This window comes from Ischnura elegans, chromosome 1 (genome assembly GCF_921293095.1).
Source record: "Ischnura elegans chromosome 1, ioIscEleg1.1, whole genome shotgun sequence".
NCBI classification, from domain to species: Eukaryota; Metazoa; Arthropoda; class Insecta; order Odonata; family Coenagrionidae; genus Ischnura; species Ischnura elegans.
The window spans coordinates 72287894-72576251 of NC_060246.1; the positions used below are offsets into that span (position 1 = coordinate 72287894).

At 37.1% G+C, this 288358-nt stretch overlaps 8 protein-coding genes and 1 long non-coding RNA gene across 15 annotated transcripts; 3 read left to right on the forward strand and 6 right to left on the reverse strand.

Moving 5' to 3' along the window:
• Positions 1–539: 539 nt before the first annotated feature.
• Positions 540–18857, reverse strand: LOC124163313 (amyloid protein-binding protein 2). Of its 2 annotated transcripts, none has more exons than XM_046540136.1 (11): positions 18693–18857; positions 18261–18374; positions 16512–16650; positions 16158–16281; positions 12634–12802; positions 9736–10038; positions 7918–8042; positions 7627–7748; positions 3755–3897; positions 3077–3242; positions 540–2912 (listed from the first exon to the last, which is right to left on the reverse strand). In XM_046540136.1, the coding sequence occupies exons 1-11, from the start codon at positions 18825–18827 to the stop codon at positions 2605–2607; spliced, it is 1848 nt and encodes a 615-aa protein (XP_046396092.1). In that variant the 5' UTR covers positions 18828–18857; the 3' UTR covers positions 540–2604. The 2 variants fall into 2 exon arrangements, with proteins under 2 accessions (XP_046396092.1, XP_046396089.1); XM_046540133.1 differs by having other exon boundaries at positions 7615–7748.
• A 2858-nt stretch (positions 18858–21715) lies between these two features.
• LOC124163324 (transcription elongation factor SPT6) lies at positions 21716–78656 on the reverse strand. The gene is made up of 34 exons (XM_046540149.1): positions 78156–78656; positions 77982–78069; positions 73155–73360; positions 72842–72958; positions 71303–71317; positions 64246–64409; positions 64007–64150; positions 59199–59307; positions 58489–58629; positions 58165–58359; positions 57331–57473; positions 57057–57193; positions 56796–56954; positions 55715–55844; positions 55422–55601; positions 54175–54340; positions 53496–53672; positions 47445–47669; positions 45715–45927; positions 43293–43430; positions 42714–42881; positions 40742–40869; positions 38718–38919; positions 37073–37247; positions 36728–36849; positions 35583–35830; positions 35270–35474; positions 34686–34800; positions 32008–32204; positions 31266–31524; positions 29554–29711; positions 25940–26205; positions 25284–25442; positions 21716–23363 (listed from the first exon to the last, which is right to left on the reverse strand). The coding sequence occupies exons 1-34, from the start codon at positions 78192–78194 to the stop codon at positions 23099–23101; spliced, it is 5553 nt and encodes a 1850-aa protein (XP_046396105.1). The 5' UTR covers positions 78195–78656; the 3' UTR covers positions 21716–23098.
• A 52-nt stretch (positions 78657–78708) lies between these two features.
• LOC124163376 lies at positions 78709–83199 on the forward strand. Its single transcript, XR_006865762.1, has 2 exons — positions 78709–78846; positions 82805–83199. It is a non-coding gene; the product is annotated as an uncharacterized LOC124163376 (long non-coding RNA).
• LOC124163356 lies at positions 80407–102315 on the reverse strand. Of its 3 annotated transcripts, none has more exons than XM_046540221.1 (8): positions 102228–102315; positions 97205–97430; positions 94815–95091; positions 90573–90673; positions 89937–90079; positions 87928–88189; positions 86194–86486; positions 80407–84200 (listed from the first exon to the last, which is right to left on the reverse strand). In XM_046540221.1, exons 2-8 carry the CDS (start codon positions 97247–97249, stop codon positions 83855–83857), a joined length of 1467 nt encoding a protein of 488 aa, XP_046396177.1. In that variant the 5' UTR covers positions 97250–97430; positions 102228–102315; the 3' UTR covers positions 80407–83854. The 3 variants fall into 3 exon arrangements, with proteins under 3 accessions (XP_046396177.1, XP_046396186.1, XP_046396167.1); XM_046540230.1 differs by lacking the exon at positions 102228–102315 and adding an exon at positions 98399–98417; XM_046540211.1 differs by lacking the exon at positions 102228–102315 and adding an exon at positions 97508–98353.
• A 50-nt stretch (positions 102316–102365) lies between these two features.
• On the forward strand, positions 102366–112660 carry LOC124163351. The gene is made up of 8 exons (XM_046540198.1): positions 102366–102471; positions 102555–103013; positions 103869–103985; positions 104141–104296; positions 104387–104689; positions 110475–110629; positions 112113–112433; positions 112539–112660. The coding sequence occupies exons 1-8, from the start codon at positions 102454–102456 to the stop codon at positions 112642–112644; spliced, it is 1635 nt and encodes a 544-aa protein (XP_046396154.1). The 5' UTR covers positions 102366–102453; the 3' UTR covers positions 112645–112660.
• Positions 112661–112700: 40 nt separating this feature from the next.
• Positions 112701–137704, reverse strand: LOC124163369 (double-stranded RNA-specific editase 1-like). Its single transcript, XM_046540243.1, has 7 exons — positions 137417–137704; positions 136228–136310; positions 134883–135042; positions 129441–129610; positions 125319–125684; positions 122895–123093; positions 112701–113312 (listed from the first exon to the last, which is right to left on the reverse strand). The coding sequence occupies exons 1-7, from the start codon at positions 137454–137456 to the stop codon at positions 113236–113238; spliced, it is 1095 nt and encodes a 364-aa protein (XP_046396199.1). The 5' UTR covers positions 137457–137704; the 3' UTR covers positions 112701–113235.
• Positions 137705–137759: 55 nt separating this feature from the next.
• Positions 137760–159958, forward strand: LOC124163331 (rab GTPase-binding effector protein 1-like). 4 transcript variants are annotated; one of them, XM_046540161.1, is made up of 15 exons: positions 137760–138274; positions 138458–138586; positions 138671–138853; positions 138942–139333; positions 142630–142755; positions 144579–144650; positions 144750–144831; positions 146060–146169; positions 148911–149123; positions 149390–149535; positions 149959–150052; positions 150944–151152; positions 152338–152440; positions 154746–154973; positions 158060–159958. In XM_046540161.1, the coding sequence occupies exons 1-15, from the start codon at positions 138214–138216 to the stop codon at positions 158225–158227; spliced, it is 2316 nt and encodes a 771-aa protein (XP_046396117.1). In that variant the 5' UTR covers positions 137760–138213; the 3' UTR covers positions 158228–159958. The 4 variants fall into 4 exon arrangements, with proteins under 4 accessions (XP_046396117.1, XP_046396126.1, XP_046396135.1 ...); XM_046540170.1 differs by having other exon boundaries at positions 146063–146169; XM_046540179.1 differs by having other exon boundaries at positions 138942–139321.
• A 3478-nt stretch (positions 159959–163436) lies between these two features.
• LOC124163382 (coiled-coil-helix-coiled-coil-helix domain-containing protein 2) lies at positions 163437–166109 on the reverse strand. Its single transcript, XM_046540261.1, has 4 exons — positions 165863–166109; positions 165037–165178; positions 164103–164346; positions 163437–163873 (listed from the first exon to the last, which is right to left on the reverse strand). Exons 1-4 carry the CDS (start codon positions 165895–165897, stop codon positions 163860–163862), a joined length of 435 nt encoding a protein of 144 aa, XP_046396217.1. The 5' UTR covers positions 165898–166109; the 3' UTR covers positions 163437–163859.
• A 57626-nt stretch (positions 166110–223735) lies between these two features.
• LOC124153173 (acidic mammalian chitinase-like) lies at positions 223736–231933 on the reverse strand. Its single transcript, XM_046526277.1, has 10 exons — positions 231816–231933; positions 231657–231713; positions 230799–230987; positions 230390–230490; positions 228721–228852; positions 227875–227999; positions 226813–226900; positions 226123–226308; positions 225442–225570; positions 223736–224648 (listed from the first exon to the last, which is right to left on the reverse strand). The coding sequence occupies exons 2-10, from the start codon at positions 231709–231711 to the stop codon at positions 224499–224501; spliced, it is 1155 nt and encodes a 384-aa protein (XP_046382233.1). The 5' UTR covers positions 231712–231713; positions 231816–231933; the 3' UTR covers positions 223736–224498.
• Between the last annotated feature and the right edge of the window lie 56425 nt (positions 231934–288358).

Below are 288358 nucleotides of genomic sequence, written 5' to 3' on the forward strand. Positions count from 1 at the left end.
AAACTAAGCAAATAGCATTTCCTCTACACTAAGCAATTGATAGCTATAAATGCGGATATAACTTGAAAATAAGCTTTAAGGATAAGAAAGAAGTACATCATTGGGCATTCACTGTAACCCTGAGGTGGAAACCAGTTTTCTTCTCCTTCAAGGTCACAATAATATGAAGAGTGTAGGGGGCTATGGAGTCTTCGCTATAAATTTCCTTGACTTTCTTATTCTCTCATGAACAATGTAAATTAGAAAACATAATGATTTGATTTTAATCTGCAAAATAAAATTTGTCAAGTATCTCCTATTATTGAATACACTCCAAGAATAGCTTAGAAATACAATCAGCTACGATAGTGTGTCAGATCATGGACAGTACAAAAAATGACCTGCAATAAATCCTAGATTGAAACCTGGGGCTCCTATCACACCCATTCAATAACTAGATTGATTTTATTTTTATTTTTTCAGAACACGTTCAGCCATAGAGTACACAATACACCCTTACGCATGATGAAGGCATTGTGTATAAATAATGATGACAGTAATTATTTCCATACCTAAGAATTTTATTCCAAAGTATTCTTTAAAAATTGCAATCAACATAATTAAACAATCATTTTTATAAAAGACTATGAGCAGATTATGAACTTATAAAAATAAGCTTCGAGGAGAAATGCCCACAGACAAAAAATACGAAACAATTTTTAAAATAGCAAAATGGTTGAGAATTGAAACATTCCTTATGACTGCCATATACTTTCTTTCCATTTTATTTTGGTATATGACTAGGAATGAAAATAAGGATTCAATATTGAACCCATTCCATACTCCTTGTTGGCAAGAAGTGAAATGTTTTAGAAGATAGAAATGACAACTTTCTGGAGCTGCTTTCAGGAGCAACTAATTTGATCTTAGCTCACACATTGCTTTACAACCATAACTTTCAATTTAAAAAATTGTTTCCATGGACTAGCAAATCATCAAAGAAAATAAACTATGACATCTTGTAAGCATCTTAATTGGAGCTGATGAATAATTCACAGAAAACAATTTATTCTGTTAACTCAATAACCATGAATTTGGAATTTAAAATGCAATGTGGAAAACATACAAAAACATACACAAGAAACTTACACTCATTTAAACAGTAACAACCGATTTTTGAGCCTTGATCAAGCCACCTCGATATTTCCCAATAATATTCTTTTCTGAGCAGTGCTGGAGTTTTATACAATAGAAACAAAGCACCAGCTCATAAAATACTGAAAGCTGTGACTTTAACAGACTACATTCCAGCCATTGTCTTCATGTCATATTATGAAATGCATTGAAAACTGCAATACTTTACTAAAGCTTGAAATTAAAAAAGCAATACAAATATCTGGAATGGAACAATACTTATTATGACTCACTATGAGCAGAGCAAACATTGTCTTATTTCCATTTGACTATGTATAAATATTTCCTGAATGAACTACTCCCAATACAAAATCTTTTATAAAAGCTTAGTGTTTAAGTAATTAAACAGGTTAAGCTGTCTTTGGAAACACTTGTATACATGGGCAAAAGTAAGCATCTATCATATTGATACATGTCATCAAATTAATTAAAATGCAATCGGTGGTTTAACGTGTTCATGATAACAGAGCAATATTGATGTTCAATGACGCACAATGATAGCAATGAATATTTAATGACGAACATCCCTCGATAAATAAAAAAAGTACATGTTAGAATGAAATTTTTGTCCAAAATTTGGATTTCCTTTCGTTAAAAAAAAAAGACTTATTATATTAAAATAATTACATGAACAACCTGTCATAAGGAAACCTGAAAGAACATACTGGAACCATTTACTTAGGCTCTCAGTTAAACAAGATTAAAATAGTACAACTGAATGGCAGTTAACATAAAAATGCAGTACCTGTTACATTCTCTCATAATCAACACTCACTCAATAACCATTCACATAAACTAGATACAACTATCATGATAAACACACGCAAGATAAACTAAATATTTGAAACCATTGCTCGGCATGAAACTCACAAGCATGCACATAATAACGAAGAACTAAGGCTGTAGCCAAAAGTCAAAGAGGTTCAAACCCCTCCTAAAAAATATTTGGAGGTTCTTTCTAAGGCCTTGCGTAGAGCAACATATAGGAGTAATCAGATCCTTATTAAGATACATCATTATAAAACGAAAAGAAAAAATTATAATACATCTCAGGATAAATCCATTTTGGCTTTATACAAAATTACAAGAGCTTTTAAAGCTCCAAGCACTATAACTAAATCGCTTTAATCACATCCCATCAGAGGAAATGTGCTTCATGGTAAAAAAATGTCCTTCCTATTCACCATCCAAGCAAATAAAAAAAAAGAAATGCCACTGTGAGGAATCACTGCCATGATCTTTCGACTCGGATCAAAATTTCATTAGCTGAATTCAGTTTACCTTACAATGAATCCTTTCTTCTTTCAAACCAATCAAGGTTCCTGTAAAAACAAAGAACATATCCATTCATGTGACTTGCATTAATTACTTATGGAGCTTAGAAGAGTTTGGAGTCTTTTTTTTTGGAGGAGGTCTTCCTGAAGAAGTTTATCACTTTTCCTCAGCACCACTTTTAACAACAGCAGCTGAAGTCTCTGTCTTAGGAGATGATGATGCTCCCTGTTCCACAGGGACTTCAAAGAATCGAGCCACTACCTCAGCCAATGGCCTTGGCTGCTCAGTTGGATCAAGGGGAGGAACTTCTCTTCTTGCATTCAAGTCACGCAGCATCTTCCAATGGTTCAACACAAAGGTGTACTGTGCCACCTTTTCAACTTCTCCCAACTCAGTGTAAACATGCAGTAATCCTCGATAGTCATATTCTAACCCAGAATAGCTTTGGCCAAACAGTTTCTGCCCTGTTGGAGAAGTTATAACAAATATTAATACCACAGATTTTGGTTCTTTTGCACAAAGAGATGTTTGGAATAAAAGCACTGAAAAGACTTTTAGAGTTCTCACACTCAGCCTGGTGGCACATTTTTAGGCATCAAAAATAAAATCACAATTTGAAATATATTACCTATTGCAATAGATCTGTAGTATAATTCTTCAGCTTTACGGTACTGAAGCATGTGATAATTGTAGAGACTTGCCAAGTGACCAACAGATAGAGCAACTTCATAATCTTCAGGGCCCAAAAGTTGCTCTTTTATATCAATTGCTTTCAAATGCATAGTTTCTGCTTCCTGAAATCAAGGAATGGAAATGCATTCGTCGATAAGTATTTTATTCCTGATTTAAAATGTACGACACCACCAAGAGAAGTTAATGTCCTATTAAACAAATATCCATAACCACATAATACGTAGAGAAAAATACAGAAAAACATGAATGTGTTTAAAGACAATAACATACATTAAAATTGTTTTTAAGAGCTCAAAGGAATCCAAATAGGCAAATGGCCAAAAGGACTTCGGCCAATATAACAGCCACCAGGGATACAATGGGTTACAACTTCAAAACGAGCAGGAGGATAAGCCATTAAAGGTTTATCACTTTTTTAAGTTTATTCTTGACATGTCACATTTCATATGAAGGAGTGACTTGAATGGCAATGAATTATGAAACAATTATAAAATGCCCACTTTTGTCATAAAAAAGATATCAACCCCATAGGACATTGTTGGAGAAAATATGTTACTATTTAAAAGGTTTTGAACCACCATTCAGAATGTAAAATTCACTCTTAAATTATTACCTGAAATTTTTTCATGCTTTGATACAGACGACCTAAATTCCCGTAGTGCTTTGCTGTTTGGACATTCATTTCTCCAAATGCCAATTTTGCCAGTTTGAGAGCAGACAAATGGAGCTTTTCCGCAGCATCTAAAAGTTCTTTTTCTGAGGATATAACAGAAACACATACAAAATCACTGAGAGGAATGGCTATGCACACAGGAAATAGAAACTAAATTGATTGAAGCACAATAAACAAATAATGTCTCATCAAATGATTCCCAAGAAGAGCATATGCAATAACAAGTTTATGCAATTAAAGGGGGTAAAAATCCTGGACGAACATTACTTGTAGAATAATTTTTCTTGATTCATGCCTAATTCCCCAAGCCCAATTCATGCACCTATTAAAAGGATCACGTACTGCCTATCTACACTATGTCTTTTACATGCAATTGTTGGATTAGGCCTTTACATTATTTAGCTCCATTTCTAAAGGGTAATAATTAAAAACTTTGCATTCCACTGTGATTAAATATATTCACAAAAAATGAGAAGCAAAAGTGATAATTCTAAAAAATATTATGAAGATTATCCTAGCTGTACCAAATTATGAAATACTAATGAAGAAGGATATAAGTTGATAGCAGAGCAATATATTATGAGGCAAAATTGAGAACTAATACATATTTTAGCCATGAGCCATGTGATAGAATTCTCACAGGATGCACTTAGCTGGTGGACTAGACACACCTAACCCATGGGAATCCTGAGCGGAATTCACTTAAAGATGAAGAATTAAAAAAATAATGATAACAACATCATTAAATGATAGGTATTGACTACGCTAAAATAAAGTAATTAAATTAAATGCTAATTCTGTAAAGAATTAATGAGTGTCCGATAAAATGCACTATAATTATAGTATTCCATCGATTAAGGTATTTTTCCATCAGAGGCATAGCCAGGAGGGGAGGGGTTCGTTCGGGAGGGGTCCCAAACCAGAGGAGAAAAATTTTTGAAAAAAAAAAAAAAACAGGGTACTAAGTAGAGGGTTTTAAACTAATTTTAACACTTTTCATAATCGAAAAAAACTTCATTTTTCAAAGAAATCTTTAGTAAATTCATGATTTTTCAATATTTGGTTTTCTTTTGTAATGAAAAGTAATGGTGCTTTTATATTTTGCGGGTAGGGAGTAAGGTTCTAGACCTCCCGGATCCTTCCCTCGCTAACCCATTGGTTTCCATGGAGTACAAGAACCATTCTGGGAGCCTCCCATTCTCCCTCCCATCACCCACCTCCCGGATCACATGGCTCCTCCCATCACCCATTGCCTCTGTGTCCCATGGTTTCTTTATCCTTCTGGTGCCAATGTAGCCAATTGACTTCTCCGTCGCTTTGACTATTCCCGTTTTAATATTATCCCACCCATCCTCTACAGTCTGTGTACTGACAATTTCTTAGATACTATTGTCCACTAGTTCCTGATATTCTCTCCTCACAGTCCCCTTCAGCGCTTCTACATTCCATTTCTTCCAGCATTGCCTTCTTCAATTCACTGGAAGGCCTACCTCGCATTCCTAGTCCAAAATCTCCTATTTCATGTCCAACCCTCCCTTCCCCGACTGATGTATTCCAGACCCTGTCACTACTAGATTTTTCTTACCCGGGGTTTCTCTAATCATTTCCTCAAGCTGTTCATACATCTCATCTTCAGAATCCTATCGCTCACCTAGTCTATACCTAACACATGCTTACCCATCTTCCCGTTTAATACTAAAGTTACCCTTGGCTGACTTTCCTCCCCACCACTATAAATAACCTATACTCATCACTCCAATAGTCCCCACCATCCTTCCACTTCACTTTGCATAATCCTAAGATATCTATCCTCCCTTTATCCATTTCCCTTTTGATATTTTCTAACTTCTCTGCCCTCATCATTGTCCTCATATATTTATAGCCAACTTCTTCTTCTCCATCTTCTTGGTCTTCTTTTCTTCTTTCTTCATTGCTGCTGCTGATGATGATGATGATGATAAGTCTCTGCAAGGATTTTGCATGTTGACAACCCCGGGGGCCTTGCTGCCATGAATGACACCCACCCTTTGCAGACAGATCCCATTCGATGATGAGTCTCCATGGCTCATTTGGTTGAACTCCATGTTTTCAGGGAATAGATATTTGGTAAGGTTTCCCACTTCCATTACTGCAGCTTTTTTTTTTACTTGACACCATCATGTGGACTACCTTTCATCTGGCTCCTATCCTTTGACCTATCTGGCACGAGTTGCCCTACCGGGAACAATTTAGAGTGGCCCTACCAGGAATAATTTAGAATTAATCCTGCCAGTACAGCTCTAGGGGCCATTGGAACTCACAAGCCTTTCCACCGCAATAAGGTTGTAGTCCAAGGGAAATGGATAAATTACATAGAAATACATTAAAATTTTTGCAATTATTAATTAAACTAAGCCTAGGAAATATGATTTCTGTAGAAATAAAATTAACCCCGCATTTACATTTATCCATCCCCTAAGCCCATAAGTAACACAAACAAATTAATCCAATACCATGGGAGTAGTTCCCAGATAAACTGAGCAAACTTTCTATTTCTACATCAAGGAAAATAATAAACAGCAGACTCCCAATTATCGGGGTGTGGCTTATCCGTGTAGCGGATTATCCGTGCATGAGTTCATACTCCTTTGATGTTTACCACGATCTTTTTAAAAAGCTATAAATAGGATTCAAAAGCAGCAGGATACTTGCATTTTAATGCATGGCAACACCAGACCTCTTATTTCCATTAAAATTCCCAATTCGTAAAATGGAATTATTTTATTTACTTGCCGACAAGGAATGTTTCAAATTTACTTGGACGTCTGATCTAGCATTGCAGGCGACAATCAGTGGCGGGAAAAAACTCTAAGAATGATTTTCGAAGATTCTTTGAATGGTAAATGAGTTGTAAATGAAAAATGTTATCTGTGATCATTATATGCATCTTTCATAATGCAAACACGCAATTATTGCCCTGGACAGGCATACAGTTGAATGCGACCCAAGGGAACCGGAGATTTCGTTGCACTCGGGCATGTTTACACTGTGACTAGTTAAGGTCAATCTGGAGAGTAGGGGAATAGAAGAAGTGAAGGCAGAGAGGGAAGAGCAAGTAGAGATAGCATGAATCATAGCCAGGCACTTGTTTGCCTAGACAGTTTGCCTTAAGCCCTGGTTTCCCATAACGACTGCTGGGCGATGGGGTGATCGTATACCAGCTGCCATCACGGGAGTACCGTGTTCCTGTTTTCCAAGCATAGCACTGCGTGATCATGCTTGGTGATCACAGATCTGCGTCTCAGGCAACTTGCGCAAGAAGCAAATACACGGCGTGGTTCCTGACAGTGTAGTTTCCGACGTTGTGCAAGGCTTTTGATGCATTCATGCAAACCACGTTTCTGAATCCATGACCTCGCAGTCATGGTTGCATGGTTTTCGGAAACTAGGTATTACACGGAGCAATAAGAATACAAGAGCAATCACATTATCGGCGCAAAAAAGATGGCAGTCGGGATAAGAAAGTTGCTCATGATTCCCGAAAGCAATCTAAAATAACATAAAATGTGCATAGATGATAATAGATCATTTAATTTTGGTATATGGTGAAAATTACAAGAAATTAAAGTGAAAATTTGGATTATTTGTGTTTTGCGATTATTCGTGCCTCCTCTCCCCATCATTAGCCCGGATAATCGGGAGTATTCCGCAGTTGAAATGAACAAACTACAACAGTGCATAAATTTCATAATAATCTGAATGATCTACTTCAAAGAAAGTGACTCACAAAGAAACATTACTTCCGTTAACATGCAAAATACCTGTATCATTACCCATGCTGTCGATTGCAATTTCCTCAAGAATCAAAGCCTTGACCCTCTGTGATGATGCAAGAAGTAAGTGCTCCCTTGGAAGTAGTTCCTTCATGATGTTAATTGCACGCTCTGCATGATCTCTGTTGATGAGAGCATTATAACAATATGTAGTGAAGCAGTGAAACAGAGAAATTTGAACTAATTTGAAGACATGTTACGCACAACTTGCTACTTCCATTTAAATTACCTCTAAAAGGGAGTGTTTAACTTAAATAGAAGGAAAATTCAAAATAAAAAATGTCTCAATACCTGGCTTCAACAAATCTCCCTGAGCTATACTCATGAACGTATAGTGCATAAGCAAGATCTTCATGGGCACTTGCAACGTGAATATTCCATTTACCAAATACAGACAACCTGATATCCAGAGCAGTCTGAAAAAAATGTAACATTGATTATGTATCATGGCAACAATATGCATTTAGGTCTCCACAATAAAGATTTAAAACTGAATGATAAAGTCTATTATTGAAAAAATTAATGAGTCAAGTAATAATATGTCCATAAACTTGAAAACATTAATGCCAACTGACATAATCACTTTATGTGTAGTTAGACTTCTTTAACTTCACCTTTGCTGTTGTTTGGTTTACCCAGTAGGAGTTGCCTATGGCAGAATTCCAATCCACTTTGGCGTACAAAATGCGTGCTTAAATTTCTTCAGTTTACAGAAGTGAAACAATGTTTTTTCACTTCAGGCATAATTAACAACAAAATGTGGTACAGCTGAAGGCTTACTATGGAACTGTTGCAGCCTTACAAAATAAAACATGGCAGATGCAGGCAAAATGGCTACCTAGTTTAGACAAGATTGTGTACTCTTAACCCTTCAATGTTAAATGTTTTCATTGAGAAAGCTATAAATGCAATAAAAGAGGAAGTGCCAGGTGTAAATGTCCAAGATGAAAAAATTAGCAAGCTGCAATTATGCCAATGAATTATCAGTCATATCGGAGATAGATAGGGTTCAAGGAAAATTCCAACAAATATGGATAGGAGAATGGCCGACTAAAAGCTGAAAATCAATTCAAATAAAATCAAGATGTCAGTCTGCAGCAAAAGAGAAGAAGCAAAGAACAATGTCAGCCAGGAAACCAAAAACTAGAGAAGGTGAAGGTATACTGAATGGGTATCCAAGTGAACAGCGATGGATGAAGCAAAGAGGAAACAGTCAATAGAATAGCCAAAGAAATGGCTATCCTCAAAAAGAGGGATCTACTGACATTCTACTCACAAAAAGAGGGATTATAAGCATTGAATAAATGCAGCAATTTATAAGGACTTGCATTTGGAGCCTCAAAATGATAGTGAGGCATGGATGATACTGCAGCAAATAAGTCAAGGTTGAAAGCTTTTTGGTGTTATGCTTATGTTAAACAAAAATGATAGTGAGTCATTTTAGAAGATTTCTGGTTAAAGAAGTCATGTTTCTCGAATGTCACATAAGACTTCTTTGCCAATTACTTTCAAGCAAGACATTTTTTTAGGATTTCCCCACAAAACAGTGATCTTTTCGTCCTAAAACAAACTGTTTCCAAACGAATGCATCCAGTTTAGAGTGGAACCACTATAAATGGACACCCAAACACACGAGGTGGGGGGGGGGGGGGAGGTCAAATCGTAGACACTAACAGAGCTTCCGAGAATGGTGCCCGCAGTCAGGCCCATGGGGTAAATTTTTTTTGTTAGTCTATTAATTCCAGTTACTGTTACAACTACATAAACAATACAGTTCCATTCTCACTTTCATTGGGACATATTTCACTCAGAGGCACTTTAAAAAATATGCTACTGAGTGAAAGGCAATATTATATGGTTTCATTTGATTATATCTTTTGGAATCCAACAGGATTTGTAACAAGGGTAAAGTTTTGTTTTAATATTATAAATGCTATAGCTCGATTGAGAATGATAAAATTATGTCAATAGTATATTGAGTTTCGTATTAAAAAATAATATCAGTTCTCACATTAGGTACTATAAATGTGACGAAAAAAACTAAAACCTGAAATTATTTAAAAATAAAATAACATGCCTAATAAAAACCATATGAATGTTGATTCATACCTTGTACACATGAACACTATGTGCAATTGAGTCAAAGTTTAAGAGATAAAATCCATAGTCCAGAAGACTGTCTGAATATTTGGGGTGATCACTTCCAAATACTTCCCGTGCAACATACACTGCTTCCTTTATCAATAATTCTGCTCGAGCAAATTCTCTCTTTACTACACAGGCTTTGGCGGCTTGCCGGAGAACATCAACTGTTACCCGTGTTGGGAGGTGATGATGCTGACAGCGACAAGGTGACACCTGACACGATGAGTTAGCCACTTCCTTAAGAGCCATTACACTCCACCGATATGCCTGCAATAATGCAAAAACATAGGTAATAAATTATTGCAAAACCACAAAACCGTGAGATCAGGACCCTCCTTCAGAAAAATATCCCAAAATAAGCAACCAAAGATGCTTTCCAAGACATTTGACTGCAATATTTTCAACCAAAATATTAAAATCCCCACATAGCAAACCTTAAATAGCAAAATTTAATGAAACCCTCCTCATAATAACATCACAGTCCTGGTCCCAGGCCAAGTGTTATTTATGGAGAAAGAGCTCCACTAAAAAAACCTGAATAATTTCTATCCTTTCTATAATCAAGACCAAATGTAGGTTCCAAATATGACCTTTCAACAGCGAAATTATTAACTCAGAAATTATTTACCATGTGTTCGCTTACATGCAATTTTACATTATCCTCAGAGTTTCACTTTATGTGACCTCCTGTCTTACTTTCACACATCTGGTAGGGTTTATCTCAACCTGTGCAGCTTATTGGAAGCAAGAATGCCAACGTGGCCTACAATACTTTCTAATTCATCATCTTTCAGCTTTTCATGGAAATCGAACCTGGCAGGGGCTAACAGTGTTTGCAGGCATTTAATCATTTTTTTATCACTAATTAATTATGATTTAGGGACTGAAAATGTATAATCCAAAGATATGTAGCAGTGTGGTCAGAGAAAAAATGTTGTTGTGTGAAAAGAATGCTCAATCGGTTACATACTTTGATTGCTTGAGGCTGTCAACCGGGAATTGCACAGTGGCACAGTGTAACCTCTAGTTTTTCAAAATAATTTTAAATGATGTTTACAGTAATTTTTTGATGCTAAAAATTATATTTGATTGAATGTTATTTGATGTTTAGACACAGGAGCTTATAGGGGATAGTTGAGAAAAAAAGAGAAAAAGGAGGAAGCAAAAACAGCTGAGAGGGAATTTGTACACAAAAAATTTATTGTACTGTGGAAATAAAGTAAAAAAAAACATGATTCTGAAATTACAACAGAAATGCCTAAATGAATCCATTTCCACAATTTTCTTGAGGAAGGAGGGGGAATCTCTAGGTATTCAATACTTTCCCAGGCAGTGCATCTGGTTAGGTGGAGAGAAGTGGAATTCTTAAACTGTGACAGAATTGGGAGTAACCTGAAAAAAAATTTCTGTAATTTTGTCATCTGTGTTGCATAAACTCTAAGATGTTGGGTGGCAACACGCCTTAGTTAGGGATGGGAGGAATGGAAATGAAATAGATTTAGGTATGTGAAATGACAGGGGAGGACTAGGAATGTGAAACAAGAGGGGAGAGGAAGCAGTAGAATTTTGAACAAGAAACAAGTTGTTCATCACAAAGACATGGTTAAATCATCATATAGAGCAGAGGTACACATGGAAGAGTCCAAATGATACAGAGAGATACCAGATACACTACATCATGGTAAGACAGAGGTTTAGAAATAGTGTAATAACCCCACCCAGATTCGCTGAGGCAAATGTGGATTCAGGACACAAACTAGTTCTTATGAAATGCAATGTATGACTCAAAAGAATGAGGAAAGTCAGACAGGATAGGAAATGGAATGTAGAAGCTCTGCAGGGGACTCTGAGGAGACAATAGTACAGTGGAAGCCCGGTTTTGCAAGTACGGCATTTTGCGAGAATCACGTTTTTGCCAGTGATAGTCTTTGTACCGTCAAATGGCCTATGTTTAACATGTAAAATAAATCGGATTTAGCAAGGTCAAAAAGCTCCTCTGTGTACACTCGGCTTTACGACAGATATTTCTCAAGGGCGATACCTCATGGCCTCGGTTTTACAGTAGAGCACTCTACTGTATCTGGGGGATTGGAGATAGGCAGACTAGAGAGGAAGGGTGTGATATGATTACAACAGGAATAGTCAAAGCGGTTAAGAAGCCAATTGTCTATATTGAGAGGAGGAAGATGGATGAAGTGCTAGACATGGTGGGTGAGGCGGGAGGGCTTCTTGATGAGATGAGGAGACATAAGGTTAGGATGGAGAGGGGGGAAGGAAAGTTGAAAATAGTGCGAAGAGGGTAATGAATGTTGTGTGAATGAGAAAGAGGAAAGAAGAGTATTTTTAGAAAAAATGAAAGGGAATAGGCCTCCTTGTGAATTGAAGAGGGAGTCCATAAATGGAGGGGATACTGCCAGAATACTTTGTAAATAATCCATGCAAACCTACCTTAATTGTTATAATACTTCAATAATAATAATAACAATACTTCAGCAGTCAGAGTATCTAATCACTTTTAAGAATGCACCGTTAGGAGTCCACTGCAGGGGCTGTATTAGTGGCTCACTTTGTCAATCTGCATGAAAGCTTTCATCATCCTGTGACAATGCAACCCACAAAACACATTCATATGATGAACAGCCTCAAAACAAAATAGTCATTTCCCAGTCCCGTCGACTTTGTTAACGGAGGTTTTACTATGACTATACTTTACTGAATTTTCAGATAAAATAAATGTCGTCCACGAAAAGTTGCTGAACTTAAAATTATTATTTCTCCATATAAACAATAGTACTGCATTTAAAATAATACATATTCTGATACAAGAGAAGCGCTTCAGAGGAAAACAAAATGAAAGTTTACCTCATCATACTGACTCCTGATGAAATAGAGAACTGAAAACTCTGCATACAATCCAGCAAGATTAGCTTCTTCCCCAGCATCTTGCAAACATTTCAGAATGTTTAAAGCATAATTGTGTGTTTCATCTGCTTCATCAAAATGACAGAATGCCGTCTGTACATGAAGGAGCCTGTAAGGATTAATTTAAAAAATTAGAATTTCTATATTTCTTTTAGAATCTTCAAAAAAATATTTGAAGACATGCAAAACATACATAAGAAAGCATAGAACACAAGGAAAAGACTTTGGTGTAAAAATATCGTGGTCAAATTTTCTACAAATTTTATGCATAGGCCAAGAAAGACATCTTGTTGTTAATTCCAGAAAAGAATACAGAAAAAGATATTTTTGCAATGGTTTCAAATTTTTTTGATTGTTTGCAAGTTGAGACATTTTCAACAACATATTTCAACAGCAATGAGTAATCTGCAACATTTCATTACAGTTTTCCTCACCTAATGATAACTTCATAAAATTAAAAATAGATATCACAGAAGCTTGGCAAGGTTAGAATTAGTTCACTTTATGTTTGCGAGTGAGCTGGTGTGGCTAAAGTAAGTGGAGGTGAGAGGAGGGAAGTTTTTTGACACATGGCTTTCCCTTTACCAATCACCAGACAGCAGGCATGGCCTAACACTCCAAAAATTCAGTCTGTCTCAGACCTTCACAGTGACACTGCTAGCAGTGTGGCCAAACCTCAACATTCTCTTGGTGCTCTTCTTCCATTCATACCCAACTCTTTTCCATATTCTTCCATTCCAATCACTTTTTCCTAACCTCTTCTGAACAATTTTGCTCACCTTTTCAATTGGTTTCAGCACCAACTCTATTCCCTCTCTGCACTTTTCTGATCACTTTCACACCAAACGGTAACATTTTTTCTCTACTCCATATTTACTTTTGGGTATTACAACCCATATAGTTTGGGGTACCTCCTATTCAGAAGAGTACCCTCTGAGAGTGCTGATTAGATGCGCGAGGAGAAGAAAGTATATATTCTGCTTCGCATAGACGAGAAGAAAATAGTGTATTATGTGGGTTGTGTGTGTCCATTACGCAGAATAATAGGGTGGTTTCCTATTATTTTTTTATTGCCTTAATCGAATGATTATCACTCCTGGAGTACGTATTTCACGCTTTTAGATTTTTAAATGACAATATCTATTTTTCGCGATTAAATGAAAAGTGAAAATTTTCAAGCGCGCGAAAACGCGACGCTCAAGTATGAATGCCGGGAAATATCTCCGTACGTCGTATTTCTGGTTCCCCTTCCCGCCCGGTGAGGTGACCTTGAGGCGAGGCTTAGCGCTGATACGTCACAGGCGGCCAGCGGGTAGCTGAGTACCTTGCTGAATGGTAGCGCTTGGCTTAAAAAAGGTTTATTAATACCTTATCAAACGAAGAAAACTTTCCAACCTTAGCCAGTTTTAGTAGGTGATTACTAAGACATGTTTCCCTGAGCTCTGTGCCTCATGCATGCATTGGTAACCTCAGACGATGTATAACTCCTATCCTCTCGTGTAGAAACTAGGTCCCTGTGACGTCACGTGGAGTGAAATCGCATGGGCGCCAATCTGGCCTTTTTCAAATGAGGATAAAATTTGACCCTTGCCATTCGTCTAAACCGGTATTTCAAAAACCAAATAATTTGTGTATTATGAATACACTAATGGTGGGTAACGAATCGCAATCAATGCCTTTCGTTTTCTTTGATGAAGGAAACTACCCTATTGCTCAGGGAGGATTTAAAAAAGAAAGAGCCAGAGACATTGTTATGGAAGCTATCATAATACATCTTGCCGAATATGACTCTGAAGAAGAAGAAACTGATTGGAGTGAAGACGAGGATGATGATTTATCAGCCATGCCACAAGTCAGTTTCATAGTAAATGATTTTTAAAAAATACCCCCATTGGTTACTCCTTTTTCCAATTTTTATCTATCCTCAACCTCCACGAATCCCCTTGCACATGCACTTTCCCAGAAACGTGTTCATCAGCATCTTTCACCTCAGTATTGGTTTCACCAAGGGTACTGCATCCGGTGTGGTAGCTGTCAATGTCCTTTGGGCCCGCATTGAATGTGTTAATGAGTAGGTATATTGTCTCGGCAGCGGGCCCGAAATACCTGCAACCACGCATGACTCACACATTTTTAGTAACAAACAAGGGCAGCTATGTACATTTGGCAATGCCGAGTTCAATCTAACTTTCTCTCTCAGTGCTACCCGTCCCCAACCAGCCCTACAAGTGTGTCCGGGATCTCATGAGAGCTCACCCAGAAAATAAAGTGAACAGATTTTAATGGCACAGCACGTTGTTTCATTGGGTAGAAATATCCATTGAGGATGGATGATACAACCCAACAACAGAAAAGCATGAAGATTTTTTTGTAATGCGATGGCAGAGAATATTAGTGTCACATAAATTATAGATTCTCTTCCCTATCAACCAGCAGCAGCCACATTAGGAAAATCCCGAATTCAAAATAATCCCCATAAAAGCAAAATACATATAAAACAAATTTTCCTCAGTAATCACAGATATCATGCATTCTCCCATTAACTACAATACTTTTAAATGAAAAAGTAAAGCAATATTCTAAAAAAAAGAGCATCATCATCTCATTGCTGTTGTTTGAGTCTTTCCAATATGCCTGCTACATGGAGAACCATTAAAGTGAGCAAAAACCAGTGTTGCAAGCAATCCCAAAGCTGCCATATGGTTTATATTTGTCCGACTTTCCTAATGGGCTTTTGTTTTCAACCATTTCTCAACCAATATTATAACCAAATGGTTCATCTCAATTAAAGTTTAATTTGTGAAATTAAACAAGAAAAACAATGATAGGCAAAAATAATCACTAAACTTGTGGAACAGAGAGAAAATTTAAAAAATCGACTGCAGTTTTATAGTAAACTGCTTTTAGTTAGTTTAAAGTATACCTGGACTAGCCGCGGTGATAACTCTTACGGGAGTCACCCGCAATGCACAATTGTGCGAAAGATCCACAGAGAAAAAATCATTCCACAAAATATCCACAAGGAAGAATGACGCCTCGGAAGCTTAACTGGCTAAAGCACTCGACCGGAAATCGGGGGATCCGGGTTCGTATCCCGGTCAAGGCGAATGATTTTTTCTCTGTGGATCTTTCGCACTGCTTTTAGTTTTAAGAATAAAATGTTCATGATAAAATTACATGGAAAAATGGAGTCGAAGATAAATATGCCACATCAACAGATCAAGAGCTGGAATGGCTATCTCAAAATTCCATGATTGGCAGTCAGGAGGCAGGTGATAAATGAAGCTAAGAATACTAAATTAAAATATACCATGGCATTCCTTAGCACAAGAAAACTGAATGATGTATTAAGGATAACAAGTGATCATTCTTCATTCCATCTGACAGATCTGGAGGGTGTTTCAGCCTTAAGAAGTAAGGTAAAAAAATATTTAAAAAGTAAGAATGAATAATGGAAGACCCACTTGTGACTGCATTCTAGAGACCTCCTCCAATATTTAGGTCCTTCACCTGCTTGACAGAGGTCTTGACAACTCAATAGCACTTTCTCACTCTCCGAAAACCAGCCAGCATCACTCAGAAATCCACCTGAATGGAAAACATTCATTACAAAACTGATAATTTCTTGAGAGCCCAAAACTTCATATAAACAGCACAAGTAAAATATTGAACACCAACTCGTCATCACAAGCATGAGGAAATAAAATATATATAATGCATAATCTTATAATATTAAATCACCCATAAATGTCATGAAATAAATTCCATTTAAAACTATCTATCAAAAAATAAAAATAAAAAAATTGTTAAAAGCATACCTAATCTCAATCCCAAGTCGATTAATCTTTCATGAAATGCACGAGAACTAGCCGAAAGTGATGCCAAAGCCTGAGTGCATCTTCTACTGTAAGAAGCAGTCAACTCCTTGGCAACTTTAGTTCCATGGTCCATAAGAGACTGAAAAAAATTGAGGTTAAAATTATTAGCACACCTACCTCCATTTGCATATGTCCTAAAGATTAAGTGCATGAACACACTTGCAAACCCACAAATGAAACATAAACATATAACCACAAAAGAAAGATTTATATATTACATTTTGCAAATCACCCATGCCTGTCCCCCCTCCGACATTGGCTTACCTCAATTTTTATTTCAATTGGTTAGGCCAATTCCCTTTCATCTCATATATAAATCCTACTCTCTTCCTCTCCTTTTCTAGCTTGCCTAATGTTATTACCCTGACAAAGTTTTAAAAATCCCCTCCGCAGCTTTCTCTATTCAGACCCTAAGTCTTCTACGAATCTCATCTAGAAGTTTCCATTCCTCATCCCTCTTCACTTCAACTCAATCCATCTCCAATCACCTACACATTCTTTCACGCCAACATATTGAACTTCTCCAGTCTTTTCTCATCATCTTCCCTGAGGATTGACATTTCTGCTTCGTCACCTGCTGCTTTTCACATCAGATTGTCACTAGCCTTTTATTTACCAGCTCTAACATGCTGATCTTTCCATCAACTCTTTCCTATTTCATTTCACATTTTCAAATTAATCATCCCATAATCTTTCGTCTAGTTTAAAATCCATAATTGTACATATGTCACTTTAGAAAACCATCTTTATTTATAATATATCGAACTTCTCCATGAACTCATCCAGAGATGGTACTTCATCATTTAAGTATGCAGTCTATTGCATCATTCCGTGTGACTGATAAAGTTGAATTGACATTTCCACCAAAGACTTGCTGAATTTACCTGAGCTAATTTTGAAAAGACTGAGAATGATTTATATATGTATACTAAAAATTTGCTCACAACCCACCAAAATTGCAGGTCAAGATTTTAATAAGGGATGGAAATATCTGCCTGCAACATTACTAAACGAAACGCCCAGGAGACAGCTGCAAAGCTGGGAACTGCGGAAAACAACAACGAGAAATATACTTGGACTTGGACTGGATGGAAATATTTCTAAGCTGAAAAGAGGTTTTCAAATATAATTAACTTTCGGGTGCGACTGAAAAAGTGGCACTATTATAGAAATTGAGGGCATCCATGTTTTAGGGATAAATTTTCGTACCATAATTGTAATGAGTAGCCAGACAAGAATAACAAAAACTTAAATATAACCTAATACTATCTTGCAACATTAGTGTAAACCCATAAAAGCATTATTGTAAGAACGAGATGTAAAGGTTGAAAATTCACAGTTAACACTTTCTTCAATCAAGTTTTCCTTTGGTATAAATTGATTATTTACGTTTAGACGCATAATAAAGATACGAGGTCTGTGTTGTTCACAATGACAACCGAGCAGTAGGTATCAGTAATAGAACGATTTATTTAAAATAAGTCCCGAAGAAAAACATGTCAATCACTATTATTCACCGTTGAAACTTTTCTCAACAACTACATTGGTAACATTCAAATTGTTTTCTCCTCCCAAGTGGTCATGAAGTTTCCAGTGTGTTACAAAAAAGACAAGGCAAACATAAAAAGTTGCGGCTGACAACAAAGGCAAGCAGAAATTTCAGAATGAAGGTATGTAAAAAAAACAAACCTGAAAACTATGGAGCAGCAAGAGCCGCTTGCTTCTGACTTTCAACATTTGTGCGAATACATCTAAGTCACTGAACTCGACTCCAAGTTGGCACAGTCTATCTTCTTCATAAAGCTTATTTCATGAAATGCAGATACAAGAGACATTAATAATTGAAGCAAAAAAATACCAACATCAAGAGGCTATAAAACAAAAGGTTATCCATCACTACATAAAATGTTTATTAATAATATGCTCAATTCTCAATTGTCCAAAACTAAGACAATAATGGTTAACATATCGTTAAAATAAGCACGAAATTACATAATTTTGATTTTGGCTAAATCTTCGTTTAAAGAGAAATTATATCAAAACAATCCATGAAAATAATAACAAGACGAACAGCGAATGGGTACACACACTTGCATGCCATTAGGTACATAGTCGTCATACCTTGTAATAAATATCAAATTGAACATTTTCTGGGAGAGTTCTTAGCTCTTTTCTGACGCAAATATAATTTTCGACGACGGCAGATACGGCAGCTTTGTACAGCGAATTTGGCACTTTCGATGACACCGAAGCCATTTTGACGCACTTTCTTTTGTCACAGCCAGCTGATGCGCTGCTGCGACCTGGCATCTTAAATAAACAAAATCAATTAAATGGCTGATCAGCTGAAGTATTCTGTGATTTACCACTGGGCAGTGATTGTAAATTGGGTATAAAGGAGCTTAAGGAATTATTTTTGCAGTGACTTATTGGGGCAAATGATATGTGAAAGACCTCGTAGTTGGGAATCCTTGACCTCCTTATATTGGCACTGCCTGCTCTCAAAATGAAAATTCCATTGCTTTAACATTCAATCTATTCTGCAGAAGAATTTGTTTTGACCTCAGTTGGGAAAGGCACATTTATATTCTTTTATAGGAAGCACGATTCAGGGCTAGTCGCCCAACAAGTTGTTTCTTTCATAAATGATTGTCATGCCGCCACTTAATCATTAGAGTATGTATTGCTGTCCACATAAGCCCTTGTATTTTATTATAATCCGTTTTAATTACATGTCATGACTAAAAAAGACTTCTTTGATCCATACACCGGCCAAACGCTTTCAATTTTACGAATCGGTTGTTGATATGCATGTTTTAGGCCTTAATTTTTCCATCATCCAATTTCTTCCCTATAAATCGGTGTAATTCCCTTGAATAAAGGATGTCTTTATTAACTTATAGTATTATGGGTTTTGTGATGAAATTATTCCTAGCCAAGATTTGTCATATATAGGCAGGGGTTGATCCAGACATGATTCAGGAGGTGGGGGGACACTTTCCCCCCACCTTCTTTAATCTCCTTCCCTATTGTCAAGTCCTTAATACTCCTACCTGATGATCATTCCAAATTCCATCACCCCTTGATCAATATTAATCCCCACTTTTAGAGCTTGAACTCCCTCAAGAAATTCCAAGATGAGATCTGTTGATAATTAATCCAGCATTATTTTAAATATTACTAACGTATTATTGTGGTGAGCGGAGTATGCATCTCAAGGAGGGAAAAGAGGCATGATGGCACTTTCCCCTTTTGGCACTCTTTAGTCCGTACGTGGATCCAAGGGTGATTTTCTGGAATTCAGACATACTCCTTTTGACCCCTGCACTCCTTTCTCCTGTGCACGGGCAGAACATCTGACTTACAGTGAGCACTTTGCTATCCTTCCGGGACCACTCTGGACCTCGACACCCCCTCTGGGAGATTGTCATGGCCCCCAAATCTCCGGGGACTCTTTAGGACCCCAAACCTTCTGCCACCTCCTTGGACCCCTGAACTTCTGCTTCCTCCAAAGACTGTCACGGACTCCAAACCCTATACTTAACGCCCCTTGCGGAAAAGTATCTTTCCACAGTCTCCCTCATCACATTGCGTAAGAGCCTCAAGTCTTCCCTATGATACATGTGATTGTAAATCAATAGTAATGAAGACTAATTGTTGTGAGTTACCCACCTCCCTCACATATTATTACCAGACTCAAAAAAACATTCCAAAGATTTACCAGTTTGAATTAAATGATTATTTGGATTCTACTAATTTCATTCTAAAACCCTGGCAGTCAATGTATATTCTGTGGCAATTTTTTTCTTAGGATTGTAGCCGTACGTCGTAGTTGCTGCCTTGTTATGGTAGGAGTAGCCAACTTGGTGCAACCCAAATTCAGGGTAGGAGCTTGTACTGAAGGAAAATCTGGACTAGGCTGAGCCAATAGATTCCAAGATTTTACAGGCACTTTATCCTTTCCAAAATACCAGACACTAATTTCAAGATGAAAGAATATATTACTGCATTGGAATTAGGGAGCAGCTGAAACAATTTTATGTTCTTCTACAATTTCTTCCACAAATGAAATCCACATGGTGGAGTGCCAACAGAAGGAATTAAAAATCACGTGAATCATAAAACCCGACAGTTAATGAACAAGAACATGATGACATAGAAGAAAATTATTGAGGTTGAATTATAAACAGCAAGATGAATACGATGATACCAGAAACAATCTAAAATTTATCCTCCTGCTCATTACTATATTAATTTCAGTCAGCATTTCAATCTAAAAATCGAAAAGCAGAATACATTTTTTTTTCAAACGTAGATTCCTTCAAACTTTCACACTGATTCATTTGCAGAAGTTCCCCGTGAAATGATATTACAGTAGATTCCGTTTAATGGGTCCACCGGTTACTTGGGGCAGATCTTGAAGAATAGAACCCAATGGAGGAATATCGCAGAGTATTCTCCGCTTAATTGGGGCAGCTTGCTGCTTTATTGGGCCATGAGTCAGCGATATAGACTCTATACTCGCAACGAAATTAAATTTTTTTGTTTTCAGAATACTATTTTTTTATATTTTCCTCCTTTTATTTACTCTTATTTTTCACAAATGTTCCTATTCTTGCTCTATTTTGAAAGCTCTTGTTGTTATACTATCCGCAACAGGATAGGACTTAGTAAAAGACATTCATTCAGCATTGCCAGAGGCTGTAAAAATATTTTTAACTAAATTGTTATAATTCTTAAAAATGATAATAAATTAACTAAACTCGCTGATTTATAAATCAAATTAATAATTTAATAAACTTATGTTGCATTATAAACATTCTTTAGTCTTCTTTCTATCATTTCAATGTTTGTTTATGCCCATATACAGGATAGTTAGCCTAATTGGGGCAAAGTGCACACGTCCCGATATGTCCCAATTAAAAGGAATCTACTGTGTCTATTTTAGCCCAAAGAGAGACAAATTCTCATTACTGAATTTCTCCAAATATGCCCCTTCTGCCTAATATTGAGGTTTCAGTTTTGAAAAAAAATTTTTTTAAATGCATAGGGACTAATTCAGATAAATTTGGTAACGGTAATTGACCCCTCATTCACACCACTAATAATTTAATGCCATCAAACTTATGAAATAAAACATTCAGTAAATTTGCAACTTAGCATCACAAAAATATTTTATTAAATAAACGTGCACAGGATTTCATGGCATAAGAAATTAATCCACCAATATTGAAAAAAAACAGCAATACCAACAACAATAAATATTCAAATGCAGATCCACATATTATGGCTACTTTTCTAGCATTATCGTCTTATATTTAACTGGGTTTTATAACATAGGGTTTTTGATATTTTATTCAACTCATAGGTGGAAACAACCAATCACTTACATTAGGGGATAGAGATTAAACCCTTCTTATGACATACATTTGATCATTATTGCATAAGGAATGGGTCAAGCATTAGTCCATGAACATTGAATCACCGCAGCAGTTCAATAAATTGTACAAAAAATATGCCATATCTATATAAATTTTACTGTGTGAACCAAGTTTCTTTGGAATACTGCAGACAAAAAATATCCAGCATTTTTGGGAAAAATAAAAACATTACCATGATTGCACAGCTTAGCATCTTTCAAAGTAATTAAAATCTCTCCATCAAATAAATTTTGGAAAAGAACCAAGGGAAATATGGACAATTAACCAAGCATTATAAGCACACTATATGTAACCTTCAGCAAGGGTAAAATACATCTTATAAACAATGGTTTTCAATTTTAATGGAGAATAAAGGATTAGGTAACACAAATCAATTGTGCTGAATGTTTGGTAAGGACCATTCCTGATGGTTGACCCTAAGGCCTCAAATCTCGACGAAGTTTAAGAAGCATCCAAGAGATTTCCAATGGAAGTGAAAGCTTTTTAAAGCAAAAGCATGGCATCTAAATTACAAGGCCGGTAATTGGCCGATGATTGTTTCCCTGGTCTCAGAATAGTAAAAAAAAAGTACCATCAATTTCTGGAAGACAAGGTGGCTGATTTAAGATGATGCCATGGCTTAACACACTACGAGAAAAATATGGAAGGCGACAGAAAAAATCATATACTTCAATAAATATTCAACGATCATATCAAAAAATCAAATATCAGATTCAACTTTCATTCCTTCCAAATACAAAAAAAACTGACGCATGGTAAACCCACATAATGAAGTTCTCACGCAACTCAGGTAATGGCACTCAAAATTGTCTTCACTAGTGATGGGATTTCAGAGAAAACATCCATTTTAGGAACTGTCTTGGATCTCAAAGTACATTTTCTTTCAGTCAGTAACTTCAACTATTGAGTGCATTTTCAATTTTGAGCAACAAAAAAAGGCATGTGTGCCACAGCATACCAAAGTGCCATACACCTTGAGCAGAGAGATAATTATTATCAAAACTGTACCACCTGAAGACGAAAAGGACACAGCAGAATTCAACAATTAAAGGAAAATTGAATTAGCTTGAGCACAAAAGATCTGATCTAATTTTCATCATACAGGGGTGTGGCATCTCCTCCAATAGAACTCTCAACCATTGAGCGAGGGCTGGTATTTGTGTGGGGTGTGGATCTTGCACTTTCCCTCCCACCAGGTGTTGATCGAGGAGTTGCACTGCCCCTTGGTGATTTCTGAGACCCAGGTACAGATTGATAACCTGCCATGGCTGATGGTGTGAGAGGCATGCCCGGTCTACTGGAGCCTCGTGGAGTTTTCCTTCCATCTTCGTAACGTGGAGTGCTTCCACCACTGAAATTTACAAGAATTTTGATGAATAACGTGAAAAAGTAACAGAAAACATTTTCCCCATTAGATTTGTGACATAAATGACCGTTATTTATTTCATTGGAAGTGCTTAATTTCTGTTAAGATTATAATGGACCAAGTTGGAAATATATGCATTCACAAAAGGATAAAAATTAGGTATGTCCATCAGATTTGAACACTACTTGAATTAAAAATTGATGACAAAATAACATTGTACACCTCTCCTTTTGTCTAAATCAGTAGTTCCCAACCAAGTTGGTTTGCCAACCACAAGTGCTTAAAAATAGGGATGGCCGGATTCAGGGTTTTTTTCGGGCATGGATCCGGATTGGATACTTGATTTTACATGTCAGATCTTCGGATATTTTCGGATCCAAATGCATTTTCAATTGCCTGCTATAAATTGAAGTAATTATTCTGGGTACATACAATCAAAAGAATGCTATTTAGATTTTAATACTTATTTTAATATTTTTACTGAATATAATACAATTACTAATAAAAATCATTTTCTCATCTGAGGTTCTACAGTATGTTTTTCGAAAAAAATTGGGCATCAACTTTGGAGAAACTCGGCGGCGAGAATAACGAGTTTCGCCAGAACGCTAAGTCTCCATCGTATTTTGACATTTATTTCCTTACGTAAAATGCTTAAATGATGTCAGAAATATGTCGCATTTGGTCTTATTCTTCTTTAAATTACGCACACATTACTAATATTTCAATCCGATAAAGGTGTAATATCAATTGCCGAAAGTCATTGTTAGACAACTTTTGGGCTAATAGATGACTCATGCAGCAGCTGACCAGTTCAGAAATGGGGAACTTCGAAGCAGGTAGGCAGATAAAGGTCAGTGGGGGAGAAAGAAGGAAGGGTGAAACACGATTCTATTATTCACCTTTAACTTGATATTTTCTTTAGAAGCTTTTGATTTATGATCTTCGTAATACGAACCCCGTGTGAGCTGGGGCCTTTTGTTTGATTTCGGAGAGGAGGAAAGCATTGGAGGAGGGGCCGAGGGCTGATGGATGGAGGGGGTAGCGGATTTTGGGAATTGTGCTACGTAGTTACTATCTCAGGGCTCTGAGGTTCTCCTGGTGGGGGAAAACCGGGGATTTTCAGATTTTTTCACTCGATCATTTTCAGTTCCCCATGTCAAACTCTTTTCACTGATCTAATCCGTGAATTTGATTTAGTTTGTCAACTTGCCTAAAACGGCACTGCATGCACTAAATGACTAGTACTCTACATTTTTCCAAGTCAACTACCAACGACGTGCTTGCGACAGTGTATGGCACAAAATTCTAAGTATTCGAGATCGTACTTTTAGCATAATTATTTGAGATCTCGAATATCAAATACTTTCTGGTATTCGAGGTATTCGAGTATTCGCGGATACTATTCGCACATATCTAATAAAAATACTAGAGAGAAGCATGATCAAATTTTAATACAAATACATATCCACATTATTGCATTTAGGCATATTATACTTTATCGAATTACAATATTTTTGGCAGTAAAATCAATGAAATATATTACTATTCCAGCTAAATTGTGGTCACATAAATGTAATGCCAAAAGTTAAAATCCATCAATTCATTTGAACGGACTGAGATAACCCTTTTCATTCTCCAACACAGTCCCACCTATCAATTACCAAATACGGATTTTGAGCAAAAAAGGGGTTTTTATTATTTTGAGCAAAAAAGGGGTAAAATATTAGGAAGAATATTGTAAAATTTCTATAAAAAAATAAAGGTTTCCACCTAGAAAACACCATGATCCAGAACACATAATGACATCACTCTGAACAATTGGACAAACCTGGATTGCCCTCATATATTACGGAAAAGTTATGGCCAAAAGAGTGATTTTTTATAAATTTCAACGGCACCCACCTGGTAGATCTTGGAGTGGAGCGATTTGCATCCTGACGTGGTGTGACAGACCCACTTGGTGAAATAGTATTGGCCCAGCCTCCTTCTCTCTGCTTCAACCTTGCCCATGCCTCAGCTGCTTTCCTCCAGTCAGTGGGCTCTGACGAGATTGGCTGCGATCTAATGAAAAATCGAAATCAACAATACAAAATAATAATGCTAAATATGTTAATAGATATCTAGATATTTTGCTCTCAAATTATGAAGAATGAATGCGTTAAATTTTCCACAAAAATGCAGTTTTTCACCAATCCTAGCACAGGAAAGATTGCATCCATAGACTTCTGGGATAATTACCGGGCTTTGACCAAATTATGGCAGTGACTCTTAAGGCAGTTTTACACGGGGCACGGAATTGCGCAGGTTAGAGCTGCATTAATTTCTAAAATGGCGTGGAATTGCACGAATGCATGAACGAAATTAGAACAGGGGCTATTTTGCCGTCTCGCATCCACGCATTCTCGAATATGATCTAGCAATTCACCGCTTTACACGACGCAATTTTGATTGCGCCTTCGCACGTACGTCAGATGGCGCAATTCTGTATACCGTGGAAAACGGCCTTTACATACTTTCATTGCACTCAATACAAAGAGGAGAGATGACACATTTAGTACCTGGGCTGAGGTGTGGCTGGCTGGCTGACATATGATGGAGTCTGATGCATCCCATGATGATGAGGAGTACGATGCGATGGAGTGCGGTGTCCCGGAGTGACTGCTCCTGGATGAAGGAAGGGTGTACCAGAACTGTTGGGAGTCAGCCCACCTCCTATGACTGCATGGTGACTTGGTGTTTGCTGGCCATAACGAGGCGTCTGAGAGCTCCCATGAGGAGTCTGATATGGAGTCATGAATGGAGTTTGACCAGAGGGTGTATACGGCTAAAAAATAATGGAAAGACATTCTATGAGCCACTTTTTTATCATTGCAGCATGAAACACAAAACAATGAAGAGTTCTAATTGATGATTAAACATAACAACACTCTCTCACTTTTATGGGGGTTCTCCTTTCTTAATGCTATCCTAGTGACTACATGTTTTATCTATCTTATTAAGTAAAAAATAAAAAAAGGCAACACAAATTTAATGAAGGATTTAACAAAAATAGACCTTATATTACAGATATAGAAAAATAGCAATAATTTTTCTAAATGTTATAGTGATGTGTTTTCCTTCAAGGATCAATTTTTTCACACTCCGGGTAGACATCACCAACCTGCACATCAAAATACTGATGTCACCCATATTAAAATTCCCATTCATTACTATCCTCAGCCAATTCAAAGTAATATCTTTTTAATTGAATGATTAATTGTCCAAATATTTCTCTAAAAGAACAGTAGTGAGTTGTTCTCACAAAAGGTAAAAAAAGGCTCGTGACCAGTGTTTCACCGCTAAACCACTGTCTTCAAGAGACAGGGTCATGCATTTATCTTATTTACAGCAAAACCACAATATAATGAGCAACCATACTAGGAAATTTTGCACTGACCAGCTATTTCATGATGATTCACTTAAAATGTAAGAGTATATGGAAGCTTTTATATAATGCCATTATTTACACATAAAGACTGTTAAACTTAAGTCGGGTAAATATCCTCATCTTGCTCATCCAAATTCATCCACTTCCAGGCCAGCACTATAATTTACAGCTTGCCTCCCCATTTAAAAATCATTTTCAAATTGATGCTTACACACGTTCGGGACATGAGTAGATTTAACTTAAAGTTATGTTTTGTAACATCGTACTTAAGGTCTCTAACAATCACTAAATAACTGGCAGCCCAATTAATAATTCCTGCCTGTTCAATGGATCCTATGAATACGTGTACTTTTTCTCATAAAATCCCCCCCCCCCCCCCAAATATATAAACACAATTACTTTCCTTCATATAAGAAAACAAAATATAAAAAAACAAAATATTTCTTCATGTAAAAACAAAATGAAAACCATGAATTTACAAAATATTTCTTCAACAAAAGAAGTTTTTTTGATTATGAAAAGTGTTAAAAATAGTTTAAAATCTATTACACCCATGTCTCGTATAGCGCAAGGGATGCATTCCTAGGGGTCTTTGCGCTATACGAATTTGCGTTATACGAGAGCGTTTTAACATTGGGAAGATAGGGATGCGTTCCTGGTAGCATAGGTCTTGGGTATTGAATTTCCTCTAAAACATCTATATTCCCATAAAAAGCCTTAGAAAACATTATTTATATAAATGTTTATAGTTTAAAACATCTCTAAAGATAGTATGCACACATTCAAAGACTTTTATTCACGTTAAAAAAAATTCTTACGTGCTTTTGAAATTCCCTCCTGTCGTGCGGGTGGGCTAACATCTGCTATCTCAGGGGATCGCAATGCGTTGCCGGCAGGTGACGATTTTTCAAACTTGTCTAAAACAACTATTGTGTCACCTAGGCCCTTTTTTCGCTCATCGAAATGACAGGAAAATGCTACTTTGAATGCCATTTCATAGCTAGCTAATGTTAATGAATGATAAATCATTTTAATTTGAAGTCCTCCGAGTCATTAGCAGCTACGTGAAAGTCTTTAAATGCCTTGAAACCTGACCCAGGTTTTCCTTCCCTGAAAATGAATGAACGAGATTGCATTCTTTTCCAAAACAATATCGTCTCGTCAACACTAAAAACTGGTTGAGGGGGAAAGGAGCCACTTTCAATCACAGCTTGGAGTTCATCAGAAAATGTTGTGGTGGCTGCGCTATCAACACTTGCAGATTCACCTGATATCGCCGCACTGAAAACACTTGCTTGCCATTTAAATTCTGGAACCAACCGGAACTTTCACTAAATGTCTCGGAGCGATTACCACTCTCGTCTTTTTGTACTGATTCACTATGAACTTTCCGTATGTGTAGACCGCTTGGTTGAAGTTGGTGCGCGGCTGAGGTCACTGATGTTTTAACTTCGTCTTTATTCAGAAGGCTTCGTGTGTTTAAACTTGCGCGCAATATCGCTTTGACGCTCTCCATATTCAAAGCAATTGACCTCTTTCAATTCCTCTTCTAGGTTTATAGTTTTTCTTGATAAATGCTTGATTTTTCTACACGCATTCCTATTTTTTGCTATATTCTCTTGGTTTTTACTCTGTATGGCTCTATCTATATCACCTTCCACTGCTTAACTGTATTCCTGAGACGCAGAAGGCCTACGACTGCGGGGAGGGAACGAAGCCATTGTGTTTGAGACTCTATAGCGGACCCTTTTATGTGTTGATGCTATTCATGCGCCACTCGTCCACCGCTCCATTTCTCCCCCTTGAATACCGATGACCTTGAAGGCTTCAGCGTAGACCCTCTTCCTGGAAGTCAATCGCCCGATAACCTATGACGGCAAAAATACGTCTCAAACCGTATTGCTGAGAAAAAAATCATTTCCACTAGCCCCACGCTTAATTAACAATCTAAATTATTTATTATCATTCTGTTAAGGAGACGAGATAAAATACTTCGGTAGGCCGGCTATCTGGACCCAATGACGAGTAATACTTTTGGCCATTGCACAGCAATGAATTTCGATTAATATATAAACAAAAAAGAAGATTTGAGGCTAGCAATAATATTAATGTGCGTAAAATGATAGAAATTTCGTGTGTACTTAGCGCAAGTTCACGTTTTATCACGAGAGCGTTTAAGATTTTTGATTAGGCTACACTGCGTTGCAATGTTTTCCCGAGGAACGAATTTGCGCTATATCGAAATTGCGCTAATCGAAATTGCGCTATACGAGACATGGGTGTACTTAGTATCCTGTTTTTAAAACAATTTCTTCCACAGCAAAACTTCCTCATTTGTATCGCAGGAGGCTTTTGGGATGGTCTTTGCACATGCATTAAACTTTGTACTAATACTTTTTTCATAACTGTTTGAATTACGACTTAGGCTTGCAATCATTTACACAAAACAATTCCTTAACGTTATTTGTTTGACCATATATTAGGACACCCCTTCAATGGAGCAATGACTTTACATTTTAACAATTTTTTTGTAATAATGATGCGCATATTAATGAGAGTCCGCTGTATCATTTCCCTAAAAATTGCTACTCATAATGAGTCGACTCCCCAAAAACAGGACAGATTTTTTTAGATCTTTGGAAGGAGCCTTTAAATTGAAAATGACAATAACTTAACTAAAGGGATCCAACAGAAAGGCCTAAGTCAAAATAGAAATGAATAATACTTAAACAGTTGATTACTTACAGTATTTGCATAGGTACCATATGCACTGCTGTAGCCAGCTGTTCCACCTCCAGGGGTGTGAGGGTAGTGAGGTGTATGGCTGGCTGCCTGAGACAAAGTGTGCAACATATGACTAGGTAGATTTTGTGCCACCCTTTGAATTGTTTCAGGGTTCATGTCTGAAAACAAGTGATTATATTATTAATATTTTAAAAACTCAATATTATCATATAAAATTAGAGCAAAGATGTGGTTCATGGGTGCATAAATGGTAACAATTTTCTTGAAATGTAATTATTTCGGACAAAGGTTTTAAATGAAATTACATGATAGCATTTAGAATCTTAGGGAAAAAATAAATGCACAAATATTTAGCGTTATAAATTTTTTTATCAACAATGAGGAAGATAATTATCACAATTTATTAGGTAGAATTAAAAGGAAAACTACAGTGGAACCTCTGTTTTGGGACCAAAACTATAAATATCAAAGAGCTTAAACTACAGTAACTAGAGATTACATAGAGTGGGGTGTGTTCGAACTAATATGACCACAAGGGGTATATATTGTTATAACTTCTTAATCCTGGGCTTTGATACAATATAATTTGATGTCAGGCCCTTACAAGATAATCACATCATACATGAGAAGACATTAAAATGTGTGGTGTTTCCTATAAATGAGATGAGCTTGTGTCTTTTCCCCGGCATTTTGGTGATACCTGTGAGACGCAGTAGTCACATGACAAGCTTCAATGACTGGCAGAACAATAACATGAGATCATATTATTTCAAGAAGAATGAAGGTTGTGCCTAATATATAGGCCATTCTATGGTTTTAGGAGACCTGAATTCAAAGATGTGGGTGCATAATGACCAAAAGTGTTTTACACAAGTTTCATCACCCACCAATGCCCTGCAGAAATGGGCATTCTGCATGCAGAAATGGGCATTCACGTGCATTTGATGCAACAGAGGCTCACATTATTGAACTCTTATTCAGTTAATGGATGCAAGAATACTTCAAGCAAGCACAACATATCAGAAAGCCATATTAGTAAATTTTTTTGGAGATACACAGACATCTGCCCCAAGGTTTGTTTATCTTCTCATCTTTTCTGAGAATTGTAGTATTATAAATCTTCTAATAATTTGAACAAAGAATCATCTTTCCATTAATGTCCCTTTGTATATTGTGAAAAGTAATGATAGAGAGGCTGACTTAGGCTTCCGTGAGTATGAAGGAGATCATCAACAAATTTGGCAAAAAAAAGTGCCGGCCTTTGATATGGCATCATACAAAAAATATCCAATTACAACTTTCTTCATTTTTTTAATTAATGGAAAAAAACATTGGAACTTGCTGCTAAAAAAATATCAATAAAGTAAAAGGTGACTTTTTTAATGTATTAGCTGTTAAATAATTGCTAATTTTAGTGTTTAAATTAGTCCTATTATTGTACTATTACATTGAATTAGAGTTTATTTTATTTTATTATTATGAATTAGAGTTTATATTTTATTATTATGAATTAGAGTTTATATTATTTTAGATTTAGATTATGCCAAAATAGGCATATACATATTTTTTTCATTTGAACATAATCATAGGACATACAGTGCTGTACTCCTTCCTACATTCACAAACTGCAACATAAGCCATTCCACGTGCCTCCAAAATACTTAATCTTTAATGACTGAAAAAATATATAAAACTAACATTTATGTACTTACTGGCAATGGAAATGTTTGGAGTATTCATGTATGGAGTGGGACGGCCAGTTGAACCACCGCCCACAGTTGTTCCACCTCTTGGAGTGCTAGGCGTGCCAGGTATTGGATCCCGGAAATGCTCCTTAAACCAACGGAAGAGTGATCCCAGGGAGTCAAATATCTGTTGACGTAACCTAAATCCTTCAGGAGTTACTGTGACATATTCATGCCGCACCTTAACACGAGGTAGATATGAGAGCAGGAACTTTCCAGGGTATTCCTGAAAATTATAAGAGGTTAAAGTTAAATACTTCAAACTTTCAAACCACCTACAATTCAAACAGAAGTTATCCATGAAACTTCCAGCTCAAATACAAAGTAATATCAAAATAAATTTTTCTTTTCAATTTGTATTTGTTGTCGTTCAGAGAAATGAGAGCTTAAGAGAACAAAAACACGATGTGTCCCATCTATGGATGATAACCTATGCAGGGTGACCAGAGTAAGGTGTGACCCACCAAAGGGTCACTCCCTTTCCAAACTGATTGCCACCATGTGAAATGGTTTACCATCTGCAACTTACAATGCTCACTACCAATGATTAGAGATTGGTGTTCTAATGTGTACATACAACGCATACAGTTGGCATTGAAAATAAAGGAAGTTGTTATTGACATTGAATCAATAATGTTAAAAAAAAAACAAATTAAATAATTTTGTGTACAATTGAAAAAACAAATGAAGTATTTTTTTCTTAACTCACTTTTGAGGCAGATATAAGATAGTGGATTTTGGACATGTTTTTCCTTTTTTCATCTTTCAGATATTCCTCTGCTTTTTCTCTATTCCCTCCATCAGTCTCACGGTAATACCTGAATGAAAGAACATCTCGGGCATGGGCAGCCATTGGATTAACATATCGTGCTATTATTTCATCTAAGTCTTCAAATTCATCATTCCCTAAAAGAAAATGACAAAATGCCAATGAGTTAATGAAATTGCAGAAGGTATGGCACAACATTTCAGATTCTGATGATCATGTACAACCTAAATTTTGAATAGTACTGCAAGAATAGGGATGGTCATGCAGGTGATGATTGTTTAACTATCAACTGGCAGAGGATGGCACAAAATATTCAGTCAAAAAAATCTAATTTCCATGTCAACACATGTTGTTTCAGAATTACTCAACAGATAACCTCTTACTACCTTGTACTAAGGATTAAAATAAACAATTATAGTCTAACAACAGTAGTTTCTTACAAAGTACATAAAGGCACTTGTGAATCCAAAAGATTCAAAGCTTTCAAGTGTTTCAGTTAAGTATTGACAACTCAGAAATCCTTTTTAAAAACAAGGTTGTGTGGTATAGCAATTACAATAATATTTATATATGTACCCACAAATTCTAGCAATTTAAATCAATCAATACTTCAGTGTCATTTGAAGGCACTGCCAATGTATAAGCTATCCACCCCCTGTTAACATGAATACCCTATGCATCATGGCATAATTTCCCAAATACCATGTCATACATCAAATTACGGTATAAGCGCGTGTAAGAGGCGCACCTTTTTTCCCAGAAATTACAGCCGAAAATGAGGGTGCGTCTCTTACACAAACTTCTTATCTTCCCCCCCTCCCCTTCACCAGTCGAAAGTCAAAGGGGAACTGAGTGGCCTTGGTTTCCAGTGTGAGTCAGTCATCTGAAACCCTAGGTAAAAAACAAGCGGCAGGCAGGGGAGTTTCTCCCTTAGTGACGTATTTTTAAAATGCTCCTGTTTGCTTTTCTTGTAAGCATCGCGCCGTCACGTCGGTACCCCAGAGGTGAACATGGAAGATAGCGCAGGGTTTTTCGCTCCGGAGGGCGCGCTAAATTTACTGCCACGAGTGGGCATCCCGCGGCATTTATACTGCATATAGTAATCCCTTGTTAAACATAGAGAAATGCGTAGTTTTGAAGGACATACCTGGTTAATAGCCAATATCTGTCTTGCCGAGTAATTTCCATTACGCTGAGGACCTGATTTTCCAAAAATCATCTTCAGACAATAATATGAGGATTATTGCAACTGAAAATTATATTGGTATCAAAACCTGCGCTTTAAAAAATTCGAACGAGTGTGTTCATTGTTGGACTAAATTGTGGATGGAAGAAATCAGAAATGCTTATAAGTGAAGAGCGCGGAAGGAGAGGTCGAGGGGAAGGAGCGCGATCCCTCCGTCTTCGAAGCAAGCAACGAAATACGGAGGGGAAGGAGTGCGCTCCCTCCCCTCCGTATTTCAAGCTACGAGGCAATGAGTGAAGGAGCACGGGAAGAACACGTCCGATCTTGCATGTGACGTCATTGCCTTCAAAGCGAAGGGGCGAAGGCGCAGCAATGTGATATACGCAGTTTGCGTAGCCTAAAGTTTCCAGTCCGCCTCGTCTTGTTTGAATGCCCTTATGCTACGATTGTTTCTTCCGAAATTGTCCTGTTTGGACATTTTGAATATTAGTAGCCTTGTTGTAACTATAAATCTTTGTGTCAAACAATTAGAGCTTAAAAAACTTAAATTCTGTCAGATATGCGTCGCGTTAGATCTCTTTCTTTTTTTGAACCTCGTGCGTGTCTTACAATTATTGAAAGCTATCGAGATATCTTCGGGCTCAGTAGATGACTCACCTAGCATTTGGCCTCCATAAACTGAGAGATCGATCAAGGTCAGTTGGTGAGACGGGGTAGGGATGAAACACGTTTCCATTGTTCCCCTGTAACTTGATGTTTTCCTATTTTCCTGTGGGGTCTCGGAAAGGAAAAAAAACGGCAGAGGCATTGGCTGATGGAGGGCCGAATGTGGCTCCATTAAATCTACGACGTGGTTATGAGATTGCCCCGATTGTTGTCCAAGCTCTTGGGAAGGTTCATGCTATGAGCCTGTCGCGTATTGCCTTAAAATTTTCCACGGCTGCAATTCTATTGCAATACTCCTGCGAGGGCATTTAAACAAAATTGTTCGTAAATAGTACAAGCATCGTAGAGCAACGGCATATGCGAAGAGAGGATCGGAACTCTTTCTACTCCCTCTTATGCCGCTATTACCGCCGCAGTTATCAAAACTTCCTCTTTCAATTAATATTGAAAGAGTAAGATTCGATAACTGTCGAAATTCCATTATGCCTGGAATTTTGACAGTTATCGAATATACGTCTGCAACACTGCGCAATAGTATTAAAAAAATGCAGCAAAATTTTTTTCTTCATAGCTTTGATGTTCAAAGTAGGGGTGTGCCTCTTACACACGCTTATACGGTATGCTAAATTGTGAGGAATAGGGGATATTTAACACACAAGAGCCAGGGTAATTTTTCATTTTACTCCACTTTGATCTACCATGCTTACAAATTTTCTTGTCCGCATATTTTAATGTATTATAAATAATTATTTATTTATTTCATTACCTATCCACAGTGACTGTCCAAGACTAAATGCATTTTCTTTCCCTTCCTCCCTCACATCAACATGCTGATATATACCATCTGTTACTTTCCATGTCACAGTTAAATGATCAGCTCCCTAAAAAGAGACAAAAAGAAAAATATAAGACCACACAACCAAAAATATACACCTGAGGGAAACAAAAAGCCTTCCTAAAAATATCAAACTTAAGTGCATGAAATTCTTATTTGATTTAACGATTAAATAAAATTATCAGAATTTCCCATCAGGCAAATCAATTAGGTTTGTACGACTTGTGAGTCGCATCCATTCCATAAAAAATTCTAGGTGAAATATTTTTCAAAACATATTCCAATGCCGTGGTACAGAGGATTATACTAAACCAGGGCCACACCTAGAGACGGGGGAAACTTTGACCCAAAACTTCAAAAACATTCACTGTACTTTTGAGATGGGTGGTGGGTGAAGTCAATGGTTTCATAGAGAATTTCTCCAGAATCCCAAATGAGTTTGGAGTGGCCCTGATAAACTTCCTGACCATGAGCAATGATGTTCGCAATCAGAAAGAGACCATAATGAAACTCACCTTACTAGATGGTCTCACAATAACTTCACCCTGATCCATCTGTTCCATTATCGTTTCAGCTTCTTTATAAGAGATGTTGTGGAATGATGGGTGAACTATCACACGCTTGATGTAAGTCAGTCTTTGTTTCATTTTGTTCGCATCTTCCAAAGATTTCTGATCTTTCTCTTCGGCCTCGTTATCATAAAATGGATCTTTTGGTGGCCTAGTAATGATGATAAAATTGTTATTGGAAATCAAGTTGACATGCAACATTAGCATAATTACCTGAAAATTTCTTGGTAGAATAATAATGAAATCGATAACCACTTACCTCCAGTCATTGTTCTTATCAGCCAAATCACTGGATTTTGAAGTGCACTCTATGGAAAACCGCTCCACCTCAATTTTTGTTATTCTACAATGGATTGTTTGACCCCAGGTAACTCTTTCTTCCGGATTGGTTACGTGTTTGTCACTTAAATTTTTTACAGGAATGTAACCTGAAACACCATTGTCCAACCTCAGGCGAACACCAGTTGCTTGACCAGGGCAAGCGCCAGCATCAAAATGATTCCACACCTGTTGGTATAATAATTTAAAACAAAAACAATAAGATCATATAAACTCAAGTGCACACCTAAGAACCAAATGATTTCCTTAAAGTCAAAGGGGGAGATGAACATTCACAGCAAATCATTTTATCATATACCGATAAAAAAGTAAAATCACAGCTATATAAGTGAAATATATCCACAACAAAGTTAAGAAAACCATTTATTCACTAATAGTTAAAATGCTACCGTATTTATGAAAAAATATTCTTCCTTAAAGCGTCAAATTGAACTTAGGGATACTACAACAAATTTCTGACATGGATTTAAAATTACTGAATTCCTGTACACCAAAGCTACATATTATTGTACAAATATCACTAAACAGTAGGCGCAAAATTTATTTGATATGGTTCAATATATACATTCAGTATCATCGTTATTCTTTTCATGCACTTAGGATCCTTGTTTTGTTAGTTATAACTGTAAATACAGGAAGAGGACAACTTGGAACAAAAAATAATGGGGATGTCATGGAGAATTCAGAAGTTTACTGCAGCAAAGACATCAATGCAGCTAAGAAACAACTCAACTTAATTTCAATACCTTGTGTAAGACTGTTAGCTGATATACTTCTCCAATATAAAGATAGATTACACGCTAATTTTTTCATTAATCCTAATTTATATTTGTTTCTAATTTTATTCTATAATCTGGCTGTATGGATTATGGCCGAGACGAAGAACTTGAAAGGTAGACGTCATATTGAAAAATAGAAAAATACGAGTCTCTCCATTTATCAAGCTCTATCACAATCAACAACAAGAGAAAATTGGCGAACCACCCTACTTTAAGGATTGGCCTCTAATGCTTACAGGACATGAATTCAACTATCATGACAACCAAAGAGGAACAAAATAATTACCTCAGAGAGCTCTGGGAAATCATTTTTTAAACAAAAAGGACATTGCCACAGACCAGTCTCATCATTTCTAACAGGATTGGCTTGATCAAGTTGATCTCCCTGAGGCTTCTTGTGAGTGATTCCTGCAAAATATCACAACATCTCAGCATTAAACCACACAAATATTGTTCTCATCACTTGGTTAAAATGTAACGAAGCATCAAAACTGATCTAATGTGGATACCAAACACATTGATAGGATACATACAAAATTATATATGTAAATACAAAACTGTAAAAAGAAAAAAGACAATAACATGTACAGAGGCAACTTGATCCATGATTGAGTGAATGAGCTTGACTTACCAACAACTGTGGCCATAATTAGTTTTCCTATGAAAAAGGTTTCAGGTGTTTCTTTTGTCAGCATATCAAACAATTGCTCAGGATTTGGAGACTGATATGGACTTCGTAAATCCTTGTACATGTGATTCAGTTCAGCACGAATGTCATAAAGGCATATGCTTTTGTTTCCAAAGCCCTAAAAAATTCAAAGACAAGAACTAGTTAATAAAAAATATGCTCATGCATAAATAAATGATATTTCAAAAGGATTTACACCACAATGAATAAGAGATTTCTCAAAATATAGGGCATTTCTGATGTTTGACATAATCATTTGAAATGAAAATAATGATAAACCCAATGCAAATAATTCGTTGAAATCACCTCTTCAAAAATGGTGAACTGAAGAATAAACATAATAGGGATAGATTGGCATTTCCACTAAAAATAAAAATCTTTAAGGAGGCTTAAAAAAAAATAGAAAATTTACTATCCATTATACCAATGTACATAATTTACTCCCTCATGGAGATTTCCTGGCAGCATTAGTAACTTGTACTTGAATATTTACCATTTGTTATCTTTTGGAGTAAATAGGTTTGTCATTTTTAAAAACACATCAATAAAATATTTATACGATAAATTATTACCAGTCCAGTGGTGTACATAGATCCTCATTTTGGAGGTTCCCCTCCTAAATATTTACTATTAGGTCAACTACCGTATTTCTCCGAATATAGTCCTCTTCTGAATATAGTCCCCCCCCTAATTTTGAGGCTTCAGTTTCGGGAATAGTTAAAAAAAATGCATTTGAATATAGTCCCCCCCTTTACTTTTACCACAGGCATTTTTGGAAAAAAAAGGGGGGACTATATTCAGACATATACGGTAATTTAATTTTTAGAACACCCAATCATATTTTAAATTCAAATCTGTAAGAGTAATTTATACGTATAATAATGCTGCAGCCATGCCAGCACCCATGATTCAGATTATTTTTCCTGATTTTTAAAATTTATTTTCCCATTTCAGGATTAAGAAAATGCAGGCCCACTCCCCTCTTTTATACCATAGCCATGTATACTAACATAATAAAATCCTTTACATCTAGTTGTGTGCTGATTTTTTAAATCCACCATCCCACTGAATTCACTTGAGTTGTGAAAAGTGGCTGATTGAAGTTATTTTTTTTTTTTCAAATTGACTCGAATTCCAAGTTGCTTGCACAGTTCAAGCAAAAATTAAGAATAATTCATTTCCAGCAAGTCATCACAACAGGCTGAAGACTAAAGAGCAGAAATGTTTCAAAAATGAATTAGCAGCTTTCAACACACATTAGACCAAATAATATTCAATGAACCAAAATTAAGACTCCTCTTGATGCCACCGACAGATGTAATCAAATACAGAAGATTCTGTGCATATTGGAACTGGCACATTATGTTAAAACATAACAACATACATCAATCTGTAATATTTGGTGCCCCTAAAACTGGAATCTACTCTATTTACAAAAAAAAAAACTTTTCACCACAAGGCATTTTCTCATTGCACCCTTCATTACACACCAAATATTACCTAAAAAAAACCTTACATGGTAAGAATAAATTTTAAGTAAACTTGACTGCTATCAATTAAAATGAAAGAAAAACAAATGCATCATTACCTGTCTTTCTAATTCTTCAGCAAAAGCATCTAAGTCAAGATCTTTAAGCCTCTCTGGAGCTTCTAATATCTCCTCCAAAGCTCCAGCTGGGTTTGCATCACCATCATCATATTCCAAAGCATCCACAGCCATCTTACGTGCCCACTCATATGTTTCTGGGTGAACACGAGATCCATCTAACACTTCTACATATGCTTCCGTGCTGTAAACAAACATATTCATTTCTAAAACATTGAATATCATGATTATTAAGCAATATACCCTTGATTTACCTCCGATCTTCAAGCAGCAAAATTTCAATTACAGGGGGTCCTCAACTTTCGTACAATTTGCACTTTTGTATGTTCCAAATTGACACCTTTTACTCGACTTTCATACGATAAATCCGGACTTCCAAACATTTGTTTGTAAGTAATTTTTTGAAATAACCGCGATGTTTACTGTGCATCCCAAAATTCAACTATTTCATATGGCAGTATGTGCAGACAATATGAACATACACAATCAAGGGCAGTGTTGACTTTAATCAAGGTAATTTTTTTTATAGAGACACTGCCTGCTGTAGGCCCCTTTATCAAGAGAAGAAGAAAGCTGTAGTTCATCCTTTGTTGGAGAGATTTTTCAAAAAAGTTGACTAGAAGCCATCGAACAGCTTTCAATAAAATTAATAATTAAAAGTGCTTCTTTATAATTGTGTTTTTCCGTTTGAGTGCTGTTTAATTCATGTAAGACATTTACACCTTCAGCACCAATATTGCAAAAAATATTAAGGGACTAGAGGAGAACCTATTCCATTTCACAGAAGGTTGATTTCTGTTGCCCCTTTGGTTGCATTTTAATCGGTAAAAATGTTCGTAGCACGGTGACGAGGGCAATGCAATCCACTTTTTTCAATATTTTGTAGTATAATGTTTGAAATTGCAAGGAAGAGCATTGAAAAGTTGTGAATTTGATAAATAACATCATCATAGGTATAGAATTCAGTTTACACCCCTAATTATACCTCATATCTCCGTGAAACTCCGTTTAATTTGATCAATTTGTCCGTCAGTGGCACGAGTGGCGGATTCTGTAAACCCATATAAATGAGTGGTGGGCGACAAAACATTATGAGGCTGATTTGAGGATCCTCTTTTGTAATAATCGTGCAAAATATCATTCAAATTCCATGTCTTTTGTCTTTTTTGAATAACATGTGAAAGATGCGCACTAAGTCATGTCTAGGATATGCGATCATGAGATGTCACCTGCCGAGGAATTTGGATGCAAAAATTTAAGAGGTATCAAGAGTGAGGGTTCAACAATGCATTTTGTTATATTTTGATATATGTCTCTTTATTTATAGTGGACATTATAAGTGGATTGTCAACTCAAACACCGAGAGGAAGTTTCACTCGGTAACCGCCGGAATGCTTGTTTTTTTTTTTTTTAACTTTTATTTACATTTTCTGTGTATTTTCTAAAGAAATTACATAATAACAGGATTTTTATTAATTTATTATTAAACATTAGTTAATAAAAATAAAATCTGTGTAAGAATAAGGTTTTAGTATGCATATTTTGCACCTTTGGAACATAACCCCGAAGTAGTATGGAATTTCATGGTTCGCCTTCGGTACATTTGACTTTCGTGCACGTTTTCAGGAACGCATTGTGTGTAAAAGTTGGGGACTGCCTGTACACCTATAAATTATTTATTTTTTTGATGAATTGAATAGAGTCACATATATAATTTCCATTCAAAATACTTTTAATAATGGCAATATCAAAGATAATAGCGGTCATTTGTAAGCTAAAGGGAGGAGGCTTTGGAAGGCACAAATGAATTTAATCCCAGTGAGAATGAGTGGACACACTGGACGTGGGTTTAGCTGCTCATTTTGATGAAGAATCTAATTTTGTGCAAAATAAAGGAGTTCTAAAATCCAGTTCTTGACAAACAGTGGCAGACATTACAGTATGAAATGCTATTTTTTTGGGGGCATATTAAGTACATAAAAGCACATGGTTTGATTAAAGGTTACCTGTCTCCTAAAGAATTGGTGTCAATTTTGATGAATCCAGCACAGTTAATAAACACCTTGGGCCCCATGTGGTAAGCAGTAATCAACTGAGGTCTATTCTCCAGCCTCTGATTGGTCTGCTTCAGAACCTTTAACAAAAATAATTATTATCACATTGTGAATGTGAAATCTGAACAATAATCATTGGCATTACAGTTATTTCCACAGTTTTATCACTTCATATTAAACTAATTAAAAGCAATATTCAAGATATTACAGTTAAGTCAGAGTCACCCCTGAGGATGCCCATTGATGAAATAATTCACAAAAAATATTTGGCATTTAAAAGACCCATTTAGCACGAAAAATAAATTGCGTGCCGATGGAGAAAAGTAAAGTGACAGAGATCTGAGAGCAGTGACTAGAGTTCACTCCTTACCCTCACATACACATTGCGATATTTGTTTTCATAGCAAACAAAGGAACAGCTTATGTAGCATGGGAGCATTACCCTCCCTCTCTGGTATTCTTTCTTTTGTAGTTATCATCAGATCTCTGAATTCCCCCAACCCATATTACAAATTCCACCACGGCTTAAAAATATCCTGCTTGCGCCTTTTGGAAAGAATTCCTTGAACTTGCAAGACATGATTATTTGTTACATTCAGCCTGAGATTTGTTGCCGTCACTATATATCCATTGGCCCAATAAAAGCCAAAAGTCCTTATTTAGATCACCAGTATGTATTCAATTTTATCGCAGAATTAAGTTGTAACCATGTTAAGCATCAGGTTCCCAAAATTGTCGTATTCATTTGAGAGAAAATATCATTTATCTCCTCCATAATGGCAAGTGAGAGAGAGTGGGATTGAAAAATCACTGTTGGGACCAAGTCTAAGATTTGTAATTTTGTGATACTGATTCTTTTACCATATGTTAACATACCCCTTAGGTAGGGATCATGACTTAACTTCATAATAGCAAAAGCTTTGCCATGAAGTTGTTCCTAAAATTGGTATTTTACTCTAAAATGTTTTATGATAATATTTAAGTACATATCTCATAAGCCATATAAGCCTCGATAATCCATACTTTACACCTTGTAGGCTTGACTTAAGTTTTAAGAAATAGGGAGGTTTCCTATTTTTTTAATTGCCGAAATCAAAAGATTATTACTCCTGGAGTACGTATTTCACGCTTTTAGATTTTTAAATGACAATATCTATTTTTCGCGATTAAATGAAAAGTGAAAATTTTCAAGCGTGCAAAAACCCAAAGGCTTAGTATAAATTCTGGGAAAAGCCTGCTTGATGTCATTCTGGTTCCAGTTGCCGCCATGTGAGGCCACCTTGGTGCGAGGCTATGAGCGCTGCTATGATGCAGGCTGCTAGCATGCAGCACTTGGCTTAAATAAGGATTATTAATAACTTATCAAACGAAGGGAGCTTTCTGACCTTAGGCAATTTTAATAGGTGAATAATAAGAGATGTTTCCCTGAGCTCTGTGCCTCATGCTTGCATTGGTAATCTCAAACGATATCAAACTCCTATCTACTAGAATAGAAACTAGGTCCCTGTGACGTCACGTGGAGTGGCATCGCTTGGGCACCAATCTGGCCTTTTTCAAATGCAGTTAAAATTGACCATTGCCATTCGTCTAAATTGTGATTTATAAAACCAAATAATTTGTATATTATGAATACACTAATGGTGGGTAACGAATCGCAATCAATGCCTTTTGTTTTCTTTGATAAAGGAAACTACCCTATTGGAGTAAATTTTACGGCACCTCGATATTACTCCCACTTGATTAATAAAATTCAAGGAAATTTACTACATTCATTTCAATCAATTCAGAAGAAAACCTCATTAAATTTGAATCCATTAGTATTTGATTGAAAAACTAATGCTCTTTTAGGAAATATCCATACAGAGCACAAGAAAATCTGTGCAATTTAAGAATAAAATGGACAATAAATTAAGTAATAACTTACTTTAAGTAAGGCTTGACCCTTGCGAGGACCCAAACCACACACAAACTGGACTAAATAAGAAGTATAAGGCAATTGTACAGCAACATTAATATCCACTCCAACTTCATTTGTTCGGTTGACAAATTCAAGTGATAAAGCCTCCAGCAACTCTTCTTTAGGAATGTGCTCCTAAAAATAGAAGTCATGATATCATGTGATAATTGCACTGAAATTTCATTTCTAACACACATTATTTATAATTCTTAGTCCATGCTCAACCAAAAGTTTATACCAATACTGAGAACCAGTCAAAATAAATAACTATAAAGAGAAAATCTCAACATATTCACAATTTTAAGTCAAAATCTCACTGGAATGAATCAAGATAAAGTCAAATTAAATATTTAAAATTATGATTAATACAGTACATCATGATGATGGGGCATTCTTCACCAAGTTGGACAGCAAAAACTCTTCACGCCTGTGGTTTTCATATGATCTCCATGAAGTAACTTTGCTCTTTAAATCCTTTTTATATGCACTCCTCAACACCATACCCCACCAATTATTACCTTAACTATAACTCAAATGACCATTTACCTGGAGTGGATGATACCTAAGACACAGAATTTCTTCATCTGGAGTGCATAACTGGGAGAATTCCATCAGTGGATCCTGCATTCTTCTTGCTATAGATATTGCTTGCCTGAGTAACATGGGGTAGTCCCTGAAGTCATTCTATAATGAAGAAATATACATTATTTGATGAGTATGGATGCTTTTACAGTGACTCCAAATTCATGCTGAACTCTGCAAATGTAAAATATGCATTCAAAAAGGCAATTAATGGCAGCTAAGCATTGAAAACTCTTAGCTTTAAAGATTCACTTGAATACTTCAGACAGAAAATATTAAATTGAATACATATGAGGCATTGAGATTTACAACAAATATTCAAAGTACGATATTCATCATCAAATAATAAACACATCCTGAGGAAGTATTATTTTAACAATCTACGTACAGTAGACTATTGCCAATACGAACATCCTTATTGCAAAGTTCTAGTTATTACAATGCAAATCGTTGGTACCTATGAAAAAGCCTATTCAATCTATCGTAAAGGAAACATTACAGTAAAATTTTTTTTATTACGAACCTCATTCCCCATCCAGGCAGTTACAAAATGAACTTTATTACAAAGTTCCAGCAACGAAATTTAGGTGGATATACACTACGCTACGTTATCATCATTGCGCGAGGTTTAAGTTCTCCTCGTGTACTGTGCCCAAGATTGTCTATTATGGTTCTTTATTCAGTATGCACGCAACATAATATGATAAGCTTCACTCTGGTGGAATCATGTTGACCCAATCATTACCACTCATAAATTAGACTTACAGTTAGTCCTCTTCCTACGCACATTCGATTTACAAATTCTTTCAGAGATACGAATATTCAAAAAATTCAAGCTTGCCAGAAATTTCAAATTTGGTGCCTTTCGAGTTGACCGAATCGACACTGTGTGGCATAGAGGAACTCACTCTTTGGATACAATCTGAACACAGTATTGAACATTGAATCCGGTGTGAAGTCAGGAACTCCTCAATGTTTTGCCCATTCTTCCTCCCCATGAACAGCAATTTTTTTCGGCTCAGGCTGCATCGCACGCCCAGCTACATCAGTTCATCACAATTGTGAGCTAACACACAATTGTAACGCAGTGTTGCATTCTCCAGGATAAACAGTCCTTGATGCCTTAAATAGGTTTATCAACTTTCAGGAAAATATCAACCCTCGATTGCATCATATTGCATTTTTCTACTGAAAAAATGAAACAAATGTGCTTTTTCATTTATTTGTGCGTAATTTAATCGTGGTTAGTATACACTTGACTCTGAAGCTATTTTGCAGAGCGACTATAAGCATGGGAGATTGAAGAGACGAGAAATTTCAACAAACTATGTTTTTTTTCGACGTTTACTAAATGAAACGTTCATACAAACTTCCGGTTGTTCGATTCCATGAACTTCGTGATAACAATAGTCTACTATATTCATAAAAGTAAGATTTTGATTAATTGTAAATGAGGAGGATAAGGATTTGTTGTTTGAATCCATTAAAAAGGATTCTAAGATTAGATCAAATGCTCATTACCTACCATGAAGCCCAATGATTACTTAAGATATCGATTCAACATGAAAAAAACATTAAGATTTCGACAATATAGATTTCAAAAAAGAATAATAAATAGCTCAGAAAAAGAAGGTTATAAGCAAAGATAAGTGTGCTTTGAAGATTCAATCAAATCTATGAATCTATGGATAAGGGATTTGACCAAATACTAATTGAGCATATCCATGAATAAGTTCTAACAACACATATCTCAAAAGAAAGATCTGAGGTTTTCCCAGCGTATGATGTTGTTGAAGTTATTTCGGGTTTCCCACCGGATAAGGTTCTCCATCTCTGCCGACGTTTCGATGGTCGTGTCGTCCATCGTGACCATCGAAACGTCGGCAGAGATGGAGAACCTTATCCGGTGGGAAACCCGAAATAACTTCAACAACATATCTCAAAGTTTGGCCGGTTTGACACAGGTATCTTGAACAAAATGTAATAACATTAGAAAATAAAATTCGAGCAAAAAAAACTCTTTACTGGCAAATGTATGCTTCTTCTTCAGTTTTATGAATTTTAGTTTTTTAATTTTAGTGTACAATTAGAAAAAATTAATCGTTTTTTTGCTCTCCTGAAAAGGTGCTATTTTTGAGATACGTATCATTAGAACATAGCCATCAATATATGATGCAGTATTGTTTTCTCAACTGAACAATTAATGTCTTAAGCTAAAACCACTTTAGAGAGTACATGGGACCAAAAATTTTTTAAATGTAAATGAGAATATCATTGAACTGGAATAATCATGTCAAGATATTAAAACTTCAAACAGTCCCAATCACATCTCAATATCTTTTGATGACAAAATAATTTATCTCCGAGGAGTTAAGTGAGCACCTACCTCTCCTTTAATAGAGTTAGCATATATTTTTGCAAGCTCATTATCACAAATTTCAACTGAAATCAGAGGAAACTGCTCATCCTCCACCAACAAGCTGACTATTTCCCTCAAGTCTGCTGCAACCATCATGGCCTCTCGTGATTCACCACCCACACAAATCACATGAGGTTTTTTGGAACTGATGAAATTCCTCAGAGCATTTAAATCAGCCTCCTGAAATCAAATAGAAATATGAATACAGTGCATTTCCAAATACAAGAGCCAATCTCAACTCAAACACCAGTAATAAAACATTGGGGTTGCGATTCATATTCAAGAATAAGAAAATGCCTTTAGGATTGCCAATGAACACATCCCACAATACACAAACACTGTCAGCATTTCATAATATTAAAGTTATTACTTATTTTGAATTTGACTTGTCAAATATACAAAGTGGAATAGCAAAGCAACTATAGGCTGATGGAATGAGGGAAGTTATGGAAATACTGACATTACTATGAATTAAATATGAATAGATGGATTTTCTTGCAATGTGAACTTGGTAGATGTGGCATCTTAAGTTCCCAGTCCTAATTGCGTATGGTTCCAGAGTTAAATTATTTGTTGGTTACATTTACTTAAGAATGGATATCAAAGTTGACAGTAGAGAAAGCTATACAGCAAGTCCTCAACATATGAACCAGATGTGTTCCGAGACCTTGTTTGAATATTGAATCTTTTTAAGTTGAAAAACCTAAGCAGGGCAGCGAAAAGCATAGTTATCCTACAGAATGCAGCACTGCATTACCATTTTGCGTTTGCTCACGATGGTGACGAACTGATCTCGCTACAGGTGTGAGGCAGCTGGAGACGAAAAATTATTGCTGTCTGTCAGAAGGAAGAATGGGCGAAACGCTGAATAGTTCCCGACTTAACATCGGTTTTATTGATACCTCGTTTAGATTGTGCCCAACAGGGGAGTTTTAGCATGCCATACTGCGTTGCATCGGCCAACCTCAAAGGCATTAAATTTGAAATTTAGAGCGTGCTTCAATTTTTTCAATGTTTGTGTCTCTAGAAGTCCAAAGAAGAACGCGAACATTTGTTAGTCAAATGTTTGTAAGTAGAGGACTTAATATATTGAGAAGTCTAATAAAATATATGACATATTCAAGGTGGATCCCTGCAATTAAATGCAGAAAGGAAACATTCACACACTCCTGAACTTCTCAAAGGAAAAATGAAAAAAAAGAGGGGTGCTCTTTTGCATTCTTCATTGGAGTGATAAGGAAGTCTTAAAAGATAATTCAATCGAAACTGGAAGCATTAACGTGGTGGAAGGGCTCCATATTAATAATGAAAAACACTTTGTTACTTCCACAAAATTCACAATTTCTATTTTATTACCGGCTATTGCCGAAACCAGTAATAAAATAGAAATTGTGAATTTTGTGGAAGTAACAAAGTGTTTTTCATTATTAACTTAAAAGATAAGTCTGCTTGCAACTACAACCTGTCTTAGTGGCAGGCTATTTAGAGCTATTCAAATACATTGATTAGAGATTCCACCCATCAACAATGTACATTTGTATATTTCAAATTAGTATACTACTAATTACCGGACATAAAGAGTAATTTTGTGAGCATATGCCTGTAATGAGTTTATACTGCTTCTTTACATTAGCAATATAAACAGGTCACCAAAATTCAAGAACTCTGAACCTAACAGAACACATATCCGTACACACCTTCTGAGCCTTTTGATCCTCCCGCCAGGTATCTTTCCTTTTCAACAGGTGAGGTAATCTAAGGTAATCAGAGCAATCTCTGTCTGGAGTAACAAGGCATGCAAATGCAGCCTGTGAAAGATCCGGAACATATGCCACAGCCATCACTCGTGTTTGAGTGCCACCTTTCCCAGTGTCCCATTCCTCTTCATCTTCATCTGGGAATTCTACTGCATATGGTGCCACCTGAAGAACAAAAGGTATTTATCGTTAAAAAAAATTTTGATCCTGAAGTTAAACTCACTTCATCAGCAGCAATATACAGCCTTTGCAGCTCCATTAACACTGATTCTTAAAAAAAAAAGGTTTTAAAGGAAGTAATACGTGATGATGGTCATTTTCATATTATACAGTAAATTCCGGTTATTACGCGCCTCACTTTACCGCGGTTTCGGATATACCGCGGGTCTCACCATGTCCCCCGAGATGATTACATTGACCTTTTTTTTGAGGTAGGTAACTTTGTGGCGAATTTTATCTCGGCGTGACTACCGACACGTCGCAACTTCAAGCGACTGTATTAACGCGGTTGGCGACGTATTCCATACATTGTTTCGTAGCCATAAAAAAAACTCGGTAATGCCTGATCGGTCATTGTGTCTTGCGAACTCGAGCTGAAAAGTGTGTTGCACGGCTATAATAATTTTCGAGATTCTGGGAGATTGAGATAATTCTCATTCGTACGTTCGCACCGCAGCGCTCAAACCAAGGTAGGTACTCAATGCTCACAGGCTTCGAGCATTTAATAATGAATGGGCTGTTTTACCTTTGTCTTAATATGAATATGAAAATTACTTTTTTACGAAAATTTTCATTGATTTTAGGGTTAAAACGATGTCTGCCAAAAGGAAAACTTACACAATAAAAGAAAAGTTGGGCATAATCGACAGAGTGAAACGCGGTGATTCAAAATCAAGTTTATTCAGGGAGTTTGGTGTTCCTGAAGGAACTATTCGTGGTTGGATGAAAGAAGAAGTTAAATTACGATCATTCGTTGATCAAGTGGATGACGAAATAGGACTTGATAGAAAAAAGGCCAGATTGAGTGCTGCTGGTGATGTGGATGAATGTTTGTTCACGTGGTTTGTTCAGAAGCGCAGTGAAGGTGTTCCATTATCTGGTCCACTTTTACAAGCACAGGCAATTAAATTAAATAAACAAATAGGTGGTGCTAATGATTTTGTTGCTTCTGCTGGCTGGCTATCGAGGTGGAAAATTCGCCACGGGGTAGCGCAAGTTAACATGCAAGGAGAATCTCGTTCCAGTGACAGTGAAGCAGCTAGAGAATTCTGTGGGACTTTACGCAAGATGATTGATGAGGGTGAGTACACTGAAGAGCAATTGTATAACTGCGATGAAACCGCTCTCTACTACAGATTGCTTCCAACAAAATCACTTGATATTAAGAAGTCGGCAAATAAATCCGGAATAAAAATGAGCAAAGAAAGAGTGACTTTATTACTGTGCACGAACAAATCAGGAAGTCACAAGTTAAAACCTCTGTGTATTGGTAAAAATCGAAGTCCTCGGTGCTTCAAGCACGTTAATATGACAGCACTACCCATAAATTACAAAAACAGTCAGAATGCCTGGATGACTCGAGACATTTTTTTATCTTGGTTCAATGAAGATTTTGTTCCATCGGTTAAGAGCCACTTAAGATCAAAAAAGTTAGAAGAGAAGGCTCTACTTCTGTTAGATAACTGTCCGGCCCATCCGTCTTCTGAGCTCTTGATATCGAGGGATGGCAAAATAGTGGCTTCGTTTTTACCAAAAAATACGACAGCTCTTATTCAGCCCATGGATCAAGGGATAATTAGAGCATTTAAAGCCCATTATCGGCGGGAATTGCTCACTAGTGTCATAAATTCAGAACTGCAGGTACAAGAATGTCTGAAAACAGTCACCCTGAAGAATATGGCTTATAATATTGGATTGGCATGGAAGAAAATAACTTCAGCTACAATCCTAAATTGCTGGTCAAAGTGCGAGTATACAGCGGGCGATAGCATGGAAGACGAAGACGAGTTTTTGGGTTTCACGGAAGAGGACGCACGTGAAGCTTCAGATGTTCTTTCTAATAAACTATTTGTGAGTGATCTCGAGGCCTGGGTTCGCGAAGACGAGGAAACTCCTGTATCTGCTTATAAGAGTGACGAAGAAATTGTGGCTGCAGTCCAGAGCCGCGCAAAAACAGCTGCATCATCGGAAGATGAGAGCGAGAATGAAGAAGACGAATGTGAGGTCGAGATGCCAAAAATTGGCCATTTATTACATAATATTAGTGAATTGATGAATTGGTTGGAGGGACAAAGTGATTGCGATAGTATTCATCTGTTGCACTTGCAAAGCATAAAAAATTACGTGACAAAGAAAAGCCATCAACTATCGCGGCAAAAGAAAATATCCGAGTATTTTAGTAACTCCCGTTAAAGTAGAGCGTCTAAATCATAAAATAAATATTTTAATAATGTATTACGCAAATAAATTGGCTATAAAAATTACCTTTAAGGGTTTTTTTATTGCTTCCCACGTATTTCCCGTTATAACGCGGTTGTCCGATAACGCGGGTGTAAACTATGTCCCCCTAGACCCGCGTTATAACCGAATTTTACTGTATTCCAAGCACTTGACTACAAATCTCTCCAAAATTAACAAAAAGTACCATTCGAAGTCAAAGTGAAGAGAATGACAAATATTAAATACACTTCACAAACTCACAAAATCACTTACCATCAATTACTATTAACTAAATTTCCTTCTCAAATCGAATCCTGTAAAGACTGAAAATTGGGCTGGCCTTGGTTACAGAATACTCAACAAAGCTGCAGACTGCCAAAGAAATATGCTGTATCACAAGAGGAGTTGATGGAACAGGGGCCGTATTCTGTAACTCCAAACCGATCGGTGCGGCACCGATTCGTCGGGTGCGACGTCACACCGACTCCCGGTAAGAAGTCGTGCGATTCTGTACGAACCCGGTCGGTGCGGCACCGACGAGAGGACGGGAGATCGTCGGTAGCCGTACCGACAGCAAAGAGGTGTCGGTACGGCCACCGACTAGTGGGTTTCATGAATTCCCCGGTGCGCATTGTACGTTTTATTTTGTTTTTACCTCATCACCGAGTAAATAATGAGGTTTTCTCCAATGTTATCTTTTTCTGCCCCTTCGAATACGCCTCTATAATTCACTGTGTCATCATCTATATTAATTACCTTGACAGAAATATAAGATAATGGTTAATAAAAATGAGGTTTGCTAACATATAATGACTTTCTCTCATTTATGTTACCGCACTTTCACTCGCTTGTAATAGGCTTTATTTCTCTCTATCATCATTTATTTGCTCCTTTGACATAAAAAAGATATTTTTGATTAAATATGAGTTTTGCCGCAATGTTATCACTTTATATCACTCTGAATAGGCGACTGTTATTTCACTCAATCATCAATTTGGCGTTTCTCTCGGCATAGAAATAAGATCTTTTTATTTAAGTATGAAGTTTGCCACAACGGTATCAGTTTCTTTCATTTGTAACGGGCAACTATATTTCATTTCATCGTCAGCCATTGATTCCCTTGACGATAAAAGAAGATATTTGTTAATAAGTATGAGGTTTACCGCAATATTATCATTTTCTCTCACTTGGAATGCGCAACTTATACATATGTATTTCACCCAATCACAATTTATTTACTTCCTCGTCATTACACTTCTTTTAATTGCACCCAGCTCCATACTTTTATAACAATTTCCTAACTTGTTCCTCTAATATTACATTTGCATTTGAATCCTACGTTCACGTTCCATGGTATGCTATTTTCGTCTGCTACGGTGCCAATGGCATAACCTTCCGTTGATAACATTTATACGGAACTTACTTAATGACAACTATATTACCAAATCATGAATAAATAGCATTATACGGAACCAATATTTAAAAAAAGAAACTACGATCTCAAGGATAGTTTCAATAATTCATTCCAGCAACAACAATCTCCATCACATACAAACTTTATTGTGATGTTGTAATATTGTTTCCTTCGATTCTGTAGGTACAGCATTACTACCACACATTATATAAGCATTGTCAACAACTTATCCAATATCGTTTATCTTAATCTAGCAATAAGTCGTAATTTCCGCAAATAAAAAGATTGAGAATGACGACAACAAACTGTGCCAATGAGTCTTCACTTGTTTTTACCCTTCTCTCATTGGTGGAGACACGTGAAACTTCGGATATATTCGGATTTTCCCTGTTTGGGAAGGAAGGGGAACCGTACCGACTGGTTTGAAACCGACGACCTTACAGAATCGCTGAAAGTGTCGTCGTCGGTGCGGAATCCGTTGTCGGTACGGTTTGATGTCCAGTCGGTGGGCTTGTAAGGGAAACCGACCGGTGCGGCACCGACGAAATACAGAATACGGCCCCAGGAGAGAAAGGTGTAACAAGCAGCAAAAGAAAATGGCCGTTCCCTGAAGCAATGAGAGAGGGTGGGAGTGACTAAGTTCATCCATTCAGAGACTAAGCTATTCAAGGTAAGAGACCAGTTCCTTTCCATGGGCCACTAAAAATATCAAAGATTTTTACTAGAAGTATCCTAAAGTCTCAACAAGTATTTGAACCCAGGACTCTTAGGTCAGTAGCTTACCACTACCCACTACTCTATCGAACTTCCTTCCCATGACTCCTCCCTCAAAATGTATCCCTTCAACAAGTGAATAATCCAGTCCACTCCCAATTTTTTTAACGCAAGTACTACTGCCTCAGCTAAAAATAGGTCTGATGAAGTGTTGAAATACATAATCATCATCAGTTAACAATCTGAATATTGATTTGATGAAGCTCTCCTCTAAATTATCCAATCAGATTATCATCTAACTCTAATATAATTATTCTGAGTTAAAACTATTGGGGGAGCTCATCATCAGAGCAAACATTTTTGTGATACATCACTGTTTGGGCCATTTCCCAACTTAAGCTAGTTGCTTTTTGAAGGGAATCTGGAAAAAATGACCAGATTCCCTTGAAATAAAGATTACAATTGGTTACAAAACATTAAAGCCGCCCGAACAGTGCCTTGTAGACAATTCCTTCAAGTTTTTAACAATATTAATTCTACTGTTTCATATCCTTCTTCACTAGCTCAATGAGTCTCATTGGATACCCTCCTCTGTCATTCTTCCCTTCCACTTGTCCTTCAACAACATTTTATAAGGGATGATAAAAATACAAGAATTTCCTTAAAATGAGCATTCTTTCTCAGTTGTTTTTATTAAAAGTAATGGAGCGTGTCTTTGACATGGAATAGTAAGCATTTAGTCACAAATGGGATTTCATTTTAAGTTGGTAAGTTTTTCACGATAGCCTAGAGCAGCTGAAGCCATAGTATCACGAATCTCATTATAATTGAATTGATGAGCCACGATGAACTAATGAAGTGCCTTACATCATACATTGCTGTTAAATTAAAATCATTATTTTGAATATTATTTTGAATTAATAATGAATTCATTTATTCAAAATACATTAATATTGTTAGTGGAGTAATTATCAATTTTATCCGACAAAGAGCATTTGAATTTTCTGATGAAAAATACATCCCTAATCACTCAACTTTGAAAGAGTATACTCCCACAAACCTAAACAAAGCATTTAAATAAATATATTAAATACTTAAAAACTACCACAAACGAATATACTCATTAGAGCCTCATAAAAACACTATTTAACATGAAAGCTTCCAAGGATCGACAAAAATTCATTTATGTCAATCTACTCAGAGCTTATTCAAATTTGCGCAGTGTATTGTAATCATAGGCAATAGCACAGATTAGAATAGATAGCTTTATTAGGATATGATGAAAGTTTACCTTCTAATCAACTATGCCAATATGAAATTAAGCAGTTTACAAATTGTGTTAAGGCCTGGTTAAGTATACTAAAATGAGTAAATATTTAAAAAAAATTATAAAGCCTTCAAATATGAGTAAGGAATCCAATTACCTTTAACCAATTATAAAGCTTTCGGCAACAACTTCTTAAAACAGAGTCTCGTGCCTCGGCCAACAATCTTGCTTGTAACTCCTTACGCAGCACAGGCAGAAGCAACTGGGTGAGGGCCAACTCCACACATTCCACACGTAGTGCATTCCATTCTTGAACATTCTTGCTGAATTCATCCTGGGAATCAAATTGTACATCCAGGTTATGAAATGCTATTCCTTCAAAATTGAATCTTAGCAAAATATGACCTCAAAAGACAAAAAAGAATCAAAAGACAAACAAAGAAACTATGGGGTAAAATAATGATGATAAAAATATATTTCTCTATTTCATCACTAGCGAGTAACCGGTTAGGAAGTAAAAGTTACAATGTCTGAGATGATACAAATGACCATTTTCACCCATAAATATAAAAAAAAAGTTAGTGCAAAAACACAAATTAAGTATTCAACTAAATATATTAAATATTTAGAATCACACTACCCAATATTCTAACAGCCTCATATTAACACTATTTAACATGAAAGCTCCTGAGGATCAACAAAAATTCACTTTATCAATCAACTCAGAGCTTATTCAAATTTGCGCAGTGTATTGTAATCATAGGCAATAATGAAAATTGAATGAGAGGATCTGATCCATAGTAGAAAATATAAGTCAACTAGGATGAGACAATTACCCGATAATACAGCTGTTTGACTTCATCAATATAGGATGATGAGGTTATTCCATCAATCTGCTCACTAATTGTCATTTCTATCAATTTGTCTTCTTCTGCTAATGTCAACTTCAAAAACTGATCACCAGATAAGTCTCTAACTGGCTTGTTCTTAACATATTTCATGCTGCAGAGAGGAAATTACAAGTTGTAAATTATCAGGTCATACATAGGAAATACATATGTCATGGGAAATAAGATAGCAAAAAGGGGTTTTCTGTAAAACACAAATACTCAACAAATATCACAACAATGCATGAAACAATGGGATCCAATTATTTCCACATATAAAATATTTTACTGGAAAATCTTTCATGCCATGGAATCCCGATAATTACTCCAGAAAATTCAACATACAATATGGCAATACATGGGATAAAATTCCATGAATTAAAGATGACTTTTACGATACAATGATATGCCAGCATATATACAGTAGACTCTCGATTATCCGGCTACGGTTTATCCGGGTTGTGGATTATCCGTGCATGATTTTCACTCTCGCTCAATTTTTTCCGCTATCTTCATAAAACAATAAAATCAGACGCAAAATCATCGGAATCACTGCATTAATGCTAGGATACACCGGGCTTATTATTTCAGCTAGAATCCCCTTCATAAAACAGAAGTGATCGCGCACTAGCTGCATTCACGGGAGCACCGTTTTCCTATTTTTCAAGCCTCGAAGTGCGCGACTGCGCTCCGTGATCACGGATACACGTCCCGCAGCAGTTACAACCCGGGCAACTTGTACAAGACGGGACTATGTGGCGTGGTGTCTGACACTATACTTTCCGACATCAAGCAGTGGTTTTCAAAACTAGGCCTTACATGGAGCATACGAGTACAACCATGTTATCGCCACTAAAAAGATCGCGAACTGGCGAAGAAAGCTCTCATTGAGTCCGGGAAGCACTCTAAAATAACAGAATGACTGTGTAAATTATGAACATTACTAGACATTAAAGTGAAAGTTTGGGTTATCTGTGTTTTCTGATTATTCATACCGTCTCTCCGAATCATTAGCCCAGATAATCGGGAGTGTACTGTACTTCATAATAAAAGATGGATGAAAATCTATCATTTACACCATCGGACTGGCCCAAGATTGTCGTTAGAAATACATAGTTTGAGCATTTTCCACTCAGATATAAAGACACTCTAAGGACAAGGAATGCTGGATTGGAAAACAAAAAATATTCACAAACCTGTAACAGGGATGACTTTCATCAATTTCTTTCATTCCTTTTTTAGTTGGACGAACAGAAATTTTGGCTCTTTCAAAGAATGTTTCCCTCACACATTTCCTAACAAGAGGTTCCCTAGACAATTGAGTTGCCACCATAAACTTGGCTGCTCTTAACACATCATCAGGAGTTGAAAATTGACTGAAATATAAAATTTAAATTTCTCAACAAGAATATCTCACAATTTCATGGAAGTACATCTAAAAAACCTATCAGATGGTAGGCTTCTGCCAACCATGGCCACAGTAACTTACGGAGTTGCATATTCTCGAGCCACATCAGATGGTTCTACTGGGTCTTGTTCCACTTCATGACGCTGATAATTATCTCTTAAATTTTCAGCAAACTGCTCTGGAGACAGGCCAAACTTTTTTGCCAAGCCATCTGAAACAGAGACGATAAAGACTACAGTGGTGACTAATTATAGTATTGAAGAACAATTACTTCACTGAAATCAACTGGACAAAAAATCAACAATGATCGATGCTTCCAGGTACATGGTAATACATTTTTTGATACATAAATCTTTACATCTAGTTGTAATAACGAATTTGATACTTCTTGGGTCTCTTGAAGTTCCTTATTTTGAGGTTCTTCCATATATGCTAAAATTATGCTTACTTATTTTCACGTTATATGTATAAACAGCTGATAATATTATGTTTCCACTAGCTCAGCCAACTTGGCATGCACTATATTCTCAATAGTGAAAATACTTGATGAAAATCGAGCCAAAATTAGAGTTAAAATGAGAGGACTGTGTGGCAAATTTTCATGGAGCCCCAACAAACTGGAACGTCCAGAACACAGTGGCTCCAAGGATGCAGAGCGGACAATGAGCCACTCTGGTATGCAATTAAATGCCCTATCTTTATGCATACAAACAAGTTTTTGCTGTGAAAACTGCCCGTATAGTTGCTCAGGCTCATCATGAATAAAGAAGTCTAACTAGAAAAAGTCAATGGAAATTATTCAGTAGCATAACCAGGATTTTGAAATGGGTAGTTTACTGGAGATTTCTGAGCCCTTATAGAATGTACGGAAAACACCCCAACGCAAAGGGGGTCCAGCAAATTTTGGGATTTTTTATGTTGAAAAAATAATTTTTAGGACTCCAAAACCGTAATTTTGCATGTGTACTAATTACAAAAAGGTATACAAATTGGATGAAATTTTTGGTAACTCTTTTAAAGGCCCAAGAGGAAGTTGTAACTCAAAAAATCCCCCTTCCCGCAGCTACACAACTGAAATTATTTCATGGCAAGAACAAAAGACTGTGCTCCACCACACATGGATATACATTGCTGACACTTAGATATGTAGCAGTGAACTCACCGAGCCCAGCTTTCCTGCAGATGGTATACGGGCCACTCCTCACCGCTCTCTTGAGCGTCTCGCTCTCGAGGACATCACCCCCCTCCTCATCTCCCTCCTGCTCCTCCTCTTCTTCCTCCTCCTCCTCCCCATCTTCCTCGTCCTCTTCCCCATCCTCCTCTCCATTCACCTCATCCTCCCCTTCCTCCTCCACTCCCTCCTCACCAGTTTCCCCATCCACTGTCTTCTTTTTCTTCTTCTTTCGCTTCTTTTTCTTTGAACGGTTCTTCCTTTCCTCAGCTGCCTGCTTCTGCTTGAGCCTCCATGCCTCTTGCATCGCCGGGAAATCGTGTGAGTAGTACAGGAGGAAGTGCGTGTACACGTCTTTCAATTCTTCAACAGTCTGAACACTCTTCAACCTGAAAAAAGTTAGCACAGAAATTCATCTTCAAGATTCTGTACTTAGCAGTTAAATTCAGTTTTCTGACTCATAGTTGCCCACCATTTATATTGTATATGACTTTATATACTAAAGTACAAAACAGTCAACATTCACCTGTCAATATCTTCATCCTTCATCACTCGAACATTATCTGCAATTGGAGCATCAGGTGTCTTCATCAGCTGATCAAGTTGATAGTTCCTCATTTTCTCAAATAATTTCAGCAAGTTATTCTTCCGAGAACGGAGTTGACACCACTGACAATGCAAAATAAAGCTATCAAATACATATCTGGATGTCGTTTTATCAACATTTCAACGATAAGATGGGTATCAACTGGTGAGAGTAGATCTCATACCACACTAAGCCACAGGCATGAAATTTCCCAAAATAGATGTATGATACAGATAGGATGTGAATTGCAACACCATTCATCTTTAAATGGATGAAATTCCTTCAGTTTTGACTGACATTCAAAGAATTTTTAATTCCAGAGAATGTAGAGAGTAAATGATATTACAAATTACTAGAATTTAAAGACCAAGGCCAATAAGGGCATTATGCCACCAGTCTTAAGAGCTGTGGCAGAAAATGAGGAATCTTGAAACAACACAGTTTTGAAGACCTAATTCACCATTGCCCACTAATAAGCTAAAATAGGACTTGGACCCTTCCCTCCAAGAAGAAGTATTTTCAGGACAGCCTATTCCTCCATATATATTTCCTACAGCAATTAGATATATTGCATAGATTTGCCATAATATCATATTTACTTTCAAATTTCTACTGGTATCACACCGTAGAACAAGGCAATCATGCTAAGCAATATTGGATGCAAAGCTCAGGGTATTTATTTAGCTCTGAAGTGAAATTTTTCAACACATCACAATTTCTCTCAAAAAAATGCAAAATATGACTCGTGTATGAAATACAGAATATATATTTTACCTTCTCATCATATTTGTAAACCTTCCATAAGTCATTGATATTGAGCTCAGGCTGCACATATTCTTTCCGGTAAAAAGCAATGAATGGCACTTCAAAATGTTGGTTTCTCATAAAATCCAATGCTTTTTTGATTTTGCCAATTGTGAGAGGGCCTTTCTTTAATCTTTCTTGATTATCATTACCCCGTGGTCCATCCTGGAAAAAGTATTATAGCTTCAAATAAGACAAAGGATAAATAAAATATAATACCAATGATAATAAACAGTTTATGCAATCTTCAATAAATTCTTTTCTTTAGAGAATTTCCCATTTAAGTCAACTCACCTGACTTGATATTGATGGGCGGCAGAAAGCCTGTTTGTAAATCCATTCTGCCTCTTCGTCAAGTTCATCTGAGCCCTCGGGAACTGATGTCACAGGTACTTCTCTCAACTGCATTCTCTCTGGAATGTCTGTCACACGAATCTAAAAAGAAAACATTTATAAAGTCAAGCTTGAATTGCTTAAAATTATTCAATCATGAGTAACATAAATATTTTATATGAATATAAAATGCTGAAATTAATATGTACTTGGATATTTATTAATTTTTTATATTTTAATTTGCACTAAATATTAATTTGAAACAGGTAATTACGAAAAAAAACTATCAAATAAGTCACTAAATTTCATTACTAAATTACATATTTTAAATTTTTATTCATATGAATCACCTGCTCCAAACTTAAAATTCATAATAATTTAAACCACAAAATTCAAAGGATTAGAAATTGACAGCGGAAACGCAATAGACTTCAGTCAGGTAATGTCAGCAGATATTGATGAATACCTATTAGTTAATGTGTTACAACATATTTACACATGATATGGTACTTTTAAATTCTCAAGTCAAGTGGACTGATGAAAGTGTGGAATTGAAATTTATAAATTTTTAAAATCATCAATAAACTAAGAAATTGGCAGATAGTTTGAAGTTAACTAGAGTAAGGAAAAAATAAACCCACTCTGATATATTTCAGAATATTCAATTTTACCTCATGATCAAGGTCAGTAAAATGTCCACGTTTCAATTCACTGGGCTCATAAATCTCAAAGATGGATGTCTTCGTGGTTTTCCTCTGCACAGCTTTCTTCGGTCGTCTCCTGGCAACAAAAACATAAGCTAGTATAATGATTCTCACCAACATCTCAACCTGCCCACTCCGAAATTCATAATCGATCCTTAGCCCATTTGCCCAGTGATATCCCCTACAAAATTTGTCTTCTATCACAAGCAATAAAAAGAGATGCCTTGAAACCCAATCAGGGCTCCTAATTCCCAACAAAAAAATTAACTTATATTTATCAGGATACATTAATATTTTTGCGGAAAGGTAATTTATTTTTTTTTCAAAGTACATATGTGCACATTCAAAGAGAAATTATGACACTGAATCAACAAAACACAGTAGGCAATAGGTGAAATCAGTCATAAGACACTTAGAACATGAATTTCCTTCAAATTAACAGTAGTGGAGCATTTAAAAACATAATACGGGCATATGAGCTGCTCATGGTATTTCTGTAAAAAAAATTATTTTTTCCGTATAAAATAGAACAAACAAAAAAGTTATGGGAAGAATGCTAATCCATGAGCAGGATGATGGGAAACAAAGGAGGGAGTTTTACACCTGGACCAAAGATTAGTTCACTTCAGTACATACACCAATAATCCTGGCAAACAATTTCGTGCTGTACAAACAAACAACCAATGTCTCATACGTCACCTTCGGGGTAGCATTTCCCTTCCTGCAGAGGGCCTTGTAATTTACAGCAGATGGCATAACTATATAATTAAACTATACCCCATCACCCTTCAGGTAAATAATATTTTTTGAAGGATTGCCTCAAAATTCCAATGTTGCACGTGAGTCAACCAAAAAGGCACTGCATTTAAATAATTTACGAGTCACTCCACTATAATTCAGAAGCAAATATTTGATCCTAGGGATCCTAGATTTTATTCAATTATGTATTCATGCCAAACTTTAATACAGCAGTTTTTAATTCATCTATACAGGAGTTTTATAATGTATATCCCTTGGATAAGAAACTGGTTTAATTATTACATTTACATAGAAATTTGCTTAAATAATATCTCATCATTGGATGACAATAATTATTATCATATTTAACCACTATGTCATTGGTAAACTTGAAAATCAAGTAATGCAACTGATTGCCTAATACAAATCTTCAGTTTAGCTCATGCATAAATTGGCCTTAAGCATAATGCAACAGAAATAAAGATAACCAAAATCGGCAGTGCTGATAGTTTATCATTAAAGCTACATGTTACATCACTATGACCTGAATCAGTTTTTTAAAGAACAATTTTTTAAACATTTAAGTATAACAAAAACAGGATAGAGCATTGATGTATTCAACTTTTCAATATGTAACATAACAAGCTAAGTCTTGGCCTCAAATTAAACCATTAATCATGACCACATGGCAACTTGATTGAAAAGAAATTTATAATTCAAGGCACATTTCTAAAGCAAAAACGTGAAAAAATTAAAACTAGCATAAGTTACAGCCAATATTTATTTGCTATATGTCTCAATGCATTTTTTAGGTGAATACACACCCATACAGAAATTTTCATTAAAATCTGAGAACCTAAGCGTCATAGGTTTGTTGAATTATGATGGAATGGCCGAGAAATTATTATTAATAATAATAACACAATAATGAATGAATTCATTCTTTCGTTACGACAAAATAGGGATTAGTTCACTTCTTGCTAGCAAGCACACCAATATTCATGGGAAAAATGCAAGTCTCCATATTTTATCGCTAAAATGTATCCAAGGAGTTATAAAACAAAGCTAAGAGTTATCACACAAGGCAAGTTTTGAAAGAGATTTGAATTGCCTTAATACCTAGACCGAGAAATTGAAATTAATAAAAAAATGCGAGTGGGACTGAAACACAAACACTCCAAGGAGATAAAACAATGGAAAAAAGTGATTCAACAAGGATTGTATTTTCTAAGCGGTCCCAACAATGTATCGAAGAATACTGTGATGCTCTTATACAGCACAGGAGCCCCGCAGAGCTGCTGCTAGTGGTAAGCCTAAGGCTCGTAATAACAAAGAATGGTTATGAAAACACTATACATATTAAGTGGGTGATGATAACATGAAGGCTAATTCATAGTAGCAGTTAGCAGAGGAAGTGGAAGTGGCACTTAAGTAACAGACAGTTTGTTTCCACTACCTTTATAGTAGCTTCATACACCACAAAAATGCACCACTTTGAGGTACCTATCTGCACAGGATCACAGTTAATTGCGCAAAATAGTAGCAAAGTGATACAAAATCTGTATTAGTAAAAATAATTACGATCATTACCTCTTTCTTCCAATCATCTCAACATTGGCTAAGAATCGATACAATGTATCTAATTAATCCGGAGGGAAAACTGCCAGGATCCTTAAAGAGGAGACAGCCATATTAAAAATCCCTTTAAAGTTTGGTTCAAGCCAACCTCCTTGGTTCAGGCAGATTTCTCTCCACTGCCTTATACATATTGCTCTCAATCACAGCTTCTGTTCATGAATACAAAGTAACTACTTCCCTGTCACTATGGGCTTAAAGGTTCTCAGGGAAATGGTACACTTAATGTAAGAGAATGAGCAGCCAGGTATTGATTTAGAGTTTTTATATCAAGCCCCAATTCGCTACACTCTAGGTACCAAATAAAGTTTCCATCCACACGATTTAATTACCATCAGTCAGCAGTATCTAATAGAAAAGCTAATGTAAGAAAAAGATAACTTTCTTGAATAACATTATTCACTCTAGTTCCTAAATGAACATACTACATACATACTTAAGCCTGGGAGCGTGGAAGGTGCTATCAGCTACATTTTTATCAGAATGTAAATGAATTGCTACCACTGCAACAATGTAACTCTTTATGGCTTCAAGTCATATACCAATTTAACAGCAAGTCAAAATTTCAACTACCTTCAATGTTAAAATTTATTCACTTTATGCTTGCAGATAGCTTTCGTGACAGCCCTGACTCTTGGAAGGCTTCGCTGATGGGGAAGGGATAATACCAAGGAGGTTGTAAATATCTGGAGGCGCTTTTTCCAAGGCTTTAGCAGGGTCAAAGTTATGCCATCTTGGTTTGACAATTTTTGGACTTAGTCTCCGACTGATATTTTGAGGTGGCCAAGTTTTGTTCTAAAAATGAACTACATTATATGAAAAATTATAATCAGTAGTATTTCCCGGTAATTGTCACTGGATTTTTCCCATCATTTGCGACACTTCTATTAACGTATAACCTCTGTGTCTGTTAGCCACTTTACTGGTAGGGATATTCTTGAAAATATACTTTATTATGTACTGTACAGTGGAACCTCGTTATAGCGAGTACGGGCTATAGCGACACCCCCGCTATTACGAGAGATAGCCGATGCACCGTCAATTGACCCTATAATAAGCGTGTTAAAAAATTCGTTTTTACGAGACCCTTTCGGCGTTGGCTCTCGCCATAGCGAGGGTTTCACCGCCGGAAGACTTTCATCAAGACTCCTTAACCTCTGTAATTGCTAGCGAACTGTTAGAAATGAAGTTAATGGAGTGCACAGTCTCAAATTTATGAGGTACACTGTCGTTCGATAAATATAATGATTGACGAAACAATGTTTTGCATGATTTTTATTCAGTGCGGCGCTTATAAATTGTTTGAATAGTTAGTCGTTATTTGAGTAAGGAAATTTAGTGATGCAAAAAAACATCGCCTTTCGTCTGGATTTATGCTTACGTTTATCGGATAGATGTTTATCTGTCGCCGCAACACTCCTGTTCCTGTATATCTGTTCGCAACAGGTATATTGGCTATTATTTGCTCCACCTCCGGTAAAGCGACAATTCGCTATAGCGAGTGTTTATTAGTGCACCGTAGGGTGTCGTTATATCGAGGTTGCACTGTAATTGTTAGAATTCCGTTGGCTATAATAAAATTAAATAACAGTATAAGTGCAGGTAAATGACTAATTTATTCTTTACTCAGCTGAAAATAAAATTTTCAGCTGAGTAAAGCATTGGTTTGAGCTGGTTGTAGAACATAACTGTGGAAATTGATAATAATTTATCCCTGGGAAAAAATGTTTGAGTCATTACTTTACGAATCCTAGCCTGAAGTAAGAATAAAAGATTTCCATTGTGCATTCCATAGTTTATTTTAATGTATTAATGAGTTATGACCAAAACTTTCACCACATAGAAAGCATTGACCATTATGGGATTGTCAATTTTTTGGTTAAAGTGGGCTTATCCTACCCAAGCACCCCCATTCCAGCCACACTTCGCTCAAAACCAGTGGTGCCCCATCCAGATATTTACAACCTCCTTGGATAATACTGAGAGATAGAGAGAGAGGAGAAGCAAACTTAACGCTGCCAAATGTACATATCCAACCTAGTTTGTCACTGAAAACATGAGAGTTATGGGTGGCAACTGGTATTTGGACCCGAAGCCAAGACAATACACCTACTCATTTGGGAGATACTGAGGATAATCCTTTCACAGGAGCCCATGACATTGTCAGCTACCACGCTGAATGAGGCACCGTTGGTGAAAGGCATACTTAAGCCATACCAATATTCCTGAAAAGGGTTCATTTTTGCCCAGGCAGAACTGCACCGAGGCACCAGTAGTTGCAGTCACCTACCCTGAAGCATGCTTTTCCAGAGAAAGTCTTCCCTCTGCCGCATGAAGGTGTTTTCCCTTTTTGTCTAGGACCGCAAGCATGTAACATTTAAAAAAAGGGCAATTTTACACACCTTCTGGGAGCATCTTCTCCTTCATCATCATCTATGTATTCATCTTCCTCTTCTTCATCTTCCTCTTCATACTCATCATCATACTTTTCAAATTCATCATAGTCAAAATCAACACCAAAAATATCTTGAGCTTCTTGCAATGCCCTGAGGAAAAAAACATGATACATATTTTTTTTTAATTTCAAGCAAGATGGTAAATTCCAACAATTTATAATTAGAATGATGAAAAGAATACTTACGCATTGGAACACGTAACTTTCCGTCGTCGTCGCTTTTCTGTGATGGGCCTTCCATCATCATCCACAATAAAGTCATCTGTCTCTGAATATTCCCCTTCAGAGCCTTCTTCATCAAAACGTTCAGGGTCAGTCCTTATACCCCTTTCAGATGCTCTTTCCTCATCCTTTTTTGAGGTTGAAACATGAGGCCATAGTTAATTAAGCAATTTACGAAAGTCATGCTATCATACCCTCACAGTCACCCACAAAAATATGCATATATGTACTGAGCATAAGCTTGGACCCTTAAATTTCTATTAATGATGCATTCAATTGCAGATCCAAAAGCTGAGAAACTTTAAGAATACAATATCTGTAAAGATACAGTAAAACATTCTTATAAGAATCGATTCTAATATTTCATGACCTAACCAAAAAACCAGACAGGCAAAAATATCTGACCAAAACTGGCTTATATGAGTCACATTATTCAACTTGGATCCTTCATTGGATGCATAAAGAAAAAAAATTAGGCTTAGCATATATCTATGGAACAGTATAAGCAAATAAGATTAAGCAGGCAATCAGTAATTCCAAAGATCTTTCTACAACAAGTGCGAAATAATTTCTGCGACAGTATCTTTGATTCCCAACAATCTAACAGTTCCAGATTTGGGAGATTTCATTAAGGAATCTAAGTCTTTAATGATTGCCACATAAAGCATGAAAGAGTTATTTTTAATCCCCTTGCTTTCAAGTTAGTATGAAGGTATAAGGTAATGAAGAAAAATTACTCCCAAGAATTCAATGAAAAGGTACCAAAAAATGAATATCACCAAAGCCCTTAAAAATACTATCAAGGAGACATTGCGAGAGTGATGCTCGGGATCTGGATGCTGATGATATTCTCTGTAAATGTATAGATAAGGTAGAAAAAGTGTGACGGCTTTCTTCCGCATAGGCCCGGGTTTGAGAGATATTCGCATGTAAAGATTTTGCACTTCATGAGTTCTCTTTAGTAATCACTCCCTCTAACTGTCACGTTGGTTGAGTGGTTAAAGGCTTAGGTCCAGTGTCTTTTTAACATCGGCGGCCCAGGTTCGAGTTTCGATGTGGGATAATTTTTTTTCTCTCTTATAGTTTTAGAAATCACTGTCACAACTCATACCCGTTCATTTTATTTACTTGATTGGCAATTTTTTAAATTTTTGCATTAGTTAACAGATTTTAAATGGAACTCCGAATGGTGCCTTACCACAATAATTTGAGGACATGTCATTGCACGTGAATTTTTGGGTAATGTGCTCATCCTCGCCCCAGCCATTGCTCCCACAGCCTCTTCGTATATTTATAATCTCAACTCTTTCTTCTCACCAAATAAACACATTGGCTTTCCTCACATTCAGTTAGTGACCCTTGCCAGTTTTTCCTCCTACCCTTTATGGCCCGTCGAGTGCAATGACCGTATCTTCCAGCAGGCTGCTCAAGCTGTTTTTTGTTGAAGTATTCCTTGTTTATCTTTCACACAGTTGGGCCTCAAAGACTTATTCAGGGATTAGCGAGGGTCAGCTGCGGAGGGAGGGTTGTCAGGGCGGAACACTTTGAAGGACGCTAGAAGGCATGTCATACTGGAGATAGGGTGAATAGAAGGATATTATGTAGTAAGGAGGGAGATTTGTAGGGAAGACAGTGGGTGGGCTGTGGAGAAAATCTAATGGAGGGAAAGCCCAGTGGAAATGATGCTATGAATAAAAGAATGCTGAAGTCGAAAAATACCGGTGCATAAAAAATGGAGGATAGACATTGAAAGTGAAGGCACATGCCTAAAAAAAAAACTGCAATTGATTGATTAATGGGTGTACGATCAGTTTATTAAAGCGAGGCGGAGGTTTGAATCAGTGCCGACTTTGCAGGAGTGGGCACTCTCGACGGCCAATCCGCGCGATAAGGTACCATTTGGAGTTCCATTTAAAATCCATAATCTTATATGAAAATAAAAAAAAACACCAATCAACTAAATAAAATGAACAGGTATGAGTTTTGACAGTAATTTCTAAAATTATAAGAGAGAAAAAAAAATTATCCCTCACCTGGAGTCAAACCTGGGCCGCAAGTAATAACACTGATGAAAGTCTTTAACCACTTGACCAACACGACAGTTAAGGATAGTGATTACTCGAGGAAAGTCATGGTGCACAAAATCTCTCAAGCCTGGGCCCATGTGGAAGGAAGCCGCAACACTTTTTCTACCTTACCTATATATGTATCTTCAGAAAATATCATCAGCATCCAGATCCCGAACATCACTCTTGCGATGTCTTCTTGTAAGTTAATATGCATTGTACACTAAAAGTTCCACTTTTGCAACCTAATATGCAGCTAGATATCCCATAATCACCAAGTAACACTAGATGTTTGAAACCACAATTGGAAATTTTAGCTTCTTTGTATGTTTTAATAACCTGAAATAATGTAATTACATGCCCGCATATCCATTATGGCATGCCATGAACTATCACGAAGAAAAGAGAACAATATACACATTCAAGTAATCATAGTATAGAGGAGGATGTAGATAAACTAAAATAGAAAGAAAAGTTTGAGGAAAGGAGCATGCAAATTTAATACTAACACCTCATCTTCATTAAGATTTGAAAGAGTACAATTTGTTATGCACTATAAAATTACCTATTTACCTAATTAGGGAAATTCTGTGTTAGATATAAAAGATGAAATAATATTTTTCAGTAATTCCTCAAATCTAGTGATTCCTCTTCAGATTATTCTTGGGTATATCAAAGGAAAATCTGCTTAAGGACTGAGGGGGACTGATGAGTTTGGAATAATACAAAAAGTAAGGGGCAACCACTCTTCCTTGTCCTCCTTCATTGCCAAAATTTCTCTTTTACACACAACCATTAAATGAACACAGCATGTGAAAGCCTTAAGTGGTTTACCAAGTTCATTAATGGAAATACTGAAAAAAATGTATTAGTTTAAATCAGGGATGTGATCTGGCACTTCAAGATTTGTAAGTCATGGGTTCCTTTCCCCATACCTTTAAATGTGCATAACCTAAAAGCCTTGCAATGGGATCCACAAAGGCACAATTACCAGTGGTTGAGTGTGCATTTGGTTAAGTGCACTTATGGGACTTAACACACCTAAGGCCATACCACCTTGGAGGATAGAAATTTGGAAACAGAACACTGCAGTTTATACGTATGATTAACTTAAATGAAGAAGGCAGTGAGGCAGAGTGGAGCAGAGTAAACCCAATTCGAATCCCTGAGGACAATGGTCACAAAACACTTGAATTGGTGGGTAAGGGAATTATTTCCCATACTTCCACATAGACAGAAAAACCTGAAAGGCACAAACCAGGTGCTCAGACCCAATGGATTCCCTCCTTCCCTTCAACACAAACACTGTGCACTTGTATGCAGTTGAGTCAATGTCACGTGAGGCATGAGCAAGTGAATATTAGAAAAAGGATTGTTTAAGAGGCATTAGTATACAAGCACTCGTGTCACTTCCTTGATGTAAAGAGAAACGAATCAATGAGGAAATGGCCTATGGGAGCCAAGAGATTGATGGTAGTGAATTGAAAAGGGTGCTATGACAGCAACCACAATGGTCACAGAAAGAGAAGCATTGGCTTGGGAACTAGAATAAAAATTGAAGATGAAAGATAAAAATACAGTGGAACCTCGATCTATCATCCTTTTTCAGGGGGATGGATGAAAAAAAACGATGAATGCAGGAAAACGATCAACGAGGGACTGTTTGGCTAGGTTGCCTATGTCCCCGAAAATGCTGGATTTTGGCGAGTAATTAAGATATTCATTAAGGGATTCAAACAAGATTTTAGCTGATTACAGGAATACTAGTACTTTATCGAGACACTTAGGTCATGTTGTTGATTCGAATAATATCTCTTTCAAATATCCTTTCATCATATATTTCATCTTCATACTCAATAATTTGATACTTGAGATAAGTAAAATGCACTGCATATTCATAAGAATTAATCATATTGCGACTTTTAATTTATTTTAAAGTAGTTAAATATTGTCCGTGATACAACTTTCAAGTAACCTTGCCACTTCAATGGGAGAAAAAGAAAATGATCAGCAAACTTCGGAGAAATTAGAGGTTAGCCAAAAATAGATTTCTGGGAAAAGGTTTGTAAAGGATAGCAAGAGAGAAATAAAGGAGTGGTTACAGAAAAAAATTATTGTGTCAGACCCTATAAGATGAAATTAATAGATAAAGTTATGTTACTAAGTCATAGACTGAGTGGGTGAAATAGTGTTTTCATGGAAGGAGGGCAATCAAACAGAAATTCATTAATATATTCATTAATTAGGACAACAACTTGTAATGAACGAGGAAATTGAGAGCATCCTAAATAATAAAATGAGTGAAGGGCCAAAATTTTAATCAGCAATGGGAAGTTCTGGGTTTCTGGCCCTAAACCAAACATGTAATTTTGTGCTACCACCTCAGCAATTAACATGTACATAAAGACACTTTTGCCCCCCTACCCTAAAGGCCATTGTCCACGGAACAAAACCTTTGGTTGAGTGCCACATCGCATCCTTGGTTTAAATCTACACAAAAGAAACAACAAACCTCAAACAATTACCAAAAACATCCATATCTGAAGAATAAGATGGAGAACTATGTTTAAAAACACACATTAATAGAAAGTTTCAGCTAAGTAAATTATGTCAGCAATCATTGATTGGAATCTCTCCATCATGAAGTTCCAGAGGGAAAGAAAACAAGCATTCCACTTATAGGTACACTTTAATTCATTAAATCCTTCACCAGAAAATAACACAAGGAAGTGAAATGAAGACTATGAAATAGGGTACATGGAGTAGCAATGTTTTAGTTCTCCTCCCGCACAGTTATTGACATTTTGGTTAACTATATAAAATTATTTCTGAACTTCCAAAAGAGCTAGATTTTCAATAGTTATAGTTCTATGATGATACCAAGGAGAAAAAAGAATAGGAAAATAGTGCATGGGTCAATGCTGTTAGTCTAGGTAAGACATGGTGGATACTTGATTGAAAGATTTGGTATTTCTAATACAACTGGTTGCAGCAATATCAAGCTATGTATGACCATCCCTTTTTCAATGTACACACTTCATACTCCTCAGTTTAAATAACAACTGAAAATTAAAGTGGTTCCAGCATCTAATGAAGAGCTCTAACAGATATGTGCAGGCAATTGGACACTTGGAAAGTATATTCCACAAGGACAAAAGCTGTGACATTTGAAAATGAGAAATGAAAAAATACTAATTGAAGTGCAAAGAAAAAATGGTGGAGTGAGTAATTCTTCTTTGAGTTATTTTGTCCCTCAAGATACAATGATAGCAAAATTTGGTCACCTAATTTGAACAAAGAACGTTTATGATTAAAACGAAAACAGCAACAATACATAAGGTCCTCCTAAACAATTTCATGAAAGTTAAACACACACTAATGGCTGCATAAATATGACATGGGTTATCTCAGAAGCAGTTACATACGCAGCATGGTATAGAAAGCAATGAGTAAATCTTGAAATAATACAGAAAAATACTCTATTCTAGAAAGGAAGATAAAGAAATGCAGGCCTCCTGATAATGGAAAATGATGGAATTTATAAATTTGATAAACAGTTTAATGAATGCACTGATTTGACAGTGAAGGATTCGTGCAAAGTACAGTGAAGGGAAAAATTAAAACTCAGCTGGTTTATGAGATCTAACAGTAGTTAACAGGCTATGCTAACTTTGCCTGCAAACAAAAGGAACTAATAACACCAGGCATACAAGTGTGAAACTGGAATTTTCCCATAGATTGTGCCCACTATCAGTTTAAAGACCGTATGACTGCTTCTGCAACACCATCATCCTATGAGTCCCACATGAACTGAATGAAAGCAACTGAGCCTGAGCAACTAAAACCTGGTGAAATAAATAACACTGATCGCTACCAACAAAAAATAATTGATTTGAATCAATCAAAACGTGAAAAATTACAGCAATATGCATAAAGGCAACATAAAGTCATTTTGCTTTAAGGCAATGCCCCCTGACACACAGCAAAACGGGTTACGAATACGATCAAGGTGCTCAATTGGGAAATACTAGTGCATGCAGCTTATTCTCCAGTCCGCCCGGTTACCATCTGTTTGCACCATTGGAACATGCACTTGCCAAACAACACTTCGATTCATATGACAATGTACAATAAATGCTCAGCTTGAACTGGTTCGTCAAAGGAAGAATTATTTTTTTGGTCTGGCATTCATAACCTGCCAGAGAGGTGGAAAAATGTATGGATTTTAAAGGAGATTACTTAGAATAAAATATTTTTTTATAATTTTCATATAATAGATGCAATATTTTCACAAAAAATTCCAGTTTCATACTTCTTCACCAGGTATGAGTATTTTCACATATGGACAAGGTAAAACATCTCAATCTCAACATAAATCATACTGAAAAGCTAGAAGATACACTTCACTCTAAATATTTAAGAGGTTCATATAAAGCTACGTCATCAACATTTGGATAGATATTTGATGTCTAGAGGAAGCATTCCTTTTCTGATGCCACCATCTAAATTATATTTCCAAATCCCAGAATGAGCTAAGGACTTATAAAATGAATGAAACGATTTGTAAACTTCACGTCATGTGCATAAAAGGTACCTAAGGAGCAAAAATTAATTCCAAAATTCTATGCATGAAACCAGTACAGGTAATTCATATTCGTTTCTTACACTTCTCTATTTGTAACCTGATGAGTGATTAAATGCTTCTCATGAGTGATTAAAATAGATTTGAAAATTTTAATCTGCTTGCACAGTTAATTTGACTGCAATAGTTTCCTTAAATGTATGAACATGAAAATGATTAAAGGAAATGAAAAATATTTATATACATCACTAAACATACACTAATCAGCTAAAGTAGTAACACATTCAAATATATCCTAAGTTCCACCATAGAGGCAACAAGCTTTTTCCACCCATTCATGTACACATGCACAAAAAATGGAATTTTAACATACCATATCCTCCCGTTCCTACAATCACAATGGAGACAAGAAAAAAATATTTATTAGGAGCAAATATGGATTTAATATAAAAAATATAATTAATCAATTTATGCAGAAGGTTAATGTAACAACTTCATGAAATAAGGAAAAATCTGCAAAATGTAAGTTCCTTTGTTTTTAATTTTTCATCCACATGCTTAACAGATTTAATACTTTCACAGAGCTGCACTGTTATTCTCTGCATGAGTGAAGGTAAGATGAATCCTGCATCCAAATGTTGATGAGACATACTCATCAGATGTAAGGAGAAATAGACTCTTTGTACACAGCCAAGAGGTTATAACAGAGAAATAGATGATGAAAATAGTAGGAGGCATGAAAGATTTCTTTATGAGGACACTACATAAATAATTGTGTCAAATGTAGCTGGCTGTGAGCAAAAGGGGATAATCAAAAGATACATCAAATCTAGCTGGTAATGTTACTACTTCTACCATAAAATAAATTTCTTAAACATTTGAACAAAAACCTAACTTGATTCAAAGAATTAAAATCCTAGCCCACAGCTCTTTGCACTGCAAAATTTTCACTACGTAACTACCTTTTTCCCATATAACAACTCAGGAAAAAGAATTACCCAAATGATAACAAATTGCAAAAAAGAAATATCAAGAGAGGAAATAACCCCTATGAAAAAATTGTATAAACCTGTTTCAAAATTTTATACAATTTATACAATTGCCATGGCAATGTATAAATTGTATATAATCTTAAGATGGGTAATACGTAATTAATTCTATTTTAACGATGACTTCGTCCATTCTCTTCTCATTATAGTATAAAATTGGATATGAAAAAAATATATTAGGAATTTGTCACCTTGAAAAAGAGCCATTTTTTCCCCGTGAACATGAACGAGTATTTTTTTTACTAAAAGGAACGCCGGACTCACAATTTTTTTTCATCAGGATCTTTGCTCATACATTAGTGATTACTTTAAACTAAACCATGAGTCTGTATTCGCATGGCCTTTCCCTGTGGATGCTGATAATGAAAAATAGTGCAAGGGAGATTTATTTGTAAACTTTATTTTTTTGCAGCTGAATCACTTCATGCAGTGAATATTTAATGATAATAGTGGGATCATTGTGGACCACTTAGCATTAGGAAAAAAAAATCATGGCTTTTCATCTCACAGGAATGGAGTTATGTATGAAAATAAAAATCACCATGTGTTGCGCATTGCGGCACTTTAGGGGTCACGCCCAAATTTCAATTGCTCATATTTCGTTAACAAATGACAATTGGAGGCTAAAATTGAACACAATTTCTAATAATACCAAAATGTATGACCATGGTAAGTTTCATGAAAATCCGAGTCGGTGGGTGTCATTTGGTCAAAATATTGGTTGATTTGACATGGAATGACCCGATATGGTTCCAATACAAATTCATGTAGCAGTGAATGCCCATGATAATCAAGTAGATAACAAAAGACAATGATTCAGGATCGAATATCTAATACTAAGTGACAGATTAAAAACAACTCACATGGTCCGATCCTTCAAACAGCTCATTAGCAATGGCATCTCTTTCATCCTCCTTCTCCTCACCTTTTTCTTCATCCGATTCTTCATCTTGAAATCTTTTGAGCCGTTTAAATCTTTTCTGTAGAAATCAATTTTGAGGTACATATATAAATCAAATGCACATGTTGAGGACCAGTAGCTAATGTAAATTATGAATGGAAATTTTGCGAAGTTGCAGAAAGGTAAAACATGTTACATGCACCTACGTATGTATTGCTTTGGGCACATCCTTAAGAAAAGAGGTTACTATTTTCCTCTGCTTACTAATTACCTACCCTGCGCTCAACTTTTACACCAAGATTTTCTTCAATGAGATCATAATCTTCATCTTCCAGTCGATCATCAAAGTCATCTTCATCGTCACTTCCTTTTTTCCGTTTTTTTGAACCACCCGAGACATCTGAATCATCTCCATCACTTTCTTCAATTGGATTATCATCTATGAGATCTTTCAATTCTTCTCTGATTTTTTCTTCATCATCTAATGAAAGAAAAAAGTATTGCTGTAGCCATTCATAAATTATTTTTCACCAATCAACTGGCAAAAAATGCATAACCATGTTTCAAGCAAGCACTTAAAATGCAGCAAAACATCTTCAATAATACGCAAATTTAAAATTCCTTCATTATAGTTAGCTCATAAACATATTGAGAAACCCCACATCTTAACAAGTCTGAAATACATGTCTAACTGATTTTGGGGTACTGAATCAGATTACAAACACTGGTATTGACTGGAAGCTGAGAAAGGGTCACATCTCTGGATGATATGAGTCTGCTAAAAGAGCTTCTGGGAAGCACACAATGGATAAGGTTAAAACTAGACAAAAGGAGGACTATAAATAACGACTTGAGTCCACGTGCCAAATCAACAAGGACCATGTAATTATGTTCTCCACTTTGAATATGATATTAATATCATTAGCATCCATGCTTAAAGGATATTATCAACCCAGATGGAATTAACCCAACTGTTGCTTCTAAGTAACATCAAAAATGTAAACATTTTCAGCTCTGTTCAGGAAAGATTTAAACTACGCAATCTTTTTGGCTGTAAAGTTTAATGGTGAAATATGTAGCTGCCACAATACCTAATTATGATTGAGTAGAAAATTTTCACATTTTTACAATGAGAAGTCTTGAAATTTAATTTCTTCCAAAATCAGCTTTGGGTTAGAAAGGGTTAAAACCTGCAATTTTCAAGTCTGCACTTAAATTTAAGGACTTTAAACTTTGGACTTAACATTAGGCAATATCCATTAAGCTCATTCCCACATAGTTTCACTGCATTGAATCAAGCAAGTCATGCCTCTACCAAGATAAATTTTGAGTGACGGCAAGAGAAAGGGGAAAAATTGAAAGTAAATGATGAATAGGTGTACTAACAGGAGTGCAAAAAGGTAATGTGAGATCTATGGGATATGGTAACTGGGAAGAGAGGAGCCTAAATACCATAAAAACACCATCATGGTAAGTACATGCAAATTCATTAGTACATAGGTGTAAAGAAACACATTCATAAGCATATACAGAGCATTTTCTTCGTTCCCATGAAATAGCTGCTACATAAATGCAGGATTTTCAAACAATTATTGAGCAAACAATCCCAGACGACAACCTTTATCCTTCCTTATTCAGACATTTTTTTCTTAACTGTTGCACAAGTACGTAACTTAAGCCTAGACAACCTTAAGCAGTAAAATTTTAGACCCACTGTGTACACAGATAGCTAGCTTTTATTTATTTATTTCCACATCTCTGAAAACAGAACTATTCGGCCTTTACATTGGGGTTTTAGATAATATTTTAGCAATTGAATAGGCACAAACATCCATGTCCTGGATAAAGGTAATTTACCACGGCAGGATTCGAACCCACGACCTTTGGTTTGGCAGACGACGATTTTACCCCGCTGCCACTGAGGCCGGCAACATTTCATAGTTAAGGACTTGATTTTAAAACATGGTAAGGATATTGAAAATAAGTGTAGAAGAATTAGTTGATTTTGAGTATAGTGAACAGAAAGAGTAATACAAAACGGAGTGATTTGTGATGGTTTTTTCATGTGGAAAAGCATAAATGTCTCTGCCCCTTACAATTAGTACTGAAATTTCCCCACCTCTCAAATGAATCAATTTTGATGGAGCTTTTCTCACATGGCATAACTCTCAAAGGGTCATCATTCCTACAAGGTGATCGTCAATCAAGTTCAAGTACAGTTATAGCAGATTTCTCAATAAAAACTCTATTTTGGCAATCCTAGACGTCACGTTTTTCAATTTTTTCCCATGTATTCTTTGGGATTATTGAGAAGTTGACAATGATACTATAAATATTGGATGCAGCTACGGGCTATCACAGAGAACTTTCTTGGAAATTACTGAAAATATGGGCAAAATGCAATGAAAAACAACACCACAGCTAATGAACAGGTAATGACCACAGTAAAAGTTAGGCAAAATGCTGCTGACTCCCAAATGTACTTAAAGGTGTGCAGGGCAACCAGTATGACCTACGTAAGTATACAAAACTACCTTTCACTGCATCAAATAGGGTGGTTACGTATTATTTTTTATTGCCTAAATCGAAAGATTATTACTCCTGGAATACGTATTTGACGCATTTAGATTTTTAAATGACGATATCTATTTTTCGCGATTAAATGAAAAGTGAAAATTTTCTAGCGCGCAAAAACGAAACGGGTAAGTATGAATGTCAGGAAATCTCTCCGTGTGACGTATTTCTGGTTCCCGCTGCCGCCTTGTGAGGTGACCTTGAGGCGAGGCTTAGCGCTGATACGACGCAGGCTGCTAGCAGGTAGCTGAGTACCCTGCTGGCTGGTAGCGCTTGGCTTAAATAAGGATTATTAATACCTTATCAAGCGAAGAAAACTTTCCGACCTTAGCCAGTTTTAATAAGTGATTATTAAGACATGTTTCCCTGAGCTCTGCGCCTCATGCGTGCATTGGTAATCTCAGACGATGTATAACTCCTATCTTCTCGTATAGAAACTAGGTCCCTGTGACGTCACGTGGAGGGGCATCGCATGGGCGCCAATCTGGCCCTTTTCAAATGAGGATAAAAATGGACCATTGCCATTCGTCTAAACCGGTATTTCTAAAACGAAATAATTTGTATATTATGAATACAGTAATGGTGGGTAATGAATCGCAATCAATGCCTTTCATTTTCTTTGATGAAGGAAACTACCCTATTATGCACATGCGCTTATTTTGTCCATCATAGGTGCTGTTTAGAAGGGTATTCTTACACCAAAGGGCAGCAAAAGACACACTTATTGGCTAAAACAATGCGAAACCAAAATAGAGGCAATACTGCTGTGAATAGTTATTTTATACAATGCTCATGATTGATTACATAATGCAAGTAAACCAGGCATGCATGATGTTGGGCTCCTTCCATCAAAGAGCATCAAATTGTTAATGCTGAGATAGTGCCAAGCACAGAGATTTAACCCTCTTTGTGCGGTGGGAAGATATATCGACTTTTGCCGCTCGGGTGAAAATTGGGGCAGGACAATATATCGGCTCTCATGCAGTGCATCATTTAATTTGCTTTAACTTATTTCAGTAAACGTAAAAATATTTTGTCAATGTTTACCAGTTAAATCTTATCAATTAAAAAAAAAATGCACATGCATATGTAATAAAATAGCTTCGTATTGTTTTTTTTTTTCTAGTTGCCACATTTCACGAAAGTACCCTCCGCATTTCTCGTCAATACCCCAAGTAGAAGGATAGCACTAAGAGGGTTAAAGTTGAGATGGCCATGGCCAAAAATTCCTCACCAAAATCCTTGCAGGCTATCTATTAAAATATCACCTAAATGGTCTTCCCGACATGTGTACCTCACATTAACTTGGCAAATGAAAAATATCATGGGGGAATGGAATGATTTTTTGATGAAAAATCCACAGAGGAAAAACCATTCCCCTTGACTGGAATTCATACCCAAATCCTTCAATTTCCATCTGAGTGCTTTAGCCAGTTCAGATACCGAGACATCATTCTCCCCTCTGGAAATTTGAGGAGTATACCGGACAAGGTTTCTCTGTAGATTTTTTGCACAATTTTTGGATTGCAGGTGACTCCATAAAGTTATCACCATGGCTTGTCCTAGTACACTTAAATTTATTCTTTAAGTCTTAATTTTAGTCCATTCTAACCAAGGAAACCTGTGCATAACTAACTTTACTCCGTACAATGAATAGCTGGAAACTTAACAGTTAAAAAATATATCCAAGACAACCATATCACAGAAAACTAAGAGGGAGACAAGAAAAGATAACTGGATAATTTACAGGATCATTTGGGAAGTATACCTAGCCCACTATATATTTATGAATATGGAAGGGTGGCAAAGATTAAAAATCAGAGAGTGACAGCAAAGTAATTATTTACTTCTAAGTGGTCTCATATGGAAGGGCACTGGCAGATTTAAAGAGGGGGGACACAGGATCATATTGAAAAATGTTATGTTAAAAAAATTAATTCTTTTTAGTTAAATAGCTTTTGTACCCTGTATTTGAATGAAACACTAATATTTTAAAATTATTTCAACCTTCAAGTTGGCCATTTATTTCTTCTCCATTGTTAAATTTTAAGTGGGAGAACTTTCTCTAGTGGAATATTCCATTGTCCCCAATCCCAGGTCATAAAACCCCCCAAATTTGATGCTGAATCCACCCCTGTGGTAGGGGTACATATAGGATCACAACATGCGATTTTGAAGATTTGGGTAGCATAGATATTAAGTTCTCAGCCCACAGTAAAAAAAACTGGTTTTATTCGATATTTTCTCAACCAAATGGTCTATATTTTACGCAAAATTACATGAAATGGTGTTGAACACCGACATATTGCATAAATTAACTGCTGAAGATAGAGGCAATATAAACAAGAGTTTGTGCGTCGTCAAGAATGCTGCCATTTCATAACAAGGCTAATAGGAAGTTAATTAGACATAACGCACATTTGTAGATACAAACATGTATGAGGTTTGCTCATACTTCTTTACAAAACAATGAACAATTACTTGTGGCCTTCAGTGCACTTAGCATATATAACAAATATCAACACTACCTTCTTCGTCGTCCTCATCATCATCGCTATCCATTGCTCTCATTTTCTTCAATTTTTTCTTCTCGTAGTTATCCAACTCGGCCTCCTCCTGCAAATTAAAACTCCGTTACGATTAAAATGATTAATGCTTCACCAACTACCCGCAATGATTATTGAATCTTAAATGTGCCGCACCTCGCTTTCTTCAGCTTCAGAGTCAAGGAAATCTGCCATTTTCTGTGTTCTACTGAGTAAAAGCCGGTACTGCTAGGTAGGAATTGATGGTTTAAGTACCCAAAACTCGGTCGATTATCTATTCACTTGCTAGCACGTACGTAACAGCCCACAGACTGGTATTCACTACAAAAATGCACCAGGTGATAAACTCTCTATTTTTTCCCTTACTTGTAGACCGCTTGTAAACAACACAGAGATGGAGTACCCCAAAATTTGAGCTTTTTACAAAATACTCATTGCACCATACTTTATTAAAACATCATGTATTGACTGCCCAAATGAGCTAATATATAGCCTCAAAACATTTCAAAACCGTAAATCGGAATACGTGACTATGGGATAGAATTATAAGACAAGAATAATGCTTTCCCCTATTTACAATCACTCTATATTAATAATTGTACCAACGGTAAACTTTATCGTACAACATGGAGTCAGCCTTCATCACGCAAAACTTTAAAATAGTTGACGCACGATATTTTTAACAAATGAATTCCGTTCAGCGTCTCACGCAAACAAACCCAACAAACCGCAAACTTTGACTTTTGTAACTTATTTGTGTTTCATAAGGTGTGATTGTTTAGCTAGCACTTTGGCGGAGTTGTTTTTTAGAGTCATTGTAAATACATACTTGGCGAACTCTACTTCAGTAAGTGCTATTTAACTTTTTTTCCATCGTTTTAAGTCGTAAAGTGTAATTTTAGGTTAACGCATTGCATAACGCCCAATTATGATCATTATAGAAATGTTCTCCTACTAATGCGGAAAGGAGAGGATGAAGGTGTCCAAACTCCCAGGTTTTTTATATTAAAATCCTCTTCACAACATAAAATGTCGCATTTCCTGCTCATGATATTAATTATTAGTAACCATAAAAGTCAGAAAGACCCTATTTCTCGACACTGCCTTATGATGAATGGGTAGTTATTGTTCCTTGATAATCAAATTGTCTGCTTATCCTTCATAACATTCTTTTCTTTCTCGTGCTATTCTCATTTTTCATCTTTTTTCCTAGTTTCCAGTATTATTTTTTAACCTATTAACAAGGTGGTTGTATTAAGTTTTTGGCTCATGTATCATTATAGATAAATTAAATATTTCAGTCCTGATATATATGTGGCATCGTAGATATATTTATCTCATTGCAGCTCAAGCAGGACTATTTCCGATATTTTAAAGTCAGGCCATTTGTCATAATCAAGAATAACTAAGCTGTGCACTGCTGTAAATTAAATACACTATCTATTTCAAATTTTTTGGGTAAACAGCTTTAAAATTCACATTGATTGACATGGTCAGAAAGTCTTCTGGATTGGGAATCAAATCACAGATCTTTGGTGAGAGCTGAGGGTTGAGGTTCTGTACTGGTTGTAGCTTCTTCGAGGTTCATTATCCCTTGCATTGCCATGTTGGATGGATCACGAGGACCATGGAATCCGGTTAAATTTCAGTGATGGTGAAATAATGTGGTGGTACACTCATTTCAACTGTAGCTGAAAACTTAGGCTGTGGTTCAATTTGCAGTTCAGGTGAATATTTTTTCCATTCCAATGAATATGAATTTCACTGTTGTGCATGGGGAACGATCGAAATTTATTGATGAGCCATCAGGCATATCAGTACAAAGTATACTGCGGTGTATATGTTGTACTTATTATTAACGAGCAATGAATTCATTTTACTTTTAATTCCATAAAGAAGCTAGAGTATAGTTATTGTGGATAGCCACAAGAATTCTCACATAATTTTAAGCATTGGTACAGTTCTGTGGTGAACATAAATATTAATAGTGTAAAAAGTAATTCGTTAGCCTATAGTTGTCTTTTTTTCTAATTTTTGAAAATTTTATTGCTACCAATGAAAATAAATGTAAATTATTGCTGGTAGCTCACGATCAGTTTCTTAGACCATTTAATATCTGCTTAATGTTCTTGTGCTATTCTCTTTCCAAATAAGAAGTGGCTACACCAGTATTGCCAAATGGCTACACAATGATGGCTACGTAGCCTGTGTAGGCATCTGTGCGTGCAATCCCTCATAAGATTGCAATCCATGAGGTTACTCATCATGGTACTCCTAATTTTTGCTCCATTGGTCTTAAGGTTCCATCTCTTATTGTATAATTGCACTTAATATTGACTGATCTTTGGAGGTCACTAAAATGTGATTTCGTACCAAGTTCATTTGTTTGTGGAATGACTGAACAGTATATTATTAGGATTAATTTATTTATATAATTATCATATAATAAGGATACATACCCTAAATATAAAGCTCTTTTCTGGAGATTCCCTCAAAATTTCACCCCATTATTATTTTATGTACCAATACTGCAAGAAATGTCAGCTCACGTACAACATAGCTGTTCTAATGAATCACATATTGTGCTTTAATTTATATATCTATACATTTAAAAAAAAGGTATGATGTAACAGGATCTAATATTAAAACAGGAGAATGAAAATACATTAATACTCACTAAAGTTAACATAGCTATATGGCCCAATTAAATGAAGTACGGATAGTGTGCCATATTATTCAACTTATACAGTCATCCAAGATTAAATATGTACCCTTTTATGAAGCTATAATGCCTAATAATGTGTACACTTATCGGTATGGATTATTATAACTAAATGCACCATCAACTATGTGACTCAAAATTATAATGACTTCTACTCCTTAAATTTATATTTGTGATGGATAAAAATAATTACAGCAGGAAAATCATCCTAACAATTTAATCAAAAGAAAATAAGAAATATATATCAAAGAGAACAAACATGGGAAGAAAGTAGAGAGTTGAGTCGGCACTGAATTTCTGCATGTACACTTTCCCATCTTAAAATTTCATTTTTAAAATTTTGATTGGCATAGAACATTGTTTCCTAAAATAACTTATGTGAACTTGTAATGACAATTATTAAAATCATCAAAATTGATGCAATAGTAGTCCAAAAATCCAATTACAATATATTGGTTCTGAAAATACTGAAGTACATTAAGCATAAAATAGTAACCTGACAATGTTTCCTTCATCCATATTGCACATTGTACCTATATATACATATCACTTCTGATCCCAATAAAATATAAATGGCAATCATAAGATATAAGCATTTTGCACTGAGTAAAGTACATTGTGGGTGTTCAAGCTCTGTTCTCCCTAATTGGTTGACCTTTTAGCATACAATCAAGGAATACCTTAATTTAAAAAATTCTTAAGCTGAACAATTAGCCCTGCTACACTCATAAAGGTGGCACATTCTTGTTTCACCTTTTCATTCACATGTTTCCTTTTCTATTTTTCCATTAGAAAAAAATTGGCATAGTATTTGCATGGGATAAAACTGCTCTACATAATGGATGGAATCCTCGTAAAAAAATAATGACTTGCAAGAAAACATTAGGTATAAATATGTAGTTGAAAAAGGTGAAACATAAAAGTAAATGCCTTTCCCTAATTCCAATTAGCTGCACTCACAGGTCAGATGAATTAAGTTAATACGATAATAAGATAAGTTTTGACTCCAATGTTTTGGCAGTATTATTCCTTTGATGAAAAAGGTCATTGGATGCTTGCACCTTTTCTTGGATGTTACAATAGATATGGCGCATAGAATGAAAGTTAAAAAAGAAAAATTTTCACCTGGTCAAGAATATCAAATTGTGAAACAGCATATTTATTCATGGTCAGTCTCCTTATTTGGGCCTAGAATTTTGTTCTTATTCAGTGAATACATTCTTCATAGTTTTTCTTAATTTTTTTTATCAATTTTAAGGGTGTCATACCATTAATGGGCGACTGTCTCAGCGTATTAATGCATGATCTCCCTTCTTTAATGCATTTCCAATTATCATCTGAAGGTTATAAGCTTGAACACCCTTCCACAAGTACATTTCAAGTGATGAAACAAACAAATGTGATCCCATCATTTTTGTGCTTAAGTTTTAAAACCATTATTGATCCCATATTCAATGAATTCTTCTGATTGATTTATTTAGAAAGTGGACTTTCATAGTTATCAGTTGATTCCATGAGTCATAATTAAATTGACACTCAGGTAATATTGCAGCATTTAGGTGATTATGAAGAATCAAATAAATCTTCTGTAATTATTATCCACTTAAATATCTGATATAAGAATAAACCCTAAAAAACATTGCAATCAGTACGTACATAAATACAAATATGTATCTGGTTAAGATTTGGCATATACCTAATAACTATATTACAGTGCAGAAAATTTATCATATCCAACCTCTGAAGTCAATCAGCTAGGAATTAATCATATAAATTAAATTGTGATCTCTGGAAACCTCATGGATTAAAATAATAAAATTTAGAGCAAAGTACTTGGGTTCCATTGCATAAGATTATGAGTTATTATCTCTTCATCATTTAGTAACTTAGAGCCTGAAGTGGTTGCCTTATCACTTATTTTAACTCTGAGGGTGATGCATCATCAAGTTCCAGAATCACGAGGTTGGATATAAGGAACAATGCTGCAAATTCAATTAAATAGGTATATAGCTCATTTATTGACATATATTTAGAGAAACCCTCTAAATTTTATCATTGTATTTGATTTGATTTCTACTTGCAGGTTTTAAAATACATTCTGAATTAGCTTCTGAGTTCTAAATGATAAGTGAAATACAAAGTCACATACTATTATATGTTGGGAGTAAGTATGCCTCAGACAGGTAAAATAGTTAAAGCAATATCTTAACAAAAAATTGGTATGTGCATACATTAATTAATTCATTAGTCAGTGCAATTTCTTAAACTTAAAAGTATAAAATGATAATCCAATATGTGTTGTTGTACATTTTTATATTAATTTGGGAAGCTTTGTGCAAAATGGGTTTGTATGATTTATTCCCTCAATGGAAAATTTTTTAACTTTGTACTGTAATAAATACAAATTTACTTCCAAAATCACAACAAACTTCACAGATATGTTTATTGGTACTATATCACTAGAGTTTCTCTTGCATTTTTAGGCAACAAAAATCTGTATGATCTGTTGTGAGGTAATGTGGCTGCAAATAAATATTTGATTTTTGTAACACTGTTAAACTAAAGAAACATTTAACTCAGTATTGTAATTCACAGTGGGTACACATTAGATATTTGAACATTTACAGTAACTGGATTATAGCTTTCAAGCTAAAATTTGTACAAAGAGTAGATATATTGTAAACATATATTATTGTAATTCATAAAATTGAGAAATATCAAAGTAGCCTTGGAGCATAGTATGACAGAAAATTGAGTCACTGATTAATAAACTCTTTTGAATGACTTGGTATTGACAGCACTATCACACTTGAGGAACATATCCCTTAAAAAATAAGATGTTAGATGCTATATCATTGAACTAGCAAACAAAAATCTGCCCTCTCTCTCTCTCTCAAGATGAGAAAAGAGCTATAACCAAACAGCACAATTGTTTGTGTTTTGTCTTTTAAGGTGCAATAAATAAAACAGGCAACAGTGAATAACATACAACAGACAATGATTCAAATCATTGGTTAGTGGTGGTTTACTTTGGTCAAAAATGCAACAGTTTAGGAGGGGTGATATTAAAAGCTAACAATTTGCAACCTGATGGCGGAAAAATACAGTTAGAGGCTGAATTCCGAGTCACTTCTCATTGCTTGCTTCCATCTCTATCTCTACCTCGAAGCCTGTACTTTCTGTCTCCACCATTGTGATCCTCACCTCCTCTACCACCACCCTTTTGCTCCCTCCGGTAGTGGCCATTGCCATGTTGAGCCATACCAGGGTGGAGGCCCCCATTGTTGATGTGGAAGTGACTGTGTCGATTGGTGTTTTGGAGTGGTCGGAAAACGTGATGTTGCTGGTTGTGGTGGTGATGTGCGGGGTTTGCATTTCCCAAAGATGGAAGTGATTGTGGTACAGCTCGTCCAACAACCTCAGTGTTCTTATCGAGATGGCCACCATTACAGCTGCTTTGGTGCGGAACAAAATCCATCCTGAAAATAAAAGTATAGTCATGACTAAAGATTTTTTTTGTTATTTTTCCGTTCACATAGCAAATTTATTTTGTATAATTTAACCCACTGTTTTTTAATTTTACTGCATTAAAATGTGTCAGAATAAGGATTAAGATGAAGGCATATATTAGAATAAGATATTTGGTGGCATGACCTAAGTGATGAGATAAATTCTGGTTCTAGAGTATGCCTACGAATGTGCATGAACATTCCCCCTCTTTCAAATCGGTTCTTCCAAGCAGGCCAGCAATTTAGTTTTTATACCTGCTTATGTTTTCCTAATTGCTGTAGACTTCCCTTAAAATTCACTTCACATCACCTTTCCCTCATCAATGTCTCAAACATTTTACTTCATTGGCACAAGTTTCTATAGCTCTGTTTCAGTGTATGCTTTTTCTGTTAGTTACTCTTTTCACCAGATATTAAGCTTAAATATCTTAAGCAGTATTTATAATTTTAATGAGATAGTTTGGAAATTGTGCACTTTTTTGCGGTCCTGTATATGATGGAATAGTTTACAAAAGTTGTGAAAATCCCATGTTGCTACATGACACTACCACCCCACTGAAATCAAAAGAAGTTGTATGATAAATACACCCCTTAATAAGTGAATCAAAAGATATTCTTATGAAAGACTTCCGTATTGCACTATATTTTAATCTATGAGAAATTCTTTTTTCTTTGAGCATTTTGTCCTTCGATCACATAATTTTGATTTTTATTGAATCGTGGTAGTTTATCACTGGGCACAATTTAAACACTTAAAAAAGCAATTTATTTACTCATATACATGTTAACTTTTTCCCTAATAAAAAACAGATTCCTGTCCTTCCCCACACGGCCACCCTAAAACCATGTCTTTTCATGGTATTATGTCTAGCATATAACATGCATGTCGCGAGGACATTGTTGCCGCGTCGGCGTCACCCGACCCGCTGCGCCGTCTGAGGGCGGCGTAGGATAAAATGTTGCGGAAAGCATATACCGCATATACTGTTGCGAGGGACATACTATGTTGCATCGGCGACGGCCGACCCACCGTCCGGAGGGGTATATAAACCCTGTGAGTCCCTCGCTCAGCCCCCACTCGTTCAGGGCCTTAGAGTCAACCGGATCGGTTCGCCTGTGTCACCGCTGCCCAGCGCAGACCGACGGCCGACGTGAGCTCTCCTAAGTGTCTCCTCATCCCGGATCGGCTCGCCCGTGTCACCGCTGCCCAGCGCAGACCGACGGCCGACTCGACCTGATAGACCCAGCCTTCTGGGCTTGCATTGTGAGTGTTCCCCAAAACTGTGTCCTTATAATATTTGTGATTTCTCTGTACTTGTGATTATTGTCATATTAAAACTGCCAAAAGTAACACCAACTGCTTCTTGCTTATTGAACCCTCCTATGTCCCGTGCGACATGCACCACCTATGATTGTTGGTGGGTATGTGAACGCACGTGTTCCCTGGAAGGGTGGATTATATCCTTAAGGATAATTTTATGTTCAATTGTTACACAGTATAGAGAAATTGCCCATATAATTTAAATTTTAAAATTTGTCACTCGTTAATAAAATTGGAAGTTTTAAGCATTTTAATTTGAAGGGGATACTTCAACATAATTGGCCGATACATTGAACTGAAATAATTTTAGCCATTAGCTTCTCAATACAATGCATCTAACTATCTTGTGAGTCAGTGGCATGCTTATAATTTCCATAAAAATAAACAGCGGCATTTATGAAAAATCAATATTGCACAAGCTTATCTGCTGAATTGATACTATAATTCCTGGAGTACAATTTTGTGCCAATTATAGACATGATTTTGCAATACCTTCCCTCTAGTTGGTCTTGGAATTTTTATCCTATGGTTTTGTTTATTAAATATTTTTAGCAGTAGCAGCGTAATGTAGCAAGAAATACATGTGTGATAGAGGTAGAATTTTAGTAAAGGTGTAAAAGGAAAGAAAATGTTTTTACTTACCCTCCACCTGCAGTGTTGACACGCTGATTGACATGTGGTTGGTGACTATGATGCCAGTAACTTTGGGATTGCAGTGGAGGGAAGCGATGGTTGATGGCATGATTTCCACGAGCATTGACTCCATTAAGACCACCGTCTCCTACACAGCCAACTAAACCGACTATCTGAGCTCCAGGATCATTAGGAGGCAAGCGAACTATCCCCATTCCACTGACCATACTATCACCTCTCCCTCCCCTTCCTCCACATTGTCTACCCATGCCTTTGTTCAGTTGCATCCTCAAGCCTCCTAACTATAGAGAATTTGTGGAAAATAATTATTTATTGCATTATTAAAATGAGTATATAATAGAAATGCTCTCTGAAAAACAGTGTGAAAATATGAATTTGTAAGTTTTCTAACTGCTATAAAATGATCAAAATTTATCTTGGAATTTTATTGTTACATTTATCAGAGTTATTTTTATGAAATTCAAAATTATTTTGCATTAATTCCTTAAGTTGGTAAATGAAATATTTATAAATCCAGAAAAAAACAATGTTTGACTAATGCAGATATTTATTTTCAAATTAGAGAAAAGGCCAGAGATATTAAAATGGCCTGTGAAATAGGTTACTGATTGTGAGTTGAAAAAATCAGTTGTTGCCTTATAATTATCACTTGTTATACTAATCAATGTTCTAACAATCCTGATACTCAAGGGCTGTCCGCAAGACTTTTCCCATGAAATGAGGCAAATTCTACAAAACTTTGAAGCTCTAATCAAAATCTCATGTACTTGTTGAGTGAAAGGCTAATCTATGAGATAACTCCTTCATTTTCGAAACATGCGGCATGCTCAATAAGTTCTTCCATTATTTTCAAGAAAAATTGAAGACGTGTATGCTACATTGACGTAGGCAGTGGTATGCATTCATCGGAACTGGTATGAAATGGTAAGGCACCTTTAATGAAGTATCTACTTATTGAATTCTGCAAATGAAATTCCTGAGAAGCTTCCAGCTGAAGTGTTCCACGAAGTCTTAAGTGAATTATAAAAAATGACGGGAAAATCAGTGAATGGGTGCTAAAGAATCATATTTTGTGGAGATCATGGATTTTTTATTATGAAGGACAATGCAATATTAAATTTAGGAGTAAAGAAGAGGTGCCATATGAAATAATTGGTAAGAAAAAGCCACTTACTAGCACAACTTTTCTTAAATGCAGTAACTAAGAAGCATAAGGAAACTTTTAGCAAGCTTTTCTAAATTACATGTAAGCAAGCCACTGCCATGCAATCACAGCTTATTCCTTGTGTGTTCAGCTGACAGAATTTACGTTAAAACCTCAGTGTGGTAATTTAGATATAATTTTCATTTCTAATACATATTTAAATTATTCTTATTTAATTAAAATATGTATGTATTTATTATCATTATGTCGTGAGTTTCATTGCTATTAATTAAATCTTTTGTACACGAATATGCTTCCTAGGAAAATAAAAGCTCTAGTGTTTGTGAAAATATGGTAATGAATTTCATTCTATGCTGATGAAATGCATTTTATTACATTTTTACGACAGTCTGCATTCTCTCTTGAACTTTGCAAGTAAAAAGTAAATCTTTTCAAACGATCAGCTGTAAGTACCCAATTCTGCAGCGTAAGCTCCATAATTAAAATGAAGCATATTATTTTCACATCAATTGAATAAAAGTTGTATCTCAGAGAAATTTTATAGGAAATATGCTTACCTCACGCTTTTGGTCCTCATTTTCTCGTCTTAAATGGCGCACCATACGTTCAGCTTCTTCCAGTTTCATAGTGAGAAGGTCAGAATCTGGTTGGTAACTTCCCACGGGCAATGATTGCTGAGGATATTCCATGGCAATTTCTGTTTGACAGCCAAAGTCTACTTTGTAGTTTTCTTTTACTTTGAGGTCAAATTCTTTACTGGAACAAGCCAAGTTCTCTTTGCCAAGAAGCTCCAAGGCTGCTTCCAGCTCTTTGATTCGTCTAGAAATATGAAAATTTACTTCAAAAACCAAGAGAAAGTAAAGATGATGAACGTTCAAATGTGTTCTCTACATTTACTGATGATTCTTAATGCCACTTAAAATGATTAATCATACATGCGTGTAATTTCATGAGGAAGTGCACAAATACATAAATACAAATAAGTATTTGCAATAACAGATAATTCAGTATTTATCTAGATCGAATCCATTAAATATTTTTGGTTATTTATGGGGAAACCTGACACAAATTTGAAGTCTCCTGATTCATATGCACCCCATTTTTACACTTTTTTTATCTCCATTTTTTTGTAGGAGTTTGATAATTAAGGTTCACTTGATCGATCACTCAATATTACCACTTTCATAGTTTTAAAATGTAATTACTGAACCAAGTATAGGGTGCTGTGAATAAAGATCACCCTCTTGTGTGATCCAGATTGAAGCTTCTCCTGTGAGATCAGGTTGCATAGTGAAGGATCGAAGAGGGCCGTGGAAAATGAAGATGTGAGAGCTGAGGTAGATGTTAAGAGAGAACAGTAATGTATATATGTGCATTAACTTAAGGCTGTAAAATTGTTTTTGACTGATTCATCATCATTATGTTGAGAGAATAGTATGTGTAAATGAAACATCATATAGAAATTAGGGATGAAGTAAATGTTCCTTCCATCTATGTTTGTAGTCTTTTAGTTTGTCAGTGACTGCTTGGACACCCAGTTCATCTCTTATTTGATTGTTTCTTATTTTATCCAATATTGTGCAGCCTTTTACTGATCTTAAAAATTTCATTTCAGACGATTCTATCTGCTTTAATTCCTTCTTTTTTGGTACCCAACATTCTGATCCGTAGAGTACAGTAGGGACTGCCATCACTTTGTAAAATTTTATTTGTGTTTCTTTTCTTGTTTTGTTCTTTAGAGTTCTTCTAATAGTGCCACATATTCTCTGGAAAGTGTTAACCTTATTTATAAATATCATAACCTCTTAATGAAACCCAAATTTTAAGTGCCAAAATTAAGTAAAGTCTATTTGCAGGCATGTCATTTTTCCAAAATTTTCCCATACAGAGGGAGGGATGGGAGGTCACCCTTCTCCAACCTCCCTCATCCCCCCCCTAAAGCATATTCCTAGCTACGCCACTGCATCTTTGAACATGGATTTAAGTAAAAATAAAGGGGTTGACCTGGAAGCGTATATTGTTAAAACACTTAGCTTGATAATTTGCTAAATAAATCACTTAGTAATGTTCCCACAAAAACATATATAGTCATTATCAAGATTATACTAGTCGAAACCCTGGGTCGGAACAAGAAAAGTTTTTGTGGAACATTAATGAGTGATTTATTTAGCACATTAGATATCTGGGTCCACCTAGTGAAGCCTAAGCATGTGTTATATACTCCGCTTGATATATAAGCATCTTCATCCGTTTAACATTCTCGGTAAATCATGTTGTACCATACTGAAATTTTACACATAAGCCAGTGATGCCATTATAATTAATGATTACTTGATTCCAAAATTTCCAAATTATGTAGTATTTTTCCATGATGCACAGTGAATATAAAAATGATTAATTTGTGCCTGAGAGTTTTCAAAATAATAATACATTGTGAATGGTAAACAGCTCTGTTTTGAAGTGGACAGTACCATGGTATATAAGGGATGAGAGCAAATCCATCACAGTTAAATGTTTTTTACCACTGTCAGTAAATGCCTTCACATTAGAGTGGACTGAATTTTACCTCTTATAGTCCAGATCCTTGGCAGTCAGTTCAGATCTCTGCTTTTGAGCTTCTTCTAGGGCAGCTCTAAGCTCACCTGTTTCACGTTCGAGTATTTCAACTCTCAAAGGTTTTACATTCACTTGCTTTGGAGGAATCACCACCTAAAGATTATGATTTCAAACAAAACTTTTAAATAATTGTCTAGGGAGGCATTCACAAATCCAATGATTAGCAGGGCCGCCCAAAGGGGTGGGGGGGGGGGCACAGACTGCCCGGGGCCACAGAGGGGCCGATAATTTAGATCAGTAAAAGTTGAAATGCTGTTTCTCATAGGGGGGGCTCACACTCAAAATCTACCCCAGGCCACGAGAAGTCTGTGGGCGGCCCGGTTGATCAGGAAAACAAATGCGGACTACAAAAGGCTACAAAATTATATGTACTACATATAAGCTTATACTCCTAACTAATAAAACATTATTTCTAGTAAATGGAACCACTCTTTTTTTCATAAATGCATTTTTATTAATATTGTAATTTGAGTCATCTTGAAGAAAAAATACTTGCAAGTACCCTATAATGGGCAAAGCTAGCTTTTATGTCACATTCTAAATCTGTTCAATGAATTTTTACATTTTTTTGATATTTCACTCCTACCTTTGGCTTAGAGTCATCCTCAGGCGATGGTGGAAAACTCTGAAGAAGTGATATTGGAGCATTATTTGCTCCATTATTGATTATCAGTTGAAATTGAAGCTCTGAAAAAAAATTTAACTGCCCATAACAAAAAATCATAATTTTATGATACTATAGATAGCAATAATGTGATAGTTTAATGCAAAATTAGTGTGAAAATGAAATCGTATTAATGGGATAAAGGTTCCATCTCCGACTAACTTTGCTTCCTTGGCCTACTTGATAGTTTGAAAGCATGACTTAAATATTTTGACCTTATGGTTCGAGGCCTTAACGAGAATTTTTTTCTGGGGATCCATTAGGGGAGCAGGACCCATTTGGGGGGTTCACTGAGAAGTGAAGAAGAAAGAGTGTCTCTCTTAAGCTTTTTTGTGGGGTTCGAACAGCCTTGAGAGTGTTCTAGAAAGTTCTCTCTTTACCCATCCTTTCCAGCCAGCCAGTTAGCTTGATTTAATTTTAACCCTTTCCTGCCGGCGCCTACCATTGGAAAACATTTTCCGTGCTACGAGTAGCATGAGAATATTTTAAACCTTTCTGTATGGAGCACTTTTTTGGGGTTTAGTTACCCCTGTATTTTCATTCTTCTGATTTGGGACCCAGCTGAGTCCCTTACCCTGACCACTGGACTGCACCCTCTAACCCTATCATAGCAAGAATCCACAGTCAACTTATTGCATTACCAGTGTTTTTTCAACCAAAAATTGTATTTGATTTTCAATGATTTAATCTTCTAAAATGATTACTAACATTTTTTTTAAGCATTATGGCATTTTAAACGGATTTCTAGCATTAATAACGGCAAAGTTAGTAAATACGAGGTTACAAGTCCAGCAGTCTGTTATTTTGACGCTAAAATTTCATTTAAAAATTGCTTACGCACAAAACAAAACAAAGAACTCATTTCAAAGTATCAAAAATTGTAGTATGCAACAAAATATATCATTGAAAAAACTATTGACAGTATGACTTTGACTTTGTAACGGATTCCTGCGGTGAGGATGACCATAAATGAGTGAGAGGTTCGGGCTTAACTGCGGAGGAGTGGCCCTTAGGACTTACTAAGCTGGATCTCAGGCCGGGCCTGAATGCATCAAACAATAGCTACTGCAGCGGTCACTTCCCAAGTAGCACATCTTATGTAAAAATTATTTTAAAATATATTGCGATAACATTTTGAAATAATTTTGAATACATATTAGCTCTCTCTGTTTCAACATTACAAATCTTTTTTTCATTATTTCAAAATGATTTTAACATAAGTTTAAAATAAGTTAACTCTTGAAGGAGCTATGAATTATACTTTTTTAAATTGTTTAAATAATTCAGCCTCCATTTAAAATGATTAATTGTTGTGTTAATATGATATAAGTAAACACGTTTGAAATTACGAACTGTGCCAGAAACAGTAAGAAATATTTCCCACCTAATAATTATCCTACCGACACTATAATTTTGCATGTGTGAATAGTTTGAGTGAAGTAAGACAAGCATTGTTGGATTTAAAGCATCTACTTAATTACATGCTTTCACTGTATGCCCATCACTACCCCAAATACTTTCAAGACATACAGGTGAGATGTCCTTGGTGGGAGTATGAGACATTTGTAATCCTAACTCCTGAAAACAGTGAAATTCAAACTCAGTTTTGAAAAAAGGGATTCATTTTTGTTGGAAAAAGTCTGTATTACCTGTTTTATGTACAGCTACTTGTCAGTTAACTCACTTTCACCTCAATGGAATGAGAATTTTTATACTGGTTTATTTTATCACATTGGTATAACTAAGATTATATGTACCAATGAAAATTTATCCGAGTGTTTTGTAATAATTTCAAAATAATTACCTAATTATTTCAAAATTATGTTAAAATGATTTCAAAATTATCTTGCAAATTATTTAAAAATTATGTTATAATGATTTCAACATTATGTCAAAATGTTAAAAAAAGTTATCAATTTATTTCATAATTATTTTCGAATGTGTATAAAATCATTTTAAAAAATTTTAAATAGTGTTCACATAATTATTTTTCTGTGAAATTAAAAAAGGAACATTTTATGCAAAAAATAAGCCATTATTTCCTACACATCCATATATATACTGTCAACAAAATGAGATCAAATGGTACAAGACTTAAAAAGAGCAATGTTGTAAAATAATGTATTAGGTGTACGCCTTATACATTATTTTCAAATTATTTGAAAATCTTGAAAAAGTCATGAATTTAGCCACCTTTTAATATTTTGATTTTAAAATTATTTGCAATAATGTTAAAATAATATTTCAACATTCTGTTGCTACTTGGGTTCCCTTCCCTTGCATCTGTCAGAGCCAACATCTGGTCATTTGCACTGAAAAATCTGCGGCAGCTATAACCGACATCAGGTGTTCTGAGTTTGAAAATGTCCATCGGCTCCACCCCATGTCCGGCGCAAAAGGGTTAATGATATCTATAATTGAATGCATCCATATCTTTCACTCATGCTAATTTTTAAATTTTTTTTCCTACAATTATGCGATGGTGGTTATTATTAATATTATATAAATATATTTTATTTTGTGAAACAACGAAGTCTTTTCTTAACCTTTGTGCATCCTAAAATTACATACAAAGTTCTCAGATAACTTCTGTCTTTCCGTACAAATCATTGTGACAACCCAGTTACTCAATTTCCCTTCCACCTTCCATTCGTTTCCACTATTCCAGCTTTCAGAAACCAATGCTTGTATTATCATTTTCCTGAAATTCATTGAATAGATGAGAAACCTATGTAGGATCTGAGAAAGCAAGAATTAAGATGGACATGGACACATTTTACCCTACATTTGAAGGAAAGACCTATAATGCATGCTCCTTGCTTTAAATCCTACCAAAACAACAAGCATTCAAAGCTGAAATTAAGTACATAGTAATAAAGGCTTTTTTCAATGTTTATATGAAATGCGATAAACTTTTGAGAAAGATTGCAGGAATTAAAAACTAGAGCAAGTTTTTTTTAAAGTATCACAGTAACTCACTGAAGAGAGACTAGTTGAAAGAGATGGTTAGTTAATAGTTCTTAATTGAATTACTTAATTGATCATAAACTTGACTTTGTACAAAATCTGATTCTTTTAATGTAAAAACATAGTAGTAAAATTAAATAACTGTTCTTTCTTGGGAGCTATGTACATATGTACTCCAATATATTTCAATTTTTACAGCTTTTTTAATTTTCAGAAGCATAATTTTATGTCATGAAGTGACTGATAAAAGTCCAATATGTATGTTAGAAGAAATTAAAATTAACCTATGCACTCTATGTATTCAATTATTTCATACAAAATTGGCTAAAGGCAATTTTCTTCGATCAATGCAACCCACACAAAATGGAATTATTGAAGGTGCAGGCTGTTCTGGAATAGCTTCAGTTTAAACAGCAATGGCTACTATGAATAATCATTAAAAATGACATTTTTTGAGAATTGTATCCAATTTTATCAAATGAAATATGATTATGTCAAAACTAGAATTTTTACTCCTGAAAAGATGATCAATTTTCTCCTTTACATTCAAAATGTCAAGGCAGACATAATGGATGATTACCAAGAAGAATATGTACATACTTGGGTACAAGACCCCAGGATGTCCCTATGCAACTCCACAGTTGTGATGGTTCTCCTGGGGACTTTAATTTTGGCTTGAGTTCTATGACCAGAATATTTTCACTGTCCTTTTCGAATAATACCCAGCCAGATGTAACTGAAGTGATGAAAATGGTATGAGTGACCAAATTCATCGCTAACTTACCTAAATAATGAGTAATTTTTTATTCAAGTTACAGATACCGTATATGTCTGAATATAGTCCCCCCTTTTTTTCCAAAAAAGCCTGTGGTAAAAGTAAAGGGGGGGGCCATATTCAAACGCATTTCTTTAACTTTTCCCGAAACTGAAGCTTCAAGATTAGGGGGGGGGACTATATCCGGAGAAATACGGAAATAATAATAGAAATAATTAATAAATAATAATATTTTCACGTTTAAAATTAGAAATCTGGAAGGAAATTCAAGAAACCTCCATTTTAAAATATTTTCCACTATGATCCTAGACAATTCAAAGCATAATTTAAATATGATCTCACTGAACGATTCCTCACTCTTCAGTTATGTATAGTGTTTTAGTAAAAGTAAAAAGGTGAATGATAAATGAATCATTAAATACCTCTATTTTTCAAACGTAAAGATTCGATTTCCTGGTGCAGACTGGACAGCATTTGATGATGCTGCTCTTGAAGAAAACGCATGTTTTGTTCCAACTGAATCACCCTCTGTGAAGCATCGACAGATAAAATGCCATGAGAAGGTTGAGGCATGTGAGGAGGATGATTGAAGGTCATCACTGGAGATTCTGGAGAGCTGTCCTGATTTCCTAATGGGCTCTTGCAAGTTCCTTTTAGATTGCTTTGGGAGTTGTCACTTCCTCCACTTCCTCTCCTTCCCTAAAATATAAGTAATGAAAAGCAAGAACACAGCCGTTAAAAGTTAAAGCAACTTTAGTTGGCTTATCCTCTTATTCCATTCAAAAACTTGTCCTGCAAGAAGAATGTATGAAAACCTGTACAATTTATAGCTTTGCTTTTATCTTGACCAGGGTTGATAAAAATCATGATTTTTTTCAAAAAAAACATATTTGTTGATTTTTTTTATTTAAATCAGATTTTATTGATTTAAATCGGATTTTATTGATTTAAATGAGATTTTTATGATTCTCCATTCATCAAAAATTCAGTTATTTGCAAAACTAACTATTTGGGCAGCATATATAGGATAATGATCGTTTGCAGAAACAACAAGAGGCAACATACTCTAAACTTAATACAATATTTAGTCAATCAGGGGAGAGAACTATGGAAATGCCAATGGTATCAAATTAAAAATTACACCAGCATAATATAAAGTTGCCATTGGAAGTATCAAATGTGCAATATTATGCGGTAAAGCATATGCAGTTTAGAAAAATTCTGTAATTGCAACTTTGTATGGTGCCTACGCTTAGGAGTTAAATCAGAAAACAATTTTTTTTCAACGGATACACTAGTATTCTAACCAAAGCCATTTTTTTTTAATTTTCATGTTACATGCATTCCTACAGTATCATTTCTATCTAAGAGCCACCATTGTGCTGATAACTGTCGATTCATTGTATTAATTAAGAAATAAAAATCAAAATTATACACTTACAGCTTCCTTTTCTTGACTCTTTAAAAATCAAACATATAGATCACATTATGATTTAAATCACCTGATTTTTTAAAATAAACATCAAGTGATTTAAATCAAAGTGATTTAAATCAATCAACCCTGATCTTGACGCTAAAGCTACTAATTTTACTCATTCACTGCAGATAATGCCAAATGTAGGTTGGATAAATTGGGTTGAATAATACATCATTTATGTCTTTCTATATTCCGCAAGTCGTTAGCGAGGGTTAAGCCAGGATAGTAATATTCCTCTTACATGCTGCAGTGTTGCATGAGGGTTGCATGAGGGCTTTAGCTGAGAAGCACCCAGACAGTGAAGGACAAAAGTAATGCTACTCTTCCCTTTCAATCCACATGAAGACAGAAGAGAACTTGTCAAGAGTAGCACTTTCCTCATGTTACACTAAATACACAGTGAGGGTAAACAGAGAGTAGCTACCCACCATTTACGTTTCTGTTGATCCTTTAAAATAAGCCCATCTGCCATAGAGTTTTTTTTTAATTTGTTGCAGCACTAGCAATGCCAACTTTTACAAGCCTACTCTATAGAAAAATTCACCCACAGGACAGTAATTCTTACAATTCTATCAAAGCATGAAAATTGAACATCATTCATTCCATGTCAAGCAAAAATTTTCTGGAGGAGGGCCCCCCCGCAACTCCTGCTCACCCTGGTGGGTATGCAATACCCCTATACCCGTAAGTATTAGTTGTGCCTACAACCCCCCTAGCCTTATTTCTTAGCTGTGCCCCTGGAATGGTAATATACAATTTTTAAGTACAAAATTTTATATTTTGTGGTAAAAATAAGAACTGACCAACACCTTTAATAAAGGAAGCTAACAATATCTATAACAACACTAAAGGTAGAGTTAAGGGTTAATTTTGTGAAGAACATGTAAATAATTTGTATCTAATACCTACTTTATAATATCAACAGCCATGTATATGTTACGTTAAAACAAGAGCAATATTTAAAATTCCGTCAATTGCCAAGGGTAGCTCGGGTGGAAATGTTTTGTCATCTGATCAGTTTACACCAGCTTGTCTTCAATGAAAGTGAAATGGAAAAAGGGCTCATTCAGCATATGTCCACAAGAGTCAACTGATATTTAATTGTTGCATATGCCAGTAGAAAATTTCAGGGATAAGCATCATTAATGTTGAATTGAAAAATTTCTATGCGGTGAAACTTCTACACAGCCTTCGATTCAGCCTACTTGTGGTGCATAGTCACCATCACACACTGATCAGTATTTTGAGGCTACTTGTCTTGTTGCTTCTATATACTTTACTCATATTTTAATTTAGTTATTAATTGTTATCTATTATAGAAACAGCTCAACTTACGTGGGTAAAAGGCACCGGTATTTTTATTAGAACTTGAGAGGCCATGGTGATTTAACTTGGATGAGTTTATTATTGGTCCAAGCAGTAGATTCCTCTGGGGTGCAGGTGATGTTGAATTCTTTAGCGACAATGTTGTGGCAGCTTATAATTGAAAGGATCAGCCCCTTCTGTTTACTCACTGATTGTAAGCTGTTATTCATTCACACTCTTGCAATCTGTGGTGAGTCTAATGAACAAAGAACAATATCAAAGTTGTAAAACCATTACAATAACACCATAGAAATAAAGCTTTGGTCACTTAACTCTCTCTTGTCAGTCATAAGTCTTGTGGCATACGGCGTAAACGATACAATAAAACTCCAGTATACATCAATTAGATAACAAATAGCTAAATAATTTGGGTCGGAGCTACAAGAAATAGGGTAATTTCATTTTACCACCATAGTTTGTTTTTAATGCTAAGGTTGCACTTCAACACTTTACTCATGTAGCACATTTCACACCTTCTTTTAAGTATATTATTACTTGTTGAAATTTTATTACACAAATCAACATTTCATGCACTTAAATAATAATAAATAATTGAAGGCCAGGTGCACTCCCTAAAAGTGTGGAATTGAGTATTGATTATTAGGAGAGGCTGAGATAAAATGGCGCTCCGCTAGGTGGCAGCAGTGTCCCCAATTTTGGGGGTGGAGTTTTCCATTTTCTGGATATGAGGGGAACTGCAATGGGATTTCCTATTACTGCTACTACTCTTATGGAAGTCGATATCATTTCAAATACTACTGCGAAATATGCTGTACACATTGTTTCAAAATACTACTTTAATAACATTGAAAAGTTTTCTTCTTAAATTCAATAGTTTTTTTCTTAATATTCGCATACCATCGGTTGCGAAAGATTTGAATTAGCTCTTAGCAAGATTTCTTGCAATTCATGCGATGATATCCCTCCCCTTCAATCCCTAGAAATTAAATATTACAGTGTGTGTGGGTCATAGCCGCCGATATTTCTGACAGCATTTAAATTTCGCCTTAATAAAGTAACTGTATAAAAGGAATCATGATTTTATGCATGTCAAAGTAGGCATAGCCATTTTCCGGCGTTGGCCAAAAATTAATACATGCACAAACTTAGCGTAGTTATGCAACCAACATGACACTTATGCACTGCATGACCACCCATACGTACAGTAAGACAGTGGTGTTGAAGTTATGGAATTGCATTTGTATACTTCACCGGAACATAATATATATCCACCCCAGTGACACTGGTAAGAGATAGGCCGTGTTCCAATCCATAGGGTGCACTCTACGCTCTTGCGCTCTTACGCTCTAAACGGCTCTTTCGCTCTTTCCTGCTCTTATTGCAAGTAGTGCCACCACTGTCAAGTGGCAGATTTCGAAACTGAAAAAAGTTGAGTAACAAATTTGGAGGGTAAGAAAATAGTGCAATGTTGTTATTGTTATGGAGTAAAGCCGTGTCCCAACTCGTTAGCCATTAGGCATCATGTATTTAGCCAGCCAGATTCTGGGCAGCCAACCACAAGGGAGCATGAATTGGGACATCCTTACGGAGGTGCTGCCATCTACTGGGCACTAGGCCAATGCAAAACAAGAGATAATCGGAATGATTTGAACAAATGATGAACAAAACCCACCCTAAATTGTTAAAATGTGATTTTGAATATTAGATGTCGGAGAAGAGTATTTAATCATAATTTTAGTATCTTAGACAACCTTTTTGTAACAGTAAAGTAGGGGTATACTTTCAAATTCGTATTTTTTGTTCCGTATGGTTTTGTTAAAGAGGTTTTAGCTAAGTTTGTGGCGAAATGTTAACGTATATCCCTTTTAATTGGTTTGTAATATTTAAATCGTCTCTCAACCAAGTACTTTTTTGAATTCCTTATATTTTAGCAATTTAATTTTTAGTTTTGTATTATTAGAACAGGTCTATTTAGTCTATTTAAACGGTTACCGTCTGATTTGGGATTTATTTTCAAAATTTATTTAAAGTATGGTTTACGTACATAAATCAGGTTTCGGTATCATCTTTTAATCACCATACATTTTAATTTTTGTTACTTATTCCGATTCCAATTTCGGGACTTTTTCCAATAACATATAATAATAATTGTTTATTCTTACGGGTGTTAACCTAATGTACAAAAAGTGTTAAATAAGAATTTAGACAGTGTTACATAATTAAGAATATATTAGAAGCATATAAACATCAATAAGCATTATTTAACACGTTAGAAAAGTAAACGGTAGCAAAAGATAACATGTGATCGGTATAAAAAGTTATAAAATAACATATACATACACAAGAAGCATATAAACATTAATTAGCATTAAAATTAACGCCGCCTTCTCTTTAACTAATTTCTCCGTAATTCTTACACTTCCATTAACGCAATTTCATTATTATAAACAAAATAAAAATTAATAATTATTCGAACAAGTCTCAAAATATCAACACTACTTGCAAACAAGTACTATCCCTTGTTGACAGCCATGATGCCCTTTCTCCTGAAGACGCTTTGCACGCTTTGAATCATGGGAAAAGTGGGGCGAAGGATGCACTCCTCGATGCCTAAATCTGGCGGCCGCGTTAGCTGCCTAAATTCCCTCCCTTATGCTGGCTAACGAGTTGGGACATCCTTCCAAGATGGCGTCATGGCTAAATCCTGGAATTGGCATAGCCAAATGGCCAATTGGGACACGGCTTTAGTGTTGCAATAATTTAATGCCTTATAAACATATGTACTTATATATATGCTTACATGTAACTTATAAATGGAATTGCAGAAGTTAAAACGAATAAAATACGGCATAGGCGAGATTTATCAATTGTAGGCTACTAATTTCGTGTAAGCAACCATGTAGTGTTCGTACATTCAGACAAATTTAAGTGGTTTTTATATCTGAAAACAATTTATTAAAGATGTCGTTAAAATGAAAAATTATCACTGTAAATAGGTACCCGTCATAATATTTGAAATACGGCAGATTTAGGGCATCTAGCCAAAGCAGAAAACTTCATGCATAATTCCAGCTTCTCCAGGGAAATTTTACAAATTCCCAGATTAATCTTACGTGATTACTGCGATATATTCGAATTTTAATACACCCGAATCTCTTACATGATTTTTAAACCATTGAAGTGATTTCATGTTATATCATATTAATATATTTACAAGGAAAAGAAATCCGTTTGTTAGCATTGACATTATTCAAAGCAAGCCTGACGAGCTGCTTCAAACTCGTAACTAGATGTCGACGTCACCTGGCATTCTTTTGAGTCTTACTTGAGTTCATAGTTAGATATTTACATTCATTCAGATAGAGTACATATATTAGTATATTTCGGTTCTGTTGTCTCGTCTGACATTGCACGTTTCGTTGCGGCTGAAAAAACTCTTCTTAGCTATTGCACCTAAATCTACAACAATTACATTTTAACCAGATAATGGGCGTTGAACTGGAAAAATTATCCGTGAAATGAATTTGATATAAACGTTTCTACAGTCCCGGGTTGGATAAAAAATTCATGCATAATTCCCGACTTTCCCGGTCGCTGGACACGCATCTATTCAAGATTCATTCGGATTCGATATTCACTCGATTCCTTATAAACGATTTAGAGAACCGAATCATTGCTCCGGATCAAATCCCATCCGAATCCACGAAAATTCCACCTCAACGGCGGTAGACGAAGGGCTGAAGAGCGAATAAGGGTGGATCCATGCGCCCTCTCGTGCTCTTCGACTATGCGCTCTTCAGAGCAGAACGTAGAGCGGATTGGAATCGCACTACGTGACGTCACTTCCGAAATGTGACGATCCAAAAGTGCGGGTAAGAGCGCAAGAGCGCATTTACAGGGTGCGGTCCGTTGAACGCTACCAATGCTTCGGAGCGCCACCAAGCGGTCCGTTATTCGCTACGGAGCGCTACAGGTTAGGCTGTGACGTCACGGCAAACGTCATACACCCGTTTCCCGCCTCGCTCCGGACCAGCTCCAGACGCTCCCCTGAAAACTTGGGTCAGCGGAGGAGCGAGTCAATTTTTGGCGGAAATTCGAAGGGAATGCACTGAGGCAATGGAGAGTTTACTCACGTTGCAGATGATGGACGCTGAATGTGGACGCCTTTCTCCTATAAAAGTGACTACGAAGTAACGGAGTAGACGCACTTGGTAAATAGATGTAAAATTAATAGCGATTTAAATAAATATATAGCAAGAACTAGCTATCCGCAAACATTCTCGTATCTCCCCCAAAATGAACTCTAATGTCTTTGGAAGCAGCCTTTACATACAAAAGGCAACAAAAATTATTAAAAGGGGTATGTAATATAAAGAAAGGATTGTAAGAACATATATCGACGAATTAACTCATGCCATAAATTAAAATCTGAAGAAAAATAGGATATACATTAAATGGATTAATGTTTTTTAATAGTCGTTAACCATAATAAGTTAATATGTTTCAACTGGGAAAACGGTAGAGTACCTACTTTTACCTTTACTAGGGTAATGAGTTTCATTGAGAAGGGTAGGCGAGGGTTGGTGTGAGAAATACGGTCCAAAGTTTCTTCCTTTACTTTGTGGAACCTCGATATTGAAAAATAAAATTCATTTTAATGATATTCAAACATATTTATTAATATTCAATGACCATAATCACCTCAATTAGCAATTAAAACCACATCTTCGATTTCATAATCCCAGTTTGCCCATCCTTGTTCATTTCCGCCATCTTGACTTCGCTCCTGACCGGTCCGAAAAGAAATTCTCGTAGCGAACGTAGCGCCTATGGACCGGTGCTCCGGAGCACTTCCGTCTGTAGCGTCTGGTAGCGAAAGTAGCATTCATTGGACCGCACCCACAGTGGATTGGAACACGGCCATACTTCAATATCTTTTACGATTTAAATTAAACCTCGGTTTAAAAAAAATACATATGTATCTCTTCAAATTTGGCTAAAAATTTAGAGTAAAAGAACTAAGGCTAATTACCTAACATTACCCGAGATACCACTAATCCTTAATTGTTAACGTTCATTCAAAATCTTCAAATTCATTCGCGAAAATCAATGGGAAATGTCGATATCAGTATATATCAACAATCGATATGGGCCGATTCGATATGTATATGTCGAGTCGATTTGCAGCAGAGTCAAAATAAAATGGTCGATTGTGGTCGATTGGCCGCGTAAACAGTCAATAAACAGGTGGCTTCGAAATGGAATTCAAATTTAAGGTAAGGGCATTTGTTAGAGTAAATCAATTCTCATGTTTTTTTACCACTGAGTTACTTGCTGAGTAATGCGCTTTACTTTACAGTATGTCAACGAGCAGCAGCTATTAAAAGTAATTCAAAAAGTTCAAATGGAGAGAATGCTGCGACAAGACGCCGCTAACTACCTTTCATGTCCTTCGAAAACTGAAAAAAAATTCCTCAAAAAGGAGGAATGCATTCGTAAAAATGAAGTAGGCTCATATATGAGCAGCGATGCTCTGAGTGAAGGAGACGTGAAACGCGACGTCTGTGCATCCATCAATTCACGTCCTCAGTCTGAATCTATCGGGGTGGAAGCGAAAGAAAGGCGCCAGGGAAAAAGTAATATTCTCATTTTAAGACTGCGTAGTGTTCGTAGAAATATTTTGTCCAGCTTAGACGAATTGATGGTCCACAGCGAAGTTGTCGCGCCGAAGGACTGTTGCGACAGGCATACTAATGAAACTTTGGATGAATCGGTGGAAGCCAGGGTTAGGAACTGCCTCTGCCTTGTTATCAAGCAGGTAAGGGTGTAGTACGTAAGTCTGTGATGTGATGGTTTAGGTGTTTAGAGGGAGGAGAAGCTTCATTGAAGTTACGGCCTCCTATGCAGAAAATTGATATACACCGAATGAGAGTTCTATTAAATACTTTATCCTTGTTACTGATTTCCCTGTCAAATCTCCAGGGATATTCAAGTTGAGGGATGACCAAAGTATTCTGATGCGTGACGAATATAAAAATCAATCTATACCAATTCGAATCATTACTATTTGTCATGGTGCGACCGGCTTCATGACGCTAGGCTTCCTTAACTTGTGGTCCAATGTACACGATGGAAAAACGTAGTAAAAAATTTAAGATTGTGGCTATGCTAGTTCATGGGTTATGAAGGACATCTCTTATATATACACCAAGTTTAAAAGTCTTGATTGTGTTCGTGCGTATATGTTCATCGACGGCATTATTTCAGAAGTATGTTGTCAATTGGCTTAGGTACAGTTAGCGTCTAGCACTCATTGCTAGGCTTGTATATCAGCCCCTTTAATGATGATAAATTCCAATTTTCAGTACTTGTTGATTCGGTGATTTAGGTTTCATCTCCTCATGCAAAGATATGGGTGAGTGACGAAAGTCAAATTCAGTGATGGGATATAGTTAAGTGTGAGAAAATATAGTTATTGCTGGAAATTTTATCCCCTGTCTAAGTTTTCAAGCCTTAAAAATAATTTGGAATTCAGAACTTGGATGTTAACTAGTGCATAACTTGTGTATTACCAGTATTTTATGTTAAATTAAACTTATAACATTGTTAGAACAATACCTGTAATTGCAACTTTATCCCTTGAAATGGTCTTTCTTTATTATGCATTTTTTAGGAGTATCCTTTCGTCGTTAATTTGCGGCGGCTCAATCTCAATGCTTTGAGGCAAGACGTAATATCTAACCTAAAGGCTCTCATTGATTGCCTCAGTATTGCACTAAGAATTCTCAGGGTTAGTATTTTTATTTATTTTCCAGTGGTATGTACCATTTTACCTACAGTTACATTTTATATTGAGTATGGACTACTTATGGCTTTTATGATCCTCAACAATTTTTTTTCTCTACCACCTCATACTGTACTTCTACGATGGACTTATTATTTCAGATATTCATCCGAGGAGCCCCTCATATTCTGAAGCTAGAAAAGAGTCGACAGAAACTTAACTATTTGCTACAGCGACTACTGGTTTTATCTAGTGCATGTAAGCTATTTTCCACGGAATATATGGATATTGTTGAGTCCAAAGATTTTTTGATGGATGTAAGTTTATGTGCCTTACTGTTCTATTGTTTAATAGTGCCTTTGTTTATCTTACTTTGTGTCAATTCAAAATATTCTTGATTTTCAAAGGAAATGGACCGAAAATGTGTTAATCTTCTAGCGTCAGTAAAAAGAAGGGAGAAATTGTTATCCAAGTGCCATGACATGCCCCGAAAAGCAATGGATAAAGTATGTGTTAACTGTGGGGTCAGCGTGAAGACAAGTCGTTCTTCTCAACAAAATGAAATGCATATTCCTATTAATAAGTTTAAAAAACTTGCTGATCGTGTATTTGGTGTCAAAACTCAAATAAAAGAGACCGAAAAGAAGAAGAAGAAGAAAAGTCAACCTGATGAGGATATGCTATTTCTCCAAAATGATTCCAGAGACAAGGTTGGTTTTTTTTTGTTGAAAGATTATAGTCACTTATAATTTTGAATTAAAATTGCTATACCTGGTTCAATTCATCATTTTGGTTGAAGCAAGCAGGAAAGGGTACCTTTCATGAGGCCCAGGACACTTTTGGTAGGCTTCGCTGATAGGGGATGCACCGAGAGAGTGAACCCTTGCAAACTTAACATAGCCTTATGTACAGTCGTATTCAAAATTATTACAACAAATGGAGTTGCACCACTTTCACAGCAGTTTGGAAATCGAGTTTTGGTATTTACTACGGCAGCTTAATATTTTTACTGCCACACTATATAACTGAAAAAAAAATATTCCGTGGAAGTTCGAATCACCAATTTCGGATAGCTGTCATCTCACTCACTGAGTCAGAACGTGATTCATTATGAGGTTTGTCATGCAAGGGAATGAACCAGTCTTCTGGTGTCACTAAATCAAACTGAATTTTAATGCTCAGTGGCATTATTTGCTGTGATATTGCAGCAGATATTTAATATACATATGTTATGTCCGCTATCTCTGATCGAAAGCGTTAATGGTAAGACTATATACTTCAACGGATCGGCCAACTTACGAAATTGATGTTCTGGACGTGAATTTATTATCTAGCATGATCTGCACAATTTATGTGGTATCAAACATTGCACATATGCCGCATACATTTCCCTTAAATGATGTTGTTATAAAAATATTGCGGGAGTTGGGAATGTTGTTCAAATTTTCCTCCCACTGGTACAATAGAGAATACCGAAACTCAATTTCCAAACTGCGGCAAAAGTGGCGCAGATTTGTTGCAATACTTTTGAATCCGACTGTACATAGCTAACCTTGTGTATAAAATAAAATGCTTGCATCATTATGGTGGCCACTGGTATTTACTATTTTGGACCTGGTGCCTGGACAATATATGTACTCATTTGGGTCTGATTGAGGATCTACCCTACACAGAGGCCCAAGAAATGGTCCTCTAATAGGTTTAGCAGCACCATTTGTAATGCAAGGGAGGGTTTTTGGGGATAATACCCCCCTAGAGCTCAAAGAATTTTTTTTATAAAATATTCAATGTGACAAATTTTGTAACTAATATTAGGGGGACGAGTGGCTCACAAACAAAACATCAAACTATTCACAAAGCCGTAAAACTCACCATTTTGAACCATTTATCTTAACATTTTTCTGTGGGGGGCCCCCGTACCTCCCGCTTACCCTGGCAGGTATTCCAGACCCCCCTGCTATTTACTGCTTAACCCAAGTGATTGTTAAGCATTACACTTATATCTTCACAGAGTTTAGGTAAGATTGAGTAGCATCTTCCTGTTACTGTTGTAAGTTCAAGAACTGATAATTTTCTTAAGATGTTTTCCATTTTAATCCAAACATGATCATTATTAGACTTTTTAAATGATGTCCTTTGCCCGGCAGGATGATAGAAGTGTACAAGTACATCTTTGTTTTCTAGACTTATTTCTTCAACTTGAGCGAGCCACCATTGGGTATCGTACACACACGCCACTATGTCACTTACTTTTAATGTCTGTACTGTAAATAATATGTAAGTACGGCACTAATAATTGTAGTTTCAGTAAATTTCTAAAATAATAATACATGGTAATTTTGCTCATTTTGTATGTTTTTCAACTCAATAAGTTACCAATTTCAACACTTTATATGGCAACTTTTCAAATTAAGACAGTTTAACATATAGTTGATACTATAATAGCTGATGTGCATAATTTGCAAAAATGATGATTTCCCGCATTTTCAAAAATTCATAACTTGGTTCAGAGTCAAATATCAATGTTGAAAATTTTACTCCACTTTGCTATCATAAAGGACTACATAATGTGTAAAAATCGTGGATTTTTATCCAGTCCCATCTGAGATATGCAGCCTCAAACTTTACAAAAATTTAAAAAATCCAAATTTTAAAAATTCATAAACAATTAACGAGTGAGTTGTCAATGCTGATACTCTATAAAATGTGTGTACCCAATGACATCTTACTATAAAAAAATATTAACTCTGATAAATTTCTCCTTCATGGTTTTTTTAATTTCTAAAAAGTGGAATTCATCAATTTTCGACCCCCTACTTTGGAGACCATTTAGATAGGTAAGATTGGCAAGGGGAATTATGGCTATGAAACACTATTGTTTGGAAGAAAGTACTGAAAAAAACGATGCCAGTTTCAATCTTGTAGCACGATGCAGTCCAGAGATAATCAATTTAACGCAAACGTCTTCAAAGGGAAAAAACGCTCCGTGATTCAAAACAAAAATGGCCACCACATGTAAACGGTGTAAAATAAATTTTTTTAAAAATCGGTTTTGAACTTCCCGTTTGTGTAGTAAAAACATATAAAAAATTTAAAATTATTAAAAATGGTCAAGCAACCAACTTATTTATCTTTGAATCACTTCATATGGATACACCCTTAGGCTTCTTAGTTATCTATGCAGGTTGTTTCAAATATATTCATGCCATTTCTAAATATGTAGCCAGGCTCTCTTGTATGAAATCCAGGGCTATGGGATGAAACTACATAATACACTACATATTTTAGTTTAATGCTGGAAGGGCAAAATTCATTATTTTGACAGGTAGCCATTCTCAAGGTTACAATGCCTACATTTGTTGTTATTTTGAATGAATAAATTCTTTTTCCTCAAAATTTTTTACTAAAACACAACCATGGTTTTGACAGTGAACGTCATCTTCTGGTGAGGAATACAATGGTGCGCCATCTTAAATACCAGAGGGGTGACACCTTAGGTAGACATAAAACTAGAGGGAGAGGGGGGAGGACTGTAGCGGGGATTCCCTTACTAATTCTCCATTTGATGGAAGGCTTCTCTCAATCCCCGCTTGTTCTTACTGATAAAATCGATGTCACCTGCACATGCCATATACTGTGCTGTCCTGTTCCATCACGCTCCACCAGGGTTAATCTCAATCTTCCATGCAACTCTTTCCAATGTCCGGTTGAAGAGGGTACGTGACATTGCATCACCTTGTCTTAACCTTCTGTTTACACTTCATTCCCACACCAAATAATTGCCTGCATCTTCACTTTGCTTCTGTCATTGTCATATCCACAAGTCAAATGAGTTTGTTATCCCAAATGTAACATGAGTTTCATAAGGTATGGTTGTCCAATGTTGTTGTATGCCTGCTTATAGTCAATGATAACCTGGTGCACTGATATATTGAACCAACCCCAGTGATGGTTGTTAATGACCTGCAGTTAGCAAGCCCAGAAGTAGATAACTCTGTTGTATTTTTTGCATGCACTTAGTTGATCAAGTTGCTCCTACTGTCCCCTGGGTGTGCACTTTAGTTATTTTTACATATTTTCATCCAAAGACTCCATTCATGTTCCTACATCTACCACACCTTGTTATCTTCTACACGTTCCAAAATTTTAGCTTTCAATTATTCAGCTTTCTTTATTTTATCATCTCTTCAACTCTCTGACTATGTAATCACCCTCCCTTGACCTCTTTGCTGCTAACTATATTACAGTGCAACCTCGATATAACGACACCCCAAGGTGCACTAATAAACACTCGCTATAGCGAATTGTCGCTTTACCGGAGGTGTAGCAAATAATAGCCAATATACCTGTTGCGAACAGATATACAGGAACAGGAATGGTTTGGCGACAGATAAACATCTATCCGATAAACGTAAGCATAAATCCAGACGAAAGGCGATGTTTTTTTTGCATCACTTAATTTCCTTACTCAAACAACGACTAACTATTCAAACAATTTATAAGCGCCGCACTGAATAAAAATCATGGAAAGCATTGTTTCGTCAATCATTATGCCAATTCACAACCGACGAAGCCATTTTTCTATGCACTTAATTAGTTCATTTACGTGATCATTCTATTATTTTGGTATTTTCCACTGAAAATTCAAAAATTAACTGATGAAACAGTATCGCGGTTATTTAATGCCTCAAATGTTTCCATTGGTGTATGTTTATTGTTTCTGTACGTTAAGCGGCAGTGAAGTGAAATAACGCATTACATTTGTTTCTACAGGCGAAAACGGTGGAAGGTTGTATAACGCTGCCGCCTTGGAAGAATTTTTTCTATCAGATAATGTAATATCTTCATCATCTACGGTAAAAAGTTTGCTAAGCTTGAAAAATGATGTGATTAAAATTGCCGTTGTTGAAAAAAAGTTTCTTTTTGAGTGTTACGCACGCGACGTATTTTAAATAACACACCGAGTTTACCACGGCACTGCAAACGAGAGTTAGTTGTTCTGTGAGTTCTTCCAGCGGCCACCAGGGGATGCTCGGCTACCCACGTGACAAAAGAGAGCGCCAGTACGACTCCGACCACTGACGCGAATAGTTCACCCTTGTAAATCCGCAACGGAGAATAAATACGTCCATCCGGACAATTCACGCTGAGTATCATTGCTTCGTAGATCCTACATCATCGCTAAGGCGCACTACCTACCTTTAGAGGCATCATTGCAAGAAATACCTCATACTGCAAGGGTTTTTTCGGGGAGTTGTATGTAAAAAAAGTTCTGTTTCGTCTATGTTATATGACGCGGGGAATACTTCTAAAGATACTGATGATCGGAGTCCTTTCTTCCTCGACTTCGGGTTTACACCGCAGGCATCACCAGCAATTATGAGGGGAGATAAGGCTTTGGTGCTTCGCATTAGTATAATCAACCTTCCGCACTCTTAAAATTCTCGATTCGCAATCTATCCTTGAAATAATCCGCTTTAGGCTTGGGCGTAGCCTCTTTCTCAGAAGTTCCCGCAGATTTGAATGGGCAAAACCACCCGAACAAATCTCCTTATAACTCTTCATCGTCTGCATTCCTTGGGCGCTTTTGTTTTTTTGTTTTTTTAATTTTCAGAGCGAATAGGAAGATCAATTAATTTCGACACTCTCATATTACTCCTTTATTTTTATTTTCTCGCTTAGACGTGTTTGGCGTTTTTTTGGCCATGGTGACTGCCTGCCATCAAATGCTTTCTATTCACGCAACTCACGAACGTGCGGGTATGCTGCCGACTGCTTTCTGCCGCCCGAGGAACAAAAGAAGATGAAGCATTCGCGAATGCTAATTCCACAATATTTTCACCAAAATTAACTACTTATTTATCGAACGACATTTTACCACATAAATTTGAGATTGAGCACTCCATCAACTTCATTTCTAACAGATCGCTAGCAATTACAGAGGTTAAGGAGTCTTGATGAAAGTCTTCCGGCGGTGAAACCCTCGCTATGGCGAGAGCCAACACCAAAAGGGTCTCGTAAAAACGAATTTTTTAACACGCTTATTATAGGGTCAATTGAGGGTGCATCGGCTATCTCTCGTTATAGCGGGAGTGTCGCTATAGCCCGTACTCGCTTTAACGAGGTTCCACTGTATCTAATCAACTCTCTTAATGCACATTCTGTGAGTCCTCTTCGTATCGTTACTTTTCTTGTCAATTTGTTATTGTTGTGTTGCTGTTTCATGTTAATTTCTTTTAATTATGTTAAAAACGGGATTTTCTTAATTCCTATAGTTTATTTGTTTGTTGGTTAATCCAATGTTATGTCTCATGATATTTTTGTGACTTTTTCAAATTAAGAAATTCGGCAGTCTTGTCCAATAATAGCATTGAAAAGCATCCTTGATAATTTCATCACCCTATGTAATATTAAAATATTAAGTGCATAGATACTTATTAGGAATTTCATGATTTAACATATAATAGAAAAATAAAAAAACCTATTAAATTTCAGGAAAATAACTTGAGAGAAGAAAAAATAAGTATTGACAAGGGCTGTGATCCTCCTAAGGATTTGGAAAGACTGGTTTCCCCTGTAATATTACCCTCATCATCAGGAGGTTTAAGTTTGAAGGACACGATAGCAACCTTAGAATCCAGTTTTAACGAGTAAGTTTGTGCATTATTTTCTTGTTGCTTATAATAGACTTTCTTTTCTATAGGAAGCAGTAACAAAAGTGTTTTTTGGTAATCAAGGTACATATTGACCAATTTCTCTGTCAGTTAAGCTTTAGTGTGCCACATATTTCTGCCAACTGCAGGTTATTCACTGTGGCTCTGGGATCCAGGTAAAAATTTATATCGGTAACCAATTAGATATTTCACCTTTTGCGAAATGAAACTAAAGGAAAAATAGAAAAAAATATAAGCAAGTATAGGACTACATATAAGGGTCTATACATAACCATACGAAATCATAAAATCAACAAGTTTACTACTGCTAAGGCCATAATGACCGAAGAATGAGTCACTTTTTTGGCCTCTCTTAGCATGCAGTTGGTCACAGCTACTACAATGTCACGAATATGACATGACCTACAGGGGGCGCATAGCCGAATACAAATGAAAACTAGAATGGAAGGGATTCACGGTATTAAAGTGAAAGGAAAAAGAAAAATACTTTGGCACAATGGGTGTATTTGTCCAAAAATCCATGGCAGGGAACATGGTAAGTGCAGTTAATAATAAGATGAAGTGATGACAACAATATGAAATCCTATTAGGTGCTAGACTTCTTTTTCGTTTTGTTCCCTTCATCCAGTGGTTCTTCATAGCGGTGGGCAGCCACTGAGAGACCTCAATGTGTCAAGCTTGGGTGTTTTTTTGTTCATTGAGCATAACATTGTTTTTTTTTACACAAAAATTCATTCAATTTCTTAAGGATATGTTCCCTGAAGTCAAGAAAGCACAATACTTCAATGCTGGCAAGTACAAGAATTGTATAAGCAATCTAAAACGCCACAATCACCAGGACTCCAACTTACATGCCTCTTGGTCATTTTTTGCAACCAGTCATGTGAAGTTGCTATGCAATGGTATATGGCTGATCAGTTAGCTTATTAGATATAGGAATATTTAGCTTGATTAACTTATTTCCTAGCTGAGGTGAGATTATTTGAACTAAAATTCTTCGAACGACCACAGATGTAGACGGTGAAGCCGGAACCGGGGTTTTTAAGGTGCGGAGCCCCTTGACGAGTGCGCGGAGCGCAGCAAGTTAGTAATTATAAAGGTGCTGAAATGGTTATCAGCGAAGTGTGCAATTTTCCAATGACAAAGAAATCCTTATATCTAAGAGGATAGGGATAGAGATCACCATGTAAATCTAAAATTTGATTTTTCCAGACTTAATTTTCAATATCCCAGACATTTTATGATTTTCCAGAAAATGAATTTTCCTTACTTTTCACATCTTCAGTAAGTTTATTAAATGGTTATATTTAACAGCCAATAAATTGACCTTGCATTATACAAACTGTATTTTAATTGAGTTTGTAAGTAGTGATATACTTAAAAGAAAGCAGAGTATGTACAGCGAGTAAACATTCTATTAATTACTTGGAGATTCATGGTGCCCTCACATTATTTACAGCACAAAGGAAGATGCCGTCCATGTGGTTGATCCTGAGGATGCTAGACGAGCAATAAAAGATGAAAATAAAACACATGTGCCACTTCAAAGCCTTCATCACTCGCAAGGAAGGACAGAAGGGTACTGTGATGCAAATCAAACGAACCTTGCAGTTGATGCAGTAAAGCCCAAGGGAGAAAAGAAGAACTGCACAAGCCATATTGAGGAGGACACAGAGCCTTGTTCTCTGGAGGAGAAACAAAATCCCAGTGAAATGTCTTCCTTTCAATATAAATTTCAGGCCTTGGATGAGATTATGAAGGTGTCAGATACAGCTGGAAGGTAGGAGTAATGCTTGATACTTTTTTTCTCATATTAAATTTTACCACTCATTTCAAATTGAATTCGAAACCGTTAATTGACAATTATTGACCTTTTTGATTACAGAGTTTCGGACCAAATTCTTGAAGAATGCCTGCATCATGTTGGTCGTGAGGTTGACATCTTTGTGGAAGACTTTGTACAGAAGATGTTTTCTCTTGAGTTTACATAAAATTCCATTCCAATAATAAGGATACCTCATTTATTCTTACAGTAAAACCAAAGATATGGTTGAGTATAAATATATTCTAATAGAAACCGCACAAGATACAATAAAATCTTTTCTTCCTTCTGATAAGGAATTGAAGGTTGTTCAATTATACACAGGATTTAAAATAAGAACACTTACAGTATACCTCAAATGGTTTTGAATACTGGAAAATTGTATGAGAGATTCGCATTGGTTATGAAGGATAATAAGAAAAGTGTTTGGAAACATTTTAACCAGCTACGTTAGTCACCAACGTTAATTCTATATATGCACAATATACCAAAATTGCCCATGTTTTCTAATTTGGAATTTACAAATCAATTTAAAAAAGAAAAATTTTAAAATTCATTCACTAGAATTATAAGATGAACAGTTTAGGAAATACTTCCTAATTAAAAACAAAATTAACTTATATAAGCTTAAGCCTATTTGGTTCTTCACCTTTACAATCAAAGATAAAATGATTTTACATAAAAGTCATGAAGTCAAGTTGGTTAAAAAAGATCAGATATCAAATACATGGTTGCTTTAACCATGTCATTAAAAAACTTCTCAATCATACTTAATATCATAAGCACCAGCTAATGCAGCTTTGGCAGTCTCTTTTTTGGCTTCCTTTTTATTCTTACCTGGAATATAAGAAATTCATTTTAATGGAAAAGTAATGGTGACAATGAGTGCATAATTTTCAGATGAAATTTATTATTGTAATAATAGGAGGTCATTTGTTTAACATAGGTTTACTTTGAACAGAAAATTCACTCACTAATCACACATATGTCACTATTCTCCCAAAGCTGTTCTTCAGCTTGGCACAAGGACAATTTCTCTCCCTTCCATTCCCTACTTAATTGAAATACAGGCCTCTATTTTCAGAATTTCTGCCATTAGTACATGCAGCACCCTTACTACACCCTCTGTACCTTGTAAGCCTATGCCAGCAGCATTTTCTCCAATAAAACAATGCAGCGGATGAAAAAAGTTTGTTAACTTGGGATTAATAGCAAAAGGTATCCTAAAAGAACAAAGGAATATAAGTGTAATATAATCTGCAGAAGTGGCTTGTGCTGGACATTAAGATTAAGGATGCTGGGATAGAGATTGGTTTCAAAACTGAAATGACTATATAATGAATAGCTAAATGAAGTTTACAACTTGGAACAGTTCGAAAAGTATCATAACTGTAACGCAAGTAGAAATTGATTACATCGACTTCTCTGTAAATTACACCTTGAGGTTGCCTAATTGTTCACCCAAGTCACCTGTGCTTAAATATAAAATGCCCTGAAGCCTGACACTGTCCAATTTATTGGCCAATAAATCGGCATGCAATATTGTTTATAATATTGGGCATTACGTGCCGTATGATACACATAAATATTCACACCAATACTGGCCATAATAGTGTGGCATTTTTTAGTGTCCCCCCCCCCCCCCAAAAATTTCTGGTACCCCCCCCCCAGAAATTCCTCGAACTTCCTCCGAACTTATCCGCAGAACTTCTCCCGCCAAGAACTTTTCGCGCTAAGGTTTTTTCGCGCAAAGGATTTTTCGCGCAAAGGGGCCCTGTAGCAAAATGTCCTGTCTCGCAAAATCCTGTCTCTGGAAAATCCTGTCTCTGAAAACCCTGCCTCTGGAAACCCTGCCTCTGGAAACCCTGCCTCTGGAAACAGCCTCCGAAACAGCCTCCGAACCAGCCTACCTGCAATGCAAGACTTATATAGGACTACTGCGGAGAAATACTTCTCCTTGGCAAGCAAGGGGAAATCGGTGCTAAGGCCTTAGTATTGCACTTGGAGTGAGAAGTTTTACCATTGTCCTATCACAATTCTCTCTCCCTCCAACACCTCACCCCAGTATCTCCTTCCCCTCCATGTGTTCCAATGAACTATCCCTCTGATTCCTCTGATGTCTCCAACCCAGAAGTTGAGGGGAAAATTCTGGGTGCTGGCTGTTGTCTCAAAACCAGGGAATGGTGTTTTGTGGAGCGGCCGTTTCTGCAGGGGCAGTGACGCATCAGTGGGCGGTTGTTGAATTCGCCTGGCTACCCCTCCACTCCCTGGAAGAAGCCCTCCCCTCAAATGCTGTCTCGCCTTGCATAGGCAAGCCCTCTTTCTGGTCGTGACCTGCTGGGAGTCACATGTCTTGTGAGGCATGAGATTTTTAGAGCAATTTTCTGCTGGTATTTAGCTGGTAATGTTTCCTTTGGGATCATGAATTTACTATCATTGTTTTCTGTAATACTTCTGATTTTTTGAATACTCTACTTTGAATAGATATCGTACGGTAATAACTCGTAAATTATTTTTGGCTACCTTTTTCTTGTGAGCTGTTTTTCTTGTTTGTGGAGTCTTACCCTGATCCAGCATGTGACCGTCGGTTGGAGTATTTCCCTTGTCTGGACTTACGTGAAAAATCAACCAGATTTTATGACGTAACGTGACAATAGTCTCCCAATATCCTGCTAGAGAACGCTATTGAATTTCGATGATTTTACTTTGAATAAGCATTTGTGTGACTTGTTCTTTTCAATTACAGTAAAACCCCTTATTTACACTTTTCTAGGGACCCAAGAAAAAGTGTAAATTGCGGGAAAATGCAAATAGCGGGAAATAGAGAATTTTCACTTTTATTCATATACTGGCTTTTGAAATGTTTATTTTTTAATTGTTCACTAAGCATTATTCCATAACATTGTTTCCCTCAGAAGCACAGTGATTTTGCTGGCAGCAAAAAATTGAAAACTAATCCTGTTTTGTCTGCATTGAAAGCATCTTTTAGGCTGTAACCCTTCCAGAACTCTAATATATTCAGATTCTTTCCACTGAGTTGCTGTCTCTATGTTAACATCTTTGCTTTCACCACTCACCATCTTATATACAAGAGTGTACCTATTTCTGAATCTATCCAACCAACCATTATAGATGCTGTGGAATCTTCGATTCCCAATCTTGCGGGGAATACTTTTTCTCAAGGGCCTTTGGGCCTGTTTACATGATACATTAACACGTACAAGTTAATTTCTGCTTGCATGAATGATTTTTGTGGACCGGAACGGGACATGTACGAATGTAGGTAGGGGCAGATCCAGGATTTTTTTCTGGGAAGGGCACAGAGGGCCTGACAGGCAAAAGATCTTGTCTTAATTGAGATTAAAAACAAGATATAACGATGACTTTAAAAAATTCTCTTTATTTTTATAGCAAAGTTATTCTTATTGAGTTAAATGACTAAGCCTCCTTTAGTAATACACAAAACAAAGCGAGCGTAATGATGAACATCAGGCGGATCCAGGATTTCTTTCTGGGGGGCACAAGCAATGCCGTATCCAGTATTTTGTTCTGGAGGGGGGGGGGGGGGGGCACAATGATACCACGTTATACAAAAGGAACGCAATGATAACCGGACCGTATTAAAAATCTTGCATATTTTTTAAGCATCTGGGCGGGGGGGCACATCCCCTGCCCCTAAATCCGACTACGAATGCATGAACCAAATTTGAACAGGCTCTATTTTCTGTTCATGCATACGCGCAAGTTGGGTGAATACACGGTGCATTTTCGTGTTCATAATTTAGACATTAACTTGTACGGGTTAATGTACTATGTAAACAGGCCTTTAGATGACACCGTTTGCAGGGACATTTGATGATCTTGCACCTAAAAACTACTCTTTTAGAATTCGTTCTATTTCTTCTTACCTGGAATTCTTCACATATATTCTCTTTTTTGATAAATGGCCGCACTGGTTTGTATATTTTACAATGGCATCGCGATTTTTCACCACGGTATTGAATGTTGAGACTGGGAATCCGATCGGATTGCCAGTCCCAACATTCGAGTTGCTTCGCCAGCGTTTGAATCGATGCGGGTTCCGGTGTGGGAATCGACTAGCTCTAAAATTTTCATTTTCTCGTCAAATAAAAATGTCCGTTTTTCACCTCGAATTTCCATTTTCAAGCCGGATAAATTCTATTTCCTGTACGAATTGAGGGTAACTCTGCAACACACGAGTATCTGAACTACTCCTCGGCGATCAAGTGCGTAGTACAAACTGTCTTGCGACTTTATAATTTTTGAAAGTTACAATAGTTTGCGATAAACTGCTATTTGAATGGGATAATTCAAGTTTAAATAAGTTTTTTTAAGTATTTAATTAACCCATAATTGCTACGCAACTGTTGAATGAAGTCAGCGCAAATGATCCCAGTTGTCGGTCAAGTTTTATAGTTCCGGCATTTATCACGTTTCATCACGTCTGGTTTCCTTTTAAACTTTCGTATCAAATTATCGACTACATGATTATTGTCAACATTCCTTCAGGAGTTCTTGCATTATAACTATTACATAGCTCGATTGCTCGAAACACCTACCTACTTTCATATCATGAATCTTTTCGCCGCTGACAGAAAACGAGATGACGTAGTTCAACTTTCCGACGTTAGTGGCGTTCTGTCCCGCCACATTCAAATTCTTCCCGAAAATAGTTCTCATTACGTCTCTCTCTCTTAGATTTTTAAATAAAAATGCGCGAAAGGAAGCCAAAAGACAGTTTTTATGGGCTAATATGCACGATTAATTGTTTTAGAACGCAAATATTTTTTTTAGTCGGCACGTCGCGATGCACATGGCGGGAAAACGAAAAAAACACGGCGTAAATACAGGGTTCTATTTACATTGGAGAGATAGGAAATATGACGGGACCCAGAAAAAAACTTGCAATTTGCGGGAAAACGTAAATTCCGATAACGCAAATACGGGGTTCTACTGTAATTATAAAAAAAAATCTTTCGTCCACATTTTGGGAATTTCAAGCGAATTCTCCGAACAAAACAAAGTTTTACAGCCAAACAGGATATTTTGCAAAGATCTTCTTGTTTTGGCCACTAGGAGACAACAAAACTGACTTCTGAGTGATGATTGGCCGCGAGAATATAGAACCTGTTCTATATTCAAAATTGGGCGAGAAATTGTGTCCAATATTGTGAAAAAGATATTGGATTAGAAATTGGCGTGTCAGGTGAACCACAATCCAATATCCAATGGATTGGCCAATAAATTGGGAAGTGTCATACGGACTTAATACTTTTCACCTAACGGGAGTATATTCACCTAATTTTCCTTGATAGCTAAAAATCCACAACCCACACAACTCTCATTTCTTTTGAATCCACTCCTTGCTAGGCATATGTATAAGTGGGAATGAAATGGTTATCATATTCAAACAATATCTAGAGTAAAAATTTAGAAATCAGCAACCAAAGAAAAAATTAAAAAGAAGCTCATCTTGAAATCATTACTTTGTTGACAAATCCTAATTACTGCTTGCACGACGTATACTGTGGAACTTGGTTTGTACGTTTCTCCTTAGCACGGTGATTTCTGCCGGTCCCATCCGAGTGAATACACTTTAAATAGTGGCACTTTCCTGGTTAGTAGGCTCAATTACTTGCTATGAAGGAACCCGCAAGTTTTTTCCTAGTATCTTCCGAGAGAGTAAACCTCCGAATTCATTAGTCACTTAATTATTATCAACCATTGACCTTCTTACATTCATCCCAACTCTTTCTTTCTACGACGATGATGCATCCAAAATGCATTTCTCAATGCGAGGAGTATGAGCATCATTCCTTGACAAGAGTTGTGGAAGCAGACGATGCTTTGGATCTCCCCGCGAAACTTAACACAAGAATACTTGATCTCGGTACAAGAAATGGAAAGCGGACTACATAGAACAAATTTTTTAAAAGAGAATTTTAACTGTAGACGATAAAATCTGCTAATAATAATCTTTAAACATGTTATTAATCATCATTTCAATATCGATATATCAATCGATATGGGTTCATTCCGAGAACGAATGTGTACGGCTGATGCCGGGATTTATGGTAAAAAAAAAATGTTGCACAATTTTTATGATTTTTTTAATGAAAACATCCAATTGATATAGTCAGGGTTGTCATCATTTTCTACAAGTAATCTCTGAGAAATAAGAAATGACCTTGCTAAACTTGTCCTCTTAAAAGATATACAACAAAACCATGGAAGAATGAAGGCATTTTTATGTGTCCCTGGGAAATCTATGAAAACATTGTGATTTACGTTCACATGGTATTTTTATGACAGTTTAGTGCTAATTTTCTTGATTTAAATGTGAAAACAATCCTACAATAACTATGGACAGTAATTGTAGCTATGATGACTTTTCCACGGATTGCAATTACCCCAATTTCCATTATTTACCACCCTGGTTACAACTTTTTTCTGGATAGCACGTTCATTTTTTGTGGTCCCTTCAAAATCGTACTAAAGAAATTCTACTGTACTATGCAAAGTCATGACGACAATTTAAATATGACATAGATACGCTTTACAGTTGAGTAAAAAGAATATTAATCTTTATCATGAAAAAACCTTGCTTTCTGATCAAAGCAATTAAAATTATACAATGTTAGCACAATCACTGAATGTAGAGAAAAGCCACCACTATTGTTTCACATGATAATACAACCACCCAACCCCACCTCAATGAGCTTCCAATTCTTTCACTGACAGTCTCAATGTAATGGCAAAAAGCCAATTTAAAAGTCAGAGAATAAAAATTCAGCAAGAATTGGTAAACAACTTATTAACACATAGTTAGTATCTCAAATAAAGTAATTTTAACTTAAGGCCAACAAATGATCTGCAAAAAGTGTGGAATCTCCAATCCGTGACCAAACCGTTAAAATAAATGCTCAGTAATGCTGAAACAGAAAATGAATTTTAAAAAGATCCAATAAATGAAAATCTAAATGGCAGAATGATCTAAACAATGGAAGGTTTTTTGGAGTTTTCCAGAATTTCTATTTTGAAAAGTTGCATTGCTGAAAATACACCTACATGATTGTATTGTAGTCTTAACACTAATCATGTGAGAGTTAGTAAACTCATTTTCCATTTTCTTCTGCAAAATATTAATGTATTTGAAGAGGGATTATCAGAGGATTTGATAATCACTGATAAGTTTATGTCAACAGTCATGAAAATAACAAGAAATTTGCGACAGGTGCATGCTGAAAATATGAAGATAAGAAATATTAATGTTCAAGTCAGATTGTTGTGCCATTTAGCTTCCATTTACAGGAGGTCTCACCAATATTACTTTCATGATACATCTACTACCTTCGTGATTTATGGATGAACATTTACCAATATTTGAATCTTTTTTAATTATGAGTATTAAATTTTATGAAGTTGATTAAATTTTTCTCATTCGTTGAACAGTAATTTGCATCATTTCCGCTTATGCGAACACACATTCCTAGAAGAATTGGAAGGGAAAAAACATCATTTTGCAGTGTAGCCTTCATCCATGTAACTGATCGGTTCACTGAAAATATCAATTATCTAGAATGAAACTGTTGCTAAGCATTCAGAATTATTGATTTTCTACTGTAAATTGCAGGTTACAGCAGACTCTTCAATACGAACAACGTTAGAAGTTCTCGTTATTACGAAACAAATGGTTGGTCCCGATGAAAAGACCTATCTAATCTATAGTAAAAAAATTATCATGAAATTTTTGTTATTACAAAATTACGAGCCTCAGTCCCGGTCCCGGCAATTACAAAATGAACTTTATTACGAAGTTCCACAAATAAGCAACGGCATTTGGGTGGATTTACACTACGCTAAGTTTCTAATAATTGTGCCACGTTTAAGTTCTCGTGTAATATGTCCAAGAGCGCCAATTACGGTTCTTTCTCCAGTATACATGCAAAATAATATAATAAGCTTCATTCCTGTGGAATCATAGTTACCCACTCACAACCGCTCATTAATTGGACGTACAGTTAGTCCTCTTCCTACGCAATTTGGTTTACGAACTTTCAGTGATGCGAGCATTCAAAAATTTAAAATTTCGAATGTGGCACCTTATGATTTGGACAATGTGACACGGTGTGGCATAGAGGAAATTGCACTTTGGGTATAATCTGAACAAAGAATCATTAAAGCTGGTAAAGTTAGGAAATGTTCAGCGTTTTGCCCGTTCTACCTTACCGAGGAGAGCGATTTTTTTCAGCTCCGGCTGCGTCAAGCCAGCCATCGAGATCAATTCGTCACAATTTTCATTTAGTGCAAAATAGTGATGGAGTGTTGCATTCTGCAGGATAATGGTACTCCTCGATGCCTTGCATACAGTCGGGCCAGCAAGAGCTGTCCGATGACAGTGCAAAAGAAGGACCGGAGGACTCCAGCACGGTTTGCTGCAAATCACTGCCCCCAAAACGCACTTCACACCCTCCCATAGTCATACAACGTCACATGCAGATGAAGCAGCTAAATGTGCCTGAACCATCAAAACAAGCCTTTTCTTTGAATCTCCAAAACAAGAGTATCTTTCTTTGGGTCCTTCACACTTGTTGTCCCTTCTGGCTCCTTTTTTCACGGAACCCTTTTATTTGTTGTGATGTAGGCGTTTCGCTTCTTTACCTGGCAACCTTCACCCTCTCCCAAACTAGACCCCAGACTATATGTTTATCAACTTACGAACACGGTCTCGGAACGCATCTAGTTCGAATATTGAGGACTCACTGTAATCGGAAAGATATCAACCCTCGATTGTGTTATGCCGCATTCTTCTATTGAGAAACTGAAACGAATTGTATTGTTTTCATATATTTGCACATAATTTAATCGTGTAAATTATGTACTTTTTTTGACGATTCCTAAAAGAAACGTTCATATGAACTTCGTTATTACGAACCTCCCGTTTTCCAGTCCTGAGAACTTCGTAATAATGAGAGTCTATGTGAACTAGGCCAATCCTTCCTAAATCTGGCAAATACAGGCATCCCCCGAGTTACGTAAGGGATGCGTTCCGGCAGACTCTGCGTAAGTCGAAATTTACGTAAGTCGAACATTTGCATTAGTGCTCCAGAGATTTCGATCGGTGCGGTGAAATTCTCAGCGGAGAAGTTTGCGGTACGTTCTCGGTGGAGTTTCATTCAATTCACTGCGATATTCATTAACTCTTCCGCGTATTCTTACGTTATTACATATAATCATTATATCCTCTGCCTTTTATATATTACGTAGATTGATGAATCTGGCGGTTTCATTGCCACAGTAATCTTTCACGCACGCAAACATACTTTCATATTCTCACATCTCAATAAAATGACGTGAAAGTATCATCATTTGAATATTTACTTCGCTGGAAACATAGAAGAGTATTTCCAATGCATGAAGCTAATTAAAAGTGAGCTTTTATTCAGCTAACTTCGTCATTAACTTGCAACAAAGTTAGTGGGGAAAAGCTTTCAATGATGCAGTATTCATTTATATTGGCACACAATTTGAGAGAACGAGAAAATGCAGCTTAATAAAATCTTTGCAAAATACAATACGGCAACCCAATCGCCAGAAATATGTAAACAAGTACGCAATTAATATCGTCTGTCAACTTTTTCTTCACTTTTTCGTATCGTTCTTTGCCAAAAATTTCAATGCCTTTACGCGGGTACTAACCAATTCCTTTCCGCAAAAAGATTTCGGCTCGAACTTTGTTTTCTTTTATTTCCACAGATGGAAATGTCCAAGCTTAAGTATACAATTTTTAAATATTTGAAAGTCGGAGTTTGGGTGTGTACGCTGCGTGACAAGCTGTATCGTACAGAAGTGGGCGCAACCACTTCCATCACTTAATTTTCATGTTATTTATTGAGTTGGGGTTTATAAGCGATTTTCTACAGAAATTAATGAAAATTCCTTCGAGGAATGCTAAAAATGGGTTACTTTGTTTTGTTTAGCACGTAAAAAACTCGATAACTATTCGAAATTTTTTCTGCCATTGAGTATACGAGCGAATATCTACTTCAACGCGCTTGCATTCGAAAATTAACGTAATCACTTGAAGTACGGTTATCACTTACGTAAGTACGGATTTACGTAAGTCGAGGCATACGTAACTCGGGGGATGCCTGTAACGAAGAATCATGCTGCAAGACCATCGCAGTAATGAATGTGTAAGAAATACAAATATGAAGATATTATAGATACATAAAGTGGGAGTTTGTAGAATCAATGCTGAATTGATGTTGAGCATGGGAAGTTCCAGACCAACTTCTCAATTGCTTGACTTACAAAATTCTTACCAAGCATACAAAACTGAATACTGAATGATAAACAACCCTTTTAGCCAAATATAAGAAAAAATTTAAAACTTACCAACACCAGTAAAAGTTTTATCGTCAATGACAACTTTCATCGTGAATGTCACATCTCCGGGTGGACCAGTCGATGAAACTTCTTCAAACTGTGTACCAGGCCTAAGCTGATGAAGGAGCATTACAGGATGTCGCTCAGTGGGATTGTCTGGAACTTTTTTCATTGGTGCAGCAGTGGCTTTTGGAGCTGCAGTTACATTCTGAAAATATATTAATAAGCATACATTAGCAAATTAGGACTAACATACATGGCTGAAATATTTCACTGCTGGAGTGAGAACTATTTTATTAAAAAATGACCAGAAGAGGTTCTCAATGAAAAAAATTTAATGTTAGTATGGTATCAGGAATACCGAATTGTTTTCTCAAAAAGCACTGATGCACCTATAGACAAGCTTGAGCCTTGGGTTTGTTTAAAATACCCTGTTTCTCTCATAAAACTATCACTTTCTCCAAATTTCCCTGGTTACCACATGGCACTAGGGTGGAAGGAGGGTTGGATATTAATTCAGGGAATTCGGATTGGGAAAACATTCCGAATCCAAATTCCAACCCTCCCTTCACCCAACTTCCATGTTTTAATCCCTATTCACTACTTTACTCTTCTAATGCTAGATCAATGAATTGATTCTCCTCTGGCTATTTATATATCCTACCTTCTTTCTCCTTCCTGTGGTTACTAGTATCATTTAATCCTGAGCCAAAACAAGATTATTGGGTCATGATTATATGTATTTCCACCACCAGAATTCAATCACTTAATCATTGGATATCCATACACTCCTTCCCCGTCTCCCATTTAATACTAAAGCTACACCTTGAGAATTTCATCTCACCATAGTACAGCACCCTAAACTTATCCCTCCCGCAGTTCTCACCGTCCGATTTTGCTTAACATGTCTTTCTCTTCTTTCCATTTTGATATTCCTATGCATACCCACCCACATCATTGACCTAATATTCCATATCCAAACACTTACTGCAGACTTCTCTTCCACCATCTTTCTATGATACTACTGACAAGGACTTTGTAAGGAAAATAAATTTTCAAGGTAGAAACCCATGTACTGTGGCATTCTGGTGAAGCGAGTATGGCATGTTGGAAGAATCGGGTAATAGTGAGTAACATTGTTTGTACTACCAAACGGCTTATGTTATTCATGAAAAAAAAAGTCGGATACATAGAGGCTATTAAGTTCCTTCCATACTATAAGCTCAGCGTTACGACAGATATCTCTTTAAGGTGATGAACCTCTGAACCTGTCATCAATTGCAAACAGTGTCCAGTGCTCACCAAGGCCGTGTGCCAGAGCTCTATGTTAACTGCTCTTGAACATCACAGATTGCATGATTTGATTGCCGGCTACCACAGCCACGAGTTTGGTGCGGCATCTGGAAAATGGTTTCGGCCATTGCACTGTATTTTGACCCTCTCACCGATCCCACATCTGCGATCATGCCGCTACACATCGAACAACATGCAGCAACAGATGTGTGGTTTTGCATTGCATAAACACTTGATTATGTGCCTCCCAATTATCCAGGCTCCTTTTCTCTCCCTGAGCTTAGAATTTCGAGGAATACTCTGAAGGCCACAATAACTTCAACCTAAAAATTTTTTATGCATCTTAATAGGTATGAACATTATGCATCACATACATAATCAACACTAACAGGGTTCCCACTCAAACTAAATTATAAAATTCACGGTTTTTTCCAGGTTTTCACGGTCTAAATTGCGTCAAATTCACAGTCTATTGATGAGCCATTTTAGGAAGAAATATTGATCACATAGCAATCACCGGCCGCACGTTAACTAAAAATACATAGCAAACGCGACAAACGCCGAGAATGCAAACGCAGCAATGAAAGAGCTCTTATGACGTTGCCTATCGTTAGCAAAATTTAGGGTCGGCTAAAGGTTGTGAGTGGGAAAATGGAGGGTGGCAGGGAAGTGAAAAGGCGTCTGATTTCTCGCCAGGGTTAATGATCATTATGGTTAAAGGTCCTCCAATCACAGCTCTAAGGTCTGTGTGTCGTCATGGCACATGAACCAATAATTGCGCTTCGAATACACGTGTGCAGATAAATGCGTGGAGAGAGTCTGCGAGGGACTTACCTTGAAATATGATCGACAAATCAAGTTTTCTTTTGATCAGTCAATCGTAGATCTACAATCAAGTGTGAGAGGTTTTTAAGATTTTACAACGAATTTCACGGCTATTTCCAGGTTTTTTCACGGTTGAGGGGGAACCCTGACTAAGTAAAACGACCCTGTTCTGGCCAAAATCATAGGCATGGATATTTGAGAGTTGCCAGTACATGAATCATCTCGTTGAAACAGAGTAGGATGCTGGATATGGGACTATGCAACCCATTAAATCAAAGGTCCCATAACTAGCCTTAATGGCCATTTTACACATACCTTGGAAACAACTTCTTTTGGCGGTCCAGCTAATGCATCAGTTATCATTTCTTCCGGTTGTGCCCCAGGGGTTACAGACTCAGATGGTTGGGTCTCCCACTCAGAGAACAATTTGTACAAAGCAAAAGAGGCTAGACTACCCCATGGGAAGTCATCATCACCATCTGTAGCCTCCGATGTATCAGTGTCAGCTTCCATACTTTCTGGCTCTGATTTAGGTTTAGGCTCATCACTGTCACTGACTTTTGATGAGTAGTTGGTCTTATATAATTTTTGCAACAACATATTTTTTAGAACTGTTTCAGCAGCATTCATTTTTGCATAGGCCCTTGAGAGCCCCTTGCCCAAGTAGGTCTTTCCATCAACCTAAATAAAAAAATTAAAGACAATTAATATCCTAGAGGAACCATAATTGAGAACTCACAGCATTGTGAAAAACAACTTAGCTGTACCATTCAACAAAAGGACAAAAACATTAACATTTCTTTAAAGAGCGAAGAAGAACAACTTCCTCTTCATCTCTATCATGCCCCATACACAAATCAAGAGTTAAAGGTGAAAGTCAAAATTAAAAAATAAAGCAGAGAACACCTTTTTCCAAACTGTTTGGTACAAAAAAGGAAGAAAATTAAATAGACTTTTTTGAAATGATGGAAAAGACATTTCACCATGTTATTTTAACTGAATTTAGTAAGGCGAACAATTAAGGTATCTACACACAAAAAAATTCTTTTCAACATTAAACTCATCCTTATTTGAACCAGTTTTCTCCCACAATTCTGTGTATAATAATATAAATTATGCATACCCAAGTTTGTTGCCAGATAGCTTTGCAACAAAAACCGGAAAAAAAACAATTTTTTTGGCATCAGGCAAAAATTTGGCCGGCAAAGACCAGACTTCGGGTACATTTCCCTTACGTTCAAGAATTAGAGTGTGTTACCCCTTATTAAGACTTTAAAAATCACCCGTTTTCAAATTCACATATACAGTAAAACCTCTATGTAGTGAACCTCTTTACATCATAAACCTCCATACTTCGTACCAACACTCTGGTCCCGTCAGATTTACATGTAAATTTATAGGCAAACCTCTATATAGTGAACCTCTTTATCTCGTAAAACCTCCATATATCGTACCAACAAGACAGCCCCGGGACGGCCTAACTACCTCCGCAAATCGTACCAAGACAACTATAGAGACCATAAATGCAGCCGCAATTACCTACACGGAATGACATTTTCAGCGATAAATGTTTCACACTTATTTTTTCTTATACACCTTTAATAATTTTCACGTTAACCATTAGTTAGGGCATCCAACTATCCTAATCATATTAAGTGATGGTAAATGAAGACAGAACACATCGTCTTCTCTCGAATCATGGTCAAAATCACGCGATAGCACTCACTTTCTTTTACTGATGGCTTTATTTTCTTGTAAGTGCCTACATACTATGTTCAGTTAATAAAAGAGGCGACCAGCGCAGCCTATAATCACTTGCTGACGGAAATATTTCTACTAACTTCACTCCCATCCATGGAGAGAATTACTCGACCGCATTGCTACTTCAGTGTCTAAAATGAAAATATTTCATGAATTTTCCGCGACTTGAAATAAATCAAATAAAGTTTCGCAATTATTTTATTCCCATATTTCCCGGTGTAGCACTTTCTTACTACCGCCTTGGTAATTTTTTCGATGCTTTCGTGAATGATCGTAGTTTAAAATTTATTGTGCTTAGCAACAGTCATATGTCTTGCCTGCGTATTTATGCCGCGAAATCTGACTCTTCCATCGGGAGTCCGGGACGTCAATTTCTAGCAATACTGAACGAACATCAATTCATGCGCGACAGTGTTAGGTGAAGGAGACAGCTAATTAGCTGATATGCGGTAGGGCAATGAAATTTTTTACCGTCGCCGCCGCATTCTGAAGTAGTTCGCCCAGCATTCTCACCGGGAAATCACATCCTTTCGCAGACCTAGCATTTCTGTGTGCCCTCGACAGAGTTTTTCTTTGGAACGGTACGTGCATTTTATTTTGGAGAGAGGGAATTCAAAAAAATTTTCAAAATTACGCTCAATTTTTTGTCTGTTATTTGCAGTAGTCACGTGTTTATTAATTTTTTTATAATCTTTAACAAGTCACATGTTATAAGAATGATAAATCAATTCTAAAAGATATAATAAGGAGTATTTTCAATTATTTGCCATAAAATATGAAAAAATATGAAAATTACTTAATTAATCATAGGCTGATGATGGATTCGAGAAATAAAAGAAGGCGACTGCTTGACAGTACCACATAATTAGTAATTTTCCTAGCCATCAACGAGGACAGGCAGAAGGCAGTGACCTTTGGAATACCATCATTCACCCTCACATCTACTTTAAACAACCGAGGAAAAACAGAAGAAACTGTATATCTAGGCTGCACAAATAAAAAAACTCAGGCAGTTAAATACGAGGATGAAGAAATTATGTTGAGAAATATAAAACTATTGTTCTTTCCTCCGAACACTATTAGTAAATTACAACCCTTAGACCAGTGAATTATTTCTTAGGTCTAAAGGCATTAACGAAAACAGCTAGTGATTTATTTATAGTGAAAATGACATTAAAAAGTGCTCTTGGAATTGAAAACATTATTTCGAAAGAGTTTGAAATTTTTTTTAAGCAAACCCATTAACTAATTTATTTTCTAAAAAGGCCTCTTGAACAATTTACTTTTACCTTTGTGTAATCATTAAATTGTAAATATATGTTCACTTATGCATACCTATATGTTTAAATATATTAATATAATGGCTTAAAAGACAGTAGCACCTTTCATTTCCCAAGGATATGAAAAAATGGTGCCTACCACTAAAACCTCTCTATAGTGAACCTCCATACATCAAATTGCCCAAATTTTGGTCCCCTCCATTACGATGTACAGTGAGTCCTCGTTTAACGTCACTTACCGTTCCTGAAAAATGTGACGATAAATGACATGACGTTAATCGAAAATGGGCAAAATGCTGATCAATTACAGACTTCACCATGGATTTAATTGATACCTTTTTCAGATTGTACCCAAAGTACAAGTTCCTTCAGGCCACACTGTGATGCATCAGCCAACTCCAAAGGTGCCATATTTGAAATTTCGGGCATGCTTGAATTTTTTGAATGTTCATACGTCTGAAAGTTTGTAAATCGAATGTGCGTAGGAAGTCAATATGATTCCACCGGAATGAAGCTTACTATATCATGTTCCATGCATATTGAGAAGCATCTCCTACTGAAGAAAGAACTATAATTGACGCTCTTGGGCACTGGGCACTAGGAGAACATAAATGTAGCGCAATGGTTATGACGTAGCGTAGTGTATATCCACCTTTAAAAATGCTGTTAGTAAGTGTAAATGCCTTCGCTTAACTGTGGAAATTTTCAACTAATAAAGTTCACTTTAAAACCTCCGGGGTCGGAACTGAGGTTTGGAATTTCTAAATAATGTTTCTTTTACTATAGATTGGATTATCCTTTTTGTCAGTACCAACGATTTGCTTTGTAAAAATGAGAACTTCGTAATAACATTGTTTGTATTGATGAGAGTCTTAACCCCTAATTTTTTAATACTAAAACAAAAAGGTTGCCTAATATACTAAAAGCATGAGAAAATGCTCTTTTCTGACACATGAAACTCAATACCATTAGCACACATTAACAATGTGGAATGTGATGGGTTTTGTTCATCATTATTTCAAATCATTCCAATTTTTTTATTGACTAGTGCCCAGCAGATGACAACACCTGCATTATGATGCCCCATTTCATGCTCCCTTAAGGTCAGCTGCACCTCAATGGCTAACGAATAGGGACGCAGCTTTAACCATTTCAATTATAAGACACAAGATTGTTGAATTGTCTCCAGTTTAAACACTGCCAATTTCTTTCACTAATGAAAACATGTGAAATTTATTATTAGAGAATAGATATATGGAATATAAGTTTCAAATAAACATCTTTTCCCAAAAAGCTATTAAAAATATACCAGAAAATATTTTAATGCAGTTATTAAGATCTGAAGATCACAACTAAGAATTTGAGCAACAAGCTGTTTCATAAATACTGGATTTACCTCCACAGAACTGATGATAAGATGAGGAGACAGCTTACTGTACTGCTCATGGAATGAGTACTTAACACCTGGTCTTATTTCATGAAGAACCATGGTAGCATTTTTTGGTTGAAGTATCTTTTTTAAGCGGGCATTCTGACGCTTCTTCTTCAACTTATTTGGAACCTTAACTGAAAGAAAAAAACATGAAACATATTAGGATAAAAATTAAAAGCCGTGCTAAAAATCTACAGCAACAACTCTTGAGTTTTAAGTTTTAACATGGCACTGATCCTTCTAATTACAATTTCTACAACCTATAAACCTTAAAGAGTCAAAAGACAACAGAATTAAGTTATAGCAAAAAAACAAGTGGTGCCCAACACATGCTAGCAGAATCCATTTATGTGAATTGGGGGCATCCTTAGAGAAGTCTGGTATAATACACAATGTAGCGATTATTAAGCACAACCAAGTATGTACAGTGCAACCTCGATATAACGACACCCCACGGTGCACTAATAAACACTCACTATAGCGAATTGTCGCTTTACCGGAGGTGGAGCAAATAATAGCCAATATACCTGTTGCGGACAGATATACAGGAACAGGAGTGGTGCGGCGACAGATAAACATCTATCCGATAAACGTAAGCATAAATCCAGACGAAAGGCGATGTTTTTTGCATCACTAAATTTCCTTACTCAAACAACGACTAACTATTCAAACCATTTATAAGCGCCGCACTGAATAAAAATCATGGAAAGCATTGTTTCGTCAATCATTATGCTAATGCACAACCGACGAAGTCATTTTTCTATGCATTTAATTAGTTCATTTACGTGATCATTCTATTATTTTGGTATTTTCCACTGAAAATTCAAAAATTAACTGACAAAACAGTATCGCGGTTATTTAATGCCTCAAAGGTTTCCATCGGTGTATGTTTATTGTTTCTGTACGTTAACCGGCAGTGAAGTGAAATAACGCATTACATTTGTTTCTACCGGTGGAAGGTTGTATAACGTTCCCGCCTTGGAAGACTTTTTCTATCAGATAATGTAATATCTTCATCATCTACGGTAAAAAGTTTGCTAAGCTTGAAAAATGACGTGATTAAAATTACCGTTGTTGAAAAAAAGTTTCTTTTTGAGTGTTACGCTCGCGACGTATTTGAAATGATACACCGAGTTTACCACGGCACTGCAAACGAGAGTTAGTTGTTCTGTGAGTTCTTCCAGCGGCCACCAGGGGATGTTCGGCTACCTACGTAACAAAAGAGAGCGCCAGTACGACTCCGACCAATGACCCGAATAGTTCACCCTTGTACATTCGCAACGGAGAATAAATACGTCCATCCGGACAATTCACGCTGAGTATCATTGCTTCGTACATCCTACATCATCGCTAAGGCGCACTACCTACCTTTAGAGGCATCATTGCAAGTAATACCTCATACTGCAAGGGTTTTGTCGGGGAGTTGTATATAAAAAAAAAGTTCCGTTTCGTCTATGTTATATGACGCGGGGAATACTTCTAAAGATACTTATGATCGGAGTCCTCTCTTCCACGACTTCAGGTTTACACCGCAGGCATCACCAGGGGAGTTGTGAGGGGAGAAAACTTTTTGGTGCTTCGCATTAGTATAATCAACCTTCCGCACTCTTAAAATTCTCGATTCGCAATCTATCCCTAAAATACTCCGCTTCAGGCTTGGGCGTAGCCCCTTTCTCAGAAGTTCCCGCAGATTTGAATGGGCAAAACCACCCGAACAAAGCTCCTTATAACTCTTCATCGTCTGCATTCCTTGGGCGCTTTTGTTTTTTTTAATTTTGCAGAGCGAATAGGAAGATAAATTTAATTTCGACACTCATATAACTCCTTTATTTTTATTTTCTCGCTTAGACGTGTTTGTTGTTTTTTAGGCCATGGTGACTGCCATCAAATGCTTTCTATTCACGCAACTCACGGACGTGCGGGTATGCTGCCGACTGCTTTCTGCCGCCCGAGGAACAAAAGAAGATTAAGCATTCGTGAATGCTAATGCCACAATATTTTCACCAAAATTAACTACTTATTTATCGAACGACAGTTTACCACATAAATTTGAGACTGAGCACTCCATTAACTTCATTTCTAACAGATCGCTAGCAATTACAGAGGTTAAGGAGTCTTGATGAAAGTCTTCCGGCGGTGAAACCCTCGCTATGGCGAGAGCCAACACCAAAAGGGTCTCGTAAAAACGAATTTTTTAACACGCTTATTGTAGGGTCAATTGACGGTGCATCGGCTATCTCTCGTTATAGCGGGAGTGTCGCTATAGCCCGTACTCGCTGTAACGAGGTTCCACTGTAATAGGTTTATGACTGATTTCTGACCATTAGAGATATTATATTCCTTCATAAAGATTCTTGATGTTTACACTGTCCATTCAAATGCCGATATCCAGCAGGAAAACTATACTTTGGAAAATTTCTCTTCATAATTTCAAATCTTTTTTTATAAGATGAAACATTTTATACCATAGCCTATTTCATCTCTCTAATTTCTTCACTTCTGTTTGACTGAGAAACATTGGGAGGTTTTACGATGATGTTCTCCATATCATTCTCATAGATATCTGTTCTTATTTGGCCCAGTAAAATATACGTCCAGCAAATAGAATCCTAACCTAAAGAAATAGAAAATGCATGTGAAAGCTCAATTTGAATGTTCCCCGTGTGTTCTTCAATAAGAACTTATGCACTAGAATAAAAGGTATTAAGTACACTAAGTCCTTGACTCACAAAGAAAATGCTCTCGGAGACCTTGCCCATAAGTTGAAACACTTAGGCCAGGCATCGAAAAGTGTAGATATCCTGCTGCATGCAGAGAGAGGCAACACTTTAGCATTAATTCGTGATTGCCACCGTGAAAAATTTTCATGCCTTCATTTCTCGCAAGATGTGCAGATATGAAAATGTTATGTCTTCAAATCTTGTTATAATTTGCTCATGTAACTAGGTCACAGAGGAAAAACTGCCGTTGCTCACTAAGAATAAATCATATTAGGATTCTATCACTCATTTAATAATATCACACACAGCAGGCCAAAACCTTGAGTGTGCATATTTAATCTGTGAATTATTAAGACATATGGACCACTATCATGTTATTTCTGGTATGGAGTTGAGAGTAAATAAATATACAGCAGACTCCCAATTACATGGTTGTGGTTTATTCGGGTTGCGGGTTATCTGTGCATGATTTCATGATCTTTCGAAGTTTTCGGCGATCTTGATAAAAATAAAAGCGGACGCAAAAGCACGTTTTTTTGATCACACCTTGCACATGTTTCGGTCATTATGACCGAAGTGGCACTGAACATGTTAATAGTTCTGTTGTACAGTGTTTTGCCCCTGTTGGTATAACGGATTACTACTTGCTCCTGGGGACTAAGGGTGAAGTTCACAATCTCAAAAACTGTATTTTCAAATTCTCCATGCATTTGGCATGGCCTTTTCAACGGATCAACAGTTTTCTTCATGTTATCCTGCATTGTATTTATCTATCTGTGCTGGATCCCATATGTTTGCTGCAAATTTGTGGTGCGGCCTGACGAGTACTAAGTAACACCTCTCTTCCACTTTTTCATTTAAAAAGGCTTCCCATTATACCCTGACAAATCCCAGCTTCTTCATAACACTGCCAAAAATAATTCTAATATGTATTCCTCATTATAGACCTTAAGTTATTTTAACTCCGAAATATTTGACTTCATCTTATTCCTCTATTTTAACTCCTTCCACAACTATGACATGGGGATACTGAGATGTCTTTGGCAAGAAATTTACTGCTGTTTATTTGCTAAGATTTCATTCCAGCCATCAACCGTGCATGTTGGCTTGTGCATGTCTTGATTCCACTCATGAATGCTGTTTGGGTTAATTGACCTAAGGCGTCGACTATGTGAATTCATTTATATGTCAGTTGCCACCTTATATGGAAAAACTCCAGGTTATCAGATTTCATTATTCAAAAATAATCAGGAAAAAAATAGTGCTGTAGTACCTACAACTTACTACACTATTCGCTTTGATGCAGGCTTGAAACCCCGATTTAAAAAAAAAAAACTTCCGTTCCCATTGCCTGTGTGCAGCATGAGCAGCTGGGCTGTTCAAAAGGGTACACAAAAAACTTCTAGAAAGGAAAGAAGAAACTCTCGGGACTTCCAAGCAACTGCTTTTTTGTTAATTCAGCACTGTGCAAGTTGACTTCTTAAGATATAAAAATATGTAATTATGAATTAAACCCATGAAGCCAAAGTAGCTTCATTGGTAAATTACAATGTGTGCCAAGATAGCACTTGCAACATGGCAAATGCATGCTCATGGGCACAGTCAATGGAGTTAATTCATGGGTTTTTATCTAGAGATGGGTCTAATAGCAGATTTCGTGGACTCGAATATCGAATATTAAATCATTGCTCGAATATTCGCATACCTCAAATAATATAAACTATGAATGCGGGAATGTTTGACTCAGTTGCCTATGCAGCAGGAAACACAAGATAATGGGGAGTAAGTTTGATTTCTTTTAAGGATTCGAACAGGAATTTTGCTGATTAATGGAATATTTTAATTTTATGGAAACAATTGGGCATATAGTTGATTCAACTAACATCTCTTTCAAATATTCTAAGGGGACACACCACCTCGCGAAAAATGATTGCATGCCGTCTCGGCATTTACACTGCTACGATGGATTTCTGTCTGATATATACATTCTTATCTACCAAACGCCATTTCAGCGGCACGCCCATCTGATACTCTATAATCTGATAGTGGGTGAGACGAGTGCTGAATGGAGGGGGATAGCTGATCGTGGGAAATGCCCTAAGGTAGCTATCCTACAGCACTGAGGTTCTCCTGGTGGGGGAAACCGGGGATTTTTGGATGTTTTCACCCAATCATTTTCGGTTCCTCACGTCTCACCGCTCTGATCCGCGAATTTGATGTAGTTCGTCAACTTGCCTAAAACGGCGCTGCATGCCCTAAACGACTAGAGTTCTTGACAATTTTCCAAGTCAGCTACCAACGACAGTGTGTGACAGTATACGGCACGAAATTCAAAGTATTAGAGAGCGTACCTTTAGCATAATTATTCGATACCTCGAATATCGAACACTTTCTAGTATTCGAGGATACTATTCGCACATCTCTAGTTTTATCTAGCTCAATCAATTCATTGAGTTACTTTTTCAAATCCATAGGTTGAATTGGCGGAAATTTACAACAGTAACGTGTTTTGTATTCTCTATGGCAGACATCAAAGTAAGAAAAATTAACCGAAAAAAAAAAAAAATGCATGCTGGCACCGAACTAAAAAAAACAATGCAGGAAATATAAAAAAAATAATGGAAAAAGAAGTATTATTCTAGCAAGAAACAAGAAAAATCAAAATGCACAGAAATAAACTGCTTACAATAAGGCCTCTTGCTCCAAAACGGGGCCTTTTTCTCTGTTTGCTCCTCTCCTTCACGAGCAGGTACATTCACATCTGGTTTGTTTGCCGGTGAGGGAACAGGCATTGGAGGCATACCTCCACCCAAGGGAGCATCATCAGATGCACTGGCGCTGAAATGCTGTGAAAGAATCCTGATACTGGGAAATACCCACACACAAAATACATCACCGGATATGCAATCGCACAGAGGCCCGAGGCAAAGCGATTCAATGATAAGGACATGCTTAGGGAAAATTTTCTTCAGTGATATTAATACAATGGCCATGGGAAAGAAGACTTAAGAAACATCTTTTAGAGATAAAATAATACGGAGTATAATCACAATTAATAACTTCCCAGAAATTTAGTTTTCTAATGTCAAAATTTGGAATTTTGTACCAAACAATCATCTCTAATGATTCCCAGCGTCATGGCTGAGGAATTAATGTACAGGCTACGTCCATCATCCACTTTATGCACATCATAACAGATGATTCACGACTTAAGTTACTGTATATGACAACTGAATACTAAATCAATTTAGTGGATCTTTACGTGGCATTAAACTATTTCAAATAACATGAGATTCCTATCGAGCAATTTTTACTACACAGTCCAGAATCAGGTATAGCTATCCCCAAAATACGTAATTGTTTATTTTGAATGCATAATCTTTCAAATAACATGAATGAAACTCAGAGGGATACATGAAGATGTCTATCTTGGAAATAATGGTTAACAGGTAGAAATCCATAATGATATAGAAGGCACACTAAAAGATAAAATTTAGGATGAAATTCAGTCCTTCAGTTATCAGAGGATCTGCATCACTAGGGAAGTATAACACCACTAGTAACATTTCTACAAAAATCAAACAAAAAGAATTCTTCATCCTAGGAATAAAATACTTCCAGAATAAATTATATTCATACTAGCACGAATTATGACCAATCATTTTTGCCACAGCCACATATTCTTCACGTAAGAATTAATCCTTTAGCATGCCCAGAGATAAACTTTGCCCAACAGATATTGATCATTAAACAGGCCAATGCCAGAAAGCAGCTCCTCAGCTAGTGCATAGCTATCTCAGCCCAGAGAAAGGTAATGGAAAAAATGTAGATTAATATAACACTATTACCTATAAAAATCAATTTAACTGAAGGGAGCGTTAAATTTCATGCAATTTTCTCTTACTTGACTATTAAAAAATTTGCTTTGTAATATGAGAAACTTAACCTAGGCTTCACTCAAAGGACTCATTTCATCTGTAACTAATTAAAACAGGGCTTGGCAAACTGAGGTGACAATCTAAGAGACTTACTTCTGATGATGTTAGACGCTTAGCCATCCCCCCAAGAGGTGGAGCAGTCATAGAAGGAGGCCTCTGCAAGAGTGGTGGTAGACCTAAAAAAATTAAAAACAAAACTATCACCATTTCACCGACAAGCAATTGTTGGCGATAGCTTGATTGTGATATTTTCTATAGAGTATTTCATTCTAATCAAACCTAGCGGCAGTAGGTACGGATATATTACTGGTATTATTGTCATAAGTCAAAATGGTAGGTTGGATACATATTTCATAATAGCATACGTCTCTCCAAGCATACAAAAGATATACCTTCTTCTAGGGTTCCCAGCGTATGCCCCTATTTCCATATTTTTCAAAGAGGACCTAGTTTCTCAGAAACGGGAATTGATGAGAGAAATTAGGTAACCTGAAGAGAACCCGGGAACTGTAACCACCTCAACACTAAGAGAGAATTTCATAGGGCACAGCAATTCGGAAAAACTGAACATGGACAAGTGGCCGGCCGACTAATGCTTCAAAGCTTTACGCGATGCAACTCAAATTCAGAACAATGGCACTTATGTTTTCTCAGCCACTGGAAGATGGGTTTGCACAGATAATGCTGCATAGCTGATACTCACGAGATGTAGCGTTTTGAGTGAAAATATCGTTTATAAGAAAGCACAATGAATAGTAAACGGTAACATTTATTAAAAAATGAATCTTGATAAAAAAATAAGTCCGTATTCCTCATGCATCCAATGGTTCACAGTTAAAGATAAATCAAGAAAGGGGCTACACAGTATAAGACAAATGCAAAATATTAAAAAGAGGAATGTATTAAATCAGAATAAGAAAATGGATACTCGAATAGCTCCTCCTTTCTAAGTATCTTCCACCACGAGATACTACAAAATCAAGCACGAATTCCAGTAGTTCACATTCACATACCAATAACAGGGACGACTTTAAAATAACACAAACCACAACCATTATAATGCCCACCATTTGAATTCAGAATTATTTCCATGATTTCCACCCCATTTGAGTAGTCGGCATCGAGGAAAAAAGACTAAATCAATACCGAATTACGCTATCGTTAATAGAAGAGTCCAGCAGACGCAAATTCGTGAAAGAAGAGATCAAAATCCTCGGAAAATAAATGGAACGATTAAGACATTTTTGCCGAAAATGTGCCATAAAAACGAATGAGCACTCACCCATTCCCTGCTGCATGCCATTGGAACTCCGGTACGCCATTATTATGCTTCACCCGTCCGAACCAAAGCCGGGCAGCAAGTCAATTAAATGAGTGGTTGATGTTCTCAAAATCACGAAATTTTTATAGAGTTCTTACGGACAGCCAGCAAAAAAAGTAATCTTGAACTTATTTGACACAAGAGGCACAAGTATCTTTTAAATTGTATGTATAGCAGTCGGCCCCAAACTTAAACAACGAAGTAGATAGGCGATTCCGCTGAGCACCGCTGAGGGCGCAAACGGCGCAAGCGCGCAAGTCGATTCCCACGATCCCACCATGCAAAGCAAAACAAGTGAAAGTTTACCGTGTAGCCGGAATTGGCAACCTTGTTTAAAGCAACACAGTCTGTAATTTGGCGTAATAACCCTTATTCTTGCTTACATTTTCGTTAATTACTCAGTATAATTAATGGCATACCTTCAAATTTCGTGAGCGTCACTTAATACTGCAGAAATTCGCCCGGTATCGTGGGGTCTGCATAGTCAAATTACATAACATGTTAGCACAGAATATACTAAAGCTCTTAGATATTTCGCCCTTCATAACAAAAAATTATAGATTTATATTTTGAATAACTTCATGAATATATAGTGTTGAGTTTGGTCCATAAAATAGCCTATACCGCAGTGAGGACTTAGGATTTTGTTTTGAATAAAACAATTGACTTCGAAGACGCACGAAGACTTGAAAACAAGTGTTACATGTCATTTTGCAGTGTTAGGTTTCCTAATTAAAAATAAATGTATATTGGCAATAATGGAAAACATTGGATCAGAGAATGAGGGCGAAAGTCCACAGAATGAAGTTAACAGTGATGGTAGGCACAATCATATTTTATTACTGGGTTTTGGTGGAAGAATTGCAATTATTGGATGCATTAAAATATGTTCTTATTGTTTACTCAATGCGGTCTTGTGCTAACGTTTCGTTGGGATAATCATTTTGGCGAAGTTATGAAGCTGCGTTGCTTGGTGTTGAACTCTTTAATGATATATTTCAGGACCGGAGTCGAAAACTGACGACGACTTAAAGGAAAAGATTAGAAAGTTGGAGGCAGAGAAGAAACGGGGACAGGAAGAATTTGGAATACAAAGGGCAAGACTTAAGGAACTATTCATGAAAAAAGAAGGTAGGCGCTTAACGGACATTCGTAATACCCTTTCTCTTGTTACGCATGGCCTGTTAAACTATTATAAACTTTTCTTCTTCGTAGAAGAGCTTGTGCGTGAATCTCAGGAACGAGCGCGATTACAAGAGCTTTCCAATCGTTTAAAGCATGAATTAGATGAAATAAGGAGCGAGTATTTGTTGTCCAAACTAGGCCTGGAGAGTGAAATCGCCCAAGAAAAACGCAAACGGGATGAAGAAGTTGCATCTTTGGAGAAGTTGATGCAAGGTAATTATTTTGCGAGTGCATGTAAACCATGTTGTCATTGGAAGAAATTGGTATGAACTGTGTTAATCAAATTTTAATTTATTTGTAGAAGCAGTCGAAGAAGCCTCTTTGACCCAAAAGAGATTCCAGGATGAAATCCGAAGGTTACAAAAAATCAATGAACTTGGGGATTCACATCGTTCTTCTGGCGATCAAGGACCGAGGTTACCCCTCGGTGGTGCTGTCGCGGCTCTAGCTCCTGGAGCAAGCATTATAACAGCTTACACAAAATCAATTGCTCGAAAGGTCGGAAGCCTTGGTCCTGGGCTCTCATCGTCTTCGTCGAATCCTCCACAGGTCACCTCTCCTTCCACCCCTTCTGCAATGTCCCTCTCAGCTGGACATTCTCATCCGAATATTGGAGAGTCAAGCGCAGTCCAGTCTTCTTTGACTTCATCTGAAGAAAATTTGGAAGAAGGCATGAGGAAGGTAAAGAAATATGTACGTGTCCACGGAGCCCATCACTTAAGCGCTATATAAACTGTTATTTTAAGATTGAATTTTGCTTTGAATATTAATGAGTGTGGACATGAATTTAATTGCATGCTGTGTGGACATGACTTTGTGCATAACATGGATAGTCACCTTTACCTCTACAAGTCTCACTTCATTTAACTCGATGGTTTAAATTTATTAATTCACTCCAACATTGCCGGCAGGAATTTTTTCCAATTTGGAAATTGAGTGGTCTCTATCCTTCAGTGTTTGTTGCGGAATGGAATTTTACTCAAATATTTATATGATTCCTGAGTTTTTCATCATAAAATTATATTATGCCGGCTTTTTTGAAAATATAAGTTTATTAATTTTTATTTTTATTGCCTTTTACACTACTCAAAAGGAGGATTTATGAACACTTACGATGGGTTTTATACCTGGAAGTTCAATGTTTTGAGATTGCTATAATGGTGTAAAAATATCAATATCTTGGGCATGAATTTGTTGACATAAGGCTTAAAGATCAAATTTATTGTTGTGCTTGTAATAACTCTAATTAAATGTAGAAAAGGCTTTAGGCATATATGGATTATTGGAAAACCCTGATAGGAATGCTTTATACCCAAATCATGATCCCTGGCTATATGGGCATATTTCCTCAGTTTTGTAGTCACAATCTTAAGCCCATAAGGATTTACTTGGGGTATTTGGAGTTCTAAACTTAATGAAATTTGTCATTGTCAAAGGAATTGACATATGTACTCTGTCTTCACTGAAATGATGAGTTTGCATTCCATACAACTGTGATTTCTTGTAACAGTTTAAGGGTGGTGATGAGACTCCTGAAGTTATGTAGCCTGTCAAATTTATTGCAGGGTATGGAAGTAGACAAGTTCATTTAAGAGGTAATATATTATATATATATAAAACATAGAATAGGCAGCGGTGGCTGTTTTCTAAAAATTTGGGAGTGTACCCACTGAACTTCACACCACAGGAGCACTAGCGTTGATCCTGTGGGGGGTGCGTCTCCCCAAATTTTTGATATGCTGGATTGTTTATCATTTACTAATAAATATAGCCTAATATTGTTTTTATCTTCTGATGGAGTATAAATTTGGGTTAAAATTGGGTATTAAAATGGGGTAAAAAAAGCTTTCACAATTTCCGAGATATACATTTTTTATTCCTGGGGAGGGCCTCTGTGCACCCTTTCCACTGGGAGGTATAATATTCCCTCCAGACCTCCTGGAAGCCCTTTCTCCACAAAGTTATACTGCAATTGATGCCAATACATCGCTAGATTATGAAAATATCATCCTTTTAAGACAAGTGTTTATAATTTGAAGAGTAAAAAAGAAAGCCTTCTCTTAGCATAAGGTTAGTATCTAAAATCTGAATTTTATTCCATGAATAGGCCTCTTTGGATGCTATTGTTTTATTCTCCAGTTATCTTAGGTTGATAGAAATTCGAAAATAATATTAGCACATTTTTTTTGTACCTTACAGGAGATCTCAGCCAACGCTATAGCTATACTTGAATTAATATTTTAGCAAATGTAATGGTTTTCTAATTCAACCAGTTAAACAATTCTATCCCATCCAAATTCTAATGGCAATAGATTGTTGCCATGTAGAAGACTGGTGGTTACCGAAACACAAGATGTCTTTAGAGTTTAATTTACACATCCACTCTTACACCGGGAAAATGAGAAATGAAGTACATAATTCTATTTTCACAACATTTTAAAATGGTTTTCCAGATTACCACTTCTCCATTGCAGTGACCATTAACAGTAATGTGGTGTACATGCTCAGAAGCTTGGGAGTAATTTTTAACAAGATATTCTATGAAACCTCTCTTAAACAAAACTCAAGGGACTGAAAGATTGTAGTTTCGATATTCAAGAGATTGTTCCCCAGAGGGGTTTCTCACATTGCATCATCCTAGGCGCCCTCAAATTGGTGCAAACATGCATTAATCTTCATTCTACCTTGGCATACTTCAAATCCATGGAAATACAATACTAATTCCTATAACTGCCACATTTAGGAAGCCCCTCGTTTCATATTATTCCTACATTTCGTGTGCTTTTTGATCGGTTTTCAAAAATGTATGCAGTGTAGCGATGAACACGAAGCAATCCATTTATTCTCAATATTTGAAATAGATTACATCGTTTGAGATTCACTAACTGTGGCACCAGTTACTATGAACATAGGAACATTAAGTGCGCTTAAAAGAAGCCATGGTCATAACCATGAATCAGTTGAGAATCAACAGTAACTGGTGAACTTGTATTTGGCAACTTTGTGCATTTGGTATACAAAATATCATTTGATAAATGTGAATATTCTCACTTTGGATCTTAAGCCATTTAAGCTTTATACAAAGGATTGAAGCAATGCCTATGCTTGGTTCAGCTATTATTTCAGAGCGATGATCACTTAAGTCCAGTGGAGATTCTTAAGTGTGGGCAACTAACTTAGATTTTGTTCTGCCCTTCAGTCCTCTGTTTGTCAATGAACATTTGAAATAAGTTTCAGAATCAGGTTATTTTATAACCATTTACCGGGCAAATCAGTTATAATATTTGAGTGGTTTGGTAATCAAACCAAAGTAGCTCACGAAACCATAATAAATCAATTGTAATGAGTTTATAATGTAAATGACCTGTTGAGGTGGTGCTGATAGCTGTTGGACAAATTACGTATGCAATAAGTTATAATAAATGTTGCATGGATGGCTGGCAAGGGATGCCAGAAAGAAAATTTAATCCAAGTCATCCTGTAACATAGTGGATCCACTATGCATCCACTTCCTCATGGATACATTGTGAGTTGTGCTGGCCGGTTTCATGTTGGGGATGGATCAAGTAGCTACCTCCTTACAAGTTAATACCTGTTCTGTACCCGTAGTATCTTTTGTAATCCCATCTCTACAAATAATATCAAAGCTAAAAATGAGATTTCCGCACATAACGAAATTGGGATTGCATTTCTGTTTATTTTTGTTACACACATTGTTTCTAGGAATATTCTCTTGCATGTGGTGTGTTCTGTTGCATGTGGAATGTGCAAGTGCATGCTCATAAATACGGCCTTGAAGTAGCTTTTTGATTATTTTTATGGCCCTAATCTGGTGGCGAAGGTGAACAATTCTTGCATTAAATTTCAGACAAAGATTTTGAGTTTTTGTATGTAACCAGGTGAAAGTGCCAAATAAAATATGAAAATAGAATAGCATCACTTAAATTAATTGTAAAACAAATAAAACATGGATACTTATTTTACTTTAGGCTCAGGAGGATGCAGAAGTTCTTCGGTCACTAGTCATTCCTTTGGAGGAAGAAATTGAAGCCTTGAAGGATAAATTAAGAAATGCTTACCATATTTTAAAGACGTATGGGTATGAAGATGGAAAGGTAAGAATCTCCTATTCGATGGATGTCAAACTTGATTCAGTCATTGAATATAACTTGAAACATCCTAATCGAATAATCACATTATGAAATAATGTAAAGGCTAGTATTAATGCAATTTGTCTTTCAGCCCATTTGAAGTTTTATATTGTAAAAGAATGTGTCTTTTATTATCGAAGTTAATTAACATCACTTCTACTGCAATTCTTGGATCTAGCTATATTATCTAGTGAATAAATGTTAGGAGTAAGCAATGGCAGTTTTGTAAATTTCAATTTTGATCTTGATGTATATATGTACTGTGGAAACTTGGTTTAATGGTTGCTAATAATCCCTGGAAAATTTCTCGCAATATCGGGTGCTTGTTATATCTGATGGTGAAGGATGAAGTCTCTCATATTTGTGTATGATTTTTCAAATGAAATATCTCAAAACATTTTTTGATTATCATTTTCAAAAAGTCATGCATCCGTGGCTTTGTGTCGTATGATGTGTAGTGACGTGATCACATATCTGGGATTGTCCAGGGCTGGTAATATGTGTTGAATTGCTGCACATTGGCAGAAATCATATACCAAACATCCTGCCAAACAGTTGCATCGTACAAAGTTGCATGAGAGCCAGCTGTGTTGGGATACATTTTCATGTGCATGTGGTGCTGTTATGCCATCCTCAACACTCAGAGAAAATTAACATAAGCTCTTGTGAAGGCAATGTGCAATTAGGCCATGAAGTATCATGCAGCCAAAAATGCATGGTTATTGGATACGAGCGCATAAAGCCACAGATATTTTCATAGGCAAGGTTGCCTTTGCCCTTAGCCATCAGTCAGTGAAGGTGCAGTAAATGTTAATTGCCCAGACTGCTCAAAACAAGAGATGTATTCATTTCTTTAGGAAAAAACAGGGTTTTCAGCTCACTGTAAGGCAAACACACCAGTCTGAAGAGATAAAATTTTTAATACCATGGCGTGGACTTCTTGACCACCCTACATCCATATTTTTTTAACATGTGAATCTTAGGCCTTTTGACATCTCCTTGCCAATAATACATTGAATGTGATTCTCACTTCATGCCGTAGTTGCTAAAATAAGCTTCCTCTGTATATGCTTATTGATTGAAGGTTAATATTTTATTTATATTCTTTCATTTATAAATGTTCCACTTTGCCCATGTCTGTGAACATCTAAGGATTGACCCAAGAAAGAAATCAAAACCTTGTGAAATCTTTACAGCTGTTGAAGTAATGCAATTAATATTGTGGCCTGCTGCTTTTGCTAAGGATTGCACTCAACAAAAAGTCATTCAGATTAGGTGTAATTGATCGTTGGTTTCCTGCAAATCAGCTGTGAGTCTGGGCTATGTTTTTTCTATCAAGAAGGCAGTAATGGCAATGAGTAATTGTTAGTTGTCTGAATATAGTCAGGTATTGAGGCAGTTTTGCTTAGTTCTACCTTATATCAGTGGCATTTCTATTCTCAAAAAAAGTTATTGGTGTATGTAATTATTTTTTATGTGCATGAAATGCAAATCTTTGTTGGCTTAGTAATAATAATATTAATAAATGATTTACTTAGTTCAGGGAATGAATTTCCTAAGACACCCATGGGGTGTTTTTGTGGAGACTTCATGGTTAGGAAAGTATTTTTAGTCGTATATTTTGCCCTAAGTGCAAGTGCAAGGTATGAGAGGATCAGAGCCACCTATCTCATATATAAAACAATGTGTTTTAATCTTGTGTAGTGAGTGAGGAGATGTAATGAGGGAGTTGGTCAAATTTCATGTTATTTTTACCAATACTCTTTGTATTTGTTTTATCTCTTTAGGAGAATTTAGTGAAAGGAACTGAAGAAACTCCGTCCTCGAAGAGTAATGACCCAACTTTCATAGACATGAAGGTGATTAATTGCTCCTTGAAGATTGTATGTTGTTTGGATTATCTGGCACAAAAAATTTAATGTGATTTTTTTTCTTTTTCTTCTGGGAATCAAAATCAGTCGGAAGCCTCAAGAGTGGAAGACAACTCCTTGAAAGTCAGCCTACTGGCTAATGGTGTTCCAGGTCCAAAAGTATCACAAGGTGAAAAATGTTTATATCTTTTAGGTTTACTATAAAATGAAGGCATTAATCCTGAATCTATGAATTCTAACTGAATCCTTGACTTATAAAATTTTTGAGCTATTTTCTCTTAGTTTGACCTTGTTTTTGTCCAATTAGTATTGCAGTAAATGAGTTAATTTCAATATTGTTTTGCATTATGGGTGTAAACTTGTCTGATGGCCTGGTTGGAACAAGAATTCTGGATGAATTTACTAATTCTATCTCTAATGTAATATCAACAAGGTGGAATCAGTTATACTATGATGCTCCACATCCAAGTTAAAAAATCGAGGAAATGAGAAGTTTTGCTTTAGGAAGCCCATTTATAATAATTGTGAGATAAACTGAAATTATAGACATTATTATTCCATTTTAAGACGTATGAGGTTTATCATTAAATCAACAGAATATTAACAAAAGTTTTTTGAAATAACGTTCTTTATTCTACCTATTTTTCAGTCTCTAGCAGTTTTGGTACATTATTATTTTTCTTAAAAACACAAATAAAATAAAGTAACATAGTTTGTGTTTGTGTGTCTTTGGCACAAATGCAGATAATAAACCTTATCTTTCACAATTTGATAAAATAAAAATTCATTCCTAAATCAGGAACTGTAAAACATAAATAATTAAATTATTGGATTTAATTTAAACATAAGGATGTGGTCAGGCTGTTGGCTTGATACGGTGTAAGAGTTCACTGTAGGCCTACTCACTGCCATCTGCTGCGTAATGTAAAGTAAACCTTTCAAAGCAACTGGCCCAATGCCGGAATTCACAGCATTCCGGCAGTAGATTAGCAACATATTTCAACTAAGAGTGAAAAATGTTTAAGTTGATTAGCTTGGTTAGGTTTTTTGCATCGTTCAATAAGGAAAGGAGTACCACTGAAGGTCGTGCAATTTAGAGTGACTTTTCTTTGATATGCATGTATATGTGCGGGGCAAACCCACTTCTACTTTACTACTGAGAGAATTGTACAACTGGACGTTGTTCAGCTGAGGTTCCATTGTAGAGCACAATTCTATGAATAAAGTAACTTTTGCTCTTGGTCATAGAAAATAATCCCTCCTTATGGGACAGAAGAGATCTTCATTTAAATTGCTTGTGAAAATAGAACATGCAGTGAATGTGGTTGTGATTGTGTATTTTGTTGAAAAATTAATCTGTAGTAATAAAATTCTTTATATGTTGTCAAACTTGAAAGCAGCAGATGCTGAGCACCTGCATAAGTCCCCTAGTCACCCTGAGTCAATGATGGGAACTGTTCCGAGTACAAGTGAATTCTCTGGTGATGAGAAGCAACTAAGTTTCCAGGTAAATACCTTTTAATCAGCTTTATTGATGACTTCATTTTTTTCCATTTATAAATGTGTATATTCTTGGATTGGTAATGGAAACCTTATTTTACTACTTATTTTTTAATTAATATAAAAGTATCTTTGGAGTAGATTGTGACAGCATTTATTCAGATAATTCACTGTGAAAAATTTATTTAGCTCGTGAGTAAAAAAAGTAAGTGTCTTTTCGGTGTAGTATTTGGCTAATATATTTATATCAAAGAGTACAAGACTTTTAATAAAGAGAATCATATGCAGGAGAATGGAATGGAAAGCAGATGAGTGTTTGGATGTATACCGATTTAGATACTGGGGAAGCAAAGTTATAGGAGGGCGAGTATATAGCCAATGAAATATTTACTCTTTGGCTGTGAATTGAGTAGATATTGAGAAGACCAAGCAAACATTGTTTTTTTTTACTCTTAGAATGCTTTTGATAAGATGGACTGGAATGCAGTGCTTGTAATCATAAAATAATTTGTAGTTTTTATCTCGACCCAAGTGCAAAGAAGCAAGAATAGAAAGGAGGAGAAGGACAATACTGAGACAAGTTTGTGAATTGTCCCCCATGATTTTCAGTGTTTTCATTGAGAAAGCTATCAATGAAATAAATGAAGCACCAGGAGTGAATACCCTCAGTGAAAGTATTAGCATTCAGCGATTAACCCATGATATATTAGTCAAAGCAGGAGTGGAAAATTAAGATAGGTACTGAGTATGGAAAGGGCAATGGCTGACAAGGAATCAACTGAAAATCAATATGTAGAAAACTAAATTATTAGCTTGCAGCAGAAAGGAACAGTCATAGGACCAAAATTTAACTCTGAATCAAAAACCAAAGGAGGCGAATAAGTTCTGTTACTTTGGCAGCCAAGTTAAACAATTGACCAAGAAAGAAAGGAGTAGTCATTTACAGTAGACCAAGCAAAGAGGGCATTCTTCAAAAAGAGGAATACCCGAATAGTAATGGGAGTATAAGCAAGGAAGTAATTTACTTGGATTAACATTTGAAGAATTATTTATTTTGACAGTGAGGTATGGACAATGAGAGTAGCAGAAGAGAAGTCAAGGTCGAAAGAAATAATGTGGAGTGCAAAAGCTTAGCTGATTGAAGAATTGAGTAGAGAGAGGCGTCTAACCAATCTTTGGATAGTTGACTGTTGATGATGATGAGTTAAATTACATTTATTAGTATAAAGCCATCATATCATTTCTTTTTGGAGTGGGCTATGAAACATGATCTTACATGTAGGCCCGCACATTTTTATAATCTTAATAAATACATAATTCTTGCTCCTCTGTCTTTTTCTTTAATTATTCTTTTGGTTTTGTTAAACACAAACATTATGTCAAGTATGGCACTTTTTCACAAAGATTTAATTGTGTATAATACATTTAGACTCTAAGGTCAAAATCAAGTACACTTCCAGGAGAATATATATTAAATACAGCCTCAACTATGTGGCCAGGTAGTAGGCACATTGCCAGGGGATTGTTTTGAGGGCTTCAGCACCCATCCCCCATTTTTTTCCATTTGGCGACTACCTGTGATTCAAAATATGAGAAGACCTATTTTCTGTGTATTTTTTTATCTGTTGCATACTTTTTGAGCTATTAGCAGTGAAAAAATGACAGCCATTATCCTATCACAGATAACTTGATGATTTTTCTTGCTGAATGGGTCACAGCTTCTAAACTATGTACTTGCAAGCTCCTCCCATTGGTCTCACATGGTTCTTTATTGTTCACACTCATGTGAGTGATTCATTCCCTCAATGAGTGTTTCTCTTTGAAATATCAATAACCAGAGTATATATATATAATCGCCGACAGAAGTTAAGCCTTGCATTTCAGTCACGCTGGGCGTGAATATGACACCTGCAATAATCCGGTCCAGTAAAATTACTAACAAGTATTTCAATCATTGTACACTGAGTTTCAGTTGATTAAATTAATTCTTTCCTGGATATTCTAACGAGAAACCTCAATGTTCACTGCTTTCAGCCATTTTGTGATAATCTCATGAAAAGTAGGTGACAACTTTTTCAATTGTTTTGTTTAAAACTTATGAGAGATTGGCTGAATGATAAAGTTGTTTTGTTCGTCTTATCTTTCCCTTCCGTCAACTTTATTATTTTAATGCATTGCGGTCTAGTCTGAGAGAATGACCCCATTGTCTTGCAGACATCCCCCTTTTTGCAGACGTCCCCCAAATTGTGACTTACACGTCTAAGCCTTGACTCTTCTTTCTATTGGAAGATAGTTTTGGAAAGAGGCATGGCTCAATTTTCCTCCTTCTTACTCTCTCCTTGCTTTGCATAATATTTTATCTATCAGTTGTCGGAGCATTTTCATTGGAGTTGGCTTTCTCGTGACTGACTTACACGTGACTTACACGTCTTAGCCTTGACTCTTCTTTCTATTGGAAGATAGTTTTGGAAAGAGGCATGGCTCAATTTTCCTCCTTCTTACTCTCTCCTTGCTTTGCATAATATTTTATCTATCAGTTGTCGAAGCATTTTCATTGGAGTTGGTTTTTCTCGTGACTGGACCATGGGTTTACTGTAAATTTCTTATGTGCTCATTAGTGTATATTGCTTCTTGAGAATACACATGGAATAATGTGTAGGATGTCCACCATGTTCCCATTAGATATTTTCTTATCGTAGAATTAGACTACCTTGGGTCCAAACATTGAAACTTGCCTATTTCTAATAGGGTCAGTCACATGCTATTGCTGTATGCCATATGTGTGCAAACTATGAGGCTCAACTGCAGAAGATGCAAGAAGAAGTATGTGAGCTTGAAAAGAGACGGAAAGTAGCTGAAAAAGCCACTGAAAGGTACAGGGAAGAGCATGTCAAGGAGACTGAATTTCGTAAAGACATGGAAGAGAAATGGAATGAGAAAAAAGAGAAACTGAAAAATCAGGTATGAATCTTTAACATCTATCTATTTTCTATGTTTACTCATCTGCTTTTGTTAATTATTTTAGAGATGCTGCATTTAGTGCCATCATGCCTTAATGAAAATATTTTATAAGTGATTGTTGAAATAGTTAATATAGGTTGCGGCTTGAGAATGTTTGTTTAAGTATTCATACATTTTTGGATTTTGTGCTAATGGTAAAAACATGAAGTGTTGTATGAAGTGACATGTAAGAAGTTGTGTATAGATTATGTGTTGTGTATTCCTAGGTATCCGAATTGAAAATGAAGGTAGAGAGATCAGAAGGATTGGTTCAGAGTTTAAAGGCTGAATACCATAAAACATGTGACGAAGTAAGGAGACAGTTGTCAAAATTGGCTAATGAAAGGGAGGAGGTCGACTTAGAACTGAAAAGGTGAGGGTATGCTATGGTTCTGGTATGAGGCCTCTAATTGTGCGTGGGGTGATTATGAAGTGTTTGCTCTGATCAAGATCAGATTAGTGCTCATTTTATTTGATTTATTGTTTAAAAAGGTATCTTTGTTATGGAGTAATGCCATGTTTTGGTACTTCTCGCTCAATGATTGGTGAATCAGAGTTCAAGTAGTGTGCTTGTCATCATGTTTGAGTTGAATACAGCACTAAGTGATTGTTAGTTACAGTGATGATGGGGGCTGTTCATATTCCTGTGTTTAGATTGAAACTATTCCTTACTATTCCTTATTCATGATCAGTTTTAAGGAAATATTCTGTAATGAATATCCCATCTACATTAAGAAATATTTTGTGATGGCTCTAATTAGAATCATGGTCGAATCATGATGTTGATTTCTTGTAGGCTTCAGAATGAAAATGACAACCTTGTTGGCAAGCATAGTGCTCATTCAAGGGAATTGCAAAATGAGACCATCAACCTACCGGACAAAGTTGAGGTAAGTTCATGAATCATACCTCATGTGGTATGTTTTGTGTTGGTAATTATTTAATTCATCGTAAATTTTATGTTTACCTTCTCAGCTTAAAGAGTCAGAGAAGCATTTGAAGTTGACCTCCTACCAAGGTGATAATGACTCTTGGAATGGAAAGTGCTCTTGTATCTACTAAGAATTATAATTAATTGGTTGAAAAATATGCTTAATGCATGCTAAGTACCATTATATCTAGTTGGGCAGTGCTGTCCTGGTATTAAAAATGGAACCATCACCATGTGGCTGAAAGGTGAACTTTTCCGTTAACACATTCAGCACGGAGCACGTCAATGGATGTGCCCTGCCGGTCAGGCCGGGAGCCCTTTCTCCACCTCCGAACATGACTAATATTCACTTTCGAGTCTTTCGATCGTGTGTATGGCATGCATAGTTGTAAAATAATTTTCTAGTTGGTTTTCCTTTCGTGTTTCATATAGCTCTCAAAGTGAAGAAATTGTGTTTGGGTTGAGATTGTGGCAATATTAAACCAGGGCAACTAACTGAGCTTTTTGAAGAGGTGCTGTCAGTGTATGTGCCATTGGTTCATTTTTTTCTAGATGGGACTGTTCATTAAATTTATGAAAGGGTCTGAAATAAGGATAAAGAAATACACAATACCTGTCTATGCTACCTGGGATTCCTATCCTTTATCATTGTTGGTAAGGAAAAGGGCCTTATTGAATTTTGATGATGATAATTTGTTACTGGTACGAATTTTTCATGGTACCTCCTTAGGTGGATTGTGTTGAATATGACTTCATAAGCAAATTGTTTATTTCCATTATCTTTTATATTTTTAGCCAGTTGTTGTGCATATTAAGTTCTGTAATATGACAATAGCAATACTTTATTTAGGATTTGCAAGAGTTATTGTTGAAATTCAGAGAAGAAGTTATAGCTGCTAAAGTAGGAAAAGAAGCAGCAGAAGAGACAGAAAAGACTTTACAGCAGGAGGTTTTGAATCTTTATCGTCAAATTGAAGCAGAGGAGCAAAAAAGTTCTCACCTTCATGAACAAATCAGCATTGAAGAACAGAAGAATGCTGAACTTTCTTGTGAATACCAGTAAGTTATACATTCTAAATAAATCGTGAAATTTTATCTCTGTCACCAGTTTGCTTGCATGTGTAACTAATGTGTCGTAAATTTAGTAGTTGAAACTCACTGAGTTTTTAAACGTAATAATTAACCAAGGTGGTCATAAAGTGGTGGAAAACATGGAGTATCAGGTAATTTGGCTGTGTTTGGCAGTTCGTGGAATATCAGGTTGGATAAAAAGTAAATCCAGAATAATCATCGCTCTCTCAGCGATTCAACCCGGAGATTGGTTTGGATAGGAGAGGGTGGAGCACAGCCCAGATGTAGCCACAGCCACGTGAATATCACACATTCAGGGTTGGGGGGTCAGTTCCTTTCCCTGGGCCACCTTACACTTATAGGATTTGTATTTGAGGGTCGTCACCGTAGATTTGAACCCAGGACTCTTCAATTAGCAGCCAAGTATTATACCCAATAGGGTACTATGCTCCCCCAGAATCTTCATATTTGGTGTAAAAGTCAAATGATGAATTTTCCTCATCCTCACAGTCTTATCTTAATTAATTGAACATCTCAGTCTTTGCCAGCTACATATTTTGATACCTCAGTGTGCTTACTTGTCATCAAGTTAAAATTGGGTGTGTTGTAGGCTAGTGAGTGGAGCACTTAGTATCTGACTGAATGATCCTGTATTCCAAACCCTAGTTTTGTGATTACTCACCGTAAGGGACCACTTCAACACTACAGAACCAAAATCCATAAAGAGCAATGTGGTCTGAGGTGAGAACTTTCCTTAATGTGCAGTATTGGCATATCTATGGCTTAGCCTGGGATGAGCTCTATCCTTACCTATTGCAGCCAACCTTAGGATTAAAATACTGAGTGAGTAAGGTATAAAAATATATGTAGTGAATTGAAATACAGCCGCTAATAATTTACAGTTTATATACCACTTCTTGCAATTTAATATGTAAGTGAAATATGCAAAATAATTGATTTTTGATCTAAACCACCTTTAGTATAGCAATTTAAAAACAATGAACAGAAAATCTTCAATTGTACCCCCTAGTGAAAATTTATTTAAAAGAAAATCATATTCATAATTATATTTATTTTATATGTTTTTATTTTAAACTATTATTATGAAGAGCTCCACTGGTAAAAGTCAGACTGCAGGCTTTATTTACTTGGTCCTTTTCTCATTTTTTTCAGGAAATTGTCCAAAGAGCTTGCTCATATGCGAATGGTGGAGAGTAATCTTCAGCAGCAACTGGCAGAAACAAGTAAAAAACTGGAGGAAATATTAAGCTTGAAGGTAATGTCTCTTCCGCAGTCTCGTTGGTCCAATTTATGAATGAAAAAAAGGAATAGACATCTTAAAATGGCTTTTGCGATAACATATGTTGGATGTGGCTAAAGTTGAAGCGACATTTCTGTTCAAATTCTGGTATCATACAATGAGTCAGCGGTGGTTCTTTCTCTGGTATTCATTTGCCTCACCAAGACTGTGAGGTACCTCAAAAATCCAACCACCTATAGTAAATTATTCTCCAACTAACCTGAAAGGAATATTTGGGAAAGTCTGCTTGAAGTAATTTTGGAAATATAATTCATTGTCTTTCAATTATAAACGTTGAAAAATAATGTGGGAGGTGCAGTGAGCGTGGGTGCTGTATGCAAGGTAGTTCCATCTGACATCAGCCTCATCCCGTTGACCTGGCAGTGGCAGATTTCTCAAAAATTAGCAGTGCCTAGGCTTTGTTGTGTCAAGATTCATTTTCTTAATTTACACATGGTATGTTACTTATTGAACTCGAGCGTTTGAGAAGGCTTATGTATTAATACTGAAGTATTTATCCTAGCGGCTCAGGTAGAGTAAATATGCATGACCTGTGAAAGACTTTGAATTCTCTCTTCTTTAAATTTATTTACAGATTTGAAAAAAGTGATCTATTTAAATACAATATTCAGTCAAGGATCTGGGGTACAGAGTTACTTTCAAAAAGGATATGAAACAAAATTCATTTATGGACTTAAAGTATCAAATATTTACTCATGAACCTACATCATTGGCAACACCTTCTGGGTACCTTAGATTACAAATCTTGAAAAAAATCTGGTGGATGGAGTTGCATAAAATTGTGCATTTAGAAAAAATACTAGAGTCTTTGCCTAAAATTGTGAAATAACTCACTTGTAGTTGCAGTAATAAAATTTAAGATTTAGAAATAAACTTACCTGAAGAGAAGAATACTTAACTGAGGCCTCACTTGTGATTCACACAATAATAGCTAAGAGCCTCCAAATATTCTTGCATGATTGGCAGAATTTCTTGAACCAAAGGAGCGAGCCACATGATACCTTATGGATGGCTGAATATTCCAAGGAATTATAATGAAGCAAAAGTCCACTTCACCTTCAGACACAAATATTAGTGAATGTTTCCAGCTTCAGGGTTTCCTCTGAATCTTGTGCTCAAAGGTGACATCTAAAAGAAAATTGAATAACCACATTGGATACTCCATTCTCCTCCCCCATCCACCCTTCCACACCAATGGCGAATATAGTCCTGGTAAAGCAGGAAGAGGTAAAATCTCCTATCTCCTCGTTTTACCCCAAACATTTCTGTCTCTTCTCTTGCTATCTGGGAGTACGTTGTTTTCATTGCTGTTTTTTTGGATGTAGGAAAATAATTGCATATTTCCTTTCTGTGAAGGAATATGTTTAGAAATAAATGTGTTAATATTGATGGAGTCATCATTTAATAACTTCAGTTGTTTAAAAAAAATCAGTATTAACTTTTTCTTTAGTCATCTGCATTGATTATATTGATCTTGATCTTAAGGTAGAGTTATTGTTTTAGTAAATGTGTTAAAAATCCAGTACATATTGACTTTATCTTGAGTCAACTGTATCTACATTGTTGATGTTAAGAATGATCCTTTTGCAAAATGGAAAAAGTATAATTACTACAGATTCGAACCCTCCCAGACTCTCTCTGCAACAACCTCATATGGAATAAACTTACTCAGCTATTGAGCCATATCTTTGTAATATAGAAACCGTGAGTCCAAATATGAAGCTACAGAGAGGGAAAGCCTTACCACAGAGCCTGAAAGAAAACACTCCAATGGCCTAACTTGTGCGTGAATGTGAGCTTCTTCATTGTATTCCATCCACTTGGGCTTTTGCCCGTGGAGTTCAAATCCCATTTAGCTGGCTTGGCAGCATCTGCAGCCGACATCGTCGGCTCTGGGTGACATATAGGCAAATGATGCAGCTTGCGTTGAGTGCCAGCCCTCCAAGCTTTCATTGACCTGGCCTCGTAATAAAATGGGACTTGGGTGTGTCTACATGTTATTGAAAATGATAGTAAATGTACTGTGTAATAGTATTGTGTACTGTGTTTATATCTTATCATCATTTTTTGTGTTGATAGTGATTCTGTGAAGTATTTTTTGCATTGTATTTACATGTGTATTTTTGTAGATCTCTTAAGTTGTGTTCAAACAATGCCAAATGGAATAAATACGTCAGTTGTTAAGGTATTATTTTAAACTTTTGTCTTTTATAATATGAGCTTTTCTGAACTTAACTGTTCTTTCCTTATTAAATTTCAGAAAGAAATTGAAGCTACCAATGCTGAGCTCCGCAGTCGGGTGTCTGGGTTAAAACAAGAACTAGATAATAGTTTGAAAGTACAACAAGATTTTGTGAATTTCTCTCAGTCACTTCAAGTTCAACTGGAGAATATTCGTGAAAATGAAAAGGAAGTCCGGTGGCAGCATGAAGATGACTTTGAAGACTGTGCCAATTGTCGGATGCAGTTTTCTTCTAACGCAAGCAAGGTAGTGGAGTTCATGAGGATTTATTTTAGGGTTTAGATCTATTTTAGCAGCTTTTAGGGCCATATTCCCAGTCGACCCTGGGTATGTCATCACTGATGACGCATCAGCCTCTACATAAACCAATCTTGCCCTATATATGTGACATCAAGCCATACATGTGGCCGTCTTTGGAACAAAATGGGCTCTACTTGATGTAGGGTACCTGAACCAGCCTTACATCCTACAAAAACATGGCGTCCAAATTTTGTCTGCTGATCACTTCGATTAAAGAATCTGCCTTATAAATTATAATGCATATGATGGAATGACGATCTCGCAAAAACCATTTTAAAATGCACAGAAACGTAGCAGAAAGGTAACACTACCGCATTATTCCCATGAAATAAATATTAAAATTGGTGGAAGAGTAATAAGTACAATGTGGTGGTATACATCACCTTGTTTCTGCGAATATATATTAATATTTTTCACGTTTGGCACTTGGTATGCTTTTGAGAAACTAATACATACTTTGTTTACGTATAGCCATAGAAAACGTATTTTATTCCACTATTTGCCACGTAATAAACTTACGAATGGAAGGTAAAAGTGAATGACAAACCTTGATGATGCAACACAAGTTCCCAAGTCAATGAACATATTTGCCCTTTACTTATCGCTATCTTGTGAAGACCGCTTTCAAAGTAATTTAAAGACAATATGGTTCTACTTTTGGCTTGATATGAGAGTATTTGTTGTGATAATTAATGTACCGATGCTACCTGACGGACGACACCGATTGTTTTTTTACCTTGAGCTATTGCCTTAACAATATGCCCGAAAATTATCAGACATTTTTCTTAGCTTTGTAGTCCAGGCCAGTTATAACAAAAAATTGGTGCTGCCCCATCATCTATGTCCTATGGCCTACGTCATCTCAGGGAACTTGACGACGGAATCAACCCCCACCACTAATGTAGGGTCGACTGAGAAAGGCATGTAGGGGCTCTTGTTATGTAGGACGGATATGTAGGGTCAACTAAGAATACGTGCCTCAGATATTCTCCTAAAAATACCTAATTCTTAAAAATTTTAATCAATTTTTTAGTAGTAGCTATTTAAAAAAAATGTCATCTATTGATATGTTGTGTGTCAGATCTAAGGTATTGTCGAAGAGATTTTTGCTTGAGTATACAGCAGATTGCCTTGAATCTGGAGTCACTGTGAAAAAGATGTTGAGTTGCAAAAAGAGATTAGATATTTTGGAGAAGTAGACATGCAGGTAGGGGAAAGGTTCTGATATTGCCCATTGTGATTTTATGTGGGTGTCATTTATTTTTATGTATCTGTAGCTTTATATCTATAGAAACTTTGAACTTCAAAGTTTTTATCTTTTTAATGAAATATCAAACTAAATTTGATCGAAGTTTTTAAATTCTGTTTATCATAAGATGATAATATATTCTGAATACACACATGCAGTGGCGTAACTAGCAATATGCTTAGGGGGGAGATGGAGGGGCCTTGGGGTAGGTCTACCTTCCCCCAACCAACGGGGAGGGGGGGGGGAATTTTTGAAAAATGACTCATTGCAATGACTCAAATGACTTACTGCCATGATATTAATAAATGATCTTTAACTTGAAGCAGATACAGTTATTATACGTCAAAACTAGACAATAGTTAAAATTTTTTTTATTTCTCTGAGGCTTTGGGGGGGAATCTATCCCCTCATCCCCCCCCCATAGTTACGCCATTGCATTTATGAATAACTTGGGGTGGGCGGTCTATTTGGTTCTCGGTAACATCTGTTCTTGAGCTTATCACCAGAATCTGAACCAAAGCCAAAAGATAATCGGTAGTGGTTTAATATGTGTAAAACCCAGATTGAAAACTTTTCTCGAGTAGAATTTACATTTAATACTTTATAGCAGTGGCGGCGCGTGCGTATACGCATGTTAGCAAGTGCACACCCAAAGATGAATGAATTATGAAAGAAAACTATTCCTTTGCAACGAGAAGGATAAAAATCCTGTCTGCATATGCTAGAAACATGAACGCTACAGCTATCTCCTTTTCGAATTCACCGCTCTACAAGTGTGCGATCCAGTGGCATCGCGCCGGGCCAAAGGCATTGGCCGGGCGCATTTTCGGTCTATGCGATCGCTTGTGGGTGCTCTGACGGGACGAAGTATGCGGGGGGGTATATGCAGTTCAAATGGGTGATGGGAGCAGACTCAAAACGATGCGAGTGCGCACGCGCATGTTTTTGGTGAGTGACTCGCAGGTAGTGTAGTGGTGTAGCCGCCACATACACTACCTGCGCCCAGGATCCTAGTCCGTCTACAGAGTCATCTGTATGGCCGTTTTATACACTACTTCCTCATAGGGTGCAAGGAAAGGAGAAGGAATTTCGCCTACCGTCACTTGTAAAGGCGTGTTTAGAATAAATATTTTCAAGCATGCTAATATTATTTCTGTTCATGCAATTTTAAGGTTAGAATATGCCAGTGATATGTTTTGCTTGCTATGTATTCTATTACGACGAAATATGATGCTCATGGATTAGTATTAACATAATATAATTAAATCATCCTATATCTGCTCTAATGCACACCCTAGATAAATTACCACCAGCCGCCACTGCTTTATAGTGTGATATAATGAAACCAATTTGTTGTGAGATAACTTCATGTGTTATTGGAGTTATTTTTCATAATATCACAATGAAAGGCATAATTTCTCTCCAAAGTTATTAATGAAAATGAAACATTTGGTTATTGAGCAGAACAAAGAACCGATGCTTGGAACTGAAATGGAATCGGAAGAGGCATAAAAGTGATACTGACCCATAATTACTCCTAAAATTAAATAGTATATTTAGCTGTCTTTTTCACTGCTGAATGTAATTATATTTAGGTGAATTTGAGGATGACATATTCGTACGGTGGAGAAGAAGTTAGGATTTAGGTCTAATTAATCATGGTGCATTGTGGTTTATGAAATCGAATCCCTTTTGTTCAAAAATTGGTTTATTAAAGTGACACTACTGGTTTGGTTTACTATAATGACGTACGGCTAATTTAGTTCAATTTTTAATATTTCAGAAACACTGCAACCACTGTGGTCGTGTGTTTTGCTCTACATGCCTGTCAGAAAGTGTTACCAGTGGACCTAATCACAGGCGGTATAGTGTATGCAAAGTTTGTCATACCTTACTGGTCAGAGAGATGCCCCTGTTTTTCAGCTCTGGAGTGACCGACCAGCCTGATTAATGGCATTTGGTGCAGCTCCAGGAATCATAGGATTAAGTAGTGGTTGGTTAGGAAATGAATGACTCAATGAATGCGGTGCTTCTTAGACCAGGCAGCTTAGGCTGGTGGAAAGTTAATCATTGAACTTGAAGACTTGAGAATCATCATGCTGTATGGGATGCATTGGATCATGTTGCAAAATTTTGATTGTTTGCATACCTTTATGTTTTTAAGTTTATGGCTGTGTTTACACGTGTTATAATCATATCGTAAAGGAGTTGGCTGAAATGCACTGCAGATATACTTTTATCGGGCCATTATTTATTTGTCTATAGATATTAATTTTAAAGTATTATTTTTGCCTAATCCATTTTATGAATGAAATGTACCAAAGGAATCATTGTGTGCATTCTCAGGAAGAAAAATGTGCGAGAAGAAACATTTTGGTAATTTCTCACTGGAACATTGAAATGAGTCTCAGACGTGCATATTGAGTCATCAAACTTTTATTTAATGTTCTAGTATTTTTTTTTTTTAATTTTCTTGGGCCAATCGCAAGTGATGTTTGCTGTTAACTACATATATGTATATATCGTGCTATTTTTAGTACTATGACTTCATTTTGCTCTCTCATACTCGAGTTACTATTTACCTAACCCATGCCTGTTGAAAATGTATTCCAATTTAAAAATTATGTTCATAAATACTTTTATCGGTGTATTCACCTGTCCAGCTCATGTTTTAAATTTTTGTAATTTGTTTTTCAAAGTTGGTGTATCATTATTGGGAAGACGATGCTGACACTATCAGCTTGAAAATACCTATGTGTTAAGTTCACTGTAATGGCTTCAATCATTATTACCTTCAGTCATAACTGTTGGACAACTTTGAATCATAATCAAAATTTCTAATGTTCTTACAAAAATCCTTGCTGTTGTGCATTCATTCCGTTTTATGCAGTTCTTTCAATTTTTTTTATTGAATCCTTTTTTCCTTCACAGGATTATAGTATGAGACTTATTTTAAGTTCCTGAAGCTTGGTGATATGTTGTTATATTTCTTAGACAATGGGGGAGGTGGCTACCAAATCTATGCTGTGATATAAGAAGTAAAAGAGGATTGGACTCAAGTGTATCGTACTCAACTTTTCAGATGCTATGTGGTGCAATCCATAGAAATATTTTTTCCACCTATTGTAGTATGGCAGCAGCCCAAGTTATAAAAATGTATATATTTAACTGTTTTACCTGTTATAAAATTTAATGTAAATATGTACTAAGAATGGCATGGTTTTTCAGGCCCATATCTTATATCAGGAAATGCTTGAGTGGTGTACTAAATTTTGTCTGGTACCTTAAAAACTTATATAAGAAATACATGTCCCAGCATATGTATAATGCTGTGGAATTTCATTTTTCTCCAAATGTAAATATAATGTTTGACTTAATAATTGAAAGTAAATGTACCCTAATCAGAGCGTTTTCTTTTAGAAACAAATATGGAAAGTAGATTTATTTTATTTTGTGGTCTCGTGAAAATCTATTCATGTTAATTCTGGGTGTGCAATAGTATTAGAAATAGAAAATAAATTCCCTTTGGCCTAATGCCAAGCATGGTGCAATCGTTAAAATTTATAATTGGTATGGGCAATGCATTAACCATAAAATTCTCCAGTTTCTGAATTATGCCAAAAGTTCTATTGTAATGTTTTTGTCTTTATTGTTTGGCCGAAAAAAAACTTTAAAGTAACAATTTTTGTGGCATTTATTTCTCTTATTTTCTCTTCTAGAGCTCAAGCCTATTGGGAATCCATGACTCATTTCTACATTTTCCTGTAATATTGACCTTTTAACTGCCACCAGGTCGATATATCGGCCCTTGCTGGTTGTGAGAAAACATCCACGGGCCGATAAATCGGGACTTATTTGACTTTTTTAATTTCGTGATTGTGGCCTTTTCAACGGCTGCCATCTCATTCATACGTATGTGCTTTATCTCTACTGCTTACTAACTAGGGGATTGCTAGGGTTGGGTTATGAAGTTTGGAGTGGGACCCCATAGTGATACAATACCCCAGACATAAGACTAGATGGCCAGCCATTCACGAGAAAATTGCTCCGAAAGTCTCAGTCATACCGTATGTAATACCATGCGTCCGCTCTCTCAACCGAATGGCGTGGTGGCTGAGGTAGTTAGCTGGCAGGCATAGTAAGCCAAAGGTTTCGTGTACGAATCCTCAACCCAACCTTTTTTTTTCCTCATAATTCTGATTTTTCAGATCCTTTTCCATATCATTGATCAATATGTTAATTGAATATAATATTATTCGTATTTGCAATATTGTTACAATTAAATTAATTGTCAATGTTATTAATTGCTATTGTTAATTGAACAGGGACAAGGGATTAATTGACGAGAAAATTGTATTAAAATTCTATCTCTACTAAGTATATTCTCTCTAAATTAAATTAAAAATAAAACTAAGAAATTCTATCTTGTCTCTCTATCTAACTAAACTCTAGAGTTCACAAACAGTTATCAACTCCTGTTTTTAACAAAATGATCCAATACGCATGGTACGTGCTGAAACTAACCACAGAAAGACACATCTTAAGAAATGTTAACGAGGACTGCTTTTCAATAGATATCCTAAAAAAAACTTCATTTATTTGATGCCCAAATTGTTCAAACATCTTTTGTTTCGAGTGTATTTATGACAAAAATATGACGAGTGTTTTATATCATCCTGGTTCTTGTGTAATTTTGGAATCCAGCGAATAAACATATTGTTATTCATAGTCTTCACATTATAATTATTACTCTCCCATGCACACAGTTTTCAATGCACAATATGAACGAATATTTGAAGGAAATAATTTGGTAGGAAAAGTTGAAAATGTTGAAAGAACGAAAGTTTTCAATTTGAACATCATTGTATTTTTAGTTTTCAATAGGGAAAAGCAAATAGGTACTTCGAAAATACGACGCACGAATTGTTAAGAATATTGCATGTATTGGTGTTTTTATATTCAATTAACGTATTGATCAATGAAATGAACAAGGATCTGAAAAATAGGAATTAAGGAAAAGAAGTCAGGTTGAGGATTCGAACATGAAACCTTCGGCTTACTATTCCTGCCGGCTAACTGCCTTGGCCACCACGCCATTGAGTGGATGCATGGTATTATATACTGTAGGACTGAAACTTTCAGAGTGTTTTTCTCATGAATGGCTGGACATCTAGGCTTATGTCTGGAGCATTGTAACACTATGGGGTAGTGCTGCAAACATGTGCCATCCCACTCCGAACTTCATTTCTCAACCCTGGCACTCCCCTTGTAAAATGGTTTCACCGTAAACAATAAATTTCAGCCTTGGCAGTCTTCGCACATACCACCCAAAATGGGCTGGCAGTAAAAGGGTTTATAAATCCTAAACCATGCTCCAAATGTAGATGGAAATCAGGTGTTATGTGTTGATGATTTCTAACGAGAGCATTCTGGACAAAATTGCTATTGAAAAGGATTGCAATCAATATTGCAAAATATTCAAAGAAAATTTGATCTAAAAATTAATGGCACAATACCAATCATCAACTCGAGACAAATTGGTTACGACTAAGGTGATTACTGAATTGGTGATTTTGTATGTGAATAATCCTGAATTCAACCTGAAGCAGTGTTGTAGCAAGACTGTAGTGATACATTTGCTTGAATAATGTAACTGCTTTATTCTCTTTATTATATTTCCTTACAATTAGCACAAAATTAAGTGAAGGAGACCATATGTTGCTGGCAAGGGCGGATCCAAGATTTTTCTCTGGAGGGGGACTGACGGGCTTTCTTCTTATATTTGAGAATAAAAATGGCATACAACAATTAGTGCGCGAAATATTGTTTATTTTAATATACATATAAATTCAGAGGTAAGGAAAGAAAGGGATAGGAAGATATACTAGAAAAAGGACTAGGACAATGGTTGATGGAAAAAGCCAGAAATCAGAGGTTAAAAATGTGGCCTGACTGGGACTCGAACCCAGAAACTCTCGGTTTGCCGGCCATGCCCACTAGATGGCCCTGGGGAAGCTCACCACTCACCAGCAGAAGAAATGGACAAGGTCAATCTTGTGTCCTGTATTGGTTACACTGGTGGGTCAGAGCAAGGGGAGTTTTCTGTGTATAAACCGCTGCTGAAATCATGGTAAATCTATGCATCCTGGTAGTGCAATTGGTAGAGCACCCGGCCTACAAACTGAGAGGTTCTGGGTTTGAGTTCCAGTCAGGCCGCATTTTTAACCTCTGATTTGTTTTTTTTTTCATTTATCACAGTACCGTTGTCCTCGTCCTTTTTCTATTACATATATGTTCCTATCCCTTTCTTTCCTTACCTCTGAATTTATATGTATTTGCGCTTAAGGCATCTTGTGAATGAATGAAGTAGTTTATTTTAATATGGTATTTAATGATTGAGGCTCCTCAATATGCAAAACAAAACAAACGTAATGATGACCATATTTAAAATCTTGTCTATATTTTAAGCATCTGGGGGGATGGGAAATGTGTCCCCCTTTAATCCACCTATAGTTGCTGATACAAAGAACATTTCCTTCATAAGAAAAAGCTGGGGACTCCTCAGGTTTTATTTTTGCACAATTACCAATTTTTTCGTGAAAAAAAATTAAAATATAGGATAGTTTTGAATCAAGGTATCATAACAGCGTAATTACAAAGTCTGAATTTGGGAGGGGAACACATACTTAGCCAGAGAGTGGTAGGGATTCAAAATACTCAAGTTTGTAGACGGGGTATAGAGTTTAATATTTTAAGTGAAGGGCCCCGCACTGAAGGTTCGCCCCTAGCCCCACCCCTGCTAGGGCCGGCCCTGTATAGCGGCCTTTATGGCAGTGGCCTGATTCAAGTGAAGAGTACTTATTTTTTCTGGTGACACTTCTTACCGGATGATCTGGGTTTTTCTATTGTACAGGTTTTTACACTGCTACAATGCTTTTTCACGAAACCGGTGTATGCAGCTTTTTTTTCTTTCAGCACTGCAGTCCAATTGGCTTGTTTTAACTAAACCCACCAAAACTTAGAACTAACACGCACTACACAAATAGCTGAAAATTTTACTTCATTCCTGAATGAACTGCTGTAAATTGTACCTCCAGGAACACACAGCAGTGGAATGCAGCACCATTTGGGTTGGGTTTTTTTTAAATAGAAGTCACAGCACCTCTTTATACAAATTTATTCATAAAAAGGCGATGAAAATCAGAGAAAAATAAAATTTACAATAAATTCTCTTGCTTTCTGAGCACATACACAACTTTCACTCACACAGGGGCAACAAAAACAAATTTCTTCTGATCATTGAGATATAGTCTCATTAAAAAGTATAGAAATAACATTTGCATACATAAATAATTATTTCTTCAAAAACATTTATTTAAATACTTCTTACAGAGGTTTATCTAAATTGCTATTACTGAGGTACGTCTGAATGATAAATATGTACACAACTCATCACGATGGCACAAGTTTGAATGCCAATCAATTTTTACAAGATAACTACACTTTCCTAGAAAGCTTGGATGTCATCATGTCACTTGAATTTTCCAAATTTGCTACCATTCTATATCTATGAAGCATGGAAATTAAACAGCAAGCCCTTGAATAAAAAGAAAAAAAAATTCTTAATAAAGACCATTATCAGATTTTAAATCTATATAATTCAAATATACTCCAAACAATAAGCCCAATACTTTCAACTTAACTAATTTGGCATAAACCCAATGACAAAATGGTTTTCATTAACTTTAAGGATTTAAAATAAAACAAAAAATATTACATCTTTAGATATAACTTTTAAATTTTAAAGATCCAATATTTAAACTTACTGTTATCTAATCTGCACTGGCGTAGAACCTCATTAAATCCCTCGCACAGCGTCAAATCACTCTGATTTTGAGCACATTCCAGGAACTGCTTTCTAGCATAATAGCATGGGTCTTGAGGATTGCTCTGTGCTTGAGGTGGAGGAGCATACTGAGCTGGAGCAGCAGCTTGAGGTTGGGCAGCGGGAGCATCAGAACTTCCACCACCACTAAACAATCCAGTCATTGCATGTCCAATGGTGTGCCCCTGGGGAATTGACAACACAAGTGGCGTTTGAAGCATTTTACCCTAAATAGTGACACTGTCACTGCACACAGCAATTACTAGTGAGTGGTAAATGCGATGGTGGTTGGCGTAACATGGTGAAACTCCTTCATGATGCACAAAGGTTAAGAAAACACTTAGCTGTTTCACAAAATAAAATATATTGCGACCGGTTTCAATACAGCGTATCATCATCTGGCCAGCATATATTTTATTTTGTGAAACAGCTTAGTGTTTTCTTAACCTTTGTGCATCAACTAGTGTGTGGTGTTTAAAAATAGTACAGGGATTTCTTTGCGTTCACCATCAGTTCTACCAAAGACCACTACATAGACAAGAATAACCATCAACATGTACTGATACTGCCCTCATCCAAGTAGTCTAAAATATATTGGTTAGAGAAATGGGAGGATAAATACAAAAAAATAAAGGCATGAATCTAAAGATGACCGATGCGTGGACAGGTAACATTTACAGAAAGCTATTTCATTCAAATTATTTAGTCGTTTCATTTAAATGAACTTGGAGAATGATAGGGATTGAAATATAGGAAAGTTCCTGTGGTGTATTGAGCTATATATTTGGATATTATACCCGTATTGCAGGTGAGAAAAGTGGTAACTCATTGACACGTTAATCTATAGATATCATGAACACAACTCGTCTACTTACCACAGCTGAGCCAACAGCTACACCTCCAGCAGTAGCGGCCATTTGTTTGAACATGGATGGCTGCTCCTGAACAACCATGGGCTGCGCTGGTGGTGCATGCTGAACAGGTTGTTGAGGTGGAGCCCTAGCTGGGAGACTGGACCTGTACATAAAATTATTATATTACTTACATTAACTAGGAACAAACTGTAGGATCTATTTCCCAAACCATATAGCTATGTTAACACGATGAAGAATATTCTATTATTAATTTTAATTCTAAGGAATATCCTTGATTTAATGGCTTAATTCACACGACAAATCAATTTCAGAGAGCCAAATGCTGAAATTATGAATTTGCTGAATCCCTGGCTCCATGAAAATTGATTGCTCCAAGAAAATAAATTTCAAGTGCTTCAGTAAAATCAATGGCGAATATGCACACTCTCCATAGCTTAATAGCACAGCTGAACACAATTAGTGGCAGGAATACAACCCTTATTCCGTAGAAAACTTCTCACGGCTCAACTCACACAAGTGAACATCACGCCCAACTTAAATCACAAGGGAAAGATACTGGCGAACTTCAGGAATGTCTTCCGCAACACGCAAGCAAACCATAAAAAAAATTAAATACAAGAGAAGTTCATGACTTGACATACATGGGTCACAAGGTCACTCGGTTCTCTAAAATTTATATCAATGAACCCCGTCAAAGTTAGGGTGTCATAGGTACAAATATTAACAATTAGGCTCAAATAAAGGAGGGCTTTAGCAAAGAATTACTGAAAGTCTAGGAAAATGATAGGGTAGAATAATGAAACAAAATGTGTATCCATTTCCTCACCTAGGAGCAGGGCTCGATCGCCTTTGTCGTGGCATAATGCTGTACTCGCACTGTTAACCTTTCTTCAATAAACTGTAGTTGCTTTCACTGAAGCTATCTCCTCACTGAAACTGCACGGAAACTGATTAAACGCGTATAAGTACCTTGCGGCTATGGACCACACTGAAATCCTACGACTTCGTGGAACTTCTAGAACAATTCTGTAACGGAGTTATTAGCGCGGCGCACTGCAATGAATATTGGGATTAGGTAACATCAAGCTTGCCAACTGGAAATTTTTGGAACTTTTCCAGTAATGGTGAAAATAATTTTTGGGATACTTTTTATCGCAATGCGTCATAGATACGCAGAATCACAAGTTGGTTGTTATTTATATATTATTGTTGTTATTGTAGAAGGAAATGATTCAAATCGTCGCTAGTATCAACGAATCAGTCGCGTGACAACAATGGTTTTACCATGCACTTGCAGCATCTCTGTTTCTCCTTTTTCGTGATATTTTGTAAATATTTTTGCTTATGTTAACGGTTGCTGCAATATTCATCTTATACACTGTAAAATGATTACAATCTCGCATGTTCAGAGGAACTTGTGCTCAACGATTTAAATTTTCAGTTGGTACCCCGTGAAATAAATTCTTTTTGGCTACTTGGAAAGTGAACGGTTTAAAATACTATTGGTGTGTGTAACGAAGAGAAAAAATATTCTTATCTCATTAAAAACATATTTTCATCATTGGACAATAAGAAAATTGTAATAAGGCAAGAAATTCATAGGTGGGGAGGCATTTTTCACTCGTCTCCTGCATGATTCTTTGCAATGGTTTCAAATATTTGATTATTTTTATAGTTCATTCGCCATTATTCGATTCTTGAAACTTGAGTAGGAGAAATAACTAATGGAATGACCTGGGAAAAATGACAAATAATGATAGCATGATTTTTGGATTGGTATCGATATCTGAAAATTTTCAACGATCAATCGAATGATATCTTTCTGCCACGGAGTTACAACAAGTGGTAGTAGATGGCGGAGAATGTCATTTAACCACCCTTGCTTAACGGTGGCGTTGGTATTACAACTGTTACAACTTAGATGGCGCTGTCTCGGGTTAAATTTAAATATTTCAATTGACGGTATGTATACTTCTGCATGAGAAAAATGCCGCAAAATTGACGGAAAATTCTTCATAACACATCATTTTAAGTAGCTGCACTCTGTGTTTCATTTGAATCACCCACATCGGCGTACATTGCGAATACTGTCTCGTTTAGTCAGTTTTATTTGATGTTGTCTTCGAAACGGAGTGAAGGAATTGGACTAATAACTTTTCGTGCTATCCCTTGAAGTGAAACAACAAAAAATCACGGAGGTGAAGAGTATTTGATAAATTTCTGCAATGAAGGTTCGTAGAGTTTTTATACGACTCAGTCAATATCAGCATTTTGTCAACATATGATATGCAATTGAATGCACAGTGCTCAACTCACGTAATGCCTACCACGGTTGCGGAAGTAGGAATCACTGATTATCTTACCATGCATATTATTCCCTTATTTCACTCTAATTGCAATTTCTTGCCAATTAAAAATTATTTGCCCTTGTTAATCCGCGAATTTCGGGTACTCTGAAATTTTCTTATTTTTATTGTAAAAAGCGATGATGCACTCATTTCTGATGGAATTGATCATAAAATAAGTTAATAATACTTCTTCATCTTTCATATTTTTGTCATAATTGCAAAAAATATACTTTAAATATTAAAATAAAGTTAATGTATTAAAATATATTAACTTTTTTCAGTTACATATTTTTATTTTGCAATCAATGCAACATGCACCCTAAACGAAATGGAACCGAAAGAAACGGAAGTTGTTTTTCGTGGAGGAGCGGTACGCTCTTGACTATCGTAGCGCGTATCACGTTTAAATCTACATTCGCATGTATCTTTCATGGAAGAAAGGAAAACAATATTTCTTGGAAATAATTTCTCCTCAAACATTTTATGACTTTAGACAGTACAGCAATACGATGGCTATCTTTTAAAGTTTCTCCTAAATACGCATATTTTGCACTCAATCTGACAGCTTATTTGGTCTCAATTTTTAAGTTGCTGAAATAAGCTCGTGTCAGTACGTTGAGGATTTTTTTGGAATGCGTTATCTTTGCTATTAGCCCATTAATTTTTTATCGCTGCCGATAAGTGTATCTGCACCATTTCATCGTCAAAAAATATTGTATTTCACCTCTTTATCATCGAATCTAGTTGCTTCAGGTAGGTAAGTTTTAACAGATTGTTTCCAATCACACGAGATCGGCTGAAACAGGTTAGGAAGAAGGAGAGAAAAAAAAATTCCACGGGTATTTGGTGAGCGCAGTATTAGCTTATTATTTATTCTACATGATTATGTTATTTGGGAAGCAGAATAAGTAGCAAAGGGAGAATCAAGAAAGAAATTATCAGCAGAAAAGCCTAAGCGATGAGACCATTCCACCAAAAGAAAGATCTACTCACGGTGGGATATTTAACCATTGGTGTAATGAAACGATTTATCAGAACTTACATTTGGAGCATGTTTCTATACGGTAGGTAGAGAGCAGGGCCGGTTCTAGACATTTTTCAAGTGTATGCAAATAGCATTCCGGCCACCCCCCTCAAAAATAACCTGAGAGGTGGTGGGATTAGTACTGAACATTGGACTGAGCGCTTCGACGTTCCCTTCTGCTTAGCGCCCTTCTCGGACGCGTACTTTGCTCACCGCTTGAGCCGGCCCTGGTAGTGAGGTATCAATAATGACAGCGGCAGAGAAATCAAGGGACGAATGATGAGAAGAAAATGAATTAACCAAGTAAGTGATGATTAAGTCCTAAGAAGAGTAGGAGAGAAGGGAAAAGAAGCCTCATGAAAAACTATATTTAAGAAGACGGAACAACCAAATCAGCCGTATATTTGGGCATGATGGCCTGATGAAGATAGTCGTTGACGAATAAGTAGATGTCGAGAATGGAAAAGGAAGACTGCGAATCAAATATATGGATCAGGTATAGAAGGATGAGAAAGAGAAGAAAAACGTATTCGTGAGAAGATTAGCTTACTAATTGAGGACAGGAAATTTGAGTGGAGAGAGCTACGTAAAACCAATCTTAGGATTGTTGACCTATATTGATGATGAAGCATCTAAAGGTCTTGGAAATATTCAAACCGAAATCTATTGCCGTATGATCCATATCGGTCTCATCCTTTTGATTTTGTCCATATTCTTGGGGGAGGAGGAATGAGTGTCTACGGGTTCAGCGCTCTCTCCCCTCAATATCTGGTGGATACGGTAATAGCAGTACCCCCGCCGATTGAACTCCCTCATAAATTTACTCCCACAAAAGCAACCCCCCGAATTTTTTTCCTGGCCAAGGCCTCGTAGAAATGGCCCTGGCCTTCAAGTCCGCGTAGTATTCTCCATTTTACCTATTGGCGATTCGGGATGACTTTTTCTCGTTGTTGCGGCAACATTGTGAAGATGGAAACCTCGGAGGTCATGCGAACCCACTAACATCGGTGCGAGTGAGATCGACTCTGAGGAAGGTGCTGGGTAGCGGAAGTAGACTCGGCATTGGGACAACTTCCTTCGAATCGCGTCCAAGGTCGCTCCATCATCACTTGGCTTATTCGCTAACATACATACCGCACTGCGGTCAGAATGTTTGACTCTTCGACTTGCCTACATGATGACCAGGAGCAAAATTGCGTCACGTCAGGAAATGGTACCCAAGTCTTGCCATATCATATCTTGCCATTTTGGCTAATTTTCACGCGACGAGAATGGGTGGAAGGAAAAATAAGCATTGTAATTTATTGTACGATACGGGCAATAGGGTAGTTTCCTTCATCAAAGAAAACAAAAGGCATTGATGGCGATTCGTTACCCACCATTAGTGTATTCATAATACACAAATTATTTGGTTTTTGAAATACCGGTTTAGACGAATGGCAAGGGTCAAATTTTATCCTCATTTGAAAAAGGCCAGATTGGCGCCCATGCGATTCCACTCCACGTGACGTCACAGGGACCTAGTTTCTACACGAGAGGATAGGAGTTATGCATCGTCAGAGGCTACCAATGCATGCATGAGGCACAGAGCTCAGGGAAACATGTCTTAATAATCACCTATTAAAACTGGCTAAGGTCGGAAAGTTTTCTTCGCTTGATAAGGTATTAATAAACCTTTTTTAAGCCATGCGCTACCAGACAGGAAGGTACTCAGCTACCCGTTAGCATCCTGCGTCCTATCAGCGCTCAGAGCCACGATCAAGGTCACCTACCAGGCGGGAGGGGGAACCAGAAATGCGTCGTACGGACTTTTTCCCTTCATTCCTACTTACGCGTCGCGTTTTCGCGCGCTTGAAATTTTTCACTTTTCATTTGATCGCGAAAAATAGATATCGTCATTTAAAAATCTAAAAGCGTGAAATACGTACTCCAGGAGTAATAATCTTTCGATTTAGGCAATAAAAAAATAATAGGAAACCACCCTATTTTATGAGTCAATTGATGCTCTCCAAAAGGTACATTTTCTTTCGAGCGCGGTCACGTTTTGGTGCCTACCAAGTATCTTCCCCAATGCATCATTTAGTGAAGATTCCTGAAATTTGAAGGCATTAATGAGAACTGACGGCAGTTAATGGCTGATGAAAATGGGAAGTTCTTGAGATTTTTCGGGAGGTTTCTAACACTTGTGTTCATTTCCTTTGCATTCCTTGAAGTATTCGCGTAACAGAGTAATGTTTTGGGTAACATCAAGTTTGCGTATATAATTTATTAGTGGCAGAATTAGGTACTACAATTTATTTTGCGCTTAAAATTATTCCTTTTATTTTAGATTGCTATTATCCAGCACCAAAGGAGAAGTGACGGGAGAAGAAAAATTTCGTGCTTTCCCGGCGAATAGACTTAATGAAGAGTTCTCGGGATCGCCACCGGGTCAGGAACTCCATAACCGCCTGGTGACGGGGCCTTTTAATAGCTTACAATGAGTGATACAATATCTACTCTATGTAGTTTTACGAGAGTATATCTTCGCTTGGATTGCAAATCTTTCATTTCTTGATAATTTAAGTCTTCAAGAATTATTCGTAGCCGCAGCCACTCTTTGATCCCTCTCGCACTCGGGACGGTAAGAAAGCAATATTACTTGCCGATGATCATATGGCACGAGGATTTTCCTCGCTCACACTGGCTTTGAAAGCCCTTTTCTACTTAATTTTGATATAGAATGAGTATCCTCAAATATCTGCTGAAAATCCTCACCCCTGCTCGCCCCCCGCGATGACTTGAATATTTTTTTATTAAATTACTCCTAATTCCCTAAAATTAATGTTTTCAATACACTTTTTTCGTTGCATTTCTTTCTCTTGGCGAAGTTGTTAACCCTGCCTTTCACTTTGATATTTTCGCAAAGTAATGCGTAGATGTAGACGTAACGTATGGCTATATGGCAGAGTATGAATTCATACGAAAGCTGTCGGGGTTCATGCTGTTAATAACAGCGTAAGTCATTTACAAGGGGTTTCTGAAATCTGGGTCTCAAAATTCCATCAACATTTACAGTGTTATAGTCCACCGGGTGCTATCCTCGAATCACCCCCATACGGTGTATATATAACCAATAGTTTAAGCAAAATAACGCATTTAAACATTCAGAGGTCAAATGTGTTCCCTTCAGAACAAAAGTAGACCGAGGGGCTGCTATCGTCTGTCACAGCGTCACAGAAATGAAGTCGTCGGAAGCGCTTTTGGTGTCGCAAGAAAGGAGGCGGTACTGATATCATTGAAGTATCGGGACCCAGTTTATGGGAAAAGCCGTTCAGAGAAACGCTATACAGTGTGGTATGTGCCGAGACGAGGTTATGTGTGGTTTAGGATCAATGGACTCGGGTCACATTGGGAAAAAGACCAAGGCAAGCGTGTGCGGAATGTTTTGACTCTCGCGTTCGATTTCCTGCTCGGCGCGAGGGTCACTCAACGGATCTGAGAAATGCGTTATCCCACGCGATCGAAATGTCCGAGTACCACGCCTACCAAGCGAATTTCCTGCCGCTTCCTTCCCAGATTCAGAGGATCAGGAAATTGGAAGACGCCGAGTTTCGGGAGGTCAGGCGAAAATGTTTTGCGATAATGATGCGCTTTTGGAGTTCGACGAACATTTTCACCTATTTTGGGCGTAATACTAATGCCACAAACCGGTATATCATTATTCCTCGTGAGATTGATTTTGCAGACTTCAGTAGCAGTGGCGTAGCGAGGGGGAGGGGTCCGCATTCCCCACGCTCCGAAACATAAAAACACAATCACTCTGGTTCATAAAAGAAAACTAAATATTGAAAAATCATGAATTTTCAAAAGATTAGTTTGAAAAATGATTTTTTTATTATGCAAACTGTTAAAGTTAGTTTAAAACACTCTACTTATTAACCTGTTTTTAAAATATTTTCCCCCATGGTTTTGGACCCCCCCCCCCCCCGACCGAGATTTCTGGCTGCCACACTGCTCAGTGGGTAGTGCTAAAATACCGTGAGTGAAAAATCATCAGTAGCTTAACTGGTTAGACCATCCACCGCAAGATCGGAGGATCGAATTCCGATGATGCATCCGCTTTTTTAATGACTAATTTTCCAATCGTGGATTGAGTTGGAAAAAATACGCTTTCACCCGCGTTTTCGCGGCAACTTAGTAATTTTAAATTACGAATTTTACTGAATGCCAAGTGTCCGAGCTGTCACGTTTTAGGGTTATTGATTTTAGGACGCGTCACATCCGCTCAACCCGTTTTATTTAGTCTATTTTGATGGCTTATAAGTTATTTAAACTTGCGACATAATCTTATAATTATGAGGTTATCTTTACTAGACCCTTGTCAACATTTGCCTGTATCCCAAGTATAAATGTTTTAGATCTGACCGATAAAATTTTAAAATTTTTTCAATTCGTGTTATTGTCAATTGTTGGCGAATTAAGGTATCCTGTCCATTTATTTAAATTTCCAGACGATGGCTAAAGTTTCAAAACCAGTAAAACGTCACGAAGAGTGAGCGGCCGAGTGGGGGTCATGCATTATTTTCATGGCCGTGAATTTTATCTGAACGTGCTGGTACATATATCGTTTCTGCAGACTAGTAATTGATGTTTAATACGCATAGTTGTCACTCCCCCCGTTTTGACGACCCATATGTGGAAGGAAGCGAGCCCTTAAGAGATCTACTTGTCTAATTTGGCGATGGTTTAATCGGAAGAAAAAATACATGCTAGCCTAGGTGGCGGCGGTATAAAGTAAAACTTTGAATTTTGAAATACAGAAAAACATTTCATGGTATGTAGGAGGGTCCCTTCTACATGCCACGAAAATGTTAAGCGAGTAATGCTGACTGACCAGTTAAGCGGGAAATGAGTGTGCGTGTCCAAATATGGTCCATTTGTCCGCAGATTGACGCCCGGCCAATGGTGCGTCCGCTTATGAAATATGATCTCAAAGATGGTCGAATATACGTGGCTCCCCATCGCGGCGAGAGGTGAAAATTATTCTATGAGTGCCTGTCCCGTTTGATCGATCGATTGCCATTTCTGAATCGGGGGAAAAACAGATTCCCTCAATCGATTGCCCACCATAGATGGGCTGGGTTGTGTTGGCTGCTAAAGAGGACATTTCGCAGGTGAGAGATGTACATTTAGTGCGTGCTAGCATTGATATTTTGTAATTTTAAGTCGGAAAAACATCATTAATCTAATTGAGTCGATCGGCGCGCTAATCGCTGAATTGGGTTTATTTACAACCTCTGTAATGGAGTCCGATGTTCAGAAGGTTTGATTTATGCATAAAAAGTAAAATTACGTGCGATATTATTATGAAAGTTTTCATCAGAGTGATGGATGGATCATTAAGGAAGACTTTTTGCGAGAAATAATTTTTGGATTTGATATAACCCCATTGTTCTTTAGTTATAATTCGCATAAAAAACGAATTGCTGGAGATACAACAATGCCTTTCTCGGTAAATATGCTCGTTTTAACGTATAGCTACAATGGAAAACGAATAATTAAGCTCATTATTCTATAATGCTTTATGAAAATCTGACTTTGTGTTGTTTTTGCCCTCAGAGCATGGGCGTACCCAGCGAGAGGCAGGAGGGGGCAGCTCTAGAAGCAAAAATCGCAAATGTATTTCAGGAAAATAATATTTTTTCAGGCAAATATTTTTAAAAACTAATAAAATGCTGTTACAGTTTCCTTAAAATCTTGGTTTCATTCACCTTTTCCATGCTTAAATCTTACCTATAACTTGAACAACCATGGCTTGCCCCCCCTAGTTTTGATCCTGGGCACACCCTTACCTCAGAGGCATATTCCCATACGAAAGATTTATTTCCAAATCAGTGTTTAAGTTAGGTTTCGCAATAAAAACGTCGATATACTCGGGCACCTTTTAAGCCTAGGGGTGCTTACTGATTGTTTTCCAAAAACGAACTGAGGAACCAACTTGAAGGTTAAGTAATTAAAGACTTCCAGAAAAGCAAACTTCTTTCCATTTTTGAAAATAAATGATCATAGAAATTCTTGAAATAATGGATTAAATTGACCTAGGGTATCTACGCTTTGAAAACATTGATAAAAAGGACTTTGAAGCAGACACGAAAGAGTTTATTGGATACGAATACAATGACTATTTTCACCCTAACATCAGAACTATGGAAAGGTGCTAGTATTCTGTGCGAGATTTTAATTTTTAAATTACAAATTTTCTTGCCTTTCATTACCTTATATATATTTTTTGCATCGTCCATATGTTCTGAAATTTCAAGGTGAAGCCGCAGGGCCTCTAAAGTTAAAACTAGTTTTAGTATATAATGAAAAATTTCGTGTCTAGTTTCATGAAGTTAGAAGATTCTTTCTAGGACAAGTCCCATGTCTTGGCCGGTCTATTTTATAAGCCTCTACCGAATGCGGTCATAACTCCCTTACTTCTTGTGAGCCTAACTCTTTAGCTGCTGGACGATTTGTGCTCTTTGTGTTTATTGATATTTTAATTTTATTTAGTCATGAAAAGTACGAGTAGGTCATGAAGTATAAGTCATGAAAAGTACAAGTTCAAAGTACATTATCTTAAAATTAAAATATTACTTTAGAATTAAAATATAGAAGCAACGCGGATGACTGACACGAACGAAGTGCCTGTGTGAGCCAGCATCCAAATGGCCGTAGGTTTAAATATGCAAGTGCCAATTTGTTATGGTTTGAATCAGTCTGAAGCGTAACTAGGAATATGCTTTTGGGGGAGAAGAAATGGCCTGGGGTGGCGACCTAGGCAATGGGCTGCGGGAAAATTTTTGAAAAATGACATGCCTGGAAATACATTTTATATCATTTTGGCGCTTAAAATTTAACTTTAAGCAGATGCAGTTATTTTATGTGAAAACTAGACAATAGGTACTTTTAGACATAATTTTTATTTCTCTGAAGCTTTGGGGGAGGGCGGGGGATATATCCCCTCATTGTTACGCCACTGGTCTGAAATTAGTACGAATTTTACGAAACTAAATTGTAAAAACATACGTCCCCAGTTTCGGCGCTAATGCGCATGACAATAACGTGAGGATGGAGCTCACTGCTTTTTTCAGAGTATATCTGCTTATAAATACATGTGATCCGTCATAAAAATGTGCATAATTATATGTTTGTGTCGACAGTTTTACAAAATATTGATCCGGGAATATCGATGTTTTTGATTAAGCCGGCCATCGCTAGAGGGCTAGCTTATGGGCGGGCGACGCAGGGTGTGGGCTGTCGATCCGAAACCCTCATGCGTCTTTCCCGCTTTGACATTGTCCTTGGGGCGTTTTGTTTTATTCAGCCGGCGACCGTAGCCATGGCGCCCAGCACATGTGCGGCCTCGACTCGGGGTCATTCACTGGGGGTACCCTCCTGCCCCGCCTCCCTATTTCCCCCCTCCTGTCGCTCCCCCTCCCATCTTCGCCAAATAAATACGACGTCGGGGGGCGCGCGCGAGTTTTGCCAAACATTTCGCGCGTCCTTGAGTCGTACCAGTCCTACTGACCGGCCTTCTTCTTGCTGTTCTCTTTCCGTCCCTCCCACTCACATTCGTTCCCGTGAGAGTCAAGTGGTAAAAAAATGAAATGATAAGTAAGAAAAAGCTCGTGTCACCTTAGGTCCGATTTTTCGATTTCATTTACGCATGAAAAGGTGGTTAATGAACTTCATAATTCTTCTGCACATATAATTTTCCTCTAGGATTTTGTGGTGGTCTGCCTGCTCGCTGTGGAGCAGCTCAAAAATCGTCACATGATGTTTTCCCTTCAACGTACTATGCAAATGCTCAGCATGTTTCCACCTTTTTATCTTACAGCAATTGCTATAACATTTGTATTACTTCATTCAGACTATTCATGCGAAAATTAAATTTTAGAATTTAGATTTGTAAGACATGCAAAGTACCCTTGTTATGAATGAAAAGTATTACGTACTGAAATTCTTAACTTGAAACCTTTGCTATAACTTAAATTTCCATTTGTTTTTTTGGCCTTGCGATTATTAATCGGAATAGGGCTACGTGGTCGGAAGCAGCAATCGATGTAGAGAAAAACAAGGCTTAGGAGGGTTTATTTATGTTAACCTCTGATAAGTATTCATCATATAGTATTGCGAATTCTCAAATATGCGAATTTTTTAATGCAGCGATTGAGAATAGTCCTTTTGTTTCGCCAAAATTTTGAACTTGGACCTTGATGAAAACTACGCCTCCGCGATTTATTTCTGTTGTCCGATATAAATCTCTCCAAAAATCTCCTCCCTTTCTTCAACCAGTCTGAGAGTATCTTCTTCATCTGATTATTTCCTCCATCGGTTTACGATCCCTATATTTTTAAGTCTTCGGTACCCTACCCCCTTCGTTGCTTGGAGACGAAGCTACAAAATCTTTCGACGCCACACCCCTTGTTAATGCCTTGACCAGTCCTTTATACGTCTCTGCTGGATTCGGTCGTAACTCTCTTACTTCTTGTCAGCTTAAATCTTAAGCTGCTGGACGAATGTGTTCATTGAGTTTATTGCTAAAACCATTTTCATTTTAGGGGCTCATCCCAAAGGGATTATCCCCTTATGTCATTCCATCCGTACTACGTAAATGTTTAAATCCAACTCTATAGAGCTGTCTTTGAAGTCTGGCGTATCGTTTTATCATTTATACGTTTCAGAATCATACACGACTTCACTTATACCTATATGGGCCAAAGCTTGTAAACGACATTAGTTTTTCCAGTCACGCTGCCGCAAGAAATATTTGCTAAACATGGCGCAAATCAATAGTTGTAGAAATTATTTCAAAGCTGTAGAGAAGAGTACAGTGAAAAAAAGTTTTATTTTTGATTGAAAATATTTTCCCACCACATAGAAAATTTATATAGTTTAATTTACCATTTGCTGACAGTTCCTCGGGTGCTCTGATCTAAATGTAAGCTTCTGTGAATGTGAATCTTCCAGGAATTCGCTTCATATTGACTCGAAAAAAATTCTAACTTTGGGGAAGTGAATGGCTTACATGGAGCGTTTTTTTGGGAGTAATCTGCAGTATGTAGTCTCTATTGGTTTTTTACGAAATTATATCTTCTTTTCCTGACCTTGCCGTTCAGGATTATTTCGGGAATAATTCCTCGATTTCATCAAACGGTCCTTCGGTAGTGGGTCAAGTGAATCAAGTTGGTATCATTAAGCAATTTATCGAGGAATATATGATAAGTGGCAGTTCAAACAGTGAGTCAATGCTTCATCGCTGCTCTGTTTCGATTTTTGTAACACATTCTGTGAAGTATTGCATAGTATCAAAATTAGACGAAAAATTTATTCTGTTCTGAATCAGTCACTTTGAAGGATAAACCTATTGATAATGCATAAATAACCGCAGTAAAGATTTTCTCTCCCCTAGAACTATTCTGCGACATTTTGCGAATTATAGGAATAATCACATGAAAATTGGGGTGTTGGTTCAGGATAGCATTTTGGTTTTGGCGAATAAAAATAGAAATTGGATTGGTGAGTGGGAAATGGAGAATGAGGACGAAGCTTCGAGGAAATGAGACGCGATCCCTAAAACAACTGCTCTTCTGTTAATCGTTAAAATTATCAAAAGCATATAACTTTTCTCTGGGTCAAATTTCTCCTTAAAAAAGCGCCGGCTTCAGACAACGAGACGGTTTAAACCTCATTAATTTCCAATCGAAGACGCTCAATTGAAAAGCAGTGAGAAGACTCAAACTGGCGAGGAAAGTATCTCTCCAACATCTTACGTGCGACGCCTCAAGCCAAGAAAGCAGTTTATTTTCCAACAATTTTTAGCATGGTTTACATATGCACTTCGAATATTAAAATGTACTCGTTTCTCAACGATATCATTTGTAGGATATATAGCATATGTTGTTAGCGCCTATCCCTGCAAGACTTCTAGGCGTTTTAATTTTTTCAAATTTTTTTTTTAATTTTCAACACTCACTTAGTAATTTTATCCTGTTGGATAAAGCCAGTTACTGATATATTTTCTGAGTGTTTATCATTTATATACTTTAATGATAGTTTTTAGTACAGAGGCAATCGGACTCTCAATTGACAGTTTCGGATTCCATTCATGATAAATTAGTGGCATTTAAACTGTTATTTTGAACCTCGGGATATAAGATCCCAGGCTAGAATAAAGGTATTATTATTATTGTAAACAATTTAAAATATACATCATGGGCATGACACGCGAAATTTAGGCTGTATGTGAAGTTTTATGCCATCTGATTTTCAATTATTTAAAGAGAAGTAATATAACTTTTCTTCATTAGGAAGCGATAAAACATGCCCGCGAATAATCTGAAAGACTCTGTTTACTCCTCCGCGTATTCAGGGCCACGTAGAGAGGGGGAGGGCGTATTGTTATGTGAAATCTGCGGGGCCGTAGATTTTGCCATTATTATATGCTAGAAGGTAAACCCTACATTAAAAGTATCGAAAAGACTTATAAGTACTTAAAAGCTCTTTAATTTGTCATAATTATTACAACTTGTAGGTGATTTGGTTCCTTAATTGTGACAACTAAAGATATTTATACATTGTCTTCGTCAAATCTTACGCGACCCAAATCTGAGTACATGTTCAGAGTTATGCCTTATCGGAGGAATTTTCAGTTTGTTTTTCGGTCTCTACCTCATTCCCTTTCGTTAGAAAATTCGGCTAAGATCCTTTCCCTTGTTGTTGGGCCCGAACACGAAGAAGGGACATGTCCGCTGAGATACTGTGTATAAATTTTTAACGACCCATAAAAAGCTTTAAAAAACAAGGTATCGTGGACTGCAGTACCATAGCAGCTGCTTGTCAGAGATGAGTGCTTTTGATCGATTAATGAGGTTGAGAAAACGGCCAAAAAACTTTGGCGAACTTCTGAGTACCATGATTCCTCAGTATGGGTAATATTCTCGAGGGTAACTCTGGCTGTTGGTATCTGTTTCTTTTTCCGGCATGCGCAGCATTGATTGATTTTGAAAGTAAGCTAATGGTTGGTATTTGGTTGAACTCACTTAAATGAAAAATTATGCAGAGGCCTTTTTTTATACCAATATTAATAATTTTCACCAAATAGCACCGCAAACCAAGTATAAGTAATAGCATAGAGTAGCTTTATAGTTATAGTTAGAATTGGATATTAATTCAAAACAATTTGGTATATATTTATAACCGTCTTGTACCATATGATGGCTCTGTGAGCAGGCAGAGTGACCCCTAAGAATACTACCCCTACTGAAGGATCATTGTACTTAGAAGTTTGCCAAAGTTTATTGGCCTTTTTCTCAACCTCATTAATCGGCCAAAATCACTCTCTTCTGTCAAGCAACACCTATAGTACTGGTGTACGCATTAAATAATTGTGGAAAGGTGCAACTACCTTTCATTTAAATATGTCCAAATTCCATCGAATCACGCCTGAATCAGTCGAACTATATTTTTAACCTTTATCGCTAAAAATTGGGCTGTTTCATGAAAGTTTCATGTAAATTAAAAGATTACGGTTATATAAGGCTATTACAGTTATTGCTCCCTGAATAAAATCGACGAATTGATGCGAGAAGTACCTTCTGAGGACAGAGATATGGGTTATTCCAACTCAATTTAATTAACGTCTCAGATTGGTGTCTCAGATTTTGACAAAAATTTATGTGCATACCTATTTTCGTCATAAACTATATATTCAGAGACCGTTTTACGAAAAAAAATTCTTGTGCGTTTTTTTTGGGCCAAATGTATGTTTTTACCCTGATTTTTATCAGGGATGGCAATAAAAACTAAACGAAAGTTAAAACCAGTCAAGTTTCAATAGTTTCGTTCCCAGCAGCGAAATGTAGAAAAGAAACGAAATGGATTTAAACGCGGGGAGCTAAACTCAGGGTCGAAACGGAATCGGAGTCAAAACTACATCGGATTGAAACTTAACTAAAACTCTGGGACGAAACGAAACAAAGATAATGTTTAGCGCCGGAAGGACCATGTGCTTCAACTTCGAAGAGTTTAATTTCGACCCGCACACCTAGTGCTAAGAATGGTTGATTGAAGTAGAGATTCGGCCTACCGGCACCAGATGCATGGGGCACTCATACTTCTACCATTTACAGGAGAACGGTGAACGCTAACTGGCCATTCGATTTTTAAGCTCGTTGTTTTTACCTCTCTACACGTTATTTCAGACGTAATGGGTCGAAACTATTCCCTCTTATCCTCCTCCACTCAACTTCTGGGATCGAAACTTAACTATATGAGCAGCGGAGTTTCGATTAATTTAGTTTCGTTCCTGGGAGTAAAGTTTCGTCCCGGGTCGAAACTAAACTCCTTAGTGATTTTAATTTCATCTACATCTACATAATACCCCTCAAGCCGCCTAAAAGGCGTGTGGCAGGGGGTGTTAGGACACCAGCCGTTTACCGCTAATAAAAAAAATGAAGTGCTCTAACGAGGTTGGGACTAGCGTTTATTAAAGTCCTTTATGGTTCGGGGGAAAAACGAATTCCCATATCTATCCGTTCGGCAAAACATCTCTCTTAACTTATCGCTTCTATCGGACCTGGAAATATAGTGTGGCTCTAATATTATGTTCTCTGTGTCGCTCTTGAAGATATCCATTCTCAATTGTTCAAGCAGTCTAAGCCTAGCGCGCAGCCTCCGAGTCTCCAACGGCTCCCAGCCTAATTCGCTTAACATCTGGGTAACACTGTCTGTACGCCCGTAGCAGTTTTTGACGAAACGCGCAGCCTTCCTTTGTATTTTATTCAGTTCGCAGATTAAGTCTTTCTGCACGGGATCCCATACGCTCGCTGAATATTCAAGGTGCGGTCGGACGAGAGCGAAATAGCACCTTTCTTTTACTTTCTCATCCGAAAATCTTCCCACAATACGCTTGACGAATCCTAATTTCTTCAGGGCTATGCCGCAAATATTATTTATATGTGTTCCCCACGTAAGGTTCGAGGTTATTGTAACTCCCAGGTACTTCACTTCGTCTGTTGCCTTTATGTTAATGCCATCCACTGCATAAACATGGTTAGAGTTGGACGAATTCCGCAAGAAATGTACCGCCATGCACCGCCGTGCGTGAACGAAACTAAACCTAGGCCTCATATTTTCGTTTCCCTCCGGGTCGAATCGAAACATTTTCGTTTCGTTTCACTTGTCATCCCTGATTTTTAAACCGCCAACTAACAAGTCCTTACCGACTACTGGCGAACAAAATAGTCTTGAGTCGCCCACTACCTCGGAAGCGTCTCGGCTCCGTCCCATTGTACGTGACGGTGCTACCGATTCACCCCTTCCCACACGCGTCGGCCATTAAAAGTAGAGGAAGAAGGAGAGTAGGAGAAAAAGGAAAGATGGAGACCATCCCTTGGAGCCATTTGAAAACCCAAAGAGATCTCCCCAGTCGACCTTGTGTCTTCTTTCGGCCCCCGCAGCCTTGCGTGTAGGCATTATCACCATCGAGCCACGGACAATGAATGAATAAGGTGGAAGAGGGGCGGAGTGGCTCTCCTGGGATGTCCTTATGATGTGCTCTAGGCTTCGGTTAGCCTTCGATCCCAATCGAGGAAGAGAATCGCGGTTGCCTGCCGCGAAGCGGTGGGTATACGGCTGGGGTGCGAGCCAGGTGCCGAAAATGAAGCGAGGTTTGGTCTCCTGGTGGCAGTGAAACATTTTACCCTCTTCATGGACCAAATTTTAGGGGTTCAACCGAATTCGCCATGAGGGAGACGTAACTCTGTGTGTGGATGATTATTTTCTCGGGTTTTCAACCAGGTAAGTTCAAGTTTACTCGTGGTATAAATTTATCACATTCTCGCCTATGACGAGGAACGGGTCGTATTTAGAAATAAAACTTCCCTTTTTTGAAATAAAATTTCGATTTCAATCTGCCACACACCCGGATCGGGCCTGAAAACGCTAGTTCTCGTAGACAAACTCACTCTGTTGGAATTGCATTATCTTTTCTTACGTGCTGAAGGGCCATTTTTTTGCGTTTGGTTCATTTTAAGCGAGCCGAGTAAAAACAGTTGTTTTTCATAGACTAATATCATGTTTGCTTGGTATTGTTATCGAAAAGGAGGCGTTTATGAGTAGGAAATAGCTTATTTGAGGGAAATCGTGTCGGGGTGTAAATAAAAGGCTAGTGCGGGGTATTTTACAGTGCGAATCAGGGTGTATAATGTAGGAACCACTCAACAGTCTAAGGTGCTAGAGAAAAGATGAAATTGAGTTCTTAAAGGAGAATACTTTCTTTCTATAACAGTTGATCGATGCTGAAACGAAAAACTTTTTGCGAATCCGTCCGTTTGTAGAAATAAAATTTCGATGCATTTCTGCATCCCTTTCTTTCTGCGGCTAATTGTAAGTCTCGCCGTCGCTCGTTATTCTGCATTGTAGAAATAAGGGTGAAACATTATCAAGCGAATTGTTACGTTTTAAAGTGTTCGTTTCCCGTGTGGGAAATGGAATAGTTGGTAGAAAAGTATAAAATTTGAGCCACGAAAAAAACTTAGGACGTACACCTAATATTTTTACGCAATTATCTTGTTCACAAATTACTAAGAATTTTTCGGTCCATATTTATCATAATTAATGGATTTTGGGGGTACCCCGCGCAAGACTTAAAGTGACCAACTTTTCGTCTCCTATGTCGGATACCTCATCAGGGCTAATGACGAGGCCTCATAAGAGAAGAGCCCTCATTAGCCCTGATGAGATCTCCGGCATAGGAGACGAAACGTTGGTCATTTTAAAATCTTGACGCGGACTTCCCCGAAAACCCAATAATATTGACACCTTTTTAACAAAATTTTCTCGGCTAGCGTAGTAATAATACTCCACGTCACACACCCATACGGAGAGGGGTAGCTCGTAGATGCAGAGGTACGCAGCTGCGGAAGAATTGAGCGAAGGTCTCAATGTTCATCAGCTGATGCCTCTCGCGCGAGGCAAACAAATAAACACTGGGGCTTCGGCTGGTGCTTTGGTCGAGGTCCATTCGTTCGGTTATGAGCGAAAATAAATAAGACTTCGTAATCGCCGATGGTCTGTCACTGGCCGAGGGGAAATACGCAAACAGCCCCCAGGACCTCGTCATAAATTCCCGCATGGTTCTCGCGACAGACCTTCACAAGATGGGGCGAGTGGGCTTAATGGCGGTGACGAAGGTCCCTGCGGGCACTACCACTAGCACCGGGCACCACTTCATTGCTCTCGAAACACCCGCATTATCTCCGTGTACGACGCATTTGTACATGCCAACAATCAGTTTACAGCCGCTTTCACGGACGTGCCGGGCTGAGAATGACTGAGGTATCGCAGGTGCTGTTTCTATCAGGCAATTCACTCTAATATATCAAGACGGCGATAAAACTACGTATTTCGTTTCATAACGTGATTCATTTCTCGGGGTCAAGCTTAGGGTATTTCACCGTGTTGTCTAATGTTAGATGGAGGAAAGAGCTGACCTAATGTTTCTTTTATGGAGTAAGAGAGTTTTCAACAGTCTTTCCCCACAACCCGAAATACTATATTACAGCATGCTTCTTTATAATCGCCAAAATTCACCGATCTATAACTTAAAGGAAATCCAGGAAGAAAGAGGCTAGTAAGCTTAAACTATGTTCTAACTTTTCCTCTAAGATGAGGAAATTACATCAGGTCACAGACTTCCGATGAAATGGAGACGGAATTACTCTTAAAAAAGTTGCACAAACAGTTAAAGATGCCCAATTCATCCTTCATTTCGGATTTGACTCCATTTCCCTCACAGAATACACTTATTTGCTCGAGCTAGGAGGTAATTCTAGGCTATATTTTTGGACAGTAAGAGTATATACCTTGTTTGAAAACTCTCTCTTGTACCTTAGAAACTCTCGTATATCCTCCAATGAGCTCGCTTATTATATAGTAAAAAGTCTGTTACCTGCTATAAGCAACCCGACAGGGGCTTAGTAATAATCAAGGAAACTTTAGCGAATATGCTCCATCTCTCGGTTCTCCCCTATTTGACTTCCCAAGGCAGCAAATAAAATTAATGGGTCTTCTGACCCTGAATAAGGCGTTGATCCTCAAATATATGGCGCGCAATAAATCCTCCTTCACTATTTAAATAAATTAGTAGCAAAACTAAAACCTGATATTAATAATTATTCTTTCATGCCTTTATTCCATTCATTTCCTGATATTTTTTAATAGTTGAGCATCATCATGTCCTCCTGGGCGTGTCCCACCTCGAGATTTCCTTGTTCCCTTTTCTGTTCGGTACATCTTCCAACGCAATTCGCACCCTCCGTATTTGGAAATTGATCAATAAAAAGATATTACTGATGCTGCGGGACTTAGCTTTTCGATTACTGGTGTTTTGACATATCTCTTTTTTCATCAGCCTAATTCCTTTATTGGAGATTATTACTGGATAAAATTAAGGATCACCTAAATAGTTAAGCTCTTTTCAAGCTCCCGAGATGTAAATTGTACGGTTCCCGGAAAATGCTTACGTAGGTAATTATATTTAACCATTACTAGTCGCGATGCCAAACGATATCATACCGCGCCTGGAAGTCATAGCCAAACTAACTCAATAGGGAAAATCGTACTCAAATTCCAAAACTTAATGAATTTGAACCAATTTCCCACGGAAGATTTAAGATAAATTTAGGTGAATAAATCATTCTTTAAATATGTCATTCAATATTCCTTATTCAATATTCTTTTCTGAACAAAGGTGCATTTACAAATACTAAAACTTACATAATTTTTTAATGAGAAGACATTCTGATGCCATGCTTCCCAAGCATCATTTTCACCGCTATTTTGGAAGGCAGTTAAATTTTAATCTTTTACCGATATCGTATTAGATTTTCATGTTGTAATATTATTAGATGCGAAAGAAATATTCCTACAACCAGTTATTATGGTCCGGCGAAAAAGATAAAATAAATAGATACTAATATTACTCAGTACAAGTGAATCTAAAAAAAACGACGAATTGGAATATATAATATAAATAAATATATAAGATAAATTTCAGTTTAAATAAAATATGAAGTTATATCAATAACCAATGATCCTTTATTTAGCCAAGCTGAAACTAGGAACCTCAGATTCTATCTTATTATAAACCCAAAAATATTTCGCGTGTCAAAGGCTAAGTGAGAATCTTTATCCAACTTTTTGTTTAGAGATTTTTTTAACGCTAAGAATGAGATTCATCCAGCAGTGTCAACTTTGGTATAATTGTCTTTCCTGCATATATCATTATAGTCATTTTCCCATTATGCAGATAGGATTTTGAAGTCAATTTGTCACGTTAAGCAGACCATGGAGTAATCTGGTTAGGGAATTATCAAGTAGGTAAATTTATTAAAAATTTGAGGTCCCAAGAAATGGAAAACTATAATTTGATACGACAATGAAAGGAATTCATGAATCTATGGCAGTTTCTGCTTTCTTAGTTATCGATGAGTTGTGAACAGTTAGTTATCAATATTTGGGAGGGTTAAAGCAGGCATTTGTGATTGTGACATTGAATGATATTATAAAAACTACAATAGGTAAATATAATTCTGCTAAAATAAAAAATTATTATGTGACGCACATTTTAGACACATGATCACATGTGAGGGCAGAGTAAATTTTGTTTCATATCACTTAATAGTGCGATACTTTCCAAATGGCGCCAATTTCCTTTTAAGAGTCATTATGGGAATAATGACGACTCTATACCTCAGCCAAATCACAATTAAAGGACCTTTCTCTCATCGAGACTGATATCCCCATCGCCCATCAGAAGATGCACATAAAAGCTATCACCTGCTTATTGTGAAGATTTAACAGGAGAAAATATATATTGTCTCGAATAAGGCTTGAATAAGTATACATCGCACTTGCACTGTGATTTAACTAATCATTCTGCATTCGTTGTATGATTATGTTAAGAACGCGATGCAAATTCGGGGAATCGTGGTCCCCGTTAAGGCTAATGGTTCTTCCACTGCTAAATTGTTGCATTCGGAGAGGTGACTTCGTGAATTTCCACCAATGACAAGTCAATGCACGATGCAATAAGCCTGTTGCTTGGCTGACAGGCTAATGGATAGAGGTTAGAACTCTTCGCCGAAAAAGAATTCGAATGAATCGATACATGGCCAAGCTAAACAGACTTCGAGCGTAAAAAAAGAATTACATTCCCGGCACGGGTTCTGTCAAGGCTTGAGCGGCAGTAAAAAGGATTTTAATAGTCTCTCGGGGCCAAGGATTGGTATTCTCTGAACAAACGTGGTTAGAGGGCCCAAAAATATTCACGCGAGAGGGATGAGTTCCCGAGCTCATTGTTTGTATTAGTGAGTGAGAAAATCATGTACAAAAGTTAGATTTTATCGTCACTAGGTTGGTACGAACACCCATAAGTTTGATCTATTTCAGCATTTTTTCATTTTTACTGATCATAAATCTCATTTGTAATGAATCTACACGAGTTAGGCTGGTGATATCGTGTACATATAAAAATATTTTTTTTTTCAATTTACTTTTCATTTGTAGAAGTTTTGTTTAGAACATCTGATAAGGGTCACTTGAAAACGAATATATTTTTAGTTTTAAATATATCAATTTACAACCACTATATGCTTCCAGAAATACCATAGTAATTAATAGCCCAATAGCCTGAAAAAAGAATTAAAGAATCGCACTGCTCATTAATATACGTACTTTTTCCTGTAATAAAGCTTGTTTACATTAAAAGTATCAGCCATTGCAGCATGACAACGTGAATCTGGCGAATATTGTAAAATGTATGGCGTGATTGCCGTTTTTAATATCAATTCCACAAATCTTTCATGGGACGATGCTTTCATAATCCAGTATTTTTGTCTGTCCTAACAAAATATTTTATTTTAAAGAGTTGACAATTAATTGTAAAATAATTCTTTTGGTTACTTTTGTATTCATTATTATCAAACAGTAATACCAATAATTGCAGATTGCTCAGCGTTTAAATAATTTGTTTCTAATTGCACTCAAGTTAAATGTGGAGGGAAAATAGAGCAACTAAGACACGAGCTTGAGCAATGTATATTTGATATTATGACTTGTCGGATGGTTCGAGTTGGGACGGTGAACTTGCTCCTCTGGATAAGGGCGTAGCTGCTTTCTTGCACGTCGCCAGCAAGAGCAGATGCTACCAAAAATGTTATTTTGAGGAACGAGGAAAATAAACTCGATCTCAGACGCCCAGTTGGGCAGCCCGGGAGGTCGTTGGCCTCATGTAGAGTTCGACCTCATGAAAAATAAATAATTGCGCGCGTCGGGGGGAGGGAAAAATTCGCATCGGTATGAGAGGTGGGGTGGGGGAGTGTTGTTGGGGGAGGGAGGGTGGCCAAGGACGCTCTGGACCCTTCTGGGGGGACCCACCTCCCAAGGTTCTTGGCCCGAGCGATTTCGCATTCGCCATAAAAATCCCGACAGCTTCCGGAGGTGTGGCCGTGCTTGCGAAATGCAGAACGAGTCCGTAAAAATAAATTTTCTCTCCTCATTTAACTATTCGCCGGCTTCCTCATCGCCCGAAACCAATCACTTCCCCAATCCGGATCGCCCATTTCGTCGTTGATCGATTTTTTTAAGGTATTGGATGTCCCCCGATCTTCCGAAAACCTGAAAGGAGGCCTAAAGACGCTCGGTTATGTCGGTTTGCAAATTTACTGCAAATGAAAACCACCAGCAAATTACAAATAATGCACGGTAGAAATGTATGCCTTCATCATCATCATCTCTGGTCAACAATTCTAAGATTGGTTTGACGCAGCTCTCCACTCAATTCTCTCATCAGCTAATCTTTTCACACCTACGTATTTATTCTCTTTCACATACTTCTTTTCCTGTTCCATATATTATGTTCGTGGTTTCCCATTTGCGTTCTTGCCATCAACTTATCCCTCGACGATTGCCTTCATCAGGCCATCACGTTTCGAGATAGGACCTATATGGTTGTTCCGTCTCCTTGTCAAGGTTTTCGTGAGGCTTCTCATCTCCCCTACTCTTCTAAGGATGTCCTCCTTGCTAACTCGGTCGATCCATTTGATCCTCATCATTCTTCTGCAGTACCACATTTCGAGGGCCTCTACCTTTAATTTCTCCGCGGCTTTCATAGTTCATGCCTCACTTCCTTGGAGAAGCATACTCATAGACGTGTGTAGACCCTCTTAATTGGCAAACGGAAGTAAGGCTCTCAGCTCTCAAGCGTTGATTAATCTAGTATTCCTTTTATTTCCTAAAATTTATTTGTCACGCATTTCTCATCCCTTTCTGACTTTCGTACCCAAGGGACACTCCTTCAGTTGGCCAAATGTTATCAAATAACTTGTATCAAGTTCAGTGAGCAATCGCAAAACATTGTTCCTAATATAAAAAAAGTTTGAGAGTCAGCCTTCAGTCTGTAGTTATGAGATAGCATGTGAGAGAGGAAATTAGCTGAGTGCATTTAGCAGCTACAAACATGTATAAGGATTTTTAAACACCAATGCATTGTTGTACATGTTAAGTTCAAGTATCAGGTGAAAAATTACGATGTAAGAAATTAATCGGAAGAAAATCGTTATTTCAGGCTATTTAGTTTTTATCTATCGCTGAGAAAAATTATAAGTTATACCAATATGTTTTGTAGCATATGTGTATTTTTTTAAATTTTACGTTTATAACTCAATGCACCTTTTGAAGACTTGATTTAAAAAAATTTGCATCGATCAAGGAAAATGGATGGATTTAAAATAAGATGAGTTTAATTTTTTCAGTTGCTCTAGGATTTCCTTAGTAGCACAGATGTAAATATATCTCAGAAGTTTTTAGATCTTAAAAACACAAATAATTTCGACCAAGTTGAAATATCATTAATGTTCCCATCTTTTGGAAAACATATCTGGTTAAAACTCTATGATGAAAGTCTAAATTTGAAGCGGCCGCAGGCAGTGCCTATGTCGGTTATAGCATATATATAATCTCACCAATAAATCAGATTTAATAAATAAAATTTATTATATTTTCGAATAAAAAATTTATGTAATACATGATTTCAGATTTTCGTTGAAAATGCTGTGTAAAGGTAATTATGTTTCTCTAATGAAAGTATTAAATAATCCAAGTGACACTTAACTGGGGGAAAGTAGAATTTTTTCTTCGATATATGCTACTCTCGTAATTCTGTCTTCACTCGTCTTAATGAATGATTATCCTTTATCTCTCGAAAGTATTTTCCAGGAAAATATCATGCTGTAGTTGATTTTAATTATATTTTTTGATAATCTTCTTTTTAAATACTATTTTTATATGCGATGAAGGAAGCTTTTTCTAAGTTATAAATTCTTGTCCAAAATGTTATTCTTTGCCTGATTGAAAATAGCTACCACAAAAATGCGCTCTTAGATTTTGGGAACCTTAAGAAAAATATTTATATCGGTATACGTTGCATGTATTTTGGCCTTAAAACTTCTAATTCAGTAAGATTGGTATGTTGTTACTAAAACGATGCTGTAGTTTTTACACGATCACTTAAGGTGTCATTTTTAATCGGTAATTCTAACTTCTTGTATTTTTTTGACACTTCGAATTTTAAAGGTGTGCTAAAAACGCTCCATATTCATTGCGGAATGAGTTCCAGTTTTTCACCAGTCGACATTGAAAAGTCTTTCGAAATGGACCTGCATATACGTGGAATATTTCAAGTAGCCTCTTCTTATTTCTGCTTCTTGTTTTGTCCTCAAGGCCACTCTAACCGATCCGCAAACTTGTTTTGCAGAGGAACCTTTTCGATAAATGCACTTCCAATAAATTCTATAGTCGAGACGACTCAGTAGAGAGATTAAGGAAGCTTGCTTCTTTTAGAACAGCCATTCAGGCTTTTCGTTGGCTTTCCGCTTATCAGCTACACGCCGGAATATATTCAGCCACAAGGACCAACACCAGGAATGAAGACTGCGTGCTTGCTTCCAAAGCCATAGGATTCAGCTCATTACAACGTGGTCTCAATGATATTTTGGCGTAGAAAACTTACCTCTGAGCTTTACGTGATGGTTACTGAACCCGCTTATTACATTTTTGATTTGTGAAAAAGCAATAATAATAAGCTGTGATTGAACTTTTGTACCTTCGAATGTACGTATTATAAAATGTGGAGGGAGACAGCAAATCGCCTTAGATATTTAACGCAAGTATATCCATGTGGTTTTACTATAGTAATTCTTAACAAAAATAAACCGATTGCATTCTAAAAATAAAAAATAAAACGCTAAAATGTTAATGTTATGGATCTTATTATTCACAGAACCTGACAGCTTACGCACGTAGCTTGTGGCAATTAACCTTTTAATACTTCCATACCGTTCCCTCTCCAAGTCTTGAGTATATAGTGTGTCTCTCATATTTAATATCACAAGCTTTAACGCATTAGTAGGATGGACACCCTAGTATGAAGCTGCTCTTTATGCATGTAAAGAAAATTAGTATGTACTCTTTGAGTTACCGCTTGAAAAAAATTCCTTGCCCTAACGGAAATCAGTGGGTACTAGCAACGCTTGCATGCGTAGGTGTGTCCGATCTGTTTTATTTTCAACCCTGTCCCCTTAAGTGGGGATTTCGTCCTTTGAAACAAGAAGTAATAATGACCGAGAAAACCATTTTTTACTATCTCTCTGATTTCTGGCATTTTTCCATCTACCACAGCACCGTTGTTCTCGTCCTTTTTCCATTATATGTTCCTATCCCTTTCTTTCCTTACCTCTGAATTTATTTGTATGTATGCGCTTAAGGCGCCGTGTGAATATATAGTGTATATATTCACACGGCGATACCCTAGAAGGAAATAAAATAATGTCTTCGTCTACTCCGGGGTATCATGTGAAAAATGTCATGCTGTTCGGGTTTGCTTCATCGTCAAATTTGTCCCTGAAGGGCCATCTTCTGGACGTGAGGGCCATCCTAGCGTCGGTAGATGTGGAGAGAGTGACGCAGTGAAGCACCCAAACAACAACCTTGGCAAATAATTTATTTGGTGGATGAGGACGCAAACGCGGTGCAGATTGATGGTTGTGGAGCGTTGGGATGCGCATGGGTAGGGCCGAAGGGAGATTTCCTTATTGAGTTATCGGAGCATGTTTGGGAGGGGCAGTGCTAAGCCAGGGCGGCTGGCATGGGGCGAGGTGATGTGTTCTGTCCCTGGGGAATGTGCGAGCAGTGAGCGATGAAAAGGGACCGCCTTGGAGTGAGGGTGGGTGGGACGATGGAAGCTTGAGAAAGGGAGGTAATGGTGGGAGTATCCCACGGAACGGTAGCTCTACGGGAGCTGTGATTCTGTTCGGAATTATTCCGATCTTTTTTCATTCCGAACGGTTGATTCAGATTGGTTTGCAACGAAATCAGAGTTTTGCGGTGCCTGAAAAATTAAATTGCGATGGTGAATTGAGCCCTTGCGGTTAGTCGTCACTGTCAAGAGCAACAAATTCCGAGCACAATGCAAACAATCGGAATCAAACGTTAGGAATGAAAGCCAATCAGAATAATGGCGAACAGTGTCAAGTACACTCCCCCCAGCGGCACCCTTACTTATCTTTATGTCTACAAATTACAGGATTAACCTACATTAACGTTGCATAAAAGCATGCCTATGCATAGGACCAAACAGGTGTCATTCAAGTAAAAGCGTCAAGGCAATAAGTATAGCAAAGTTTTGTGTGCATTGGACGTTGATTCAAAAGTAGGTTGTTTAAAACAGGAGGATAGCTATCTAGGGCTAAAACTGGTTTTAAAGGAAAATTTAACTGAGTAAGCATGTAATCTGGTTGCTATGAACCATTAACAGCGCTCTTAATTCGAAAAATGAAAAGAAATAGAGTCCATCAATGAACGTAGGCATGATCATAATCGCTTACTTACCATAGACTCTGTGTTTAATTCATTTGATTCTAATCAATAGAATGCTGGTACCCTCTCCCCAAATGGAGCCAAGAAATTGCTCATCTGACCATCTTGAAAAGGACCTTTAGAACTGCAATGCGTCTAAAGACATGGGAAATCACGTAACTTAGAATTTTTTCTCTGGGCTAATTTAGTTTGGAAGATATTGCGGGTTTCAAGATGAATTTTTTGGATCCCACACGACAGATTTTGCACATCAAGTGCAATTTTCTTAAAATCGAGTTTTCCGCATTGTGCCATTTAAAATAAATGGTATTCGGCCATGTTTATTGGACCAGAATGAGCTTTAACGATAGTCCACACTCCAGGTTCATGGTCCGCATTCCAATATGTCACTCAAGTCTTGATCCCTAATCAAGGTCAAATCGGTTGCCACGCTGGTATTACGAGACCACACTCGAGTCACAACTCTGATTGAGTCCACATCCAAGATGCCCGCCGCCATCACCTCCCGTTTTTAAAATGAAATTTCTCTCGTGGAAATACTTCCACGTGTGATATTGTACTCCAGTGACGTTAGTTTTTGATGAGCATGACACCATAAATGAAAATAGTTTATATGAATGTATTATTTTGTCAATTATACCACAAATAATCTAGTTCAAGTGAGTAGTGTTGTGTCAGTTTCTAAAATACGAACTCCAACTCAAACGCAACATGAGTTTGAAATCTTAACCACAGAGGCAGAGTGAGGACTCAAGATTGAGCCATGTTCTGGAACACAATTGGGGCCTATCTTGGGCCTTCCGATGCATTTCAACGTGCGGGAACTCATGAAAATTTGGCAAAAGATGTCCCTGCTCGTTAAATTCGGATTGAACAGTCATTTGGACATTTAAACGTCGGGGCCTTACTTTAACATATAAGCCCATCAAAATCAATATCCGCATTTATTTTCGCATATTCCTATTTAAAAAACACAGAAATCGGCCATGTCAGGTGGTTCCGGACTAGCTACAGCGTGACGTAATGCCTGGCTCATAAAATGGCAGTGAAGATTTCTCGGGTTTCACTCCGGGAAAGATTTTCCATATGTTGACAAAATGCACATATATATTGCAAATCTTGCCCAGTATGAAACCCGACGAATCTTCACTGCCTATCTTCATCCTGGCTTACCGCGCACAGCGCAGAGCGATTGTCATTCCGTTGTTTTGAGTTCGGTGGGTCTATGATTATCACGATTAAATGATCCACCAAACTAGGCTACTCGTGGGATGCTCGATGGTCGTGTGAACGTTAAGCGTGGGGAATAAGAATACGTCCCGGATCTTTTTATTTCCTTCTCTCTCTTTCTCCAATTGGAATTTCGGTCCTCAACCAGCCTCCTTTCTTTTCTCTCCCTTTCCACTCCTACAGCCTCTCGTCGAGGAAGGAATTGTGGTGGCTGTTTTCTCCATGTACGAGAGAGCGAGCTGTCGGATCGCGTCCTCTCGGCCGACACGTGGGAGCGGGCGGGATAGGAGGACAAGAGAAAACCTGAAGAGAACTCGAGACGACGGAAATGCGAAGAGGAACGAATATTGTATGAGAGCGAGTTTTTTTCACGCAGAGGAGAGGGGTGAGTTTTTTGTGATTGAGCGCTTGTACCAGACTGCCACCCCAACTACATCTCCTCCTGGGAGGAGATGCCCTTGATACCGATAAAGTGTATGGGATGAACTGGAGGAGGAGGAAATGGTGATCAGTTACCCCACCCACTACTATGGTATGCTTCAATCTATCGCCTCGTTTCCATCGCAATCACTGTTGTTTTTTTCGCGAACACTCTGGTTGCAATTGGGGCGTAAAAGTGGTTTCTGTGTTGAGGGCGTTGAGCGTGACACTTTATTGCATGGAGAAGCATTTGTGTGGAATCGATTATGGTCGTTGGAACGAGGACGATGTTAGTTATAGCCCCTACGTAAAGATAAGTGTTTGGGAGATACCCATATATATTTTCATTTAAGCATTTTGTTTGCAAGAGAATGATGCTTGTGGCCTACTGCGTTAGAATACTGATCGAAAGGTTCCTGGTTTCAATCTTGGCTGATACCTCAAAAATCCCCAAAGTGCAAGTTGGTTTATTGAAAGGAACATATAATATGTGGTATTTCATTCGTCCGTGACTTAGTTCGGGGTGAGCTCTGCCACACCTATATTTACCAACTTACCTTTTTACCAACCAGCTTCGTTCTCGGCAAATAAATTAATTCCAGCGCTTTCTGTTAGTTTTCATTTCTTTTAATTGTATTTCATTTCTGTTTTTTTACCCTGTCTTCTGTGGGCTTCTCGATTATTCCAATTCAACTTATGTATCTCCCTTCCATTTGCCGGTTTCCCATTCCCTCCATTTAAAGTTTTAAACTTTCTACCGTTTCTTTTTCTACTTTTCTCCTCTTTCTTTTTGTCACGGACGCATAAGAGTTATTTGCTTGTCCACCGAATAATCAGGAAAATAACTATATTCCTTCTATATGGATTGTGTGATCTCCAACTGATTTATATTTTAATAAATACCTTGCGCTGCTCACGGTGTATTAATTTTTGTATCCTATTTATACCACTTTTTCAAGCGTCGTATTTACAAGTGTCTGAGATCATTAGCATATTTATCGTCGCAAATGGTACGGAGTGAAATTAATCCATTAAAAACTCGAGTTAAATTTCTTAGATGAGATATTGCTCTCATCTCAAAATTAATTTCACTCATGAATAAAGAATAGCAATCTCAGGATCTGGGGAAAATATTTTATTTTTCGTGAAATTAATATTTACCTCTCTGCATCCGTAAGATACGGAGAGCTAAATCTTAATTGTATCCTCCGCTTAAGTCTGTCTTTGATTAAAAGTACGATTTGTATTTTATGATTTACTCCGCATTGCTCACTCAATTGTTGATTTTTTTAACATGAAAATCTTTCATTGAGACAATAGTTTATTTGCTATGTCTCATAAAAAGTTTTAGTTTTATTTTGTAAAAATGGGTCAAAAATAACCGAACTGCCAAAAAGAACTCTTCACTGAAATGAACCGGTTAGAACATGAGCAGCTCTCTAAAATTCCCTGTTCACTGTTCATGTCTGTAATACACTCGTGTGGCGTATTCAGGCCCGGCAGTATGCTCAACAAGAGGTATTTTGAACTGCAGCTCCATCACTAGCTTTTTCCAGGAAGTAGGTTATGATTGCAACAGATGTTACAATGTAGCCCATCCTAGGCCGCCGAAGACGCGTCATAGACCAATAAGCCCTTCCGCTTCGTTTTTTCTCTCATATCTCTCAGTTTCGCCTCGATTCAGTACGAGCGGTGAACTCCCAGACGAAAATGAACAGTTTAACGGCCGAACGGTTCATTTCCTTCGGGCGTTCGTTTCCTCTCGGCGTTCGTTTTCATATGTGCGATTGTGTGTTTTTTTTAAATCGTTCTCGTTTATCGTCTTTTGCGTTTTCATCGGTGTTCGTTTGAAAATAAATTAGGCTCTAGTGTTCCTAGATAACTTTTCGAGTCCCTTTCTGCATTATTGTACTGTCATTTGACAAGGGAGTGGAAGAACTTAGATATCGGCGGAAGTCCACAAAGTAAGTCGAAGTAAGGTCGACGGAAGCATGCCCTCATCATTTTCAGTAAGAAGAGAGAACAATGAAAAAATAAACTTTATCAACCAATGCGATTTTATTTGACGACAATTGTTATTTATCGACATTTAGATGCAATCATATTGTCACCACTTTACTTATTAGCACATAAATAAACCTCAAAACTTAAACTATGCTTCTTGATACATACTTCTATACCTTGCAATTTATGTGGATTCTCATAAGACAGAGCAAATGTTTTTGATGTTTTGGAAAGAATTATTATAAAAAATAAGTCGGAAGGGGAAAGAAAACTAATATGAAATCACCGAGACAATTGACCTAAAGGAAGTTCTAAATATCAATTCGAGAATAAGTTTGCCGTACTTCTTAGAGGGAATAATTTTAACGACATTGTTTTTAATAATAATCATTATATGACGTCAGTAAGTACTATCATACTATATCGAGGATTTTTGAAGACACCTTTAGTATAATGTATATCGTAACGACCGACCTTTACTACATAATTTGAAGGAAATTATAATACGCGTTAGGAAGTGATGAATTATCATTTTCTTTGCAAAATCAAGTTCCTCGAGAATCGTATGAACCAGCATCGTGGAGCATGTAAGAACCCCGGAGTTGAATTGTATATATGCTATTTAGGGTTGTAGGAACTAAATTTTTGAATTTCCTGCGCAGAATATGGAAAAAATTGGGAAGAAGATTAATTTATCGAGTATCATAATAAAATATGTATAGGATGTATGTGATGTAAGATGATATGGAAATATGTAAAGGCATCAACCTCCATTTTTCGTTGAGGGAGGTGCTCTACAGGCGTAAAAAAATATGGAAAGTGTGTCATATATGTAGTATGTCATGATTCTTCGACAAGAAGAGATATTTAGAACTGTTTTTTAACGGAAGAGGATGAAATTGAACAGTTGATCAAAATGAACCGTTTAACTCATCTTTATTACTTACCAAGATATCACGAGTAACTATGGCTGGATTCACTCTAAAAGTGCGTATGTTACCACTTCCCTGCGATCCTTACTGCTTTACGGTTTTTGGATTAAAAACATTAATTCGATATAATATAATGTTCCTAGCTATGATTCATGTCGCTAATTTTTTCTAGCGTCCCCATCATTGCTCTCCAATTCCCTAGTGGTGGCCCTCGCGCCAGTAAGAAAATTTGGAACTTATAATTACAAAAAATAACAAAGTTTATTACTGGGGTAAAGAAAGGGGCCATTGTTAATGTTTACTCTTCGCTTTCACGTTATATTGCTTATTTTTTACCCGAACACTTTTCACAAAATATTGGAATAAAATTTAAAAAAATTGGAATAAAAATATTTCAAAAAAAGATATGAATTGGACTGAATATGATGATCAGAAATTAAAATTGTATGTAATATAAATAAATAAATGGAAATAATATAAATATAAAATAAAAATAATTTTTAATTATATTGATAGAATTTTTACACAAATGGGACTTTAATAGGACAAAATCAATCGAGAAAAAATACAAGTTAATATACAAAGAAAAAATACATGCTAATGGTATTGCAACGACGTCTCTTAAAAATGTGGTCACACATGATGCGGTTGATCGGCTTTAATGTTGGTTCAATTATACTCTTTTCTTATGGAACACATCGGTTGACCAACTCGAGTAATGTAGGGTAATACAAAAGCTATGAGCTCAATGTAGGCTTAGAGGAAGACAAAAGTATTTCCTTGTTTTTAAATGTAAATACAACTGTTGGTTAGGAGACCGCGAATACATTTGATTTTGGGCCTCTACTATCTTCTACTTCACCGTTGTCCCTGTCTATTTTATATCATGTGTTACCATCTCTTTTATCCACTTCTGTTAATTTATATGTATTTATTCGTGAACCTAAGGCATTGTGTGAATGGATAAATGATTTCGTCTACTAAATGATACTCTGAAATAATGCGAAAGATATTTTTTATCCAAGTGATGTTTTTGCGAGACTAAGCGCGGTGGAATGGAGTCATTTTGCTTTCGCCTTTTATTAAAATGAATTAGTGTGCCCTTTGTCACACGCGGAGAATCGTCGCTAAGCCGTGTGATATTAGTCGCTCGATGTTGGCTGTCTCCGTCGGTAGCCTGTGGTATGGAGCGGCTGGGATCATAGTTGCACTGGTCCTTGAATTTACGCATTAAAGTTCGATTTCCTCTCTTGCTTGCGGACCAGCCCATCTTATCTTCATGGGTTCTGCGTCTTACGCTGAAACGTGCCTGCATAGAAGTAAAGGAAGCCCAATTCGCTAGAGGAATCTTCATTACGCTAGGGCCCCTACTGAAGAGTCGCATGGGGTATAGTCCTATCGCTACGAGCAATTACCAATGTATGGTGGCATTACTTATAAACCTACAAAGTTCGTATTACGATTTCGTTTGATATTCTTACTTGAATTAACCAGCAAAAAAGGATTTTATTTTTACCTATATTTTTGCTCAAGGTAAACGTCTGAAAAATAGGAAATACATAATTTATCTCCTGTATTTTATTTAATTCAATCTGATCCTTCTTCATTATTTATTTTCTTCGTCTCTATTCTTTATCTTCTTCTCTTTACTCTTCACTCTTCATTTTATTTTAAGAATTCTTTTAGAAACTCGGTCTTTTCCCTGTCTTTGAAATGCTGAACTAGGAGGAGGAGGTAGAAGAAGAGAAAAGGAGGGATAAATCGATGGATGTAGAGAAAAGGAAAAAAAGGAGGAGAATTTTATTGAAACGCGAGCCGTCCCTAGTAGTGAGGAGAAAAGAGAAGTGCGTCCATTTCTCTCTTTCTTCTCCAACTTGCCTTAAAGCTCTCGAAAACCGGCCATTGTGGCCGTCGCAATTCTTTCCCTTGTGTCCCGATGGAAAAGCCTTTTCTTCCTCTTCCTCCCACATTCTCTCAGAGTGGAGCCACTTTGAACCAATTATTCTGCGCGTGTCAATCATCGCCCCCGCTTTCTTCCATCATACTATCTAGGGCCAGATTGATAGTTTTTTTCCTCACTAACGGCAATGGCGTTTCGCCTATGAAAACTTGAAACGAAGAAGCAAATTAATGATTGTCAGTTAAATTTTTGTTGCGTTTGGGCGTCCTTCACAGTTTGGCGTTACTCGTGAAATTAATTCAAATCGATGATGTTTCTATATGATTCTAATGTTGTGTTAATTTTTTGTTAAGAGGAAAGAAGATTTGCGTCTCATATGATTTTTTCTTGCTTATTTTTGCAAAAATGACTGCTTCCCTCATATTTTATTGATTAGGAATGTTTGTAAAGCGAAAAAATTGAAAGAGCATCGGAATATTGGAAATATTGGTGCAATTTGAGCTCACATTCCAGACTTTGTTTTGTTAAATCTCCTACGGATGGGCTTAAACTCCATATGGCCAAGAATGAACGCGTTCACTTTTATTTGACCCTTGCATTCTGATGCCCGAATTTTGTAGTATCCATTTTATGAACAGAATTTGCTTGTAATTATAATTCATCGTTTAAAAATGTCCAGAATTTTCCAAATTAATTTATTCAGTAGCTAAAATAATTCTATAACCTGGTAATTAGCTTTGGATTTAGTGATTGTCTGCTTCGCTCACCCAACTGGCTTCACCCAAAGTATATTTCAGTGTCCTCACAAGTTTAGCCACCCTCATATTCTTAAAGCACTCTCATATTCTTAGTCTGTAAATGCTATGTAAAGGGAGATGTTCTCCGTGAGGTGATAGCCTCTGCAGGCTGTTTCGATGGGCGTCTTTCTATAGGGCGTCACACCAGTGCCGATTATGCCCACGCCCGGCTTTAGCGGAGAAGGCAGACAAAAGCCTTTTCGTGTTTAATTTTTTGTTTATTATGATATTTTATATGCAAGGTGAACTTGAATCTCTCCTATTATTTTCGCGCGTCCTCGATTCAAAAGCTGTTCATTTGAATACACGACTCGAGATGCAAATTCTATGAGACAAATGATCTTCCGTGTTCTGAAAGCTATGGGTGGTGCCTTGGGCGCGAATCTCAAAGCGACAAGGCCCGCTGTTACCTCTTCGCCGGCATTTTCAGAGGCGCAAGTTACTAGATTTAATATCTCCTCATCACCAAGGGGAGGAATATCATTAGATGGAGAGGCTGTGCGGTTTAATTTGATAGGGGAAAATGCGGTATATCATATTTAATGAAAATGTAGTGACGTAAGCTCGGGATTTACCACTGTGCAAACGGTAGCAGGAAGAGTAGACCTGTGATTTATCCATATTGTGTACTCTACCAATTCCAATTCTGATATTGCATCTTATAAATAGATATTCATTTAAAATTCACCATAAGTAGGTAGTAGGGGCCCTAGGGTGTTATGGAATGTCTGTCATGTAGCGTCCGTCACTCCTTCCCATAAATGTGCCTTTTTTCGAGTCACTTATAATCAGGCCTGCCATCGCAGGGGAGTATCGCTTTTTCACGGATGAATTATCCGGTAGCCAATCTGATCATCGAATAGTGGCCCATTAATCTACATCATATTCGAAGTGGTTTGACAGCGATCAATTTTTTCGATACCATATTCTCCTTTTCGTGAGGAGCCAGGCGGGATGCGGGTCCCCCCAGGGAATTTGGAATATGCACCACTCCTGGTGTATTTTGATCAGGAGAGGGTATTTTTTAAAAGCAATTTGTGTCCATGAGCAGAGTTATTACATGTCGGCCTCATAATTAGATCCCCTCATCTTTGGTGCAGTCGAAAAATGTCTTACTCTATATGCGCTGCTGAGGAAAAAAGTGATTTTTATCATTCAAGTTAAATCATCTCTGTAAACGTATGGATTATATTAGTTAGTTTTCGCCTAAATTGTTATTAAGAAAATTTCCAAGAATTTCATACAATACATCATAATTTTTTCTAGAGTATTTTCAATAGTTATTCTTATCGAAAGAGTAGGACTATCAGAGTGCCTGAAAAGAATAATCGATATAAGTTAGTTTTGAGAGGAGTTTGTCAATAGCATATTTTCTTGGTTTTGCCGAGGTTAATAATACGGCAATATTTTATCGTTCAAGTGACTGCAATAGGTCTCTGAACACCTATTTAGGTAAAGACGTTTCTGAAAAGTAGGTGTAATTATTAAGCAAAAAGTTGTAACAATATGGCTGTAAAGTCATCTATTTTTTTATTATGAGCATTTAAAATACCTCTTACAAGCCATCAAAGAAAAACGTAATTCGCACCGCCGTCATCTTGAATGACGTCAGCTCATGCAATAGTGTTGTTCTTAACCAACTCGATCGTGCACATTATTGAAGTTTACAGTGGAGATATTGTGGTTATTACGCCGTATTTTTCGTGTCGTAGTTATTCCTCGATATGTCGCAGCGTATAGCTTCAAGTACTGTATTGTGCGTAAGTGCAGAAATACGACTAGAAATGCTCCAAATAAATATTTTCATACGGTCCCCCAAGACGTAGAACGAAGATTGATTCGGATGAGAAAGTGCCGACGAATGTGAACGAATGAAAAAAATTAATTCTAATATTAACGCGATGTTTATCAGATTTGACACAATCCTATACCTACTCATCTTCACCAATGGAAAGTTTTTTTCACTTGCTGGCTTTATCCACTTCGAAGGGATCGCTGTCCTACACTTTTTGAAAAAATTGTTTTCCTCAAGGAGACTAATGCAACCATATAGAGCAACATTTGAGAAGTTTTACTTTAAAAAATAAAATATATATTTTTTAAACATACCTTTCTCGTGTACTATTTGTAACTATCCTTACGAGCAAAAACAAGTTAAATATTTTTTAAGATGTCTTAGTTTCCATACAAATGTTTTTTTTATTTCAAAAAGTATTTCAAATACTGTTTTAGATTTCACAAACCCAAGTCACAGGTATTGTGCATTTCAATTTTGCCCAGCCCTGCTTACATAATACTTTAACTGCTGTCAGAACTTAACAGAACTAGCTATGCAATCATTGCAAGAAAGGCTGTTAACTTCCACCTCACCGTCCTCAAAAACTCGTGCCTCCACATAATAGGTCTTATTTGTGCTCGGGGCACACACGAGCTCGAACGATACATTCGTTTTTATTGTGCATAATTTGCACGCAACCAATGGCACAGTCTAAACATATGTTTTGACTGTGCCAATGGCGTCGTCAGCGTAATCTTCTCGTCCGACCCTAATAAATGGAATTTCATTGTTAAATTTCATAAACACATTTAATATGTATTTTACAAGAGCCGGTGATATTATATTTCCATACCTATGCATCTTCACTCCCTGGCTTTCAGCATGCATGTAGCAATTTCTGTTGCTCATGTAAGTAAACATTGCTGCCGTTGTAATTTTCGGCAAGTTTCCGGAGTGAAACTTCTTGGTGAAACCAGGCTCCGTGGCGTTTGTTTTTTACGTTAAAACCTCCGAAAGATATATAAGAAATAAAACCTCACTTAAAGTCGTTAAATAAACCGAGAAATTTGGTGACAATGCGCAACGCCACTGGATTTCCCACACGATTGCATGAGCTGACGTCACTTTCCGGCTGGCCAATGGAATTGCGTTTTGAAGTGGGTGTGTTTTTGGAACTGTTTCGGTCATTTCTTTTGTAAATTTTTAAGAAAATATGTGAAATAAGTTCGTTAAAGAGGCCTTTATGAAAATTTTACTATAGTTTACGATTTTTAGTTAGTATTTGATGGGATATTAAAATTTTGTCCAGAGACCTATTACGTACTTAATAAAAATGCTGGTATTTACACAAAATTGCCTTAGTTTAATGTGATGCCTGTTCTCATTAACAGCTTTCCTAGCTTAATATATATGGATCAAATTATATCTCACTATGTTAAACTAAATAACAAGCGTACTGTTCACTATCAATAGTATTATTTTTTGCCAAACATTTGGTTGCTGTTTGCTCAGCTATTTATACAATTGATAATTTTATTTTTCTTCCGAGGGACTTGTGATTTCGGTAAACTGTATCTGGCAGTTCATTTTCTTGTGTACCAGTGGGAACACTCTCATTTTCTAATGAACTCTAGGCGTGCTTGAAGCTGGGTTTTGGTCCTGCTATCGCCAGCAGCTCTGGCTCAATTAATCAAGGCTCAGGAGTGTGTCTATCGGAGTGACCTTGGAACAAGGCACCACCGCTGGCAAGCCCATTCGAAATTCGCGTATCCAAGCGCTTCTCTATTGACCCTGAAAGTCACTTCCATCTATCAGCTAAATAATGTAGTCGCGGCTGCTCTGACCAAGTTGGTGACTTCGTTCTTCGGACCTATTCGTCAAGACTGCTTATCCACAATTTTAATTGACTTTTTTTATAAAAAGATCGCTGATGAAATATAGAAAATCTTATTTTATTATTAAATACATCATCAATCTGCATGTTGCTTATTTTTGTGCACCATTGTTTTTTGTAATTACGCAGCTAGAGTAGAAATCATTTGGTAAGTACGACAGTATGATAAAGGGTTGCAAATTTTGTTTTCCAAGAGCCGTAAAAACTACGTCGTTGAAGTATTTTCTTTGTTCCTTTTGCAACATTGAAAAATGCATTAATTTTGACTGATTACATTGTAACAAGTTTAAAGTACTATTTAAGATTCGCGGAACCGAATTGGAATGAGTTTCGCTTATATTTCCTTCTTGTTGTACTATTTCATATAATTTTTCATTGCTAGCCTCTGCGCGGACGAAACCAGAGACGCGCACTGTACATCTCACATATTCAGGATTAGGGCACCGGTTCCTTTTCCTTGGGCAAACCGCATTTCGATCTATCCAAGAAATAAATATCGCAATAAATAAACACTTGCTTTATTATTTTATATTGGAAAATTTTGCATTCTGTGATATATATTCCGCAATATTCCATTACTAATTGAAAATGAGGTATGAAACAATCAATCGATCAATGAAACAACAAATTTATTTCCAATTAAAAATAATATGGGTAAAGCATTTATAATAATTGGACATAAAATGACCACATTTCCAAGTCGTGTGGTCACGGTGCAGTAGAAATAACTGTGGAAAAAAAACAATTTCCTTGATAAAATGGGACGAAAAATACATGTGTGTTCAGCATTTACAGAAATTATGTCACTTGTATCGTGTTGCAACAATATGCTGCAAAGTAGCACTATTCCATGGCTTTGAAGTCGGTGAGGGAATTGAACAGGTGTTGGTTGTCTTAGAACTTAGGTTTTAGCAGAAGTATGCATCGCAATGGTGAAGGGATATTTTGTTGGGGAAGTAGGAGGGCAGAAAATGTGGATAGAGGTAAAGGAAGCCCCCCCCCTCCCTGGCGTGAGGGTGGAGTCGCGCCATCCAGAGCTTTGACGCTTGATTATGCGGGTGAATTGAGGGATGATAGTGGGGATGGGAGACAGGTCGAGGATTGTGTCCGTGGCCAGAGGACCTATGGCGAGGCCAAGATACCGTCACGTATGATCAAAGAACCCGTACCGTTGGGAGTTGTCCTCCTATGCCTTAGTCGGCACTATCGTAACCATCGCCCGCGTTGAATCCTCTCAATCTTCCCAGTCATTGGCGGATGGATTAAAATAATTGCAAAAATAGAACCCATAATTCTTGTCAACCATTAATTTATAACCTTTTGGCGGTTACCTAAACACCAGACTTAACTCAAAATAATCCACAGCCTTTATTTAAATTAAGTCCAATATTATTATTGCATGTATTTCAGATTTCGAGTTCAGATTTTGATGAAGATAAAAGTCTGAACTCGACTAAAACCGCTGCTCTGTTTCAAAGTTCAGCCATGCCAGAAAGGAAATTATTTGTTTGAAATGTTTGTCCCAGTAAAAAAGGCTGGAAGAGCGCCGATATTGATAGATACTGATATTACTTGCATACCAATAATGACGGAGTCGAGAGAAAATTTGGGCAGACAAATAATCTGATAGTTGTAATCTAGGAACACTAATACGTAATGGTTGTGGTCATACATTAATTCGGCAGCAATTTGATTTCAAAAGGTTTTAGAGCACTGGAAATTCTTCAAAGAATCATATTCTATATCTAAGAAAGATAATCGTTCTTCTCGTGTTAGTTTTACCGTGTGTATCCTAGTGTATCCTAGTGTATACTTGTAAAAGATATGATCTCTACCTGAAATCGATATTGCCATGCTCTTTAGAGTCGTGCTGAGCTTTTTCTAATTGGTTCTTTTTTATTGCATTTCATTCGAGTTCAAAATTAACCCGATTGTGCCTACGTGTAGGTGTATGAAGAAGATGTATGTGAGAAATGATATTGATTATCATAAAGTAGTTTAACGAAAACGCCTTTTGAAAACCTGAAAAGTTATGGGATATCAGAGAAAATGAAAAATGAAACTTTAATTTTAAACCGAAATTGCTGCAAAAGCTTGATGGTGATTTTTTTCTCCTCCTGTTAAGTATGGGGAAATTTCTTCTATATTTGAAAATCTCATCCTCAACTTACCCTTAAGATTATTCTCCATGACTAACAACCATTTAACATTTTAAGTTCACTTCATTTGTGCCATGTTTATCATTTCACACCACTTACCATATTTTTATCACCTGCAAAGAGAAATACCTACTTAAATTCCTAATTATGAAACGGGCAGCAGAGCTTGTTATGTATTATGAAAACTCTGATAAAATTATGTAAATTCAGCTTGAAAAATGAGTGACCATCTTAAAGTTACAATAGTGAAACCACTTTATGTATTAAAGGGATAAATAATGAAATTTAGTGTTTCAAGCAAGCAAATATGTATTCTAGAAGATTGAAGAAGACTTCAGCTACTGTATTAATCACCATAAAAACGAGACAACATTCCTTTTCTTAATTTTTCTTTCTCTCTTGTACTACCATGGTTCTCTCCTTCGGTTCGCTTCGAAATGTGTATGCCGTCTCGAAGGCAACATATCATCCATACCCGAGTGCTGGGCGCTAGTGATATGCCGTGTGTTGAGGCTCACTGGATTGTGGGTATCAATGCGGGGGCTTTGAGGTGCAGCGACGCGAAAATCAGAACAAAAGCATGTCGGGACGCCCTTTGTATACAGCGAGGAGACATGGCACATACTACTTTAACTCTTCCTACGATGTCTTCTCTTTTCATCGTCAGTGTCTCGGTACAATTTTTTTGCCTGCTTTAACCCACGTGCATGGAAGATCTTTTGACGCATCGCATTGCACATAAAAAGCAAGTAGAGCGAACGCGAAATCCATCGGTGCTATATTGAATCAATGTCTGTGGGGAATGCTCGTGAAAGATGAATGATACGGCCTCTCTCGGCGAATTCTTCGGGCGTAACTCTTTTGGAATTGCTGCTCAAGATTGGTTCGCGAAATTCAATGGCTTTGGAGTGGATTAAAAGTGGAATAGGTGAGAAATCTACGGCCCGATAATACTTCACGTCATTCAAGTAAGGATGTCTGCGTCTATGAAGCTATGCTAAGAGTAGCCCCTATGAGTCAGAATTAATAGTGCATGTTGAGTGCTTGGTGAGCGATAATCTTGTAAAAGGAATATACGATGCTAATGTGTTAGCTTCGTTAGCGGTATGACAGTATGATTTTTTTAAAAGTCACTGTCACTGAATACACTGATGATGGTTTTCAGTGTGCCAAGTGGATATAATCTGAATTGATTTTGATGTTTGCACCTTGTATGAACAACAAGTTTTCGGAATTCCTCCAATCAAGAATTCTTAAAAATCTCTGTCCAAATTACTGCTACAGTATACTGTATTGTTGCTGTGATGCATTTCTGCACTCATTTCATAATTTACAATGCACTGTATGACTCAACTGTCAACATTTACCTTATTACATTAGGTGCCTTAGAGTAAGTTGAGATATTTAGCTGTAATTAAGTCCCGTATAGCTGTTTGCAAAGAAATGGTGTGAAAGATAATTACTGGTTAAATATTTATGTTTAAGGTTTGGGCAATAGTGTGGCGTGCGGAGTTGGGCTTGCCGGGCGGGCCATCCCAGCCATTCATATACATGTGTCAATAGTGTTGTAGGTGAAGACTTATGGTGGATATCTTTGTATATGCCGGGGAAAACTCAAGAATTACTTATTTCGTCGTTCTTCATAACTTATTTCTCTGTCTGATGGGTATGGGTTGTTAAGGTTTGGTGTTTAGATAATCGATTACATACCTAGTTATCAAAGCTATTGGACCAAAAATTGTGAGGATCTTAAAATATTTTTGTATATTGTTTTAATATGCAGTTACCTCTATTTAATTATCGTTTTTGTTCTCAGCTCTGCTGATGCTCGAATAAAAGAGCAAAACATCGGAGAAAAGTTGTTAAATTAAGCCAGTATACTATTAATTTTCATCTTCAATTGAAAAACTGGCTGTTTGTGTTGAAACAAATTGAGCGTTCCACCTGCCGGGGAAGATTCTGCAACTATCCCCAATAAATTTTACCATTGCTGTCTCGCACGTGTCCTCCGATTTAATTCATTCTCTTAAAATTAGTTAATTATTAATTTAATTGATTATTTATTATTATTAACTATTAAAATTATTGTCGGCCTAGGTGGCGGCGGGGACAAGCGCTGTTTTGCAAGGAGAAAATTTTTAACTGTTGTTAGTGAACTACCATTGCACTTTCATCGCTCATAGCGATAAAAAAACATTTGTCGGCGACGAGAGAGGTTTGACTGAAAGTTATACTCCTGGTAGGTTATAGCGTACTTCAAATTTTAATCGCTTGCGTTATGACGGCAACGGGTGATTTGATGGCCAGGAGTATGTGCTCTAGGGATTTGATAAGCTGGTGCCCATGTGCCCTCCCTTAGCGAAAAAACTGTTAAAAACTGGTAAAAAAACTGTTAAAAAACTGGTAAAAAACTGTTGAAAATTTCAACAGTTAATTGGGACCACTGTTGAATCCAACAGTAACTGTTAAAATCCAACTGGTTTTTCCCTAAGGGCTGCTTTGAATGGGCTTGGAATATAAGTTGATGTTTTTGGAAACCGACCGGTATAGTTAAAGAAGAACAATGGACTTACTCCGGAGAACTTAGCGGTACTTTTTTACTCTTATATTTTCAATATGCTGGATTTTGTCGAAGTGATTATCCTGTGTAATTACTTCGGTAAAATCAAAATAATTTGTAAATTTCACATATTAATGTTAAATCACCCGATCCGAGTCTCACCTGCTTCGTAGAAATTTGAAGAGTAAAAAAGGATCAGGAAATCAATACGTGTGAATGGGCATAAGAGGTTTTGTTGACCGCGGACGTATGCTTTAGTTACCCTGTAATTTAAAATGACCACGAGAGTTCCTACTCCCTAAAAGAAAAGACTTTGTGTTCTGATTTCACACCAAATTGCTTGGCCATTGATTTTCCTCCTTCGCACGAATCCTGTCAGTGACCACAGAAATTAGTTTTTCCTGGCCAGAATTCCCTCGTCAGCTTGCTCTGCCCCACATTTCCCCCATGTAACTTCTGACTCTACTTTTTATTCTCTCCATCCACAAATAGTACAGTTCTCCCTCCTCTTTAAAAACAACTTCCTCCCTATCAATAATAAAAATTAGGCAAAAATTTAATTTAAAACAACATAAACAAAAATCAGATCGAAATCTAAATTACATTATAAAGAACATAAACGAAATAATATTCATATTGAAACATAACTTAGTCTACAAAAAAAATTAAACATTTATAAAACGTTACACCCCCTAATCCCTCTATCCTAAGCCTCTATCGAATGGCTTCGGAAGTTAACTTTTCATCCATGTCGGGGTAAATGTCCAACTGGCCCTTAGGGTACGACGAGGACCCTCATTCCAGATGCGTATTGGTGGTTGCGCATCCGAAGGGGCAAAGCGTAATGGAATCAGATGCCGTACCTATCTTCTTCTGAGTTCAGTTTCTCTTACGTGCTATAATAGTGTTAGGGAGGTTTTGAATCCGAGTATATAGGGTATTGTGGGGGCATAATTATTGCCTATTCACTCCAATTGAGAGTGACTTTGCCGTCTCGAATGATGCAATATATAAAATAACGTAGATAACGTGTAAAGATATGATTTCTGATGATGTTATACCAATTATAACGGTGTACTGAACTGGCATCTACTAATAATACCATCTTTTAACCATGGAAATGTAATTTCGATTGTATTTAAAATCTCTGCATCCATATTCAAAATATTATGGTTTCTGAGATAGTTAAATTTTAAGATAATTTATAGCATATAATCTAGCTCTATCTCCATTTTCACTCTCTGAACTCCTTAAAATAAAGGTTTACAACTGTTAATTTTTAGACCTGGTATTACTTACTCTGCCTCCTTAAATTTTTACGCTGGCCGTTGCATCTAAACATGTGATTTAATTTTATTATGAAAGTTAAGGGAAGAATAATTTCCTCCTCCTTCATAAAATAACGTTGCTCGTATTTAGACCTTTTAACATTCCATTTTTATTATCACTTCTTTTTAGTACTCTATTAAGTCCGTGAAATAATTTTGGAAGTGCCTCAGAATAATTTATATTGCAGTTTTCCCATGAGACTATCAAGATTTTAATTCAGTGTACCTACTGAACGTTTGAAAATGGCGTGACATATACGCGTTCTATGAAGTTACTCATTTAGGACTACACGTCCCCGTTCATTGAATTAATTTTTATAACATTGAAGTCATCGATGAGCGCAGGTGTTGAACGAAGAAGTGATGTGCTCCTCGTTCGTTCGCAATGGTTCGGGAAATCGTGAATTTAAATGTTTGAATGCATGTCCTCGAATCTTTTTCTTATTTCCTCTCGAAATAAAATTCTAAAAAAATGGCCCGTGAATAAATTCTGGACCTGTTGCTCTCGAGTTAAATTGGAAGTCAGCGCAAAGGATCCTTGAAATGTTCTTGGTCGCCTGAGAGGATTAATAAATTTGTGGGGCGAAGGATACGCATTTGAAGTAGGTATCTCATTGAATTTGTTTTTTCACATGTATTGAATACCACCTTACCATGAGATATTGTGATGATTTTAAGTGTAAGAAAACTGGTGACTGTAAGCCACGAAGAAATTGAATAATTATTATACATATGTGGACTATAATTGTGAAAAATTTAGTCTGAAAATTTGAAAACGTTAAGTTGTTAGCATTTTAGTCTTGGCCTCAGTCAGGGCCCAACTTTTAGCACGAGTTCAATAATGAAGTAACCATATTTTAAAATCACTTTTCGAAATTGGATAGATAATTAATTAGGCATTACAATAATCTAGCATATCAGAAGAAATATTAAAAATATTTTAATTATTATTAAGTTATAAATACGAAATTATGTGAATTGAGATGATAAGCGGGTAATATTTTATGTTAATACGAATATTAGCTTCGTGATTTACAAAATAAATTGATCCATAAACCGCATCCACCAGGACACAACGTTAGCAGTTTAAATAACGAAATTTCGTAGCTATAATTTCGATGGGTCTGACGGTATTTCGTTCGGTGCTAATCTTAGCTCACTTTATATAATCTCTTGGAACACCTATACTGTCCAACGTACGCAGCTCAAGAGATGATGATGCAAATACGTGCATCTGTGCGTGGACCGGCAACTTTCGAGAAAAGTTGCATCATTCTCCATTCACGCAAGGAACAACTGTTATCTGAGTTCTTGTGAAGATGGGAGGTTTATCTCCAACTTATTAGGAATTTTGCTCTCCACTCAAATGGTTTTTTCAAAAACAATCTCCAGGATTTATCCTCGTCTTTTCCGCTGTGTATATTCTCACATCTGTTAATAATGTGACGAAAACGAGAAATTGAAAACGTAAATATTCCTCACACTCTGACGTCAACAGTTCGTATTCACTTCCCTCTGACTGTATTTCCGCAACCATTCTCCACCTCGTTGCCGTCTCGAATGATGCAATAAATAAAATATTTTACTGCTTATTCCATTTCCTTGATGTGGAATATTTCTCTATTTCAATGTAGGTTCGACGTACAGAACACATAGAAACTGTTTTTCACAGTGCATTTTCTGTACTAAGAAATAAATTAGAAACTTTCATAAATAAAATTAAGAAATATCAAATTGTGCTTTAAACCATTTTCAGATTCACATTAAGGCTCTTACTTTTTACTGTTACCAAACTGTTAACCTTATCAAATCGTTCACTTAAGAGGTTATGAAATTAATATTCCTTGAGAAACGGATTTATTAAAATTGTTTTGAAAGCCAAAACCGAACGTTATATAGACGTTTTTAGTATAAATTATATTATATTTTCGAACTAGTTAAGATTAATCCTTTAATAATAATATATAAAACATTAGAAAATTATGGCTACAGATTGGAGTGAATAGGGTTTAAATTCGTGTACATCTGGATACCATCTAAAATTTTCGTTGTGCCATTTAATGAATCCTGATCTACGATTTTTTCGGAAATAATAGATGATATAGGCGAGCGGGCGTGTATTATTGGCCATCATATGTGAATTTCTTTTTGTTATGGCGTGAAATCCACCCAAATAATCAAATCACTTATTTGGTCATGTAAAACTGATAACTGAAAATGCTTCGAGATGTGAGTTTCATAAATGGCTGTTCAAATGATTTTGTCTAATTTTAAGATATGCAATATGCGTTTGAATGTCTCAGTAACTTAATTGTGAAAAAATTGAATCATGTGAAGGCATTATTACACATCTATATAATTTAAAAAAAGTGATTTTTAAAATGCGAAATATCACGAAACGATATTTCTCCATCTATCATCGACTTGGTTATAACTATTGGCAAAATAAGAAGTCAACGTTTAAAAAAATCAAAGCATACCGAAGAAAGAGCTCCGACTCAAAATTCTATACAACGGTTTTGATGATTCTGCTATGGAATGACGCTGAAGTTTTTATTTCTTATTTGGCCATCGCGTGTTTGCTTAGCGGTTGGGCGGCAGTCGCACTTGGGTTGACGCGACGAAAATTATTTCATGCGCCAATACTGCGTGGTCAAGTCATGTGAATACTCGGGTTTGACTCACGTGAGGATGACTGGACGGAGTATCGAGAAGTCAGTCCCCACTCTTCGGGACGAGGAGATTACGCATTTGTTTTGGCGCGAGGACCGGCCGGAAGGGCTTTTTTTCCACATGGCGACGTCCCGTCCATGGAGGAAGACACGACGGAAAATAAAACGTGGAACATTTGGCGCTCGCTAAGCGCGAGGGGGAGAATCTTACGGGTTCGTCTCTTGAATGGGGTAGTTTCCTTCAGCAATGAAAACGAAAGACAATGATTGCGATTCGTTACTCACCACTAGTATATTCATAATATACAAATTATTTGGTTTTAGAAATACCGGTTTAGACAAATGGCAATGGTCAATTTTATCCTCATTTGAAAAAGGCCAGATTGGCGCCCATGCGATGCCACTCCACGTGATGTCCCAGGGACCTAGTTTCTATACGAGTAGATGGGAGTTTTATATCGTCTGAGATTACCAATGCATGCATGAGGCACAGAGCTCAGGGAAACATGTCTTAATAATCACCTATTAAAACTGGCTAAGGTCGGAAAGTTTTCTTCGTTTGATAAGGTATTAATAATCCTTATTTAAGCCAAGCTCTCAGCTAGCAGGCAGCGGGAACCAGAACGACGTCATACGGAGTTTTCCCAGCATTCATACTTAGCCGTCGCGTTTTCGCGCGCTTGAATATTTTCACTTTTCATTTAATCGCGAAAAATAGATATCGCCATTTAAAAATCTAAAAGCGTGTAATACGTACTCCAGGAGGCAATAATCTTTCGATTTAGGCAATAAAAAAATAATAGGAAACCACCCAATTAAATCTTAGCCACGTGTTATATTTTGGCTTGTCACTCATCTACATGTATACATCAATCCGCCCCTTCCTTTCTTCCGTAGTTTCTCTCGACCCTAAATCTGTATCGCGCCCGCACCCACCTTCTGAAACCCCATGACGATATGCCATCATTGGAAGTCGGCCAATCAGTTCGAAGAGCCTGGCATCAGCTAGCCTGGATTCTGGCGTTATGTTTGGTTCTCGCCCGCCTCAAGATCATTGTTGAAGATCAGTTTTTTTGTTTAGTTCTTTAGGTTCCTCAGTGTATTATGTCAAACTTTCATTTTTATGAATTCCCGTTCATTTCCTTTTCATTGTATGGGCCTTTTATTCAGTTAAATTTTATTGGTACCATTTTTCGCACTCAATTTCCTGGCTGCAATATTTGAAATATGGACCTCAATTGCATCATCTGAAATGCATCCTCGAATTAGCATTCCCCCTGGAAGGTATAGGTACCTACCCTCTACGATTGGATTATTATTCAAGAGCAATATCCCTGTACAATTCATGTGCTCGTACTCTTCTCTGACTTGGATTTAGTTCAGCTTAATTTGGCGGTGGATTATAATGTTTTTAGTGATTGATAATTTGAAATTTTAACCTTTTTTATATAACTGTCATCGATACCTGCTAAAAAATAATACTAAGCACTTTAGAACTCATTTATCATATTCTAGGGGTTAAAATGCGCTTATGAAAAATTATAAAATTCTTGCTAGAATTGAAGAGATTTAAATGTTTTATCTATTCAACTCTAATTGGTCATTATGGTTGTTCAACACAGAATTTATAGACGTGTAAAAATGCACAAGGTAAAGTATATCGTGAAGTAGGAACAAAGATAATTTTATCCTTGCCATTTTTTATCGATATATTTTATATTTTATATGAAAATAGTGGACCAGTTTCTTGTTTTTAATTTAATGCGGAAACAATTGTATTCTTCGTTTTCCCAATTCTTGTACAGATATTCAAATATCCGCACAGTACAAACGCAAATGAATATAATTTTTTTTCAATTATATTTTCGTATTCCATGTGTTCATCCACTCACGATATCGAGCTTCAGTTATGGGGCACAATTTGTCTCTCTTTCCAAGTGTTTTCTTGGTGCCACTGTTTACATTTTTCTAGGAGTAACTGGTCACACGGTACTCAGTATTTTCTTTAATTGTGTGGTGTATAGTAAAAAAAATAATTTTTTATGCTTCTTAAATTAACATGAATACAAAGATTTAAATCATATGCATGCATACGAACGTGCTAAATAAATGCTGTACTCAAACGCTTGAACAATGTATTTTGAAGAAATTCATTCCATGTACGACTAGCTTGATGTGAGTAATCGACATGGTCGGGAAGCAATAGGATATACCTGTTGATCATGGCAACGGAGGGGAAAAGAGATGAAATATAGTCTAGCAGTTCTAAATTTAGAAGCTGGGAGGCTAGAGATGACATAACTCTAGACTCGTGAAGGTCTGCTTTAACTCTTTAAGCTCCTCACCCGCTCCGTATTTCATCATATGTAGTGGGAAAGAGAGGCTTCGGGAAGGGGGAGATTCCCATTCGATCCCCTTCTCCTTATCGGACTCGCCAGCCACCGACTTCGCTGCATCGTGGAGCTGATTCATCCGGCAGTGAGTGCTTTGACCTCTAACCGTCAATCCGCGGACAAAAGCAATCGCAATGCCTCAGTTATAAACGTTCACGAGCCGAGGATTTGAACGGAATAAGAGGACGCAGAAACCACTTTTCTTGCGCCGTCGGCGGTTCACTGTGAGATTACGTCAGCTAATTGCTTCCCTTGCTCTAATTTATGCCGCCTTCATGACGTTATCCCGTTTGATTGGCCACCGCCAGCACACCCGGGGCACGTGGTGGCACGGGGTTGGCTTCCGTTCCTCTGGGGCTGAATTACGTGTACTAATGACGCGGTTCGCAACGTTTTTTTTCTCTCGTCCCATTCGAAGGGAATAGCGTTCGGTGATTCAAAGTGAGAGGGGTGAAATCCTGTTAGCTCGAGAGGTCATTCGCTAAGTTTTTGTTAGTAAACTCAAAGCGAGGTTGTTTTTGATGCTCCCACTTCTTGTATGTTGCGAGGATTCCAAGACTCTGGAAATAATACTGGTTGGCTATTGACCTCATATTTTTATGTTAACTATTCGAGAATTCATGCAGCATGGCAGCGGCGTTGAAGATCTGTGGGTTTTGAAGCAGGTGATCGTGATACTTATTTTATCAGGAAATAATTTCAATTAAAGCATGAAAATAAATTAAAATTAAAATAGAGCTTTTTAGATTTTCTAGGTAATACAAACAATACATAAAACACATCCTTCATAAGTATATCGACCTTGGCATTATATGCTCTATGAAACGTTAGCATAAAAAACTGCAGTCATATGGTAAATCCATCTACTTTGAAGAAGTGACTTAAAAGAAGAAAAACGATAATAATAGATATATGCATTGATATATCCAATTTAAAAAACATTGACCAAATGATGAAATTTCATTTATAAATATCAGAAACAGACATTTTAAAAATTATTCACGGAGGAAGATTTGGGATATTCCCGGTAAATAATCTGTAGAAATTCTTCACGGGTGAATAACTCCATTTTCACCACAATCCATCCACTCAGTTGATAATATTACTTACCAAAATAATAATACTAACAGACCTCCAAGTACAGGGGATTGTTATTAGACAATATTAGCGAGAATAATAATAAAATCGTAAACAATACAGAGTTTTTGACATTTCTAATATGCATTAATGATGTTATGGTAATGCTACCATTATAAATGTAACATACGTCATTTGTGAGGAAATTCATTTAATATAATTAACCCCTAGAAAACATCGCAATTGTGGCGTAAAATATTCGTGGATGCGTATGTCCGCATGAATCATGCAAAGGTATTGCTTCGATTCACTATAAATACGTCGTTCGTAACTTCATTTAGTAATTCTCTTAATTTAGTAATCCATCGGTTTGAACACCACATCAGCTAATCGCGTTCTTATTTAAGGAATTTCGAGCCAAGAAAAATATGCGCTTGATACAGTTTTGTTTACCTTTGAGTCTATTGCCGATTTGAATTTCGGTGATATGGGATTTGAAGATATTGCTGATATGACGATAGGGATTTGTAATGAGAGGTCCCTCAAAGTTTTTTTCGTTTCGTTTCCTTCCCCAAAGTTTTTGTTTTTACCGTTATCGTTGATGATTATCTATTCAGAGGTGGCATTTTCCCGGTCAAGCTCTTTTCACGGTCCTTAACTAGGATTGTGGATAGATCGGACCTTTCATATTCTTATCAGCTTCAAGACCTAAAGAAGCGTCATTTCCAAAACTCGAGCAATCTTGGACACACGACGGATGTATTAGAAGGCTTTTGCTTTTTCCTATATTTTAAAGTGCCCAGCTCGAATACATATCTTTAGTAGACTATCGCTTAAAAAATAGTGCTATCAGCAGCAATGTAAGACTTGAAAAGATGTGCGCCTTAGTGAAAATCCACTGTAGTCATTCACCATTTATTGGAGAAAAAACTGCTGCGGATGGGTGTGATGAAACGTGACGAGCCCTTGCATTTTATGCTCGAGGTCAAAAAGACGGCAGTCTGCTGAGTCGCCAACGCATTTCAGATTATGTGGAATTTTGTTTGTGTTCACAGTCGCCCGATAAAGAGAGCGCGCGTTCGCAGTTGCCTCGTGTTTCTATCTTTGAAGTTAAACCTGAGAGGCGATCGTTTCCTCTTCTGTTAATGGCTGGAACCGTTAGATGGCGTCCGAATGCTCAATCGAGACGATCACAGCGGCGAGAAAGACTCGCTCTCCCTCCAGTCGCGGTGCCTTCTGACGTCGCGTTTTTAACTTTGGTCCGTCCTTCCTCCGCGATCTCCTTCCACGCTTTTGGGCGCCAGTGACAACTCCAACACCTCCCTCCCGCCACTTTCTTTTTCCAAACGCCTTGAAACGCTTCTCCCTCCGTTTATTTGCACCTGACAAACGCATAGCTTTGCTTAAGTGGTTGATAACCGTCTGCAGTGGTGCCTACTCGGGGAACAACCACTTGACGTGATTTATGCGATTCGGTCCAGTGGCGCAGCGAGGGGGGGTTTTGGGGGATAAAACCCACCCCCAGAGCTCAGAGCAATTTTTAAGTTTAACCCATTTTACTTAATGGATTAGTATTACTTATAGAATAGTGTTAGGATCAATCAAATATCTCTCATAAAGCGGTATAACTAGTCATTTTGAACCATTAATCTTCAAATTTTCTGGAGGAGGGCCCCCACAACTCCCACTTACCCTAATGGTTATGCAATACCCCCATACCCGTAAGTATTAATTGCGCCTAAAACCCCACCCCCTGCCTTGATTCCTAGTTGCGCCCCTGATTCGGTCAGAGAGGCCTGGGACGTTGCCGGAAATATGTTCCGTGGGAGAGAGGTTTAGAATTATACTTCGATTTTCTATATCGCACACTCTTTAAGTATTTCAACCAGAAGGTTGGTTTGTAGAGGAGGGGTTAGAGCTCACCCGAGACCAAGACCTGAGCTTGAGAACTGTAAACATTCAGGGTCGTAGAGTTATTCTTTTCCCCTATCCACTTCTCACTCTGAAGATTTTGTTTGGGGGTGTGCGAAGGCTTCATCTGGAATTTGAAACCGTGACCTCTCAATCATCATCCGCCATTCAGGGTTCATATCGGTTTGGGAAATAAAAATAGGGACTGGATGTCATGGCGATGTTAGGGAAATTATATTATGGCCTGGAAAAATCTCCTGGGGTTCGGAAAAACGATGAAAAACATGGTCGGGTCTGCATTCTGGCAGTGAGGTTTTGTGGTGTATGTTTGCAGTTCTGGCCGGGCAGCACTAGGTAGAGGCAACTCTGCACTGCTTGACGTTATTTATACTAATACTTGATTTCATTTCACGGTATAATTTGCTGTATTTTTAGATAAAATCCCTATGCACAATTACTTTGCTATTGGTATTAATTCAGGGCAATCGAAAAATTTCGGTCTGGAATTCAGGGAATAGTCAGGGAAATTTATTATGTAAAGTCGGTATTTATACTGCCTGACCATCATACTCCTCATGTTATACCCTTAATCAATTTTTTTAGCGCTTGGTTTATTAACCCTTAGCTACACGCGCCCGCGAGAATAGCGCCAGAACACGCCTGAGGCTTTTGCCGCACTTCAACATTTTTGGTTTTCCTAAATATACATTAAAATTTCAGGGTAGTTTGACGCATTTGGATAACTTCTAAAAATTAAAAGCACTTTAAATATTTTTATCTTTCATTTATAAACAAAAATAAAGCACGTTAATTTGTAAATTTCTTGATACATGATTTGAATAATTTTTCTTAAGGAATTGCAGAAAGTAATGTTCTTGGCAGAGGAAAAATTAAAAAAATTGAATACCAAAGTGTGCCACCAAGGATCTGTACGTATTAAAGGCGCTATTTCGAATTTACGAAAAATGCGGCAAAATCCTCGCTTGGCGTGTAACTAAGGGTTAACTCTCGTCGTGCATATTCCTTATCTTCCTACTTGTCCTTCGATACGTACTTTGAATGGATGAATAGAACTTCAGTTGTAAAAATTAAGGTCAAAAATGTGGAAGCTTGCATCGTTTCGTATCTGGTTTCCCTGACATGTATACTTATGTAGATAGATCATAATTCCCTTGATGAGGGAGTCGCGAATTCTCGAAGGAAATTAGTGAAATCTTCCAAGTTAAAAATGGCGAATATACGAGTGTTAAGCGTCAGATCCTTTCTGGTTTATATATTCCTTGTAATAGTGGGGCTCCGGACTTCCCGAGCACTTATTGTTTTCTTAAACGTAGTAGAAGAGGTCAGACGAGACCTTTGCCCTAAGCCCCCAAATATCTTTGCTTACCTAAGCCATGTCGCATTTTTCAATACTTACTTTCCTTGTGCTGTCGATACTCAATCACCTTGTATCATTTCCATATGATAAGCCTTTGCCTTTACGTAATTGCCAGAGGGATTTAATGAGAAGTGCCGCTGTCCTCGATGTATTTATAATTCGCTAATTGAAAACTTTTGAAGTTGGCCGTTGATCCGAGACATTTTTAGCATCGTTTATATTAGGTCTGTTGAATCCAGAATAAAGTCCTTTTTCCTTTTTTTCTCAAGAACCGTCTCCTGGATTTCTCAGTTGCTCTTTCTGGCAAATTCTAAAAAATTTCAACCTTTTTTCAAGGAAAATATCAGTTTTAACATTATGCGATGTAGCTGCTTAACGAAAAATACATTAAAAAACCTTGAATGCATTGTTGAACTATCAATCCTGGCAATAAATGAACGTATCCTGCATAAAGGTGATGTACTTACCATCATTTAATGTCCTCTTGCATCGCGCTCATTGTTTCATAAAAAAATTTGGATTTAATAAATGGAAATTGGATATTCTTTTTGGATATTCACGAATTTAATTATTGGATATTTAATAAATGAGAACTTAGATTGATAGCGTATAAAGAGCTATGAGTGATATTTGGGAGTATTACTAGCTGAGCAAGCCTTTTAAGGCATCTCATCAACTAAAAGAATAAAAGAATAATTTGCTTACAACGGAAGGAGGACAAGGATAACATTATTTATGGTGTCGTTGGCTCTTCTCAGTTTCCGAGAACGCTCGTCCTTCAGTGGAAATTTCAGCGAGAGTTAGCTAGTTAAAGCTACGGAGTTGCAATGCAATTAAGCCGGGAAGATAATGATGGAGCATTTTGTGTTTAAGGATTTTCGACTGATGCCAACGAACTCGATCCTCGCAAGCATCACTAGATGCAAATATCTTAAGTTACTTCCGTCCTATAATTGAAATTCCGTTCTAAATTAAAGTTATTAGCACAAAACAACTGATTCTTGGATATTATGTTTTTTCATTATTAATATCATAATAAGCTAATCTAAAGTCATCAATATGCCGGAGTAGACTCGCAAACTTTCTCCGCCAAATAAATTACATTTCAAATGAAAACCAGCAAACCAAAATTTTCTATAAGAATATGATGGAGAAAAATTTTCCGTCTTTTTTCTATTAATCAATGTTTTAACTCATGATTGATGAATTAATAAGGAAATTATATTTCATATTGCATATCGATTGAAATTAAAAGCACTAAAAACGATAATGATGATGAGTTTCGCTTACTTCCGACTGAAATGTGTACCAATTTTCAGGCACTTGGCTGCATGATTCAATGAAATTCATATTTCTTCCAACTTAAGGTGGACATAAATTACGGATTCGGCATGAAAATTAATTGTCGAGAACTAGTTTTTGACTTTATTACGACCAGTGGCGCAGCGAGGGGGGATTTTGAAGGATAAAACCCCCCCAGAGCTCAGAGAAATTTTTAAGTTTAGTTTTACTTAATTGGATTGATATTACGAATAGAATAGTGTAAGGATTAATAATATATCCTCCAGGAAGCCGTAAAACTCACCATTTTGAACAATTTATCTTAAAATTCCGCAATTTATTAATCTCGCACCTACCGCTTATCCCGGTGGGTATTCCATACCCCCACATAACCCGGTATTAGATGCACCTAAACCTTCCTCCCCCAGCCTTAATTCCTAGCTGCGCCCCTGGTTACGACTGCGTTGATGATTAGATTTTAGCTTATCTCATATCATGTCTCTGATTCATGGAGGAAAAAATTTGAATTAACTTCCACCATCTTTTTCAGTTTTCGGAAGACCACATTTCGTACGTCAAGGACCTATACTTATTTTCATTCATTCATCTGAATCTTTTTGCGCGAGCAGCAAGCCTTGCTGCTAAAATAGTTTTGCAGAGCTCATTCTGTGGTTGCATTCCAACTGCATCATTGACGTGAAGAATAAATTGGTCATCATTTGATAAGTACCAAGCAAATAATCCATATGAATTCCCTAAATAATTGATTACAGTTCGTAAATGTGGACCTTGTCACATCAGTCACCCCCTGTTGCCCGAGCTCATAAAATAATGTAAAGTAATGAATATTTTGTTGATAAATATCTCAGTGAGTATTAGACAATTAATTTCAACAGTTGCTCTATTAGATGTATTAATACCAAACCTAGTAGCGCTGACTTAAGTAATTAAACAATTCGCAGCATTTTCTGGCTCATACTAGTCAAATAAACTGTCATCAATTGGTAATAGTTTAATTTGTTCCTACCCTCGATATAACAGAGTTTTGAAATAAGAGGTTCTTTCTCATGAGCTATGTGTGCTACCGTGATCATTTCGTTCACTTATTACGAATCATCATGAAGTCTACCACGTCCTCAGACTGCTTTAATATTGATATAAACACGTTTTGACGGATTTATTCAACCGACGGTGATGGAGCCGTTGCGAAAAATAGTCGTCATTTGTTTTGGAGGGTGTCTAATTTCAAAATGAACTCGGTACAAATTTTCTCTAAAATTAATGCTCATTGCTGATGATATTAAAGGTCTGATGAAAGCAGCCGTCTATTGGTAAAATTGATTAGTGGTTTGGTGAAATTGTTGTGCGGAGTGTATTTTTAAATTAGCCAGGAATGTTTTCAAGGTTGAGGTCGTAAAAATGTGAAGAGTGTCGCCTATCCGAAGAAGAGACCATCCTTTATTCTCCCTTTCTCCACTCATGAAAGAGAGTGCACGACCTTTCTTAACATGACGCACTCCTCAATTAATTCACCTCTTCTTTTTTAACCTTACGTCCCGTGACTTTTGAGCGCGAGCCCGTCCACGTGACAGGTGCGCGTGGGTCCCACGTCCGGCCTCCCTCCCTCGGGGCAAAAATAAGTCCTGTGTTTCAAGGATTCCGCGGCGTTTCATTGAAAGTTGGCACGTTTTGGAGCGGATGCTTCCGCTGAAATGAGAGCCTGTCTTTCGGGGGGGAGGACGAGATCACGTGAGGGTTAATCCCTCTGAATCCGTACCGAATCGCGGTGGTCGTTTGAGTCGGTCTCAGTGCTTACCCGAAGAAACGGATACGAGTGACTCGTTTTCCGCGAAAATCCATGCATCAAAGATGAACCCTTTTCCTTGTTACAAAATGATAAATATCGCTGCTCTTATTCTTTGTTCGGGGAGCCAGCCGACTATAATGTAACTTGGTTGTAACGTCATTTGAGGGACCACACAATTATTGATGCTGTATCAGAGTGACACTTTAAAAGGGCTATTTAAGTAATCGATCAATAACACAGGAGAAATAAAAAGTTACGATTTTTCATGAAATGCATACTCAAATAATATTGCTGGTTTAAATACAACTAAATATATGAATAATAGTGCTGTGCTATTTAAACTTTACGTAAAAAAGTCATCAAAATGACTAGTTATTACGAAACGAATACAGTATTATGTTTAAGTAGAGGCACAGGAGAACTGAGTGGAGAGCTGCGTCAAACCAATCCTAGGATTGTTGACCAGTGATGATGATGATAGAGGCACAATAAATTATGTTAATAAAACTTTAAAACTTACAAATACGTTTAAATGAAGTTTACTTTAATTGAAGTTTATCAGAAATAAATCTGTAATTTTCTTTTGGACAGCCCTTTGTTGTTTGGAGCCGGATTTTGTTGACGTTATATACGAGGTTTTGGAGTTTGGGGGGACTTAAGAACGAAGGACGTTACACCCGTGTTGACTTTACGGCCGAGGCAATATCTATATATATCGTATCGTTATATCTAACAATAACTAAGTTGCACTGTATATGTCTTTGTGATATCTTGCGTGCTTTCCCGGTGTACTACGTGCGTAAATTCCTTTCAGGGTTCAGGTCCATCTGAAACTTATTTAGTAAAACGCATTAAAATTCAAATTAAATTTCCAATTAATTTTTTAGGTTGAATTTTAAATGGACTTAAAATCGCGTTTCAATCAATGGTTTTCCGCTGAACTGAAACAGTTATTGCTCAACCTACTACACGTACCGGGACGCAACAAGTCATCATTTGGAATCCCGATAAGACCTCATGATGGGCGATGCTTAGGTAATCGACATTCTGGAAAAAACTTCGAAAACGTTGGGAAAGTTATGTGAATTATTATACAACTATAAATTTTACCTCTACTATTGCTTCAATTCTGAATCTTTGTTTACCTTAAATCCTATATTGTAAGATATTGGAACTGATTGCCATTTATTAGACCTTGTTTTTTAATTGCCATGGGGAAATAGTACCTAGCTTCTCATACCTACCTTCGGCATACCTAGCTTTGACAGATGGAACCTTCATTGTCAAAGTCATTATACTGCTCGTTCTAGCATAGATAACCTAAAAAAGTTCGTAACTTATATTTTGAAACTGAGTAATTATCGGATCGCAGTGTCTCACTGCCGTTCTCACTGCACTCACCACCTTGTTACTTAAATGTTGAAGGGGTTCACGGCTAAGACTGAAAGAGAAAGAACGAGGGATGTGTCAGATTTCGGCGTCAAGATTCGCGCGCGGAACCAACCAAAGTGGAACACCTGACTCTGGCATATCTGGGAGGTGATAGGCGTGATTACTCCTCCGTGCCCCCGATATGCTTCCTCAGCCAGTCGGGGCAAGATGGTCGAGTTTCGTTTCGAAGCAGGTGCCATAACTTTTCGCCGCCCAATGGTATTTTCTACACATGTAATATGATGCTTGTAGATGTTTTGATTCTGCCTTCCGAAGAGCAGTTTCTACGTCGTGTATTTTTTTGATTGGAAAAATTTACATTATCTTTCATTGGTAATTATGGGTGGCAATTTGAATTTTTAAAAATTTTCTTATGTTTATGCAACTTATTTATTTATAATTTACATCCATATGCACATAGAAAGAATATTAATCTAACTAAAAGAGAAAAGCTAATTAAATAGTCAATTCTATTGAGTGCAACGTCTTACTCGAATTGATTTAGATGCTTTTAATTTATGGATAAGCTGTTTTCTTGTTTAAAATGCTGAGTATCGAGGGTACCCACTATTACTCCGATAAAAAATACATTTTATACCATGTCAGAAGCCGTGATATATGAAAGAACCAAAATTTTAAATGAAGTATTGAGCACTGAGTTCACACACAAGTGCTTCATTATTTTTTATCTATTCCAATTTCAATTGTCTCAAGGAATGGCTCTAGGAATCATTCAGTATAATCATTCGTTTAGGTTATACATGAAAGCAATTGGTTTCATTGATTGTTTTGGTGATTACGTTAAAATAAAATTATCAGCATCCCCAAACCTGATAGGGTAATATCAAACATTGAAGTAACAGATCAGGTAATAATGGTCGTGATCTCCAATTATCGTAGTTACTTTTTTGAAGTTTTCGAGAGCTTTTGTGTTGTCCAAGCTCGTTATAAAATTTATCACGATTTAGGTAAATGTGCACTCGGTGCTCTTGAATTGCTTGCAGGATAAGACAAATCAGCCGATTGAACATCCGAACTGGAAACATATCCAAAACCCTATCATTATAACAAATCGGTTTTCAACAACCGCGCATGCAGCTGATCAGGGATTTTCACACTGATGAGGTGAGAAATATGAAATGTTTTCTTGGTAGTCTTGATGAGAAGATTCTTTATTATTCATCTTCGCGATTCCCTCTCAGGATTCTGTGCAGCGTGCGCGTCAGCGGAAAGGTTGTTTCGTTGGATCCAGTTCCTCTGTGGTCATCGCTGTCAATTGTCATGATCATTGCTCCTCCTAAACCCTTCCTCTGGATGAAATGCGCCTGAAATAATGGAAAGTTAAATACGCGAATATTACTTAAATCAAGCACTGATTGTCAGTCAGTTGACTTTAAAAGTTTGTGTTCCAGTTATACACTATTTGTCCCAGTATGCCATACAAAAAGCGAATAATTAATAATTTATTCATGTTAAATTCGAAGTATGCTAATTTTTCTAAGAGTTAGACGCTAAAAGTTATTTTCGCCATTTTTTTGAGCCAGAAAAAAATATCTTAGAAATATTAACGTATTTTGATCATAATCATTAATCCAAATTTGAATTATTATCATATTTATTAGGCAATAATATAATTTATTGTGCCAAAATATTTAGATTACTTTCTAGTGATAGCTAATATTTTGAATAGCTTATTTAAAAATGTACAATGCGAAATAAAATACCCACATTTGCTTGCGAGAAATTTCCTAATGAATTAATTAACCAGAATTTGTCCTTTTGTGCGGTTTAAATAGTGAAGATAGATCTTCGAATGAATTAAAAAGTTATGTTTTTCTTCACAACATTATGAAATGTGACTCAAGCTGGGAAACCTTTTGCTTGTTTCACATGCATCCATCACATTCCAGTTCTGAAATTATTAATTCGATGCATTTCACCCAGTTATTCAACCTAATTTTTAAAATGTCTCGCTAGATTTCATTGGATTACACGTTGCGTTTTTCTATTAAAATTAAGTAGTTAATGAAAATAAATTTTATGATCATCAAAGTATCAACAGTTATTGCCCTATTGCATTGAATTGCAATGAATGTCTATGCATGGATATAGTCCTACCTTACGTTCCACTGAAATAGGGTCGTCGTATGTGATGTAGAGAAGCCCTTTCACGGCATATGGCGATTGCGAGGGTTCATCTTTGTAAACGGTCCACTCGCTTGGAGAATCACGCTGCATATGCACGACCTGAGAGGATGATTCATTTTAGAATGTATAATTTATTCATTGAAGGTAGAAAAATAAATGGAGGTTAATTGTCTTAATAATATCCTAGGTTTTTTTTGGTTTTACATCTACATATTACCTAGCAAGCAACCAACAGAGATATTTGGCAGGGCATGAACCATCACCAACATGCACCAGAGGATTAAAATTCACCTCCGCGAACATGCATTGCATCATGTAGAATACATTACAAAGAATCAACGAAACCACTCCGTGGATCTTAATGCGGCTTTTTGTCATGATTTGAACTCTGTATCTTAGAGATTAGGACTATACCTCATCACTATTCCCTAAAAAGATAATAGCATTGTAGACCGACGTAGATGTAAAAACAATCGCCAATCAAGGACAAACATGGCCAGCCATAATTTATATTTTTCAATGGTAAACGAATATGCCGGTATTTTCATGCTTGTATTGTTGTTGTTGTAATATGCTTGTAATTTTTTCATATGTTATAAAATGTTCAAATTTTAGTGCTTATAGTTTTTTTTAAATTTTAGTTTCTTATACCTCATCGTAGAAGAGCCTTCCTCGAAAACGGCTGTGCGGTCCCTCTTCACCTGGTCCCACGACTATTTGAGGACGTTGATTTTTGAATGCATAGGCAAGGGTTCCCGTCTGTGCATATGCTGGTATTCCGACTACAATCATTTCTCTGGGTACTTTTTTAGCCAGATATAAGTTTACTGATGTTTCCTGAAAAGATTGTTTTACTTCATATTGTCATTATATTTGCAAAGTTATCGTATTTGACGCTCTGGTTGAATTTGGAATAACTTTATATCTAGAGGAAAATTAAGTAGCGATCGTCTCGAGGCTTAGAATCTCAAAGAGATTTTCATACATGTATTGGAATAAATATTTTTAATAAAAAAACAAAAACTAGAGCATAAGTAATTATTGTAAAGTCGATGTAGAAAATTTAAGTATTTCAAGGTTATTGCTATAAGCTAAGTAAGTGTCTCAATAGTCTTTTCATGAATGGAAAACGTGAAAGTGAGTGAAAATTTGCCAATTTTTTTAAAAGGAGAATGAGCAGCATATTTTGAGTATGAGCTGACAATGTGGAGGACTCGGTAGTCATATTTAAAATTCCTAATCGGTATAGTTTAAATAATTTAAGAAAACTACGAACATTTATACTTAAGAACTCCAAGTAAGTTTAGGGTAATAGTATCAGAGACATTAATGCAATCATACCACTTCTCTCAAAGGTGCTGCTATACCGTTGTAGTCCCACCAGGGTCCCCAGTAATTGTAGGTGGTCAGACATATAAAATGAAAGTTCCTGAAAGTAAAGAGGAAAACCATTATTACTCACTGAAGGAAAATTTCTTGTTTCAGGGCAGGCAGTCATCTGGATTCACCTTACTCCTTTAGGATTTGGACCTGCAAAGCTGACTGAATGGGTTTCGTCCTCCTTTGGGCTTATTACTAGGCTATTCTACCAATGTATCCACTGGGTTGATCCCTGGATTGGGTAGTTCTTGCGATTTTCTCTCTATAATCATCGAGAGGTTTCGTCCGTTTCCCGTGATATGAGTGAGAGCGGACATTGACTTAATTACCTTGGGATGACAAATCGCCAGGAAAATCCGAGTACTAAGAGGCGCTTTATTATTTCATACACCTGGTATAATGCCTCGTGTTGAAGAAAATGTTCCGCACAATTATAAGTGTACCTTACTAGGTTACGTTACGAAGCCCTTCAAAAACCTTGAATCTGTTAATTTTTTGGCCATATTAAAGGTTAAAGTATGCATGAATAACAAGTAAATTAAATTTGACTCGGCCTGAAAATGTTCATCAATCACATTTCATGTTATCTTTTAGCCTTGATGTTGATGGCATTTATACAGTGTTTTTATTTCATATATTTAAGTCAAATTCAGACGCTTATTAATCGAGTGCCTCTTGAAGAAATAGTTTCCTGCTTGATATAATTTAGGAAGCAACAATCACCCAATGGAACCTAATGATAATTTTCTCGATAACGCAAATTTAAATGTGATTGCGAGGCAGTATCAGCCGGTGTGAGATGAAAGAGTGCGATAGAGTGGCAAGGAAAGCTTATCTTGTACAAAATTGTGATAGAATAATAACATACGTTTTATTTTAAACCTACTAATATTCTAGCAATATTCGTTAGGTTAATTTATATTAACTTCTCATTTTTTATGAAGGTTCAGATTTTAGATTATGAAGTAATAATGCTTGGATCTCCGACCTTCTAATCCCGGTATTTAAGTTTTATGAGCTTACCTTTTCACTGACTCTATGTCGTAGCTCTCGAGCCAATGTCTTGATTGTGGAAGGAGACCACTGAAGATGAGACCTTGTCTGTCAAGTTCTATTCGGAGCTCAGATATCAGTAGGTCGTAATTTCTCTGAAAAATAAATGTTAATTGTAATTGATCAAACGCATTAATCACGCCTAATAATACGGGAGTATTAGGGAATTCTGCTGAAGATTGATTAGCATTTTATGAAAAATCGGAAGCTCTGAGCCTAAAAATTCAAATGAGCCATGCCAAAAAATGTTCCACTGTTCATCCGTAGCTGAAAATTTCCTAGGGCAGGAAAAATCGAATGGCAAAATAACTTGGAAAAATCAAAAATGTCCGAAACTGATTTTTCGATTGACTTGGCAATCATTCAAAGGGAATAATCCGATGTTAAGGGCTAGTTATGATCACTCAAAAGGCTAGTTATGATCACTCAAAAGTCGCTCCAGTCTTAGGCCTTTGTGGGTTAACGTGTACTCTCCTCCCCTGATATGATTGCCAAATCTGACGAAAAACCAATTAGTAAAACATTTTATGTTTCTATCTTTAACAGTCATTCGTATTTTTCTGTCTTCGGACATTTTTAATTTAGAATAGCACCCGATTTTGGTCGTGATAAACAGTGATTAAAAACTGGCGCAGGCTCTCAAAAGACGTGTGATTTGTCGAGAGCATTATACAGCAAAATTACGGTGTTTATTCTAAGGAAGCCATCTATTATCCCCAAAGATGGGTCATTCCAGATATTAAGGACCAAGAAATCCTTTGATTAATTCTTTGAGTGCTCCTAACCCAATCTGTATTCTTGTATGTATAGACTCACTCGATCCTCAGGGCCGCCTCCTCGTTGTCCAGGGTATTCCCAATCAAGACTCATGCCATCAAATCCATAGTGTTTCAAAGTATCCAAAACACTAACAACGAATCTTCTTCTTCCAGTGCCTGTAGACGCCATCTGGAAGAAAATCAAAATAATTTTCATGAACGGTAATATTTTTTTTCGACGATACTTCGAGTGATAAATAATGAAATTTTGTTTTTTCCGCATGTAAAGTACCGTTAACTCACTTAACTTGCTGACGCGATGAATAAGTTATAATATGAGCTGATCTATGAGGTTTCGTTTCCGGTCTTTTGAAAGCTATAAATACTATTTCGATTACTAATAAAGGTATTCTACCTGGAGAGACAGGATTACATGGAAAATTTTAGTAACAACTGTACTCTGGTATACTCTGATGCGTCTCTCTTTATTAAATATACACGATGGCCATTTCCCTTTCATTTTTAACGGTAAAACTGCTTTGTTCCTACATTCTTAAAATTCTTCCCTGTAGCTCAGTTTTCAACATACCATCCCCACTCAATACTTTCTCAATTCACACCGTCTCCTCTTTGTCATCTATATAATATTTCCTCCCCGATAATACCCACCTGGGGCACTTCTTAATTCCTTTTCATTTCCGTCCACCTCTCCGCCTCCATCGCTATATCCTGAAAGACTCCAGCATTCACTCATTCCCTATCCTCAGCGTCATTAACACTTAAATATTTAATTTTGAAATAAGAACTTCAATTCTTAAAAAAAATGTTATTTATATTTTAGGAGTAACGTCTTATGAACGTACGCGTAGCGATTTAGATCCAAGTTATCTTTAAAAATTAAATGTAGTATTACAATGGATCGTAATCTTCTTAGAGGGTAAATGTATTAGTACATTCACCACTTCTAACGCACTATTAATTATTCTCGGGTGATATCGGTTATTAATATTTTTTAATCCGGAATGAAAAAGTAGTGGTCCCCTTGGCGCCTTTCCTTAAGAGCAGGCTAATGCCGACGCCGGGTTTCTCTCCACCCTTCCTTACCTACCCTTCTCTCATGGCGCAAATGACCTAAGCTGTCGGTCGCCTCCTTCAAATACCATACCCTGAATAAGTAGTAGCACTGAAAATGAATTTCACGGATGAAATTGACATAAATTGATTTAAAAGTTATTTCCTATGTCAATAAAAATATATCTGCGTTGCACAGGCTATTAGTCAATTAAAATGGTAACTACCCATCAAGAGATTTAAGCAAAATATGTAAATTATCAATTATCAATTATTAGTCGTTTATGAAACATTTATGTTTATGCGATAAAGTTTTGAATCAGAGATCGATGGAGTCCAATTCTTCATTGTTTTTCAGCAAGAAACTACACAAAAGTTGCCCATTTTCGTGTAGAGCATACCAACATACTATAATTCAGGGTTACTACGCTGTAATAATTGCCTCTCTTACATGGCCGAAAATGGCCATTCGTTGATAGTATTTATGGTATCAATTCTATGGCATACTTAAATTTACGATGATCTAAATGGCAATAATAAATGTAAATAAATAGCAATCGTAACTTCAGTTAATATACGTTAAGGGCTTAATGATATTTTTTGGATTACATATGTGATTGGTATCAAACCCGTTTGTGAAAATATTGGCATCTCACCTGAGAATACTTCAGTGAACCATCGTCCCACGTGCCAACGGCCAGGAGCACTTTGAGTCTAGGATAACGCTTCCTGAGATCCAAAGTGCTTTTATGCAATCCTATGAAGAAATTATATTTTCGATGAGCTTATGGACATAATTACTTTGCTACAAAATAAAGAAATACACATAAATATGGTTTTTGTTTCCAAAATCAATATCCAGTTTTCCTGAAAAATGCGTTTCATTTTATGCCACAAACTCTCTTTCAATAACTGAATTTATTGGAGATTGTGTAAGATAGAAATAAATGTAGGTAAAAGCTATTTGATGATACTGTACGCAAGTTTGATATTGCTGCCAAATCATTTAAGTAAGTTGGTATGCAAAAATACAAGGTAAGTCTGCTCCATTGCTCTCATTCTCACCTTTGTATCCGTTTTCGTCCGATCCATCCCGTCTTCCAATGAGAGATATTTGATTTGTGGAGTGTTCCAAAATAGCAGCTTTATATATCATGTGGGTGCAAAGGTTCCAGTCTATATGCTCAGGAGTTAGCGTATTTGTAGTGTTGAAATAGCACACCATTAGCTTATTTTGAGCGTGAGCACCACTCCCTGTGAATTACAGAAAAAATAGCTTTTTCACTTGGGAATACCACAATAACCACCAACAACTTCAGGTACCTAATCAATAATATGAAACACATACTTAATTTTATTTTGAGCCATCCTTGCTTTTCTAATGACGCATCAACAACGTAAGCCCATGGTTAGTCATAATTAAGATATTTTCATCGATGATCATGTCATTGTGTATTCATTAATGTCTTTGCTCTAAATTTTCTGTTAAATTTAGCCTTTATCTTTTCAAATAAAATTAATTTTGGCCACATTGAGTGAAGTACATTTTCTTAGGATTAGTACTATATAGACAGTATTTAAGCATTAAATTTTATAAGAAATAGCCATTATTATTCACGTGGTAAATTTTGCTGTGCAATACCATTTAATTATGTTATGTGGCGATTCACATAGGGCATAAAATAGGTAGTCTCTCCAGATATTGAAGCAAATCCTCAATTTAAGCAATTTCTGGACTCATGATTGTAGGTAATGAAAATGAATTGAATTTTTAATCGGTAATAAGGAAAAGATATTATTTAACATCGGGGAAGGTGTTAAATGTCAAAGAGATCATAAAGTACGTATTTTATGATTTTTATGGAGCATTTTACTTCAATTGCGCTCTGGGAGATGTAGCAAAATTTTGTGTAATTTACTGACCGCATAAAACAGGAAGGAGTATGACACCGATGAAGACAACTATTTTACCCTCCATTTCTGAAAATTTCACAGAGATATTGTTAAATAACACTCGCTCGTCAGAGAGCAAACTAAACTATACCACATATTTGAATAAATAATAACTTTACATGAGCGTACCGTAAGAAGTCACAGCTTATTGCTCCGCCGCTTGGATATGTACCTGGATACTATTATATGTATATGAAATTGGTCAAATTTTAATATATTAAGGTCAATGACAAACCTGGTAGAATGTATCCACAAGCCTGCAAAACAAATGCTTATTTATGCTTCTTTTGCTATCCATTCAACGCGACGCATTTATAGGGTGAAGTTCATTGAAATGGTGATAGGCTTTGACCTTTCAAAGATAAAAGGGAGATCATATGGTAGTTTTCAATTTTCATATTTCTTTTCGATTTTATGCATTTTCATTTAAATTCGTGTTTCCTTTTTTTCTCGTATCCGATTGACGAGATCAAGGTCATTAACATTTCGAGTGATGGATGATCCTCTCTTTATACTTGCGGTGTCCTTCGTAGGTCCTTGTGAGATATTTCTGTGACATCAAGTCCATAGCAAGTGTCCGCTGTGTATCGGAATATTGGACTTCATGAAATAATATATGTACTTCGTCATATCATATAAAACCCAGCGTTGGAACGGTCTACGATGTGCTTTGTTATTTGTTTATTCAGTATAAAAATTATTTATTATAATCTATTTTATTCATATTTATAATTGATAATAATAATTTCAAGTCTATTCTCTATTTAGATCATTTGCATGCAATTTATGTTGTGAGAGTCTGTAATTATGAATTATTATTTTTCTTCATTTTGTGCACCTTAAAACGAAAGTGACAGCAAAAAAGTTGGTATTTATTTGACGAAAATGCGCACTCGGTGAATATTTCTTGTCTATCGACGTGTGTATACGCTTTGGTACCTTGTACCGCTTATGTAAACAGTACTCGAAATTCCGTGGCATAAATGTCTCAGCCCTATCAATAAATCCGCATGAAGAAATCAAGTGTTAATCTTACGTTAAAATAATGAAACGAAAGAAAGGAACGGCAAATACAGTAGTTGAGAGATTTTTAAATAGTGGAAGCAATTTCAATCACTAATTGATTGCGCTGTGTCGACTTAAAGTAGTTGTTAACTATTTAATAAGTAAGAATCTTTGTGTATTGATTCAATTTTATCATTAAGAAATGAATGCCTAAATTTGAAATATATTATGAGCAGTATTTTATTTTCTTGTATTGCGGTGGATTACACTGGGTAATGTAGTTAATCATTGTCTCTTCATGAATGGTGTGATCAAAAGTTAGTATCAAGCGGAAAATGGCCACAGTTGACAAATAGTTTGCTAATGAACGACAGCTAAATACCGTTTTTTAATCTTTATTCCATAAATATCAGAAGTCTCGATTTAATGAGATATGAAATAGATTGCCCTGATGTCACTGCATCTATATCTTTTAATGTAATGGCTCCCAAAATATATGATGACTATCTTTATACCAGATGCATTTTTATTAGGAATTGCTCTTGGCCTTAAAGCTAAGGTTGTCTAGGTCAAGGAGCGGTTATCTTAATGCTTTGTGTGACAAATTTCAAGGATAGCTATATAGGCCATTATAAATATCTAGTAGTATGAACTGTTTTGGACATGTATCGGTATTTAATGTACCCAGTTAACTTACACCAGTAACCTGAGAATTAATAACTTGCTGCTTTTGCCTGTTAGGATATTTCCTGAAAAGTACGAGGGCAAGTCAACTTGGATACGAATATATATATATGAAATATCCATAGACCACTTCTTCTTGCTTTTCCCAGGCATACCTTACCATCCCGTAACATCGTCCTACACACTCAACTATATGTTAAGTGGGGTTAAAAATTCCAGCAGTAGTGGGGGTTGGAAAAAATTACCATTCCATCTAGTGTAAATTGGATACCCAAGAGGGGGGCTATAGCCCCTTTAGAACCCCCATAGATCCGCCACTAACAGTAGGTACCTACTTAATGAATCGAGTGGGTACTTAAAATTTCTGTCGCATACTACTAATCGCTTTGCGTATTCATACATCTTATGTGTTAATCCTGAAATTCTTGGTCCAAACGAGCAGGTAAGAGCCATGAAGTACTTAGATTTTAAACTAAATGAGAATTATTTTTTAAATCCTTATCGGTGTGCTTCATGGGAAATTTCGATTTTCCAGTGAATGTGAGTGGAACATGTAGTGCCTGTAACGCGTTTTTGGAGCGAATCGAATTGATGCCGATGCGAAATATGAATGAGCGTGTATGATGTATTGTTGTAATTATTGCATTTCAGAGGAATGGCGTTATGTCTATATGCTTTTAAATGCAAGTGCAATCCTGACGTTGCTCTGTTCCAATCATAAACCTACCACCTCCAATGTGTGCTTGCCCTTGTTGTCTGCCGCCGCTTCGGGTGTAGGTTAATCAAGATTTTTTCCCTTTAACAGAGGAGCTCTGACGTATTTATGTGCATGTACTAATGTGGCTGCCACGCGTCAAGAACCACTCCACGCACGGCTCCGGCGAGTTAATATTCCCAAGGCGAACCAACGCCGCGTGCCTATTTAGAGTTCGATTCCACCCTTGAAGTGTCTCGTACGTCATCCAAGCATGGCGCCTTCTGACGTTGTTTTATATTGGTCTCGGCTACATGTAGGCACCATACGCCTTGCACGTAATTAAAACAATACCTTACAAGTAGCGAGAGACTTTTTATTCTCTGGAAACGTCGGTCGCTTCCAACCGATAGTTTTTCTTGGTCCAAAAACACCTCATATCAATTGAGCCTAATATTATCACGAAAAGGAAACAGAATTTTCGATTGGTTATGTGGTATTATAACGTAGAATTTGGCTTGTTTGGTTATTTGTGTAGTTCTTCTTGCGGGAAAGGTGATTTAGACGAGGTATAGCGTGGGGTTGATATGCCTTCATGAAGAAAGATTGTCGGGAGGGTATTGAGCGGAAATAGATGGGAGAACATGGACACAGGGCTGAGCAAAATGTGGCATGGCGAAATAATACAACATGTGTCGGATTTCAATTAATCGTGAAAATTGTGGGAAAATAATTCTGCAAATGGTACTTGATTGAAGAGGCCTAACGGAAAATTGAAAATTCTCATGGACAATATGGAGGATCAGAGGAGCAGCGAGGGGGGGGGTTTGGGGTATTAATTTAAGTTTAATCCACTTTTATCAATTTGGATTAAAAATTCTTATAGAATAATGTAAGTATTCATAAAATATCCCTCATAAAGCCGTAAAACTCACCATTTTGAACCATTTGCCTTAAACATTTTCTGAGGGTGGTTCCCCGCACTTACCCTCCAGAATCCCCTGTATTAGTTGCGTCTAAAACCCCCTCTAGCCTTAATTCCTAGCTGCGCCACTGTGGAGGATTACATAGTTGGAAGTTAAAACTGCCCCGGTGGTATTTTAGTCGTAATTATTTTTTCATTTTTTCATTCAGCGAGTGTATTGTTTCTCTGTTTTGTGCTGCCACCTCCAAAAGAAACACATGGATTCATCATCCCTTACATATAGAGTTTTCACCAAGTTCACGGTACGTAACTTTTTGCGCTAATGCGAAAAAGCTATCGGGCGGAGAGAATGAGCAAGTAGCATGAAAATTAATGGCATTTACGTCATTGTGGAAATAAATCAGTAATAAAAATCGGGAATGGAAGATGGAAGGAAATTTTTGAGGATATGTCTCGCAACGGATGCTGGCTATCTCGTTGGAGGATAAAAGTAGTCATGTTTGTGATTGAGGATAGCCTTTAGGATGAAAGATATAATTCGCTGAAATTGTGAGATATCTACTAAATGCGGAGACAAGGAAAGTCGCGGGAGCGGGCAACGTCCAATTGGAGTTTCTGCAGAATTAAGGACAAATTGAGCGATCTTTCTGACTAATCTCTGGTGCGTATATAGATGGAATCTGGTTTCATATTTCGTGAAAATTTTTAACCCATAGGGAAAAAGAAGAAAGCTGCGGGGTTCCAAGACGGGGATTGTTTCCTATGTATCGTATGAGGCCAAGGTTGTACTGAGGATTATTGATCGACACCGCGGCTGGAATAGAGAGCTACTGGCATTTACTATACCAATGATAAGGTACGAGGTAGGAGGCGGAAGTTTACTAGAGGCGGTGATCAGTGGCGCAGCGAGGGGGGGAGGGTTTGGGGGATAAAACCCCCCCCAGAGCTCAGAGAAATTTTTAAGTTAAATCTATTTTACTTAATTGGATTAATATTGCCTATAGAATAGTGTGAGGATTAACAAAATACCCCTCAGAAGGCCGTAAAACTCAACATTTTGAACCATTTATCTTAATTTTTTTTCTGGCGGAGGCCCCCCCCCACCTACCGCCTACCCTGGCGGGTATACCACACCCCCAGGCACCCAAGTATTACTTGCGCCAGAAACCCCCCCTAGCCTTAATTCCAAGCTGCGCCGCTGGCGGTGATCAGCGCTGCGAACAAGAAGTGGATAGCCAAAGAAGAAACGCAGGTGTATATGAACGAAACGCATGTTTTTTATCACTAGTTTATTTAAATTGAAACCTGTTTGCATGTGGTGAATCAACCGTCTCATCTCTTGAAATGTACTGGAATGACGTCGAATTCGATGATGCATCTCTATCTTATCAGGAAAGAGCATCTTACTTCTGCGTGGAGTCTCACGAGTCTGATATGGTATGCATTAAGCCGGGTTGAGGAGATTTACTTTTATATTTATTTCGAACAAAGCCTCTTTTCATGTCTCAAATGAGGCTAAGCTGATGCCGAAAGTATTATCTCCATAATTGGTATATTTTCTTTTTTGAAGTTCTAACCTTACTTCGCATATATGCGGCAATGAGTGCGAAAGAAACCCAGTGTAAGGAGAGCAATGGCCAAAGGAAAAACTTAGAGATTAATGTGATGGGATAATATCATTAAAGAAAAACGACTAAAATCAAGTGATGAGGACTAGTTAAAAATTCGTCACGTCTCAGTGAGTCAAAAATTGGGGAAATAAGTCAATGGAAAACTATTTAAGATTACAATCTCCTTTTAACCGAATACAAGTATGATGACTCTTGCATGGATGAATGTTGGAAAATTCTTCTATAAATCTGCCCGACATCGGCATCAGTCACCGCCGAATAGATTCACAATCCCTTATTCTCCTGTAGAAATTATTTGGAATTATATGGAAAAGACCTTGATTTTTGCATTGAAAAAAAGATTCCAGGAAACAGTGCGCCTTTTACGTAATGATTTGGGAAGGTAATCTGGAATAGCAGATTTTTGGTTGCTCACGCAGCGGTGATTGACTGTAGAGGACGCGAGCAAACGGTATCTTTTCAAAGGAGATTCCGTGATCCGTCCAAGTCAGCCATGGCAAAATCGTTCTTACTTAGAATAAAAGTATTTGGCATGGGATTTATATGTTTGTGTTGGATTATTGCATCTTTTCCATTTATCCTATAGTTTCGGTCTCCTTCCTCGCTGTCCTCATCAGAGACAATATTAAGGAGCGCCTGGAAATTTTTGAATCAACATAATGACTTAACTTAACAAGGGGCCTAATGAATAACAGAGAATATCTTGAGAAACATTGGAATTTATCGAATTTTAACCGCCACGAGAAAAACGGTCGGGGGTATCAGGAATTTTTTAAAGTGTTTGAGTATCCTGAACGCAGTAGCTCTGTCTTCCCAGATCGAGATTTCTCGATCGGAATAATGTCAAGTGGTAAAAAATCAGCCACCCAAGTAAATGAACTAGCCACCCTACTTTGAAGTAACTTGAATCTGAGAAATTTACACGCCTTGGCTTAGTCTGGGTTGAAATTTCCACTTACCAATACAAATGTACCCCTGGTAGGATTCGGTTCATCCACAGCATTTACTCTTTATTTTGTCTCATCCAGCAAATTCTTTCTTTATTTACTACGCCGAAAACTTCCCTTTCAGCCATTATTTCAATCAAAAGTCTCATTCGTCCGATCTTTCCCTCAACTAAACATCGTAAAGTAATCTTTATAATGGTATGATATTTATTACTCTTCCGTCATGTTATATTACCTGCTCGTTAATGTTTTCAATAATTTCCGTCTCTGACATACCACTCTGCCATTTTTTTCTTTTTATTTCACCCCTTTCATTCCATTCTCCTGCTCGCACGAAAAAAGAAAAAAATATGTATTCCACATGTCTGTCTCACGCTCTGGAGGGGAAATGGGCCAACGATCCAAACGGTAAATTGGCGTTTTTTCAATGGAGCAGGCCCTACGAAAATCGCGACTATAATTCAAATTCTCCAAATTCCTGTAGTGCCCGCCCCGGTCCAGGCCGACGACCTTGACGAAGTGGAAGGTCGAGACTGTGCGGTCAATCCTTAGGGAGGAAGTGGTGGCTATCAGTTTCCGTGAAGCTATCAATGGATGTCTGATGGAGATTCAGATCCTTGAGAAGGACGTACACTTATTTTAATTCTTCGTATCAAAGTATCGGATAAAATGTATTCTGCACTCGCGATACTTCATTCCGTGCTATTTACTTTAAGGGATTTTTAATGCTTTTATTGGTTTGTGGAAAATAGTGCACTGAAAAGATGATAAATATGCTCAGCTTAGTTATAATATTCATATACGTCTATTTTTTGCCCATCTTTCCATTAGGAATTGAAATCTTATAATGTATCGTCGGTAAAAAGAGAGTTAGTTGATTTTTGAGTTGGTTGAGTTGATGGTTGAGTGAGTAAAAAAGGTATTTGTAGTTGTTGGTAGAAATATTGGACGTTAAATATTTAAAGTTAATTAAGGGAAACTTCTATTAATAGAGAGGGATATTAATCGTGCCCATTTATCATGGGCGATGGAGTTGAAGAATTGCGATGATATAAGTGCTATTGTAAATTGGTGTAAGAAATGAGAGAATGTTTTTCCTAGGTTAATGTGTTTCCTAGGTTTCGTTATAAAAACACCATATGTTTTTTAAAAGGAACTTCTTCATTTGAGTGTATGTTGGAATCACCATCCTAACTTTAGTAATTGGTCTTATTTATCTGAATTTTGTGGAGTTTTATTTGAGAAAGTTGTCGATCGTCGCAGCTTTTTTGCTTCTGCATCTTTCTTGTTGTACTGGTGCCTTGCACAAAATACTTTATTTTGACTCTGTTAGCACTGTATGACGCATTTTATGGTTAGTGCTTTCTGAAATTTTACACATCTGTAAACATTTGTGTTGTTTTTTAGGAATGCTGTTTCTACGCAATATAGGTAATAAAAGTCATCCTATTGCAACTACCTTTTCGGTTACTGACAAGACATTGTTTAGTTTAGACAAACACTACATGTAAATGTTGCGGAAATTCATCTGCTTTACCATTTATGGAATTACATATTCGTACCATTAGCTTTTAAGGGGTCATTACTCTTATAGTACAAAAATTGATTTCAAATAAAAAATATCATTTGCGTATCTTTAGAGTACTCCGCAATCAGGAATCAGGTGTTCAGGTTAGTAATGAAATTGCTAACCTGACTACCTACAGGGAATTTTAACAGGGAACTATTATGTATTTCACTGTGCACCCATCTAAGAAGTTCCTCCGTGCTTAGGCCAATAATAACAAAAAAATATGCCTTTAAGAAAATACGGAAATTTATTAATTTATTTATTTTCAACTTCCCCGTAAACAGCACGTAGAAGCCTCTATAACGGAGGAATTAACAAAGGACGACACAATCACCAATGCCCTGAATAGGGAGCACCTACCCAGGTGGGCTTCGAACCCGCGACCTCCGGTTTGGCAGGCGAGTACTTTACCGAGGCCGGCAAAACAACACTTTTATATGCCGGGATAGCACTGTTGGAGTACATAACTTTGCACCCGTAGGCGTGACTCAATATATTGTCACTCGTTATTTTCAGTGCTTTGGAAAATAATACCTACCTATTTTACCATGCGATAGAATAGATGGAGATGGTCACTTCTGCTGTGTAAATAAATGGAGAAATAATTAATTAATTGGGTGTGGAGTATCCAAGTAGTTCCCGAAGACCATTTCACCGCTTGCCGCCTCATTTTGATTTATTTAGTTCCAGCAACTGACCAACATTTTCGTTGATAATCACATAGTTGTGTAAATCTCCCAGAGATGTCGCTGGCATTAGCATCGCTCCTGCCTCTCTCGAAGCTAGGTGAGGAGCGGAGAGAGCTGGCGGTCAATATTTATCTTCACGCATTTACTCATTTCGCTTATTGTCCTTTATTTTACCCCGAGCTAGGGCGTTTACGAAAAAATATCCGCATGACATTATGCAATTGACTAGCAAGTAATACCATGGAGGTCTACGTAATACGACATTGGCGAATTTATTTATTGAAATGCACCAAGTTTCAATGGTCATATACCGCAGAATAAGATCCCCACATATTTTCATGTCCTCTGATTATAGCTGCGAGTCTAATAAAGTAAGTATGTGAATACTATTTAATATAAAAGTACGTAATATTAATCATCTGTTCGACTGCGCCTTCTAAGAATACGAAAGGTGGTGGTTATCCTCTTGTAATATTACAGAATCCATTAATTATGGTGTAAGATTTATGTGATTGATACTTTAGCACTCATTTTCTTGCGTTACTGGGTGTTTCAAAACTAGTTTGGAGAGGGAGTTTTCCCTAAATAATGCTGACCAATAATGAATAAAGAAACAATAACGCTCATGGTAATTTGATTAATGAAGAAAAGGAAGGCTTTTCTCTATTAGAGTGCTTGGTCTCTCAAAGATGCCGAAAATAACATTAGAAGAATGAGGTACTCTTCACGTTCTTAAGTAAGATATTTGCGCTTGCATTTCCGTATGACACTGTCACTCACCTGCAATTTTAAGTCCTAATTTATTTATATTACAATTTGTTGAAACCAAATACGACGTATTCATATTTTTTGCTTTTTGTATTTTCTAATTAGGATCAAAATTTTACTTTGAAGCCAACGCTGAAATCCGAGTACCTACTTATTTGTTTATTCTTAATTAAATGAAAAAACTTTTTTTTTTAAATTTTACCGCTAAGTATCATTTTTTTGACTTGTAAAAAAACTGCGGACAACTGAATGTCAAAAAGACATGAGAAATCGCTCGAAAAATGTTTCTGAGTTTATTCGGAAAATTAATACTGAGCTCATTGATTTAATTGCTCCAATTTCAGTTAATTTGGTTACTACTTGTTGCGGTGGTTACGCGATGCTTCATGGAAAGTTTACGTTAGCGCATCAGCTTACTCGGTGACATGCATCGATTGAGGTGAGATTACGATTCAATGCAATCACTATTATTCAAGAAAAGTCTCATTATCGATGACCCTTAAAATTGATCTTTTGCGTTTATGGATGAGCAATCATTTAATGAGGCGTTGTCCTACACTTGCTTTGATTCACCCTCATGAGACCGGGGAATGAGTGCCACTTTAGATTATCCTCCATATGAGCGTGCTCATGTAATCTTAGAAATTTCGGCCGAATTGACTCGGTAGGCATTGTGGCATTGATGAGGCAGAGGTTTAAGAAGCGAATTTCTAGAACAGACGTTGAAAAAAGTCTTTTTTACGCAACTCTGTAAACTTCATCCCTCATCATGATTTTTAAAAGGTGGTAACTCTCCCTAATTAAGGCCTAACTTCATCTAAAATTCATCAATTATGGTAATTCTCAATTAATCCGAATCATTAATTCGATTTTATTTACCTCAATGAATGGAGAATTTTTTCCAGAGCATTTGAACCTGTTGTTTTTGTGACGTCAGTGAAACTAATCGTGAGCTTAATAATATTAAAGTGCACTGAAATATAATTATTTAATGTTATAACCCTCCTTAAAATGGTGGAACATAAAGATTTTTCTACTTTTTTATCTTTAGTAGTTTATAGACCGTTTAAACAAAGTTGCTGCATGGTAAATTACATTTGTGTTTTACGGAGCATTCGATTGACTGATTCGGTCACTTAGAGTAAGTTTGGAGAAAGCTCGCCTCAGGCTCACGTACGCACGTGTTTTTGCAATTGCCTCGGCAGTGATACATATTTTAGAGAGGAGTGATTTTTTGGGAAGTCTTTGAAAAAAATCTCTATCTGCTGACCATCATAAGATTCACGTTAAGCAGCTGTATAAAGTAGATAAAGTTATGGTGAACTGATGAGTGGCACGAGTGAATCCACATATACGACGCACATGTTGTTTTATTTCATCAACATGCATACCAATCTAAGATTTTTGTTAGGTTTATCATGTCTCTTGGTGTATATCGGTTACTACTCGCTAAGAATTGGGTGAGCAATAATAAATTTGAAATAGATATACAATTATCTTTCCCCTTTTCCCAAGACCCACATCTCTTTATCTTTTCGTCTGCTCTGCTGCAATATTTTATTTTTTTGTAACAAAAGGACGAAAACAGTATTCGATGGAAAAATTATAGGTGAACGGGGATGGGAGGGGAAGAGAAAAGGATGTACGAAAAGGGAATAAGCCTAATTGTTGATTGAAAAGGGTAGTCTTATTTGGTAGGGTAGCTGGGCCGAGATAGTTCGGGCAATGTAATATGAAACCATACCTTGGCCAGTAGAGTTTTTAAATAATAATTTTGAAATGTTCACGAAACACTAAATTCACTTCGTTTCGCGGTGGAACCTTTAAAGACAAGGAAAAGATGCCATGGGTGAGACTCCAAATATAGGTGGTATCCGTGAGGGTGAGGAGTGTGAGCAGGTTCTCTGATCAACGCTCGAATGGTTTGATTAATGCTCCCTCGCGGAGATCACAGGATTCGGGGCACACCCTTTGCCCAAAACCCTTATCACGTGAATAGTAACAGTTAGGCCCCAAACCATCCAGCGGCTCCGAGCAAATACCGACTCCCACGGCCCCGTGGAGGTCCTGCGATGGAAAGGAAAAGGGTTTATGGGGAGCGGGTATATGTGCGTGAAGATACATCCAGGGGAATTAGGGAGAGTGATGGATGAGGGAGCAGCCGACAAGACAGGCGGCTGTGAGGGCGGCGATAGTGGAGGGATAGAGGGGGGGAGGGGGGAATAGGGAGCCTTTGGTGAATGGGATGCTCGTTGGAGCGTGGAGAGATTGGGACTATAGTCTTAGGGGTTCCCCGCGCGGAGCAAGTCTAAGGTTCAGGGAGATTCTGCCGTCTTGAGGTCATTTCATATCGAACGATTCCCAACCAGCACTCGTCTCGGGGATTTGAATTGTTTCCAAGAGAATTGAGAGCACAATTATCGCCGCTCGCTCCATCTGCCGGGGAATGCGTTGAACCGCTCGAGATAATCTATTTTCGGTAATTAAGGAGAGAGAGAGAGGGAATCGTAGTGTCTTCCATTAGAGGCGGTTTCGAAAGTGTCAGTGGGCTCAGATCGAGTTTAGAAATTCACACATTCATCTCACAATTAGCGGCTTGGTTATTTGAGAGGATCGCGGGCGACAACTGAGACCAATTGCGTTATTGATGAAACTTGGATAAACTTGTAGGGGTTGGGTCACGTATGGACTGGAGGGAGACATTAAGGGAAACGTTCCTTTGTGGTTATTGAGTGCACATCGAGCAGGAGCCAATTATTGTGTATTGCAAATTATAACCTATAAGTATTAGAAATTGGCAACTTAATGAAAAGGAAATCTTAATTTTTACCTTACAAATAATCGTGCAATTGTGTGTGCACTATGAAATCATCAAGACATGTAGGAAATCTATTTTTATATTTTCAATAACATGCCCGTACGATTGAAAAATGTTAAAATAGGCCATTTCACTAATTATTTCAATAAAAAATTTGAAGTAGTTCAATGTAAATTAAACGCTCACGTTACTTGACTGGTTTAATGTGCATGGTAGAGGCTAAAGTGGGCCATCAAATGTATATGGAATGAAATGGCAAAGAACGTGCGGTCGATCCCTGACCTGGCGTCTCAGACGCACGATGCGAACGTAACGGGACTGCTTGAGCCTTTCCCTCTCATCTCTTATTAAACCGCATTGCATTTACTTTCTCTCTTTTCCTTATACCGACCACAAACTATGGGAGAGGATCGGGAACCGACAGAAGATGCCGGTAGATCCTCCCTGGTGTTGCTTTTCGAACGATGCGGGATGCATTGAAGTGCATTAGCTTCCAGGGTCTAAATTAAAATACAGCGGCTAAATTGCCCTTGATTTATTTTGGATAAGTTATATTTATTAAATGTATGGTTATTTTCCCTCTCTCGTATCATCAAAACATTTTTGGGCGAAATTCCATGATAATACGGTGATGTGACATGTCGTAGATCTTTGAATTTGGTTTGAAATTTGATGGACTTGTAGCATATCTTCCTTGCAATTCCATGGGAGACGGAATTTTGTATTTTTACATATTTCATCTGGTCTTGTTTTATAAAACGTGTTGTCGTCTTTGTTTTCTTACATTTACTGGTTATTTTCTTTACTTAAATTATTTTGACTACATATTGTTTTGAACTTTGGCGGGAAATTTTGTTTCCTGAAGGTATTATTTTCCAGCTTCTGAGATTTCAAGGATAACACCATTTTAGCATTTGGCTGCTTTATATTTCTAAAATCACTTTTACACGCTGAATAATATTTTATGTCTTCGGAATACACAATTTAACTTTCACTTGCCTCGCCACTTTCACGCAGCCGCTTTTTAATGCTCAACAAAAATCTCAACTTTAATTTACATCGATTCATTTAAGGTAGAGCTATAAGGTCCGTGGATCTCGGCCGCCTTTAAATTGGTTTCGGAAGTTAATACCCCAAGGACATGGTCGCCCCACATAGAATGCGGAAAAATGGAAAGGAGATCGCTCTCAGCCGACAGGAAAAATCTAATTTTTTATCCCAAGCATTTAATCTTATTCCTGTAGATATTCCACTGCTCCCCGCAATCAGGAACAAGTTTTTTTTCGTAGCTACTTGATTGAAGCAATTTGCGAAGAAGACTATCAAGGGTTAGAATTTCTTTGTAATCCCCCAAAACAATTTAGTCCCATGATACAACACCCTAGATACCCGCTGTACCCGAAGTATCCTAGACACCCTAGATACCCTAAGGGTATAATTCACAGTGTCCGGCGATATCTGGTGGAAATGTTTTATATCCATGAGAAAAAACTAAAATGGTAACCTTCCACACAATTTTATTTACTAAAGTACCTTAGTAAATAAAATTGTGTGGAAGGTTACCATTTTAGTTTTTTTCTCATGGATACCCTAAGGGTGTTGCAACTAACAACTGAACTGAAAAGAGTTGCTTATTATCTGACAGGTAAATGTAAATAGTATCCATAATTGTAATACGTGTTTTTTCACGATGGTTCTAAAGCTGAATTAGGTGCGATAGGACTAATATTAAGACTACAGCTGGTAAAAACTGCGAAAGCAAATGTTATTTCGCTTCACCTTTCCGATTCCCTTTTTTACGGAAAGTTAAAGTTGATATAATAATTTTACGAATTTTATTCATATATTCCAACTACTAGGAGGGGAAAATGACTGTTTGATCTCCAATCAAAACTTTGTGATACACTTACAATTTTAGATATTCCAAGGCCTATAACATTTAAGATATTGCTGTAATAATTCGGTAGACGTTAGGTATTTTGGAGATACGTCAATTTTGGTCCAAGGAATTTAATAAGGATTAATAATTTGGAAAATGGATTCGGGAACAGGGAAGTTCGGATACTATTCGTTCATTTTGTGGAGGATAACACTCCGGCAGAGTTTTCGGCGAGTGGAAGCGTAGTCTTTCTTCAGGTAGTAACTATTGAGAAATAAATTAATTTCCTAAAGGAAAGACTTATCTACCAGTTGGAAGTGATGAAGAGTAAATGTCCCCTAAAGTGCAACTATTTCTGTAGTAGGTTGAATATATACTTTTTAATATTAATATTTGAATATGTGGTCACGCCTACAAAATGTAATTGCAGCACATTGTATGCTGGGTACGGCTCATCCCCTGCCAAGCGCCCTTCGGGCCTCATCTACATGAATTTTGATGGTAAAAAGCGGTCCTCTCGACTGATTTAGCTAATTCTCGCCCTTCACCGCCCTTCTGTCAAGCGATTTTGATAATATTCTTTCTTCAAGGCTAACACTCCTTTGCCTCGCTTCAGGCTTTGAAAATTTTTCTTTATATCCTATGAATTTTTGTCTCGCTCCCGAAGTTTTCGAACCTTTTCTTCTTTTTTGAAGGAGATCAAGTTACCGATAGCCAATTGACTAGTGTGAAAGAGAGCATCTCTGCCGTAACTATAGTGAATGTCATGGCTCCTCTTTATTGTGATATTTCTATATATGTTTTTACTCCATTCAAATAAAATGAGAAAAAAAAATGAATTCAGGATTTCAAAGCTATTTTTTGGTTCTTTGGAAGTCTTTCATTTTTACGGAATTTATGTTACGTCAATATTACATTATTGAAAGTGGGAAAAATATTTTATAACCGAAAGGTAATTCTAAAAGGTGATAATAAAGGAAAATTCTGAACCAAAACCATTGTACATTCATTGAAATGCTTTTTATTTCAAAATCTTAGCTCGACTGGTGAAGGGTTATGAGAGCATGGTTGCTAAATAATTTTCATGGAATTGACCATTATTTCAATAAGTTTTGAAGACATAACTGGAATACTATTCCTTTTTTTTCGCAAAGATAATTATTTGTTTGTACTTAAAATTTAAGGCGGTCTAATGGCTTCCCACGGACAATTAGGAGGAAACGTTTCCTTCAACTTAAAACAATAACTGGATGTGACGAGAATGCCAGAATTATCATCTAAATATGTTTTTTTACATCTGAAATCCCACGGCTCGTTAGGAGGCATTTAGTCTTCAAGGTGTACTCCCTTTTCGTCTTGGGGATGGGGCGAAGAAGGTGGGGGGGGGGGGGGGGCGGGGGTTGAGATCGGGAGACTGTGCCGCGGCGTCCGGCCGGTTCCCTTCAAGGTTGAAACGGCTAGATGCACAGATTCTTCCCGAGCGGTTTCCGGTCAATCAGAAGGTCCTTCGAAGTCAACGGCCTTTCAGGAAGCGGGCGCTATTAATATATTTTTTTAACCTCGTCGGCGAGACGCCTTCAAGTTCAATCGCACCGCGAAATTTCAAAATAGTTTGGGCGCGTTACACGTCTGAGTCACTCGCTTCTCCCGTCTCTATTGCTCGCCAAGTCGCCCGTGACCGAAAGAGCGCGCTATCCCGTCGAGTGTCTTCGACCCTTAATTTCAGTGCATCAACCCGAAAATGCAAGTTATTGAACTCGTGTCTTGCTCGGGACTGATTAGGTGACGTCTGATAGTCACTGGAGTCAGTAGAAAACGACTCAGTGGGGAGGTCTTTAGCATGATATCTTCCCTTGCAATGATGATAGTTAGTGAATTCAAGATAACGTAACGAATTTTGAATTAGATACCAGAGAGTATTATTCTGTTTTATTAATGATTTGTGACGAGGATGATTCTGTAGATCAAATCTCAATTTAATGACTTTGACGGAAAACCCATTTTAAATTGGGATTGGAAGCTTTAGTATCGAAAACAAACTGCTACTACGAGTAAATTATGGCGACGTATTACTCTTGCTTGACAGATTCATTTTGTGACCTATTACTACAAATTTACGAATAAAACTCAACACTCATATTTAGGGTAGATAGAAGAGACCCTTGTAAACATATGCCTGCATCTAAAATAAATAAAATCTACCTCGGTATTTTCTCGAAGATAAAATTTCTATGTTTGATGTACAGGTAAATGTTGACGGGGAGATACTTAATATCCCATGCAAATTTCAAGTTGATAGCGTAAGTATTTAGCTCAAAATTCTACACAAAAGAGGGCTAAATAGGACGGGTCAAGGGGAAGTGATGGGTCTTCTTAATCATGCGATGCATTTTAGGCCACTTTTTACGCTCCCCACGTGACATTTATTTATGCAAAGAACACTTCATTCCCCTTCCATCGGACAAGATGAGCCTTGTTCTTTTCTTACCGGTAGGTAGACAATCTCATTGGCATAAGGCACTTCATTTTTTAATATAATTAATAAAATGAACTCATAATAAACCAAGTTTTAGTGGCAAAGTCGTGCTCAGTACGAATAAACTTTTTTATGCTCACTCTTTCGGGAAATCTGAATAGAATAAGGAGAGTGTAAAAGCCCCTATGGGCGCTTCCATGGCAAATTGTTTGTCACATGTGGGGGTTTAGGTCTATTCTTTCAAATAACTCACTGCAATTGTTACTGCAGAAAATGTTTGTAATCTCCTTGAATAATATATCGTAGGGACTGGGAATTTTAAGGGATTTGACTCAATACGATGGGGTAGTGTCTGCAGAAATTTATCACGTGGTGAAAGTCAAGAGAGCGAATCAATAATTGGCTTCAGTTGAGCTGGGGCGACGGAAAATTAATTCTGGCACGATGGAGACCGAGGATACAGGAAGCTTGCCAGGGGGCGGGGGAATTTATTCTCCTACAAAGGAAGCGCTCGTCGAGCGTACCCTACAGTATGTACTTCATTTCTGCGCAAACTGGCGCTAAGAAGACCTCTCGCTGAGCAAAGAAATGGATAAGTTGCTGACAGCTTGAAAGGCCAATAATCGTGACTTGAACCAAGCGTGATCGCCTGGATAAAACATACTGATGCTTTTCCTGGAGGCATCTCCGTTCTATTAATTGATGCTTCGTGAGTAGTCTCCAAATCCCTTTAACCCATCATCGTTCATGTGATTTATCGACCTTTCGTCAGGGTAAAATTCGCATTTGCCATTTTCGAACGACGTCCTATTCATACTACGTCCATACTACTCCATACTACGATAACAAGTGGGTAATAAGCGGTGACTTTTCCACAATTTCGGCGTCTGATCAAAAATAAGAATTGGCATTTCACGTCATGAATCCTCATTTGGCGTGCTGGCATAATCTTATTTTTTTCGAATAGAATTAATAGAAGCGTTTACGATTGATCATAAAGACATATGATGTTTTATAAACAATGATAGCAAAATGTTGCAAGAATACTTTGCAGTGGAGCTACCGTGTGGTTTCTTTTGTTTGGCAGAGGACAATAGCAAGCTGAGGGTACCTTTTCAAGATATTAATGTTAGATTCTTTACTGAGGACAATACGGCAATGGTGGGAGTATCGTGGTTTCTAAATTAGCTGAACACCATTCCCATTAATTGACTGAACAATTAAAGTGATGTTGAATGACATTATAAATGACATGCAAATAAAATTATTCTAAAACATGATATTGCTGTAATTAACTCGAAGGCAGCTCGGTTCAATGTTTAAAAACGTAATTTTCAAATTGTGGAAATATGAAAATCGCAAAGAAAGCATCTAGTACCATTGCAGAAGGAAGCCTTCGGTGCTTTTTAATTGAAGTTACAGAGAAATAAAAGCAAAATTTATACAGCTATTTCAAAAAAGGTTTTCCCCACCTTACGTACTCCATCTACTCCAGCTCCGACGGATGAGATGATTCAAGGTGCAGACACGTACTCTTCAGCATGACCAAACCTTGAATTAATGTTTCCGGAGGTAGGAAAATCTTTTCGTTGACCTTGGGGTGTCGCGTTATTCTACCATGAGTTATCGCACCGTGGGGAAATCTGGGTGCCTGGAATCCTGCAGGATACATTCGGTTTCCGTCCTGTTAAAAACATTTCTTTAGCTCTACTACTATTCCCTTTCTGAACCCTGGCAGTATCTCACGTACTGCATTGGAGAAGAGCCAAGTAAGCTCTCGGAATTTTACTTTTTTGTAGCTAGTACAGCTATTTTTGAAAGTCATATGATTTTATTATCTATTGGCGTGAGATTGCAATCTACGATTCCAAAGTTCATATTTCAATGTCAAAACTAATGTTTTTAGGACGGATATTTAGAGTGGCATGTAATTGATTGGAAGTGATTAGTGTTGATAAAAGTCCGTGGACACAATTATATTTTAAAATGGTTTCGTGGCTTAAATACTACTGTTTTGGACCTGTATTTCATTACACAATTCTTGAGTGGTTGTCTGTCAGTGCAAGTAATAATAATGTTTATGGTGCTGAAACTATGCTAAAATCTGCCGCGGAAAATTATTTGAATATCGTCCAGCACATACTTTATTCATCTACATCTACATAATACCCTGCGAGCCACCTCTAGGGTGTTCGGCAGGGGGTGATCAATCACCAGCATGCAGCATGCAATTGGACTCCCACATGCACACCACACAGTCCAAAAAACGTCACGCATACTAACAAATTATACTACCATAATCTCATCCCAGGAAATCGGATTCTCCTGTCGACTACCTTTTTCTCAGCGTTCATTCATTCTATAATGTCTTCTCTGAAAGCGCTAGAAACTTCAACTCCCCATCGCCCACTTCATTTCCTACTCTAATTCAAGTATTAATTTAATAATACTTCGCGATTTCTACTTTAAAACCGCTATAAAATATATCGAAATGGAAATAATCCCAATGTCTTTAGAACGTAATATTAGTCTCAGACGATGATTCATCCCCAAAAACAGGTAATCAGTTTGTCTCTCAGTAGAATGGTTTTCGTCGACCATATTTGCATGAAAGTGAGTGATTATAATTAAATATTATCATAAATGAATATGAGCTCTCTAATTTTTTTCTAGTTTGGTTTCCAAAAAGGGGGTTATAAGAGAACCATCACCATAATTATGCCTGTTTTTTTGGAAATGATTATATGATGGTTAAATTTAAACGTATACTATCCACTATCTTTGCGGTGACCTTAACTTGCTAAAGGACGATGAAATTTGTTGAGCCATATCGGTCTGATGTACTGAGCTGGCTCTACTAATGACTTTTCGATCTGTAAAAGCATGTGATACATTCCAACATGTTCTTTGCATCCTCTGAATCTTTTATCCTTGGTGAGCGAATGTAATGAGAGTTTGAGAAAGAGGAGTCCATAAAGTAAGAGTGACCGCGTTTGAAGTGGGTATAGTGAGGGCACTTTAACGGGAGGATATTCGTCGACTAACTATACTAATGCCTGATTAGAATTCAAGTCTAAAAAATGTTACGGCTATATGAGCTGAAATTGTAAAACAAATCGATATTGGATGATTGAATTCAATTACTCCAATTTATCTTCAATATTGAAATTAGCAAACATAAGCATGCCTTTTAAGAATATGGCCAATAACGTATGCTGGAGTTAAATAGCTTCCCTCTGGAGTTATAGTTTCTATTAAGATGTAGCAGAGGGAGTGATAAGTGGGAAATATATATTTAAACGCTTAATTTGTACCTTTTGAAATTGGTAATAGCAGAGGACATTCTTATTAAATCGATTTTTACTGTAGTGTTATCAACAGTTCTGTTTTTCGATAAAAAGAGTTCCTTTCCCAAAAGGAAAAAAAAACTGGTGATCCAACGAACGCTGTCTCAATCCTCTCCCCTAGTCTGCGTGGCAAGACTGAGTGGAAGTGATTCAAAGGGTCGAGTTTACGGTCTCGTGAATATCAAAGCACACCATCGAGGTAGTTTTTTTTCCAATTTGTGGTCCTTCCTTTCGGTTTTCTACTTCCTTGACGATTCAAAGTGGATTGATAGTTGGACGAATGTAACGTAAGTGTGGGTGAGGTTGACCTTTATTCTCCGTCCTTTACGAACTGTATTTAAGAGGCTATTTTAGTGCTTTTACTCTGAAATTTTTAACATAAATGCGCTTGATAAATCATTTATTAATACAGCCAGCCTGTACAAATGAAATTTCATGTTTTAATTCGACTTTAATATGAAGTTTTTCTATGGAAAGAATTAGTTTAAATAAGTAATTAACTATATAAACTAATTACCGTTGTACTTCAATGAAATGGTACTATTGGGAACTTTGAAATATTACTTAGCATGTAGATAAAAGTCATTAGTCCGAAGGAATGCAATTATGAGTTTTTGAATGACACACAAACGCAGATGAATGGAAAACATGTCGTAAATAGTGAATGACATTCGTTACTGGATGCAGATTCTGTAATTGAGTCCTGTAGTATAAGCACCTCATTGCATATGCAATAATTCAGGATTTGAAGTTAAAAATACAAGATCATTAATTTGGCGAGAGTACACAATGAAGTTGAAAAGTATGAAAATCCTTCAGTATCAAATACCGCATGCTGCTATTTTACGAGAAATTGGTTTTCGTTGGTGAGCATTGGTCTCGCAAGTGGGAAACAGAATATCATAGATTAAAAAGTAAACTTTGCTGTATTATTATAATGCAGAAAAATTTACTTTTGAATTCATCATGCCACGATTCTACAAAGTGGACTCGCCAACCATTGATTTTATGATAAAATATTGTAGTTAGACAAGTCCTCTTCTCCTTAGAGCGAGACATTGGAGGAAATAACCCTATCCAATTTTGGATGAAATTGAATTCATGGATAGACCCTTACTTGGCGATGTCGCAGAGACTAGAGTTGACGCAATTCCCTGAGCAAAATTTAACATCCTTCGAACGGTACCTCTTGAAGTAAACTTGAATTGGAGACTCTTAGCGTTTTACAGCTACCGCGAAGAGAACTCCTCTCGGTAATTCAAGAAACAAGTCCTTTGGGCTTCAATTCTCTCACCCAGAATCGTTTGTAGTTAAAACTTGGAATTCGGCTTGAAATTCATAAGTGTTCTTGGTGAGTATTGTATATTGACACAGAAGGCACTCATTGCAATGTTACATTCTATTAAAATTTCGGAAATTAATGGGAAGCTGGCTGGTGCTATTTTGCATGCTCCAAGAGATTTTAATTCTGTAAATTAATCCTCAAACTCTGAGCTTTGAGTGAGTCTGCGATTAGAGAGAGTGAAAGAGGAATTGGAAGAGGCCTTGCAGCTTACACGTGTACATTTACATTTTTCGTAATTTTCAAATTTTCCAAAATGAAATAAATACTCAGCTAATCTCACGTTTTTTTTAAACACAGTAAATTAACGATAAAACTGAATAATTATTATAATTAATGAAGCATAAAATAAGTCAAATTTTGTATCTAGTTACTTTTCCGGTGAATGTTCATGCGCTTATTGTTAGTTTTTTTTGTGTTCTTCACGAGACCAATCCGTCTATTCTGTACTTTTCAATTATTGTTTTACTCTTCTATTCTTTGCTATTATAATATCCGTGATTTTATACAATCGAGCGTTGAAAAGTCTCAAGGGACCTTTAAATGGACTTGATGGAAAATGTGGGAAAACATGTCGCAATTAACTACTGATTATTTAACTTTGATATCTATATTAGACACTGTCAAAGATATCATGAATGTTGGTTTTAGAAACATTATGAACAAAAATTAAGCATTCAAAACTGCTATTGAGATTTAATTCCTTGATTTGTCTGGCTCTACATTTTTGGGAGACAATACTTATGGAAGGAACTGAATCTATACAACCTTACTTTTACCGAATTTAATCCAGAATCACTCGACACAATTTCGAGCACAATTTTACTAGATACTCGTAGGTATAATGGCTTTCCAATGCCGTGTGTTTTTAAAACAGCATGCTGGCTAGTCATATATAGTCACTATAATATCCATTATAATAAGCTAAGTTACTTCAAATCGCTACGGACACGTTTCTGATTTCCTTCTATGCTCACTAATACAGGCATTTGTAAATTGTATTACTTAGCCGTTGAAATATCGCGGAAGACATCGAATGCAAAATTTAAAAGAACTAAAGAAAAAAATTGAAGACAATGTAGAAAATGGTGCTATGGAATTTTTAATTCTCTTTTCATCTTTTACAAACTGTTGGAAATACGCCATTGATTCTGCCTCTTTCTCGCAAGTAAAAGGAAAATAATCGAGTTAATAACCTTGGTAATCTCTAATCGCGATGGATTCTGTACTTATTATCGAGTTTCTACTAAGCATCATAGTGGGCCTAGTACTTGATTGATATATCGCCGCACATCCTGCTAAATTTCATCCTTGTTTCAAAACTTATATTTTATGGCAACTGCGCTGACTTCTGAAAAATTTAGTGATTGGGTACTTGAGTGGTAGCTTGAGTGCTGGCTTCCCACTTCGTGGGCACGGGTTTAAATCCCAGCGGCGGAGAAGATTTTTCAGAGGCTACCTGATCCTTGCTTGTATGCTTTGCGGAGGACAAGTTAAATTCACACTGTCGGTTGGGACGTTTACCCATGGTTCCTTGGGCACCTTCTTTAAGAACAGGTTATTTCCAACGCCAGGTTTCTCACCACCTTTTTTTTCAGACAGCGAAAATGAGCTAAGCCTCTTCCGAATGCAATCTGAAAATATTAACGTGCATAATTCTCTGCTGATGCTGAAAGATTCATCCGTCATCGAATATGTGTTCGCCTTTGACGTTTCGAGCTCCTAATGAGACGATCGATTTTTCCCGCAACCTATTAAAGAGTTCGTTCTCGTCCATTCATGCCTATCGCACTCTTTAGCGTGCGATCGTATCACTTCCCTTCGAAAGAGATCGTTGCATGTCTGGGAAGGCATTATTCATTTCTTGACGTGGAGATTTTTTTTGTTCTTTTGAATCACGCACCTTTGAGTCACGGGGGCGGCCGTGCACTAAGCCCGATGAATGAGGCGGGCATGCTGTAAAGAAGTCATCCTAAATGGCTCATAATTTATTTGACTACCCATGTGAACACGAAAGCCTTGGTTTATAAAAAAACCAAACCACGAAAAGCTTTCATCAGCTGTCATCAGTCAAGACTCAAATAAGACTTACTCAATTCTGGCTTTATTACACTGCTAACAGTAGGAGATATAGAAAAAACTCAAGGGGGGGGGGCGCAAAAGATACCTTGAGTTACCTTTACATTTATCGTAATAAAAAATAATCAAGTCGCATGCAAAGTTTAAGAAGGTTTTAATTAAAGTGACTATGTAAAAATACAAGACAATGCCATCTTATGATATAAAAAAGTTAAAATTGTGGTTCTGCAATGTTTGGTAATACGGGCGGCCCCACAAGGGAGGGGGGGAGCGGCGCCCCCTGCGCTCCCCATCTGTATCCGCCACTGGCTGCTCATAAGTTTTTATTCAATAAGAATCTGTTTTTCTTTTATATGTTACCATATTTCTGTCGGTGGCACCAGCCATGAATTTCAAAAATAGGTTTTGAGTCATACTATGACATTACAACTGTCCTGTAATTATTCGTGATACGTACACACTTAGAGTGCGTATTTTTTAAAATGCATGTTTTGGTGGTTTCCAGTGATACTTTGTGGAATTTGCTGAACATTTTGAATGAATAACTTCAACTTGGTTCAAACGGTTCAGACAAGAAGATGACCTTAACCGTCTAAACCATGGTCGTGATTTAAAAAAAAATTCTCTGTAAAAAACAAAGTTTACGTTATTCGTTCAATGCTTTTTTATTTATTTTGCAGTAATGTTGATCATCTTGCAAAAAACTTAATTGTCAAAAAATGTTCGTAGAGTTAAATGTAGGTAAGTTATTAACTGCAGGAAAATAATTGACTCCCTCATTTTATAAATTATTTGTCTATTTCAGTGCTCTCTTCAAAAATATGAAAGGAGCATAGTTGTTTTTCAAAAATTGAAACACTTGCGGAACACTTCATACATTCGTTTGAAATGAGGTTTATTTTACAAAGTATTAATTATTTTCTCCCAGGTGTTATTTGAGGCATTTGCATCCTGACAGCATACCTCTTGGGTAAAAATAGCATTTGATGCCGCTTGCAGTGAATAACTCTGTGATATTTAGAGGTTGTTCAAAGAAGCCTTATGTCACGTTACAGAAACGGCTGTCAAGTTTCTGGAAAATTGGTAAAAATGGAACTAAAAGAACCTACTAGACTGAGGAAAAAAATGGAGGCATACTAGGATGAAAAAATTGCTTTGGTGCTGCCATGTTTGTGACGAGTCAATACTCCTTTCCTGATATTTTCATTGCTTTAGTTACTCTCTTTGTTGCTGGAAATGCTGAATTTTTTTCACTAGCTCCCAATTGCTTTACTTTCAAACGACATGTAGAGCCTTCCGTAGGGTAACTATATCTTTTCACAGACATGACATCGTAAAAATCCCTTTGGCATGGCTCAGAATCGGTACGCTCTACTCACCGTTTATAAAAAAACACTGCAGCGGAGGAAATTGAAATATTTCTCCTCAAGCGGTCAAATTTAGCCCTCAATACCTGATACTCTGGTAGACAAACTGTAAGAGGAAATTCTAGGTAAAAAATGAAATGCAGAGACGTACCACTGAATTAATTTTTCCAACCGTAGTATTTTGATCGGTTTCTCTGGTTGCGATGACAGGTGAAGCAAAACATTATTTCAAAAACCGCCGATACGATAATTATGTTTTATGAAATATCATACTCTCAGATATAGTGTTTTTAACTCATATACTGTACTTATATGATATAATAATTTATTTTTGAGAACGGACAAAAAATATGCCAAGAGATGTTGCATTGCCTCATACAATCATTGACTCCAAATAAGGCTGGGTATCTGACTGAATGTATAAGGGAGAACTATCACTGCAGAATTTTTTGTTAAACATAGGCTTCTTGGGTTTAGAATCATCGGAAAGGATATCGGTAGGTAAGACGAACGGTGAGAAGCCAAATTTTTCAATTGAAGACTTGTCAAGATAACATTTTTTAATGCTTAGTTTCTTTCATTGCCTACCAGCTTTTCGCTTAAGAAACTAGACAAATATGTTTTTAAAAATCCAGTTAAAAAGTTTCACGTGCTCATGTTCTGTCTTCTGTATGTATTTTTACCCAACTATGCGAAATACTCGATTTTAAAAATACCAGCTAGTCAAGTTCGTAAGTAGAGCATTTAATAATTTTGCTCCGAAGAACTCAGTGTCCCCCGTCCTTTTACGCATCGAGTGCATTCGGAGAAAGCTACTATTCATTCTCATTTTATGTAGCTATCATGTTCCAAATCTGGAGCGTTCGTTAATTTTCTTTGAACTCCTTGCTTTTCATTTTTTTGAAGGTGCATCAACCACTGCCCCAATTCTTAGTTCTCTTCATCGGAAGGCACCAACAGTTTATGAAAATCCCCTTTCGTGAGCGTGATACGTGTGCACAATTTTCCAAGTACGAAGAACGTCTTACTCTCGCGAAAAAATATTTCACTCTCGAGTATCTCTTGGATAAATATTGGGAGACTTATGCTTCGGCAACCGAGGAGCGCCGATATGTAGCTCCCGTCTCTGGGAAATTCTTGTCATTCCTTTCTCATTCTCCAGAGTTTGAATAGCTAACTAGAAATAAACACGCGAATTGTGTAGATATCACGTTTTCCCGACAGACATCCATGATGTATCGTCATCAGTTGTATAGCCGGGAAAAATGTAACAGAACTGCTCGCGACGTTTTGATGACGTAACGTGCGTTATCAAACTGGGTGGATGTGATATTTTTCTCTTCTCTCGTTGAATTTTTTTCATTTATCATCTCCTTGGACATACGTTAACTTAATTAATAAATTAGCATTAATCCAGCCTTTCCTTTGTAAAATATTCCTTTTGCAACTTTGACTCAGTAGTTTCCTAATAATAATTATACGTGAGAACCGAGGCCGTGTGAGTTAACAAAATGTCACCTTATATCTAATACACATATAGTGATAGATAGAATTTCAATGTCACTATAAGTTTTAATTCCGAAGTATCCGTGAACATTATGTTGCATTGACAGCATATTTGTGAAGAAATCCGAGGGTGCATCATAAGCATTTTCCGAGAATATCTGGGATCTCGCATGCGAGTTCTTACTAGCAAGACTGAATTGGCAGAGGAGGAAAATGGGGTATTGAAAAACCCGTGAGAATCAGTAGCATATTATAATACGTAAAAATATGTATTCATGTAATTTGGGCATGTAAGTATTCATAGGGGGTGTAGCTCAGTGGTCGAGCATGTAAGAAGTCCCGCGTTCGATCCCCGGTACGTAAACTCCATCCATTGTTCCATTTTGAAGGAAACGGGAAAAACTAGGGAAATCTTCATCTTAAGAAGATGCCACATTTGTTTTTTTTTAATTTAACTCAGAGTTCATATTTGAAACATTCTGTCCCCTCCCTGCGATTAATGATTGGATGGTGTGGTGACAAACCATTCAATCATTAATTTTTCTGCTCTAGCGCTGATAAATAATAATAATACATTAATTGCAAGTTCTCGATCTGAATTCTTATTGATAATTCGTTCTCGGGAAAATATTTTATTAAATTCAAATCGAATAAAAAGTGTGCGTGAGAGTGAGAGAGATTAGCAAAAAATCTAAACAATGAGGCAAGATTTCAAGTTTATTTTGCAGTTTCCAAAAACGTTCATGGACGATAATTATCGGAGTCATGGCTCACGTTAGTGAAAGATTGATGGTTGCACCGCCATATGAAACCCATGATTCGATGACGGTGCTAAATAGACGCGAAAGTAACTTCAGACGGGAAGGCATCAAGCATTAAGCTTAACTTTTAAGGAGTGAGAAGTGGCAGTTGGCTCAGTACAACGCACAATTACTGCCGATGAATACCGATTGCACTTTTACAACGCTGATGTCGTAATTCGATGCGTTGATTTACCAGTTCCTGGTGGAATCATAAACTGAACTTGGTCATATGTTTTATTGATGAACGTGCCATACAACCATAAAAACTAACGATGTGTGAAAAGCAAATCGTGAGTTAATTGGCAGCTCTCATGTCCGATGACGTCTCTTTTTACGTTAATTATCTTGACAAATCTTTTTCTCCATGACGAGGAATGGGGATAGATGGTCTTCTCATACCATTTATATCTTAAATGCCTTCATTTCCCGCTCATTTCCGTTTCTGCCGATGGCCATTTATATATCACATCATTCAATAGGGTATCAAAAATAGTCACGAAAGTTTTAAAAGTTTCTATCTTGTCGGTGTTTAGGATCAAGATTTTGAAATTAGTGGCGTAAATTTTCGCTAAGAAATTACTTTATCCAAATAAGGCAAACTGAGGCAACGTATAAAGAAAGACCCACGAAAAGATACGGCTTAAATGTTGCGCTCGTCCGTCCATAATTTTTTCATTCACTTTTAAGTAATACTCTACGTTCACCCTCAACTTCTTGCATTTCATGGGATGGAAACATGAAAGAACCACAGAAGGAAGATTTATTCAGCCGCTACGTTTACACAAGTCCTAGATAAGCCATTCTTCTAGCAATGAGCAATTTTTCCTGGAAATATGTGCATATTTTACGACCTTATCGAATTTCAACATTGGTGATAGTCAACGGTTTTGCACCCAAAAATAATAGGATGCTACATTTTTACATCAGTGACCTGAATAAGCCGAATACAACGCAACTTTCGTCCGGAATAATATAAGCCAACACGGAGTAAAGCTCGGAAGATCTTCATCTCCATAAACGTGATGGTAGTTAAACTTTAGTCAGAGAAAATTTGGTTTACAAACGAATTAATTTAGGTTGGTATACATTTCCTCATCCTCTGCGTGAAATCCAAAATTACCGCGCTAAATCAAGCATTATCAGATGCTTGTCTTCGTTAGGCAGTATATCACTTTGGAATTCACAAGAAGTACTGTGAGTAGCTGAGAGCGCTGAACGGCTTTCTTTTCTGTGATTCTCAACATTGTACCATCGTAATCTCGTTGTGTGGTATATTATGATTGTGTTTCAAGAATCAATTTAAATGATTGACTCTATAAATGACGTTCTTCCAGTACTGTACTGACTGTCATCCCATTATGATTTACTTAAAATATCGACAGGGCAGGTGGAAATATTTTTCCGCGGCCATTCCTTAAGAATTCAAGAGAGGAGGATCCGTTTCCTTTTCCATGTCAAAACTGAATAGATAAACGTGGATTACCGTCTCGTTGAGTACTCATCACGATCCCTTTTAAAATGGCTAAACGACCGCATCAATGTCGAGTAAAGTACATCTAGCGTGTGATGGAAGATTAATTCTCATCACCGAACGGACGCGACCTGTCAGTCAATCTTTTCTCGTCGAGATCTCGTCGTGCGGCACGAGGGTAAAACTAGAACGAAAAACTCGCGCATGGTGATGATTATAATCGTCGCCTCCGTTTCACGCCGTGTTAGACGCTAAAAGTGCTTGCTTTCCTTCGTTACGGACGGGGAAAGTCGCCGCCGGCGAGCCGCTCCGAATCCGCGCTCTTCGCGTTTCATCTGTTCAGCGCGGAGACGAAGGGGAGCGTGGTTTCATTTGGTCTAATCGGTGAAAATGAATTGCCTCTCTCGATCTCATTATACTCTAGAAAATCATCCTCAGTGTTGCAATCGGGACCGGCTCTCAGAATCAGTTCGATCCGTTTTTTTCCCATTCAGTTTCTGAATGTGATGATGGATTTCCATATTTGCCGTTGGAATTATTTTTTATGTGAGGGGGAGAGAGAAAGCATTTTTCCATTGATGGTTCTCGTGTCGACTCGTGGAAATAATCTGAGACCTTCCCGGATGATGAAATTAAACTATATTTATCATGAAATGAATGTGATATAAATTTAAATTACGCTCATTTCTGATTCAAACCTAAGCTTGCAAAAGCCACGGCAGCTCGTGAGATGCGTGAGGTTGGAGGCGAGTTTTCGTTCACACTTCCTACTAGACAGCAATCACTCACCCCGTGATTCAACCCGAAGGTTGGTTTCTATTGATGAGAAAGATTGGTGGGAGTAGAGATCACCTCAGACTAAGCCACAGGCGTGTGATATCAGTTTTTCCCATTGAATGCGGAGTTCAGTATCTTCTGTTCCCTTCCCTAGACCGCCTCACTCTTCGAGTACGTACTTTGCGGTGTTTTCGAAGGCTCCACTTAGGATTAGAGGCTCAATAACATTACTGTTATGAAAAACGCTCATTTGTGAGATTTGTCTTTATGTACCTCATGGAACGACAGAATATAGAAACTGCATTCTATAGAATTACTAGGAGAATTTTTTTTTTTATTTAAGTTTTATACCGATTAATGTAAGTTTCCATGGAGCATTCTCGTAGCCTCCCCTTCCTTCATGCGATAGCTACACGAAAAAATTGATCCAGATATGAAAGATCAGGATCCAATCAAACCTAGAATCAATGAATAAAAATGAATGCGAACTTGTTAGATGATTTGAAATATCGATGCACTAGAGACCAATTACGTTAATTAAATCTTAGATAGACTCTCATGAATTTGACGCTCTGATATGAATTTGACGCGTTACGGGTTGAAAACGTAATTGCTGAGTGTAGATTAGAATAGTGTCGAGAAATTCGAGATTTAGTATCTGAGGAGGATTTAGGAAATACGGACGGAAAGTAAAGAAGCGAGGAAGTCCTAGACAACATGAACTGGGGGAGGAAACTACCAAAGGGTATAAGGAGGAGGAAAAGGGTGCGGCTGTTGATTGTATAGTGGAGGTCTTGAAACCCGTGATTGAGGGAATGATGTTGTCTAAGCGGGGATGGTATGTTGGGGAATATAGAAGTGGGCCTGGATGGAGTGAAGAGTTGCTGAACTAGTAGAGCATCATGCGGAATGGAAGAAAGATATATAATGTGGGAAAGGGAACTGCTAACGGTGAAAATAATATTTGTTTGCCGTCTTCCACGTGAATGGATCCTGACAGTAGATTACGCAAAAAAAGCCTCATATGAGTGTGAATTTATGAGATGGAGACGAGCATGGAGTTTTCTACCTTTTTTGTGAGTTTATAACTTCTGCCCTTTTCTGCTTTCTCTCATTTAGTTTACTTTTAACACGAACGTCGTTATAATTTTTCAGATTCTTTTCTCCGTTTGCGCGCAACTGTCATGATCTATTTTACTATTAAACACGTAAAAAGACAAGTTTGCTTTCATATGTGCTATTGGTAGATATTTAATTTGACTTATTAAAAAAACAGTGAAATGTTTTCATAATCGAGGCTATGGCTGGAATTATATACATACATTGTTTTTATAATCAAATGAGATGTCATTTTGTACCAATTATGCTGATGTAAGATAATAGTTTCTGAATTGGAAGAGAGATGTGCTAGCCGTAATTTTATCCCCAATTACGGAAGGGCAGCGTTTATTCATGGCAAAAACAGAGACGGCATGATATGTTCTCATATTTTTAGACTTGACACGACAATTAGGAGAAAGCTAGATTTAAGGGAGGATGTTTCACCGATTACTCCTGTGCGATTAGGACTGGAATTAGAGCGCAATCTTAACACAATATTCAGTTGGTAACATGCGGATGTCGCATGGAACATAGAAATCTCAATTTTGGGCTCTGGTGAATTTATGGAGAGTTGAAAGGGAAATGATCTTTATTGTAGAGCTGGAAGCCTAAAAAAATTAATAGACCGGTCACATTAATCCCTTATATCTCAAACTAAAAGGTATGGTTCCTTACGCAGATACCTCGTGGATCCACATGGATTCTAAAGACATTCTAGGGTTACCATAATCAGCATTCTATCCTTGAAAAATACTGCGTTTGGAAAGCATGCATAACCTGAAGATTGGACAAAAATACATCAAAACACCGAATTATACGCTTGTCGGGTGTATTAGTAATGAAGTTATTCTGTGTGGTCATTTTTATTTATCAGAATATTAATTCGCATTATTTCAGCGGTCTAGCTGTTCAGAGATGCCATGACTTTTACTTTCACCCATCCCGTGCCATGATAGCTTTTAGAGGACCATGAAGATACAATAGGATCGCGGTTCTCAACCTGAATAACAAGCTCCTTCTGCACAGGTTAGGTGAGCACGTTACGTTTAAACATGTACACTTCGCAATTCAATTACATTTTTTATTATTACCTGCAGAACTGCAATTTATATCCCAATCCTCTAGATTGTATCGAAAGCAGTCCCGACTCTGTGACGTTACGCTCTACAAGCCTGGGCTAAAAGTCTCCGTGACTTCAATACCCTGAACTTTTGAATATGTTTGAAAGTTACGAAAAAATACTTCTTTCCACCAACTAAACCAAATATTAATTATGAAACACTTACTTGCAATTTTCCACAAAAATAAAATTTTACTACATTTTATTTTTGTGGAAAATTGCAAGTAAGTGTTTCATTATGAATCAATTCCACTCCATCTCGCTTGATTCCTCGAATTTTATACAAATATTAATTTTTTTAAACGAAGATTTCCTTTCTTAGGGCCATAACTTTACAACTGTTTGCCCACAAAAATAATCAAAGAGAGTATATAGCAACATAAAAACATACATGTGAAACTCTGGCTATTTAGATGCAAAAATACATCTCACTGAAGTACTTTCAAACCATATTCCTTTTTTATTTTGTCAATTTCATTTCAATTCCATTGCTTTTTCTTTGGCGTGTCTTTATTGTACATTAATTATGCACAAAAAGTTCATCTGGGAGACATTTTTTGTTATTCAATAATATACCCAGCATTACGATCGTTTTCTGAAGGTATCTAGCGACTCGATCGATGGATTTTTCTTCCTCATAGGAAAATCCACTAGGATCACTAGAACATTAATTGCTTATGCTAGGTTTCGCTAATAGCAGGGCCCCCTTCGCTTCTATAGCGTTGGGGTGATTTTCCCTCGTCCCGTCCCTTCCGTACCTATCCCTTCCCAGAGGCGTCGGCGGGCTCCCATCCCGGCGGCGCGGCGCCTCTATCCTTTTTCCTTCCCCTCCCCGGGTGTCTGGGCGTATAAGCCACAAGGCTTGGTTCCCGGCCCCGGTGCGTTGTATCCTTGAAGGGCTCCCCTGAGCTCTCACACGTTGTTTTCTGAAGGTGATCCCTCCAACAGGGAATAGCCTCTGGAGTTACCTAAAGCTCCAAAATTCGTTTGGTATCCATAGTATTTTTAATTGCTTAAGGAGCAATAAGTATATTATCGTATTGTAAAATAGTGTTTATTTAGGGAACGGAGGTCTCGGCATGATGAGCACGACGCATTCCCCGAGGTTGGGTTAAGTTCCCAAGGGAAGGGAAAGGAAACCTCGCGCATTCATATGAGAGCTGCGCGATTAGCCATCAGCGAAACCTGGATGTTCCATTTCTTAGAGAAATTGAAGATCACACCCTATGAGCTGGAGATGATCAGAGATTTTTCTCCAGACACTCCACGAAGTCACCGAGGTACAGGATTCGGCACCTTAGGTATACCTTTCGTATGGAATTAATAGAAATATCTACCTCTTCTAAAAAAATACTGAGGAAAACAGAAAATACGAAAAATAAGATTCTTCAATTAGGACTACTTAATAATATTATGAAATATTTATATACAGATATAAAAAGAGGCTGAATTCATTAAAAAAAGGCATGGTAACTTAAAGCCTGTACGTACGTATTTCAGTTTGTGATTCAATGTTATTTATATTCTTATATTCAAGGTAATTGTAAAAACATTCGTCAAATGATTGAAATTGACGCTAAATATTTTCTCCCTCTCATTCATGCCATTTAATGCCGGAACTCCAATCTTCCCATCCTTTTACAAACAGTTGATTCTCTCTTGAATTATCCACCATGTTTTTAGGTTTTCCCTTGGTCTTCTCCCCTTCGAACAAATGTGATTTTCTTGGGCAGTTATTTAGGCAGAAAAACTCGGCGTCCACCATCGCTGGCGCTTTTCACCTGGTCGGATCGCTTCCATCGGAAGCACAGATATTTCGCGGTACCTTGGTAAACCAGCACGCGAATATCACGCACACGGGAGGTGAGTGTGTTCGTGAGATGTGGCAGTGGTCTGGATGGAGGGAGCGGGGTAACCACGACTGAAAAATATTCACGGCTCCGGACGGGAGGTCGGTGTAAGGAATTAGTAGAAAGTGGTGCTACCCGCCTTTTGTGTCTGCATTGGAAGTGGAAGGGTTGGAAAGTGTTGCGGGGAAAGTGGAGGACGGAAAGACCCCTTCCTCCCCCCCTTCCTCCCTCACACCCTTGCCGGCCACACCCATCTCAGGCACTCCACCGTTGATGTTGATGTGGTCGTCCGCGAGGGAGTACTTGCTTGAAAAGAACGAGTCTCCGATTTTTTTTCGGATTTCCGTCGCTGAGTTTCTCCCTGCCGTACGTGTAACGACGCACTCAGTACTTTAATTTAAAGGCTGGTTTGGATAGGTGAGGATGGAGCTCACCCAGAATAATCCACGGGCGAGCAATATTCACATATTCATCTACATCTACGTAATACCCTGCGAGCCACCTCTAGGGTATTTGAAAGGGGATGAACAATTACCAGCATGCAGCATGCAATAGGATTCCCACATGTACACCACACGGTACAAAAAACCTAACGCATACTAACAAATTATGTTTCCACATTCATGCAAAAACAATACTCTCCGAGTGATCATGAATGCAATCTGCATATGAAGCTAAAACGTGCAAAACATGTTGCTGGAAACACTAGGAAAATTCAGAATAATTCATTAACGAATACATAAGTTTGTAGGCTAAACTACAAGTCAACTAACGTATTCCTATGCCCCAACGCATGTTCACACATTGAGGGTGCGGCAGCCGGTTACTTTCCCTGAGCACCCTCTCATTGCCAGAATTATTGCAGGGGCTGCCCAAAGCTTCCCTCGGGATTTGAGCTCTTTGGACAGTGCTCCCGATGCCCCACCGACAATAGGGTAACGCTCCATCAATTAATGTTATTATTAGCGAAACACGTTCCTACGAAATCCTCCGTCGTCTTTCTTGTAGAATGGTTGGAAGAAAATTAATTTGCTTCTCTACTAAACAATTTGTACAACAAAATTGTACAAATTGTACAAATTGTTTTGTAGAAAACCAAAGTAATTTTCTTCCAACCATATAATGGAATTCTACAAAGTAAAGGCCTCAACAATTCAGTGAATTTATTGTAGAAGGTAAATTGCCCAACTCTACCTGTCTTTGTTGACTCATGGGAACGAAACTCTCATAAATATCTCCATGCAATTTTTTGGGGCCTTTTAAAAGTTCCACCCTGGATTTGAATTCGGAGCCCTTCGTTTAGCACCAAAACACTTCACCTCTTTGTCCGGACATGCGCACATGTTAATATGTTTAATGACACCCATGCAATTTGGAATATACCTTTCCAGGCCTAGCATTTATTCGGATTTACATTGGCTAGTCAAAGTGTTTATTTCAATAATGTTTCATTAAATTTCTATAGGCTTTACGTCGCTTGAAATTACACGGACATCTGTGGCGATAAACCCCAATTATCGACATGGAAAGCAAATTATGGGTGTAGTTTATCCAGAAATACCTGACTTCAGGGGTGGCAGCTGGTCTCTTGTCCACCTATTGTTGCCCATTATTGTGAGTTACTTAATTATTCACCACGCACTCTTCCATTCGCTCGGATAATTCGCTCTCATATTCGTCAACCGGCTCGGTGGCGTTTGGGTCAAGCCCTCGCGGGTCCGAATCCCGCCTGGATAGGTTGCTCCTATCCAGGGCGTGGGAGTTTGTCATCGATCAAAGTTGTTATTCGTTATATTCCCATTGTAAAGGACTTAAATGCACTTCTTCCGAGGCGGTGAATACAAATAAATAAAAACAAGTAAAGCCTTTTAAGTAAATATATACTGGTGGAACTATTCAAATTTATATAACTCCTTGCTAGCCACTTCAAGATCGTGGAATGGAGATTATTCGGGTCCTTCACTCAAGGGCAGATGATTATCCGGCGAGCAATTCTCCATTTGTAACCATTTTTTTCTGCAGACTCAATTGCATTTATGAACCATACTGTCTCGTCGGTCGAATCGTTTATCCCGGGTTCGATTTATCTGATGTAGAATTAATATTGTACCACCTACTTTCTAAACGACTGTCGGGTGTTCAGAATTGGCACAGACTACTGCTTTTACGATGAGCTGGCCAATGAAAATTGCCGAGCATCGTTACATGAAAGAAATCAAATTATTTTTCAAATTTTAACACCAGAGTCTTGAGGACGGTCGGGAGAGGAGGCGTCAGTAAATACAAACGCATTAACCTGGCTTGCAATCCGAGGAAAATTAATGCACAGCATCGAACCGTTCTTAACCATCGAAGTCATTAGTGGAAATCATCATTTTCAGTAGTGGAAATTCGATGACCGCCTTGCGAGCAACCTTTAAAAAAATTGAAAGCCTTGAGATATGTAAATAAGTACCCTATGCATGCGGGATTTGTTGCGGTGTGGTTTTAAACGGGACCTCTGCATTGCTGGAGGTCATGGATTAGGATTCCTGAGAGGACATGGACCCCTTTCTCTCTTTCTCTCCTCCTCTATGAATTGTCTTTGGTCCCGTCTGAAAACTCTCTCGTTGCGAGACCACGCCCATTCCTATGATATGACTTTGGCGGAAGGAATTCCACTCTCGCCTCCCCGATTTTATCCGCTCCCGCATCTATTTCAAATCAGCAATCGTGCATTTATCGGCGTGATGTGCGCCAGGGAGTTCAGATGGCAAGTCTCGGGAAAATACATCATTGTCCGAAAATCCACATTTATTGATTTCCATTGCGTAAGCTTCCAAAGGCTGGGTCACGACTCATTTACAGTGTACTTCATACATCATTGTGCAATCAAATCCCATATTCACTCTTCAGCTTCGCCACGACGGTAAAGGAATTTGTAATAGCCCACTGACGACTTAAAAGGTTAATCAGCTTAATGAGGATGTTTTAGACCTACCTTAGATTTAAAAAATGCTTTCTTTCAAGGGCCAGGGGGATAATTAACTAAAATCGGTGATGGGTTGACATGTATTTGTGCTTTTAATCTACATCTACATGCTACCCCACAGGCCGCCTATGGCGTACGGCGCAGGGGGTGTTAGGACACCAGCCGTTTACACATACAAAGTAAATGCGAAATTACCATTAGAATTTATTAAAGTCCTTTATGGTTCGGGAGAAAACGAATTCCCATATCTATCCGTTCGGCAAAACATCTCTCTTATTTTATCACTTCTGTCGGACCTGGAAATATAGAGGGGCTCTAATTTGATGTTCTCCGTGTCGATCTTAAAAATATCTAATCTCGATTGCTCGATCAATCTAAGCTTAGCGCGCATTAATGATACTAGTATTTTTTAAATAAACATTTTTCATATGTAGCTAGAGAATATCTGTCTCCAAAGAACTTTGCCTTCGAGGCTGAGAATCAGGGTTGGGTTAAACGATACGCGCTCAGTTAAATATCTTTCCTAATGTAAGTTCTCTCAGTGATAAAATAATTAAAGTGTTTGGTGACATAGGGAGAGGAAACGGGACCCTATTCCTGAATGTGTGATGTTCACACGCCCCTGGTTAAGGCTGTGCTTTGCTGTCATCGATTCAAACCAACCCTAAGGCTGAATCATTGATCGTGGGTAATTTTAAAAGAATAGTTCATGCTGTTGAATCACATGTTTTAAAACTAATGGTTTTTCACACTATTTAGCCCTACCGTAGATGTAAACGAATTTTTGATTTTAATTTGTGTTTTTACGGAATACATAACTAGCATAACATTTGCCGGCCACAGTGGTGGCGGGCTACAGGAATCGCTTGCCTAAATGAAGATTGCGGGTTTGAGTTCCACCTGAGAAGGTTTCCGCTAAACAGGAGATGTATGATTGTGGTCTCCCATTGCTATTTGTTTTGGTCCCTACCCCCAATGTAAGGACAAATAATGCTGTTTTCGGGGTAATGTAGTTAAATTTTAAAAAAACTAATAAATTAGCATTAACGCCGTTATTTATTGCTATCCCATGCTTTCTAGCAAGAAGATTTTTAATGCAACCTTGGTTATTTTAAAGCAATTTTCTACTTAAATTAGGATATTTATCCTACTTCTGTACTTCGTTTTCGGTGGGTGGTCATTAAAAAAGTGACCATGAATTGGCACTGTAGCCGTGAATTGCTGAGTTCGTGGTTGTGTGCTTAGCTCCCGATCTTTGTCACGGGTTCGCGTGGTGCGTTAGAAATTCGTAGAAAGTGCGGCTACTCGACTTTCGTTTCTGGGGCGGGGGAGGTGGCCGATCCCAGCCCTTTCTCCTTGGAGTGGGATCAGCGACAGTTTTAATCGTATGCTCGGGTGTAACTTGCAGGGTGATAAATTTCGTGATTATTTAGGTTCCTTAAAAAAATAGAAGCGGACTGGAAGGACTCGAATGGGACCGCGTTAAGGGGAAGAGGGAAAATAGTTGGGTGAAAGTCAAAAAAGCAGAGAAAGTGACTGAATGATATGCCGAGAGGTTGCGAATGTGTTGAGGTCTGGAAGGAAAGATGTTTGGCACGCAGAGGAAGCAGGAGGAGAAATAGATGGGATGGCCTGCGCGAAAATAGCAATTAAGATGCTCCAGAGGTGGAAATAGCAATGCATAGCAATATAGGAAATAGCAATAAATAGCAATTTTTTTACTCGATTATTAAAGGGCTGGTAGAAATTCTTGGGGGCAATTAAAAAAATAATATATTTCATTTCAATGCGTAGCACTTGGTAAACCGATTAAGAGGGTCTCAAAAAGCTCCTTGTGCTGTATATACATTATTGTTACATTGATTTTAAGTCTTCGGATAAGATAGCATATCCTTAAAAAAAGTACCAAACAAAAAAACTGATGTAGTCCACCGGAAATCTGAGATGGCACCTAACTTAATGTGGGAGGGAGTGATAAACTAATTAGAGTTATAAAGGATGAACATGAACTGGCCGTTGGATTCGGAAGCAAGAATCACATTGCTACCACCGAGTATGTCAGACCGCAGACTGAAAAATAGACTAAACCTTCTACATAAATTCAAGAACAGTGTATTTTTTAACGAAGTTAGCCATATCTTACGGACACCAACATGCTACGGAAGATTAGATCATATAAATAAAATAAGAGGGATAGACTGGAGAACAGACAGATTCAGAATGTCTTTTTTTCTACGATCAATAACAGATTATAACGGCGGCGATAGAACTAATAAATAGATTAGATGACTTATATTGTAGCCTACTATTTTATGTTTACTTTAATGCATGTTTCTGAATTTTATTTTGGACCGTGTGGTGTGCATGTGGGAATCCAATGGCATGCTACATGCTGGTGATTAATCACCCCCTGCCAAACACCCAAGAGGCGGCTCGCAGGATATTATGTAGATGTAGATGTAAATGTAGATTAATGCACTTGTATCTGAAGAGATATGCTGTTGACTCCGAAACTGTAATTGCTTTAGTGGAGGAAAAAGATTGACCCATTCCATCGTCTGAGAGGTGTTCCATATCCGAGAATATTAAACTACCTGAGCCATTATCAAGGTCTTATCCTCGATATTATTTCGGGACCCAGTGAACAATTTTATCCGGTACTGAGGCTTATAAATCAGACAGAACCCGATAGTTGAGAAATTCAACAGAACTTGCTGATGAATGGGTGGTGAGGAGATTATTAAATTGTACAAGAGGTGAAAATAAGCGTGGAGAAAGAATTAGGTTACATAGAGTGGTGATTTTAGTTTCGGATGATCTTTGAAGAATGATTATAGTCAAGAAAGAGTAACTAGAAGAAAGTAGAAGTAATATAGGCATCACATGTTGGAAATGCAAAAAAACCATATGGGGTGTTAGCCCCCCAAAGAAGTACACCAATACTCTCGAGATTCTATCTCGGTTTCTAAGTGCGGAACTCTAACACCTCATCCTCCGACGTAAACCAACCCATTTGTATTTCTTGCATGCGTTCCTTGCATTCCGTAAGTTTTATATGCTTGTAATAAATATCGGGCATTGTCGGAGGGAAACGGAGCGTTGATGAGATTTATAGCGGAATTCCATCGGGGATAGCGGCGCGGGAAGAATGCAGAGAAAGATCGGGGGAAAGAGGAAGGGAGACTTGAAAAAAGTGGGAGGGAGGCGAAGGAGGCATTAAAAATGATTTCTCTCCCCGGAGGAGGAGCGATTTCGCACTCCGTTACTCCAGCTGCGTGAGTGTTTGGTAGGACCTCTGCATGCCGTGAGATTCCAAAAGGGATCAAAGAAGAGGCGTTTTGGCAGTTGTAACTATCAAGCCTCTCGTGTCAGTTTTATTTTAATTTTCAAATAAAATTTTCCTCTCTCTCACCGGATCCTTCATTAAGGTTTTCTAACTCAATTCTTTCTCTCAGTGATTCAACCCAAAGTCGTTATTTGAGCTAAGAACGAAATAGTATAGGCTGAACCTACGGAGCAGATTCAAAGAGGACGTGTTCGCAGATGGTATGAAAGGTATACTTCACTTGCCGTCGGATTATGGTAGAATAAATCGCAAGAACTAGATGAAAGAAATATAAGATGAAATAATGCAGGACAGAGAGATTTAAGATGTATTTTTTTTCTCAGGACTATCAAGGATACTGACTGTGCCATAAATTTTATTGATCGCTTCACTCACTAGGTCGACCAAATGCATCTATTTTTTTCTTCTTTTTCCCTTTCTGGTTTGGGTTTGTTAGTCCTTGTTTTCCTTTTCGGAATCTAACAACTTCCATGTGGCTGCATGGATATTTATCCACTTAATATATTTTTTGCATGGTTGGTGTCAACTTACAAGGAGCAATGCTCGATCGGTGAGAGTTCGCACCGGCTGCTTGCATGCGCATATGTTATGGCCTTTTTTTCGATGGCTACGAAGACAAAGCCTCTTGCATGCTTCATGTTGGTGCATAGTGTATACTCACCCCATGCTACACACCCCTGAGATGGCTCTCTAGGTATTATGTAGATGCATTCTTTTTCTTGGGGGTGTTAGCAGGCTTCACCCGGGATAGGAACCCTGTGATAATCAGGAGTTCAAAAGAAAAAGGTGATGCTAGTTATGTAGAGTGTATCGCTGAATGAGCCCAAAAAATGAAAGCTAGAGGTAGCGGATGAGAATAAGCCTGAGGTGCTAAATATTTTGACGTGGAGTAGAATGGAATAGGTCTTTTGTGTATGAAGAGAAAAAAGAAGGAAGACGAGCTGGACTTAGTGGGTGAGAATGGGAAACTGCTAAGGGAGTAGGCAGAGGGCTTGGATGGGGCGAGAGGGCGAGCAAGGAGAAATTGAAAACTGAGATATTAGGATGAGCATATGATAAGCGGGAGAAAGATAAAATTTATTGAATAAATGAAGAGTAATTGGCCTTATACGATGATTCAAAGATAAGTTAGAAGAAGATGTCCGGTGGAGACGTTGAATAACAGTAGAAATCTCCACGAATACCCGCCTTAATCAGAGGAATATCCAAAATTACAATAAAAATTTACTAATCCCGCATAGTCCTAGTATAGTAGCTCACACCTTGGTAATTGAGATGGAATGGCTGCAAATATATATATCTGCTTATGAACTTTTTTCGGCGATATACCTAATGACATTTATAGGGTGATGTACCCCTATCTTATCTATGAATACTATTGGAAATTTTGCGAATATTGTTGAGGCGAATAGGAACTATCATTGATTTTCCAAAACCAGAAGTAGACGGTTATTCCATAATATGTATCATTATAACCAATTAGTAACATTTGATCAAATAATACGGTTGATGATGGATTTCGCAAGAGCGGTAGCATTTTTTAGCTCGTGGATGGCCAGTGTAGAAGAAGAAAAAAAACATCTTTAAATATTGGAGGGCAATCAGGTTAGCAAATGGTATTAGCATTTAACCATCAAATCGAAAAGAAACGAACCATTAATCTAAGTTTATTTAATCTTTTAAAGGCTAAGGTGTTGAAAATGTAATGATTCTCCATCTCTTAACACTTAGATCACTGTGATAAACATCTACTATACATCGCAAGTAAGGGTTCTGTATCAACCTTTGGCAGTACACACTAGGTCTGAGAGCGGAGGTACGAACACTAACCCTTAAAGTAAGCGTGCAGTCCTGCAACTATCACGTATCAGAACCCAGTAAAAGAAGAATTTACTTGGCCTTTTTCTTCGAATGGAAGCAGGTGTCCCATAAGAGGTCAAGTTTAGATAAGAGCCAGCTGTCATTTCGGAATGTGTTTATTTACGTTCGATCTGGATGTTACCAGAATTTCTTTTTCAACGACGCGTTCAAGATATTCCTAAGAGAAGGGTCATTAACGTAGTGGATATTCATTTTAGATATGAGCGGTGATTTGGAATGCTCTCCGAATGACTCCTCATGATATATTGTCTTCAAAGTCGTATTTCTTGGTTAGAGACGGTTTCTGGTCGTGTTTTCCTTATAATGAGCGATACCAACAGCGCCAAGCTATAGAAAGCTTGAGGCAATTGGCGCTACTTTTTCCTGTGGACGTCGGAAATGAAAAGTGGGCGAAATAGAAATGACTTCATTGCTTATGAGCTTTCAACCTCAATAAATGAATAGAGGGATAATTTTGACCGCGTATAGGCATTGTTCTATGCACCTGTTACATTATCCTCCCTTAAATATTGCCATGATAGTTGTAATCTGAGATTATAATCAATTTTTGATTAAGACTCTTGTTGAAGTGGATGGTTTGAGGCGTTACTTTATGGAATTTATTCATATTGAATGATAATTTAACTATGTTTGACTATTAAACTATGAATGACAATTAAACTATGTTAAAATATTTATTAGATCGCTACCATGGTTTCAACGCACTGCTGATGGCCTGAGGATGACGCAGTGCGTTGAAACCATTGTAGTGATATAATAAATATTTTATTTGGGAAAATATAGTTCAATTTTCATTCAATAAGACTCTTGTGTCTGTAATCTAATAATACTGCTCTGCTAAAGCAAAGTTTTGATGGCGTGGTATTTCTCACTCTTTATCCAGAAGACGGTTACAGAAAACTACATTGTTGACGCGTCGTGCAGTGGTCAGAAATAGGCAAAATATAGGCAAAAAAAAGATTGCCCTTTATTATACACATTTAATGGTTGGAAAATGTACTAAAAATGAGTGCTCGTTACGGAACAGTTTGTAATTTATATTGAGCTTATCTTTTACTTAGATTATGATACTCAAACATTATGTCTAAAACCGTGTCCGATCTATTTAGCAGAGAATTGTACTGGAGTGATAAAGTGCGGCAAGATTCCAAATACATTACTCAGAGGTTGAAACTTTTGACCACACATCTAGAAAAACTATGTTGCAAATGTTAGTTATGCTTTTTGATTAGTTGTACAAAAATATTTTGGGAGCATTATTCTCAGTGACTGGCGTTTTAATATACATAGTTGGATCCACTTAACTAATTTCATTCCAGCGTTTATATTTCTTCCTTTTCAATTAAAATTGCTTAGTTTGACACAAATGTTTGTTTACTTCCGTAATACGTATAATTGCTTTTTTTCATTGAACATGTGTTCCAGTCACTTCTATTTTCTCGCCATTCTCAAAAGGGATTAACTTTTTCCATGAAGGTGACATTTACATGTAAATTACCAGCCATTACCCCGAAAAATCGATCGTGCTGATTTTTTTAACGGAAAGAGCGAAGAGATCGTTAATACTGAATAATTGCTAGCCTCGATAAATGCGTTTATAGGTTAATTAAAGACTAATTATTCACCAGTTCTATTTTTATTGCAACACTCCCATTCCTTTAATTAACTTAAATGAATTAATTAACTTGCAGGTTAATTTGGTGATGAAATGGTTTACATGGCATGCAGAGAAGAATATAACAACGGCAGCGGTAACATGGACAGAACAAGAATACTTGATATAACGAGTACAACCAACCATCCACACCTACCACTTGGCGGCCAAAGGATTCGTCCACACCGCGCATCGTTCTTCCTCACGCATGTGATCTTGAATTCCACTTTTCATGCAGGAGTACCAACTGGTGGTGGTAGTGGTAGTACTACTGAATTTTTAGAAATCATTAGTCCTTCGTGCACTCCATAAGGCAAAAAAAATGTTGCCATTTTTGCACCTAGAAATTATTGGCATTCTAACCACAAAATGAAGAATGTGTATTTGTCATTGGTCATTCATTTGAGAGCAAGATATTTTTTAAGTACATTTAATTCATTGAAACATTCTCAATATCATTTTATGTCTAGGTGACAAATTTCTTGAATGTGTTGCTGACGTAAGAGTGTTAGGTTTGACGCTAACCATTGTTTCAAATAGCATCCGCACCGAACAGAGGAGAAAATATTCTTGATTTATTAGCGACAAATATACCACATCAGGTAATAAACGTTGGCACTGTCGAAGGAATAAGTGACCATAGGGTAGTAACTGCAAAGTTTTCTCTAAATACCGCTGTAAACTTTAAAAAAGAGCGTAAAGTTTTCATTTTTAAAAGAGCTAATTTTGATGGGTTTAAGAGTCATATGAAAAATGCTTTCCCCGAGTTTCAAGAATCAGTATTAAAGTTAAATGTAGAGAATACTTGGAAAGCTTTTCTTTCGCTCGTAACTTCGGGAATAAATAGCTACATCCCTAGTAAAATAGTAAAAGAAGGCAGCGAACCGAGATGGTACGACGCGGAAGTGAGAAAATCATTGAGGCGACAGAGAGCGTGTCATGCTAAAATGAAAAAAGTCAGCACGGATTTATCCGCTAATGAACGCGAGCTAATAATTAAAAAATATAGGATGACTAAAGCCGCCACGAAGGAAGCGTTCAGGAATGCGTTCACGAATTTTAAAAGAAAAACACTAGTAGAGCAGTTACAGGATAACCCAAAAGCATTTTGGTCATATGTTAGGGAAGTTCAAGGTAAACGATCTACCGTATGTTCGCTGAGAAACGACAATGGAGATGTGTTGACAAGCAGTTACGATAAAGCCAATTTATTAAATTCCTACTTTAAAAGCGTGTTCACGGAGCCTTCCGAAAACTCACCCGAGACCGATGACAATCCCTGTATTCATAAGATGCCAGCTATTGACATTAGTACGCTCGGAATAGAAAATATATTGAAATCGCTTAGTCCAAATAAATCACCTGGTCCAGACGAAATCCCTTCTCGCGTATATAAAGAACTAGCCTCAGAACTTGCCCCCTACTTGCAGTTAATATTCAGTAAATCCATCAAGCAACACGAAGTACCTAATGACTGGAAAATCGCTAATGTAACGCCTATATTTAAAAGTGGAGACAAGGAACAGCCATCTAATTACAGACCGATATCTTTAACGTCCATCTCTTGCAAAGTCCTTGAACACATCGTAGTCAGCTCGGTAATGAAACACCTAGACGCGCAAAACTTATTAATGGGAAATCAACATGGATTCAGGAAAAGCAGATCTTGCGAAACTCAGTTAGCGCTTTTCGCCCACGATATTTTAGTCTCCGGGGAAGACAACATTCCAGTAGACGCGATTTTTCTTGATTTCAAAAAGGCATTTGATAAAGTACCCCACGGAAAGTTAATATTAAAACTGAAATCTTATGGTCTAGACGAAGATGTCATTTCCTGGATTAGAGAATTTTTGAGCGACCGCGTCCAAAGAGTAGTATTAGACGGTGCAGTCTCCAATGAGGTTAGAGTGACTTCTGGCGTTCCTCAGGGTAGTGTCATTGGCCCACTCCTATTCCTTCTTTATATAAACGACATTGGCGAAGTAGTGCAGAGTAAGTTACGATTATTTGCAGACGACGCTGTAGTTTACAGAGAAATTCGTTCCAGCAAAGATATAGATGAACTAACGAATGACCTTGCTGCTATCCAAGCTTGGTGCGATGCTTGGCAGTTAGAATTAAATTTGGAAAAATGCGTCGTAATGAATTTCTGGAAGAAGAATAACTCCCTACAGCGTAACTATGTCATTCGGGGCGCGCAGTTAAAGGCAGTTGAATCTGTGAAATATCTAGGGGTTAGACTCAATAATGATCTATCGTGGAATAAACATATTCGAGAAATAACCGGTCAAGCTAATCGTAAAATGGGTTTTGTTAAAAGAATATTAGGAAAGTGCGACGACAAAGTGAGAGAAATTAGCTACTTTTCCCTCGTTAGACCACATTTGGAATACGCTGCCAGTGTTTGGGACCCTCATGAAAAAGGCTTAATAACAGAGTTAGAACGCGTGCAAAGAAGAGCTGCCAGGTATGTGAAAGGTCGTTACGATAGTCTTGTTAGTGTAACTGACCTCTTACATAAACTCGGATGGGAATCTCTGTCGGACCGTAGATTGAAAAATAGACTAAACCTTTTAGATAAATTCAAGAGCAGTGTCTTTTCTGACGAAGTTAACCATATCTTGCGGACGCCAACGTACTACGGAAGATCAGATCATATAAATAAAATAAGAGAGATAGATTGCAGAACAGACAGATTCCGAATGTCATTTTTTCCACGATCAATAAGAGATTATAACGGCAGCAATGGAGCGCGTAAATAGATTGCATGACTTGTAGTGTAGCCTACTAACCTATGTAAAACTTACTGCATGTTTCTGAATTTCTATTCTATATTCTATTTCTAACAGCATATAGTAGTATAATTTGTTATTATACGGGACGTTTCTTGGACGGTGTGGTGTGCATGTGGGAGTCCAAATGCATGCTGCATGCTGGTGATTGATCACCCCCTGCCAAACACCCTAGAGGTGGCTCGCAGGGTAATTTGTAGATGTAGATGTAGATATCGTATCATTGAAGCTACAGCCTGTAGATTAGCACAGACTTACAAAGCTTAGTTTGGCACTTAAAGCACATGGATTATGCTAATCTTATAGGCTAATAATTCATTTTGTCCGTGCGTTGACCTTGTTGCCGGGTACTCAAAGCAATTATCGGTTAGAATTCAAGTGAAAATTAATTCTGGATACGTTACGGCAGATATTTATTGAACAAAGAAAAAGGTGATCTTTATCGTTCACTCACTTATTTACACTCAATTACTCCGCAACTATGACGAGTAGTATTTTCAACGTTGACAACCATTTCTTTCTCTTCGCTTGGCGGATTCGTAAAAGGAGTGCTAAGTCGGAAGGGAGTATCTTGACTCGGTCCCTTGAGTGAGCGGGAGGCAAACGAAACGTATCGGTTTTAATGAGGTCGCTCTTTAGCGATAGCGACGAGTCAGAACTTTGCCAAAGTGGAGTGCTCGAAAGTGGTCGTTAAACGGGCATTTGGAGACATCTCGCGGGAAGATCCCTTCACCCCTCCCCTGCCTCTAGCCCGTCCCCAAGATTTTTTAGCACACGACCCTCGGGACTGGTATTTACGGGTAAAACCCTCGACATATTCGGAGGAAAGAGAGAATAATCGGTCTTTTTAAATTCCACCGTGCACGAGTGTACTTTTATCTGGAGTGTTGTGCCGTAGAATTCCCAATTGCAACGGCCGTGCTGGAAGATTTCGATGTTGCCTATTCCACAGGGATCGCATATATGCAGGATCTTTTGCGCCGCACGTCCACCACGGAGAAAAACAATGCTGTTTAAAACTCTAACAGCTTGAAAGCTAGTTTATGCACGTACCTGGTTAGTGTAAAAAAACTGAGGAGTGGTCGTATAGAAAATAGAGCTGGATATTTTATCGCTAAGCACCTAAGTTGCCACGCAAATGAAATGACTGAAACTGTAAGCATGATCGTGTAAGGCTAATTTTTATTGGTCTCAAATTGATATAACTTATTTCTTTTTCGTAGTATTATTTTCTGTATATTAGTAACCCTAATTAAATTAATAAATAACCCTAAGAAAATAATTTTTCTAAACAGTTATACCTAAAATAAGGTTTGATTATATCCTGGGGAACTTTTAGAAATTTCATATGGCGAAGAATTATATAAATCGCCAATCGCGGGTCCACAAAGCCAAGAAGAAATTGCGAAATAATGCTCAGATGTTAACTCAAAGATAGGGTGGGTGTTTTACTTCGACTCACTGAAGCTCACGGCAGGGTTTAAGCCGGAAAGGATTTAGTCCTTTATTCCTCCACTCCCTTCGTATTGGAGTACGCTACGTGCAATTCGAAGTTTTTATGCCCCTCCGTATTCACAGAATTGTGATCAGAAGTATTGCAAGCACCAGCGTTTTCAGACGGGCCATTCAGTATGATAAGTTTTCCTCGTATGGAACGATATCCAGATATTTCCGCCCTGAAGCACGTCGTCTTCTCTGGTAGGTGGAATAGGGCGACCCTTTCCCGCTTCATGGCCGCTGTGGTCTTTATCCTTACTCGCGAATGGACATGACAATCGTTTCCTCCAGTCATCCTATCTTGCCGTACGATGCTCGCCAATTGGGAACGAATATGGGATTCGTGATATCACTCGCACACTGTACACGGCATTCTTTCTCAGGGTTGACATAAAAATATATATAGCCCTCCGAATCCGGTAGAATACAATTTTAATTGGTCCCGATCGCCACTTTTGGATGCATAAGGGGTTGCCGGTTGTGCAAGACTTCGTATTCAAGAGTTTGTCGCGAAAAACAAGTGGAAATGGAATGAAGGAAAAAAAAAAACAATATCGGTTTCTCTTTAAATGGAAAAGTCGAGCTTTTGGCCTCCGAAATCGCCGTCGGAAAAGAGAATACTAGTCTTCTGAGCTCGGCATTCCATCTGCTGCGGCCACTTCCTGTTTTGTGCGTGATAGATTCTGATTCAGCTCATTCTTCAAAACGAGTTCTTTCTTTCCCCTCTCAATGCTAAATAACAGCCTCGTGCGTAATTCAAGCCAATATTCAAAAGTGGAGACAAGGAACAGCCACCTAATTACAGACCGATATCTCGTCCAACTCATGCAAAGTACTTGAACACATCGTAGTCAGCTCCGTAATGAAACACCTAGACGCGCAAAACTTGTTAATCAGAACTGAACATGGATTCAGGAAAAGTAGAACATGCGAAACCCAGTTAACACTTTTCGCCCACGATATTTTAGTCTCCGGAGAGGACAACATTCCAGAAGACGCGATTTTTCTTGATTTCAAAAAGCATTTTATAAAGTACCCTCGGAAAGTTAATAATAAAACTGAAATCTAATGGTGTAGATGAATATGTCATTTCTTGGATAAGAGAACTTTTGAGCGACCGCGTCCAAAGAGTAGTATTAGACGGTCAGTATCCAACGAGGTTAGAGTTACTTCTGGCGTCCCGCAGGATACAGTCATAGGCTCACAACTATTCCTGCTTTATATAAACGTCATTGGCGAAGTAGTACACAGTAAGTTACGATTATTTGCAGACGACGCTGTAGTTTACAGAGAAATCCGTTCCAGCAGAGATAGGGATGAACTAACGAATGACCTTGCTGCTATCCAAGCGTGATGCGATGCATGGCAGTTAGAATTAATTTGAAAAAATGAATATCTGGAAGAAGAATAACTCCCTAAAACTAAGCTATATAATTTGGGGCACCCAATTAAAGGCAGTTGAATCCGTGAAATAACAGAGTTAGAACGCGTGTAAAGAAGAGCTGCCAGGTACGTGAAAGGTCGTTACGATAGTCTTGTTAGTGTAACTGACCTCTTAGATAAACTCGGATGGGAATCTCTGTCGGACCGTAGATTGAAAAATAGACTAAACCTTTTAGATAAATTCAAGAGCAGTGTCTTTTCTGACGAAGTTAACCATATCTTACGGACGCCAACATACTACGGAAGATCAGATCATATAAATAAAATAAGAGAGATAGATTGTAGAACAGACAGATTCCGAATGTCATTTTTTTCACGATCAATAAGAGATTATAACGGCAGCAATAAAAAATAGATTGCATGACTTGTAGTGTAGCCTACTAATCTATGTAAAAAATAATGCATGTTTCTTAATTCAATTATTATTTCTAACAGCATATAGTACATCTACATCTACATAATACCCTGCGAGCCACCTCTAGGGTATTTGGCAGGGGGTGATCAATCACCAGCATGCAGCACGTAGTATATAGTAGTATAGTTTGTTAGTATACGGGACGTTTTTTGGACGGTGTGGTGTGCATGTGGGAGTCCAAATGCATGCTGCATGCTGGTGATTGATCACCCCCTGCCAAACACCCTAGAGGTGGCTCGCAGGGTACTATGTAGATGTAGTGATTTGTCACTCGCATGCTATCATCCAGAGATGGCTGGAAGTATTATGCAATTTTAGATGAGAGCTTTATAAGAATGGTTCGACTATAAAAACAATGAAGGACCTAACTAAAATATATGTGATCGACTAATAATCCAGAAAAGTATTGATTCTCTTCTTCCATAGCAAAATATTAATTTTTTCTTGAAAATATTCCCAACTCTATCTCCTATGAAATCATTTTCGCCCTGTAATTAGAGAAAAGTATTTTGAAAAAAAAAACGATAGGGAACGTACTTGCTTAATTCAAGACAAGATCAAAGGTAAAGGGAAACTTAAGGGCGTAATGAAGGCAAGCTGATGCAGACAGATACTCAATAACAGGTATAGGTGAAAGACAAGCCTTTAAACTCACAACTGAAAACGCGATTCTTATCAAACATACCTGTCGTCTGCGATGTGAGAGTGAAACTTTCTGTTTTAAGATTAATGATACCATTTACTCATGAAAAATTAGCGCCCTGATATACTTATCTATGCAACGCGTCCTAGTTTCGTCCTCCTAGCCGCAATGCCAGTCTGATGTTAACGAATACTTGAGTCACTGGGCTATAATATTCCACTGTACTCAGAAAGAGTGGTTGATGGTGAAGGGATTAGAAACGATGAAGTTAAAACGTGTATCAGGAGAAAAACATAAGTATCAAATGTACAAGAACACTGTAAATATTTAGTAGAGAAATTGGTGTGTGATTTCATTTCTGGAGCTTTAAACTCGGGAAAATCTTATAACTCACAATGGGTAAAAATATCTCACTCATTAAAACGAAAGAGTGATAACTTAACCTAATTAAACGTGCGAAAGGCGTTTAAAAGTGAGAATGTTGCCAAAGTAGCTTAAAATTCTAAGATAGGCCAATAATAAATTTTTATTCGTGATCAACCAAGACGCCAAGCGAGAAAACTAGTCTAATTTGTGGACAATTAATGAGGACCTGAAGGACTCCTTGGATGGAATATGTTAAGCAGGCGTGTAGTTTTGTGCCGCCGTTTTTATGTATTTTTTCCATTAGCAATGTTGACCCATGGAGACAAATTTTCATGATTGTTATCGTTAATCTCTGTAATTGCTCGTTTGTTATCAGCCAGTGGTGAATCCAGGACCTCTACCTGGAGTTACTGTATCCACTGATGTATGTATATTTTTCTTGAAGCCATAAATGTCACTGATACAAACAAAACAGCAAAATATAATCACTTTAGGAAGACGCTCATAATTGCAGTTGGGCACATTAAAAAATCAACAGCAGCTGTAGGCGTGTTCTTCATGAATAATTAGACTTATTTTTTTCTATTTTAGTCTCGTTGTATCTGGGAACATTTCTAATCGGCTATAGGATAGTGTCTTTGTACTTTTCATGAGTATAAGAAAAATAAAAACATGTTTGAAACAATATGTTGTTCCATTCATGTTTGAATTGTGCTTGTTAATATTATATATTTTGTTATACTATAGGTTTGTATGTATTTTGTACTCTGTATAGATATATTTGCTCGTGCATGACGTACTTCTATATTAGAAGTGCGCCATGCAGAATATACCTCATGTGTGTCACATTTATGAGGACATTAAGATTTTCGTAACATTCCTAATTTATGTTAATTTATCGGAGGGAGAGGAATATTGGCTATCGTTTTCCTCTTCTCCTATATTTTCCCTCATTCAATGTGGACTATGGCATATTAATAATTATGACCCATTGGAAGCGGCGTATCCCGACTGCGTGGTCGGGCGAAGGCCATCAGCTCAACTCCCTCCGCTCCTCGTCTCTCAATTTCGTCTCTTCCCCGCCGCAGGTTTTTCCCGCCATTTTCAACCTGACAAATGAGCGCTGCCTTCGCACTCCCCCGTATTCCCACAACGCTTCACTTCTACGGCTTCTCCAAAAGAGTTTTCACGGAGAGGAGTCGAGACCATTCAGTTTATAGAAAAGGCAAAGGAAATCGCGACCTGTATAGCAGGAATACTAAGTAAGGACACCAATCAAGAGCTGAAATTTGAGGAAGTGTTATAGATTATCTAAATTCAATGAACTCGAAGACTAGACCCCTAGGAATGATCATATGAATTTTCTCTGAAAATCTTGGAGGTGGATATTCATGGTGGTACATTATAGGGTAGTTTCCTTCATCAAAGAAAACGAAAGGTATTGATTGCGAATCGTTACCCACCATTAGTGTATTAATAATATACAAATTATTTGGTTTTAGAAATCTCAGTTTAGACGAATGTTCATGGTCAATTTTAACCTCATCTGAAAAAGGCCAGATTGGCGGCCATGCGATGCCACTCCACTTGAAATCGCAGGGACCTAGGTGCTATAAGAGTAGTCAGGAGTTTTACATCGACTGAGATTACCAATGGATGCATGAGGCACAGAGCTCAGGGAAAAATCTCTTAATAATCACCTATTAAAATTGCCTAAGTTCGGAAAGTTTCCTTCGTTTGATAGGGTATTTATTAATAATCCTTATTTAAGCCGAACGCTACCTGCTAACAGGGTAAGTACTCTTTTACCTGCTAGCAGCCTGCATCGTAGCAGCGCTCATAGGTGGCATCACACGGCGGCAGCCGGAACCAGAATGACGTCACACGGGCTTTTCCCAGCATTCATACTTAGCCGTCGCGTTTTGCGCGTGAAAATGTTCACTTTTCATTTAATCACGAGAAATAGGTATCATAATTTAAAAATCTAAAAGCGTGAAATACGTACTCCAAAAGTAATAATATTTCGATTTAGGCAATTTAAAAAAAATAAAAACCACCCTATTAGGACACGCCATCTTCTAAGTTGAATGAAATAGAGGTAATGAGCTCTCTGAAAAATGTGTAAGGTTTCAACGCGTATGGATTGGTCCCTTCATTCGTCGGTTCCGCGTGCGGTTCTCTGTAGCTGCAATATAACATGCTAGCCTCCTCAAGGGTGTTTGGCATGGGTGATTCGGTTTTTTTTATTAGTTTAAGTCCTTGATCAAGTGTTTAATTTTTATCGTTTAATGTTCAAAGGTATTAATGATTTTTATTTGAGTAGTATGAAATATCCCAAATATTTCATTATTTAATACCTCAAGGAAGTGGATCAAAAATAATAAATTTGTAAAACTCCGTAGAACTCCGTAAATTACGCATTAACTCCTAAGAATTGAAGAACTCATGCTTCTGATTCTTGTGAAAAGAATTAAATTGGTTGAGGAGAAATTGTCAGATACAAAAATTTTCTTTTTACATCATTCATCGCTATGTCGCTAGGGATTATTGGTATTTCATTTTTCCTTATTTTTGATAAAAGACCTTCAAGTAAGAGTTGCAATGGGAATATGGGAATGAATTCAAGTATAATGAATTTAAGATAATAGCTCCATACGTCAATTTACCGAATTTGTGAATGTACCGTGCACGATGCATTAATATCCTACCTAATATGGATCTTGACAATTTATACGATGAAATTAACTTTTAATGTAGTATGTAACACACTTTCTTTTACGCATATTTCTTATTAATTATTTCATCAACAATTGGTAAATATGCGTAAGTTTACCAGGTTTTATTCCGACGCATTCATCAGTTAGTGTAAATTTTCACCCAGTGTTTTGCTAATTATTTCGGTATATATTATTAGCTTCGCGTCCGGTTCCGGTTCCATGTTATAGAACCGGTGGAAAGTACGGAGAACTGTATAACCAAATCCACACATCCCTATGCATATATTTTTTCGTTCTATGCACCCCTGAATCGTCAAACTATTAAGCAACTTATCAATTCGTGAGTGGTGTCGGACTTCCCTTGTCACTCTTTCCAACTGTGGCTAATATGCGCGTGGGAGTGTGACCTAGCTAGTGAAGCGAAAATGAACTCCGCTCGCCATAGCAACCACCTGTCCTCCGACTTTTTTTTGCGTCCCCGGAGATGCAGATGGCTATCGCCAACAATCCTCCCCCGCCTTTTTCCTCATTCCCCAACCAACGCTGCTTGCCCTCGGTCGCTCTCAAGTTCATTGTTTTCTACGGCGCCCTCTTTCACACATCTTTCATCACTTCCCTCTCAATCTCCTTTCTACGTCTTTTCAAGGCCATTCACATCTCCTCCTCTATTCCTCCAATGAGAACCGTCCATTCAACTTGGTTTTCCCGCGCTTTTTCTTCATAACTTCTCCCCGAAATTTGTAACATCTCAATTTCCTGTCTCCTCTCCTCTCCTTCGGGTTCTCGCTGGGTGCGTTTTCAACGGTTTCGTCCGTATTTCAACTAAAATTTTGTCGTCCAAGCACGTGGCCAGAACCCAAAAAATGGCGGGAAGAAATCTAAATCAGCTCCGAGCAAGGGGGGATCTAGAATTTTTTTCTTGGGGGAGGGGGGGGGGGGGGGTTAACCAGGATCTCACAGCCAAATGGTCTTCTCATATTTGGGATAAAAACAATTCAACAATTACTGTACGAAATATACTCTTAATTTCAATATAAAAGTTATGAATATGTAAATATTAAAAAAATTTATATTAAAATATAAAATTAATCAATATTTGTATTAAAAATCTCTATTCTAAGTTAGTTTTTACCATCTGGGGAAGGGGGCGCGTGCCCCCGTATCCCCTAAATCGGCCTATGGTACCGAGGGAATCTCATGCATGCTCAATCACACAGTGATTGAACCCGAAGATTCGATTGGATTGGCGAATATAGAGCTGACCCCAGAATATGCGAAAAGCCTTCGATATTATACGTATTAGGGGGCCATTTCCTTCTTTATGCTGTTTCGCACTTCGGGGATTTTTGCTGCTGCAGTCTTTTACTAAATTTAACCGGACTTGGCGTTGCGGAAAGTCCATGCCTAAGAAACCGAAGGTTTGAGTTCCGTCGCGTTAGGTGGTCCAGGGGTCACTTTGGTAGCTGACCCCTGAACAAGGTATTCATCTACATCTACAAATTACCCTGCGAGCCACCTCTAGGGTGTTTGGCAGGGGGTGATCAATCACCAGCATGCAGCATGCATTTGGACTCCCACATGCACACCACACCGTCCAAGAAACGTCCCGTATAATAACAAACTATACTACTATAGGCTGTTATAAATAGAATATAGAATAGAAATTCAGAAACATGCAGTAAGTTTTACATAGGTTAGTAGGCTACACTACAAGTCATGCAATCTATTTACGCGTTCTATTGCTGCCGTTATAATCTCTTATTGATCGTGGAAAAAATGACATTCGGAATCTGTCTGTTCTGCAATCTATCTCTCTTATTTTATTTATATGATCTGATCTTCCGTAGTACGTTGGCGTCCGCAAGATATGGTTAACTTCGTCAGAAAACACACTGCTCTTGAATTTATCTAAAAGGTTTAGTCTATTTTTCAATCTACGGTCCGACAGAGATTCCCATCCGAGTTTATGTAAGAGGTCAGTTACACTAACAAGACTATCGTAACGACCTTTCACATACCTGGCAGCTCTTCTTTGCACGCGTTCTAACTCTGTTATTAAGCCTTTTTCATGAGGGTCCCAAACACTGGCAGCGTATTCCAAATGTGGTCTAACGAGGGAAAAGTAGCTAATTTCTCTCACATTGTCGTCGCACTTTCCTAATATTCTTTTAACAAAACCCATTTTACGATTAGCTTGACCGGTTATTTCTCGAATATGTTTATTCCACGATAGATCATTATTGAGTCTAACCCCTAGATATTTCACAGATTCAACTGCCTTTAACTGCGCGCCCCGAATGACATAGTTACGCTGTAGGGAGTTATTCTTCTTCCAGAAATTCATTACGACGCATTTTTCCAAATTTAATTCTAACTGCCAAGCATCGCACCAAGCTTGGATAGCAGCAAGGTCATTCGTTAGTTCATCCATATCTTTGCTGGAACGGATTTCTCTGTAAACTACAGCGTCGTCTGCAAATAATCGTAACTTACTCTGCACTACTTCGCCAATGTCGTTTATATAAAGAAGGAATAGGAGTGGGCCAATGACACTACCCTGAGGAACGCCAGAAGTCACTCTAACCTCATTGGAGACTGCACCGTCTAATACTACTCTTTGGACGCGGTCGCTCAAAAATTCTCTAATCCAGGAAATGACATCTTCGTCTAGACCATAAGATTTCAGTTTTAATATTAACTTTCCGTGGGGTACTTTATCAAATGCCTTTTTGAAATCAAGAAAAATCGCGTCTACTGGAATGTTGTCTTCCCCGGAGACTAAAATATCGTGGGCGAAAAGCGCTAACTGAGTTTCGCACGATCTGCTTTTCCTGAATCCATGTTGATTTCCCATTAATAAGTTTTGCGCGTCTAGGTGTTTCATTACCGAGCTGACTACGATGTGTTCAAGGACTTTGCAAGAGATGGACGTTAAAGATATCGGCCTGTAATTAGATGGCTGTTCCTTGTCTCCACTTTTAAACATAGGCGTTACATTAGCGATTTTCCAGTCATTAGGTACTTCGTGTTGCTTGATGGATTTACTGAATATTAACTGCAAGTAGGGGGCAAGTTCTGAGGCTAGTTCTTTATATACGCGAGAAGGGATTTCGTCTGGACCAGGTGATTTATTTGGACTAAGCGATTTCAATATATTTTCTATTCCGAGCGTACTAATGTCAATAGCTGGCATCTTATGAATACAGGGATTGTCATCGGTCTCGGGTGAGTTTTCGGAAGGCTCCGTGAACACGCTCTTAAAGTAGGAATTTAATAAATTGGCTTTATCGTAACTGCTTGTCAACACATCTCCATTGTCGTTTCTCAGCGAACATACGGTAGATCGTTTACCTTGAACTTCCCTAACATATGACCAAAATGCTTTTGGGTTATCCTGTAACTGCTCTACTAGTGTTTTTCTTTTAAAATTCGTGAACGCATTCCTGAACGCTTCCTTCGTGGCGGCTTTAGTCATCCTATATTTTTTAATTATTAGCTCGCGTTCATTAGCGGATAAATCCGTGCTGACTTTTTTCATTTTAGCATGACACGCTCTCTGTCGCCTCAATGATTTTCTCACTTCCGCGTCGTACCATCTCGGTTCGCTGCCTTCTTTTACTATTTTACTAGGGATGTAGCTATTTATTCCCGAAGTTACGAGCGAAAGAAAAGCTTTCCAAGTATTCTCTACATTTAACTTTAATACTGATTCTTGAAACTCGGGGAAAGCATTTTTCATATGACTCTTAAACCCATCAAAATTAGCTCTTTTAAAAATGAAAACTTTACGCTCTTTTTTAAAGTTTACAGCGGTATTTAGAGAAAACTTTGCAGTTACTACCCTATGGTCACTTATTCCTTCGACAGTGCCAACGTTTATTACCTGATGTGGTATATTTGTCGCTAATAAATCAAGAATATTTTCTCCTCTGTTCGGTGCGGATGCTATTTGAAACAGTGAATTAGATGTGAAAGTGTGTAATAAAGCCTCGCAGATCACTTTATCCCTCCCACCAGGAATGAAGCTATAAGTCTCCCAATCTATAGAAGGTACGTTGAAATCTCCACCCACAATCAAGTTTCTTTCAGGATACTTGG

Excerpts from the sequence above, each read along its gene's own strand:
- LOC124163313 (XM_046540133.1), bottom strand. The coding sequence starts at position 18,827 with ATGGCTTCGGTGTCATCGAAAGTGCCAAATTCGCTGTACAAAGCTGCC. Across the intron at positions 18,375-18,692 it reads AATTTGATATTTATTACAAG|CTTTATGAAGAAGATAGACT; the intron begins GTATGACGACTA and ends TCATGAAATAAG. Across the intron at positions 2,913-3,076 it reads CTACAGATCTATTGCAATAG|GGCAGAAACTGTTTGGCCAA; the intron begins GTAATATATTTC and ends CTTCTCCAACAG.
- LOC124163324 (XM_046540149.1), bottom strand. The coding sequence starts at position 78,194 with ATGGCAGATTTCCTTGACTCTGAAGCTGAAGAAAGCGAG. Across the intron at positions 57,474-58,164 it reads TTTACAAATATGATGAGAAG|TGGTGTCAACTCCGTTCTCG; the intron begins GTAAAATATATA and ends TTGCATTGTCAG. Across the intron at positions 40,870-42,713 it reads AGGGTCAAGCCTTACTTAAA|GTTCTGAAGCAGACCAATCA; the intron begins GTAAGTTATTAC and ends TTTTTGTTAAAG.
- LOC124163356 (XM_046540221.1), bottom strand. The coding sequence starts at position 97,249 with ATGGCCTCTCAAGTTCTAATAAAAATACCGGTGCCTTTTACCCAC. Across the intron at positions 90,674-94,814 it reads TTTACGTTTGAAAAATAGAG|AGCTTCAATTTCAACTGATA; the intron begins GTATTTAATGAT and ends ATTTTTTTTCAG. Across the intron at positions 88,190-89,936 it reads AAGGATCTGGACTATAAGAG|ACGAATCAAAGAGCTGGAAG; the intron begins GTAAAATTCAGT and ends TCATATTTCTAG.
- LOC124163351 (XM_046540198.1), top strand. Across the intron at positions 104,297-104,386 it reads CCAAAGATTTTTTGATGGAT|GAAATGGACCGAAAATGTGT; the intron begins GTAAGTTTATGT and ends TGATTTTCAAAG. Across the intron at positions 104,690-110,474 it reads AAAATGATTCCAGAGACAAG|GAAAATAACTTGAGAGAAGA; the intron begins GTTGGTTTTTTT and ends ATTAAATTTCAG.
- LOC124163369 (XM_046540243.1), bottom strand. The coding sequence starts at position 137,456 with ATGGCGTACCGGAGTTCCAATGGCATGCAGCAGGGAATGG. Across the intron at positions 136,311-137,416 it reads TGGCATGCAGCAGGGAATGG|GTCTACCACCACTCTTGCAG; the intron begins GTGAGTGCTCAT and ends TAATTTTTTTAG. Across the intron at positions 113,313-122,894 it reads TAAAACTTTTACTGGTGTTG|GTAAGAATAAAAAGGAAGCC; the intron begins GTAAGTTTTAAA and ends CTTATATTCCAG.
- LOC124163331 (XM_046540161.1), top strand. The coding sequence starts at position 138,214 with ATGGAAAACATTGGATCAGAGAATGAGGGCGAAAGTCCACAGAATGAA. Across the intron at positions 146,170-148,910 it reads AGAAGCAACTAAGTTTCCAG|GGTCAGTCACATGCTATTGC; the intron begins GTAAATACCTTT and ends TATTTCTAATAG. Across the intron at positions 152,441-154,745 it reads AGGAAATATTAAGCTTGAAG|AAAGAAATTGAAGCTACCAA; the intron begins GTAATGTCTCTT and ends ATTAAATTTCAG.
- LOC124163382 (XM_046540261.1), bottom strand. The coding sequence starts at position 165,897 with ATGCCACGACAAAGGCGATCGAGCCCTGCTCCTAG. Across the intron at positions 165,179-165,862 it reads CGATCGAGCCCTGCTCCTAG|GTCCAGTCTCCCAGCTAGGG; the intron begins GTGAGGAAATGG and ends TTTTATGTACAG. Across the intron at positions 164,347-165,036 it reads TAGCTGTTGGCTCAGCTGTG|GGGCACACCATTGGACATGC; the intron begins GTAAGTAGACGA and ends TCAATTCCCCAG.
- LOC124153173 (XM_046526277.1), bottom strand. The coding sequence starts at position 231,711 with ATGGAGGGTAAAATAGTTGTCTTCATCGGTGTCATACTCCTTCCTGTT. Across the intron at positions 230,491-230,798 it reads GGACGAAAACGGATACAAAG|GATTGCATAAAAGCACTTTG; the intron begins GTGAGAATGAGA and ends ATTTCTTCATAG. Across the intron at positions 228,853-230,389 it reads GTTCACTGAAGTATTCTCAG|ATGGCGTCTACAGGCACTGG; the intron begins GTGAGATGCCAA and ends ATTTTCTTCCAG.